At 51.9% G+C, this 232798-nt stretch overlaps 4 protein-coding genes and 1 long non-coding RNA gene across 7 annotated transcripts; 4 read left to right on the plus strand and 1 right to left on the minus strand.

The window, feature by feature from the left end:
* The first annotated feature begins 298 nt into the window (after nt 1–298).
* Nucleotides 299–34873, plus strand: LOC113992026 (receptor-type tyrosine-protein phosphatase V-like). 3 transcript variants are annotated; one of them, XM_027728876.2, is made up of 39 exons: nt 299–772; nt 1753–1816; nt 4207–4473; nt 5907–6176; nt 6721–6987; nt 8483–8755; nt 9480–9740; nt 10214–10486; nt 10922–11191; nt 11691–11960; nt 12412–12684; nt 12942–13214; nt 13634–13903; nt 14279–14551; nt 15401–15673; nt 16151–16423; nt 17460–17729; nt 18185–18463; nt 18695–18829; nt 18940–19144; nt 21325–21392; nt 21746–21872; nt 22139–22186; nt 22613–22706; nt 23548–23638; nt 24125–24201; nt 25020–25154; nt 25689–25811; nt 26273–26433; nt 26827–26962; nt 27528–27607; nt 28339–28426; nt 28907–28997; nt 29638–29714; nt 30048–30182; nt 30678–30800; nt 31308–31465; nt 31927–32062; nt 34290–34873. In XM_027728876.2, the coding sequence occupies exons 1-39, from the start codon at nt 707–709 to the stop codon at nt 34347–34349; spliced, it is 6813 nt and encodes a 2270-aa protein (XP_027584677.2). In that variant the 5' UTR covers nt 299–706; the 3' UTR covers nt 34350–34873. The 3 variants fall into 3 exon arrangements, with proteins under 3 accessions (XP_027584677.2, XP_027584680.2, XP_027584678.2); XM_027728877.2 differs by lacking the exon at nt 6721–6987 and having other exon boundaries at nt 300–772; XM_027728879.2 differs by lacking the exons at nt 26273–26433; nt 26827–26962; nt 27528–27607; ... (6 more) ...; nt 31927–32062; nt 34290–34873 and adding an exon at nt 24558–24615 and having other exon boundaries at nt 25689–25781.
* Nucleotides 34874–43068: 8195 nt separating this feature from the next.
* On the plus strand, nt 43069–177021 carry LGR6 (leucine rich repeat containing G protein-coupled receptor 6). Its single transcript, XM_027728880.2, has 18 exons — nt 43069–43406; nt 88248–88319; nt 99251–99322; nt 109780–109851; nt 130835–131050; nt 139774–139845; nt 152025–152093; nt 153549–153620; nt 154770–154841; nt 155907–155975; nt 156918–156989; nt 160191–160256; nt 162463–162534; nt 163982–164053; nt 164736–164861; nt 167362–167522; nt 173082–173162; nt 174441–177021. The coding sequence occupies exons 1-18, from the start codon at nt 43069–43071 to the stop codon at nt 175676–175678; spliced, it is 3012 nt and encodes a 1003-aa protein (XP_027584681.1). The 3' UTR covers nt 175679–177021.
* Nucleotides 148891–191015, minus strand: LOC120322946. Its single transcript, XR_005562941.1, has 3 exons — nt 190215–191015; nt 149574–149754; nt 148891–149094 (listed from the first exon to the last, which is right to left on the minus strand). It is a non-coding gene; the product is annotated as an uncharacterized LOC120322946 (long non-coding RNA).
* A 1964-nt stretch (nt 191016–192979) lies between these two features.
* On the plus strand, nt 192980–217955 carry KLHL12 (kelch like family member 12). Its single transcript, XM_027728862.2, has 12 exons — nt 192980–193075; nt 193294–193491; nt 200622–200775; nt 201557–201774; nt 204730–204879; nt 206653–206767; nt 209286–209392; nt 210299–210494; nt 211219–211377; nt 212925–213023; nt 215874–216060; nt 216385–217955. The coding sequence occupies exons 1-12, from the start codon at nt 192980–192982 to the stop codon at nt 216509–216511; spliced, it is 1806 nt and encodes a 601-aa protein (XP_027584663.2). The 3' UTR covers nt 216512–217955.
* A 2013-nt stretch (nt 217956–219968) lies between these two features.
* RABIF (RAB interacting factor) lies at nt 219969–223421 on the plus strand. The gene is made up of 2 exons (XM_027728874.2): nt 219969–220160; nt 220238–223421. Exons 1-2 carry the CDS (start codon nt 219969–219971, stop codon nt 220478–220480), a joined length of 435 nt encoding a protein of 144 aa, XP_027584675.1. The 3' UTR covers nt 220481–223421.
* The last annotated feature ends 9377 nt before the right edge of the window (nt 223422–232798 follow it).

Consider the following 232798-nt stretch of genomic DNA (forward strand, 5'->3'; position numbering starts at 1 on the left):
CCCTCGACGTACCCAAACCCCCGTTCCACAGCCGCAACTGCGCAGGAATTAATGCACACAGAGCTGAAAGCGCGAGCACAGAGCGAGCCCAGGGTGCACAGCACCCCGCGGCCACACTCGTGCCCTCGCTCCCTCCAGCATCGCAGCCCAGCCATGCGCCCTCCTCCCCTCCCTCCCCGCGCCGGGGGCTGGTTCGGGAGCTCCCTCCCAGCCCGGAGCCGCCGTCAGTCCCGTCCTGTCTCCTCCCCTGCCGCTCCTCCCGCTCCAGCTCCCCCAGCTCTGCCGAGCTCCTGCTGATGCCAGAGCGGGCTCCAGCCCCGCAGAGCCCCCGCGAGCCCCCCCCGCCCCAGCGCCCCGGCCGGCAGCTCTGCCCGCAGCCCGCACCCGCCCGAGAGTCACCGCAGAGGGACACGGACCCGCGGGGACAACAACAAATGCGCCCGGCGAGAGGCAGCCGCCCCCGCTGGGCTCCTCCCGGGCCGGAGGCGAGCTCTGCCCCTGCCCAGGGACAGCGGGCCCGGCCGAGGTGCCACGCGCTGCCTGGTCCCCAGTGATGTCATCTTGTCACCCGCGCTCGGAAAGCACGTGGGGACGCGGCTCCTGGCTGCCGTGGGAGAAGGGGCTGGCTGGGGACAGCCACTGCTAAGACGCTGACCCCACCCCCGCCAACTTGTCATCCCTCTCATCCGCAGCCACCCAGGTCCCCATGAGGCCACCGCTGCTGCCGCTGCTGGTGCTGTGGGTGCCGCGGCTCCCGGGGACCCCGGCAGAGGTAAGCGCTTGGCTCCCCAGCCCCTCTGGCTCCGCAGCTCTCGGCTCCCAGCTCGCGGGGGGCTCCGCACAGCCCTGCCCCGCCGGGGGCACCGCTCTGGGCTCCTCTCACCGGTGCAGCTGCGCCACATCAGCGGCGTTCGCGGTCCCGAGCGCCGCTGCCCCCCCGCTGCCCCCCTGGCCGCAGCGCCCGGGACCGCAGCGTGTCCCCGCTGCCATGGCTGCGCGGATCCTCGCCCGGGAATGGCCCGGCTGCTGTTCCCGGGGGTCCCCCGCCCCTTTGTTCTCCTCCCCCAAAAGCCCCGCAGACGGTGGGGAGCCAGGACGAGTCTGCCCGCGGAGCCGAGGGGAAGGAACGCCAGGAAGACGATAGCTTTTTGCGGGACAAGGAGTGGGCAGAGACGTTTCCTTTAACATGGGGGGGAACTGACGCCAGCCCAAAGCAGGGCACACCCTGCTGGGAGCAGGCTGCGAGCAGACGGGTGTCCCCGCTGCCAGGGGAGAGTACTGGGGGCTCCGGGAGCTCTGTGCAGCCCGCGGGGGGTCTGGGGTCCCTCCATCCTCCCCCCATGGTGGTGGGAAGGAGATGTGCCTGTACAGGGAATGAGATTGCCAGGGCCTGTCCAGAGCTCACTCCCTCCCTCTCCAGACCTCCCTGTGCCCTGGCTGGTTTGGGGGGGTCTTCCCCTGTGGGCATGGCCTGTTGGTCTGCAGCCCCAGGCCCCACACGAAAGGCCAGGGCAGCTCACAAGCTGCATCTGCTGAGTCTGTCTCCCTGCCTTGGCTCAGGCAGGCAGGGTGACAAGTAACACAAGCTCTCCTGGGGAAAGGGGTCGCAGCCCACAGATGCCATGTCAGGGTGGGACCTCCGCCTGGCCAGCCTGACCCCTGGCCTGGCACAGGACACCTCTCCCAGGCATTGGTCTCAACTCAGCCCCCCTCACTTTACCCCTCTCTCACTTGACACCTTCAATCCCCCAGGGTGAGGGATGCAACCGGACAGCACAGGCATGGCTGGAGGGACAGGACACACGTGATGACAGAGGTAAGTCCCGGGCTGAGGAAGGAGGGATGGTCTCTGTGCCTGGAGCAGTGAGATGAGCAGATGTGCTGGGCCAGGACTCTTGAAGTTGAGAGTAGCTTTGTAAATACTCTGCTTTGGGCTTACTACAGGCTGCAGATCATGGCCAGGGAAGGGGAAGAGTCAGCCCCATCCCCCTCCAACAACCAGCCATATGGGGGGCACTGTGAGAGATGGACAAGGCTCCAAGCTCTCTCCTTCCACAGAGCATCAGGTGGGTTCAGCAACAGCACAGACATAGGTGCCCTGCTCAGAGCCCCTGCAGTTGCCCAGGCAGGATCATAGTCCATAAGGCAGCTCCATGGCTGCTGTGGGCCTGGAGCCAGTGCAGTACCCACATGGCACCAGCCTGTGCCAGTGAGAACTCTCCTAGATGAACCACAGGCACCTGTCAGGGCACAAGGTGTACCTGGGTGAGGCTGTCTGTGATGTGGTTAGTGGAGCTTACCTGTGGGGTCAGGGGCCTTGGGGCCACAGGGTGCCTCTTGCCCATTCTAGGTACATTTGTGCTGCAGATGTGAGGAAGGTGACAGAGGGAGGCAGGCAATGAGGCTGGTGGAAACCCAAGAGAAGCAGAGAAATGTGGGTGGAGAATTCATACCTTCATAAATAAGATAAGAAAGAGCCTGCAGTGACAAACGATCCCTGCTTGAACTCCACAGGGCAGGGCACAGTCCTGTGGGCTGCCTAAGGGAGGAGGTCAGATGTGCCCTGTGCTCTGGGTGTCTGTTGACAGGGAGGGGAGCCCAGGGCAGCTGGCCCAGGTAGAGACACCTGACCCACGGGCACCCAGCTACATTCAGCTAACCCTTCCTGAGCAGTCTGATCCTAAATCTGCACTTGAACTGCTCAGGGATGGCGCTGAAAAGGCCTTTCCCAGGGGCACTACCTGCTCCTATTTGTGTTCATCTGATGTCCCCAGGTCCTTTTGCCCTTGCCTGCTGAGTGAAGCTCTCAGCATTGCAGCAGGCTCCAAACCACAGGATTGCATGGAAGAGAAGTGGAACATAGTTCTGGAAGTGTTCAGATCAGTGGGAAAGACACACACAACTCCTGAACTGTGCCAAAGGTGCCCCTGCCCCGGGCTCACCCCACACTGCTCCTCCCTGACTGTGTAAAGGCCACCCCTGGGGTGACCTCTGGGGCAGTCACTGTGCTTGGTTCGAGCTTTCTTGCTGCGCCAGACCCCACGTAAGCCTGTCACAACATGTTGCACACCATAAATTTTAAGTGCTAATTATTACACAAATGTCGTACTAGCACTTAGAGCTGTTCTGTCCTTTTCCAAAGGCTGAGAGCAGTAGAGAGTTCATGGATGTGGCACTTGGGGACATGGGTTAGTGCTGGACTTGGCAATGCTGGGGAAACACTTAGAAGGCTTTTCCAACCTTTGGAAAAGTGATTCTGTGACTCACAGCTAGGCTGGGGATGGGGGTGCCTGAAAATCTGCTAGAGGCATTGGGAGGCAGACATGGAGCCTACCCAGGTCAGCTGCCAGCTTGGCCCTGACAGACAGGTCGTGTCTGGCTCCTGTTGTGTAGATGGTTCCTCAGCAACTCAAAGGGCAGGGACTCAATAGCAGTTTTGGCCACTGACCCACCAATAAGGCCAAGCCCTGTACACCACTTCCCTGTCCCCAGATGCTCTCCATGGGGATGCCATAGCGCCGGCCCCGCAGCCCCAGTGCACTGACCTCACTGCTGCAGCAGGAACACCTCAGCAGGGCCTGCAGCCAGGCTGGCCCCACATTTCCTCCACATACACAGTGTCCCACTCTTCCCATTCACCTCTACCCTGGGCAGAACAGGGGGGACTCAATGTCTGGATCCCCCCAGAGGAGCCTTTGTCCCCCAGCTCTGTCGGACCCCACACAGAAGCAGAGACTGTTGCAGGGAGCATTATGGCCCCCCTGCCATTTCCATCCTGCCCCCTCACTGGCCACTGTCTTGCTTCTCCGTGGACACAGGAGAACAACATTTTTTTGGGGGGCTCAAGCCAACCAAGGTGGCAAGCAGTGGATTATACCCAGCCAGGGAACTTCTCTGCCTTAAATCAGGGCTCTCTGGACAAAACACACGATGAACTGAAGCCTTCTGGTCTTTCTCCAGCAGAGCAGATGCTCCACACTTCGGAGCATCTCTTTCACATCTCCCTTTGACCTCAGTCCGTGGAGGTTTCCGAGCATTCTTGTGTTTTCCCAAAGGCTGTTCAGAGCCCTCGGTGTCGGGGGGCCTGACCAAAGCAGGACAGCATCCGTGGTGGTGGCTGGTGCCCGGTGTACCCCAGCGAGGGTGGGTGGGCTGGGAGCTGGCTCTGCAGGCTCCTTGTTGACAGTTTTGGATTTGCCTCTGCAGGCACCCTCCTGAACGTCAGCGTGAGTGACCATGGCCGGTCAGACTCCCTCCTTGTGTCCTGGGATGAGCCAGAGGAAGGTGCCAAGGGATATTCGCTCGCCCTCTCCTCCCTGGAGTCAGGCAGGCCGCTGCAGAATGGGTCTGCTGGGCCCAACACCACCAGCTTCTGGTTCCACGGGCTGACCCCTGGCACACGCTATGAGATCGAGGTGACAGCCACGCTGGCCTGCATGGAGACTATCAGCCAGACCATCACAGCTCAGACAAGTAAGGGCTCTACAGGGACTGCAGAGGGTCTCAGGGCTCCTGCCAATACCATTGTGCTGCTTTGGAGGGTGCCGAGCCCAGGTCTGTTTGGAGTCCCACTAGTTCGTGGGGAGGTTGGGCTTTTCCTCACTTCCACCAGAACTAGGGTCCTTTTGTGGTCCCCAGAGTCCCAGGGGTCATTCCCTCATCCTTGTGGAGGAAGGGTCCTGTCCCTGCACCTTGCATGGGCAGGGTTTATGCTGTGTCCTCTCCTAAAATAATGTAGCTAATGATGGACCAGCCCCTAATGTGGCCTGCAGAGAGCTGAGGGGTGGAAAATGTCATGCCTGGAGGTCTAGAAAGGGCTATGAGGAAGGAGCATCTGCTCTACAATTTTGGCACATCTCCATCATTTACAGCTCACCCCTCAAGTCTTGCTCTGCACCCTCCCTGGCTGATTCCAAGGTCTGGGGAAGGGAACAGGGCTGGTGGCTCAACAGCTCAGGTGAGGATGGCAGCCCTTGCCTGCACCTCTCCAGAAGATCCTTGAGTAAAGCAGTGCAGGTGAAGGTGGAAAACCTAGAAAAGGAGGGTAGAGCTGAAGGAGATTGGACAGCGGAAGGGCTGGTGTCAGGCAACAGTGGAAGGAGCAGGAGCTGGTTTTCATGGGAAGGCAGGTGGCAGGACCCACAGGGCCAGCAGGAACAGAGGACCTGTTAGCAGATGAGCTCCCAGGCAAGCAATGATGGCTTCACTGTGTGTGTTGTCCCTGACTAAGCCTCCCCACTCAGTTCAGAGTAACTGCTGAGACTGATCCAAAGGGGATGGTGCACCCCACACCACCCAGGGGAGGTTGGTGAGAGGTCAGGGAAGTGATAGGGCTGTGCTTGGGGGATCCTTGCTGGAGTCCCACTGCTATGGAAGACAGGCCGAGAGAGCTGGGGTTGTTCAGCCTAGATAGGAGAAGGCTCCAGGGTGACCTTAGAGTCCCTTCTAGTAGCTAAAGGGAACTTTAAAATAGAGAGAGAGAGGGACTTTTTACATGGGCGTATAGTGGCAGGACAAGAGGGAACAGTTTTAAACTGACAGAGAAGAGGTTTAGGTTAGATGTTAAAAAGAAATTGTTCACTGTGGGGGTGGTGAGGCCCTGGCACAGGTTGCTGTGGTTGCCCCATCCCTGGAAGTGTCCAAGGCAAGGCTGGATGGGGCTTGGAGCCACCTATTCTAGTGGAAGGTGTCCCCGCTCATGGCAGGAGGCTGGAATGAGCCGAGCTTTAAGGTCCCTTCCAACCCAAACCATTCCACAATCCTCGGATCGGATCCTGCGGAGCTGGCTGCCAGGACCTCACCAGGCAAAGGCCAACGTTCCACCAAGCCTGTGAGACAACTGGCCAGGTCAGGCACTCCCAGGCAGCCAGCCAACACTGTCTTGTGCCATGTCATGTGTGATGCAGGTCCGTCACCCGTCCGCAACCTGAGCCTGAGCAGTGGCGGGAGCTCGGCCTCGCTGAGGGCGGCCTGGGCGCACGGGCCGGGGCAGCGCGAGGGCTATGGCCTGGCCCTGTACCACAGCGACTCCCAGGCGCTGGTGAGGAACGTGTCCATCCCGCCCAGCGCCTCCACCTTCCTGTTCGACGGGTTGCTGGCCGGCAGCGAGTACGCCTTGAAGGTCAGCACGCTGACTGGGTCCAGCCAGGCCAGCACCAGTGTCCACCAGTGGACAGGTAGGGAGTGATGGGTGTGCCTGCCCCAAGGGGGAAGGGGTGGGAGAAAGGCAGGAGGCACGCAGAGCATGTGCTTGCTGGGCTCGCAGAGGTGGGGAGGAGGCTTGTGTAGGATGGCAGCAGCTGAGCGTGTTTCATGTCCCCGCTGTGAGCGCAGTGTCTGGGCCAAGGGGGAAACTTCACACCTTGGGCCTCCCTTGCAGCGCCCACAGCTTGGGTTTGTGTGTTCCCGAGGGAGAGGGGCAGTCCGGTGGATCCTGGATCTCTTGGCTAGCGAGAGCTGCAGGAATGCTGCATTGCCCAGGCTGCCACCCCCTCAGCCCTGCAGCCTGAAAGAGCATGACAGCATGGAAGGACCTCAAGAGCCCCCCAGCCAACCTGGGAGGGGACATGAGAGGGACATCCCTCAGCCGACCCCTGCCAGACCTTCAACCCCCATGCCATAGAGAGCAGCTGTGGTCATAGTGGGCCCCTGGGAGAGAGGAGGGTCCAGGGAGGCCCAGCTCCATTGCTGAACTTCGCTGCCTCCTGCTCTTCCCCTCAGCTCCCTCCATCCCCACCCAGCTGAGGCTCAGCCCGGGCTCCAGCACCAGCCTCGTCGCCTCCTGGGCAGGGGCTGCGGGGGCTGCCTGGCTGCACCTTGAGCTCCGCAACCTCCTCACCCAGACGGTCACCACGACCCTGTCAGCCAGGAGGGGCCTCACCAGCTACACCTTCCAGCATCTCCACCCCGGCACCCAGTACTGGCTGGGGCTCAGTGCCACAGCCGGGCCCTACACTGCAGTGGGACCCAATGCCACTGCCTGGACATGTGAGTATGATGGCCAGGGACGGGGGAGGACCTTGGTGGCCCCGGCTTTCTCCCTGTCTCTGGTCCAGCCTCTGAATCCGAAGGTCTCCTGCCAGAGCCCTGGGTGCACAGGGTGATTCTGCTTGGACTTGGCCTAAAGCCACTCCAGGACCCAGCTCTGGGATGCTGCTGTACTGGGGCCAGTGAATCCCTGCAGCAGGCGGATTCCCAACGCTGGCCCACTTTCTCCCTGGGTTGCAGTGGGATCAGCCTGTGGTCCCTCCCCAAGAGCAGATCCCACTGGTGTTCAATGCAGCTGGGCCTGGGCTCTCATTGCCTCAGGGCTGTACAAGGGCTGCAGAAAAAATGAGGCAAGAGGACAGCAGTTGAGCTAGTTTGAACTGGAGGCTTCTGGAGGGCCTTATAAAAGAGCCAGAAAGACTTTTTACATGGGCAGACAGTGATAGGGTTTGAGGGGAATGATTTTAAACTAAAATAGGAGAGATTTAGATTAGATGTTAGGAAGACATTCTTCCCTCTGAGGGTGGCAAGGCCCTGGCACAGGTTGCCCAGAGAAGCTGTTGCTGCCCTATCCCTGTAAGTGTTCAAGGCCAGGTTGGACAGGGCTTAGAGCCATCTAGTCTAGTGGCAGCCCTCCCAGAGCCTGCTATTGCACCATTCCCCCATCCTCCTCCTGGCTCTGTCCTCAGGCTGACAAGGGCCCTGAGAGAGGGGGACTTCCACCACCACAGCCCTGGTTTGTTGCCAACACCACGTCCATAGCACTGCAAACAGTTCCATTCCCAGACTTGCTAGCCCAGATGTTCCCAGGAGAACCAGGGGGGAAATGAAGAGGGCAAGCCCAGCCTCCTGGGCAGAGCAGATTCACACCAAACACTGAGGAAGCGCTGGCCCTCAAATGATGGAGGTGCCAAGCTGCAGACTCAGAGCTGCTGTGGCCAGTGACTCGTCCTGGCCCTGGTGAGACAGGGGTCAGACATGTACCCTGGGAGGACGTGGGTGCCACCAGGTGTCCAGACTCAGCTTCTTCCTGCTTCACCTGGGAAGCTGGAGCTTCCAGGTGCTCCCTGCTGACTCTGCAGCTGGGATTTCAGAAGGCCTCTGCAGCTGGTTTTCTTCTGCTGTGAAGTGAAGCTGGTTCTTGCTGTTGCTGTCTGCAGCTCTGACCTGCTCCACTGAACAAAATTCCCCTGTGCCAGACACATGAGCCAGGGGCATCTGGCCAGGAGTTCAGTCCAGGCCAGTTCCTGAGAATATCAGCAAGCTCATGGTGGGATGAGAGTGGAGTGGAGCGGACTTTTAGGAATTTCCCAGAAGGTTTGCCAGCTTTGTCTGGACTCTGCTAGTCCAGGAATGCTTGTGCTGGGGAGTGGAGACGGCATGCTCCAAAAAGATGTCTAAGGCTGGACATTCCCCTGCAGGGAATGAGGCCCCGGGTTGCGTGGGGTACAGAGCACCCCATAATCCTGATGCACACAATCCCATTCCCTTCCAGACCCCTTGAGCCCTGGCAATGTGACCCTGAGCAGTGCAGAGGAGCAGAGCTCCTTGCAGGCTCGCTGGAGCATCCCAGTGGGACACAGGGACTTCTACCTGGTGACGCTGCGAGAGGGAGAGGATGGTGTTGTGACGAGGAACATCTCCGTCGGCGGGGACAATGGTCACGTCACCTTCCATGGGCTGAGCCCTGGGAAGCAGTACTCTGTCCAGGTGATGGCGGTGGCAGGGCCATACCAGGCATCAGCCTTCAGCACAGCAGCTTGGACAGGTGAGCAGAAAGCCCATGCAAGTCCCTTGAGGCCATTCCTGCTGCCTGATGGAGGGGCTGGTGCCTGGAGGGGGGCTGGGGATGAGCAGGGAGATTGTGGCAGGGACAGGGCTGTGACCTGTGGCACCTGGTCTCAAGAGTAGGTTGTGGGTCAGAGCGGCAAAATCTGCCTCCCCACAGTTCCTGGTGAGGGTGGGCTCAGAGATGCTGGGCAGGCTTGTGCCAGCAAGTTTCAGGCAAAAATCAGGACCAGATCCTGCTCAGTAGCCTCTGGACTCAGTGTTTGGCAGGTTCCAGGCAGTTTTCCTCCTTCTCCTTACTGCAGCTGGGTGGGTGGGCAGGGAAGCACCACCAGCCCCCCCAGAGCAGCATCTCCCTGCACCCAGTCCTTCCTGGGTGACTTGTGGAGCCACAGTTAGTGCTGTCCCAGAGCTGACACCCTGGGAAGGGACAACTGGAGCTGTGCACAGCATTGGGAGGCACCCACCATGATGCTGGGGGCACTAAGAGCTCTTCCTGCAGCCGTATGGGATGGAGACAGCTGCAGTGTCACAGAATCACAGAACTGTTAGAGCTGGAAGGGATCCCTGGAGATCATCTAGTCCAACTCGCCTGCCAAGACCAGGTCACCTAGAGCAATCTGAAAAGCAAAAAAAAAAATCTCGTGAAAGCAACCTGCCTGCCTGATGCACTGCCCTGTGCCGGGCTGTCCTTGTCCTTGCAGAGCCACTAGCACCATCTGGCGTGAGCCTGTCCAGCCAGGGCAGCCCCCACAGCCTGCTGGCCAGCTGGGAGGAGGCGATGGGGGAGGGCTATCTGCTGGCCCTCAGCCCTGCCGAGTACCCCGTGAAGAACAGCTCGTTGCTCAGGGGCGTCACCAGCTTCACCTACGAGGGCCTCCACCCTGGCACCCTCTACACCTTTGAGGTCAGCACCGTGGCTGGCCCCTACACATCCTCACCCCAGTGCGTCTCCAACTGGACATGTGAGTTCCACAGCCCCGGGTTCCCACCGGATCTTGCCCTTCCCTGTGATGTTGTGCCTCAGGGCACGTGACAGCGAGTGTCTTCTGCAGCTCCATCCAATAACTGGGCAAAAAGCTCAGGAGAGGCAGAGCTGCTGCTGGATGTGTCTGACCCTGCTCTGTTTCCCAGTCACCAGGCACAAGGGTCAGCAGAGCCCAGTGCCCTCCTCCCCCTTCTCCTTGGTCTATCCTCCCGTGGCACTGCTCAGGCTGCCTCCGCCTTGAGCCACCTCTCCACCACCCACCACCTCATCCAGCACCAGAACAGTCCTCTCTCTGTGCCACTTTGAACTCTATGCTGGCCCAGTCCCTGCCAAACTGGTGTCAGCAGGGGTGACGGTGGTCAAAACACCTGGATGTGGGTTTTCCCAGGGAAAGGGCTTCACTTTGGGGTTTCACTTCTGCCGGGTGACTCTGGACCTTTCCTTTTCTAGACCCTTTGCCCCCGGAGCAGCTGACCCTCAGCAATGGGGGCCACAGCACCTCTCTACAAGCCTCCTGGAGAGCACCTTCCTCTGGCAGCACTGGCTACACAGGGACCCTCCTGGAAACCAAGTCCCAGGAGCGGATCAGGAATGTGACTTTGGGGAATGACTGGACGAATGTGACCTTGGAGGACCTCGTCCCCGGGCGACAGTACACACTGGAGGTGGCTGCTGTGGCTGGACCTTACAGATCCCCTGTGCAATCAGCCACAGACTGGACATGTGAGTGTGACAGTCCTTCCTCACCCTACTGCAAATTTCAACCATGTTCTGCCCGTGACAGCAGAACCCAGCACAGGAGCAGAGGGTGACCCATACATGGGGAGATGGGGAACCTGGGACAGGGGTGCATAGCCAGACAGAGTGAGAGGACAACTGGAGCTGCATTGAGCCACGTTGGACCTAAAAGGGTCTGCAGTGCAGGAGGAACCCATTACTGAACAGAAAACATTTCCAAATGTCACCCAGGGGGAATGGGGGGACCTGCTCCCCTGTTTGCTGCGGAGCAGGAGCTCTGGTTGTTCTGGGGTTTGATGTGCCAGGGCTGATTCCTGACCTAACCCCACCAGGTGCAGGCAGTGGAGCAGGACAAGTGTGTGCAGCTCCAACTCCACACCACAACCACCTCTCACTGCCTGGGTGTCTCTTTTCTCTCAGACCCCCTGGCTCCGGCTGGCGTGACCTTGACCAACACCCGGCGCCCACTGGGGCTCTCAGCCTTCTGGGACAAGGCTGCTGGTGATGTGGACCAGTTCCACCTCCAGCTCTACAGCAAGAGCCATGCAACACAGAGGAACATCTCAGTGGGGCCAAACACCCACAACTTCACATTCCTGGGGCTGTCCCCTGGCACTCAGTACTTCCTGAAGGTGACCGTCCTCAGTGGCCCATACAGATCCTCATCACACTTTGCCACTGAGTGGACATGTGAGTGAGAAGTATCCCCAGTCTCCTGCAGGGATGGGACATCCTGGCACTGCCTGCAAGAGTAGCAGTGACAGGGACTTGTCTGGGTGGAGGGAGGGCTCCACTGGGACGTGCAGGCTCCCTGTCTTGGGAATCAGAGCACTTGTCACAGGCTGTGTGGTGGCTGTTGGGCCCCAAAAGACCCTTTTCCCCAGCTTAGGTTTTCCCCAGTCAAGCTGGGGATCTCAAGGCCAGCCAGGGACTGGTGGAGAGGGATGTGAGAGAGGAAGCACAGAGACCTGTATGGGCTTTCTGCTCCCTGTCCATGGAGCTGAGTGCTGTCAGCACTTACCTGCTAATAGCACCCTGGGGACATGCACAGGCAGGTTGCCTTTCTCCCAGGAGGAGAGCTGGCAGTCAGCTGCCACCACTCCTCCTTTAGCCCTGTGCAGAGGTGCAGGCTGTGCCCTGGCTTCTCCAGGTGGCTCATCCATGGATTTCATGCTGTGCTTTCCTCCAGATCCGCTGTCTCTGGCTAATGTGAGCGTACGGCCTGGCCGGAGACCCCAGGAGCTGCACGTGAGCTGGGTGGAGTCCGGCGGTGGCAGAGACCACTTGGTACAGCTCTCGGTGGCTGAGTCCCTGTCCGTCATCAGGAACGTGTCTGTGCCCCGTGGAGTCACCCAGCTCGACCTGGAGGGGCTGGTGCCAGGGTCCCGGTACCGCGTGGAGATCATTTCTCAGGCTGGGCCTCACCGCATCTCCTCTCAGACTGCCATTGGCTACACCGGTAGAAACACAGCTCCCCTGTTCCCATCCCCTCTCCACCTCTGGCACCCAGCCTGGCTCTGACCTGGCGAGGGGCTCGGGACCACAAGGAGGGTCCCAGGGCTGTTCTGCAGGAGAGTTCTGAGACTGTGTCCCTGCAACCCCACCGGAGCCTGTCTCCTACTCAAGGTGCTGGGTCTTTTGTGGGACCTTCTCTCATCCTGAGCCCAGCAGCTCAGTGGGTCGTGCTGTGAGCCATTAGGACAAGGGGGACTCAGGCCGTGGTGGTGGTGCACTGTTGTCACCTGGGACACAGGGAGCAGCTTTGACCTGGGAGCAGCCTGCTGCTCTCAGCAACCTTTAGATAGTGTGCTGGATGCCCACAGTCCTTCAGGTCCCAGCTTCATTCCCAACCTAGAGTCCGTCCTGAGCACCCCAGGTTTGTCCCCAGTGACCCTGTTTCTCTTCCACAGTCCCACTGCCTCCTCGCTCCCTATCTGCCAGCCCTGTCAGCACTGCCTGGGCTCTGGCTGTGCACTGGGAGACTGCTCCTGGGCAGAGGGATGGATACCTGCTCAGTGTGCTCGAGGAGGGCTCTTCTGCACCACCAAGGAACCTGGAAGCAGGGAAAGACAGCACCAATGTCACTGTGCCGCAGCTGGAACCAGGAACATGCTACCTTGTTGGCATCTGGGCAGTGGCTGGACCCTACCGCTCCCTCCCCAGGAACATCACCAGCTGCACAGGTCAGCGTGCATGACACCCAGGGGTGACGGGGTAGGAGCACTGTGATGAGCTCTGGAATGGGATGGGATCAATGTTGGCACCCAAAGAGGGGAGGGGAAGGAAGGGAGGGGAGGAGAGGAGGGCACCCTGGCCTGGTTCCTGGTGAAGCTGACCTGTAGTCATGTCCTGTGTCTCACACCCTCTTTGTACCGAGATGTCTGCTTGTTCAGAACTGGATCATTTTCTCTCCAACCGATGTGTCTGTTTTTCCTCACAGTTCCTGCAGCCCCGACAAACCTGAGCCTTACAAACCCAGGCAGTTCCTCAGAGCTTTACACATCCTGGAATAAGCCCCCCGGCAGGAGGGACCACTACCGCATTACCCTGTATAGCCTCAGCACCCAGAGCAGGGTTCAGGTCCAGACCTTGAGTCCAGATGCCCAGAACATCACCTGGACTCACCTGGAGGCAGGCAGCAGGTTTGCTGTGCAGGTCACTGCTGTGAAAGGCTCGTTAGAAGCCTCTTCCATCAACGTCACCCAATGGACACGTGAGTCTCATTGGTTGGGTTGGGCATAGTGCTCCAGTGTGCCCCAGAGCCCCCCTCCCCCTGAGCCTTGCAGAGCACCCACTGCCACCTGCCCCATCCCAAACCATCCCTGCTGTGCCCCAGAGCCTCCACCTGAGCTTTCCAAAGCATGCGATGCCACCTTCCTCATCCCAAGCCATTCACACTGTGCCCATAGCTTCTATGTAATGGTCCCACCTTTCTGCTCACTGTCCTTACTCCATCCTTGACACGGAGCCAATCCCCCCACCCCCCTCAGAGGCTCAGGGTATCTCCCCTGTCATGTCCAGCTGCAGATCCCAGGGATGCTGCGCTCAGAGCCATGTGCCCTGCCTGCCTGTTTGTGCCCAGGCTCCTATTCAGAGGATCTCTGGGCTGACTGTCTCCCTGTTGCTTTCCAGATCCCTTGGCCCCTGCCAACCTCACCCTGGGCAGCCCCTCAGCCTGGGTGCTGTTGGCCTCCTGGGCAGCAGCAGGGCAAGGAGCAGAAGGCTTTGTGGTGGATGTCTATGACACAGCCTCTGGCACTCACATCGGGCACACGGTGCTGGGAGGCAACGCCAGGAGTCACATCTTCAGGAGCCTGAGCCCTGGCACCCTCTACAGCGTGGCAGTGAGGGCCACAGCTGGGCCCTTCCACGCCAGCGCCCCCAACCTCACCCACTGCACACGTGAGTGTGATGCTCTCCTTGCAGCCAGGTGTCCTTCACCAGACCTTTCCTTCCCAGTTTGGTCAGAGGCTATACTGGTGCAGCCCCCCTGCTCTCCTCTCCCACCCACGCAAGCACCCAGTGCTTATTCCCTGCCTGGATGCATCATGAGGAGCCTGTGCATGATCCTGTGCCACCCCCATCCCTGGTAGCCACCCACAGCAACCCACAGTCTCAGGGAGGAGGCAGCTGCCACAGAGTCAAGGGCACAGCCAGCCCATGGGACCTCACAGAGCTGACCCAGCTCCCGCAGCACAGCCTTGGCACAGACATGGAGCATCTCCTATCCCTCAGCTCAGATGTGGCCCCTGGCAGTGACTCGTGTTTCCTCCCCAGGTCCACTGCCCCCGACTGCCGTGCGCTGGCTGAGCACGGGACACCCCGACAGGCTGAGCGTGGCCTGGGGCGCCGCGGCCGGGGGGAGAGAGGGCTACACACTGACCCTGTTCCACGCACGGCCGGGCACCGTGGCAGCCACAGCCTCGCTCAGGAGAGATGCCCACAACTTCACCTTCACGGGACTGGCCCCAGGACACGAGTACTCCCTGGAAGCCAGTGCCACAGCTGGACTGTACCAGGCAGCAGCACCCAAAATCAGTGGCTGGACACGTGAGTGACCAGAGCAGTACCCTCTGCAGAGGGGTGGGAGATGTCACACCACTGTGCAGTCCTGGAGAGGGCTGGGATGTTCACTGGGGACCTGGTGCCTCTGGAGATGTGCACACACACATGCACAGGGGTGACACACAGCAGTTGGTGCAGGGGCATGTGGATGTTCGCCTGAAGGCTTGCACAAGCTGATGATGTAGGCTTGACATGCTGATGACACACAGGGCTGCCCAGCTGTGTCCCCTGCCCGTGCTGACCCATCTCCCCATGTACAGGACCACAGGAGTGTACAGGTGACCTTTTGTACAGGTGACCTGTACACTCCCTGTGTACAGGAGACTCAATGAGTCTCCAGCAGGTAGAAACCACATTACCATAAAGGTTCATGAAATGAATCAGTGTAGTACAAAAGGCCATTTTCCACAGTCCTCCCAGGAGAATGGGTCTTGGCTCTGGAGATGAGCTAATCCAGCACTTCTACCCACCTAGAAAAATTTTAGGGCTGGGCAGAGTACAGAGGCTGTGCCAGCACTGCCTGGGCCCTGCACTCCAGCTGGGTGCAGGAGCATACGTGTGCATGCAGCAAGGGTGAAGGCATTCCCACTGGGCTGAGGGATGAGGGCGGCCTGGGTGAAGAAGGGTTGACATGTGAGGGACCAGCAAGGGTGAGCATCGTTAAAGCTGAGGTGGGATGGGGACAGAAAAAAGGGGATGAGGAGGCACGTGCCAGAGGGGATCTATGAGTCCTTGCCCTGGGGGACCACCTGTCCTGCTGCACGATGTCCCATCGAGTGTCTGTTTCCTCCTGCCCGGGGTGCAGTCCCTGACCTCAGGTCTGATGCTCCCCAGGTCCGCTGCCCCCGACTGCCGTGCGCCTGCTGAGCACGGGACACCCCGACGGGCTGAGCGCGGCCTGGGGCGCCGCGGCCGGGGGGAGAGAGGGCTACACACTGACCCTGTTCCACGCACGGCCGGGCACCGTGGCAGCCACAGCCTCGCTCGGGAGAGACACCCACAACTTCACCTTCACGGGACTGGCCCCAGGAAGCAAATACGTGCTGGAGGTGGCGTCCATGGCTGGGTCCTTCAGGACACCCGCAGGGAATGTCAGCAACTGGACATGTGAGTACCCTTTTGGGGGGCACGGGTGCCTCGCCGGGCAGTCAGGAAAGCTCATGGCAAAGAAAACTGACCTTTGTGGCAGCCCCCAAGCCTTGCCTGGGGCATGTCAGTGCCATGGCACTGAGCAGAGCTCTGCCCACCCTCATCACCAGCTCCACCAGCCTGGGGGAAGGCAGCTGGAGCTCCAGAGCCATGCTTCAGGGGAGAACCACAAAGAAGGGAGCATCAGATGGGGCATTCACCTTCCCCACTCCTGTAGCTGGCTGTGTGTTCCCTCCTCAGCCCTCCTCAGCCTGATCAGGCAGGCACAGAGAAGCTTGCAGAAGCTTTGAGCTGCCTCCAGGCTGGTGGGTGCAGCCACACAGCCGAGGCTAAATGCCCTGTCCAGTGTGGCACATCCCTCCTGATGGCACTGCCAAGAGACCCAGGCAATGTCCTCAGGCCCTTTGTTGACACGTCTCCATCCTGTCTCTCCAGACCCCTTGGCACCCCGTAACGTGTACATGACGAACCAGGGGTATCCCAACAGGCTGAGCGCGTCCTGGCGAGCTGAACCCCAAGGACAAGACAGTTACAGGCTCCTCCTGTATCATTCAGGATCAGGTGTTTTGGCAGCCAATGTCTCTGTTGGGAAAGGCACCAGCAAGTTCACCTTCTCTGGCCTGGCTCCAGGACACAAATACCTGCTGGAAGTGGTGTCTGTGGCAGGGCCCTACACAGCGTCCGCGGGGAACATCAGTGACTGGACAAGTAAGTGCCAGAGCTGCAGGTCCTGCATCATGCACGAGGATCAGCCTTCCCAGCTGGGTGGGCTCAGCACCTGGAGTGGGAAGGGGCAGGGACATGGCCAGAACAGCTGCCTGGGAGCTGTAGGATCAGGGAATGGTTTGGGTTGGAAGGGACCTTCTAAAGGCCATCTAGTCCAACCCCCCCACCACTGACATCTTCAACTAGATCAGGTTGCTCAAAGCACTGTCTGACCTAATCGTTAATATTTCCAGTGATGGGACAGCATGGCATGGCATGGCATGGCATGGCATGGGGTGGGATGTACCACCACAGCAATGGGATCATGGGCTGGGCAAGCCCCTGGTGGAGGGGAGAGCCAGGCAGTACTGCTGGCTGTAGGAGAGCCTGGCAGCCACAACTGCTGTTTCAGGAGGCAGACTCTGGGCTGTGGTCCTGCTGGCTCCTCCGGGAGTGGGTGGCTGAACAAAAGCACGGGATCCCATTGCAGTAGAGCTGCTCTGGTAGATGACACCCACAGCCTGGGAGACCACGAGACCTAAGCCAGGGGGATACACCCCACCATCCCCACTGCTGTTCCCCCAGGCAGTCAGAAAATTCCTGGCATAGGGAATAAGGGGAGGATGGGCTTTTTTTTTTGTTTTTAAGGAATGTGGAAATTGCAGATAAGCACAATAAGCCTTTTCATGTGCTTGTCCCCACAGTCCTTGCACTCTGCTTGGGGAATCCAGCGGCCCCTGCTCCCACGCTCAGCCATCCCCCAGCAGGGTGCTGGAAGTCATGTGCAGAGCCCTTTGGGCAGGTCTCTAATGAAACTTGCTCATTAGCTAGAGGAAGAACCCATCCCCTCACACTCCTCACTCTGCATGTCCTCTAGCTGCCAGTTAAAGGTCATTTTTGGCAACCAGCAGCAGCGGGAATGTTATCACTGAACATGTGGAGTCTCCTTGTGTGTCACCCATCTTCTGCTTGTGCCTCTGTAGGATGGAAGGGAGCACATGCATGCCAGTAACTCTTGTTGGTGTGTTTTTTGTTGTAGCCCCCTCAGTTCCCAAAAATCTCTCAGCGGCGGCTGAAGGGAACAACACGATGCTTATCTCCTGGGGCAGTGTCTCTGGACAGCAGGACGACTGCCAGCTGTGGCTGCGGGACCCCCGGAACAGCTCTCTGCCCTGGCGGCACTCCCTGGGCAGAGGGCAAGTCCAACAGCTCCTCCAGGGGCTGATCCCAGGCAGGAACTACTCTGTGTCCTTGAGCTGCGTGGCTGGGCCGTACTGGAGCAGCACCAAGTCCTTGGCAGTGCCAATAGGTGGGTACACACTGCCACGGGGAGGGAGCATGGCAGGCTGGAAGGGGCAGAAACATGTGAGTGGCCTCAAGGCTGGATCAGCCCTTGGGTGTCAACAGAGGCATGGAAAGTGTTTATTGTGGGAGATAAGGAAGGCCAGCAATGTGACCCTCTGGTAGCCATCGGTTCTCTCAGCTAGCCCCATGACAGATATCTCTCATCTCCTGTGAAGCAAAGCAGACTCTGCAGAGATCTCCACTGGTTGACTTATCCTGTAAGACACCAGCTCAGGTCCTGGCCCATTCCTATTGTCCTGTGGCCCATGGCACAGCAGGCTCCCAGGTCATAGCTGTCCAGCTCTGCTCCTCTCACTGACCTCAGGAGCAGATACCAGTGTGGGTCCAGGCTGACACAGGGGTAGAAGTTGGGATTTCTCTGATCCAGTGAGCGCAGAGCCTGCCCTGTCTCCTCTGCAGAGCCAAACCCCGTGGAGGATGTGCAATGCCTACCACAGTCAAGGAGCCTTTACTTGAACTGGACAAGCTCTCCTGGAGATGTGGAGGCTTATGAGGTGGTGACAGAGAGACTCTCTGATGGACCTCCCACCTCCAAGTACATCATGAGCATCCCTGTGAACGAGGCCAGTTTGGAGGGGCTGGAGCCAAATTCCTCCTACCAAATCATTTTGAGTGCTGTGGGCATGAACACACTGAGGAGCCAGGCTGTGACTCTGCTATGCAGCACAGCAGTGGAGGGTGAGTCTCCTGCTTTCCCACAACCTTGCCACAGACCCCAGGAGAAGACACCCAGTGTTGCTGCTGGGGACTCTTTCAGGTGCCTGTGAGCCCCACATGGTCCTGCACTGACCTGCAGTAGGCCGGGGCTCTGGCAGTGCTGCTGGGACCAGTCACAGGCTGAGCAATGTGTGGTGGGACTGTGGGAGCAGGGACAGGCTAACAGGCAGTGCTTGCTGGTTCCTCTTCCAGCCTTGCCTCCACCCCTGCGTGCAGACGTCTTCCAGATGGAGTCCAGCTCCACAGTTATCATTTCATCCGACCTGTTCAGTGAGGAGAATGGCCAGATCGAGTATTATGGTGTCATTGCTACCACTAATGACTCGTGTAAGTGTCCCTGCACGTCCCAGTCTGCTCCCAGTGTCTCCCTGGAGGGTAGCTGGTTCCCCAGATGTCACTTTGGGACTGCCACTGTCGCCTTGTACATTCTCCCCCAGTGCTGAGGCCCACCCAGGAGATCATGTCCAGCACGTGGTATGACCACTATTATGGGACAGAGGACTCCTACCTGGCAGTGCTCATACCCAACCCCTTCCACCAGAGGAGCTCCCTTGAGACCTGGCGAGTGCCAGTGGGAACAGAGGAGTGCGGCCAGTCCAGGGCAACGTGCAATGGGAAGCTGAAAGCCGACAAACAGTACAGGTGAGAGATGTCAGCATCCCTGCTGAGGGGAAGGGGCTGGAGGAGAAAAGGGACTGCACGTGTCCCTGCAAGGTGCCACCAGCAAACTCCACGTCACCTCACCCTTGTACCCCTCAGATCCCCAGGGGCTGTTCCACCAAGCAGCGTTTGAGGGAGGCAGGGGCTGGCATGCAGGGAATATTAGGCAGTGTAGTGGGCAGGGAGAGGGAGAGCTGAGGCTGCCAAGGGCTGTGTGTGTTACCTCGGGAGCTGGGAGGATGTCCACCCTCAGGTAGGAACTAAACCGGATGTTGTTCTTTGTAGGATTTTTGTCTGTGACTCAGAGCCAGGTGCAGGTGGCACAAAAATAAAACCAATTCAGAAACAGTAGTTTGAGTGGTGCCTACTCAGCGGGAGGCTCAGGGGTTAGGGGTAGAAAACACTCAGGCTAAGGTCCACGTTCCCCGTGAGACACACACATGGATCCAGTAGTCATAAATTCAGAATCTTATTTGACACTAAATAGAATCCAGGAACATGAAGGTACATATTTTGTTACAGGGTACCTTTAAACATTTGATTTTAAATCAGGTTTTCCACTACTAACAAAGAATGATATCTTTAGCCAGTCCCATTAATTTAGCAGCTCACAGTTTCATCAAGTGATAGGCATTTCTCTGATCCTCCAGAATCTGGAAGGTTGTCCCATTTCAGTTTAAAGAAACTTGCAGCAAGGGTGACTGACAGGTCACTGAGAGGACTGGGAAAAGAAAATGAAAGTCTGTGAGACAGCGTGTGCATGGGAGAGCTTCCCTTTCCCCCGGGAGTACAGGCAGAATTAAATCTAACCATAAGTTTTGTGGTGAGTGGGCAGAACTTACTGCTTCACCCCTCAGCCTCGGGTCTGGGGGGATAGAGAGGGGACAGCTGGGGTTGGAGAGGGGACAGCAGGGCACAAGTCTCAGACTGAGGTCTGTAAACAGCCTCGAGGGGACTTTAACAACAGCACAACCACACCAGCACACCCCTCCACACCCGGGCACTGCCGAGCCAGGCTCAGGCTCTGTACCTGCCCTCCTGCTTCCCAGTTTTCACTCCAACACGGACCTCCCGGGGAGCAGCTCATTCAGGGCCATCAGGCTGTCATTAGTCCACCTACTATGATTCAATAACATGTACTTAACTGTCCTGTTACACAGGACTACGAGATCCTTTCGCACCTTTTCACAGCTTGCTTTCAGTTTGGCTGCCCTAAACAATCTGAATGTCCTCAGTACAAACAGCACTCAACCTAAATATCCTAAATAGCCAACCTGAATATCTTCAGTACGTGCAACACTCGATCTAAGTACCTAAAGATCCTCAGTAGACTGTGCTGCTCTCCTAATGATTCTGAGGGCGGTGAAAAGCTGGCAGCCCATCCCCACCCAGAAATTTCACCCTTGTTTCCTGTGTTTCAGTGAGTTCTTTAACCACAAGCCCTCATCTTTCACGCCAGGGCATCTGCAGGCTCACTTTCCAAGGAGGTCAGTGCCCTGGCAGCTGGGTACGGGGGGCTGCCAGAGGGGACCCACACGCAGCTCTTCAAACTCCTGGCTGCTAAAATCCAAAGCTACCTTTGAAAGCCTTGGCTTGCATTTAGGGCACGAGAAAACCTGTCCTTCCAAGTCACCTGCTCAGGTCTACGGAGCTGTGGGGATTGGTGTGCCCGCTGCCAGGAGAGGGGTGAGGGGCAGATCTCCACAGGGAAGAGGACACACCAGCCACTTCTGCGTGTGTAAGGAAGGATCTGGGTCAGTCCTCCCAGGTGGGGTGCCCCTGTTTCAAACAGAGCTCAGCTCTTTCCAGTCAATCCAGTTAATCAGTCGACATGAACTAAAGTGTTTTTCCTTATTTGTGTCCTAGAAGAGACCAGACGCTTGTCTCTGCAGATAACCCTTTGGAGGAGAGCTGCTTTCCATTTGTGCTTACTGGACATTTTGTCATGTTCTCCCAAGTGGAACAAACTTGTACAAGAGGCGGAAAAGGGAGGAAAGACCATTTCCACACATCCCCTAAATTCCTAACAGAAAACCATCTTCTTCCAATTCAGCATTTCAGGACAGAGGCAGTGGTCCCGTTCCCCCAAGTCCTCCCTGCTGCGTGCTGGGTGCTGTGCTCAGCTCAGGCTGCCCCTGACACAGGACTCTGCTTTGCCCTAGGTTCAGCATTGCTGCCTTCACCAAATATGACCCAGTAGCCCCTGCAGTGGCATTCACCATGTTCTCAGGTAAGACAGAGAATGGCATCTTCCCTCCCTGGCTGTGTAGGTTAGAGGTAATGAACACCCCGACAGTGGCCAGACAGAGGGAGCTCATAGGCTGTAGCAAATATGATAAATAGAATAAATGCAGCCATATATCATAGAATCACAGAATGGTTTGGGTTGAAAGGGGCCTTAAAGCTCATCTTGTTCCACCCTTTGCCATGAGCAGGGACACTCCAAGCCCTGTCCAACCTGGCCTGCAACACTTCCAGGGATGGGGCAACCACAGCTTCTCTGGGCAACTTGTGCCAGGACCTCACCATATTCATTGTAAAAAACTTCTTTGCTGACTCTTCCTTCTCTCTTTTTAATTCCAGCTGCTGGATCTGGTGCAGATACAACTCCACTCTCAATGCCAATAATCGCTGGAATCATTGTGGGATTTCTCCTGACACTTGCAGCTATTTTTGCTTTGGTTTACTGGAAACAGTTCAGAGCAAAGAGGTGAGCATGAGCCATATCTTACCTGCTGAGTGCAGGCTGAGATACCCAACCTTCGCTGCCGAGCCAGGAGGAGAGAGGGGACAGGGTTTAAAAAACATTTAAGGTGTGGGCTGGTGGACTTTTGCCTGGCAGGCTCAGAAGCCAAAGGCAGAGGGGAGATGGGAGCCATGCCTGCCATGAGCTCCATGAGCCAGCAGCACAAAACACTCAGGGCATCAATCCCTGCGCTGTAGGGAAAAATAACAGCACCTGTGCTCTGGTTCTAGAACCAAGAAGAGCAGCCTGCCCCAGGAAATGGTGACCTACAGTTTGAGGTGAGTGCTGGAGTCTGCCGTCTGTGTGTCCCCACTGCAGCTCCTACAGTCCTTCACCTACTTCCTTTTTAATGCCTTCACTCAGGAAAAATCCATCTGCCTCCTCTCCTTCAGTTATTTTATAAATCAGTCTTTCCCAAATGCAGTATTTATTGCCTAGCTCCATTCCAAAGTCAGTGCATTGTCCAAACCTCCCCCCAGAGTCTTCTGCAGCAGAAGAATATCCTCATCACCCTGAAAGCCTTCCCACTGTTTAAACTGTTGGACCCACTCCCCTGGGCAGTGATGTGGGCTATAAACCACCCCTGTGTGTGTGCATCCAGGTACCACAGGTCTCAAGGCTGGGTTGTCTCAGTGGCACCTGACTGGCCAGCCAGACTTCCCAGTAGCTAAGGCAACTTTTCCTCTGGACTTAATTTCCTGCAGAAATGTCCACCGGCCAGTTCCTCTACAGAACTTCAAGCAGTACTATGAGATGAAGACAGCGAGTGCTAACCACGCCTTTTTCCAGGAATTTGAGGTGAGATGAGACTCCTCGCAGAGATGACACTGGATTTCCCCACTCATGCCATTGGGTGCCCTGCATGGAGTGCTCCTCTCCAGGGACAGTCTCTAGCAATCCAGCCACCCTTCGAGGCAGCCTTGGAGGCCAAAGACTGGCCAAGTGAGCAGGCAGTTCCTTTGCTGAAAACCTGTTTTGTTTGAGTTCTGGTCTAAACACATGTTGCCTATGGTGTGAGGTGAACTAGGACAGGGCAAAGGGCCCCAGCCCTGACTGAAGGTGAGGATGAGCGGGGTGGCAATGAGATCCACCCTGACAGTGTTAGAAGAGAGCCTGCAGCCAAAGAGAAGGTTGAGTAGCACTCAGACCTCCAGGGCCAGGCTGTGAGCTTCACCTCGGGCTGCCTTCCCTGGCTCACACTGTCAGCATCTGCAGGCTCTGGGCTGTAATGCTGCAGCACCTTTCAAATTCCCATCAGCGGTTTCAAACCTTCCTCATATCACCCTTCTCTGGCCCTCCTGAGTGAGGACAGAGGCAGAAGCAGATACAGCACAAGATATTTCTATTTGCTCAGCAGAAAGTCCTTTGAGCTTCTTGGTAGATTTCTGAAGTTTTTTCCCCCAGTACTTGTTCTTGGGCTTTTCTTTTAAATACAAATAGTGCTGTTGGAAAAGGCCATGGGAAAATCCACCATGGCTCAGAGTGCACAGGCCATATGGAGGGAGGAGTGGAGCATTTCCCTGTGTGGGGGTAATCCTCTTTACCCTCCAGGCAGAGCCTCTGGCCATGAGCAGGGAGCTGAGCTGACCAGGAGCTCTCCCTGGGAACATTTGTGCTTGTCCTTTCCCCTGTCCTATAGGAGCTGAAGGAAGTTGGGAAAGAGCAATCGAAGGTGGAGGCTGAGCTACCAGCAAACATCTCCAAGAACAGATATGCCCATGTGCTGCCCTGTAAGTGCTGTCTCCTCCCTCCTCCCCCAGCATCCAGGGTGGGAGCTCACAGGGCAGTGCACAAGGACAGGCTCACCTTGAATCACTGCAGGGTTCAATGCTTGGAAGCAGAAGGACTCTTGAAATGGGCCTTGGTTTCCTTTTTCCTGCTGGAGATTCAAGGCTTGATGGTTGGGCCAGGGCTGAGCCACCAGCCTGCCCAGCTCCTCCAGCAGGCTGCTGGGTGAGCCCTGCTCAGGATGGGTCCCAACTGGAGACCAAAGGGAGTCCATGAGTGTCCCGTGGCTCCTCTGATGAGCCTCATGACACCAGCTCTGCTTTCTGATTCCCTGGCAGCCCAGCTGGCAGGCAGTGCTCACCTTCTTAGGGAGAAGGTGCCTGGCTGAGCACGAAGCCTCCCTGATGGAGCTGCTGGGGCTTCTCCCACCATGTTACATCCTGGTGAAGGGCTGCCATGGGGGTTCACCTGTGCGTGGTCTCTTTCAGATGATCACTCACGGGTCAAGCTGAGCCAGCTGGGGGAGGATCCACACTCAGACTACATCAATGCCAACTTCATGCCTGTGAGTGCCCACTCACCTTCCCCACAGAGACATGGCCATGGGGCACTGTCACAGAAACTCTTACCTGGGTTGAGGCAGAGTGCCCTCCTCTGTGAGGGCTGGTGGGCACGAGCTGCTGGTGAAAGCTCAGCTGGCACAGGCCATCGAGAAGCTGGGGGTCAGGCAGAGATGTGTAGTTGCCCTTCAGCAGGAGTTGATGGAGCCTGTCAGATGACAAACGCTGTGACGCAGAGGTGTGAGTGTGGGGAGACTGGCAAGGCTCTCTGCTTTCTTCTTGTGGACTATCTATCCTCTTCCCTCACCTCCCAGCTTACTGCCCTGTGTCTGCCTGCTCTTTCTCCTTCTGGTCTGTGCAGCTGCATTTGAACAACCCTGGAGCTGTGCCCTCACCTCCCATCCGGGAGTTGTTCCCAGGTAACAGGCAGGGCACGCAGCATGCATGTGCCAGTGTGTGAATCCTCAGAGCACGTGTGTGTTCAAGGGTAGAGAAACACCCTGAGACCTTGCATGCTCACCCTACCCTCACCTGTGAGTGGGAAGCACAGGGAAGACCCAAATCTGTCTTCCTCTGGTTAGGCCAAAATGAGGAACTGCTTGGAGGGAAGCAGTGTGGATCACTTCTTTATCCCAAATGTGTAGAGAGCACGTGCTGGGCAGCACATGCTTTCTGTGAAATCAGCTGCTTCTGAGATCAGCTGCCTGGGAACTGTGTCCATGTGGACTAAGGGCAACCACAAAAGCAGACCAGGCAGGCACTGACTGTCCACCTGCCTCGGTGACCTGCCAACTCCTCTTACTCTTATCTGCCTCTCACCCAGGGCTACACATCCCAGCAGGAGTTCATTGCCACCCAGGGGCCCCTCAAGAAAACCATAGAGGACTTCTGGAGGCTGGTGTGGGAGCAGAATGTCTGCAACATCATCATGCTGACAGTGTGCATGGAGAACGGGCGGGTAGGTCGGTGCCAGCCTCAGCCCAGCCCAGGGGTGTGAGCTGAGCCCAGAGCTGGGTTCATTCCCTTCACAAAATCCCTGCTCCAGTGTGCCTCCAGGGTGAGCATGGACCACACAGCTTCCCTGATAGGCAGTTTGGGGGAACATCTGTGCAACTGAGCCTTAGTTTGGGGCAAGTGGGGCCAGAAGTGGAGCTTAGCTAGGACCATGCCCATTGCCCTCAGATATTTCTGCAGAATCTGAAATTGCCACATCCCCTGGATGAGCCATCTCACATGGACCATTCCTTCAGTCTCGAGGGATGATGAGACCTGCACAGGTCCTTTTCTGTGGAGGAGGCTGAGATCCAAACAGAGGGGCGGTGGGGGAGAGCCATGCAAAACTCCCAGTGGGGAGGGGAAGTAGCCCTGTCTGCTCCCCAAGACCTGTCCTGGCTCCCTGCACAGCTGCTGCTCTCCAGATACTCCCAGGGAACCAGAAGATCATCTGGGCCTTCACTGGCCTCACTGGGCCCCTGTTCTGCCTGTGCTCTAGGTCCTCTGTGATCATTACTGGCCGTCGGAATCCACCCCAGTCTCCTACGGGCAGGTGCAGGTCCACCTGCTGACACAGAGCAGCTCTGAGGAGTGGACCATGCGTGAGTTCAAGCTGTGGCACGTGAGTACAGACTCAAGGGGACACGGGGACCTGTCGAGGGCTGGGGGTTTGCGTGGGAGGCGCTGGCATTTCTCCCCGGTGGCGGTGGCATAACTTCCTTTCCCTGCCATGTTCGGGGCTCGGAGAAGGCCCAAGCCCTGGGGAGCAGGCTGCTGCTTCAGATGGGTGACACAGAGGTGTCCAGCATGTGTCACCCTGCTCTCCACATGCTTCCAGGGCGTGTTCCCTGGCAGTCAAAGGCAGGCCTCCTCCCTCCCACCTCCACGTGTTCCAGCGTGGCAGGGGGCTGTGGGGGAGCAGGAGGAGCAGGAACCACCAGGCAGTGCAGCAGACCTGGTGTTGGCTGTTCCCTGCAGCTGAGCCAGGTGTCCTCAAGCACCCAGGTGCTCCCAGGGCTGCAGAATGTGAGTCTGCCCCTGTCCCAGGGGGCTGCACACCCACCACCAACACCTCCCCTTCAGGAGGGTCTCCAGGCAGAGCGATGCGTGTCCCACCTGCACTACACAGCCTGGCCTGACCACGGCATCCCGGAGTCCACGACGTCCATCATGACCTTCCGAGAGCTGGTGCGGGAGCACATCCAGAGCACTAGGGATGCAGGGCCAACCCTGGTGCACTGCAGGTGAGGTTCAGTCCCAGGGGGTGGTGGGAGGGGACAGTGGGGGAGAGCAGGGGCGGATGAGGGTCCATCTCATGCACAAACTGTGAGGGAAAGCAGTACCTGGGAGATATAGCTGATCTGTGGAGTCTATTGCTCAGGGCATTGGGGAATATAGGTCTGCTGGCTGCCTGCCCACAGCCCCAGGGCATGGGGCAGGTGGAGATTGTGAGCACCAACCCAGGGCAGCCTGAATGGCTCCTCAGCCCCATGCTGTGCTGGGACCAGTGCCTGGGGATGCTCGGACAGTGCCCGGGGGTGCTCGGACAGTGCCCAGGGAGCAGCCTGTGGGAGCGTGTCTAGCTGCCAGAAGGGTGGTGTCAGGCCATGTTTAAGCTTTGCTGTGTGTTCTTTCAGTGCTGGCGTGGGCCGCACTGGCACCTTCATTGCCCTGGACCGGCTGCTGCAGCAGATGAAGCAGGAGAAGATGGTGGACATTTTTGGTGTTGTTTACACCTTGCGGATGAACCGGTACCAGATGATTCAGACGCTGGTGAGACCTCTGTTCCCTCTGCTCCCTCTTCCCCCTGGCCCCTCGCTTCATGGCATTGAAGCTCACCAGGCTGGCAGCTGGATGAGCTGGCTGGCCAGCCACAGCACCCCCAGGCTGGTCCCCAGCCTGTCCCTGTGTCATGGTGACTCTCTAAGCAGCAACTCAGCTGGAGTGGAAATTGCTGAGTGGGGGTCTTCAGTGGCTTCATGCCCTGCTAGACCCACAGAGTCTCAGAGACCTCCCAGGAGGCTCAGAAACACCCCAGAGCACTGAGGAACAGGATCAGGCCCTTTGCAGGCAATTTTTAACCCACACCATGTTGTTGGCCTGTGATGCTCCCCAGTCTGTCTCATATCTCCAGTCCTTGAGGCTGGGACAAGGTGTCAGAACAGACAGAGAGACCTGGCGGGATCATGGGATTCTCAGACTGCCTTCTGGGCACAAATCCTGGGCTTTTAGGGCATGAATGTAGGAGCCCTCTGCCCACCAGGCAGTGCCATACACACCCTCTCATGCTGTCTGTGTAGTGTGATGGTCTGTGTTGCTGTCTGCCTTTGCCTTCCAGTCCCAGTACATTTTCCTGCACAGCTGTATCCTGGACAAGATCTTGGAGGAACCTCTCCTGGGTTTATCAGGGACAGAGAGGTAAGGGGTTGCTGTTCTTTGCCACTCTATCCACCCCAATCCACAACCCCTCCAGACAGCAAGCTGGGATCCAGCCCCCAGCTTGAACCTTGACTACAGAAGGGAAGGACAGGGAAGCCCAACCATCCATCCCACCTGGTGTTTTGAGTGGAGTCAGCACAGGGCTGGTTGTTCCCTGCAGCACGGGGAGCCCAGCACAGAACAAAGGGCCAGATCTTTGCCAGTGCCAAAGATCTGCAGAGCTGTCCTGGGGAAGGCATTTCTCTCAGTCCCTGCCTTCCCAGCCCACAGGGTTGCCCTAGAGATAGGTTCAAACTGGAGAGGCTCATGGCAGCTGGTGGCCTTGGGATGTCCCTCCTAATGGAGGCCAAGAGGACGGAGCAATGTCCATCTGGGCATGGCTTTGGCCACCTACCTCATTGTCTTGGGGGCTACCTCTGAAGGTCATGTACCTATCTTTGTGGTCAGATTGTCTCCTCTCTCATGCAGAACAGGACGTCTTTGTCCTTGCTGCCTCTTGGGAATGAGCCCTGGGCTGTGCCACACCTGAGACCTACCTCTGTCTGGGGGAGAGCACGTTGTCACGGGCCACAGCTGGGCTGGGGATCTGGGAGACCCCTGGCATTTGAGGGGTGCAGGTCTGCTCACAGCCCTGTCCAGCTGCTGCAGACACAGTTTGGGTGCTGCTGAGTGAGCTCGGCCTCACTGTTATGCCCTGGTCCTCTTCCCAGGTCCTGCCCCATCCCACTGAAGAGCTTTGCCCAGCACTATGCCCAGAAGGCAGCCAAGTCCCACCTGGGCTTCCTGAGGGAGTATGAGGTGAGAGCTGTCCCAGGTACAGGGAGCACTGCCATGGCTATATGTGCTGGGGGAACCTGGGGAGTGATTGCACCTGGTCAGGGTGGGGGACACCCCATAAGTGCCTCCTGAGTGGGTCCCATGCCCCGGTTTCCAGGTTTCCTGGGTGTCCTGGCAGTGTCCTCTCTCCATGGCATTGCATCCCCAGGCAATTTGTCCCTCACACATCCTGCACTGATCACTGTCAGTCCATGACCCACTCCTTCCCAGGTCCAATGCCGAGTAGGGACCTACCTGGATACCAGCAGCCCTCTCCTGACAGCATGGCACAGACCTGGCAGCCCACCCCAGAGGTGGTCTCATGGCACCCCTGCTCAGGCTTCTTCATGTGCAGCCATGACCTCCCCAGTGAAAAGTCCAAGTGTCCTCAGGAGTCCCCAATTCCTTGTCCTCCTGACCCTTCCCACTCACTGTTCCCTCCACCTTCTCTCACTCTGGCAGACCCTCCTGGAAGTTGTCAAAGAAGAAGCCAGCTCTGCATCACCACCTTCAGGCAGCCAGCAGACACAGCCCCCTTCCAGCATCCTCCCATGTAAGTGACACTTTGCATCCTCTTCCTTCTTGTTCCTCTTCCTCGTGTGTGGAGCCAGGCTGGAGCAGGGCTGGTGGTCCACAACATAAGAAAGTACTTTGAGACTGTGGTGACTCCACCAGAAGAATACTGAGGTGCTTGGGATGGAACACGTGGTTTGGGATGGGGATAGGTAGGTTTGCTCAGCCTGGAGGAGTGAAGGCAAAGGGGAGATGTTTTTGCTGATTTCAGCTCCCTGTGGGAAGGCACGGGGAAAACAGAGAGTCTTCTCAGAGGTGTGCCATGGAGGGACAAGAGATAAGGGGGATGATTTGGAAGGGTAATCCAACTCAGCAGGAGAAATGGTGAATTCCCATGCAGGTGGTCAAACACTGGAACAGAGGCCCAGAGCAGGGTCTCCATCCTTGGAGACAGGCAGGTTTCCATTGGCCCAGACACTGCACTACAGGTGTTGGCTTTGAGTAGGAGGTTGGGATAGAGACCTGTCTTTTGGGAGCCAAGGCTGGAGACAAGCACTGCAGAAGGGAGTGCCTTTGCCAAGAAATGGTGAAGGGGGCATTGGATTTCTGCAGTCAATCTGCAGAAGCTGTGTGAGCTCAAGAGTGCCCTGGATCCCTCCAGCTCCCACATTATTTTGCAGATGATCGCTCCAGAGTGAAGTTTTCCCTGCTGGAACAGAGTCCTTCCTCAGGACTCCTGCAGGTGTGGCGTGTCCCGGTGAGTCACACTCCCAGCAGCAGTGCCCACCCTGGTGCCTTGGTCCCCCATCCTCGCCATGTCCCTGCTCCCTGCTGGGTCCTGCACTGCTCCACTGGTCACTGTGGTCCTCTGTGGACAAGAGAGGACTGCAAGCACTGAGAATGTGTCTTCCCTCACCTGCCCAGTTTGGGCTGTCCTCACTTCCCTCCCTCAGTGCTTTCTTCTCTCTTCTTGCCTCCTGACCTGCTGAGCTTCCCTTCTCTTCCTGGCCTCTCCTGCAGCCACCTGGGCTGACAAGGCACCTGTGCCATGCTCTCCAGCAGGAGAGTGACATTCCCATTTCCCACCCAGGGCTGTAACTCCAGCAGGGACTATCTGGCTGTCCAGGGCCCTGACAAGCTGACCATGGAGGATTTCTGGACCCTGGTGTGGGAACAGGATGTTCACACCATCCTAACACTTCTCCTATGGCAGGACAAGGGGGAGGTAAGGCACTGTGCCCACTTATGCCATGGCCCAGCAGGGATCTGTTCAATGGAGTTGGAATTAGCATAGATCCTGGAACTCTTCAGTGCCTCCTGAGACCTGGGTGCAAATCCAGCTTAGCTAAAGCTGGACCTTCCTGTGTCCAGGTGCTCCCACAGCTTGTCACAGGAGACAGGTTCTGCCTGTCCCCTGTGCCTGGACTCGGCTGGTGCCCTTCAAGCTGCATCTGCATGGCACCAAGGGCAGCAGCTCCTGCTCTGCCCAGCCAAGGTGTAGACATTATCTGAGCAGGTTCCCACTGCCAGGCAGCTCTGGGTGCTCAGAGGAGCTGGCTGAACCTGCTGGTGTTCCCAAAACTCCTTGGTCTCAGAACGAACTGAGATGGAGAGATGCTGGGGGTGCTCTTGGCCCAACCCCACCACAGACCCCTAAGACAGTGACTGGTATGACAGACAATGGCCATCCACTGGAAGCCAAACTCGCTGTTGCACACAGGTCCAAGGTGAGGCGTGCTGGCCCCTGGAAGGAGACTCACTCTGCACAAAGACACTGACCATCCAGAGTGGCACAGAGAAGCTTGTCTCGGGATGGAGATGCACCCAGCTCAAACTGAAGCACGTATGTGTCCATGGGGCTGTCCTGGCTCCCACCTCCTGGGATGGAGTGTGTCTGTAGGGCCCTGTAGGGGCTGAAAGGTTTCTGGGGACTTCTCCAGGCTGCAAGAGCAGAGTGCCAGCAGTCCAGAAATGCAGGAGTGAGCCTGGATTGCAACATCCAGAACTGAGTGGACACAGGAAATGCACCAGAGAGGCCTTGGGGGCTTTCCCCACTCCTTGCTGATAGGTCTTTCTGACCTTCTTTGAAAAGGCCCACACAGTTCTCAGTCCCCTCACCACAGGCAGGTTGGGGTGCCGTGGGGAAGGAGAACAGGTTGCCAGAGTCACTGTACCCACTGTGTGGGTGGTGGGCAGTGCCCCAGCAGAGATGCCTGGACAGCTTTACAGAAGCTGGCAGTAAGCTCAGGAAAGCATCAGAGAGCCTAAGGATGGGAGAACTGGGACCCCTCAGCATCCAAAGTCGCCCATCCCTCCCCAACAGACATGTCAGCTCTTTGTGTCTCACCAGGAGAAGAAAGCAAAGGAGAGGCAGGTACAGATGTTCCTGTACACGCTCTGGAGCAGCAAGAAGCAGCCTGATGTCCAGAGCCTGGTGGAGCTGCTCACGGCTGTCAGACGGTGCCTGCCCCACCGGAGGAGAACCAGTCCTCTCCTGCTGCACTGCAGGTACCTCTGCTTACCCTCCACCCACGGGCAGCCTCCCTGAACTGGGAGCTACCAGGCTTTGTAGCTCCTTGGTGTGGTGCCAGCAAGCCTTCCCCTCCACCACAGACCCTGAGGCTTTGGGGCATGTTGAGAATAGGTCCATGGGAGCCTGGGGAAGTTCTGAGCCTGGGAGGTCACAGGGAGCAGTGTTCTGCCAAGGACTGGGACAAGGGAGGGCAAACAGGGCTGGGCCAGGGGTGAGTGTGGGTGGAGCAGGCATTCCCAGGCTGAGGTGCCCAGGCTATTCCTGGACTCACTGCTGGGATCCTGCAAGCAGCAGCACTGACGTCCTCACCTGCTTGCACACAGAGAGAGCTCACAGTCCTACAGTGCCAACACTGTCTCCTTGGACTGGTACACTCTTTCAAAGAGGTTCAGCTCAGCCTGGCCTGGCATCAGTGACCCTCCCTTGTCCCCTGCAGTGGTGACATGAGCCAGATAGGGACGCTGATCTCCCTGGATTGCCTGTTGCACCAGATGAAAGCTGAGAGAATTGTGGACATCTATGGCGTGACCCTCCAGCTGGCCCGAAGCTGCTGCCTCATGACCCCAACTCTGGTAGGTGGGAAGGAGAAGGGGTGGAGGACTGGGCAGAACAGAGCCTTTGTGCTGACCTGCCTGGAGCTGGTGGCATCCTGCCCACTCCCAGGTGCTCCCTGTCCAGCCTAGGCAGGGATTTACTTCATGCTTCCTCCCCATGCTGTGGCTCTGCCGGCTGCTGAGGGCACTGTCTTCTCCCAGGGCAGAGTTTTCCATCTTCTCAGTTCTGGAGTTAAGATCAGTTAAATTGTATGTGAGCTCACAGTAAATGCAAGGCACTCTTCCCATTGTATCCTGGGGAGTGTGGAGCACTGGTGTCATCCCACATGCCAAACCTGCCTGCTCACCCCTGGTGCCTGGACATGGCTGTCAGCCTGGGTACCCGGGACCTGCTGGCTCTCCCCCGGTCCAGTGCCTTTCCTGCCACATCCCCCAGACCCAGAGCCTGCTGTCACAGCCAGGGCTGCCTGCCAGGGGGACACGCTGCCACAAAAGCAGGTGCCCTGTGGGCCATGGCACTGTGATGGTGCCACAGCTGTGCCGTGGCAGCCCAGCCTTGCAGGCCTCAGTGTGCAGCTCCTGATGAGTGCCCGTGGCACCGATGCCTCTGGACAGCGCTTCAATTGCTGCAGCTGCTGAATGAGCTCATGCACATCCCTAGAAACACTCCCCACAGGGCACAGCAGAACTGGGCCAGATCTCCCTTCGGCTTCCGAGCTGCAGAGCCTCCTTCAAGAAGCTAATTGCATTCTTAATTAATGTGAACCATGTGCATGGCGGGAGCCTGAGGAGGGCGAGGCGTCCGCTGCCCCCGCTCGGAGCTGCTTTATGTTCCCACAGCGTCTGGCCGTGCAGGGACACAACGTGCCCATAAAGGCACAGCAAATGCCCATCAAACTCCGCTGTCCCGCTGAAGGGGGGCAGCAGAGGAGCTGCCTTCCCACCTCCTCAAGCAGAGGTGACTCGGATCACAGCACGGCCAGCGCGGGGAGTCCTCCATCCCTGCAGGGGCTCGCCAGCACCCCTTTATCTCTGGTGGAGGCATGCTGCTCTTGTGCCGGGGGCATCAGTTGATTTTTTCTGGGGGGAAACAAGGAGGAAGATGAACCTTTGATGGAAAATCCATGGACACTAAGCACCAGCAGCTCCAGCACGGTGCGTGTCCCGGGGGATGTGCTCTTGCATGTGGCCAGGCACTGAGTGTGCCTGGGCTGAAGTCAACCCTGGGCTGTCACTGCAGATTTCACAATCAGACCCAGCGCATTGAAAACATGCTCTGGTGACCTGGAGCCTCAGCCATTGTGTGATCTGTGGAGTTCCCAGCCCTTCGTGGGGCTAAACCCGCCGCTGCAGGGAGGAGGCTCCTCGTGACTTGTGGCTCAGCCAGCGCATTAGCAGCTGTTCAGAGGCCCCTCCATGAGTCCCTAATCCCCCCTGCCCACTGCCACGTGATTCCAACCCGCACCATTTGCTGGTTGGCCCTGCCCTCCAGCTCTGTCCCCTGAATACAGCTTCATTCACCTTCCCCACATCTCGCCTTCCTCAGAGCCTGCCTGGTCAGTCCTGGGTGTTTGTAGCCTGGTGTCATTTTGGAGCAGCCTGGCATTTGGGCAGAACTTCGTATCAAACCCACAGGGGACTTGAGACCTCTGAAGCCACATTTGGAATGGATAGATCATTTTGGTGATCTTAAAAAGAGACAAACAATGCAACTGGGCTAAAACCACACAGATCTTTTTGTGTACCTCTGAGAGCCTGCAAGCATCTGCCCTCATCCGCTGTCAGCACCTGACTCAGGTATGCTGGGACTACACCAAGGGAAATCCTGCTCCAGGGGTACTTCTCTTGCAGCCTTGGGAGCGAACCCCATGCACTCCATCCAGCTCCATGCTCGGCAGCATCACTGGAGTTGCTCTTTGCTCTTGTTTTGGATGCAACCACAGCACATCCAAAAGCCACTGGGGCACTTGGGTTGTTCCTCCCCATCTCAGATGGGGTGTTCCTCTCAGCCCCATCATGGGGGGATGAAGCAGGGGGAAACCAACATGGTGCAACAGGCTTGATTCTTCCTTTCTGGGCAACAGCAGTGACACAGGACCATCATGGACCACTTGGGAGAGCAAATCCTGCTCTGCTATCAAACACTGCTCCTTAATTAGGATTTTTAAGGCAAACTGCAGAGTTAGTCTGTGAGCAGGAGGTCTCTGTCAGAAAGCTGACTCTGACTCCCCTTTCTCTCTTGCAGGACCAGTACATGTTCCTGTACTCCTGCATCCAGGACATCATCACCCAGAACCAGCCCTAACACTGCTCGGCCCTTCCTGGCACGATCCTGCCCTCCCCCTCTCTGGGGCCCTGGAGGGAGCTGGGGTGAGAGCCCTGTGGGACTCCTGGCACAGAGCGAGCCCTGCAGCGAGCAGTGACCTACCCTGGCACTGTCACCATCTCACCCCACGTGATGTGAGCAGCGACACGGGGCCTTCTGGACAGACGGACATTGTCCTGCCACGCACTGCCACGGCCCCTCGGTGCAGACACAGCAAAGGGCTGGGCAGGATGCTCTCCTGCTTTGGACATCTCCAGGATTCCTGGTGCCTGGAAGGTTTGCTAACCCCCCCTGCAGTTCACACGGCAGCTGTGGGGCTCTGTGGTGCCCCTGAGGTCCAACAGGAGCACGGAGCACTGTGGTCTCCATGTGCCCACGGGCACCGGCGTGTCGAGGTCTCAGATGTGCTGTGGACAGAGCACTGTGGGACATGGCTTGTCTTGGCTGATGGAACGGTCTTAGGTACAAACAATAAACAGCCCTAGGAAAGCGTGTGCTCCTAAGGGTGGGTTGGCTTTTGTGGGCTCTCAGTGGTGTGAAGGCTGCAGGGTAGCAGCTGTTCCCAAAAAGGCAGCTGTGTCCCCAGCCATGGGAATCAGCAGTGTCCCTTGGGCACTCCAGATGCTGAAGTCCATTGCACACAGCAGCTTCTGCTCACTTTCATCTGCCCCTGCCCCTGAGGCAATACGTCTGCAGTGAGTCTCCAGCCCACCCACAGCTTTGTGAGGAAGGGACACATTTTCAGATGAAGCCTGGGCTCAAAGTTGTGAACCTGCTGGCTGCTCAGCACCAGGGACCAGGGCAAGGCCACATGGTCCAGCTGACATACTGGCAAGCAGCTGGCAGCCCCAGCAGTCCTGCTGCTCTGGGAACTGGGTCACCAATGCAGGGACACGGCTGCTCTGCAAGCAGGGGTGGCCATGCACAAGCTGAAATCATAAGCAGCAACTCAGTTTGTTGAGCTGCAAGTGCAAGACAGAAAAAAGAGTAAATGGTTTCACAAGCATATTCCTGGGGTAGAAAAAACTGTAACTGGGACCCTGTTTATCTTCCTTCACCCCTTCAAGCAGCGTGGGGCTATAGTGCAGTCTCAAAGGAGCACTCCTGTCCCAGTGTGGCCCACACTCCTGCCCGTAATACTGTGCCCAATGGGAGCCCAATGGAACAGGCTGAGGAGACACAAAAGGAATGATGAGGGGGTCCCAAGACCTGTTATAAGGAGCAGAGAGCCCCAGATGGGTGACTGAAGTTGGCCAGTCATCCTACCATCCCTATGTTTCCACAAGCAGCTTCTCCTTCTTCCAAAGCAAGGATCCTGCTGTCTGCACCCCAGAATGGGACACCCAAGGCACATCAGCATTCCCAGCACTGGGATGATGCCTCTTTTGCAATGGGGTATCCCTTTTCCCCTTCTCCTAAATTATGTTTTCAGCACTTGCTGTCCCCACCCACCTCCTGTTCCCACCACCCACCAGTGCTGTGCAGCCCCCAGTCATGTGTCCTGCCCGTTGTCCTTTGCACCCACTTTCCAGGTGTGGCCACAGGCAGGGTGGGAGCAGTCTCTCCCTTCACTCAACATACCTTCCCTACTGCAGGCACAGCTGCTCAGTTCCCTGTGCCACCCACTCTTTCCCTGCATTCTGTGCTCTACTCCCAGCTCCAAGCTTCAGCACTCGTGGGCTGGAGGAAACCCAGACAGTGCAGAGCCTTAGCCCTCTACAGGGCTGGTTTTCCTCCCACCCTGGACATGCTGTGTGCACTGTGCTGGCTTCACCACAGCCCAGAGCATCCTGAGTCACCCATGGCCACCCTCACTCACCCTGACCTGCATTGTCCTGGATCCAGTTGCTGTTTGAAAATGTTTCCATGTCACTACATCTTTGTGCCAGGGTCACCACCAGGGTCACCACCAGGGTCACTCACTGCTCAGCCTGCACAAGTGACCATCCAGTGACTTGTTATGTTCCTGCTTCTGGTGGGATGCCAACATGTCAGGGGCTCTTCAGGAGGATGAGTGAATACTTTCAACATGAAAAGGGCCTGTGAAGCTCAGTGGATATTCTCATGTGCACAAAAGGATTTATGATGTTGCCTTGGGAGGAGCCTGGCACTTCCCATTGCTCACATAGAGCCTGATGGCTTTATGACTTTTATATAACCAGTAATTCCTGGATCACACTGGTGCTGTAGGATGAGGGTCACAGCAGGGAAATGTTTGCTTCCAGTGATCCCCAGCCCCATAGCCAGGTTCAGTGGGGTTGGGCTGTTGGCTGCACATGAGGTTTGCAGCAGCAGCCACCTATGTGCCTCTGGGCCACCACGGGAGGACATGGTGGTCAACATCAAGCAAGCAAGCTGCAGAATCAAACCTGGTCCAAAGAATGGCATGCCCCTTGTCTGTCCAGAGTTTGGAGCTGACAGGATGGGGATTTTGCCCCAAGAGCCTCCAAGAAGGAGCTGTCCTGCTGACACATGCACATAGTCCCATCCTCCTTAGACCTCCACTGGAAACAACCCTGATGTCCAGCTTTCAACCTCCAGCTGCATCCAGCCTTGAAAATAGTTCCTAGGCTACAGGACAGCAGTCTTGCTGCCAGGGCCTGCAGGTCCACCCTAACAAATCCCTAGGACAGTGAGAGTGCTGGTACTTTCACTCCAGAGGCTCAATCCCATCCACTTGGAGCCCTCTCCTCACTGCCTCACCCTCAGCACAACTGACCTGCAAAGCACATGAAGGCAGAGGTCCCTGTGTGGGAATGAGAGAGCTGCTGGTGTGGGAAAGGGCTGCTGCTCATCCCCTCAAACAGGGGAGAGGTGAACCAGACCTGGATTTAACCCCAGAATCACCCTGCTGGTGCTGTTGGACACAGCCTGTGGCTCTCCTGGCTATGTATGGCCCAGGAATCCCAGGTGCTGACCATGGTTACGTCTCCAAGGTGTCTGTAGACACAAAGTTTAGCCTGGTGCCCATCAGGCTCTTATTCAAGGTGTGCAGTCTGCACTGAACACCCACAAGCCTTTGTACCTGTCTGTCCCCGCACGGTTTATGACGTTAGAACACCTGACCCTCATCTCAGGGGATTTCAAGAACATCTGTGGAGTGCCCTGACCTGCAAAGCAGGGCCAGTCACAGTGACAGTGAGGATGCTACGTGATAGCCTTGTGAGTGGCAGAGAAGAAGGCTGACCAGGAGTTTTGCTCTCTAGGGCCTGGCAGCCAGTGTGTGGGACTTGTTCTGCTGGCTGCCTCTCCTGGATGGGTGGGCATTGCCCCTCTGGCTGTGCATCACCCCTCAGTAGCCCAGGGGTCTGCAGGGGCAAGTCTCTCTCTTGCTCTGCCAAATGCAGCTCCCAGGTCTCCCCACAGCCCAGCCAGGTCTGCTCCTCCAAAAGGGGCAGCTGCCAGGGATAAGGAGGGGCAGGAAGTACCCAGTCTCTCTTTGCTGTTTCTCTGCAATCAGAGCTACCCTATGGCTTTCAGAGTCATTATGCCTGAGGATTTGCTCAAAGCCCTATTCCCTCTGGAGAGGGTCTGCGTCTTGCTCTACAGCTGACAGCACAGGAGAGAGGCCTCAGGATGGGACAGCATTCCCAGGGACAGCTTGTGGGCTCTTACCTTTCATGGAGAAGAGCAGAACATCATCCCCACGAGACAACCTGGCCACTCCCCAGTTCACCCTCAGTTGGTGGCTGCGACCGAGGAAGGGGTGGGGTGAGTTCTGCTGCCACCTGCCCCACTGGAGCTCAGTCCAGCACATCACTGTCCCTCTGCCTCAGCAGATGGGCTGTGCACCAGGATCTGTCTTCAGTCCCTTGGGAAAGTGCTCCTGGGTCTGCTGTGTGTCTGTGCACAGAGATAGCAGTCCCTGTCACTTAGGGCTGGTGGCAGAGAGCTACAAGGGGCACCAGCTCCGAGTCACAAGGAAGGAAGTGGAAGCCATGGTGGGAGAGGCATGTTGCTGTCTGCAGAGCTTCCATAAGTCCAGGAGCAAGCCATCCCTCAGCCCTCACATCTGGCTAACACACCACCACGGTGTTTCCAGCAGAGCCAGCAGCCAAGGTGAACCTGCAGACAACTGGAGCTAAAGCACAGTTGTTCTGGCAGCTATGGTGGGACCTTCTCATCACCAGGACAGGCACAGGACAGGGATTTGTCACACAAACTGGCCGACAGGTTCTGCCCACTGAGTTCAGTGTGGCTGTGACAGTCACACAGTGTGTGACCGTGGCACAGCCCACTGCTCTGTGCTCCACGTCCTGCCTGACAGGAGGCCAAGCCGGTGACGATGATGAATTTACGACCTCCCACCCACTGCTGCAGTGGAGTCTGGAGCCACAGATGCTTCCAGAGGGTGTCGAGGGAGCTGTGGTTTGGATGAATAATTTTCCAGCCCTGCAGCTCAAGCGCCACGAAACCCAGAGGGGGAGAGAGAGACAACAAAACACTAAAACAAAACAAGCCTCCGGCTTGGGCCGCCCAGTGAGTTCTGGACCGTGTCGTGTTGTTCTTCATATTTATCCTGCTCCAGTCAAGCAGCATCCAGCCACTGCCTTCCTCCATCAGCTCCTGTGCAGAGGTCAAAACACTGGAGATAAGCAAGACCATGACTATTTAGACCCCCCTTCCCACCCCCAACAGTAGGGGCAGACTGGGTTAGGATTGCCAAGTGAGAGGAGAGCAGGCATGCCCACCCCTCGGATTTCCTTGGGATCCACAGCTGTGGGAGCTTGATGGTGGCTGCTGGAGCACCACATCTTCTCAATCCCACCTCGAGAGGTGCTGAACCTCTACTCCAGGGTCTCCTCTGTCCCCTGCTCTCCCCAGGGCACAGAGTCCAGCAGCTCCACATCTTCGCACAACACGGTAATGGGGCACTGCTCCCACCACAGGGAGCCCAGGGCACCCTGCCACACCTCCAGGTGGACACCTCCATGATACCAGCCCCTGGCACCAGGCATGGTGTGGGATGCCCACTGCCCACCATCTCTTGCATCTGAGCTGTACCAGCACCAGGAGCCCCAGGATTGCAGCCGGATCCCCGCAGGATCTCCAACATCCTCTGTCATCAGCTGCCAATGTCAGCCACCTCCTGGGGAGCAGAAGTGCTGAGCCAGACAGATTGAAGGTAGGTGTGAACTAGAAGGGGAATTCACAGAATCACAGGGTTGGAAGGGACCTCTGGAGATCATCTAGTCCAACTCCCCTGCCAAAGCAGGGTCACCTAGAGCAGGTGTATAGCCCTGCCCCAGCTACACCTCCACAGCAACTCTGTTGGCCTTTGAACAGTAGCAGCTCCAGAAAGCCTTGCCAGGCACAGTCTTCAGCCCAAAGCCTGCCTGGAATCTCATTTCTGGCCCACAGAGAGGATCTGGCCAGAGCTGGTACATGGAGTCCCAGCTCTCCTCAGGTCCAAGGCTGGGATCCAGAGTAAGACCCCTCTGAGCATGTGTTGGTGTGAAAAATGCAACCCACTCCCACCACCCCTGCCCCCTCTGTGCCCCTGAGCAGCTGAGGCCATAGCTGTTCTTGCAGCTCACACGAGCTGCACCTTATACCCCACTTAGGCTGTATTCTAAATTTTCCCAAGAGGTTTTGGGTTTCTCTGCTTTTAAGAAAGCTGTAGGAAGACTTCTTGGTGTGGGGCAGCAGGAGAAATATCGCCTGGGATGTCACCTGCCACTCAGAGGTACCCCACACTCAGGGGTACACACAGCCACAACCCTCCAGTGTTTGGTCCCAGAGTCTCCACCCCATCCTTTAAAAGCAGCCGGAGCGGGGTGGATGTGGAGCAGCGCTCTCCTCCTCTCCCCAGACCGCAGGCTGCCGCTAGAGGACAACACACAAACACGGCTGAGCCTGGAGGAAAACATCCACTCCCCTTAATAGGAATGCGCTGGATCGGGAGCTCCCGGTGCCTTTAGTAATGGAATGACACAGCCCACACTGCTCCCGGCGAGCTGCAGCGAGAGCCGGCTGAAAAGTGACACTTCCACCCCAGAGGGACTTACTCAGAAATTCCGGGTTTACCACGGAAACATCAGAGCTCTCTGGTCCAAGCAACTTGATGTCCAATCTCTTGGTTTTGCCAGGAGCCAGGTGACATGTGGAATAAGTGACAACTTTGAATGTTGGCAGCTGTTATGAGGTCTCAAAGAAACCATACATGGATATGAACCACCACAGCCGAGCTGAAAGAAAAAGCAAACAGAAAAGTCAAAGCAAAGTGAGGCACACAGAGAAAAGCTCTCCAACGTCAGGCCATGCTGCTCCAAAAACAATGTGAAAAATGTCATTGCAGTCAATGCCTTCCTGAGGAAATATCTCTGTTTCAGCTGAATGGCAGTTTTCAATAAGAAACTGTTCAGTGTGATCTATTTTTTTGAAGAACTCTACTACTAGTGTGCTCGCCCAGAGCCCTGGATCCCTGAGAAGAATTCACTGAGCGAGAATTTGCCAGGAGCTGGCGATGTGGTTGGTGTTGGCTGCTGAGGTTTGAGGGAGAGGGACAGGAATCACAGATAAGAGCTGCTGCTGCAGCCAGGAGCAGAGGCCTGACACTTTCTCCAGACTGATTCCAAATTCCCAGCTGCTGTAAGAGCAAATCCAGCCATTTCAGGCCATGCTAAAGCCCCATGTCAGAGCTGGAGGGGAATTGTGCTGAGGAACCCCAGGAGGATCTGTGTCTCCAAAGAGGGCTGCCCATCTCCCCACTAAGCAGTGTTTTACTTTTGGAGATGTCAAAACACATTGCAAATGTTTAACACATTAATGTCATTAATGTCATTAACACATTAATGACATCTCCAGCACTGTTCATGATGGAAGGGGCTTAATTTCAACTAAATCAGTTCTTGTTCCAAAACCAAAATCCTCTGCACTCCTCTGCACTCAGTGACAGTTTCCACTGACTGCAGCAGTCACAGGGAGTCCTGAAACTGCAGGATCTGAACGTGTTTGCAAGTGAAATAGTTTCAGACCCAGCATCACCCCACCCAGGAGCCCTCAGCCAGAGTCTATGCATCAGCCCTGAACCCTGAACTCTGTCTTGAGCAGTTTTTTGGGGAGCAGATGCCTGGTCTGACTCAAAGGCCTCAAGGCACCCCAGCCCCTGGGTGAGCTGGAGCTATTTGAGTCTCCCACAGCGCAGGTCCACCTTCCTGAGCCCACATAACTCTTCTACCTCTTTTATCCTGAGATAATTGGGGATATCAACCAGGAAACTCTTTTGCCAGAAGGAAAAACCCGTTCAGAGGAAGCAGGGCTGTGAAAGCACCTCCCAGTCTGTGCTTTGGCCATGCAGCACTTTACCAAAGCGTGGTCACAGTCAGAGGGGTGACTTTGTGGGGGCACTTTGCAGCCACCCAAACCTGGGCCCATCTTTCGCTGCACCATCCACCTCCTCCATTCACGGCTGTGGGAGAGGCAGAGGGAGGAACACACCAGGAGTCCAGATCCACCTAAAGCCCCATGGACAGCTCTCTGTCTTCAATGTGAGACTCGTGTTCAGCTGTCCCTGTCACAGATGAGACACTTGGCCCTGTAGAGAGAGAGACACAGTGTGGTTTAAGGTGTAGGAGCAGGCTCACCCATATCCCTCACTCCACTGCTGTGGGAGGACAGCAGTCACACTGTTTGGGGGCATCACGGTGACGCTGAGCAGCCAGTGGTGCCATCAGAGAGGACACACAGGGCTGTACTTTCGCAGCCTTCTCCCACTGCAGATCCAGCTCTCTTTGCTAAGCAGGTGTTTCTGCTGCCCTAGAACTCCTTGACACACAAGCAGCAAGAAATCCTGTTCTGATGCACATCCCACATGTTTCAGGACACCGCCAGGGCCTGGGCTGGGCGGGCATAAGTACTAAGCCAGGTAAGCCAGACCATGACACAGCTCCAGATGATGTGGCTTCAAGCTCCCAGGCAATGGGCTATTCCTCTGCTTTGGCCTCTGGCCACTTTACCCAGGGTTAGAAGGAGCTCTTGGAGCAACCCAACCCCCTGGTCCTGGCATCAGCTGGGCAGCTCCTGCAAACACAGCTCACGTGTGTCCTTGATCTGGGCAAAACTGTATCAAGAGCACGGCTTTCCACCACGGAGCTCTGCACCACCGCACTGCTGCTCCATCCCCCTGCCTGCTGCAAGGGGATAGCAACAGGGCTGCTGGAGAGTGAGGATCGGAGCTCAGGACAGACAGACGGACAGCCCTGGGCACCGTCGCTCCCAGCAAACAGCTCATCCTGAGCTCCTCGCTCCCTTCTCCCCAGCTGCACCCTGACTTTCCAGTCGCAGCTGGGCTTAACAGCCAGCACAGACACAGAGTCCTTTATCTGGGGTTATATTTCAGCGTCCCAAAGTCTGGAGCCCTTGAAGTGCTGGTTGGGTACTTCTACCTCCCTAGTTATACTCCTCTGCCCTGCCGGAGCCAGCTCTGCCTTCCCCTGCCCTGCTATCTCACAAAAACATGGTTACAAAACAAGCCTGGGTCCCGGAGCTATGAACAGGTCTTTATTTGTTGAGGTTTCTTTTTTTTTTTCTTTTTTTTTTTCCCCCCCCTTTCTTCCCTTTGAATGAAATTCCTGCCAGCTCTAAGAGAGAGAGAGAGAGAGAGAGAGGGAAAGAGTAGAAAGTTTTAACTCCTCCCATTGAAGTGTCTCACGCCCCTGCCCAGCCCTTGAAACCCAATAACCAGGATCATTCAACAATGCCTTTCCTTCCCTGGCTGCATCCTTACCACACTCCGACCTGCAGGAGATACCCTGCCCGCTGCGTGCCAGGCGGCGGGACCGCTCCCCCGAGCCCCGCCGAGCCCCGGAGCCGGCCGGCGGCACCAGCCAAGGCGAGGATGGACAGACTCTTTTTCTGGGGCATTCTCTTGGCCTCCTCTGCCCGCTGCCAGACAGTGCCCGTGCAGCAAGGTGCTGCGCCCTCCTGCCCGCCCCAGTGCCACTGCGAGGAGGATGGCATCATGCTCTCGCTGGATTGCTCCGAGCTGGGGCTCTCGGAGGTCCCCGCCAACCTGAGCCCTCTCACCGCTTACCTGTAAGTACAGCCCTCGCTGCTTCTTTTGCAATTGCTTTCCCCGGACCCCTCCGTCAGCCGCAGCTTTCCTCCGGCTCGGAAGTTTGTGCCACATTTTCCCGAAATTAAATTTCCTGCGGAAATTAGAAACCAAGCAAAATAACAACAACAACAACAAAAAAAAAAAGGCAGCTCCTTGGGCAGGACCTGCCAAGCCCCCCCCTCCTCCTGCGCCCCTCCGCGAGCGCTGTTTATACTGCGATGTTCTGCATGCTTTGCTCCGTGATTGCAGCGGATCGGGGCAGCTGATTTGCTGGGTCGATTCTGATTGTCTGAGCACATAATGGAGTATTTTTACACAGCAATTAGTGCAAACTGCTCCGGGATCCTTCTGTCAAACATTTCAATAGCTGCGATCACTCAGGGCTTTGGGGGGTTTGGGTTGAGCTGGCCACCAGCAGTGTCTGAGTTGCCCCTTTAAAATGAATATTAAAGTCTTGTAAGAGGTGCGGGGGTTCGGTAGGTGTTGGTTTTTGCTTATTTAGTTATTTAAAAATTCTTGATTATGTGAATGTTTAACGACCTTTCTGATGTTAGTACCCCCAAGGGTTAATTGACCACACGGACTGGTGGGTTCATTTCTAGCCCCAGAGGTGGTCTTGGTGGTGCCATCAGACTGGTCATGACTGAGGATCCTGATGATTGACCACGGAAAAATCTCAGGGTTTAACCAGGGAGGTTGTCTCCCTTCTCTCTCAAGGGAGACAAGTTATCCCTGGGGAAGATGCTTCCTGGGTTTGTGTGCAGAAAGTGCTGCTGTTACCAGCTCCAGCTCTGCTGCAGACAGGCTGGTAAGGACCATGGCACTCCCAGCTCGGAATGCAGCGTGGGTGCTGCCAAGGGAAGGCACGTGTACCACAGTCATCAAGGACCACTGGTGGTCCTCAGACAGTACTGGGGATGTTCGTGTTGTGTTCATCGTGCTGAGAGGGAACTTGTGTCCAGGGGTGGCATACAGACCGTGTTGCTGGTTTTCTGGTATCCCTGGATTGTCTTTAGATGCAGGTGCGCAGCTGTCAGAGCAAAGCACCCAAACCCATGCAGGAAGGGCTTTGCAAAGCCAGGTGGGAGCTGCCACAGATGGGTAAGGGCTTGTCTGCTCATCCCACTTGTCTGAGGAGCAGTCTTGTGCCAGCTTGTGGATGGCCAGAGCTGTACTGGGTTAACTGGGAGAGAAATAGAAAAGGATGATTCTCCCTGGAAAGCATGAAAGACGAGAGAAATGTCTAATGCAAGTTGTGCTTCTCCTGGGAGAGGGAACCACTTGTTACATGAGGCACGACCTGCACAGAGCTATCCCTGGGGCTCGGTTTGGAGCCGGCTGCCCACGAGTGAAAAGTCACTGGAGCAGGTAGGCTGCCAGCACGGGAGGCTGCAGAGCGTTGCAGCGCTGATGCTACTGCGGGGAGAAGGGGCAGCCCTGTCAGGCACCCACTCCACCCTCTCAGGCATCACAGGACGGGGCACCCGTGGCTCCCCCTCCGCTGAGAACACGCGTGTCAGCTCCGCAGAGATGCCCCTTGGGCTGGGAGCCGCAGGGCGGGTGGATGCTGTGAGATGCTCCTGGCCCGGTGTGGCCGCTGGCAGAGAGCGCTGGATTCCGCCGGGACTGGGTTCTCGGGGCAGCCCTGCGGCTCCCGTCACTTCGGGAGCGTGTCGGGTCCCTCGGCCGCGGCCCCGTGTGGAGCTGCACCAGCCCCGCTCTTTCCCGTGGCTCCGCTCTCCCCCGTGGGTTTCTCCCCCATCCCTGACTCCGCGCTCTCCCACGGATAGCAAAGATCCCGTCCCCGCACTTTCCCCGTGGGTCGGTCCCGTCCCCGCACTTTCCCCGTGGGTCGGTCCCCCGACGGCGCTCACACGGTGGCGCCAGTGACGGCCCTTTGCAGGGGCAGAGCCCCCCCTGCCCCAGCCGAGCCCCCCCTGCCCCAGCCCACCACACCCAGCCCGCCTGGGGGGACCCTCCGGGGCAAGCCCGGGGGGTGCTGGAGCGTCCGCAGTTTTCCTCCCTCCCTCCTTGGGGAAAACCAGCCCGTTTGGTGCCTCTGTGTTAAACCCCACCAGTAAGAGACCAAACAGAGGTTGGTTCAATCGGGAAAGGCCCGATGAACTGGGAATTACTGGTGGAGGACTGGAGAGCTGGGGTTTCTTCCTGTTTCTGTCACTACTTCCAGCGAGTCATGTGAGGTTATCTTCTCAGGTACAAGAGTGCAGCCGGGGCTAGTTTGTCAAAGCAAATCAGCATAAATTGAGTAGAAAGTATTGGAGAGAGATCTAAGCTCTTCTTGGATATCCGTGTTTAAAATCCATACATTCAGATATGTAAAGAAATGCTGGATTGCTTTGGAGAGCTGCGAGTGCTGAAGAGCGAGCCCTGGAATGGCAGCAGGAGCAGAGAGCTGGTGGGCAGCTGCTCCCAAAAATTTCCAGCTCCTTTGCTCCATGCTTTGATTTCTAAGCAAGTCGCTGGCACTGTGGAGAGCAGGACTTCCTCGGGAGCAAAATAAAGGATCCTTGTAATCACCTCTGACTAGATGCTGCCTCACCACTAATGAGCTGGTGTTCATGCCTCATCCTGACCATGCAGTGCCTCTGCCATGCCTCTATCTCCAGGAATCCTGTCCTTGCTCACTCCTGCACCTCCCTGAACTTGAACCCTGATCCCACCCATGCAGAACGAAGTGTTTTCAATCGCTGGTGGGCTTGCAGCTGTGGTCAAGGAGATGGGACAGAAGTGTCACCTCTTTCCATGGGCACCTCTCCAGTAGGGACTGAGACATGCTGGTGTCTTGTGGCAGTCCTGGAGAGAGCCTAGGGACTGTCACATTGGGTGACAGGTCCCTGCATTGCTCCTGCAGGCAGCCTGAGCTCCTTCAGGTCCCCTGCTAGCCCTAACAGCCCATTTCTCTTGGAGCAGCACTCACTATCCTGCCTGGCTCATCACACAGGGGCTCCTCAGTGCATGACGTGTTTGCAGGGTGAACTGTGTCTTAGCCTGGCCTTAGAGAGCAGCCATGGAGCACTAAAGGTCAGCCATTCAGTTGCTATTCAGCTACCCTCCATCAACCCAAGAGAGTCGAGCTGTTCAGAGAGCAGATTTCGCCTTCAGCTGATGTGCCAGTGAGTCCTGACAGCCTTGTGTCACATACCACATCTCTGTCACCCACAGCCAGCAACCTGTGTCAGAGACTTGATCTGGGGCTGCAGCAGAGGTGGCTGGAGCTGCTGGAGGTTCCCTGGACAGACAGACAAGCTGGGTGTGCAGGAGAGGGGAGCTGCAAAGGGGAAGATTCCTCTGTAGCAGACAGGAGAGTGCACAAAGGGGTTCGGAGGAGGACAGGAAAATGGGAACAGCTGCTTGGTTCTCAAAGTGCTAGCTCAGCTGTGATCCCTGGCACCACTGCACACCCTGCATGGGACCTGGGGGAGCAGCCCCACCTCAGATTCCTCAGGGTGTGAAAGTGCTGCATTGCATGGTCTGGGGCAGTTTGGCCCCCAGCTGTCCCCATGGCTGTCACCAGGAAGATGCCCGTGGTTGGGTGCAGGTGCTCAGTGCAGCCCTTTGCCCCAGGATGGCATCCTGACCCCTCTCTCCCCCATACATCTGGCTACCACCCCCTGCTAGGGGAACAGGTGGCAATACTGGGGGTGAAGGGATGCTCTCAATCTGCTGAGGCTCCTCCTCTTTCATCAAAAAAAAATGACACCACACCTGCCAGGTCCCTCCTAGGGATGCAGTGGCCTGTCCAACCATTGCTGGCAGGAAAGAAGTGGAGAGCCTGTCTCAGCAGAGGACACCCTGGGAAGCCCAGGGATGGAAAGGCAACAGCAGTAGCACCATGGCCACATATTCAAGTCAGCTGGCCAGGCAGCACACACCCTGCACAGGGATACTGTGGATGTGACAAACCTTGCAGTGCCTGACCCCCAGCCTGGACCAAGGGTACATGGGGAAGTACTGGAAGGATTGCCCGGATATCTTAGGCTGGAAACACCTCTGGAGGTCTCTGATCCACACTCAAAACAGGTTTAGGTGGTGAGGCTGGTCAGGATCTTGTCCAGTAGGGTTTTGAGTATCTGTAAGATTCCATCACCCTTTTCCCATTTTTTTACTATCCTCACGGGAAATATTTTTCCTAATATTTAATGTCTCCAGGTCTCTGTCCTGGAAAGCCAGCAGAGACCTGGGGTATGACACAGGTGAAAAGGCTGTCAGGCTGCTGCTGTTCCAGCAGGATTTGGGGGAGGGAAAAGCAGCAGATCCTGGCTGCTCCCAGATATCACCAGGCATCTCCTGAGGCTTCCCAGACAGAAAGCTTCTCATTCCCCAGACTGTTTCCTTTGAGGTGAATGGGACCAGGAGCCTTCAGGGCTGTTCTCACTTTGCAGAGACATTTGGAGACACTGCCTGGAATTTAGCATCCTGCTGGGAGTCTGGCACCCTGCATTACCCACTGTGTCCTCTGAGCTACCCTCTGGGATCAGGTGCCATGAGGATCCATGACAGGGATTTGCAGGAGACAGGGGTGCTTTGACACAAGGCTGGGCAGAGCCAGGTCACACAGTGCTGCATCCAGCTCAGGGCAGAGCAAGGGAAAGGTGCCTCTTTCTTGATGTTTGCATTTTCTGAAGACCCACACAGCTCCAGGTAGGCGAGACAGCAGGTTTGGAGATTGACTACAGAGCTGCAGCTGGTGCCTGGAACAAGTCAAGAAGTGCTGAAGGCAGCTCTCCTCAGCCCAGATCTCTCCCCATCTGCCCACATCTGCCCCTCTGCAGCCTCCACCACAGTCCCCTAAGATGGAAAGCACCCCAAGAGCTGACAGAGGAGTTGGGACACCAGGGGAGGGAAAGGACTTATGGCTGGCTTGTAGAAGCCTGGGGAGGAGGGCAGCTGTGGGGAGGGTGACTAGACTTCCCGGGAGCTGGCAAGGAGCTATGGTCTCCTGCAGGGCTGACAGGGACCTCTGTGTGCCTTTGGGACAGTCACACACACTGGGGAGGAAGAGGGAGCAGCCAAAAACGCAGAGAGCACAAAATCCCAGTGCCAAGTGTAAATGAAGTCCCTCCTGGGGCCATTGCTGCTCTCCTGCCCCAGGTGACTTTGCACAGACCTGTGAGCCACCATCCTGTGACTGATGCTTGCCCAGTGCCAGAGCCCATCCACACACAGCCTCTTCCTCGTGCCATTGTCACCACAGGAGCCCCAGTGTTGCACCAGGACCCATCCAAACACACCACAAAGACGCAGCCTCACCCCAAAGAGCTCCCAGACCCTTCCAGTTCTCAAGCCATGATAGAGCTCAGGACTACCAACTACTACTACTGTCAGCTGGCTGGTCTGATGCACTAAGGGCTGCTCTCTGCTTGACCTTCCTTCCTGCTGGAAGACCAATGGGAAGTGCCACTCCTGCCCTGTACAGTCAGAAGTCCATGGGCTCATCCTTGGAAATGCCCAGCATGCCTGGAAGGGGAAACCTTTATGAGCTTGGGGTCCTGGATGAGGGAAGACACAGCTGGTGAGAGGCACTTGAAGAGCTGGGCTCTGCACACGACAGTGGATTCACAGGTTTATGTTCACCATTTACCAGCTTTGGGGAACTTTTTTTTCCCCACCCTAAAATATCAGGGATAACAAGAGTTTCCCCACTTTCGGGGATTTGATTTCCTCCAAAAGGACCCTACAAAGTCCACCTGCAGAGCTGCTGACTCCGTACAGGCACTTCCCACAGACACAGGTGTGCTCTGCATCCTTATTGCAGCCTTGCCAGCAGGATCTCAAGGATTTTAAAGTCATGACACCTGGGTTCAAACCCCAGTTACCACCTCAGGGTCTCCTGTGGCTGACACTGGCTTTTTGCTGGCACGTTGCTATGAAGGTCTCCTGGGGGAGCATCTCCCAGCTTTAATAATGCCAACACTTAGGAATATCTGAATGGGCTGGTCCAAACCAAGACCTGCCTGAGCCCCAGGTTTCAGGGAGAGCTGCTGGCACTGAGTCTGACACAGACTGGCTGGTGTTTCCCTCTGGAGCAGGCAGATAAGCACTAACCAGAAGAAAAGTAATTCCTACCCCTGTGCTCCCCAGCCCCAAAGGAGGAGAAAACCAAATGGAGAAGATTTGGGATCAGGCCCAGCTTGAGAGTGGCTTGTGAGAAAAACTAAAAAGCAGCATGGAAACACTACAGCTCCTGAGCAGGTGCTTCCAAAGGGCCTTTTGTATCCCCTGGGCAATGCTGAGCTCTCACCCCAGCTGAGAGCTGAAATGTCCTGGTCCCTTGGCCCACAGCATAACTCAGAAGACCTTCATCCCTGCAGTGAGGAAGATGATGGTGCAGGTGCTGTGTGGTGGTGTGGCTGGGCTCGAGGCTCAGGGCAGAGCAGCAGAAACACGCTGAACCCCTCAGCAAGCAAAGTAGTGGTGAGGGAGCCCAGGTCCAGGGGGGATGGGAATGAGGGGTGGGTAGGAGTGCTCTGAGCAAAGCCAAAATTGCAGGACCATTAATCATAGAACCATGGAATCATTTGGGTTGGGAGGGACCTTAAAGCTCATCTCATTCCACCCCCTGCCATGGGCAGGGACACCTTCCAATATCCCAGGTTGCTCCAAGCCCTGTCCAACCTGCCTTGGACACATCCAGGGATGGGGCAGCCACAGTTTCTTTGGGCAACCTGTGCCAGGGCCTCCCCACCCTCACAGCCAAGAATTTCTTCCTAAGATATGATCTAACCCTGCCCTCTCTCACTGGGAGCCATTCCCCCTTGTCTTGTCTCACAATCTGCCCATGTAAAAAGTCACTCTCCCTCTTTTTTTATAAGCCTCCTTTAGGGGCTGTGAGGTCTCCCCAGAGCCTTCTCTTCTCCAGGCTGATCAGCCCCAGCTCTCTCAGCATGCCTTGATAGTGAGGTCAGTCCTAGAACTGCCTAAAAATCATGTTTGGTGAGATGGTTTTCCAAGCAACATCTCATTTCATTGAAAAGAAAGAGCTTAATGAAAATGGATCAGTGTTCATGGGACTATGAGTGGTAGAAATGTAGCAACAGGTTGAATCAAGGGAGATTATTTCAATGTTTTCACTTCATGGTGTCCTTCTAAAAAAAAAAGTTTCCATTTACATATTTTCACCTGCTGGTGTTACATTTCTCCATAAACATTTAATATTCACATTGTGGGACTCCAAAACTACCAAACCAAAGCTTTTTTTTTTAAACAGTTTTTTTGTTGTTGTTGTTCTGTGCTACATATGGAAATGTTGGCTCTTTTTTTGGGGGTTCAAGGGAAAGGAAGTTCAGATGTCTCTGAATTTCCGGTGAGGTTCATGACAGCTCTTCCTTTCTCCTCCTGCCACATCACCTCCCAGCCCCCTTCTCTGCCAGAGGCTCTGCTCCCTTTCACCTCTTGATGTCATGAGGTAGAAGCACTTTGGGACCAGCAGTGTTCACTTACTCGGGTGTTGCTTTCCCAGCGTGGGTACTGTTGGGATTCACTGCTCTCTGGGGGGAACTGGTCCATGAACAAAGGTTGCATCCTTCGAGGGCTTCCAGACACAAAAAGTGGTGCTGCAGGTGACTAGGGAGAGGGCTGTGGCTTCAGTACCATGGGGCACGGCTGACACCTCCCCAGGATCTCAGTTCAACAGGAAAGAGGCATCTTTTGCAGGGCTGTTGGGAAGTGGCAACAGGTGTCTGGGGCGCTGGATGAGAGCAAATGTCTGATTCCTGCTGGGGCACTTGTCAGGCCATAGAATCATGGAATGTCCTGAACCAGAAGGGACCATAAGGATCATCGAGTCCAACTCCTGGGCTACAGGAAGGGAGATGCAGGAGGGGAGACGAAGGATCTGCCCCCTCCCAAAGCCACCAGCTGGTGCCCAGGTCACTCTGCAGGAGAGGGAGCAGCCAGACCTTTGCTGTGCCTGCTGCACACCGGGCGGGACTGGAGCAGGTCTGCGGGATGAGGAGCACAGAGAGGAGGCAGCACAGGGGTGCTTAGAGCTAAACGGGGCTGGGGCTGTGCTGTGGGATGGACAGCCGTGTTGGGACTGCCAGCAAGCCTCCTCCCTCCTCCTTCCCTCTGCAAACTGCGCCCGGGGCAGCCTCGCTGGGAGCGGAGGAGAGCAGCGGTGCTTTGAGGGATGCCCCGCTCCTGGTCCCCTCCGTCGAGGCGCTGCCGTGTCCGTGTGCTTCCTTCCAGCTGGCACCGCCGTGCCCGGAGCCTGGCTGGGAGAGATGGAGGGAGCCGCTGGCCACATGTCCTGGGCTCCAGCCGCCGCTGGTCCTCGCTCGACCCGATCCCGCTTTGCCTCTCCATCGTGCCCGGGAGCCGCGGCCGCAGCAGAGCCCGGCGTTCTGCACCGTCCTTCCACCGCAAACGCCTTCCTCCCCCCATCCTCCCTGCCCGCCCCCCAGGCTAAGCAATATGCCACAGCCTCCCCTCTCTCCCTCCCCTTCTTGAAGAATAAGCTCATAAATCTGCCCGGGGCAACGAAAACACTTGAGCTCACGGCCCTTAGATCTGTGTGGGAGGAGCTCTCGCTGGCGATTAAAGGAGTTTAAGGTTTGCTTTGAAAAGCTCTTTGATTCTGGCAGAGGCTCTGGTGCCAAAAGGCAGCCATGGGGCTGCAAATGCCTCTCCCCTTCTGCACCTGCCTGGGTCAGGGAGCAGCAGGAGCGTGGGGGAGGGAAGGGGAAGCGCAGCCCTTCCCAGCTCACTGCAGCGGGGGCTGAGGGTCCCCTGTCACCCCTGTCGGGGCGGGGGGAGCACCCTCTGCCAGCAGCAGGGCAGTCAGTGGCTGCTGCTGCCTTGGAGACCGGACACTGCAGCCAAAATGCCTCCGCTCCGGTGGAACACGCTGCTCCCCAGACCCTTCTTCGCAGGAGCTCGGTTGGTTCTCAGGTGCGAGAGTCTTTCCTGGATGACAAGGACCCGGGGGAGAAAGAGGAGCAGAGGCCAGGAGAGGGATCACAGCAGCAGTGCTCTGAAAAGCGGCGGGAAGGGGGAGTGGAGCACTGCCAGGGCTGGGGAGAGACTGGAGTCTTGGAGGAGGACTGGAGTTTAGTAGGGAGCAGAAAAGAGATCAGGAGCAGCCTTCACGAGGAAGAGCAGGACCAAACACAAGCATCGTGTTGCAGTCAAGTCAAAACAGAGCCAACCGTGTGGAGGCAGGAGCTGTGCTGGAATGGGCAGCAAGGGGAGGACACAGGGAAGCATCAAGGGATGCATCAAGGATCCAGGAAGGGGTAAAACAAAACCTTTCCCAGATCCACCAGTGTAGGCTTTGCTGGCTGTGATGAAGGAGGGCAGCTCCCAGTCTCCTCCCCTCCATGGATGACAGAGGAGTCTCCTGGGCTATCCGCAGCTCTCTGTCTCCCTTTGCCTTGTTTGCATGCCTTCCTGTAGCTATTTAAACCTCTTTGAATGATTTGGAAATGAAAAGCAGCCCCCAAGGGAGGGGAGCGAGTCAGACATGCCTGTAAGGGCAGGACCCACTCAAGGGACCTGCTGTGTCTTCTTGTGAGCAGCCACAGGTCCCACTACAAAGAGACCCTGGGGAGACAGGATGGTTTCCAGTGCTGAACATCGCCGTGGGGCACCAATTAGGGACATTACCTTCCTTCAAAGGGAAGGTGAAGCCCAAGCACTGTGTGTCATCCCATCATGGTGGGAACCACAGGGGTGAAAGGGGAGCAGAAGTGTCTCTGCCAGGTATAAGGTGGGAGACCAAAGGGATGCAAGCATGGGGGCTGCCAGGGAGCATCAGGGATCTCAGGGACTTGCAGCATCTGAAGGCACAAGTCACCTTCTCAAGGATGTTATCTGATGTGGGGATGGCTCTGGGTATAACTGCATCTTGCAACTTCAGGAGAATTTGCAATTGTGGACATTTCTTAACCTTAGTAAAGCAAATGTTCATCTTTGCATGAAACCTGCAGGAAAGGCATTTTCACTTTTAGATAGAAATTCAGCTTCTGTCTTTCCCAGAGAACACATGAAAAAACTCGTTGCAGGGAACAATCTCTGCAGTTCTGCTTTATCCCTGATTCTGCACCCCTGGAAGTGTCTTTGAACACTTCCAGGGATGGGGCAGCCACAGCTTCTCTGGGCAACCTGTGCCAGGGCCTCACCACCCTCACAGAGAATAATTTCTTCCCAATATCCCATCTAACCCTGCCCTCTGCCAGTAGGAAGCCATTCCCCCTTGTCCTGTCACTCCAGACCCTTGTCCAAAGTCCCTCTCCAGCTCTCTTGGAGTCCCTTTAGGCACTGAAAGGATCTTTAAGGTCTCCTGGGAACCTTCTCTTCTCCAGGCTGAACACCCCCAGCTCTCCCAGCCTGGCTCCAGAGCAGAGGTGCTCCAGTCCTGTGATCAGCTTAGAGGCCTCCTCTGGACTTGTTCCACTCAGTGATTCCCCAGGCAGAACTCTGAGTCATCTTGGCTATGGGCATGAACCAGGGCTTCTGTGCTGCTCAGCTCGTGGCTCCCAAGGGAAGAATGAGGTGCAAATCCACAGAGCTGCACTCTAAGGCTTTCTTCTCCCTGTACACAGGGGCATGGGAGTGGTCAGACATCATCCCAAACTGTTGTCCCAGACATTGTCCCAAGGCCCTGCCCCAAAACTGGAAGGACATACCAAAGGACAGAGGTGTACCTTTAGGGTCAGCTGTGCTGCACTGGCAGAACCAGAGGCATCACAACCAAGACAGGACCTCGGTTATAGGTGCAGGTGAGGTTTGTGCTGCTGCACTAATTCCCTGGGGCGATGAGTTCCACAGGTTAACGAGGTGCCTGTTGCACCTCAGAGTGGTTTTACGTGTGCTCTGGAAACAGCATGTGGGGCTTTATGGAGCGTGGGGCAGCCTTCCCATACATGCTGTCTGTAACTTCTCTTCAGCTCAGGGCCAAGCAGCAGGTTCCTGTGCTGCAGGTTGTGTTTGCAGCTGCGTCCTGTGCAGGGAAGTGCCTGTCAGTTTAGGTATTGTTGTGCTTTCATGTGGTGTAAGACAGCACAAGATTTATTAGTGACAAAAGCATGAATGCTGGAAGCCGTGATTTACTGAAGAATGGGGAGAGGAAACGTGTTGCAGCCCATGCTGGTTAGTGTGGTGTGTCTGAGGTGAGCTCGCACACACTGTGAAAACTGCCCTGCTCCTACACCAGGTGCTCTGGCTCAACTGCTGATACCATGGGGTGGACCCACTCCTCTTCCAGGGGCTGACTTTTCACTGACAATCTCACAGATGCTTTGAGGAAGGGGTTTCTCCAGGGTGGAGGGACACAAGGACTCAGACTTCGGGGAACAGACAGGTGTTCCACAAGCTTTGGCTCCCTTGTATGGGATAGATGGGAGATACAAAGGACTGGGACTGATTTCTAGCTCCATCCCAGCCCTATGGTTCACCCCAAACAAGCCCTCTCCTTTTCCTGTGCCTCGGTCTCCCTGTCTTAAAAGCACTACTTATAAACCCTTCCCAGTGTGCTTTGAGACCAACTGATCAAACCAGTGCTGTGGAAGAGCTGGAGACTCTCTGCACTTTCCAGTCACATGTCTGGACCTCTCGAGCTAAAATACCTTTGAAAAGTTCATTAAAAAAATTCTTGAGCTTTCCGTTTGTTCATCCACCACATGAAGAAAAGCAGCACTGAACTCTCAGATTTGGTGCCTGTCTTTCATGTCCACTGACCTCATCACTCCTCGCTCACGGAGCAGCCACAAGTCAGAGCAGCTACCAAAACACTCCTCACAGCCACATCCAGCAGCTCAGTAAAGCTCGTGGGCAGTGCTGGAGAAGTCCATGGAGGAAGTGAACCCAGCTGGTACATGTCAGCTTGGCCATAGGGGCTGTAAACCCCGATTCTGTTTTCTGTAGGAAGCTCCCTTGCTTTCAGGGTACTTCTTCCTGAACAGATGGGGGTAAATAACAGCTGGTTCAGCTCTTTGCTGAACCTAAAAATGAGGGAAAAGATTGTCTTGGGTTAAATGAATAGGGGTTTTTTTTTCAGGTTTCCCAGGCAATTAAAACTGAACCAAACCAAAACGCGTTTGCTCTCGGTATCCCTGAAACATTTTACTTTGACCCAAAAAAGAGTACTTTCCTTTTTGAGTCACTTGAAAATCTTTAAACCCTCTTAAAAAAAAAAATCTTACAATTAAAAGTTCCACCATCTCCCACCCCCCCACCCCCCCCCAGCTTTTTTCAGTGGAGCATAATTTTTCTGTGAATTTACTTTCCACCAAAACACTGTGGGTTCTGCCTGACCTGGACAGTTACAGTCACCCAGCTGAGCTTGTGCTGTCACTTTTCCTTTCAACACTTTCTTTCTTTTCACCTCCTACTGTACAGACACAGCTGTCTCATGGGAGCATCATCCTGATCCCAGGGCTGTGCTGACTTCTCAGGGAGAGTAGAGAGTGGCTGGGAGGGGGGAGGAAGGAATCCATGAAGACTCCTTTTAGCTTCAGAGAGCTCCTCTGGCTCTTCTGACTACCTCTGGCTACTGCCAAGGCACCTTTGAAACACCTTTGAAACGTCTCCAGCATGTTGGGCACCATGACTGGGCTGGAGGGGAAATCCACATTCCCTTTGAAGTCTGGATACTTGAACAGTCTTAGAATTATAGGGCTGTAATGTACAGGAATGTGTGGGGCTGTAATTGTGACTTAGATCCTTGGATGAAAGGTGCTATGTACATACAAAAGGTATTATCATTATTGCTATGATTATTACTATTATTATTACTATTATTATTGCTATTATTATTATTATAGGGCTGCAATATGTGGATTGGAGATGAAAGTAGCTCCAAAAGATCCTGAAATACAAGATGTGTCTTAAGGAAATTTCAGCTTGGAATGAGGTTTTGTCTACACAGGGGAAGTGGAGCCGGCTGGCTCCGCTGCACTGACAGCTCTGGGGTTTGATGGGAGAAGTCCTGTATGCAGGCATGATTCTCAAATCCAAGTTGCTCTGACCTCTGGAAGGGTGTCTCCAGTAGGAGCTATTCCAGAGTAGTTTTAACAGAAAAAGTGAGATCAGACATTTTCACCATTCTTTATGAGACACCTCGATTGCTCTGTAGCCGTCACAAAATAAGTCCCTGGTGCTTGAGGCATACAGTAGGAGAAGTTTGGGAATTGATGTCCTAGCAGGGCTCAGAGGCTGGAATGGAAACTGGAGCAAGCTCCCAGTGTCACTGGCATCAGAGAGAGCTCCTGTGTGTTGGTGCTCCTGCACTCCAGCAGAGATGGGGCCAGATCCAGAATCCTGTGCTATTCATCCTCCTTCCAATCACATCTCTCCCAGAGCAGCCTGGATCCAGAGCATGGAGAAATCAGAGACCAGCTTTGATCCTCATTCACTCTGGCTCTGCACAACTTTTGCCATCAGCCTCATGTTGTTGGTCCTGCACTCACATCTCATTAGCAAGGGGGGCTGTAAGTGAAGCCAGGTGCTGGAGTGGGACTCCCCAGGACAATCCCATGGGGATTTTCTCCTGTGTCACAGGCTCTGCAGAATATCAGGTTTCCCCTTCTACCTGAACCAAAGGGGTCACAGAGCTTACACTGGGAGGTGGGGGGGGAACGAATCAGGTCAATCCACAGCAGCTTTTCCATTGCTAAACTCCCACAAGAGAGATCTGGCTCCTGGCAGGAGGGTTCAGCTCCCCAGCCCTACCCCTCTCTTTCCCAATTGCACTGATAAGTGGAGTTTTCCCCAGCAGAGTCAGGAGTGATGGTGACTCACCACCCTTCAGAGTGAACTGCGTGGCCGGGACCTGCGGCAGCAGTGCGTGCTGGAGACAGGAAGACTCTTGTTACCCACTTGACAGCAGAAGAAAGGCTTTTCTTGGTGCATGGGGACCACCCACCGAAGGATAAGGCAAGGCAAGAGCTGTCATGCTCTGATGTCTCGTGGCTTCTGGTGACACCATAGAAGTTAATAGAAACAGTTAATAGAAACACTCTCGCTCCTCAGGGTAGCAGACATCAGTCTGAGATGAGCCAACCCTCAGCATCTCTGAAACACAGCCTGTCCCACTAGAGGAGCTCCCAGCCCCCTGCCAGGCCATCGCCAGGCTTGGCTGGAGAGCATCTCAGCCCAAATCCCTGCAGGCACCTCGTTGCCCTTAGAAGGCAGTAAACATGGTGAGGAATGCAGCTGGTATTCATCCTCTACCTTGGGCTCTGAGTTCCAGCCAAGAAGCCAAGTAGCAAACTGCATGGAGCAGCTCTCCTCCTCTGCTGTCGCAAATGCACAGAGACTCTTCGTCTATAAATCACTCACTGTTTTAGGAGGCAGGGCTTGGATGCTTGCTGGCCACAGAGACCCAGGCTGTTCTGGTTTAGGGTAGGGAGGATGCTGGCAGGATCAGCAGTTCCCTGGGAAAGTGTTCAGAAATGACTGGATTGTCAGCGCTGGTACCACAAGGGAAGTCTGCCCGCATGGGCTGCGTCAGGAGAGAAAAGGAATGAGAAGATCCTGTCTGCCATGTGTCCCCATAACCAGGATGGATCCTTTGGGCTGGATTCTCAGTTTCTGCTGGCTGAGATCTCACGGTTGCTGTCTTTGAAATTTCCTCATGAAAAGGCCAGGAGTCCAAAAGGCATTTTTCAAAAGCTTTCAGCCATAATGTTTCTTTTTGGGAAATCGTTGTTCTGAACACAGATAATTATCAGCCAAAAATTGCTGGAAACCACCAGCAATTTTCAGTTCTGATAAAAATGCTATTCTCCACTTGAGAGTGTCAACAACTGTTGTTTTTTGCTCCTTGTTCATTACAGTTTCCAGCAAGAGGAGTCAAATATCTCCAGGCAGTGATCCTCTGGGATCCCAGCAGTTTATCCATCTCTGTCACCCAACACAGTCCCTTCTCCAGGGACCATTTCCATTACCTCCAAGGAGATGCAGAATGCTGCCTCTGGCCCGGGGTCTGGGCTATGTGTGGATGGGAACAGTATTTATGGAGCTGTCTGGCTTGTGCTTCGCTCCACAGTAAGATTCAGCTCAGAGAGAAAGGATAAACCACAGTTCAGAATGGTGCTGGCTGATAAAGTCATGGTGACAGAGGGCAAAAAATTACGGAGGAAACTCAATTAGTAAAGCCCCTGACTATCTGTGAGACTGCAGGAGCAGGAAATATTACCTGATGAAACAGGTGGGGAGCTGAATCTCTCCCTCTGGCTGTGTCCTGGGCTTTTCTTTGCAGGCAGCCCAAGCTTAGGGACTTAACAGAGTGTTGATGAGGTTGTCCCACAGGGAAGGCGGGCCACGCTGGTTGAGAGGCTCCTTAAGGGTCATTGTGCTACAGTCCAAGAAAAAGAAGAGATCACAGATTCATAGAATCATAGAATCAGCTGGGTTGGAAAAGACCTCCAAGATCATCAAATCCAACCCTTGGTCCAACCCTTGATCCCACCCCGCTGTGGTTACCAGACCGTGGCACTAAGTGCCACATCCACTCATCTTAAAAACCTCCAGGGATTGTGAATCTACCACCTTCCTGGGCAGCCCATTCCAGTGTCTGATTACTCTCTCTGTAAAAAATTTCTTCCTACTATCCAACCTAAACCTCCCCTGGCACAGCTTAAGACTGAGTCCTCTTGTCCTACTGCTGGTTGCCTGGGAGAAGAGCCCGACCCCCACCTGGCTACAACCTCCTGTCAGGGAGTTGTAGAGAGTGAGGAGGTCTCCCCTGAGCCTCCTCAGCTCCCTCAGCCTCTCCTCATAGGACCTGTGCTCCAGTCCCTTCCCCAGCCTTGTTGCTCTTCTCTGGACCTGCCCCAGCACCTCAATGTCCTTCCTGAGCTGAGGGGCCCAGAGCTGGACACAGTATTCCAGCTGTGCCTCACCAGCACTGAGTACAGGGGAAGAATCACTTCCCTGGTCCTGCTGGACACAGGAAGTGGTGGAGTCACCATCTCTGGAAGTGTTCAAAAGATGTGTGCCTGTGGCTCTTGGGGACATGCTTTAGTGGTGGCCTTGACACCAGTGGTTGGACTCAATGATCTTAAAAGGCTATTCCAAACTAAATGATTCCATGATTCTATGATCAAGCAGACCTGAGAGGAGACCTGGTTTTGTCCTGGAGCAGCACTGACATTCCTGTTAGGCTCTGGAGGTGCCCCAAATCTCAAGCAGACACAGACAGCATATGTTTAGAGCAGCAGGGCTAAGCCTTGTCACAGCTGGGCCTGATGGAGGATCAGACCATGACAGTCCTACCTGACAGGTCACCTTGGGAGCCACACTTCTCTGTTAGAAGCCCTTCCCCAGAGGAGAATCAGGGCTGGTCCTGCCCTGCAGAGCTGTTAGAAATGCCATACGCCCGCTCAGAGAACAGGGAGCAGGGAAGCCAACTGCTCAGCATCCTCCTCAAATGCAGATCCCAAGCTGTTGGGAAAGGAGCCTCTGTGGAGGTCAGGGCTGAGTGATGACCTCAGGAATCTTTACCCTGTGACCAGCATAGCAGGAGCTCATGGGGACAGAAGGTGCAGGGTACATCAGAGTGCCCTCTCTCCTTGTCTCAGCCAGCAGTGCTGGAGGTGGTGTGTGCCTGGCATTTAACCTCCCCTTGGCCAGGTACTATGGGGACTTACTCACTTGGCATACAACAGTTTGCCCTTGTGGACTTTGGAGTGGTGGGGCTGGAGAAGGTGTAACCATCATCCTGGAGCCTGCCATGGTCCTTGATGGCCTTCTCTGTGCCAGTAAAGGTGTTTCACTGTGCCCATGGAATTCCTTCAGTGGTGCCTCCCAGATGTTCCCTGAGAAAGGGCTGTTTCCCACAGGTGGATCCTGGCTGCTCTGGGCTCTCAGATATTGTCATTTTGGAATATTGTTGGCTTTTAGCTGTTGCTCACACTGGTGCAACTTGTCTGGACAGGACAGGTGATCCTTTGGTGCATGAGCAGAGGGAGTGCCACTGAATCACCCACAGGGCATCTGATTTTTAGACATGGCCCACACACTCCATTGCCTTTCTCCCAGGAGCCCAGGCCACAAATTCTGGGGTCATCCCATCATCAATCCATATTGAAGGGAGGGAGCAGAGCTGCCACTCAGGGCTTTCCACTGGAGCAGCATCCACTGCAAAGATTCTGACATCCTGCAGCTGCCAGGGAGCTGGGAGCAAAAGCTGGGAGCAAAAGCGGCTGGAGGGGAGTCCTCTCTCATTCATGAGGAACATTCAGGTCAGTTCCCTACCTGGAGCTGTGGGAGGAATGAACAGCAGGAGCAGCCTGATCCTGCAACAGGGAGGGTCCTTGGCAGCTCTGTCCAGCTCAGATCCCCTGCAGGTCCCCTCTTGCTGGCTGTCTGTGGTGGCAGTGTCCCACAGGCACTGGATAAAGGACGGCCAGGACTCTGGAAACCCAGACCAGCATTATGAGGACACATCACTAGAGGACCCCAGTAAGGAGGTCCCATTCCCTTCTCCCTTCAGAGTATGGGTTAGGCACAGACTGCCTCACCCTGGAGTCCTGCCTCTCACCCTCCTCTGCCCCCCTTGCTGCCCCACACCTTTTGCCCTCAAGCAGGACCAGAGGAGGGGCAGGGGGGAAGCCCCAATGCTGCTCATGCCACCAGCACCACAAGGAGCTGGGTAAAGCCAGTGCTGAGCTCTCAGGCATTGGTCCAGCACATGGTAGCCAGAGGTGGGGAGTTTGCATAAGCTCTGCTCAGGATTTCCCAATCCAGGAGAGCACCAGGGAGCGCTGGGCCTGCCCATAGGTCTTGAGCATTGCCAGGGTAAACCCCCACCATTTAAAACTCCTTGTAATTAGTGAACTTTCCCATTACAAGTCACAATGGAACAATTCATTATTAGTGATGTGTGCAGGCTCTGCATTCCTCTGGCTCTGCTGCTACTTCAGGAATGTGGGGACTGATCTATATAGATGAACCCATCTCATCTGCATCGTCTTTGGTGATTTAATAGTTCCAGGTACTGCTCTCTAAGTTTTTGGCAATTACCTGCTTCTCAATCTTCTGCATTCACCAGGTAAAGCAGCCAAGTGGATTAGCACTGAATCACATCTGTCAAAAAAAGTGGAATTGAAGACACTGTGCTCGAGGGTCACTTCACTGACCACACCACAGGAACCAGCAGGGACATCAAAACATGAGCTTTCAAACTTCATCCAAGTGTGAGCATTCAAACCGAGTCCTGCTGTCAAAAGCTTCTGTTTCCCCCTCAAAATTCTCAGTGATTTAATGCTGCCTGTGAGTTTCCTCAGTTTAAATAAGTTGTCTTTTGCACCTGTCTGGGAGCAGGTTCCTGGATGGGTGGGGTGGAGGTAAGCACTGTCCCAGGGTCAGCACTGGCAACCAGAGATGGACAGACCTGGGTGAGCTGGTGGATGCACAGCCCTGTGGGGCTGCAGCAGAGTTTTCCAGAGGGAAAGCAGATCAACAACCTCTGATCATAGCAGGGTGCTATGGTGCCCCAGGAACAGTTTTCTTTACCTGGAGGGCACCGTGCCTAGGATAGAGCAAGGTCACCTATTAACAGTGTGCATCTGGTGGAAAGGGAGTTCTGCTCTCATGCCACTTCCACCCATCCCATCAGGGAATTGCCTGTCTCACTTGTTCTCTGTTGAGAGAGGTGCAAACCCTCCAGCATGGACACTAGAGACCTGTCAACCACAGGGATGAGGGTACTTTTGGCAGCCTAAGACTGGGAGGATCTGCTTTAACACTGTGTTCCTATCTCACTGCCCATCTCATCCAGATTTATCCCAGAGACAACAGACTGAGTCACTGCCATGATTTCCTCAGTGGACTGTGATTGTGTCAGAGCTATTCCTCAGATGGGATTTTGTCTGTGGGACTTACCTCTGTTGTTTGTGCTGCACTCTGACCACAGAGCCTGGCTGCCTGGGGAATGCCAGGGCTTGGGGCAGAATGTGACCACCCCCTGCTCTCATTCAGTCTGTCCATGTGCAGGAACTCATGGCTCAGACAGAGGTGACCCGTGCCTGTCTTCAGGAAGGCATGGCCAAGGACTGCCTTTGCTAGAGACTCTCCTGTAGGCAGCTGGCAGGTCACCTTCCTCCTTTACAAGTGTCTTAGATGTTGCTAGTCTGTCATCCTTACAAGAACCTGCAAAGGGACAAGAACCCATCTGACACTCAGAGGCTGTGCTGTGGGTCTTCACTGGAGCAACTGATGAAACCAGAACAAGACAGAAACAGAGACATTTTTCCAGACAGAAATAAGGTCTATGGGATAGGAAAAGGCTGGATTAGAGCTCAAATCAGGAGTCATTGAGGGATGCATAGGCTGAGTTTTGAGGAGCTGTTGGCAGCTGAGTGTGGGAAGATTTTGGGATGGCCATCATGTAGGTATGACATTATTGGCAAGGGGTTCCCCAGGACATAGAGCTTCCATAGAGGCACCTTTCCTGTCTATCCTGGTGTGGCCTGGATTTCTTAGTGCCTGACGGATGGCAAATTTCCATGAGATTGTCAGTGGCATTCCAGTTCTCCAATCTGCATAACTCCCAAAGCAAAGAAATGCTGCCTTATGTGTTCCCTCATAATCCAATATTTCTTGCATTTGACACTCTGGAGGGTCACCAACCTCGATTAGAGGGAGGGCAGTGCTTTTTCAAGTATGTCTTCATGGAGATTCATGAAACAGAGAAAGAACTCAAAGCAGCAAAGATGTAATTTATTGGGTGGATCTGGGCAGAAATTGTGAAAGGTTCCCCACAAAAACAGCAGTTACATTTTTAGATGGGAGTGAAGTTTGTAGGTGTTTTGTCTAGACTGTCTCTTCTTTTGATGGAGTTGGAGACTCCCAACAATGAAAATCTGGCTGGGCTTTAAAGACTTCCTTTGATATTTTCAGAAGGGACTGTAAACCCTTCTGAACACAGACGGGTACGGAAGGAATAGTCTGGCCTAGGTGAGAAATCTGGTCTTTTGTAATTTACTGTGAGTGAAATAATTGATAGACCTCAACCTGTCAGTCCAGACAGCTGTACAGATAAATGAATGGAGGAATATTATGGGAAGCAGGATGAAGTGCACCCGGTCACTCAAACTGTACAAGCCAAGCTGTCATCCCAGAGTTTAGTGTAGTTTCTTTATTTACCCATTACCTTAAAGTGAACACACAGCAGTGAATAACTCTTTTTGTTCCCAATAAGATAAGAAGTTCTTTCCAAAGCATGGATGAAATCTAACTGAAAGCAGTTAGAAATCCCAGTAGACCTGTGAGGTCTCTTCATACCCAAACCATTCTATAATTCTATCATTGCCCAGCCCTCCCATTTGTTTAGGTCTCTCTGTAGGTTCTCTTTGTCCTCGAGGGAGTCAATAGCTCCTCCCAATGTAGCATTGCCAAGGAACTTACCTTGTTATACCTTCAGTTCCTTCATCCAAGTCCATTATGAAGACATTAAGAACATGTTGCACAGGTACCTTGCTTTGGTTGAAGACTAAGAGCCATGAGTAGGCAAAATCATCTTCCGTGTGGCCGTGGGACCTAAACATGACAAACTCCAGGTGGTTTTAAATCTGATCTCCAGGACTGCAGACAGGAGCTGGTTTAAATCCAAAGCCTGCTTTCTGCCTCTTTCCAACACGCAAGAATGCAAGATGGTGAAATGAAAGATGATAATCAGGAAATGAAGTGAGTTAATAGCGGTTGAGTTTTGCTGTCATGGGGCTTTATCCTCCTCAGTGTTCCCATCCTGGCTGGGCAAGAGTGGCTCTGCTGCAGGTAGCTCATCAATTGCAGCTAATTGTCTTGAATTCAGCAACTGTCATCACTTAAAATAGCTTGTGTAGGGAGGAAGCTGTGGTTGAAAGGTCTTTACCTGAGCTACCACTACTCCACCAGCACAGTGAGAACCAGCTGGTTTCACAATGACCTGATGGGAAGGGCCTGTGGGTATTTTGAATGGGACAATTACAAAAACCTGTTCAAAATCATCCCATGTTTCCTCAGCAACCAGGACACGATTTATCTCCGCCTAAAATGCACACCTAAACCAGGCTGAATCACACAGTAAAAGGACTGGTTTCTCCTCATGCGGCAATAAAGGAAATCCAAAGTCTTGCTCAGATGTAGGCATGTACATCACAGGCCTCTAAACTGAGGTGGTGAAATTCAAACATCCCCCTCTTTAATAAGTCCATAAATGGGAAGATCATTTGGTGAAGTCTTTAATTAATTGATGATAAAAGCTAATGAAGCTAAGAAAGCACTGAAACCTTGTAACTGACTTTGGCGTGGCCAAGTCTGTGATTTCTCAGGGTTCATTTCCATTGCCTCTGGGGAGGTGAAGCAGCCCAGGGATTTAATGGAAGACCTTTCAGAATTTTACCTCTCTAATTTGGCATATGAGTTTGTGACAACTCAAGTACTCTGGGACTGATTTTACAAGCTGCTCAGGTTGGTTCATGTCCTGTGAAAAGAACAGTGCTGTTGTCCAAGAACATATTATAAAGGAATCTAGTAAATTTCTAAAAAACATAATTAAACACTTTGCAAGGTAACTGCAGCATTACATGGGCCAAAGGGCATCACCAAATACTCAAAGTGTCTGTCTCTAGTCCAAAAGATCATTCTAGTTTTATCTTCTGAGGGTTCTCTTGCCAAACTTCAGATGTCTCTGAGTTGCAGTTTTGTAAAGACATAATCTACAATCTAATTTTTGAGATCAAGAGTAATGCTCTCTTTTCTCACAGCTCTTACCTGATTTCCAAAACCTTGATGTATGATGGAAATAAACCATCCTACTTGCACACAAAGAGAACGTAGGGGTGCTGGTGGCGAAGCTGAGGGACGTGCAACCCCTCTGGCTGGCTTTCAGAGCTGTTCCCCAAGTGCTTTCATGCTGGTCTGACGACGGATAAAGGAACCCAAATCTGGCTCCCAGGCCACTGTGGTCACCTGCCCACAGGGAGGGTGGAAGGGAGTGGTGTTGAGTCTCCATGGCCAAGTCTTGTTTTGGCATAACAAGGACCTGTTGTCTCATTCACCCGGGCTGGGGTAATGCCAGTGACATTCCTCCTGAGATAATGACATACCTTCTGATGACATACTGATGGAGACAAAAATCAGAAATAAATAAGGTTATTCCCTTATTCCAAAGGGCTTTATGAGTTTCGGGATTGTGCAAGGGGACCCAGTCCTCTGTCCCCCTTCACATGATTGGGAAATTGGATGAATGAGTCAGACAACATTTAATAGCCAATTAATTTTGTGATGTCACTGCAGCTATTAATAATATTTCCAACACAGAAGAAGCAGACAATCCAACAGGCCAAAAGGTGGCAGAGGTGGGAAGAGCTGCTCAAACACAAGGCCATCACCATAAAATTAAATCATTTTCTTTGTTGTTCCTTGAGAACAGGCTGTGGGTGCTTCCCTCAAAGCCATTCTTAATGTGGACAAATCTGAGAACAAATGGATAAGGCAAATAACAAAAATTGTCAGATGATACTCACACAGCTTCTAGAGGCATCCAAATTTGAGACTGCTGACCTACTAATCATCCTGCTTAGCCCACTGCTTAAACCAGTTCTGCTGTCTGAAAAATGCAAAGGGGCAAATGCAACACCAGCTTTTGAAAAGCCTTCCAGGGCAATCCAAGGAATCACAGACCCTTAAGCCCATCAGATGGAGTGAAGGTAGAAGTAAGGAACAGAATTAATAGATTAAATTATAAAGGGTAAATGTGGTAGGAGATAAGAAGAGGAGGGTCTGAGAAGAGAAAAACGTTCATTGAAGGTACCAACAGGCATCTGGTCCAACAGACATTAGTTGCTGGGAGTCTCCAAAATAAGCCCCCCTCAAAATCTCTTTAAGGAATTCAGTTGATGTGGGCTGGTAACTGGTCAAGAGAAAGGGAATGAAAGAAGGATCAATGAGCATTTTTGAGAGCAGGAGGGACCGAGGCCTGGGAGAGTATCACCATAATCTGTGCCTCTGCCAGATGACAGAGCTTTGCCAGGAGAACAGATCAGGGAAAACTCAGTTTTGAGAAACCCAGGGACAAACACAGCAGTGGGCTGCATAGATGTTATGACCACGTGGGAAAGAGTTCATGGAGGCAGTGCAGGTAGATTGATGTCAGCTTGGTCCTCAGGGTGATCAACAAGGCAGGTGTTCAGGGATGGCAGGGGAGCTGCACCAGATCTAGTCTATAAAACTATGTGGTAGGTCCACTGAAGTCAAAAGGGACGACCAGAGGTGGTGACTACCCTCTTTCTGATCTGCAGTGAAATACATATCCCCTAGGTTCAGGACCCAGAGCTTAGAAAAGAGATGGCAGAAGAAAGAGAAAGCAGATATTATTCTGTGTAGTATCCACGAATCAGTTCCTTGCACTGGCCTCGAATCTCTGCTTCCCTTGCTGACTCCAGCAGGTCCTGCTTTACTGCCCCAGCCAGTTTCAGATGCTTTTGACTCAGGAGCTAGGAAAATGTTCATTTTGCCAGGCTTTTCCTCCTGCTGCTGCTCTGAGCAATTCCCACGCTGTGAAACACTTTTGTGGAAAGATTCAACTTCAGAAGGAGTTTTCAAGCCTGCTGTGGGTGCAGTGTACTCTCACCATTTGTGAACTGACAGTGAAATTATTATAAAAGTGAATATAACTGAAATATAAAATTGATGTAAGTGTAATGATGATAAAAGCATGAGTCACTGGCCCCATCATGATAATGACACAGAGTAGATATGTCAACCTCTACTACCACTTCCCTGACTTGTCTGCCTTGTCAAAATATCAATAACTTCTCAGGAGCCATGTCTTCTGCTCCCTTCCTCCAGTTCCATCCTGAGCCAGAAAACCCCAGATGAATCCTCTGAAGGATCTCTGTCTGGGTTGATTTTTAAGTGCTCGGTATATCTGGGGCTGGGGTGCTCAAAAATGGACCCACTGTTGACAGGTACTGCTGGTGCTGCTTCCTTATGAAATGCAGACTGTGCTGAGGTGCCTACAAGGAAGCTGAACTCTTCTGAAAATCTGGCTCCAAAACAAGCAGCTCCTGGGACATTTTTTCCAGGAGAGTTCTGCAGAAGAGCTGCTCAATGGGAGAGGGAAGTTTCTGGTTTTGGTTTGTTGGTTTTTTTTTTTTTTTCAATGGAAAAATGAGCTTTTGTCCTCAAATTGAATATTTCCTTCAGAACATAGTGGTGTTTGCCAGGACATCTCAAGTTTCCACTGGGAAAGTTGAATCATGATGAATTGACTGGCATCCTCCAATGCCCAGTCGAAGCACTTGGTTTGGTCAAACAAAACCATATTTTCCTTCACAATGACACTGAACCAGGGAGGCACCTGCTTGGACCTGCAGATCAGATTAGCTGGCCTTTCACCAGGTCCTTTCTGATTCCTGGCTGGTGGTCTTTGTAGGTGGAGAAAGACAAACTGTAGGAAACAGGAAAAAAAAATCCTAGAAGAATATATTCCAATTGTTCTCACAAGTTGAGAAGCCAGGAGCATGTGTTCTTAGTTGAAGACAGTGTTTTGTCTGAACTGCTTTCAAACAATTCAATCTATTTAACTGTGTCAGTTTGCATGAAGAATGATGTATTCTGAGAGTCTTTGTGAAACTGAGCATTTTAGTATTTTCAGAGTTTTGCAGCCTTTGCCTCCACAAATAATTGGAAAACCTGATGCTTATTTGCCCAGTCTCAAAGTGTCATTCTACAAGTGTATTTGGCAAAGCAAATCTTAGTTATTCAGCCTGGAGAAAAGGAGGCTTTGGTGTGACCTAATTGAGATCTTCAAGCACCTGAAGGGAGCCTACAAGGAAGACAGAGAGAGACTATTTACAAGGACCTGGAGTGACAGGACAAGGGGGAATGGCTTTACACTGACAGAGAGTAGATTTGATTAGATATTAGGAAAAAATTCTTTACCATGAGGATGGTGAGGCCCTGGCACAGGTTGCCCAGAGAAGTTGTGGCTGCCCCATCCCTGGAAGTGTTCAAGGCCAGGCTGGATGTAACTCTGAGCAACCTGGTCCAGCAGAAGGTGTCCCTGCCCATGGTAGGAGGTTGGAACTAGATGAGCTTTAAGGTCCGTTCCAACCCAAACCAGTCTGTGGTTCTGTGATTCTGTAATTCTGCTGGGGCACTGGTGGATGGAGAGGCTGTGGCACACTCCCAGCCCCACTTCACAAAAGCACCCATCAAAAGCAGCTTGGTCCAGCCCTGCCAACTGCCAGGAGCAGTGCGGGGACCACTGAGAGGACCCTGCAAGGACTCTGACCTTTGATTTGTGGCTAATGAGCAACAACAGCTAAAGATAACAGATGGGCACAGCTGGCTCAGGAATATAAATCAGCTGAGCACCTGTGGAGCCTGCTGAGGTCGAGGTTCCTCCCACTGCCCTCCATCATCCATCACTCCCCACGGAAGGCTGGGTTCAAACACCACTTTGTGGCTGCGATGGTGGTTTGAGATTCCCCCGCAGTGTTCAGCAGTTCAGTGGGTCATGGCAGCTGTGTCAGCTCAGCTCTAAGGCACAGAGCAGAAGACTTTGTCTGTCTCTGTGTCTCAGTGTGATGGGGCAATGAAAGGTTTCTGACCCCAAAGCCGAGTCCAAAACGCAGAGAAGAAACAACACAGTCACTGATTTCCCCCAGAAACGTTTTGTACAGTTGAACTGCATGGAATAAAAGCAATATCACGCTGGAGTTGGACAGGATTGCTGGACCCCGGACCAGCATGGGGTGATGCTGCTTGCCTCTGTCATCCAGAGAGGCCTCCTTCCACCCTAAAGAACCACAGGGACATGGAGCAAATCAGGCCATGGCTCTAAAGATGGTTTACAGAGGATCAGGCTGCCAGCAACCATTCCAACCATGATAAGGTGTCTGCCCATACCCCAAGGTGTGTGGCCACATCCTGAGTGGGAAGGCAGTCAAACCCCAAAGTATTCCCTAGATTACCCACACAAATGCCTCAATCTCTGTGTCCAAGGTCAGCTCCACTCAAACAGGGCAGAGGAGTCATCCAGGGCTGAGCATGCAGCCAGAGCCTTGCTGTGCCTCCACACAGTAGCATCCAGCTCCTCTCTGCTGCCCCTTTCTCTGGGCTACAGGTGAAAGCCCCCCTAGCCTAGGCAGTACAAAAAGTGCCTGGTAGCATTGCAAGTAAGTTAGTTACCTGTCCTGCAGGAAAGAGAGGAAAAGGTGTCACGATACTGCAGTGGGGCTACAGAGGACAAGAGACACCCATGGCAGCCAATGCCTGTCAAAGCAGCAAGCAGAAGAAAGAACAGCAATTCCAGAAGACAAATTAGAGAAGTATCCTGTGCTGTCCCACAACTGCCTCACAGTCCTGCATCCAGCTCCACCTCCTGCACCCTGCAAGGCTCTTCAGGGCATACCACATGGGACGTCCCCCGTCACATTCCTGTCCAGAGCTCCCCAGCAGCTGCTCTCTTCTCCTGCACTCAGCCCTTCAAACACTTGGTACAGGTCTGGTGCTCAGCAGAACATGTCTGGTGGTGTAGCAGTGGCAGGAAGAGGTGGTGGTCAGGCATCAGTCAGATGGGATGCTGTCAGGGCTGCCCAAAAGCCTGATGTCTGCTCCTCACTTGGTTATCCTCAGTCTCTCATGATGTGCACAAGTCTGGACCCTCTCTGTTTTCTCATCAGAACGTGCAGTTTACTTTAAGGAAATCCCTCTGTTTCAGTAGGGCCTCTTTCTCCTACTTCCAGTAATCTTGTCTAGCAAGACAGGGATATGGAGTCTGGTCATAACTTGGCTTGAGAGAGAGGGAGTTGCAGATGGAAGAACTCAAAACTTTGAAGAAGTTCAGCTCCATCAGTTCACAGGTGCAGCTCCTGGTTCTTCCAGACTACCAAAAATGCAGACTACGCCTCAGAACACAGACATTGCTGCAGCTGCTTCTCATCTCACAGATACCGTGCAGGACACAGCAGGCAAACAATGTCCTGCTGATGAAGCATGGACTGGATTCATGTTTGATCCCCCAGGACCTTGGTCTTTCCTGGGAAGAACAGTGCATTGGGCTGTCTAAAGAAAAGGTGAAGCTGCTCACATCCAGCTCCAGCAAGCTGCAGAGCTGGAGAGGGCACCTCCTTTGGCATCCATTGACCCTTAATCAACCAGGAAACAGGCAGGACCATCAGGATTGTTGGCAATAATGTAGAGATATTCTCTAAAAGTCTGGATCTTGGTAGCACAGAATATTTTCTTTCTGCTGCAGATCAGTGCCTGGCAGTGCAGTGGGACAACACAGAGGGAACAAGAAGATGCCCACCATGATGATCTACCACCCTTCAGGGGCTGTTTGCCACTTTATTGCCAGAAGACTAGGCAGTTTGACCTCGCAGAAGACAGGTTTAGGGTGTATGGGCAGGATGTGGACAATGCTGTAGGCAGCAATCCCCTTCCAGGCCAGCAGCACCCCCTCTCTGGAAACCACCACCCTGAGGGGTCCCCAGTCCTCCCCAGCATGACCCTGAGCAGCATCCAGCCTGAGCGACACCTGCACCAGCAGGCTGGAAGCCTCTGCAAACCAGACAGCCCTGCATCAGAGGAGCCTCTTGGAGACCTCCTCCCCACCTCCTCCTTGGCCCTTTCCCTGCTTTATTCTTCCGTATTTTAATGCATCGGATGTTACTCAAACCCACTGATTGTTCTCCCCTTTGTGCTGGGGCAGACAGACAGGCTCCCCAAACAATAGACAGGCTTCACCGGTGACTGGGAAAGAGAGGTGGAAGATTTACAGCCATGAGGTAATTGGCTGGGGGAATTGGAACTTTCTTTGCTTCCGGAACTGCCTCCATTGTCCTGCCCTGTCAGCAAAGCAGAGCCAGGGAGGGTCCCGAGCACTGGGTGCTTGCAACAGGCAGGGTTTGCCTTCTGAGTGCCAGCTGCATTCACAGATGGGAGCCAGAACCTGAATCCTTGGGCTGGGATGGTTTTCTGCCCCTGGGCGAAGCTTACCCCACCTGCTTTGACACTTCTTTTGCCAGATTTCTCAACCGTGTCTGGTTGGTGACCCCCCTCTCCCTTATTCAGAGCATAAAAATGTCCCAACCCTATTTCATTTACCCCATCAGTAGGAATTAAACGTCTCCCTGATGCCTTTGATAGTGCAGGAGGACACGACAGGCAGCATCACACACCAGATCACACAAGCGTGTGGGTGCGTGGCGAGGCCAGCGGAAAGTCGGGGCGAGAGGTGAGGTCTTGTGGGCTGTGGGGGGGGTGAGGAGGGATCTGTTTTCAGCTAGGAAAAAAAAAAAAACAAAAAACACTTTCGCAACTTGCAACTGCCCACATGGTGTTTTTGCAATCCCTTCCCTTCGTGGTGTGGGTGCAGCAGGCACGGACCAGGAAATGCTGCACCAGCAACGCCGACACTTCATCACCCTTTCTGCTGCCAAAGGCCATTGTGTCAGGATCCACGGCTTCAGGCTGCCACGTTGCTCAGATTCTCGACTGTTCCAGACAGGTGCTGTGTCTTTACTAAACAGTTGATTTAAACCAATATGGGTCCACTGGTTGCAGCTGCACAGCGTTGTCACGGCCTCTCCTGGTGGCACTGGCTTGCTGAATTTTCCAGCTTCCCGAGGTTATGGCCTTGGACGTGCTTAGATCATTGCATAAGTGAGCTGGTGAGAAAACTAACAAGAAGCTTCAAGATGGTATGTGTTGGAGGCCCTTTAGCACTGCCCTGCACAGACATTGCCACCAGGTTACTACGTGGAGACAGCCAGGTAGACTATCTGGGCAGAGTGTCCCTGTGCTCCATGGACATTGTGTCTCCCACCCCAGCCCACAGAGTAGGTGGGAGCATCAGGGGTATGCTGGGGACATGCATAACCCCAGCCTTAGTCTATGCACCCCAAAATCTCTGGTGCCTGGGTGGTGAGGGAAGGCCAATAGACAGAGTCCATGTCCAGGATCATTCCATGGCCTCTGACACCCCTTCCAGATATTGGTGGGAGTTACCCAGTGATATCCCATCTCTGCATGTAACATAAGTCTTGTGGTTTTCTGCCCGAGTACCAGCAGGAAAACCAGTGCTTCTCAGTTTCTGTAAAGCCCTAGATGCAGGACTTAAATGATACCGAAAGAGCTATTTTAAGTTTTGCTTAAGCTTCTGAATTATTATTTTCCTGATTCCTTCCCCATATATGGGATCAGCAGCTGTTCATGGCCAGTGCTGCAAAACCCATCCCAGACACCCATGGCAGGTCAGCCCCACTGCAGGGACATGTTCTCTGCCTTTCTGCCACAGTGCTGGGAGCATGTGGCCTCAACTGGCCTTTTAATTCTCAGTCCTCATGCTGGCATGGCAGCACAGGGTGCAGGAGAGCAGGGGAGAAGGCTGGAACAGGAGAGGAGCCCAGCTCTTTCTGGCTCCAGTGTTTCTGCCAATCCACTCAGATATTTGGGCAGGATGTTGAAGAGGCTGACCACCTCTGATCGATGCCAGTGCCATGTCTCCAGCAGCACCCAGCACTACCCAGCTCCCAAGAAATAGAAGAGGCACTTCTTCCCCAGCTGAGCTAGTTAATAGTTGGCCATGCCACAAAGTGGAATGGTTTAAACTGCTTTTGGGATAGGTTGAATACAAGAGAAAACCAAACTTCTGTTCCATAAAAGCACCTGCCAAGCCCAACTCTAAATATAAATCATCTGCAGCGCCAGACCATCCCAAGCCAGTCCTGCTCCAGAGTGAATTATTGCTTTCCTTTCCTGCTTGAGTGCATTAAATGTATTCAGCCCTGTCATGATGTGATTGTTCCTCCTCTGACTTGTTTTGGCACACAGAACACCCCCCTCCAAGACAAGTGGGCTGAAACTCAAAGCCTGGACGCTGCCTGGCTGCTCAGCAGGTGTTATGTTATGACATGATTTTCTCCTCTCGCACTCTGCGGATGTCCTGTTGCTTCTCTTTGCAATTTTCAGGGTCTTACTTAAGTTCCTTTGAAAATCCCAGCCTGCACAGGTAGCAACCACTGTCCCAACAACCATTTCTCACAGTCATGACTAAATTACTGCCACGAAGCAGGTTAAAAAAGCAAGTGCAAACCTTAAGGGAGGTCCTGCTGCCCCATCATTGCAATGGGCAGCTCCTCTCAGGGTAGAGCAGGGGGAATCATAGAATGACAGACTGGTTTGGGTTGGAAGGGACCTTATAGCCCATCTCATTCCAACTCCCCTGCCATAGGCAGGGACATCTTCCACTACAGCAGGTTGCTCAGAGCCCCATCCAGCCTGATCCATCCCACATCCTTGCAGCACACCTCTCTGCTAGTGAACAGCGTAACAGAGCACCTGAACCCGTGATAAAATGCACAGGCACAAGGTTGTTATTCCCCCGCAGCTCTTCCCTGCCTCTCCCATGCCTCTCAGTTATTCTGGTCAGAGGAGGACCCTGCTGGCTTGGCTGCTGAGGTCCAAAGCATACAAAAGAGAAGAGAGACGACCAGGAGGTCACTTTGCCAGCTCTGGGCTGGACACAACTGTCACTCTTTGTTTGGCCAAAGTTTTGGCCAAGTCTTTTGGGACTGGAATGCAGTTTCCCACACAGGGGCTTTAAGTGCCGTCTGAGATAGCCTGTGGTATTGCAGACTGCTGTGGATACAATGCAGGACCCACAGGAAATCCCTAACCTGATGACTCAAAGTCAAGGTGAGTGCAGGGTGCCACAGGGTCCCTGTTGAGATCTCTGTGGGTCAGTGCAGACAAGGTCTCAGGTGTCTGGGTGAAGCAGAGGCTGTTGTGCAAAGTGTTTGACACTGTCACAAACAAAGGCCTTGTCTCTACACTGGTTGCCCAGAGAAGCTGTAGCTGCCCCATCCCTGGAAATGTTCAAGACCAGGTTGGACTGGGCTCGTAGCAACCTGCTCTAGTGGAAGGGTAGAGGTTGGAGCAAGATGATCTTTAAAGTCCCTCCCAACCCAAGTCATTCTATCATTCTACCATTCTGTCATTCTGCATTTGGAATCTGCCCTGATGGGGGGCTGAGCGTGGACAGACAGACCCCACCTGATCCCTCAGGGTACAGCAGTGCCAGCAGCAAGACCCCAGTCTTGGAGGCACAGGTGAAAATCTGTGGATAACACACAGCTGAAACAGTGTTTTTCCCTGGTTGTTGTCGAACGACTGAAGCCACCACTCCTGCCTGCTGCCAGCATCACAGCATCCCAACACAGGAGCCAGCAGGAGGAACCCTGTTGGGGGGGCTGGTGCCCACATTCTATGACTCATGGGCCAAAAAGAAAACCAATACCTGGTTCTACTTGAAAATTGGGGTAGCCAGGAAAGGTAGAGTGCTGATACTACTTCAGGGCTTGGTTTCCCAGCTGATCCCAGCCCTGGTTTTCCCAGGGGCAAGCCCGAGCTTGGGTTCACAGGGTGACTCTGAAAGATGCGCTTGTAAGAACAGGGCAGTGATGATGAGGAGAAACTTGGCCTCATGGTGCACAACAGGCCAAATGGGAGCATTCACAGAAGCCCACCTCATCTGTCAGCCAGCATTGCAACACAGCTGGCACTAGAGCTGGCTAGAGCAGTGTCAGAGACACCAGATCTGAGCCTTCCACCCATTCCAGGCATGAGAACACAGCCTTGGCTGTTCTGGATGTTTATGACACTGAATTGTCTTTGTTGGTTGCTCATCGTGGCTGGGAGTGTTTAAAAAGTGCCATTTAAACACAAGCTTCTGCACAGCCTTTCCAAACCAAATGTGGGAAGGACGAGTGCTTGAGTGTTTCTGGGGGCTGTTTCCTGAGACAGCACTGTCTCCCTCATCCCTCCTGCCAGCCCCCAGCTGCCACCGTGCCAGCCTTTGGGAAGCAGTTTGGACACAGGGGCCACGCTCACCTGTGCTGTGTCTGGCTGCAGTCTGGGACTGGTGTTTCTCAGTGCCAGTGTGCTGCATGCACATTCTCCACAGCTTGCTGCAAGTTCATGCATATGCCTTCATGTAGAATCTGTGCTTACAGTCATGGAATCACAGAATCATTTAGGTTGGAAAAGGCCTCCAAGATCATCGAGTCCAACCGTTCCCACAGCATTGTCCTGTTCACCACTAACCATGTCCCCAAGTGCCACAGCCACAGACCTTTTGAACACTTCCAGGGATGGTGACTCCACCACTGCCCTGGGCAGCCTGGGTCAGTGCCTGACCATCCTTTCAGGGAAGACACTTTTCCCAATATCCAACCTGAACCTCCCCTGCTGCAACCTGAGGCTGTTTCAGCCTTGTCCTGCCCCTTTTTCCCTGGGAGCAGAGCTGGACCTCCACCTGGCTCCACCCTCCTCTCAGGGAGTTGTAGAGAGTGAGAAGGTCCCCCCTGAGCCTCCCAGCTCCCTCGGCTGCTCCTCATTAGACTTGTGTTCCAGACCCTTCCCCTGCTCTCTTCCCATCTCTGGACAAGCTCCAGCCCCTCAATATCTTTCTTGTCATGAGGGGCTCAGAACTGACAGCAGCACTGAAGGTGCTTACAGCCCTATCAGGCTCTTTGTAGCTGTCCAGACCTTGCTGGGACTGAGCTGCCATCCTGACCACCCCCCAGCAAAGCACTTCTGAGGGTAGTGGGAATCTGCAGAGCTGCAAGTAGTGCTTAAAGCAAGATGAGGTACAAGGAATCTTTCAGGGGAGCTGAATCTGGAAAGCAGCTTGGCTGGGCTCAACAGACCACGGCAGCCCCTGTGGTAAACATGACCTTGGGCATAGGGGAGCTCAGGGCTGGCTGCAGCCTGACAGTGGGGGGGGTACAGGTGTAGGGCTTGGTGCTGCACATGGCCAAGATGGAGATGGGGCTTCTCCTCACCTCTTGACCAAGCTGTGCTACCTGGGAAGCCTCTGTCCCCAACACAACCTTCCCTGGATAAATCCCCCATAGGACATTAACTCATGGAGACCTGCATGCTTCCTCTCCACAGAGCTTTCTAACAAGTATTTGAGAAGCAGTCCCTCTCCATGAGGCCACAGATTTGGGCATAAAGTCATAGAATCATAGAATCAGCTGGGTTGGAAGGGACCTTCAAGATCGTCAAATCCAACCCTTGATCCAACCCTGCTGTGGTTCCCAGCCCATGGCACTGATGCCACATCCAGTCTCTTTTTAAAAACCTCCAGGGAGGGAGAATCCACCACTTCCCTGGGCAGCCCATTCCAATGGCTGAGCACCCTCTCTGGAAAGAAATTCTTTCTAATATCCAACCTAAACCTCCCCTGGCACAACTTGAGACCGAGCCCTCTTGTCTTGCTGTTCGTTGCCTGGGAAAAGAGACCAACCCCCCCCGGCTCCCCCCTCCTGTCAGGGAGTTGCAGAGAGTGAGGAGGTCTCCCCTGAGCCTCCTCTTCTCCAGGCTGAACAGCCCCAGCTCCCTCAGCCTCTCCTCATTGGACTTGTGCTTGCATCTGGCATATTTAAGTGCTTGTTTTTCTCTGACCTAAGATCTTTTTTCCCCTTCTGGGTAAGAGAAATCAGTTATCACTGGAACAGTTTGCTCCAAGGAATCACAGGCAGGAAGACACAGGCTTCTCATCGAAGTTTTTCCTATTATTTCTTGCCAGCAAACCTCTTGTGCTTTTCCAGGAACTTCAGAGGATCTGTCCAGGAGTGCCAGATCAGGTACAGTCCTCCATACCCCAGTAAGCAGATTCCTGTTCTTTGAGAGGCCGATGCACAGCTGCAGCACTGACATCAACACTTGGCAAGTCCAAATGTCTCGCGTGCAAGGGGAAGAAGCCCAACCTCCAAATGCCAAGCTCTGCTCCTTCTGCCAGCTCTTTGTGCCTTTCTCCCTCCCTGACACTCGAGCCACCTCTCCATCCTAGCACGTGGGTTTTCCTATGGGGGCATGCACAGCGCTGGAGATAACCCAGACACCTCAGAGCAACGTGCCAGAGAAATACAGAAACTCATCAGCTTTCCATCGGGGCCAGATGGGGAACAGCTGCTCAGGAAACATCTTCTGTGTGTAAACACGGCCTGGCATCAAGAGCAGGGTCCCTCCAGGGCCACAACCTTCCCTGAGGTGGCTGTGAGCAGCGAAAGGATCCTCTCTCGATGCGCAGAAAAACCACACTTTCCCCCGAGTAACAGTTTCCTCAGCAAAAACTGCTCTTCAGCAAATGCAGAAGTTTCCAGGCAGCACACGTATATGGTCAAATTTTTTTTTAATGAAAACATATTGGAGGTGCTTGAGTCTGAAGAGAAGGGTTTTGTTTCAGTTGGTCTTTCATTTTACTTCTGATTTTTCCAAATTCAGCCTCAGGTTAGTTTGTGCAGGTGCTGCCTGTCATTAAATATTGCATTGTCATGGCTAGGCTTTTAGTGAATGAAATGTTTTGATGTCAGCATAAAGCATTTCAATTAGCCACTCAGACATTTTCAACTAAAAAATTTATCAGGTTTGGTCCCCTGTAAGATATTTCCAAATTTTTCCTGCTTCTTCCAGGTAGTGACAGACACAAACTGCACTGAGATTCAGCATTGCACCAACTCCAACCCTCTAGTTCACCTGGACTGCTTTACTTGCTAGTTTCAGGACCTTGGGATCAAATTCTCCCCAGGGCAGTGGTGGTGGCCTGTTTTTGGAGGATTATTCTGCTCCAATGATTTGGAAATTCACTCCTGAACAACTACAGGACCCTGATGAAGTGACAGAATATTTGCAAGGAGAATGCTGTGGCAACTCCAGAGAGGAGCAACTCATTGCTGTGTGCTGGGCCCTGGCTGCTATTTTGTCAGACACTGCTTGTCACCAGACAGCACCAGACAGAGGGGGAGGAGGAGGAAAACAGAGCAACAGGCACCGTGGCCACTCAAACTGCAGCTGAGCCAGAGGAACAATCCATGCTGGTAACAGTCACCCCTGCACAGAACAAGAAATCCAAGACCAAATCAGTTTGCACAGTGAGGGATGAAGAGAAGGAGGGCCCTCAGAACAGGAGGAGGAGGCAGGGCCAGAGATAATCACCCGATCCCCATCTCGGGGAGCTGCAAGATACCTGAAAAGATTTCAGCTGTCACCAGGAGAGCCCCTGGTGACCTGGCTGCTCCAGGGCTGGGGTATCACAGCCCACAACATGAAACTAGAGAGTAGTGAAGTCAAGCAGCTGGGATCCCTGTGCTGGGATGTGGGCACTGACCAGGGGATTGGGAAGAGGACAGAAACTCTCAGCCTCTGGAGGTGACTGTTAAGTGTGAGGGAAAGGTGTTCTCTCAAGGGTGATCCAAGTGCACCGAGACAAGTGGAACACCACAAAGAAAGGTATCCAGTGGCTGAGAGAAGCAGCTGTGCTGGAGCTAATCTACAGGGATTCAAATAAAAAGCAGTCCCCTGTAGATCCAGAGGAGGTCCAGTGCACACAATCCATGGGGCAAAAGTTTCAGAGTTTCTGCTACTGGGAGCAAGTGCCCCCCTGCTCCAGAGAGGGGGGACACACCATGAGATAACCTGTGGTTTTACCTACATGACCACAGAGAAGACATGAAATGGGATGGAAAACCCACCTCTGCCCCAGCAGCAGGGGTACATGAGTCGAGAGGAAGAACAACCATCACAGAAATCCTTCAAGGATAAATGCCACTCCACTTTCCAGTGGGCAAGTCCGCAGACAGAAGAGGAGGGTTGATGTTCCTTCTGATCCTCTCGAAGGGACCTCCAGTTCATATTTACAAGAAGTGAGCAATGAGTATTTGTGACCAAGACTAGAGGGGCCCTGCCTCCAGCCAGGTGGAGGAAAGGGGCAGTCGGATCTACTGGACTGTGTGGATGTGATGGCACATCAGACCCACAAGAGTATAAGGCTTTAGTGCCCAGTGCACAATGTACCCTGATACCACTGAGATATGTAGGGGCAGAATCCATCTCTATTTCTGGGGTGACAGGGGGATCCCAACAGCTGGAAGCTGAAGTGACCCTGACTGGGAAGGAATGGTAAAAACACCCCACTGTGACAGGCCCAGGGGCCCTTTGTATCCTTGGCACAGATTACCTCAGGAGAGGGTAATTCAAGGACACAAACCAGCATATTTGGGCTTTTGGGAGAGCTGCTGTGGAGACAAAGGAAATGAGACAACTGAATATCTTGCCTGGTCTCTCAGAGGACCGTTCTGCTGTGGGAGTGCTGGGGGTTGACGACAAGTGCTGATGGCTACCACAACATCCTTGAGATGATTCATGAACTGGAGAGCCAGGGAGTGGTCAGCAAGACTCGCTCTCCCTTTAATAGCCCTATGGCCAGTGCATAAGTCCAGTGGAGAGTGGAGACTGACAGTGGACTATTGTGTCCTGAACAAAGTCACACCACTGAGTGTCACTGTGCTGGACATGCTGCAGCTTCAAGTGGTTTCAAGGAGATTTGCGTAGGGAATGTGACAGATGCACCAGTTGCCCCTGTTTGCTGTTCACTGCTCATTATCTTGTTCAAAAGGCTTTGGCTTGGCAGCAAAGAGGAAGATGCTTTTGGGTTCACCTTTACCTGGTAGCTGTAATGGGTGTTAAGAGGATAATTCCTCCCACAGGAGGAATTTTTGTCTCCAGAAAGCCCCGCGAGTGGGGACTTGAAACCCAGCAGAGACCTGGAGAAGGACAGGAAAAAAGCCCACACTCTGAACACAAGGAGATGTGAGGCTCTTTTCACGGATCTAGAGGAGACCATTTCGTTGCCAAAAGTCAGGACAATGCTGGGCTGTGGCTGCTCCAAAAGGACACAGTGGGCAGAAAGGTCGTGTGCTTGCAATCTCAATTTTCTTGCTTTAAAAAAGTGTTCCTTGCTCTCATTCATGCCACAATATTTCTTTTTAGTTTAGAGGTTCTTTTAGATTTGATGTGCTCACGCTAACAAGAATGTTAAGGTTGACCCAGGTCCTCCACTTGCCAGCTCCAAATCCCATTACATGAGGCTAACACATAAAAAGAGTTTTAAAGAACCTGAGAAGTCCTGCTTGGGCATTTCCCAGACAGAAAGTATTTTTCTTTTCAAATGACTTTTGGTTTAGAATGTCCTTTCTGGGATGATTTTTTTTTTTTTTTTTTATGTCAACTTGGGGGGAGGGGTGTGGAAACCACACCTTTAATGTTATTTTCATTAACCCAAACCAATTCTTGCATGGGAGTCACCAAAAATATGAATTTGCAGAATGGTAACAGAAAAGAAAAATGTGGTTCTTTCCCAACATCCAATTCAAAGTTGGCTGCTCTGTCTAGACGGTGAAAGATGGAAGGGGAGGAGGCTCCATCAGCCTCATCCTCAGTTTACTGTGCGAGACTCCTCATCTCCAGCTCTGTGTGAATGGGCACAGAAAGCACCAGGGCACTCATACACCTGTAGACCAGAAGATGTCAGTGCCTATCGTGCTCCTAAGAGCTGTATCCAGCCAGACAAGCCATGTGCTCCCTGACTCCTCACAGCACAAGTGCTTTCCCCTGTGATCCTCATGTTCCCCTGGGCAGCCAGGACAGCTGCAGAGAGGAGAAGGAGCCAAGGAGGAAAATCTCCACGAGTTCAAGGAGCATTTGACAACACTCTCAGGCACATGGTGGGATTGTTGGGGCTGTCCTGTGCAGGGCTAGGCCTTGAATTGATCTTTGTGGAACCCTTCCAGCTCAGAGTGTTTTGTGATTCCATGATTCTGTGACACGCTTAGCAAAATTCACAATTTTGCCTTTTTGGAAAAAATGCCCTTATGTTCTGATCCAAGTTTCCTTCCTGCCCCACGGCACAGTGGTTGCTGTTCCTCAGCCACATTTCATCCGTGGGGCTGCAGCCTGTTCTGCCAAGTCACCTGCCCTTCTCCTTGCCCTGGGCTGTGCACCCCACACCTTCCTGTCTCCTCCACTGCCAAGAGGGAGCCCTTCCCCTGGCAGACTCTGTGTGCCCTGGCATGGGATGGCTTTACTGATAGCCCTGGCCCAGCACATGAATTCTAAAAGTGATTTCTTCTTGTTCTCACACCAGCCAGTCCCAGGGGCAGAAAGGCATCTTTCCTCTGCCCAGCCCCTTTCTGCTCCCGTGCTGGAGGGCACCTGACAGTGCAGAGCCAGGGCAGGTACAGGAGGAGATGGAGGAGCAGTAGCCAGAGTAGCATCAGAGCTCTGCTCACTGTGGGTCACTGCTCTCACTGCACAGACCCGACTTCTGAAGACCTTCTGGTGCAGGGATGGGCTTAATCTCAGCCTGGCAAACTGGCTGAGACTTTATTATTGAAACATTGTGAAGATCTGGGATAGGGCCTACACATGGGGGATGATCCAAGATGACTGATCTGTTTTCAAACATGGAGAGGTGGGAGTAGAAACACGTTGTGCTCTTGCCCATTGCAGTGATATGGGGTGGAAGCAGGGCTGGTGCCTCCAGATATGGTGTGATGCAAATGAGCTCTTACTGCTTTGATCTCTTTATCTTCCCTTTCTCCTTCTCTTTGTGGAGACTACCTTCAGAGTAACTTTCAACCTGCAGGCTTTTAGGAAAAATTTCAGCTGGTTCTATGGCTCCAAGTACCATTCTATTGTCAGCCCCAGGTTTGCCCTGAGCAATTCAGGCATTTTGTGGGGACCTTGGAGATTTCAAGATAAAGAGGAAAAGAGATAGCAAGAACCTTTATGAATCACTCTAGTATAATCTAAAGAATTTCTGAAACCATCATCTATTGCCTTTGGGCTTCTTTTCTGGTGGTGTAATTGTGTGTTTTTACTGGATTTTAATGAGAGTGGCCAGGAGAGAAACAGTGCTCAAGCCCCAGGGATTTCAGAGAGACAAGGGTGTTTCATGCCTTGCAAGAACAGGATAAGGGTGGGAATTTTGGTCTGGTTTGTTCAGGTCCCCCAGAAATCAGACTGCTGGACTGGGAGGCCTTAATGCTGTAATTGTGCAATTAATTAATCAAGAGGATGCCAAGTCATTAGCTTCTTCCCACAATCGTAAAAAATTCTGCTCACCTGCCTGAGTGTAAGGAAGATGTTTTTTATCATCCAGGAAGCCTCATGTTCAGCACCAACACTGAGAGGAGCTAGGCTGAGCCTGTGCTGGAAAGAGAGCACATTAGTATCCTGAATATCTTGAAAAATATTAAGATATTCATAGAGTGGAGAAATTTAGGGGTTGAGAAGACAGTCACCATCTGAGATTCTTAGTAACTTTTTGTAGGCTCAAACCAGGATGGCAGCCTGGTGTGTCCTTTGGGGTGACCTTGCCTCCTTACAAGCAGGGAGCACAATGTTCATTTCCCTAAATACTGAAGGTCCTGTCCAGGGGCTTGGGCCATGTCTGTCATCACTTCCAGGTGTTGCCACATTGCACTGGATTTCACTGAGGCAGGAAAGAAGCCAGGAGCCCATGGAGTACCCCACTGTGGGCTCTGTGGAGCTCTGGGAACAGCAACCCGAGCTTGCAGAAACACTGCAGAGCAGAATTCTGCTTGAAGGCAACTACGAGCAGGAGGGCACAGGCTTCTCATTCTGCTGAGTGACAGAGGGACCCATGGAGAGCACCTCAGGGGACTGAAGTTGGGGACCAGACTTTTTGCCCCTTTGGAGTAGAGAGAGGTGTTTGGGGAGTATCTTCTCTCAGCCACGGGTAGGAGCTGCTCTTTCTGTAGGATGTCTTCTGTCCTGTGACAGCTCCCTGGAGAGCATCTCTGCCAGCTCTGTGGATTTTCACATCTGGACCAGACACACATCTGGCTCTGAAGGCTTTCTGCTTGGCCTTGGCCAAAACCCTATCCCAAAACCCTCTCACCTTTGAACCCTCTTGGCTGAGCAGTTGCAGTTGTGTTACTCTGAAGGCACTTCAACCTGTGTTGCTTTAGGTCTGTTGATTTCTGCTTCTGTTAATTCCCACCAGAGTGAATCTCTGGGGAAAAACTTTGCTTTTCCCCTGGGGAAAGCTTTTAGGTCACAGGCAGGGTTTGTCTCTCCCCAGTTTTGTGGGCAGCTTTTAGGCACTTCAAGTTTGTGAGAGATGCACCAATCCTGCTGTCCCTAGAGGTGTGTCCTGGGGATGTTGCTTAGGCCTGTCTCAGGCAAGTATTGCAGGGTGCCCTCCATGCAGCCCCCTTATTGTAATATAAAACCCTCTCCTTTTGGCCCCAGAACACCCACGTCCACAAAGCCCTGCAGGTGCCTTCACCAGAGCTGAGTCTCGTGGGGCTGTGCACTCCCCACAGGAACATCCATGGCTCCATGCTTCAGAGCACCCACCACCCCAGCCTGAATCCCACCTCCCCAACCAGTGATGCCAAAGATAAATTCCTTTGATCTTTAAAGCTCATATCATTCCTTAGCTAAAACACTGTGGTCACCAGTAGAGAGCATGGCAGGCAGTCCTACCAGGGAACCCAAAGCAGTGTGTGTGTCACCTCATTTTTTGGTAAGGAAGATAGCTAATCAGGGAATAATCAAAGGTTGTTCATGAAAGAAGGTGACATCAAAGCAAATAATTTAAGGAACCCCTCGAGGGCCAGAGGAGTTGTAAGGTCTGAGACTGAATCACATGAGCTCAGTTTCCATGAACTGTGTCTCAGTTTTCCTGCAGGTACAAGTTAGAAATGCTTACAATAAATGTTTCGAATTAGTTGGGGAAGGGGGGGAAGTTAAATCACAGTAATTATAGCCATGATGGCTTTGGTGCAGTGCCATTTGAAAGCGTAGGTATTTTCAACACCTAATGCAGGAGGCCTTAAAAGACATTGCTTCTTGGATAAGTGGTGTGATACCAGCACAGTTTCAGTTCTGGGAATAGTGGAGTAGTTCACTCTACTGGCAGCATTTCAGAGCAGAGCCATGAAGGATGATTTGACAGCTAAAGGATTCCTGCTTTTGTTTGATATCCTGTAGAGAGGACAGACAGGCCAGTCACTGAGGAGGGGAACAAGGGGGCTTTGGGGTAGGAGAGGGATGGCTTGTCCCAGAACACCAATCCTGCGTGGTGTCATGAACTCACGGGCAAGAATCTGCACAGCTCTTCTGCAGGTCCTACACTGCAAACCAGGGTGAAGCTGCAGCACCTCATTTCTTCTCCTACCTTTCTAATTTCTTTTCAAGTTTAGAGGACTTTGGGATTTGAATCATATTCTTTGTGAATCATATTCTGTAGTGCCTGCTATGGTACAGTCCTTATGTTTGGAGTGGGTTCTCCAGTGCAAATGACAACAGCTGTGCACAGACATGAGTGACCCAGCACTTGTTTGACTTCACTGGATGCTGGTCACTCAAAAGAGAGAACCTAGTTTGGAAAGTCAAAGTCATTGACAGAGCTAACAAAGATCAGAGGAGTCCCTAACCCATTTAGTCCATGAATCCTTAGTCCTTCTGCCAGATGCTGCAGAAAAAAAATAATCCAACAAGGTTCAAATACCATGGGTTCCTTTTAAATTAGCTTAATGTGGTTGACTGAAGTAACCACCCCCAAACACTTGAAGAGATAAACAGCTTCTCTGATTGCTCTGACAGGAAGCACTTCCACTCTTGCCTGCGCTGGGGATGTACACAACACAAGAAACCTTACTAAGAGGAAAAGCACGAGCTTGGAAAAACACAGCAACAAGTCAACAACATCTTTAAATGAGTAATAAGTCAAATATTTACTCCCACAACACTTCAGGCAAGAATCCTGTGCCTCAGCTCTCACACAAGCATGGACAGCCTGTGGAGAAATCTCTCGTACTTTTGTGGCTATAAAAAAAATCACCAGGTCCAGAGCTGTGCTCAGGAAGTTCATTTCCAGGCCTTGGAGGAACTTGTTCCTCCATCACAACATCTGTCCTTGCACGTCTCCTCCATGATGTTCTCAGGCCACGGCCAGGCCAAGAATTCTACCACACCAAGCCAGGTGTGGTATCCCTGCTCTGGAGGAGCTGGAGTGGGGTCCCTGTGGGAAGGCACAATGGAGAGTCAATGACCAAGTGGAGTCACTGGCACCACATTTGCCTTGCTGTTCATTAGCTAGCAGACTACTGACAGGGTTTGCACTTTCAGGGTCCCCTTTTCAAGGTTCTGAGTGTAGGTGTGCTGCGCTCGAGTCCTGCAGGACTGCAAACCACCAGAGCATTCAAAGGGCCAAAACGTCAGTAAGTTTTAAATAAAATTACTCCAAATGTTTCCTATGCAATAACCTTAGAAATCTGGGCTGGGTTTTCTTCACTGCCCAAAGAGATGGTGGGAAAGAGCCCCTTCTCTCAGACTTGCCCATGGCCAGAAGCCCCAGGGGTGCAGGAGGGTGAGAGGGGGAGTGGGGCTTTTTAAGAAAAGCCACGTGCTGTGGAGCTGTGAGGCTGCCACAGTGATGGGATAATGGTATTTCACCTCTACATTTTGGAAGATTTCTTCAGAAACCAGTGGGTTTTGTTCCCTTTTAGATACGGATCAAGGGGGAGGAAAGAAGTGTTCAAGGCCAAGTTAGGCAGGGCTTGAAGCAACCTGGCCTAGTGGATTGGAACGAGATGAGCTTTAAGTTCCCTTCCAGCCCAAACCATTCTGTGATTCTATGATTCGAAATCATATTTGACCTCTCATTGTCCTCAGCCACACATTGGGACTGATGCTGAGGGTCTGCACATCCCTGCAACCCACCCCCCACCCAGGGGTGCAGTGCAGGCACTGTCCCCATCATGCCTGGAGGAGGGCTGGGCACCTAAAAGGCAGATCCACGAGGTCTGAAAAGTATCTCCTGCAGCGAGCAAGGAGTATTCCACACACTGCCAGCAGAAGGCAACTTAAGGAGTAAGCCTTGCAGTTTCAAGGAGATCTTGGATGTTTCAGATCTGTATTTTCTTTCACAGTCTTTCATTTTACACTATTTTTTGTTATTTTCACATTGTTCCACAATGTCAAAACATCAGACTGATTCATTACAACACAAACAGGAGACACTTTGATGTAGGAAAAAAAGATGTTTTAATGAGTGCTAAGTAGCAACTGCCCTTAGGGGGTTTAGAAATAAAAATAGAAGCATCACAAAATAATATTTTAACTCTTGTATCCCGGGATCATCCAAATATAGAATGCAGAGTTGCACACAAAACAGTGCAGGCAATAACTTTATTTTTTTTTATTCATTCTGAAGACAGAATTTTGAATTCTCATAGGTTTTTGGTGAGTTTTTCACCACTTCTTTGGAGAGGAGAAAGTTTCCCTGGAGCATTTTCAAATAGGGCTCATGAAGGTGTGTGGTTTTGTCACAGGACAGCTCCCCAGAGAAAATGTAAGGGCGGGCTTCTGACCCTCCCGAGTTGTCAGCTGCCCCCACCAATGTCAAATAGAGCTGGTCAAAACATGCTGGGTTTGTTTACTGGGGGGGAGTGGGGTGGAAAACTGTGAAAAATGCAGAAGTCTGTATCCCCCAGGTGTTCTGCTCTTTGCTAACAGAATTCAGGCATTGTTTCACTGAAGACTACGAAGGCATTTCAATAAATTTTTCAATAAACCCATTTTCCAGTGAAGCGATTTCCTGCCCTCTGGAGCCTGGGATGCTCCAGAGCATTTGATATGTGACCTGCAGGGATCTCAGGTGTTCTGAGCAGATGGAGCCGTCTTGGAGGGGTCCATCTTGTGTGATTGGATTCTCCTGAGGGACTTTTCTCCTTCATGCTTCAGTCCTTGTCCTTGGCACAAGCCTCCTTCCTCCATGGCTTTGTCCAATGCCAAGACAGATTCCCAGTGACACTGGGGAGAGGGGGAACATCCTTGCTCAGGCTCACAAGTCTGTGAGATTTACACGAGGGAAAAGTGAAGTAAATTGCCTTTATTTTTCTGTTGTCCCTGCTTATTTTCCCATTACACCTGCCTGCCTCTGCTGTTTGGTCTCAGCAGTCCAAAGAGCCAAACTGTGCCCTGTCCAACGACCAAAAATAGCCCCTTCTGCCCTCACAAAAGACTACCCAGAACCCCAGAAGACATTGACCACGATTGCTTTGCTTGGTAGGGGACATGGCCCATCTGTTCCCACTGTTTTTAACAATGCCAGTTTTTAATTCGGCCTCGTCTTCCCTCATAATTGTAAAGACCAATGCTCCCTGGCTCACCTGGACACACCTTGGTCTAGCTTTGGGTGAGCAGCATGGGTTTCTTCATGTGCAGCTGCTCATGAGGGCAGGGTTGCAGCTATCAGGTGTGAGAGCTCACGAACGGCTTTGGAGCCCAGAAACATCCTTTTTTTTGCCAACTACCAGCTTGTGTATTGAACCACTTGCTCTAGACTTTGCTACTTTCCTATCCTAAGATGAGAGATGGCAAAGAGTGAGACAAGCACAATCAGCCAGATTCCCTCCCACCCCCCTAATCTCAGTTTGTCACCCACAGAGCCAACCTCCACCCCTCATTCCTGGTGGTGGTCTCTAGTTTTTCCAGTGTAGAGCAGACCAGTCCGATGGGAGGTACTCCTTCTCTCATGGATTGCTCTCTCCTCAAAAGCAGCTGTCTGTACACACTCTGGAAGAGCTCCCTGTGAGGGCTGGAATGACCAGTCGTGACAGAGAGATGCTCTTGGGCCTAAGGACACACTGTCCTACTCCAGTGTCACGGGGCTTCCTGTTCACCCTCCAAAAACTGTGAGACAGCAATACTGCTTGTGCTGTTGGGAAATGTCCTAACTTGCTTCATAACTTGGAGAAGCTCAGACAGACCACCCTGAAGGAGCCAGCTCTCTCTGGCCACTCCTGGCCATCCCTCTGTACGGCAGAGCCTGGGCTGTGATCAGATGTTAATGTTGAAATCCTGTTTGCAGAGGCCTCCTGCCTTCCCTCTTAGCAGAGAGGGGACACGGAGCCTGGCACCGAGGTTTATTCTGTGCAAACCACTGTGTGTCTGATCAGACTTCTGTTTTTCTTCCCTGCCAGAGACCTGAGCATGAACAACATCAGCCGGCTGCAGCCCCGCACGCTCCGTCACCTGCGATTCCTGGAGGAGCTGTGAGTACTGCACGGGCACAGCGTGGGCAGGGGGGACGCTGGGGAGGATCCTGTAGCACTGGTCACAACCCCCAGGGATGGCACTGCAGTACAGGCTGAGGTGGAAGGAGACTGCATGCTGGGACAGGGTTTATTTGCTGCTCTAGCTTTCGCTGAGGTCGTCACCTTCAGGTGGAGACGATGCATGTGCCAAAAGCCAAAATAAAAGAGGACCTAATCCTCTGTGAAGAAATCAACACTGTACCCCAGGGCAGAGCCAGCAAATAGAGAGCTTCATTCACCCTCCTGCAGACAGGGTCCCCCTCACAGCCTCTGCAGCCCAGAGACACACCAGGCCCCGCGCACTTCGCAGTTCGGATGGAAACAAGCCTGGGCAATGGAAGTCAAAAAAATTTGCCCCAGAGGCTGAGGTGTCCCACCAGGCACCAATGTGCACTGCAGTCTGAGCAGGCACAGCAGCAGTCTCAATCCCTGGGATCAGCATGTGGCTGTGTGTCAGTGAAGGAGTGGCCCCACTTCTGAAAGTGTGAAAATTAACCACCAGCACAAGAAACCACTGGAATCCTTTGCAAGCCCCAAAAAATGGGAGCCCGGGGGGCAGAATATTGAGGTTGGCCATTTCTGCATGAGTAAATTGCACCTGTATGGTCTTACTCCACTTGACCATGAGAAATACCTCCAGGTGTTATTCTCATGCTATTGTTACTTTCAACACAACAGCTTCTGTTGGGAAGCACAGTTTCTTCAAAACACTATTATTGCATCTCATGATATACTAATATAAATGCTGCATTTGATGTGTGTTGCAAACTTATTGTGCATATAACAGTCACTACAGCTTAATCTGTCTAAATGAGACACTTTCACTTTACTGAACCAGATCTTGCCACCACCACTAGGCACAACATTGACATTTCAAAAATGGTATTTTCTAAAATGTCAGAATCACAGACTGGTTTGGGTTGAAGGGACCTTAAAGCCCATCTCCTGCCATGGGCAGGGACACCCTTCCACTAGCCCAGGTTGCTCCAAACCCTGTCCAACCTGGCCTTGGACATTCCAGGGATGGGGCAGCCACAGCTTCTCTGGGCAACCTGTGCCAGGGCAGCACCACTCTCACAGGAAAAGTTTCTTCCTCATGTTTTTTACTTCAAGTAACTCATCATCACCTGTCTGTAGTTTACATTCATGAGAGTTGTAAGGACCCCAGCTACCCAAAAGCCCCTTCCCAGCTGCCATTTACACTCTGAGCAGGAGGCATTTTTGATCATCTCTTAGCTTTGGAGACAGAGCTGCCCAAAGAAGGTGGATTTTCACTGCTTTGCATCCATCCTGCAGCCCCTCTCTTTTCATTTTGTCAACATCCATGTCAAAGTGTGGACACCCAACACCTTTACTGGGGGTAATGAAGCTTTTCACACACACAGACCAGCCTCTGCTGTGTACAATTAGCAGTTGTCTTGCTGCAAGCAACCGTGTCCTCATTACGTCATGTACAAACAGAGCAGTCTCAACCAGCAGTGAATAAATATTCATAGGCTCCAAAAGAGCCAGCTTCCCACAGCCAAAAATAACTATGAATGAAACAGGCAAAGGGCAAAAATTTAAACAGGAAAATCTGAAAAATAATTGGAAGTTGTTAGATAACATTTTACTAGAGGTTCAAAATGCCACAAGTCCTCCTCCTCCAGGAAGGAAAGGAATTTTGACTAGGGGAAAACATCATAGTTAGGGGAAAGAAATGCAAACTGCAGCATCATATATCTATGCATAGCAAAGTACCTGCTTGAATTTGATAACAGTAAGACAGTAATCCTATTTATGGAAATCAAGTAATTGATATGAAATCAAGAAGGGAGGATTTTATATGCTACGAGTAATTAAAAGTGATTCTTTCAACAGCAGCTAGACAGGGACAGCATGTACAGTATTCATAGGGCTGTCATCGACCAGTAATGCCACTTGCCTGGCATTTCCCCTGCTCTTTTCATTTATATCTTTACCAAATTTTCATCCCAAAACATTACATCAGGACCTTGACATTCAGGCTGGGATCACCCTCTGTGCCAGGACACGCATAAGAATCAAGCAAACAAATCCTGCCTGTTTAGACATCTCAGGGGAAGTTTGCTCAGGTTCCACAGCTCAGATCTCTGCTGGTTTCATCCACCCAGGACATATTGCCTTGAGTCTGCCAGGGTGACCTGTAGCACAGGAGACCAAGCCCTCTGTCTGCATCCCTATGGCAGAACTGCCCATGCTGGGACATGCCAAGTGAGTGAAGAGCAGAAACCCCTGTTGAGCAGTGAGGGACAACCCAGGCATCCCAAATCCAAGTATCCCAGTGTTAGTATCTCCTGGGGAGGAGAAATACCTGCCTGCCTGCCCTCTGCCTGCCCCCTCTCCAGGCAGAGAAGTGCTGACAATGAAGAGGACTCTGCTGCAGCCCATCCTTGCTGCAAGTGCCTATCTTCAGTTAGATGGAAGCCCTTCAGCAGGTTTCTCATCCCCAGGGATTTGGGGGGACTGTTATGGCCTTAGTCTGCCTTCTACACTCCCTTATGTTCCCTGTTACATCCTTGATAAACTGTGTGGGTAACAGGATGGAGCAACTGAAGACAAAATTTGCAAAATTCAGTTTGAGGTGAACCAAAACTGCTGTTCTGGGGCTTTGGTCAACCCCAAAAATTTCTTCTAACCTGATAGAAAGTACTTTCATCTTCAGGTTATTTCTTAACATTTCCTCTTTTACTTTTAGTCAAACCTGAAAAGAAAATGGTATTTCAAATGATATTTGCTTTATTGCAAAGATGCCTTAAAAAAGATGTTTGAACCTTCTGAAAAAAATCGGAGATTCCTCAGCAAAAAATATTTGGCAAATTCAACCCAGACTTTCAAATCTCCTCTTCGAGGTCCCATAGGAACTCTCATATTTTAGGGACACTTTAACCTTGGTCTAATGCTTAGAAACATCCCAGGAACTCCTGACACCCCTGGTCCTTGATCTATAACCCTTATCTTCTTCAGCAGTTAGAGAAAGCCCAGGTTCCTCTGCCTCCTCCTCATGGTTCTCACCCAGCAGCTGTGGGAGGTGTCCCATGGCAGGGGGGGATGGGACTAGATGATCTTTAAGGTCCATTCCAACCCCTTAACCTTCTATGATTCTGTGATTCTACCTTCTCTCTTGTTAGATGTAGCCCCAGTAGCCCAGGGTCCCTTGGAGGAGAGGTGGTGCTTCACACCCTTCATGATTGCTCCTCTTTCCATGCCTCTATTTTAGCACCAGCTCAGGCTCCTCATGAAAGTGAAGTCCATGAAAGTCATTGATCAGCTGGACTCATGGCTGAGCTTGGGATGGAGCTGGGGTTCAACGAGGAACAGGAACAATAACAGCTGCAAAAACGGGTGGATGAAGAACAGGTGTCCCATGGCCAACAAGGACAAATGTGCCTTGTTTCACAGCTGTGGAGCACTGCCAGTCCAGGTTGCTGGATCCACCTGAGCCCTGAGTGCATTAGTGCTCTGCACATACCCACACCAGGGTGGGGGCATGCAAGGAAAAAACAAGAGCAAGGTGGCATGTGAGGATCCTGAGGACAGCAAAGCAATCACCCAAACCACACAACGTCACCCAGCCAGGCTGTCTCCCACAGGACATTGCTGCATGGGGTCATCTCCCTTCTGGACACCAAACATGTCCCCCCAAGGGATCAGAGAGGATGCCATGCTTAGGGCACAGATGAGGGTACTGGGACTGCTCCAGCTCAGACTGCTCACTCACTGTGTGGTCTGAGTAAAGTGATTTTCCCTGCCAGTGCCTCATCTGTCCAACAATGAGAGTGGGCCTCCCAGGAGTGCCAGGACTTGTTAGTCAGTCATTTTTACTGCGAGCTGCTCAGAAAGGTGCTGCGGATGCAATTAGCACTCATGCTCAGCTCAGATTCTCCAGTCTCAGCTGCCCTTGAAGAGACAGTGCAAGAGGGGTCCTCAGTGTCTGCCCATCAGTGTGTGCTCTCCTCTGCCCCACCAGCCTCTAGCTCTGGAGAAAGGAGAGGCTGTGTGTGAGCAGGCACAGTCCCAGAGCAGGCACTCACTGGTCTTCCCCTCCAAAAAAAAACCTGCAGAGAGAGAGGTGTTCAGAATTGGGCCTCACACAGGCAGGGAGCAGCCCAGAGTTTAGTATGTCTCCTCTTTGTTTCTTTCTTTTTTTTCCTTCTTCTTTTCTTTCTCTCCTTTTGGCAGCAGGAAGATTGTTTAAAGTTGCTAATAAATTCCAGTTAATGAAGCCTGAAAAGCCAGAGTTGGGAGCCAAGAGAAACAAGAGCAATCAGTACAGAAGGAATAGAAAGAGGATCTTGAAAGCTGGCCTGGGAATAATAACATGTTGAAATGTGTTTGCCGGCAAGAGCTTTGTTACCGCGCTTTGAATCCAAGCGCAAGCGCTCGGTGCCAAGAAGAGAAACTGCAGCCAAAGGCAGGTGTTCATTGCCATTCACCTCTTGCTTCGGGGCACAGCGGCAAGATCAGACCCCTTCCCAGCCACTGGCTCTTTCACCTGCCTCTTCTCGGGCCCCGGGGGCAGAGGGACTCACCATCACGGGGAGTGCCGTGCTCTGCAGTGGGGCAGCACAGCAGGCTCAGGACCCACCCGCTCAGGACCCACTCCGTGGCCTCCCCTCACAGGCTGTTCACTTTCCCAGGCAGCTCTTGCAACTCAAGGGGCCAAAGGCCAAGAAACAGCATAAAAGCAAGACGAAATAAAATGCAGACGTGTGTGCTGGGAATGTGAACGCAGCAGTCCTTTTCTCCTCCCTTGCACCTGTGAGGGAACCCCCTTCTCGATCCTCTTCCCATGAGGGTGCCATCAGGGGTTAAAGAGTACCACCACTGTTCCAGCCTGGTGTTGGAGCACTGGCCACTCCCCCTGGTGTTGGAGCACTTCACCCACTCCAGCTCCCAGACATCTGGAACATCCACCTTTGTGGGGATTGTCCAGTGCAGGGTCTCACTCCGTGGCAACCTCATTCTTGTAATGCTGGCTGTGGGGCATGACTCCTTCAGGAGCAACAGCTCTGCTGTGGAAGGGGGTGCTGGCATTTTTGGGCAATGCTTTCACATGTTGGCACCATGGTGAGAAACAGTTCCTGGAGCAGTGCAGTAACATGTCTGCATAGGGTACTCCCAGGACAGCAGCTTTGGCAGGTTTCCATGACATAGCAGGCTGCAGAGGTCTCTTGTGAAGACATAAACGCTTGCAGGGCCATGACCTTACTTTGCCATGCTGAGATTTGGAGGCAGAATCACTGCTCCCTTGGTAGCCACCTTGCCTTGCACAGCCCTCCATTTCTAGGTAAGGAGCTGCAACTCCAAATTCTTGGATGCTGTGGTTCTCCCAGGATGCTCCTGGGGCTGAGAAGGCACCAGGGTGCAGCTTGTTAGCAAAAAGGAGACCAGCTACTCCATCCAGGGCTTTCTATCCTCCTGGCTGATGCCTGTCCTTGAAAGAGGATGGTGCTGGTCTATTGGTTATCAATTCAGTGGGTGAGCAAAAGCACAGAGAGAGTTAAAGGATAATTCCTCTGATGAAGCCTTCCAAAGGTCATCCCTGTGCAAGCTGACATGGTGTGGGGACAGACACTGGCTAAGGTGAAGGTGGGGACAGGAGAGAAGGGCTTCTGAGGGGTTGTCTATCATGAACATCAACAAATGAAGCCAAGTTATTGCAGAGGCCTAAATCAAATACAAAATGTTTCAAAAATTTAGAGATTTTTCAGTTCTATTTCTACTCCATTTAGGCCTGGGAGAGTATTCAGCAACAGCTGGCATAACTGGTCCCAATTTTCCTGAAAACTGTTTTCCATACAACTAACTCTGATCTGGAGTACCCCAAGTGAGACACCCAGAGTAGAGTCAGAAGTCAAAACTGCTCTGAAGTTTTGGAGGGAACAAACTGAAAACCTTTACAGTTTATAATATAAAGAGATGGGATTAAGATGTTCAGTGTCCTGTATTGGGCTGTTCATTAGGTAGCTGTGTCTTATTAAATCTTACTTGGCAAATGAATCCAAATTGGCTTGCATATGAACATTCATGTGGGTTGAAAACTGGCTTGAGGACCGTAAACAAAAGAACAAATGCCATCAATCTATCGAGTTGGAACAGGCATGGGGGGGAGTTAGAAACAGGCACACTCTCCTCCTCAGGGATGGAGTGAGGCAGCAAAGACCGTGTTAGAGGCACCTCCAGGTGATACCAGACTAGGACCAGCTGCAGATTCCTCTGTGGGAAGGAAGAGTCCAAGCCTGGCTCTTTTCTCAGCTGTACCGTGTTTTCACTTGCATGACTCGATTGGCTTCATTCCTGCTTTGCACCAGCACGAGAACAAACTCAGGCATGACACGGGCCCGTGGTCCCCTGTGTGCCCAGGGGAAGGCACACGCTTGGCGTGATGACACTGTTTAGGCAGGAGCAGAGTGTCTGGGCACACTGCCTTGACAGCGGCAGTGCTTGGGAAAGCAACCGGAGCAGATCAAAGGGGGCGGCCGACACGCTCAATAAAGATCTGGCAAGGGGAAAATTCCACTGGGATATGGACACACATGTTTGTCCTGTCCTGCCAATGGGCAATGTTCCTGCCTCCTAATGTGAGTGATAAGAGCATCACCGTGCTGCCTGAGCACATGGCATGAGCGATCATGCCCAACACACAGCCCTGGGGCGTGCCATGGAAGTTGTAGCATGACCAAGAAGCCCAAGATACAGGAGGGGGTGGGAGCCTGTGGTAACTGAACAGCAGCAACCATGAGGTGGTAAACCATGAGTTTGTTCCAACTTGGAGTGTATTGGGAATGCAGATCAAAGCCTGGAGGAATGTTCCGAGAAATCACGGGAGTGGTGGAAGAGAGGGGGGAGCAGAATCTAAAATCCACCATGAGCTTTCCGAAGCAAGCCAGCCCTATCCAGCTCCCACCCTCTCCCTCCACCTGCCCCTTCTTTCCCTCTTCCATCAGTCACTTTAAATCCAGAGCTTTCTCTTTCTCCCAACCCTATGTCACGGTGTAAACTTCAGGACAGCAGGGCATCCCACTGAATCAAGCTTGTCCTAAAAAGAGCAGTCCTGGAGCTGAGCTCACGTGCTGTGGACCAGATATTCACCCCTATGAGAGCAGCTTTTCTTCCTCTTGTGCTTAGGCAAAGGCAGTACCACCTCTCAGTACTTCTCGGTGGGGTTATTTGCTTCAGTCTTCCCCCCAGAAGGAGGAAATTAAGAGCTGTCTCAGTGGATGTCACACTGGCAGCATCACTTCAAATGTTATTGTTCCATTTTAAATAGAAAGGAAAGAACCATTTCTCTGCATTTCCTGTGGGATCTGAATTCTGGAGACATATTCAATGAGTGCCTGTCTGCCAGGCAGGGGGATTTCTGGAGAGTGTGAGAGGGACAGAAGGAACCAAGCACTAGGCAGACTGCCAATGACCATGAAGAGAGGAAGGGTCTCACACAGGGAGACTTTTGTGTCTTCAGTCTCTTACATGAACTGGCACAGGAGCTAATGGCAAGGAGCAAAGGATGGGCAGGAAGATGCTCCGAGAGCCGGAGCACCTCTGCTCTGGAGACAGGCTGAGGGAACTGGGGTTGTTTAATCTGGAGAAAAGAAGGCTCTAGGAAGACCTGAGAGACCCTTCGTGTGCCTTAAGGGGCTCCAAGAGAGCTGGAGAGGGACTTTGGACAAGGACATGGAATGACAGGACAAGGGGGAATGGCTTCCCACTGCCAGAGGACAGGGTTAGATGAGACATTGGGAAGAAATTCTTCCCTGTGAGGGTGGGGAGGCCCTGGCACAGGTTGCCCAGAGAAGCTGTGGCTGCCCCATCCCTGGAAGTGTCCAAGGCCAGGTTGGGCAGGGCTTGGAGCAGCCTGGGCTAGTGGAAGGTGTCCCTGCCCATGGCAGGGGGTGGAACGAGATGATCTCTAAGATCCCTTCCAACCAAAACCATTTTGTGATTCTATCATCTCTTCCCAGTGGCCACACTTCCTGCTTGACAGGACACCCCAAAAGGCCTACCCATTGCTGATCTGCTCTTGGAGGGATGGGACAGCCATGCTGCCTTGCCTGGAACAGCTGGGCACCACTCCTAGCATCATGCAGCATCTGGGAGGTCTAACAAACCTCCAAACTCCACACCTCCAGACCCTGTGTGTGTGTCCTGGCCGTGCACCCCTCTAGGAAAGCAAAACCTCAGCCTGTGTGCACAAACACAGACATGTCCCACCCCCCAGTCCCTGCGTGCACACAAGTGAGCAGAGCCCATCTTAGACCCGAGTGACACTGTTGGTTGCCTTGGGAGGTGAATTGGGAGCAGTGGTTGTGATTGGTGCCTCCCTTTGTGCCTGCCCCTTGGCTTGGCATGGACCTCTACACCTTGGGAAAAGAAGCTGGGCTGCCTCAGCAGCATGGAAGAGGTACAGGTGTGGACAGAAGAGCCAGAGGCCAGGGGTGAGCCAGGGACAAGGCACAGTCTCAGTGTGGCACGGCCAAGGGCAGAAACAGCAGCAACAGGGAGGCCTTTTCTGGGGCTGGGGGATGTTTTGGGCCTCTAAACTCTCCCAAGACGGTGCCCAGTGAAACCAGGGCACCTACCACAGTTATTTTTCCCCTTATGTTCTGTGTTATCCTTGATGCTGAGACACCATGAGCTGACTCTACATGTGTCCCACCAGCATCTGTGGCTCCCTGCTGCCCCGTTCTGAGGCCACCAGCCCCAACCTCAGCTCCATCCAAGCTCCATACTCCTCTCCTGCTAATCCTGGTGGTCCCAGATCCTTTTAGGGACCCAGCAAACACTCAAACTCACCCAGGAAAGTGAACAGAAAGGTGTGGAGCTGCCAGGAAACAAGCTGAGAGGCATATTTGAGTACATATAGGCTGCTGGCAGTGGAGGCTGGAGCAGCCAGGAGCTCCGGGGAGGTGAGGACAGACAGAGCCAGGTGGGGATGGATGCAGGGAGCAGGCTGAGGATGCTGTGCAGGAACACCTCTCCTCCAGTCAAGCACTCCAGCCTCCCGGACAACACTCCCTCCCATGTGGAAATCAGCAATCAAAAGGAGCAATTACCCCAAATCACAGCCCCTAAGTGACAAATAGCCCAGCCTGCCAGGCAGCTCCTATGCTGCAAGAGGCAGGTTACAACCTGCTCACACACATTAAAGAGACGACCCTGTGCTGTTTATGGTGTTGAAGGCCTAATTATGGGAGCAATTTTCTCTAGATTCCCGAGGGGAGAGACAGAAAGGGAGAGCACTTGGGCACCCACAGAGAGGGAGAGCACCACCTGCTCTGCCATCAGTGAGTGTGGCTGCCCAGAACAGCCCCAGCCCTCCCCCTGACCTTTGCAGAGTCCTGGTTGCAATGCACTCTGCTTCCAGCCAGGATTACACTGCTCATCTTCCACACCTGTCTCCTTCCCAGACAAAATGCCTAAAAAGAAATGAGCTTTGTCAAAGTTCAGTGAAGGCCTTTGCCAGGGTCTGTGCCCAAACTCTTGGGCCTGCTTTGGACTTTCTGTGAGAGTGAGGATGAGCCTGGTCACAAATGATGTTCACTATCTCTGTTTTGGAGGTGCAATATTCCACTCCAAGTCAAGTAGACAAGAAGTTTCTTATCAAAATATAGTAGCAATTTAGAGTCTTAATTAGGTTGTCTTTATGATTTCTGGCTGATGGGTACTGGGACTTGGTCCACGTTTGTCCTCACAGGTGAAACAGGAGGAGAAGAAGAAGATTCTCCTCTCCTCTAGGTCAAGCCTAGACTCCAGAGTCTCTGCTCCTGACTCCACCACAGGCCCTCACCATGGTCCTGATGATAAATAACAGTGATGCAGTTTCTAATACCAGTGGAAAATCCAAATACATTTTAATTTCCCAGCCTGCTCTGAGCCTTGCTGAAATTTGAGTGCTCTGATCAGGTGATGTTGTACCATGGCAAATCCCATGGGTTTCCTTGAATAAATTCTTTCAGTAAGTTCTGAATATTGTCCCCTGCTCTTTGCTCTATGTCCCAGATCAGTCAATTTTCCTTTGTGATGCTGCTCTTCATTTTGTCTTCCTCTCCCATCCCTTCACCCTCATTCAGCCTTCCCAGGCTGTGTTGTCCCTATCCTCATCTTCCCTCCTACACTTTTCTCCAGCCATAACTCATCCAAGAACCACTTTTGACTTTTCTGTCCTGGTTTTGGAAAGCACACTCAGATAAGCTGGCTCTACTGTGGCACCTACACGGTACTCCCCATCTCCAGCCCCTTCCCTGTGTCCCCTCACAGCAGTGGTTCCAAACCCCAGTGTGCTGAAGGAGCTGGGCTTTAGCTGTGATCACACAGGTGAAAGCAGGGCTGGGAATGAGGGAGTGGGAGCAAATCAAGTGGCATCAAGCTTTGATGCACAGGACAAAGGAGAACCTGCAGGATGCAGAAACAGGCCACATGCAGACAAAAGGGACAGATAAGGGGCCAGGATTTAGGGACAGTGCTCCCTCTGCATGAACAGAAATAGCTCTCCCCTGCTCTGCTCTCTCTGCCAGGGCCTGGCATAGAGCAGGGTCTGTAGGCTGGTCAGTGCCTGTGCTGTAATTTCAGTGAGTGGGGACCTCTGTGTGTATCCAGGGAATGGCTTTAGCCATGAACTGTCTCTGGATGCCAAAAATTCTGGATTCAGGTCTAGCAGGAGCTATGATTTTCTTTGCCTGTTCCACAGGCCGTACGAGGGGATGATATGCAGAGGTTTGCCAAGCTCAGGATCATGGTTCAGCTTGCAGGTGCTGCAGCCTCCTCTCGAGGGGACAGAGGCAGGATGGACGAGCTGTCAGACCTCTGCAGACAAGGGATTGTCATTTGCAAGGATGTTGACACACCACTGGCTTTTCTTTTCGCTGCAGACGCCTGTCTGGAAACCAGATCTCCAGGATCCCAGGGGAAGCTTTCTTTGGCCTTTACAACCTGAAGATTCTGTAAGTAGCTTGCTCCCCTCTGCAGAGCCACCCCTGGCCCTCTGGCACTAGCCACACATGGGGACTTGCAGCCATGGCAAGGAAATGCAAAGCTACAAGGAGGTGTGGTGTCAGATGTTAAACCCACGCTGGTCAACACGCCCTTGGTGACTGGGGAGCTGTGTCCCACCCCGTGGGCCACCCATTCCCCTGCTTCCTGCAGCAAACCAATGAGCAGCCCCACCCAGGGCACAGCCCTCCACTGTGTGATGTGCCCCAGGGGAACCTGCAGAGCTTCACATTTTGCATCAAACTCACCAAATGCCGTATTGTGGTGCCCCCCAGGTGTGGTGTTCAGACCCCAAGCTGGCCCCCATCTGCTCTGCTGCTGTATTGAGACTGGATTGGAGCATCCCAAAGGTCCAGATACCTGCACTCCCCCAGGCACTGGGGAAAGGGCACAGCCTGTCCTTGCCACAAACCTCTGCATGGCCCAGGAGGCCTCTGCAAGGCTCTGGAGTGACCTGCCCCTGGGAAGGGTGGGATCTTTGGACAGTCTGACCTCAGTTGGAGCCTAGCTTTCCCACTGGGGTGATGGGGACAGCTGGAATGCAGGATCATTGCAGCCATTGAGCTTGGATCTGGTAGCCCTGCTTAATAAAGGTCATGGCAGGCAGGCCACCCACCCCTGCTGTCCAGTGGGGAAGGTCTAAGTGACAAAAGTCCTCTGGAAGCTTTGCAAACCATACTTAGATGAACTGGCTCTACTGTGGCACCTACAGTCATGGCTTCCAGCAGGCCAGGGTGTCTCACTGCTTGTGGAGTCACACTGCTTTTTGAATCCATATGACAGTCCCGCAGGGTCTGTTGAGGTGGGAGTCCCTTGCTCCCTTTCAGGAACCATCTTAAAAATCTGCAATAAACATTTTATCCCCAAGGGGATGTTTTGAACTCAGCCACAATGTGAAATTGTTGTAGCTGGTCCAGTTTATACAGAGCGAGCAGGTACAAACCTGCTCCCAGGATTAGAGAGTATAAGGCTGTTTACTACGTCTTCTGAAGATGTAAAATATGAATCCTGCCCTAAATCTCAGGGCTTAGAGATTTATCCATCCCCTGCATTAGGCAACAAATCAAAGGAACTGAGGAAAAACCGCAGCTCTCCCACCCAATTTCAACAAGAGGAACCTTCTACTCTGGGGACGCGGGAGCTTTTAAAGGCGCTTTTGATCAATCCCTGTTTGTGTCAGGCCCAGGGAGCTACTGAGGCAGCACCCAGAGCGATGCCTCCCTTCCGGAGCTGGCACAGCTCCCTGAGGGGCGCAGGAGGGAGAGGAGTGTGCAGACTGACACCCTGCCTGCTCCACCACAGGGCAGCACCGGGAGGGACACGTTCAGGAGGGACCCCAGTGTAAGGAGAGGCTTGAAGGACCAGGGCATTTCCATCTGGGAAATGGTTGCCCTGGGAAGATTGCTCCAGGCTGTCTTGTGAGAGCTGAAGTTGGTGTCCTGCCTTGCTCTCGGCCAGGCTGTGCCCAGTGACACGGGGTGGCACATGAGCTGTCACATCCCTCTGGCTGCAGGACTGCCTGAAACTAAACCACATGACTGTTTAGGACCGTGGTTTAATGGTGGACCTGGCTGTGTTAGCTTCATGTTTGGACTCAATGATCTTAAAGGGCTTTCCCAATATTAATGATCCTATGATTCTAGGAAATTTACTCTGACCCCTCAGTGTTTCCCATGGGGATATGCAGAGCACTAGCCCACCTACAAGCCCAAGGAAGGAAGGGTGGATGCTCACAGTACTAGCTCATTCAGGTGAAGGAGGTATCTGGAGAGGGGAATCTGAAGAGCCCATGAGGCAGGAAAGATCAAAGACATGCTGGGATGTCAGGTATTAAAACACAGGAACAGGGAGGAAAGTCCTGTCTCCTCACTTTTGACAGAGGCAAAGCATTGTGAGTTTGTTCTTAACTTAGGGAGGGCAAGTCACCCTTCAGGCTTTTGCATGGCACTTCTCTGGGGTGCTGGGCTCTGGCAGACAGCAAAGGCTACACAACAGGCTGCTGGGCTGGGACCCACCTGCACCGAGACACCAGCTGTGATGCTTCTGCTCCTCATGGTGCTGGGCAGGCTTTGGCCAGGCCACGCTGTCCCACCCAGGACCTGCCCTGCAGAACACAGGGCAGCAGGAGCAGCCTGACAACAACGGGCAGAAGGATGAGGAAATGCCAAATCCTCACCTGTGGGGAACCTAGAATAGAAATTACAGGGGTGGTAGAAAAGCATGATTGGGATACCTGAGTCTAGAAGAGACAAGGCTCAGGAGACACTGTGGGAATATCAGGCACAGAGATGTGCAGGGTACTCACACACTGGGTCAGGGCAAGGCTGGGGATGGTTGAAATGGCTCCCCTGCCATACCCTCCTCCTGTATCTCCTGTGCACAGCTGGTCCCTGGGCAGCACTAGGGGCCCCAGGGGTCCTGGGGCACACCGGGGGCACTCCGAGCCTCTGGCACTCTGGCAGTCTCAGATCCCTGCCCCATCTGCTCCTAATTTTCCTCTGTCACACCCCACTCACACCACCCTGCCATTCTCAAAAGAATTCCCCTATTTACCTTCCTGGGGGATCTTCTCCCCTCCTGCTCCACATGGTCACGGGCCAAGTGCAGGGACCACTGAGCACCACGAGCTCCCAGAGCCTGTTCCTGCAGGGTTCACGCTGCAAGGCCAGCGGGACCCCCCTGAGATGAGTGTCACCCACTCTGTGGGACGTGTGGCTGGTGTGAATGTGCCCTGGAAAGCCTCAGTGATGGATGACAGCCCAGAGCAATGGGAAACCTCAACACACAAGGACCAACACGGCTTCTGGGGCTCCTGCTCCTGCATCCAGGTTTGTTTCTGCAGCCAGAGTGTGCTGGGGAGATAACACACTGGGTCCTGCAGCCCAGTGAGAAGGATCAGGAGTCTGGTGATGAACTAAAGGAACAATGAGTCAACTGACTTAACCTGGAGGAGAGGTGAATGAGGATGAACACAAACCATCAAGGACAAGCAACTGCTGCAATAAGGAACAGGATGCATATGTCCATATTTGAAGACAGGAATAGGAAGTTTTGGAGCAGATGGCACCAGGGATATTCTGGACATATCGTGTCTATAGATGTGGTTGGTCTGTCACAGGTTGGCTGAGGTTTGAGAGGTGACAGGCATGGCTGTGGTTGGGAATGGCTGCCCCAAATAAAACCAGCTGAAACCTGTGTGGGTCTTCAGGAACTGACTAACAGCAGGATCAGAGATCTTACCTCTGGTGACAGGGGTGTCCCCACAGGAGACAGGTGATAGCTGGGGCTGGAAACAATTTTCCCAATTTAATTTTAGTGTGCTAGAGCCTTAGAGCTAATTGTAGTCATGTGCAGGTCCACCAGTGAACTCTCACATGCACCTTGGGCTGTCAAGGGGCCCAGAGCTTTCCCGGTCTTTCCAGAGAATTAGTTTATGTTTAGAAAAGAATGGGAAACACCCTGGGAATTCCTCCACAAACCTGCCTGTGCAGATGGTCCTCTCCCTGCCCTCGGAGTGAATCCCAGAGGTACTGGAAGCAGGACCAGATTCTTGGCTCTGCCTCCACCGGCTGCTTCACTGCACAAAAACCACCTGGAAAGTGGCCATGAAGATAGGCCTGTGCAGAAACCATGCAGGGGTACACCCAGGGAAGCAGGTGTGTGGAGACTTGGAAGAGAGCAAGTGAAGAGCCAGGCTGCCCCACTGCAACAAAACATTGTGATACGGGGCAATGTGCTGAGACCTTCGTGCGTGGAGCCTTGAACCAGCCCCCGGCCAAAGGCAAGGTGAGGTGGGGCCTCCTCATCTCCCCTCAGACAAGCGCAGACTGACAGGGGTGGATGCCCAGCAGCAGCAGCTGGTGCTCTGAGGTCTTCTCCATTGGCAGGTATATCCCTGTGCAAAGAGTCTTTGTGAGTGCACCTCTCCTGGGGGCTCTGCTCTGCAGCATGGACCACCAACACCTTCCCCATGGGGGCTGATGCTCCTCGGTCCATGCTCCAGTGCCAGGATCATCAGAACCACCTCCATAGGCTGTTGTGTTCCCTCTGCAGGCTCCTCCCCTTGCAAAACTAAGCCTTGGTCCATGCTCTCCCAGCCTTGGAGCTTTCCAGGGTGGCAGAATACCCTGCTTAATCAGAAGAATGTGATCGAAATGGGTCTCCCCGCCATGCCTTCCTCCTGTACCTGGAAAACTGAAAACTTCTCCATCCTTCCAGACCTCCTTATGAGCTGCCTGGATGCCCCTCACCTCTGAGTGATCTGGATGGCAGGAAGCTTGTCTGAGCTTGTGCTGCCACGGCTTCACACGACATCCCACCCTCACCAAGTGCTCCCCTGCACAGCTGGCATTGCCAGCCCTCAGACTTCCCTGGCTGAACATGCTGCAGCAACGGCAGCGCTTACTAGCCAAGAAGGAATCCCACACCAAACTCCACAGGGAAAGACTCCAAGTACAACCACAACCTCACCCCAAAATGTGGAGGGCAAAATGCCTGGGTGCATCCTCTTGGCTGCAGAGCCTGTACCCGCAGCAGTCAGCTGGGGTGGCCCACCCTGCCACTCCGTTCCTCAGCAAGCCTCAACCAGCCTGTGTGAGCGGGCAGACCCCACGCTGCCCACACCTGCCTGCCCACACCTGCCTGCACAGCCCCTGGTGTGAGCACTGCCCAGCACTGCCCTGCACAAACATGTTGACCCAGCGTGGCCTGAACCCTCTCCTGCCCACGCACTGCCCCGGCGCTTCCCATGGCTCGTCTCCATCAACAGGTAGGCTGGAAGGAGCCTGACAAGAGTGGCCTTCCTTGGCACACGCCACATCTCCTGACTGGATGGACCCTACCCAGTGGCCACCTCACCCAGTCCCTCCTCTTCTCCACCTGGACTGTAACTGCAGCACCTCCTGTGGCCCAGGACAGGTGCTGACTAGCCTGGCTTGTGAACACACATCAAAAAACATCACCAAAAAAGCCACATTGCCCCAGGATGGCGGGTTTGGAGATGGTTTGGGACACTTCAGGAATCTCCAGACAGACCCTACCTCTTGGACAACCCCAAGCCTGTGCAGAACAGAAATGGCTTTTGGACAAAAGGAATGGTGTGGCACATCCAAGAGATGCTTCCATTGGGAGGGAACAGGAACATGCAGAGGTTGGAATGTCTTTAATCCCTGTGCCTCTAGCAATAACAGCCCTTTGACTGTGCTGGCTGAGTCACTTCAGCCTCCCAAGATGGGGACATTTTATGGTGCACAGGCCTGTACCTCTGAGGGCTGTATGTATGTTGAGACTCTCTTGTGCAAGGATCCTGGTGTGATGACCCAATCCCAGCATTCTTCTGGTCATTCAGGCATGATCTCTGCCAACAAACAATTCTCCTGCTTCTGAAAATGAAACCCAGCCTCTGAAGAGTTCTGATTTATTCTGGTTCCAGTCAGACTGCTGTGGGTAGCAGGTTGTGTGTCCACGTCTGCCGCTGTCTGCAAGCCCCAGTATCTCCTAAACAGTGCCAACCAAGGTGACAGTGCTCCATCCACACTTGGTTTTGAGCACTTGCTGGCCTGAGCAGTCTTTGCTTGTCATGTTCATCAGTGTCCTCAGCTTGTCCAGAAGTTGGCTCATCAACTAACATGGTCATAGAATCACAGAATGGTTTGTGTTAGAAGGGAGCTCAAGCACCATCTCATTCCAACCCCCTGCCATGGGCAGGGACACCTTCTACTAGACCAGATGGCTCAGAGCCCCATCCAACACTTCCAGGGATGGGGGAGTCCACAATCTCTGTGGGCAACCTGTGCCAGTGCCTCACCACCCCACTCCCCCCCCGAATAAGTCCTGTAGGACTTTACTCATTGATGCAGCCGCTTGAAGACAGAAAATTGGACTCAGCAACTGCAAAATGGCACCAGCCAGAGTGGGATTGCTCTATGTACACAAGATTTTAAGCTCTGACTAAGGTTTTCTCCAGGCTGCTGTGAAGCAGCACCCTGATATATAGGAAAACAAATGAAGTCCAGGGATTTTGTTTAAATTGAAAGCAGGAGCTGATGGAGGGGCAGGAATAGACAGATGATGGCAGATAAAGGCTGAGACCAGTGCGATCTGGGATCTCAGAGTTTCTGTGACCTTGTGGGCTGAGGTCCAGGTTCACAGACCACATCTATGCCTCAGTCAGTCACCCTGCAGCAGACCTGGGATCCATGCAGATCCCTCACCATCATCCATGCTCACAGCTCCCCCAGCTTCCTGTCCTTGGGGAGCATGAATGCAGAGAGGGGACAGGGCCTGCCCGAGGTTTTTAGGGACATGAAGTCAGCAGACGACTGATTTGCAGAGTTGTTCCCTCTTTGCAATGCTGTTCACATAAGTCATGCAGTGACCCCTTAACACAGAATGTATTGGGCCATTCTTGGAGCTGGCCTGGAGCCCAGGACTCCTGGTGAGGGTGCTCTTCTCAGTGAGCTACAGCATTGTCCTCCTTCATCCTCTACAAGAGCAGCATCCCAGAGGGAAAATGACAGAGTAACAACCCTATCCCAGCAATTCAGATGCCCTGCTGTCCTCTGAACCTTTTTGCCATCCTCCTTCTGTAGCAGTGCCTGGTCACCTCAGTAGGGAGCAGCCCGAAGAATCAGATGCCTTGGAGAGAAGATGTGATCCTGCTAGTGTATAGGGGTCTCCTTGACATCATCCCCCAGATTCTGGTATAATTACTCAAACTCTTGCCAAAATCATGATGTATGTTGTTGTTGAAAGTGTCTTTTATGAAAAAAAATTATATGCAAGAAGGGTTTAATGTGATATGTAAGGATTGACTGCAGCAAGCAGGGCCTGACTGGGGCTTCCTTAATACCAGACTGTAGGAAAAGCCATCCTGGGACACCCAGTGATAGGTGCAGCATGTCTTTTCCTGCTCAAACCTGAGCTCCCAGTGAGCAAAGATGGAGCTTTTCCGAGCTTGAGGCTGAATGAAGAACCTCTTGTTTAATACCAGGGTGGCCCTGTCCCTAGAAAATTATCTAACCCTGTTTGGAACTGTTTCTTGGCCTCTCTGTGTCATGCTCTGATGATGAGTTATTGGATTAATTATGTGTCGTGTGAAGAAGCATTGGTTCTTGTCCCAGTCCCAGCATCTGAAAACTTCTCTAGCTGTCCCACTGCTGTGAAAAACAGCACTGTCCAGCACTCCAGTGGTTTTAGAGGTCTCTGAAGCATCTTCCTTAAATATTGTTTGTCTGTGCCAAAATGGCTTCATTTTGGAACCAGTCCATGCTGATGGTGGTCTGGAAAGTCTCTCAGTCTGTTTTACTGGTTGGAGAAGGAACTTGTAATAAATGGTAGGCAGCAGGAGTGTGACAATGGGCTTTGCTTTAGTACTGACTCCAGATACTTCTAATGATTAACCCTAAACATTGAGCTCAGATTTCATAGAGCCACTGGGATCCAATGTCTGTCCCACCAAAACCCCAACAGCATTTTCTGAAGGCCCACTCTGTATCCCTCTGTGTTCAGCTCTGCATCTTGATTGTTAAAAGACATGAATTATTATTCTACTTCAGTGGGCTGCAGGACCCAGTGTGTTATCTCCCCAGCACACTCTGGCTGCAGAAACAAACCTGGATGCAGGAGCAGGAGCCCCAGAAGCCGTGTTGGTCCTTGTGTGTTGAGGTTTCCCATTGCTCTGGGCTGTCATCCATCACTGAGGCTTTCCAGGGCACATTCACACCAGCCACACGTCCCACAGAGTGGGTGACACTCATCTCAGGGGGGTTCCACTGGCCTTGCAGCGTGAACCCTGCAGGAACAGGCTCTGGGAGCTCGTGGTGCTCAGTGGTCCCTGCACTTGGCCCGTGACCATGTGGAGCAGGAGGGGAGAAGATCCCCCAGGAAGGTAAATAGGGGAATTCTTTTGAGAATGGCAGGGTGGTGTGAGTGGGGTATGACAGAGGAAAATTAGGAGCAGATGGGGCAGGGATCTGAGACTGCCAGAGTGCCAGAGGCTCGGAGTGCCCCCGGTGTGCCCCAGGACCCCTGGGGCCCCTAGTGCTGCCCAGGGACCAGCTGTGCACAGGAGATACAGGAGGAGGGTATGGCAGGGGAGCCATTTCAACCATCCCCAGCCTTGCCCTGACCCAGTGTGTGAGTACCCTGCACATCTCTGTGTCTGATGTTCCCACGGTGTCTCCTGAGCCTTGTCTCTTCTAGACTCAAGTATCCCAATCATGCTTTTCTACCACCCCTGTAATTTCTACTCTAGGTTCCCCACAGGTGAGGATTTGGCATTTCCTCATCCTTCTGCCCATTGTTGTCAGGCTGCTCCTGCTGCCCTGTGTTCTGCAGGGCAGGTCCTGGGTGGGACAGCGTGGCCTGGCCAAAGCCTGCCCAGCACCACGAGGAGCAGAAGCATCACAGATGGTGTCCTGCTCCTCACACCCCCTCTTAGCCACCCCCACAGAGTCTCTGCACACTCCCAAGAGCAAGTCTGTCCTGCCCTTGGTCTCCTGGGATCCCCACCAGCCCAGGCAGTGTCAGCAGTGCTGTAAGCCAAGACCCAGCTGTATTTGTGCAGCCTTTTGTCCCTGTTCATCCATGGAGCCTTTCTCTCAGTCTCCCAGCAGGATTCTGTGTTTTCCAGCAGCTCTCCCACACTAACCTCTCTCTGCACCCCTCCTCATATGCACAAGTTGCCTTGGGCAGCCCTGTGTTGCCAGCAGTGGTACCAGCCTTCCCCTCCCAGACACCATCTGGGTCCTTGGTGGCAATGCTAGATATCATCTCCAGGTGAGATGCTGCAGACCCTTAAACGTGTTCTTCATTTCAAAGGGAACCATTTATTGAGTATGGCCTCTCTGCTGCCCTTTTGTACCAAATGTGTCTTCTCTCCTGCATTGAATGACAAAATATAGCACTGACTAAAGTCATGGTAGGTGATATGTATTCTTTCCTTTCCATTCCCATGCTCTTTTACCCTGTATAGGAAATATAATGGATTGCTTTGGCAATCCAAAACTCGCTTTTCACTAGCCCCTACTAACAGTTCCTGGTTTCCCTGCTCTTTCTTCTGTGTACATACAAATAATTTACTGGTTAGTCCCCATTTTCTTCAGAAGTTGAAGAGTTGTGTGGCCTATAGCTTTCCTTTTTTAAAGCTTGTCTCTACAACTGTCTCCTTCCAACTTTCCTTTCATGTCAGACCTCTGAATCCTTGGCACTAAAGCTGGCAGTCACAGCAATGGGGAAGTTTCTTGCTTCCATCTGTGCTCTTTGGGCTGCCCCTTAGCACTAAGGCCGTGCCTTTGACACTGGCAGTAAATTACAACAGGACCCTAAGCACCATTTCCTTTTTTGTGCCACCTCCAACCACTCTGAAGGTTTTGGAAAGAGAAACCTCAGATACATAAAACATTGTTTTTTAAGGCACTTTCCCCAGCCCAGTTGCCATGCTGGGATGTCTCTCTTATCCAGAGGAGCATGTGCTACTGATGTCCCAATTCCGGACAGAGGCTGGTCCAGAGTCAAAAACTGAGCCTTTCCAGAGATGCAGAGGTGATACACATCAGAAGAACTCAGATGTGTGGTTCTCCAGCAGGTCAGTGAGAGAGGGTAGTGGCTGAGCAGATCTGAAACACCACTTGGGGTCTGGTTCTCGCCCTGCCTCAACCACTAGAGCAGCTCAGAAACCCACCCCTGGGGAAGGAGCACTGCCACCCCTGTCTCCTCCTTTCCCATCACTTGCATAGGTACGTCCATGTCCACAACCCTTCTCCATACCCTATGCTCACTTCCATGTCTGAGGAGTCCTCCTGGGTCCTGCCCCTTCAGCCCAACAGCTCCAGGGACCTGCTCTCTCTGAAATGCCTGAGCTGGTCTGGTTTTTTCCACAACAGCTCCAGTTACTGCTGCAAGTGGTGCCAAGGCTGCAAAGCCCCTCAGCAAACAGCTGTGGAGTGGTTCCTCACCCACTGTGTCTGCAGCTGGCCCACAGTGGGATAGGAAACCTGCCCAGGGGCTGATTTCCATCACCCTGCGGAGGTAACCACCGCTGACGCACGCGGGGAAGGGATGCCTTACACCAGGATAAACACGGGACAGTTGGCTGAGAGCACTGCTGTTACTGTGGGATAACAGATGCACGTCTGCAGGGCAGAGTCCCCTTTATGGTCATATCCTCCAAATGGACCCCCATTGCAGCACCAAACTCACCCCTCGGCCCCTCTGCTGCAGGGTCTGGGCCAGCCTGGGCTGCAGCTCACCTGCCAGCAGCCTGGAGCTTGCTCAAGAGCCCTGAGTGGCCAAAACCTCCAGCTTTCCAGTGAGAGCCCAGGACAGCTTCAGAAACATGCAGCAACATCCTCCCTTTTTGTCAGGCTTTTTTTTTTTTTTAACAAAGTTTTCTTTTTTCCAATTATAGGATGTTGCAGAACAATCAGCTGAGTCGCATCCCTGCAGAGGCACTGAGAGATCTTCCAAACCTCCAATCTCTGTAAGTCATTAAAAATCAATGCTGCGAGCTGCACAATCCCTTGGGGGCCCCAGGCTTCCCAGCATTTGAGTCATTAGTTCCTTTGTCAAGGATGTTCTGTTCCTTCTTCCTTTTCTTTTCCAATTTATGCAAAGATTACTGTCACTTAGAGTAGAAGGGAGAAGAGGGCAGTTTTCAAGGAAGAAACACTGTCTTGGTAGAGGATGTTGAAATTACAGCTCCCCATGTGTGCATCGTGATGAAAAGGCCACCAGAACCAACTCATATGTCAAGGAACGTTGGAAAATATCCACCCAAAGAGTCTCTGTCCTCTCCACTGTGGACTACAGTGGGAAAGGGACCTGCCAGGGAGCACACAGAGGACACTCTGGTCTGTCAGCATGAGAGTTGGGCTGTTTTACCCAAATGGAGGGTAATTGTGTCAGGGTAGAAATGCTTTAAAACACTTTTAGCAGTTAAGCCCTGAGAAGAAGCTGAGGCTTGTGATTGTGCTTTTCGTTTGAACTATATCCGCAGCAGGTTTTTGCTACTGTGTTCACTAAAAATCACATGACTCTGAAATCCTTGCAGTTTTTCTGAGTGTAGACACGGTTGCAAACTGACCCCGATAGTGTCACTGAATTTCGGGAAGGTGTGTTTGGGAATTGCCCAGCTGGTGTAGGCACCACTGCTGAAGCTTGTAAGAGTGTTCTGAGTTGGGCTGAGCCACTGGAAAACTGACCTTATCCCTAATCCTTAACTTCAGTCCCAGTCTCACACAGCCCTTTTATCATGAAAACGTTGGTTAGGAGCAGCTTCTGGGAGTCTCCAGGACAGCCTCCTCCTTGGAGCAGGACTATCCCAAAAACTCAGTGAGGCAGTTGCAGCTTTGTCTACCCAAGCACAGAGATTCCCTCTGGCTGGTGGCCTGGCCTGGGGCTGTTCTTCCTGGGCAAGAAGCTTTTTCTCCCGTCCAACCTAAACCTCCTGGAAGGTGATTTGCAGCCATTGCTCTCTGTTTGATCACCTGGAACCGTGAAGAGCTTGGCTTCATCACCTCTGGTTGTGCATCACTAGCAGATCTCCTCTTTGCCTCTTCTCTGCTGAGTGAAACCAACCCAGCTCCTTCCACCTCTACTCATGGGTCAAATGCCCTGGGACCCTGACTCAGTCACCAGCCCTCCACTGCACCCGTCTGCACCCTCTTCATTCTTCTTACACTGTGCAGACCCAGACTGGTCACAATTCTCCATGTGTGGCCCTCCCAGCACCAAGTAGGAGTTTCTGTAAATATTAATTTAAATATTAATTTGCAATGGGGGTGTTTGCTGTGCAGGATATGAATGTTCTTTCTGCCAGGAGAGATTTGAAACCTTTGTTGTTGAAACATCATTGGCACATGGTTGTTGTTGTTGTTATTAAATTGTGTTGACATCACCACCGGTGCCAGAGTCAAGACCCCCAACTCCAGGGATTTGGAGATTAGGTTGTTTTCTGAGTGACTTCCCTTTCAGGGGAAGCATGACATGGAAGGTCACTGCAAGGGGGCTGCCCCAGGAAGGCCCCTTTCCCCCCCTCAGCCTTTCTCTCCTCTGCCTGTGAAAGTCTGTGACAACCAGTGCTGCCAGAGCCCGTGGCTGGATAGACCCAACCTTTGTTTCTGAAGGTTCAGCGCCTGCAGACCCAACCCTGCAGCTGGGCCACCTCTCCTGGGGCACTGATGGATGGCCACCTTGGCTAGTGCTGTGAGGCCCACGTGCTCTATCTCCTCAGCCCACAACCCCTGCCAAAATACCACACGGTACGTGAGAAATGCAAAACACTCCAAGAAGCTGCTCGCAGCATTTTGGATTTGTTTAAGGTGCAGGGTGGGAGGATGGCTTGGCGTGAATTAGCACAGAGGCACCTGTTCATAGTGTACTTGGAGGTCACCTCATCCAGTGAGGATTCCCCAAATGTCTCCAAAGCTGAGTGAGGGAGAGGTAAGGCCAGCTGGGATCCAGTGTTCTTCCTGCAGAGACTGAACAGTGAAACCAAATTTTAGGAAGAAATAAGCTGCTTTAGACAACCTGAAGGAAACTAGGCTCGACCTTAAAGCTCATCTCATTCCAACCTCCTGCCGTGGGCAGAGACACTTTCCAATAGACCACATTGCTCCAGGTCCTGTCCAACCTGGACTTGAACCCTTACAGGGATGGGGCAGCCACAGATTCTCTGGGCAACCTGTGCCAGTGAGGTTTCTCCAGGAGAAAGGTTTCTGTAACAAAACACAAGCAGAACAGTAGTAACTTCTGTGGGTCTCACATCAGTGAACCCACCTCACCCATCCTGTTCTGTCTGTGCCTACAGGAATTCAGGGTAAAGCCATAAGAGATCAGTCAGGTTCCCAGAAGTCACTTTCCCATGTGTGCCCCAGAGGCTGGGTCCAACTCTTCAGCCGGGTGGGGGGCAATCTATTCTGGAAGCAAAAATTTCAGAGGTGTTCCATGCAATGGAGAACTCTGCCCTGTCAGAGCTACCTGCTTAGAGGAGGGGCAGAAGGTGCCTCTCAGAAAGACCCCGATCACAGATCAACAACCGGCTGAATCCTGCCCTCAGCATGGGAAGTACAGAGTTATTCTCCAGGATGGCTGTCCCCCAGGACAGTTATTGTCCCCCAGGACAGTTATTGTCCCCCAGGACAGTTATTCTCCAAGGTGACAGTCACAAGCCAGCTCTGCCTTGTGTTAGCACCACACCAAGCCCTCTCTGTGCCTCGAGCTTGACCACTTGAAAGCATGGAGGGCACATACAGATAAAGATGATGATATGCATTTTCACAGAATCACAGAATCATCAAGGTTGCAAGAGACCTTCGAGATCATCAACCCAGCACCACCATAGTGACCCCTACACCACATCCCCAAGTGCCACATCCAGACACCTCTTGAACACCTCCAGAGATGGTGACTCCACCACTCACTGGGCAACTTATTCCAATGCCTGATCACTCTTTCAGTGAAAAAAAAATTCTAATATCTAATCTGAACCTCCCCTGGTGGAACTTAAGGCCATTTCCTCTCATCCTGTCACTTGAAACATGGCAGAAGAGACTGACCTCCACCTCACTGCAACCTCCTTTCAGGCAGCTGTAGAGAGCAACTTTCTCTCTTCACACAGAAACTGCACAACAGAGAACCTTGGGCTGGGTGAAGGCCCAAGAACCATGTCTGGTGACTAAGCCCAGCATGGATGTGAGGCACAGCCCTGCTCTGTGTGGATGGGGACATTTCTGAAGACACACAGTGTGTTATGAGGTTGTACCACTGCTGTGCCTCACACTGGGGGAAGCATGACCTGGAAAACATCCTGGGTCTTATCCTGTGCTGCTCCCCTGAAGGAGGGAGTTATCCTGTGCAGTTCCCCTTCTAGCTCATATTCAGAGATGCTCTTCTGTAGCCACCACCCAACAGGAGTGGCACAGCATGGACATCACTCTGTCCCAAGGTGAATACAGAGCTGAGATGCTCTGCTCGGTTTCCACTGGTGCTGCCACAGCTTCTCCAAATGTAGCTGCTCACCTCAGACCAAGAGGCTCCATGCAGGTCTACATTAGAGTGATTTTTTTTCCCCCCTCTTTTTCAAATATCTGAGTCATTTTCCACAAGTTTATGAGACTCTTGTGTGTTCGTTGCCAAAAAATTAGCCAGCCTGGAACACCTATAGGTCACCCACAGCACAGTTTCCAGCGTTACTGGTCAGGCTATCTGAGATCCACTGTATTTGTGTTGCCCAGAGACAACTTTTTTCCACTCAAGAGGGGAAGTGGCTTTATGGCACATCCCTACAGCCCATGAGTTACCGGACTGGAATGGCACTTGGTGCAATATTAACTCTCTGTTTGTAAGTTGGCAACACATGACGAGCAGGCAGGACAGCTGGGAAGGGGGGGAAAAGGGGAGCCAGTGGGAATGGGGTGGAACAGCAGTACCAGACAGAAAGTGTCTGGTAATAACAGCACTGTAATAACAGTGCTGGTTATTTTCTTGCTCTTTTGGATGTTTGCATTTGGTGTCCATGTTTGTCATTCTGGGATTCAGGCAGCATTTGGAGGGAAAGTGTGTATCCCTTAGGGACAAACTGACAAAGGAGAAGAAAGGCAGACTTCTCAATGCAAAAGTCTTTTCTCAGGGTTACAACTGAAGCAGCCAAACTAAGTGGAGGCTGAGAGCAATTGTTTTGGGCACAGCTCTACCAGAAGAACTTCCCAAGCCATGAAAGGGCTGAGGTGGCCAGACAAGTGGGACAGAAGGGGTTGTTTTAGCCACTATGGGATAGAGAGATGCTGGCATTTACTGCCTGCACAGCACAAAGTTAGAGCTGAAATGTAGCAAAAAACTGTGTCAGTGAAGTCTCCAAAATAGGAAAACAAAAAAATAATGATTATTGAACTCCAGTTATCTCCAAATAAGGTAGCTGTCTTGGCTTCTGGGCATTCAAAGAGGACGAGATAGGACACATGCACCCAAGCTTTGGTGGCACTTGGAATTGAACTGCCATGTCCCTTTGCTGCACTGCTGGGGTCCAAGCTTGGCTCCCAGGCACGAGGCATGGTCAGACCTGTACTGAAATCCCTGAGTACAGGTTCTACCTGAGAGTGCTGGACAGTGAAGGCAGCAGATGCTCCTCAGGCTCTGCAGAATGTGTGCTGTGAGACATGGAACAGCTGGAAGTCTGAAGCAAGTTTGTGAGTCCCAAACAGCAGGAGATCATCTTCACATACATGCTCAAGGAGAGGGAAGCCTGTGCAGGAAGGAACTCCAATAAATGCTGTCACTCAGAGAGCAGAAAGGAAGTCATTCCTCCTTTTTGTCAGGTGATGGTGCACGTGGAAGTAGGAGTGCCCTGCCCAGAATGATCAGAGTCGGTGGCACAGTCAGGGCGTGAACTCTCCACTCCGGTCCCCAGGAAAGCTTGTTCCACACTGGAGCCCTCTGGCATTGCACATGCAGCCCAAATGCCTTCCCACACTGCTTCGTGGCAGTCTGAACCAAGGGCTCCAGCTCCAGGGAGAGGAAGGAGCAGCTCCCTGTACAATGGCCTGGGTCCTGCTCTCACATCTGTCTCTAGAAGAGAAAAACAGGTGTTACAAAGGCCATGCTTATGCTGCTCTGCCTCTGTGGGCCTCCCTCTGTGCTTGCCTTCCACTGAGGACCTGTCTTCAGGCAAGGAGCTTTCTCAGAGCTGCCAATCCATGAGCTTCAGGTGTGCAGAGTTTTTCATGGCAGGTGTGGTGTCACCCACAAAAGATGTGTTGTCAAACCAGCAATGAGAGAACACTAATTTTGACTGCTCTAGATGAGGCACACTGGTTCTCATGAAACACAAATTGCTGAAGATCCAGTCCTTCACTAGACAGACAGAATGCCAAAAAAAATTATTCAGGTAAATTTAGGGGAGATGGGAGGGTCAAGGTGTTCTTCTGAGGGTTCTCTCCAACAGGATGTTCCCATTGCCCTGTGTGATCTCCCCACACCTTTTCTAACCAAGGCAGATGTGGTCCTGAGTTTTGGCAAATAATATTTCAAACAAGGCTTCCTCCTGCAAACTCTCACACAGGTGCTGGGAAGACTGACCAACCAGGAGGAGGTTTTCAATCATTCAACATAACTCTGCGCCAAAGGAATTTGTAGGTCTAGGATGCCCATTGCCCATCACCTCATGTGCTGACCCAAAGCTTGGCTGCTCCAGGTTGGACCACTGTGTATCACTGACCATCATTCATCAGGGACTTCCTGTGATCTGTGTCACCCTTTGTCAGAGAGAGGCACCCACTGTGGGAGTTCAGCTTTCCCCAAACAGATATGTCCTTTGTTCACTCAGCCCCACGGATGCCAGTCAGGCTGAGGGGGCAAGTGCCAAATCCACCCAAACATCCCCATCTACATCAGACACCCCTGTCTTGACAAACACCCTTCCCCACAGGTCCTCTGAAGCTGCAGCCGTGCCTGTGGGGCCAGAACCAGACCTGCCCTGCTCCCTGTCAGCTACAGGATGTGAAGGCATTACAGCCTGGAGCCCAAGCTGTCAGGAAGGAGACCTTGGCAGAGATCACTAGATGAATACAAAGAGGAATTTGGATTTCAAAAGAAGAGAAGGCAAAGCTCTGGAGACTGAACCTCCTACCAAGTGTGAGGGAGCTGCTTCCCAGCAGGCTTGATTTATCTGGGAAGCATGTTGGGAAGCCCAGTGGGGAGGATTAGAAAGAACACGCACACCTGATGGCAATGCTCTGAGCCCTGCAAGGGGTGCCAAAGCTTTACGTAATGCTCAGATCCAGTTGTGATCCCCTGGCAGAGTATCTGGTTGCCAGTGGTTTATAGGTGCAGTAACAACATACCATGTGTATTCTGGAAGAGTCGTGTGTCAGTCTAATTAACGACTTTGTGGTTTGTGAGCACTTACCTAAAGCAGATGGGCACTGTGTCTGTTCCTCTGCCAGGCAGGAGGAGTCCAAGGTATTTCAAAGTAAGCAGGTGCTATAAATTATAATTATCAAGTTTGCCTAGGTAGAGAAAGCAGAGAGGAGAAAAAACCTGATGGATTAAGAGATCAAGATAAACTTCTCATTTTTCTTTCTCAAATATCTATGGAAAGCTCTTTCAGGAATTTCTCCCAGATCAGCACTTTGGGAAGGTGCTTGGCATGTGTCAGGCTCGTTTGGGTGGGTGTTGCCTACATCAGCTTGGACTGGGGAGATTAATGCCAGCCAGAAGACTGTCAGAGCTTTTCCAGCATGGGGGGCTGTGTGTTGGCCTCTGGACAGCCATCACAGTTCTCTGACTCGGCTTTGAGCCCAGGGGCAACAGGAGAATAAGATTCCTTAGTGGCCCAGTGCAGCTTTCCCGAAGTTATCACTTTAGTTCAGGTCCACAACAGCAGCCTGTGCTTTCAGCGTGGTGATCAGATTTCCAGTCTGTGGCCAGGAATCCCAGACCTCTGCATTTCCCTGGGATTCCCTCTTCCAGACTGGGGAGGAACTGCACCAAGAGCTAGTTGCTGGGATTTTGAGAGACTTTGGGCATCCCCAGGACAGCAGCAGGATTTGTGACTCAGTAAGAGCAGCAGTGTGGGCACAAAGCTTCTAGAGTCCCATTTGTCCCTGCTGGACAAGGCATCCCCTCATTTCTCTCCTGCCTCATGGCAGCTCATTTCTCCTTGCACAGGCTTATCTCCTCACGTAGACACCAGACCCCAACGTTATGGACAGAGCTGGCATGGACATGCTGGCACACACCTACCCCCACCAACAGTGTGGAAGGCTATAGCTGAGCTCATCTCCATGTGTCTGAGTAGCACCTTTTGATCAAGAGAGAGAAGTAGATGCACTGGGAGAGAAATTAATCTCCTGGGAAGCAGGAACATGCCTTCAGAGACAGATCACTGCCAGCAGTGCCTGATCCTCTCCATTCACAGCTGGAGAGGGACACACAGTTCAAAAGGAGACATCTGAGTACAAATGAGATGAGTTGAGGTGATGGTTGAGTATAGATGACTTCTAGCTGTGACATCCACCTGTGCATCAAACTTGATGTCCTCTTTAAGTCCTTGTGTCATGATTTAATCCCAGCTGGCAATTAAACACCATGCAGCTGCTCCCTCCCCCCACCCTGCTCTGGTGGGAAGGAGAATCAGAGAGAAAAGGTAAACCTCATGGGATGAGATAAGAACACATTAATAACTGAAACAAAATAAAACATTACAATAATACTCATTATAATTGTAATGAAAAGAGAGGAATAAAACCTAAGAATAATGAGTGATGCAAAACATAATTACTCGCCGCCCACTGACCAATGCCCAGCAGTGATGGGCAGCCCCCAGACAACTCCCCTGCCTCAGTTTCTGTACTGGCCATGATGTTCTACAGTGTGAAAATCCCTTTGGCCAGTTCAGGTCAGCTGTTCTGGCCATGCTCCCTTGCAGCTTCCTGTGCTCCTGCTCACTTGTGGAGTTCCAGAAACAGAAAAGTCTTAGGGTAAGAATTACCCAACTACAACCAACAGATCAGTGTGGTATCAACGTTATTCTCATACAGAATCCAAAACACAGCCCTGTGCCAGCCACTGGAAAGAAATGAATTGTATCCCAGCTGAAACCAGGACACCTTTGTACCTGGCACATGACGTGAATCAAGGAGTTACCCACAGCTCCAGCCCATCCCCTGGCCTGCATGTGCAGGGGTTTGTCCTCAGGTAACTCTGCTCCAGAGGAGAGAGAGCATGTGAATCAACGTCCATCAATACTAAAATCTGGGGTAAGAGGGAACCAGAAGTCTGGTGTCTTGGCTACAGATCTGCAAAGCCCATCCAGTCCTGCAAAGTAACTTTCACATATTTCTGTCACATCCAAGTGATCAGCAATAGTCAGGGACCAGCTGTGACTGAGAGATTTGCCCACAGCTATTCCTGCCCCAGCAGCCTCCAGCACTTGTGTTTGCAAGCACAGAAACCAACTGAGGCACATGAAATCTGGAAATGATTCCCAGACATTTGCTGACAAATCTCCCCATTGCACTCACCTCCTCCTCTGCTGTCAGACTCTCCCGTCCCTCAGTCATGCTCCAGTCCCTGCTCTGCCTCCAAGAGCAGCAGCAGCACTTCCTTTCATGAGGACTCAAGACCCTGCAGCACCAAATCAGATTCTTCTTGACTCCTTTCCACCCTGCACTTTGGGTTTTCTCTTTGGGTCTCCCCGGCAAGATGCTCCATACTGCTGGCAAACACTGCCTGAACCAACCCAAGAGGTCCCATTTCCTGGGATCCCGTCCTTGCAATCATTTTAGTTCCCCTTTCTCCCTCCCAGTCTTTGTTCTGTGCATTCCTTGGGAATATTTGGAGGATTCTCTCGTCACTCTGCCAAAAACCTGCTGTTCCCAGCAGAAATCAGCTGCAGTCTCCCTGAGGAACGCCCTGGTCCCATCAGCACCATTCCCTCTAACAGCACCTTCCCGTGTCAGGTGCTCATATGACAGCAGTGCTGTCCTCTTCACATTGGCCCTGCAGAAGGATTTGATGCCTTCACAAGCTGATGTGATGCAAACTGTGTCATATAAATTGTTCTTTAAAATATTGAAAGCATTTTCATGTTTTCTACAAGTGTAATTTCCCATTATATTCTGATTTCACTTCCCACTTCTAAGTGGTGAAACAGCCTGATTTGTAATTCCCTGCATGCAGGTTAATTGTACCTCTAACTAAAACAATCCACTTCCTCCACCCCATTGGTTTACCACTGCTCTGATGTATTTAGCAGAATTCATTTGGACTCTTGTGAAAATGCAGTGAAGACTGCTTCATCCCCTGTCCCTAAAGGCAGGAAATTATTTTTCTACATATGGCCAAAGATTAAAATGCAAAAAATTACTTAGAGCAATTTGAGAACGTGTGGGCTTTGATGTTGACAAAGGAGGGAAGCTCTTCCCACCTGGTCAAATTCTCACAAGCATATAAACTCTTATGACAGAAGGAATCAGCGTGTCCTGAAGAGCTCAGTCAGTTCATTCCTCATTTCGCTTCTTTGATCTGTTTGAGATTTGACAGTTTGCTGTTCACCACAATATTCTTCTCTATAAATCACACGTGACACAGTGAGGTTTCTGGAAGGTGTTGTTTCCATTGGTTGTTTAGAGGATAAAAGCTATGGAAAAAACAGATATCTGTACGGTCAACATAACACAGCAGTGACTTACAGTCTGTTGGCATAGGAGCTGTCTTTTGGCAAGACCACCTCAGCCCTTTAACCTGATTTACTGGCTGCAGGGTCTTTTTGAAGCACAGGGAAAGGGAAGTCAGGGAAGAGCAGTGAGGTAGCTCTTATGGCATCCCTGAAGACAGACTGAAGCAAAGCAACCACAAACATTTCCTTGGTGATTGTTGCTGCTGAGAGCAAAGGACCTTGAATTTCACCTCTCAAAGACATCTTTACGACAGAAAGTATGCCTGCAGCAGGAAAAAGAGCCCAGGACAAGTATCACAGTGCAGGCAGCATGCTAAAGAAGGTCGTTCCATTCTAGAGGACACTCGCTGCTCAAAACATTCCTGTCCCATCTCTGAAATCCCCTTTTCCCTGAGGCTCCTCTTCCCCACAGCCCGCTCTGGAGAGCAGCACAGCTGACTCAGTGGAGTTTTCTCCCCATTCCTGTTTTCAGAAGTCCTATCTGCATTTTGGTATTTCAAGGGTTTAATAGCATTTCTACAAAGAAGATAGTCTAGGAGGGTCCAAGAGCAGACATCTACCACATTCAAGTGAAAACTTCAGGCAGATGTGCCACACATCTGGATGTACTGCAGGTAACTGTCATGCACTGATGCAGCCATGATGTGATGAGTCCTTGCTGAAGTTTGGCTGCAGTTAGTATTCCTCACTGGCTCTGTGGAAGCAGGACCCTTTCTGGCTCCACTGCCATGACTCTTCCTCCCAGGTGTAGCTTGTACAATCTCAGATTCACCTGAAAATGGAATGTTGGCCCCTGTAGCTTGTGCAGTGGAGCCAGTGCACAGACAGAGAAGAGATGACACAGTTTGGATTCAGGTGGGCTGATGTCCCTGGAAAGGACTGAGGCTTTCCTCCTGAGGCCACCTCTCATGATTTGGTTCAGGTATAATAAGCCAAATTCGGAGGAGTTACTGCTTTTTGGCACAGATCTTGAGCAGACAAGATTTTTCTGGTTCCATGTACCACGGGCTGTCATCCAACCTGCCTCTCTCTAGGTCTTCCCTCCACTTCACCCAGCTGTCGTGGAAGATCTGTGCTTGTCACCAGGACTGGCAGGAGTAGCTCAGCAAGATCAGACCAGGGTTGAGGAGAAAAAGGTGCATTAGAATATAGATCAAGTTCAAGATTCAGATTTTGGACTCGTTCCTCTGCTTATACCGACCTGATCCAAATCCAGGTCTGGGTTCAAGAGTATCCCAGACTGGGAAACCAAGTGCATGGCTGGACCTTAGTTGGTATTCCAGCAGCTTTCTCTGCCATTCAGCTTGTCTCCCCGTGTCGTTTAGGGCATGTTGCCCAGGACCTCTGAAGAGCACTGGCATTTTTACTGCAATGATGAGCACTGATACATTTTCAAAACTGTTGGTAAATCCACTTGGCAGAACATGCATCACGCTCTTTTACAGGGGCAAAACCTGTGGCTTGGTCACTGTGTTCTTGGTAGGACCCAACAAGCAGCTTCACTGCCTCCCCTTTGCAGCCCTGAGATAAGAGCAGTGGGATCAACCCCGCTGGCATTTGGCATTGCAATGGAACAGCCTGGGCCAGGTTTGTAGTTGGGATGTTGAGGAGCTGGGACCAGGAGACTGGTGTCTTTGTGCCTCTGCTGTGACTGGGGTGCTAGATCCTTCCCTCATGGTGGGAGATCCTAAAATACCACCAAGAAGGAGATCAAATTCTTCTGAGTCACCTCCATGGCCTCACTCCACAACCTTTCTTCACTTGGAGTAAGTTTCTGCTGTGCCCACATCTCCCTCGGGCAGACCAGGTGGATTTGTCTCCTCTGACTGTAGCTGTCTAGATATTACTCACCTCACCTCATCAGCAGTGGAAAATGATCAGCATCTCCAGAGGGTGAATCATCTGTTATCTCAGAGCCCTGTCTGGGGCATGAATCACTCTCTGGAGGACTCTGATTTTCTCTTCTGGCTATGAAAAGACCCTATAGTTGGTTTCAAGTTCTGTGTGAATAAGGCTGGGCGAGATGTGGTTTTCCTACCCTTGGAGAGCAAAAAAAAATAAAAATGTCCCCGTCCCCACCCCTCACTTTTATCTGTCAAAACCAGCCCCCCAAGCTTACACAGACCATCAGAGCGTGGGTACCAAAGCAGAGCTGAGCATCTCTCCTCCCCCATGGCCCTGTGCCCCACAGCCCAGCACACACTTGTGTAGCCCTCAGGGAAACCTTTCAGAGGAGATCACCGTGCCCAAAAATACAAGTACAGGGAGCAGCTTACCCTCTAACCAAGGAGATATTTCTCTGCATTTCAGAGCTGGAGGGATTTGACTTAATAACCAAAGTTCTGAGGGCAAGTCAGAAATGAGACGTGGCTACTGGGTACATCACAGGCATGGGTGCTGTCAGTAGGAGGAACTCAACTGGTCAAATTAGAGCCTTTTCTGCTTAGGAGGAAAAAAGCATGAAATGCAATGTGGTTATCCCACTACAATGACCTCAATAGCTTTTTCGAGAAGATTTAAAGACCACACACAGGCTGTTGAATGTATCATCTTCAAGGAACAGTTCTCTTTAGCAGTGCCCCAATAAATCCCTGCCTGCGTTTGTTCTCCATCCATTATTTGCTGTCTTTGAGCAATGAGTTGATGTGAGGTTTGTGTAAAGGCAATGTCCATATGTCTCATGCTTGTGAGTGTCCATGCTGTGAATGATCCCCGGACTCATCTCCCAGAAAGACAAGTGTGTTGTGTTGTTTGTCAGACTAACAGCTAAAAGTTAAGCCAACTTCAGTCACTTCAGAACTGGAAAATAATACGGAAAAGCAGGTGTCTGCATGAATTGCTATCTCCTCCCAAGAATGGTGGATGTGATATAAGACATAGAAAGCAATGCACCAAATGCATCAGATGCCTCATTTGTGCTCACTGTGTGTAAAAAGCAGCAGCTTCATCTCTTTACAGCTTTTGAAATTCTTTCCTGGGATGTGTAGAAAGTAGGTCATTCATCTCCCAACAACCTTGAGCTGGGCCATCATGTGGCCCCATGATGATCCCCTGAGTCAGTTCCTCTCTTGAGACTTCACCTTCTAATTTTCCCATTCACTGAGCTGGTGGTTGGCAACACTCGGAAGGGGGTGAGGATGAGGGACTCCCTTGCCATGCCCCAGCACTTCCAGAATTCACCAGCTGTGCTGCCGAGTGAAGAGGTCACAGCACAGGTGGGTGGTTGAGCTGTGTTTGTCCAGCAGCTTGGCAGTGGTTATACCTCCCTGGCTGTGCCCGTCAGGTGCTCTAGTCACCTCCAAACTTCTCTGTGTTGACTGTAGCAATCCAGCAGGGCCACCAGGAGCTCCATTTGGATAAGAACTCAAGAGATCACTTACACCAAGCTGAAACTGGTGGTTGCATGTCTGTCTAGATTGTACCTACACTGCAGTTACTGCAGTATTCCCCTTAAATAAGCAAATGTCCCTCAGAAGAGACTCTGGCAAACACTTTAACAGAATTCCACTGTCATACCCCTCTCATATGCAATGTCACTTCCCATCTCAGACTGTAAGAGCTGTCAGGAAGAGGTACATGCTACCTTGACTGCCCTCAGTGTGTGTTCCAGGCACATTGTAGACACTAAAAAAATTATAATCACAGCTCACATCCACAATCCACACACACACTCCTGCCTCCTAAAGTCGTATAGTCATATAGTTCCAGAGTGTTTTCCATTGACCTATATTCCAGAGTGTTTTCTATTGACCTTTATTATGGGGACTCATGAACCTTAACCCACTGGCTTATCCACACAAGTCCCTGGGGCACACTGCACATCTCTGGTGACAAATCAATAGACACTGTGGACAATGGGTCCCAGATGTTCCATACAGTAGATGTGTCAGTGCAAAAGGGAGATGGGTCCCAGATGTACATGCACTGATGTTTAAGCACTCCTAGTGAACCACAGAGAAGCTTCAGGTAAACTGGAGATAGGAAGGCAAGCAAGGAATGAAAAACATATTTAAACTGGTAACATCTACCATAGAGTCATGGAATCATGGAATGGTTTGGATTGGAAGGGATCTTAAAGCTCACCTCCTTCCACCTTGTGCCATGGGCAGGAACACCTTCCACTAGCCCAGGCTGCTCCAAGCCCTGTCCAACCTGGCCTTGAACACTTCCAGGGATGGGGCAGCCACAGCTTCTCTGGGCAACCTGTGCCAGGGCCTCACCACCCTCACAGGAAAGAATTTCTTCCCAATATCCCATCTAACCCTGCCCTCTGGCAGTGGGAAGCCATTCCCCCTTGTCCTGTCACTCCATCCCTTGTCCAAAGTCCCTCTCCAGCTCTCCTGGAGCCCCTTCAGTAGGCACTGGAAGGGGCTCTAAGGTCTTCCCAGAGCCTTCTCCAGGAGAACACCCCCAGCTCTCCCAGCCTGGCTCCAGAGCAGAGGGGCTCCAGCCCTTGGAGCATCTCCTTGGCCTTCTCTGGAGCCCCTCAAAGAGGCCCACGTGCTTCTTGTGCTGAGGGTCCCAGAGATGGACACAGTGCAGGCTTGGCTCTGGGGGTGTCTTGGTGTGCAGTGACCTGCTCAGAGCCCCTCTCCCCAGGGCACAGTGTGTCCTGTTCCTCCTGTCCCCAAGGGCTGTTTTGCTTGACAAACACCATGTTTCCCAGCGAATGTGCGGGCCCCACATTGCTTGGTAGGCCTTGGAGCCACTCTGCACAGGCTCTGGCCACTTTCTGTACCTTCTCCATTTCCCTGTGCCTGGCACCATGGCCAAGGGGGGCAATGCCAGGCACACAGAGAGAGGGCTGGTCGGGGGAGCTGGCACAGCTGCCCAGCTGTCAGCAGTTTCTATAGCTGCACAGAGATTTTGGCAATCCTTCTTGCACCGTTCTGACCTGAGGGGTTTTGGAGGTGTCTGCAACCGGGGATAACAAAGCCCTCTTGTCTGCACCAAAGGCACTTTGTGTGGAGTCTAGGTATTGCTCTGATTTCATTTCCTGAGCATCCCTTGTGGAGGGCTTCCCAGAGGAACATGCCCCATTAAGTCAGGAGTGAAGACTCTTTGCAGTCCAAACAGAGCCCTGCAAACTTTTCCACCAGGTCTTGTTTCACAGCCAACTGCAAACATGTTTGTGTCTTGAACCTCCATTCACTGCCTGGGGTTTTCACAAGAGTTTTCAGCCTGGAAATGGAACTAGGCAACACCTGTGAGTGTTGCTTGAGGGCTGTGAACTCTGCAGGGGCAGAGAGCCCAGGTTTAGAAGCAGGCCTACAAGGCGATAATGTGTCATTCATAGAATAATAGAATGCTTTGGGTTGGAAGGGACCTTAAAGGTCATCTAGTCCAACCCCCTGCAATGAGCAGGGACATCTTGAACTAGATCAGGTTGCTCAGAGCCCCATTCAACCTGGCCTTGAATGTTACCAGGGATGGGACATCCACCACCTCTCTGGACAACCCATGTTGGTGTTTCAGCACCCTTATCATAAAAAATTTCTTCCTTATATCTAGTCTGGATCTCCCCTCTTTTAGTTTAAAACCACCACCCCTTGACCTATTGCTACAGACCCTGCTAAAAAATTTGTCCCCATCATTCTTATAGCCCCCCTTTAGGCACTGGAAGGGGCTCTCATGTCTCCCCAGAGACTTCTCTTCTCCAGGTTGAACAGCCCCAGCTCTCCCAGCCTGTCTCCACAGCAGAGGGGCTCCAGGCCTCAGAGTGGCCTCCTCTGGACCGACTCCAACAAGTCCATTCTCCTACCATGTCTGCAGTACATGGTGGCAACAAGAACATAATGGGCAGAGCAGAAATTTAACCCGGTTTCCCTTTTCCAGGTGACCACTGCAATCCTTGGCTGCCTTCTATCCCAGTTGATATTAGTTGATGGAAGAAGCCCTTGCTCTTCCCCTGGGTTATCTGGGCAGGCTCAGGGACCCAGAACATCCTGCCTCTGTGTGTCCTGGCCCCACCAGGTGCTGTGCCAGGCAGAAAGAGCAGCACGTGTGGAGCTGGCTTGCAGGGGAGTGTGGCAGAAGGGGACAGACTGCCCTCAAGCAGGTGGCTCTGGAGCCATCCTGCCTCCCTTGCTGTGCCCTCAGCTCCTTGCACAGCAGGTTCCCGGGGAGCTCACCAGCCAGGCACTGACTCAGTGTGTCTGGGAGCTCTGCCTGAGAAAGGAGCTGAGGCGTTGGCCCCAGTCGTTAGTAAGTTATCAGAGAAGTTTAGCTGCAGTGACATCATCTCCTTCTTATGTTACTACAAGGAACTTAGATCCTATTATGGGAGAGGAGGTAACTCAATCGAGCCTTTCAAGATAAACTCAGACAGGAAGAGAGACATGATTGCCTGGAGGCACCAATTAGACATTTCTGGTGAGATCAGCTCTGTTCAGCTGACACACGTGCACACTGGGGCCAGGGAGACAACCAGCACCTCACTCCAGAGAACGAGTGCCTGGGGGGTGGGCTTCCTCCCAGGGCTGCTGGGTCAGTCCTCACTCCTTCAACAGCCACAGCTCTTCCTCTAGAACATCCTTTCTTTATGTCCTGTGTTCTGCTGTGGACAGAGAATTACAATGCAGAGGAACTCCCTGGTTTGGAGAGAGTACAGCCCCGTCCAGCACCACTCAGTGCTGCCTGTGATCTTTGGTGGCAAGTCTCCTCCAGCTTGTCAAGGGAAACAACAGCCCAATATATTGCAAAAACTACTGTGAGGATGGGCTGAAGTTTGAGGTTCCACTGCCCTGTGATGACTGGGCTGTGGGGAACAACCCAGTCTACACTGCAAGCCAGTTACTGCACATAACTGGTCTAAGGCACCCAGACAGTCAGCTCTTACTGGCTCTGCTGTGTGTGAGGAAGGAAAAAAACAGCAGCAACATTTGGGATATTTCCTGACAGCATGGCATTGAGCCTTTCTATTGCTTTCCAGGCTGCAGCAAAGGAACCAACTGGCAGGCTGAGGCATGCTCACATTTAGTGCTGACCTGCCCTTCTCACCGTGGCTCTGCATAGATGTGAACATCCACTCAGGGAACAAAGATGGCAGTGCCTCAGACCAAGGCACTTTTGATGTTCTTCCAGGCAGCTCACTCTCTACCCACTCCTGTAGTTCTTAAAAAAGAAAATGGAATAAAGTCTGAGGTGTCTGCAGGCCCTTTTAGGCACTTTTGACCCAGTGTCACCTTGGAGTCATATAAATGCCCTGTAACTCTAAGCAGTAGATGCAGCTCTAAAGCCAGGAGCTGAGACTTTCCAGCAGCTGGTGATTTTCATAAGCTGTTGTTCTTGAATGTCCCACTTAAAATCAGCTCCTTCTGAATGCAATGAGCGGGACAATGCTTTTCAGGGCCTTGCTTGAGCCCGTGAAGTCACTTGGAAATCTTGTCCATGCTGACATCTGGAGTCGCTGGGTGTCATTCACTCTCCAGACCCACAGCACTGTTTGACAGCAGGTGTGGGATGAAGTCCCACTCCTAAGCCCTCCAGCAGCTCCGTGAAAGAGGCATCTTCCTCTGTAAGCAACCAACGGGTTAAAGCTTGCAAGGAAAGCCAACTGAGTGATTTGGTGAAAGAAAGATTAAAACATCTCCGTGGAAGGTGAGGAGCCAGCCCCAGCCTGCGCTGTCCCATTTACCCACTAATCGGCCCAATTATCTCAGGTATAAATCATAACACAAAACACTTACAGAGCCAGAGTCACACACTGAAGAAAGGAGAGAACTGTTGGGTTGGTTTTTGTTTAGTATAATTGATATAATTACGAACAACTCCGTGCCAAGAACTTCAGCTTTTCTGCTTCCAGAAGAGAGTAGAGAGCTGTCTGAAAGCCATAGCAATTAGCAATCCCCACATGCACAGCTTTTATTAGAAAGAATGCACCTCTATTCCAGAAAGAGCCAGCAGGTCCCTGAGGAGCAATTAAACATCCCAGAGACCTTTTGGTGCCAGGAATGCAGCTGTCACTGAATCCATGTTCCCTGTCCCCTCGTCAATGCTGCAAAGGCACTTCAGGAGTCCTGCCCATTATGCTGCATATGAAATGCCTTCACTTGTAACTTCCTTGTTCCTAATTTTAACTTCCCTGGCTCCAGATAGGTGCATCTTGCTGTGCTGAGGTCCAAGCAGGCTGCTGTTTCTGAGAAGGCTCAGGCCCAGTACATCACTCCCAGCAGAAAGTCTCCCTGTCACTCTACTGAGGAATCTGTCTGGGCTCTGCTCTCCACACTCTGAAGCAGATTAAGACAGTAATTATGTGGCTGAAGCTCCCCAACACCTCCCGAGCATGCGACCCCAGAGAGTGTCTTATGGACAGTGGCCAGATATTCACAACTCACCACGTTGCCACTAGGCAGCTCCTGCAGAGCTGAGGGGCAGGAGAGCTGGGGTTCATCTGAGTCTTGCAGAGGTGACCTCTCACTGCCAGCAAGGTGTGGAGATGTGGAGCAGAGTCTGGCTTGGAGCTGCAGCAAGCCCAAAGCCAGAGGTCATCCAGGAGCATTAACAATCTCCTTGGATAGATCCAAGTTATTGGCCCTGTACTAACTAGAGGGAGGTGTCCCTCAAAAAAAATCCCCCAAGGCCCCCAAGTTGCCTCACTGGCACTTTTCATACTGATGGACTAGGGAAAAAAGAGCCTTTCCTGAGAGTGTGCTAAATAGCCCTGGAGTGAAGCCATGGACATTTATGGTTTCCCCAGCTCCTGGGGCACTGTCACACTGAAACCAAACTCCCTTGTGGGTCATGTCTTCGCCCAGGAGTTCATGAAAAAAGTGAGACATAAAATCAGACAGCCATGGGCTCTGCCTTGCTCCCCTGTCCCTGTCCCTGTCCCTGTCCCAGCTCAGCCTGCTGTACCAGTCTTTGGCTCTGCTTTAGCATCTCCGTTTCTGAAAGCTTAATTTGTTTTGAGAAATGATAACTATTCTCTGTGGATATTTTCATTGTCTGTTCCTTAATTAATTAAACTTGAAACTGAGCATTCACTTTAAAAAAGTTTTCAGTAAACATATAGGGATTTGGATGAAAGAATGTCTCCAGGAAAAGTAAGCAATACTTCTTTTTTTTTTTTTTTTTTTAGCAGATTATGATGCCAAAAACTAACAGACTTCTTATGCTGAGGAAGGAATGGAAAAAAAATAAGAAAAGATTAACATTTCCCACACAATTTTTGTCAGAAAGTTCTTGTTTGTCCTAAAACATTTTCATGAATATGTTTTCAAATAGAATCTTTAATCTTACCTTGAGCTGCTGCAGGGTTTGCTTTTCTGCTCTTTACTCTTTGGGTTTGTTGTCTCAGAAGGATGAATGATGCTGTTCGCTGACTCGATTGCAATCTTGGGGACACTTGGTAAATTGAGGCAGAACTTGAAACATGCCCACCCTCTTCAACAGGAAAATTCACAATTCATTGTCCTATATCAGCCCTCTGAGCAAAAATGCAAATCCTGTGGCAGTGAAAGTGAGGTTTGGATGTGATGTGCTTTTCTCATCCACAGAAGAATCAACAGAGCTGGCTGAGAAACTCTCAGCTGAACAGCCTTGCACCAGGAAATGTCACTTTGTGGCAATGCAAGAGTAGTGGAATCCAGGAAAACAGAATCACAGACAGTACCTCACCAGCCTCAGTGGTTAATACATTAATGTGGCAAAATGGGAGTAATAAAATAGTTATTTAACCCATCCTAGATGATCATTTCAGTCTGAGGTGATGCTGTATCAGAACTTGTACACTGCATTGAAAGGACATTTGTCCAAGGGAGATCTCAGGAAGGTTTGACTGCACTTCCCAACCAGGTTCAAATTTCCATCTTTGTCCAACCGGGGCAGGAAATGCCCCTTTCTGTGGTGTAGGGAAAGGTCTGTTTCCCAGGATCACCTGAGAGTTTCACACAGGAAATACCTCCCATACCCCATGCAGGGAGCACGGGCTGCCCCGGCCTCTTCCCTGTCCCCACCTGAGATGGGACATTTGGTCTCCTCCTGCAGACCAGAAGTTCACTGCAGTGCTTTGTGACCTGGGAAATGTTTGTGCTCTTTGAATAAGGGTCTAGTGCCAGGGGGGTAACTTTAATCAAAAATATTACTTTATGTACTATAAGTAACACAGTCAAGAATACTAATTTCTTTACCACATTCCTTTTAGGAGGATTGTTGAGCTGAGGGCTGGGCTGTGACAGCTCTGTTAACTTCCTTCTCTCATGCTTTGATAAGAAACAAAGTGCTTTCTCGTTGCAATTTGAATTCAGAGATCTTTCCTTTAGATAGCTTGGAAAAATAAAATAAGCTGTGTTGGCTGATGGAAATTAAAATTTGCTTTTTCCTTGGTATAATTGTTTCCTGGTATTTCATCCAAATGTGAAGTGTTTTCCTCTTATATTTTGGTTTTAAAATCTACAGATAACACATTGTATCCTGCTCACCATTGTTGCAACAAGAGATCTTTAGAGAGATGATTTTCAAACCTAACTTTTAAACTTTTTTCGTAATAAGATTAATATTTTTTGGCTTCTCATTCTGTTTTGAAGCAAAAACAAGTCTTCAAAATTAAAGTTTCTCACCAAATTAAACCTCAAATTCGGCCGCCTTAAGGTTTTCATCATGATTTTAAAAAAAGCCATTGGCAAAGGAAGGGGGCAGAAAGGCCCAAACTTGTGCAACACAAGAGCACGGGTTTAATTCCTGCACGGTGACATAGGGTCTGACTCCTCCACAGTGCCTTTGCAGGCACCTCTGGGTGCTCTGGTCAGATGCTGGACCCCAGGCAGGGCTGCCACGTATCTCACATTTGCAGACGAATCCTTCTCTTGTGGCGCGGGGCTTTGGCAGCGTGGTTTGGTTTGGCGAGAGGGCTGTGGGGTACCCCAGACCGGGCCGTGCCTCCGCACATCGCTCAGGCAGATCCATGGCAAGCCCAGCCCCGGGGGATGCAGCTTTGATGCTCAGTTCTAAGGGAGGTGGCTGCAAGCCACAGCTGGCCAGTGCCCGTCTGGGGGGCCCACGTGGAAGGACTCAGCCCAACCGCTGTGTTTCAGAAGCTGCCATCCATTGGCAGCACCAAAGGCCCATCAATAAAGGATGATCCTTGGCGGCGGTCAGACATCTCCCGGCATAGGCAGGAGCCTCGCACTGATGCCTTCTTTTGTTAATCACTATTTACAGCCTAATCCAATCTCCCTGGCCATCGACCCATCCCAAGGCGTCACTCTCTTTGCATAACACTGCGGGCAGGGAGAGCAATGAAAGATCGGTCTCTCACTGATCCCCACCCTGTTTCTTTCCCACTCAGACGCCTGGATGCAAATCTCATCTCCGTGGTGCCCGAGAAGAGCTTTGAGGGGCTGCTCTCTCTGCGTCACCTGTGGCTGGACGATAACGCCCTGACGGAGATCCCTGTCCGAGCTCTGAACCACCTGCCGGCGCTCCAAGCCATGACCCTGGCACTCAACCAGATCTGGCACATCCCCGATTACGCCTTCCAGAACCTCAGCAGCCTCGTGGTGCTGTAAGCCTTCTCCACTTCTTACTGCCCTGCAGCCAGGGCATCCTCTGGCTGGGACAAGGTGCTGCCCGTGCCTGGCCCAGGGGTCCTCCTCCTCTGGGAAGACCTGGGGGTCACTCCCCAGAAGCAGCTTTTTGCTGCTGGGGCAGAGGTTTTCTTCAAAGGGTCGGGGAATACCCATCATTTGATAAGAAATGCTAAAATTGCCTCTTCCGATTTTTTTTTCACAGTTTCCCCACTTTTAACTGAAGAGCTAAAAAGCTCCCCGATATAATTCAAGAAATGCTTTGTATTTAAAAAAAAAAAAAATTAGTATCTGGAAACAAAAACCAGATTTTTTTTTCCTTGAAGAATCAAGCAACCAAAAGCTTTTTATTTCTTTTCCTTCTTCCAATCCCTGTGTTAAAACTAGGGGAATTTCTAGCAACATGAACAAAAATTAAACTGCAACAACTTGCAGTCAGGTCAAAAAAGCAATATTTTTATTTCTTGGAAAGCATACCAAAAAAACCCTTTTTTTTACCAAATATGATTTTAAACTAGAGGTCTAACCTCAGCACCTTGTCCAAGCCCATGTCTTCTTATTTGCATGACTGTGTTCCATCTTCAGGTCAGATGTTTTTGCAGTGGTTGCTGTCCAGTTTGCACTATGAGCACTTTACTGACAGTGTTTGGGGCGATGTGGAGAGCAGTGCTGCTCCAGGATACCTGGTCCAGGAGGGAAACATTCCCTCCACGGGCAGAGAGATACTAAACCACTCACAACCCACAATCAGAATAAGAACTGATGCCTCTGGCAGCTGCTCAGGAGGGACATCCTTTCTATCAACAGAGGCTTGTAGATTATCTTGCTTTTAAAAGGAAATTTATATTTGCAAATAGCTACTCGTTAATTCTTTGGTGTTGATTAGCAAGTTCAGGTGTGATTGTCAACTGCTTTAGAGCTCCTCTATCCACATGAAATGCCACCTTCAGTTTGGTAATTTGTACTGATAGCAGGGTGTTAAGTAACCTCAGCATGTAGTGCCTTAGTGAAAGTTTAGCAATTATTTTCCTTTCAAAATTTAAAGTGTTTACTGAAGCCATCCAGCATAGAAAGTGCTTGGACAAAGCACAGTTCAGGGTTTTATTAAACATCAACTTCAGCTGTTTAGACAAAGCATAAAGGCTTATTTAGGAGAAATGTGAAAAGCAACTTGAGAAAAGTCAAAAAAGTAGTTTTCACCCACAATAGTGCTCGTTCTGCAAGGCAACCCATGGTCACCATAATGCAACCACTTCAGTCAGCTTTAATAATTCGCCCAGCGGGTGAGCTGACATTTGGGGTTTTGTTTCAGCCTCCAAAGCATGCTGCTTTCATTTGGGTTTATCCCATACTCTGGGCGAGAAGCAACTCCTTAATTAAACAGGCAAGCTTGAGAAATAAAAGTCATTGACCATTAGGTCACAAGGGAGAGAATAATGTCCCACCACATACAATTGGAAGGGAACACATGTGTGATCCTGCCAGGCTCTGTGGGACACGATGCTACATTTTTGTGGGATCACAAGTGTTTGGCAGAACTGGCCCCATAAATCTCTCCCATGCTTCCATGCAAGCCCTTGTCAGCACACCACCAGTGGAAAGTCACCCAGTGTTCCTCCTGTCCCCTACCAGGGATGTGTCCTCGCTCCAGACTCACCCACCAAGCTGACAAACAAATGTCCCCAAAAGCCAGCCAAGCTGGAGAGGAGACTTTCCCTACCGGGATGCAGATGATACATCCATGCATTCCTCTGGAAATGTCTGGATTTGCAGGTAGATGGAGAAAAGCTGGCTGCTGCCATAAACACCGGGAACTTCCAGCCCCAGAGGTATCAAAAGGAGCCCCTGGGGGAGGAGAGCCGAGGGCAGGTGTGGATGAGCACAGAATAATCTCTTCTATTCAGCCTGATCAATACTCACAGACACAGCTGACCATGGCTGAGGGCAGGAGCCTCCCAGGTGCAGAGATGTGCTGCTGTTCCTCCTCCACACACCTTGGGCCTTTGGGAGAGATGTGGGTGACCATCCTGCACTGCCACAAGGCACCAGCATCAGAGTATCCCAGCCTCAGTCTGGAATACTTTAAGGCTTCAGTCTCTGCTAATAAATTACACCTTTGCTGAGGAATTCCCTGATCTTATTCCCATCTATTGCTGGGTTGCAGGCACTTCAGTGAGCGGAGCCTCCTGTAAATCACTCATCATGAAATCCATGAGTCTCAGTAATTGGCACCATCCTTTCCCAGTTTTAACAACACGTGCTCTGTGTGCTGGGATGCTGGCACTGTGCTGGGATGGCAGAAGGGAGGTGGATATTTGATCAGGGGAATAGGATACTGAATATGTTACCTCCCAGTCTCATCTCCTCAGGATCAAATGTATCTTAGTATCTGCAAGCAGAAATAGTCATGAATACTTTTCAGCTAATAGTTTGTATGAAGCAAAGGTTGTTTTACAAAAAGCATCTTCTTTCTTGAGCATAAAAGATTTTTCATTTAGCAGTCAGCATCTGAAACCCCCATGCTGCTGCGCTGACAGGCCGATAAAGTGCATGACAGCAGTTCTCATTAGTGTCCCTCCTCTCCTCTGTCAGCTGAATTCAGCAGAAAGTCAAGTCTCGAGCCAGGAATCACAGCACCTCTTTCAGCCCTGCTGCCCAGAGGGGTCTGCAAGTAAAATCTTACATGGATGAATTTAGGATCCATTGCCAAGAAATCCCCCACGCTGCAGATGTGTCCTTGCTGCCACACCTCTGCAGTGGGCTGCAGTTCCCTCCTTTCCTGATGTCAGCAAAGGAGCTCTCAGCAAAGATGCTCTGAGTGACCCCTCCAAAACAGGCCAAGCAGTAGAGAGGTTTGCCCTGTAACGAGGGACCTGGATAGAGAAAGCCTTAGAGTAGTTTTGCTTTCATCACGTAGCAGAGAATCCCTTAAGTTAACACAAATGAGGTCAAAACCCAGATTCTTCCCTGTTTGGGTCCACAGGGAGCCTTATCTCCTGGAAACCAGCCTGACTCAAACATTTCTGCAATGCTGAACATCCACTGTCAAAAGGACCCTCACATGCAGAGGGTCAACTTGGTCCCATAATGCAGAAGAGATGCTCCTCTCCTCTAATCTGGCCCTGACCCTAGTCTACCTGCTCACAAGTCTTTTAAAACAAGGACTGTGGAAAAAGTTGTTTTCATGTCACAACCAGTTACTTTTTCTTCAAGCCCTCTAATTCTTGTGCTCTGCATCCACCTCCTCTGTGCCATCGCTGTGTTTGTTACTGGCTGTTGCACCCTTCCCTCATCTCAGTTCCCCCTTTCCAGTTCCCATCCAGCTACCTGATTTGAAACATGGAAGCCCAGAAAGATTTGGGTTAAAGCTCATCTCATTCCACCCCCTGCCATGGGCAGGGACACCTTCCACTAGCCCAGGTTGCTCCAAGCCCTGTCCAACCGGGCCTTGGACACTTCCAGGGATGGGGCAGCCACAGCTTCTCTGGGCAACCTGTGCCAGGGCCTCCCCACCCTCACAGGGAAGAATTTCTTCTAATATCTAATCGAAATCTACCCTCTTTCAGTTTAAAGCCTTTCCCCCTTGTCCTGTCACTATCTGTCTGTGTAAAATTAGTTAACATATGACACTTGCTTGTTCCTTCACACCTTCAGATGGAGAGACCAGATCTGCACCCTGTATCAAAGACAAAAATTAATTCTACTTTATACAGTGGCACAATGCCATTCTCTGCCTGTTTTCCCTTTTCCTGTCATCCCTGTCATTTGATTTGCTCTTTTGACAGCTACTAAACACCAAAACCTCCTTCATGGAGAGATTTAAAAGCCTGTTAGTGTGTAAGCTCATATAAGACTGGTTCTCCCCGCTACAGCACTTGACTGAATTCCAGCTGATGTTTTATTTTCAAGGAAAAGCCACTCACCTACAAGTGCTTCCTTCCTAGGCCACCCAGCAGCACCTTCCAGCTGAATGTGTGAATGTAGTAAATGAAGGATCTTTAGTAGAACTCCTCTTTCTTACAGTTTTTGTCATGTAAGGACACGATGCAGCTCTCTCTCTAACAGCATGGTTTAGTGACTGGAAGAGAAAACCAGTTTCCAAGACTCCTGGTTTCCCCTTCCCATTTTAGTCCTCGTTCTGGTGTAACTCTGGCCAAAACTTTCAAAAGGGACCACTGCTTTTCAGTTTCCTCCTGGCCTGGGAGCAAACACCAAAGAGCCCCTGCTTTCCAGGGATGTCGAGCACCAGTCGTTTCTGCTGATGGATGTGGGACTCGGAGCTTCCCAGCACCACAAACCCCAGTCTGGTGGACTGGAGCATCAGGATGACCCTGGGAATCACTGGCCTCACCTGTGCAAGGGAGTTACGAGTCCCTCTCTGAGAAGTTCTTGGGAACCCCAGTGTTGGCGGGGAATGCCAGGCATGTGCAATTCATTATCATGAAGAACAATATTGCCTGGAACATCTGGGTCCCATTCATGAGCCTTTTAATTTGCAGAAGTGCCTTTTCTCTCAGAGGACCAGGCTCGCTGCCTTGGCAAAAGTGAATTTCCCTCTCCAGCACTTGAGGAAGAAGCAAATCATGCTCTAATGCACTCCGAGAATGTCACTTCTGATCGAGCTTTATTCTTCACCAGACAAGTCTCATGCTGGTCCTTCACTGCCGGAAACAATCCATGGAATTTGCACCATTTGTGAGTTAGGTTTCTCTACTTATCCATGTCCAAGTTGAGGAAAAGGAGAATTTTGCCACAATAGAGATGCAAGTTCATCATGGCAATGGCTGGTGCAGCGGAATAATTCATATCGTGTCAGATTTGAGCTTGGTTCAAATCATCTAATGCAAATAACTGATGGAAAGTGTTTGCATTTGTCCTTTTTGAGAAGAAAAAAATGAAGTCATTAAAAATGAAAGCAATGGCGAATCCACCATTTCTCTTTGTAGTCTGTTCCAGTGGTTATTCATCCTTAGTGTTAAAAAAAAAAAAGCTCGTATTTCCCATTTGAATTTTCTTTGGCTTTGACTTCAGACATTTGTTCTTATTATTCTTTTCTCCACTAAATCACAGAACCATTTTAGTACCCAGTTTGTAAGCAGGAAGAATCCTATACATTACACTGCACTCATCCCCTTGATCTTATTTTTAATAAGCTAAACAGATTGAGTTCTCTAAGCCTCCACCCTAGTTTTTTCCAGCCCTTGGATCATTTTTATTGCTCTTCTCTACACCCATTTCCAGTTATCAACGTCCAGTTAACAACGTGGATACCAGCAATACTTTGGGCCTGCCAGAGCTGGTTTCACCAGTGTACAGTGCAGATGTTGACACGATTTCCCTTTCCTTGCTCATCCAGTCAAGCACCTTCATAAAAGCAGCATCTAGGCATTAGCTCAACCTGCTTTCCTCATGTCTAAGACAAATGCCCAGTCCCCTTGGAGATTGCATTGCCAGAGCTGGAGCTAATGCCTGTGTTGGACTGTCTCTCAGTTAAGTACCAGACTGCTCTCCAGGATCCTTTAATCCACTGGAAAAATAAATGTAAAAGGAAATGAAATTAAAGTGAAACAAATTCCACTAGGGGTGCTGCATGAACGATGGGGAAAAAAATCACATTTATGCTCAATTTCTGATACGTAATTATTGGCAAGGACAGAAAATCTTCCTTCTAGAATCTGTTGTGCACTTCTGATTGTGGGTCAGAAATTAATCTCGTAGGGTTGGATTTTTTCTGCTTTGTTTCTAAATTCTCATCACCTGAGGCACCAGCCAAGCTGCAGCATCTCTCCCCAGCCTGTCTACAGGATTCTGATGAATCATTTATGTTGGTTTCAGTGAGACACAGCGCAGAGGAGCTCACTCGTCCCACGTCACTTGTGCTGCTGCAGGAGTGCCTGGGCCAGTGTCCCACCCTGCCAGAGGTGCAGTGTGACAACTGCTGTTGCAGAGAGCATGTGTTCCAATGGAAGTGCATAGCTGAGAACATAGCAGCACAACCACAAAACAGCAGTGACTGTCCTCCTCCCTGGGCAAAGCCTCTTCCATGGATGATTGCCCAAACCCATCCTCCCTCCACAGCACTGACCGCACAGGAAGAGACACAGATCCCTGCCAAGGAGAACGATGAGTTCTAGCTCTGATAGCAAGGGCTTAAACATTTCCCAAATTTTTGAATCCTGAGGGTTGTTTACAGCCCAGAACCAAGGACCTCCAGTTGTTATCAAACCAGCTGTAATTTACAGGGCAGAATATAACGTCGTGTGGGCTGAGCTCAAATTGACAGGCACTGGAGATGTTGCAATTCCACTTGTTAAAATTTGTTTACCAGGGGAGGAAAAGAAAAGGCAGGATGGAAGACAGGAACGTCTTTTCAAGTGTTTACCTTTCCAGCTCTCTTGTTTCTATTATTGCCATGTGGTTGGGTAACTCTAGAGTTCAGCTTGGACAGCAAATTTTTTATAACTCCCTTTTTTGGTTGCTCATAATTTTCTCACCAACAAAGAACTTCCTTCGGATGATTTTAATTACTCTGCCTCCAAACAGAGCACTTTAGAGCCAAATATAAACACAGCAGGTGATTGCTTTGCTATGCTGTCTCCTTGCCTGACTGCAGTGATAGCAGTCAGCTGCTCAGCATGTCCGAGCTTGGACAAGGTGTCCTGTCACACTGTCCCACCAAAGCTCCAGGGATTTCCCTGGCATTCAGCATTCCCTTCTCCCCTTGCAGCAGACAGGGATATGGGGCACAAGGTTCTTGTGGTACCTCTTAATGTGATTCCAGAGCAACTGCAGACCCAACTCCTCTCTTTGCCAAATGCAATATCCAGTGCTCAAAGGGACCCAGAATGGTTGGCACCACCAAGCAAAGAAAGGGCAGTATGATCTGAAGCTGTAACATTTGATAGACAAGACCACCTAGATTCAAACTTCTCTTCTTGTGACAAAGAGAAGTTTCTCCTGTAAAATTCCCATTTTGATCTCAAGCTTCTCTTCTCCTCTAAAAGTCACAATCCAAGTTTTCTTGCAGGCAACATCCTTTTCTTTTTTTCCCGTTTGCTTAAAGGAGCAAACATATTTTATCATACATCTTTCCCCTCCCTTCCCCTTCCTCTGAAATGTTTGTATGTTCTCATCCCAATGACAAACATCCGTCTCGGGCTGGTTTCTGTTTTGCAAGCCCCTACCAAACTGCCCTAGAGCCTGACTGTTCCTCCACTCCCAGCTCCCTCCTGTTTTACCCTAGAATATTTGGCAGTGGGAGCTGCCTGTGCTCAGCCAAACAACTCACACTTGAATCCAGGTGGAGTGAGAGATTTTTTCAAGCTGAGGCAGATTTAGATCAAGCAACAAGAAAAAGTCATTGATCCACCTGCCAGCGTGGAGCCTCCCCCAGGCTCTTGGAAGGAGGCAGCAGCATTGGACAAAGGCTGGTGCATCCCTGGCATTGACGAGGGAGAAAAGGACCCCGAAGGCAAGTGGTGTCTCTGCCCTGAGAGAGAGGAAAGGGAGTGGCCTTTGCAGAGGACCTTACCTCCTCAGTGGGCTTTTATCCACACAGACCACACCACTGCAAGCATGGACAGCACTAAGGGGGTTGAGTGAAGGCTGGTAGAAGTGCAGGCTGGGCAGCAGTGGGTTGTCTTCTTCTGCTTTTCAGCAGACTTTCCTCAGACTGCTCACAAGAACTCTCTCCATGAACTTGGAGGTGCCCTTGCGTGGGATTTCAGAGGGAGATGCACAGTTAGCCACACAGCTCACACCAGCTGTAAAGGAAGATGGCAAAAGCACTCGGATGTACACACACACAGAGTCTCTGCAAACAGAGAGGAAGGGTCCGGGGATTAAGGCCTTGGGTTTGCCAAAAGACTGAGACATGGGAGTGAGGGGCCCACAGAAACAGAGAATCCAGGACTCCAGGCACTTATCACCTACAGAGCTTCCAAGGCAAAATTACCCCAGGTGGCTTCACAGGGCACCCCCAGCATTTGGCTCTCCAGTGCCAGTGTTAAGGCTGGGAGCTCCAGAACCTTTAAGCACTAGATATTCATGGCATGTTGCACCAGGATGAAGGAAAATAGGGAAATAATTGTTCCTGTAGTGCATCAGCCTGTGGCATAGCCCCAGCACTTCAGCCAGGCCACTCTGAAGCATTAAACTGAAGACACCTCTCATCGCAATCAAACCGGAGCTGGTCCAGGAGCTGGCAGCATTTTCAATTATTTTACAAGCAAAGATAATAGACTGTGACTAAGAGGATGATTTTGAACTCAAAGCCTTCTTGCTGCTACTAAGGCTCCGAGGAGTCCAAATATGATTGTGTCCTTAGATATCACCCAGGGCCCATGAACAGCTGTTGGAGCCACACGGTGGGCTGGGCCCAGGGTAAGAGCTCTGGGGTGTTTCTTGAAACTTCTTTCTTAAGCGTGTTCATCCACAGTCACCTGGCAGTTGTGAAGATGGAGATCTCAGGGAAACTCCTACATTAGTCTGGAATTCCTGAGGGAATTGGGAGCTCTGCAGCTGCTCTGCAGGCACTACTGCACTCTGCACGTGCCTCATGCGGCAAGAGAGGGAACCCTATAAGCCCTCTCAGCATCCCAGCCCAGGCTGTGCTCAGCTTGAAGGATGTCCTGGACCACAGCTCAGGCCATAGAAAAAGGTCAGCTTGCACCTCCACTGACCATCTCTGTTTTGTCCACAGGCACCTGCACAACAACCGGATCCAAAGCCTGGGAGCCAACGGCTTTGATGGGCTGCACAGCTTGGAAACCCTGTGAGTCACCTGTTTTATTCTCTGTCCTGAAGAGCTGGTGTGTGTTCATCCCCCCCAGCACAGCCTGCAGGAAAGGGGGTCAGCCCCACTGCACGTCACTGGTCACCATGCACTGAGGGCAGCAGCAGGGCAGGCTCCAGGCACCAGCACGAGCAGATGCCCAGGGCACAGGGCTCACTGGGGAGTGAGAGACTGGACTTTCTCCCTGTAGCTGTGCAAGCTGGTCTGGCTGTGCTGCTGCTGCAGAGGGATCTGTGCATGTGGGTAGAGTGGCTGGGAGGGGGCTCTGAGGCCCTGGGCACCAGTCTAGTCCAGGTGCAATCCCAAAAGCTTGAATACATGCTCTGCTGAGGGAATGTGTCCCCTTCCTTACCACATGCACATGGTCCCAAAGCCTCCTCAACACCTGACTGCCAAAACAAGGAGTTGGCTTGAGTGAGGGGCCAGTAAAGTCCTCAGGGATCTGTGGGGTATCCCTGTTTGAGATGGTCTCATGTCCCCTGGCATCACCTGTAGCCAGCTGACTTCATCTTGCACCATATGCTTGGCATGGCTGGGTAGCAATCCATCAGAAGACTGCAGGGAGGATGGGAAGCAGGAATGAACTCTCCTCCAGGACAAATCTTCAGGAAGGTAGATTGAGATTGGAAGATATTCTTTACTCAGAGGGTGGTGAGGCCCTGGCAGAGGTTGCCCAGAAAGGCTGCGGTCCCATCCCTGGAAGTGTTCAAGGCCAGGTTGGACGGGGCTTGGAGCAACCTGGTCCAGTGGGAGGTGTCCCCCATGGTTGCAATGTGGAACAAGATGAGCTTTAGGGTGCCTTCCAACCTAAACTGTTCCGTGATTTGGTGATTAGAGGCAGGCAGCTCACTCTGAACTCAAGGAGAGTTAAATCTGACAGCCTGGCCACACATACCCTGTGCTGTGACAGCTGCATGAATGACCAGGGCCTCATGTGCCTGCATTGGCCCAGGAGGAAACACAAACAAGCAAGCAAATAAATCGAGGCTCTGAAAGACTGGGAGAGGTGGCTGATGCCTTCAATTGTGCAGAAACATGCAGGCTTGGGGTCAGAGTCAGGCCCTCGCTCCTTGCCAGAATTAGGGGGTCTGGTTCATGGCAAAAGGAGGTGCTGCTTCCCAGCATTCAAGTGCCACTCAATGAGACAAGGCCCCTCTGTGCCCAGCACGGTGCCAACAGCAGCTATCAGGCGCGAGTGGCAGCAGCAGGCAAGCCCTTGGTCCCCAGACACGCTCCTCAGGGCAGGACCATGACAGGCATTGTCTCTTCCTTTCAGACTGGCAGATCCTGGGGCCACCCAGAAGGGCTCAGCTGGGGAGAGGTTGAACTGTGCCAGGGGTAGGAGGCTGATGGATGGTCTCCTCTGGTGACCCATGGGTCCCCCACCACTGTGCCAGCTTGGCTTCCTCCCCAGTCGTTTCTGGTGGTCGCAGAGCCATGGCACCCAGGCAGCACAAAGGCAGGCGAGCTGCAGGAGGAAGCAGAGAACTCACTGATGGAAGAAAACCTTGTTTGAGCTACAAAAGTGGCAGACCACGCAGCAACATCACAGCCTACATCGGGGCAACCTTCCTCTGCAGCCAGGGTGGTTAAAGCAATCCTGCTGCCCATCCCAAGCACGATGTAGCTGCCGAGGAGAATCTGGCCCCTTATTTGCCATGGGAAAGACTAAAGGATTCCATTGCCCTGGGAGATAATTCTGTTTCCACAAACATTTGTGCTGAAAGCTCATTTTCCCTCTGCTCCCCCTCTAGCACTTTCTTTGCCCATCCGAGGTGCCACCCAGCACTTGGGGAGAGCAGTGTCCTGCTCCCAGTCCCTGCAGGGACAGGACTGAGCAGAGCTGCAGAGACATGGCTGTCTGGAGGGCTGTGGCAGTGCAAGTCCTGTCTCTGCTGATGCTGAGCAGGAAGCCCTGGGAGCATCTGGTCTCCAAGGGTTGTCCCCTTGGAGCAGGGCTTTGCCCGTGTCCAGGCTCTGATGGAGCACTTGTGCGTGGGAGTATCCACGGCCCCATCCTGCACAGCTGCCTGTAGCTGCAAGGGCAGTGCTGTGGGGGAGAGCTCCAGACTCACCCGACTCTCCTCCACATCTGATTGCTCTGAAGGAGTGTCCTCTAGAAGAAATGAGCTGCCTTCTGCTTCTCTTGGCCTGAGCATTCTCACCTCCAGGTCAGCCAACATTCACTGATCCTTGAGGAATGCATGTTCCTCAAGGAGACCCACCTACCTCACCTTAATCCTTAGCACTCACCTGCCTGCTGACCAAAGCTGGACAAGCTTTGGGGCAAAAAATACGAGTGTTGACTGCACTGTCCCAGCCAAGCTGCTGGACCTGCATCACCTACCACCTCTCAGCTCTTGTGTATGTGGAGACGATTACAGTCTCCACATATATCCTTTAATTCAAATTGTGATTACATTGTGTTGACGACAGTTTGCACGTTTTCTTGGCTTGTGGAGGCCAAACTGGGCTCTCAGATACCTCGTGGGCGTTAGCTCCTGGAAGACAGTTAGGATGGTAAGGGCTGGTGAAGACAGAAATTTCTCCAGGGTTCCTAAAATGAGTATTTGTGGCCAAATGCTGATTATAAACCAGGCACAGTAGTTGAAGAACTGTAGAAGTTGAGAGGGAAAATATTGTTTCAGGTTTTTCAGAAGAGCCTGGGAAGTTTTAGGTGCAGAAACCTCTCTTCCCCTAAGGGAAATATTTCTTCTCATATTCAGCTAGACAAGAAAACTTCTATTTTTATCAAAGGCAGACAAAACTCTGAAAGAAGCAGCAGCCAAAACTTTAAGAGAAGCAGCAGCCACTGCTCCACACAGGTCTCAGCGGTGTGTAAGCTGCATAAGTACAACCACACTGGCCTCCTACCCCAGGTCCCAGCACTTCTGCAAAAACAGATCCCAGTGGAACATCTCTGTTCTTCGAGGGGGCTTGGCCCTGTTGTTTCAGGAAGGCAACAGTTCTAGAAAGGGGTGAAGCCAGATACGACTTCATGTTTCCCTTGCACTGACCAGCACAAGTCAGCTCTGCCAAGTACACAGCAAGAGCAGCTCTGTGTTCTCCACAGTGATGGGGGGGAAAGGTAGATATGCAACACCCACCAAGTGTCAACCAGTCAAACACCAGCATGTAACTGAAGAAAGAAGCTCCAAGAAAATTTTCTCTGTCAGGGCAAGATCTGGCTGTTCACAGCCCCCTCCCAGCCTTTTCTTCCTGGGAAGGAAAGCTGGCAGGTAGGCTGGAAGTAAGTCAGAGCCACCCTGGCCAGATTCCCAAAAGGGTTTCGAAACAGCCTGGAAACCCAGTGATATTCCCTCACCGGTTCCCATCAGCCTGAGAGGTGACACAGAGCAACCCTGCAGGGCTCTGGGAAGAAGCCCCAAGCACAGCTGAGCCGTGAAATCAGGTATTAGACAGTTGGAGTGGGTGAAGCTTGGCATTTCTTAGCCCTTTCCCAAAACCATGGAGTAAATAAGAGTGCAAATGTCCTGATGTGACACATTCTTCCTGTAGCCCCTTTGGGCAATGGACTCAATCCTTTACACAAGGTGTAAGGTCAGGGGTGCCCACAGGAGATGCGGGGAAGAGCCAGCACTGCCCTGTGAGTGGGGCACGGCCAGCTGAGCACAGAGACTTTAAATACCAAGGGAAGGACAACCCATTGGCATGCCCAGAGGGGAAGACCTGTGGCCAAGGTGAATGTTTGGACCACAGCAAATGGCACAGTGGACTGGGAGGATCCTGAGAGGGTGAGGAGTGGGGAGGTGAAATGAAGGAGAAGAGTCACAGGAAAGTGCCATCATCTGCAAGAATTAGGAGAGAAGTGTGCCAAAAGCTGAGACTCCAGACACACTGCTCTTCGTGTCACTTCCCTGTTCCTGCTTTGCCTTGTAAAACCTGCCCCATGGTGTATTGTCCTTTGAGCTGTTTAACACATGGTGTGAAATATCGGGCAGCGTAACCTGCTTCTGCCATTTGGATGGAAAGAACTTCTACATTTCCTGCTTATTTTAGACTTGATTTCTCAGTCTTTAACAATGCAGGAAGAAGGGTAGGGGAATGAGGCACCTTCCAATGGAAGGTGTCCCTTCCCATGATGAGTGCTTGAAATAAAATGATGAGGTCCCTTCAAACCCGAACCATTCTATGATTAAACTTGTTGTGTGCCACAAGCCTGGTGAGTAGGAATGCTTATGGAAAAGCTGATGTAAAGAGCAGTCAGCTGCAGCCAGGAGCATCTCTGCAATGACAGGCAACACTCAGACCTTGTGCTCAGGGCTGGGGGCACAGTGCTAGGGAGGACATGGCTGTGTTTTCAGAGGAACAGCAAGGGAAAATTGCCATCCAGAGGTCTGCTAACACAGGAGCCAAGTTCTCCACTGCTGTATAAGGAAAGTATTTCTAATGGGGTGGTCCCTGTGACATGAATGAATTTCCACATTGAGGCTGGTCTTGTGCCCAGGTTTCCTCCTTGCCACCTTCACCTGGAAAGCTGAGCAGTGTCCTAAAGTCCCTGAACTTTGCAGTCAGTCTGAATGCAATCTACAGTCTGATGAATAGTTGCCTCATGCCTTGTGGTGCTTGACTTTGGCCTCATTAGGTAGATTGTGATAGCACTGAATTTATCCTTCTGCGTCCCTGAAATATGAATGTGCCATGGATCAGGGCTGGAGGGGGTGGGGAATGCAGGAAGTTCCTCCACACAACTAAGCTCCAAGTCACTGCCCTATGCAGTGTGAAGGGATGGAAGTGGTAGGTGACCTGAAACTATGCAACCAAACACATATATAAGTATGGGGGGGGACACACCTGTATAGTGCCTCACAGATAGCCTTGGGGAGGGCATCTAATCATGGAAACTGAATTTCAGAGCTGGCCCCCAAGTTCTAGCTCCAAACACCTCATACACAAACCATCATTTAGCATTTCCACCTTGCCTGCTGTTAGGGAGCCCTCAGCCCCCATGGCAGAGGAGAGCAGACCTCAGACAGCAAGCAGAGAGTGCAGCTGAAAAGAGGGGGAGAGAGGTTCCTCATGGATCTTCCTATGCCTTCTGCCAAAACAGTGGTGGAAGTGACTCACTGAAAATGCCCCTGGGATGGGATCTGTGCTTTGAGGAAAAGGAGAAAGCATTTTTTTCTCCCATCAGGACTGTTTTGTCCAATCGGGAAGAGGTGTTGTGGCCCTGAGGGCTGGTTGCCACATAGACAGAGCGAGGAAGCCTGTGGAGGCCACTCCCTGGGGCCTCTCAGATGAAGTGGGTGGGCAAGAGCAGTGGCTCTGGCAGGTCTGTGCCCTCACATGGCTCAAGTGGGCTGGCAGTGCTGAGCAGCACCTGGTGTGGGGACTTGAAGGCTCCCCCATCACAAAAGCCACCTTGTATCCCCCAACACCTGCTCAGGGCTCAATTTGGAGGTGCTGAGACAAAGGGGAAAAACGCAGAAGTAAGAGCTATGGCCCTACTGGTGGTTCTGTGCATGGACAGGGCAGAGTCCCCTGGAGCATGGGCTGAACCAAAAGCACAAGCAGATAGACAAGCCCCTGACATTGGCAGGGAGCAAAGACGTGTCCCAGCAGTGTCCCAGCAATGTCCTGCCTCCCCAGCCCACAGCAGGGCCAAGGTGGGTCCCAGGGCAGAGGCAGAGATAGGAAATGAACGGCTGCTCCCCAGGACCACCTCAAAATGCTGAAGGCCTCTGGGCTACAGCCAAAACAGCAATGATGTGCCCCAAGAGTCCTGCTGCTCTTATTATTCGGGCATCTCCAGCCCATCTCTGACAAGGATGTGATGGGGAGCCAGTTCAGAGAGGCCCCGCAGCCCTCACCCATCCCCTCTACCTGAGATGACCCCACTGTTTCCTACCTCCCTGGCTTCTCCCTCCCCATCCACATCCCTGCCAGCTCCTCCGCCCATCAGATGGAGATAAATCACTTGGAAAGAGCAAATCTCCATTCATTTAAAAACCTTTTAATTTATTTTTTAAAAATAGTGCTAATAAATTAAAAACGTCTCCCAGAAGGGTTGAATTCAAAACCCTCTGGCTCCAGGCATTTTATCTGCCTAACCTTGCCTCACAGGAAATGCCCTTACCACAGCACTCACCCCATTATCTGGGTAATTAGTCGAGTCTGTAAATGCAGAGCAGGGCTGGAACCTACCAACTCCTCCAGAGAGTTGGATTCTCTTTCAGAGAGAAGATAAAAAAAAAAAAGAAAGAAAATTAATATGAAGCACACCTCAGGCAATGAAGGCAGGAAGAAGGAAATGGGAAATATCTCCAGCACAGCTCATACAAGGGTTGTTTAACCCTTATAGGGCCAGGCAGGCTTTGCTATTCGCCTGGAAAATTGTCTGTCAAGTGCTACCTAACACTCAACTTTCCATCAGCATGTTTAATTTGAAACCTTTTGTGCAGTCTCCTGATGCTAACCCCAGTCTGTGCAATTCCCAAAGCATCTGATGGGTTTGACTCCCCAAGGATTCCCTGTTTGCTGCACTGAGCTGCTCTGGTACTTCCTCAGCATCCTGATGCTCCAGCCCTGCAGTGTCAGCGTGGGTCCCCAGGCACCTCATCAGATCCCAAACTGCCCTGGGAGGGACCTCAGGAGAGGCTTTGGTATCTAGATTGAGGGGATGGAGAAAAGAAGGGGACAGGTGGTTTTTGGGAAACAGGGACCACAGCTCGGGGCCCTGGTTGCATGGATCCCTGTGCCTGGTCCAAGAACAGAGCTATGAAGTTCATTGTCTGCTCTGATCATTGTGTAAATGGGAAGTGACTTTTCCAACCTTAATGGTTCTGTGATTCTATAAAATATGGCACCTGATTGTGCACTTTTCCTATTCTGGACTAATCTGACAGCTCTTCCCAGCTCAAGCTCAGCCACAAGCCATGACCTGGATGTAAGGCTTCTGGGTAAAGCTGCCCGTGCAGGGCAGGAGGTCAAACTACACGGTCACAGCAGCCCCCTTGGGCTTCCAGACTACCAATTAAATCATTCCTAGTGCTTGATTTGGCCACAGTAACCAGCAGGACTAGCAGCAGTTGTAATTACATTTACTGGCAGCTTGATGAGATGGCAGCACAGGACAGGTGGAAATGCAGGTCCTCAGGAGAGGCTGCACAGAGTCCCCCCCAGGCACCATGGTAACATCTCCAACTCCACTGGGACTGAAACAGTCAGTAAATGTCCCATCTCCAGTTCCTAATCTCACTGCATCTTCAGGTTTATTAGCTGCAAATTTGTGGTGTTTTGTGGCTTATGGAAGAATTTATAGTACTATATAATTTTGTTTTTTTTTTCCTTTGGCTTCCTGTGTGGAACCACTAATAGTCCCTAACAGGCAGAAAATTGACCTGAGACTCTTTCCCCTCTTTCTCTCCTTTTGGCCCGACTGAAGATATTAATAGTTCCAGGCTGCATGTTGTCAGCTTCAAATCACCCTGGCAATTAAACCCCAAAATAACTGTGCCTTTGATGTCAATTTGCTTTTATTTCTAAATAAACAACAGGGTTGGTTAAGATCTTCCAAATATGAAGCTATAGGCTCCCTCTAGCAATAACAATAATGGAAAGCCAGCCAGTTCATTCTGTCTTGGGCAAACTTGGTGACCTTTCAGAGGTTTTCATTTCAACTAGAAGAACAGACAAGGCTCCTCTTGACATCCCACTTTCGTGCTAGAGGTGGTAACTTTGAGCCCAACTGAGGACAGTGATTACTTGTAGTCATTGCTCTTGCACATCAGTTCTGAACCTCTTGGCTGGATGACTATGCTTTCAAAAGCCCTTGATAACAGGGAGAACTCCCTTTTGCCATGCTCATTTTTGCTGTTTGTTTGTTATGAGGCTTCCCTATTGTTTGGCATAGCCATGGCCATGGCATTGCCATCTTTCCACCAGGTAATGCTGCCCTTGTATTTGCTTGTGTCAAAAAGGGCGGCACCCCACAGCCAGGGAACCCCCTGTGTGGCACACAAAGCCTTGGGGCAGACCCCAGAGCTGGGGCAGCTGAGAGCCCAGCAGTGCCAGGCTGGGCCAAGAGGCCTCCCTGGGCACCCCAGCCCATGTGCCACAGCAGCGCAGTGGGGACAGTGCAGTAGCTTTTTGCAGCTTTCCCAGCATCGTCCCAAATCTGGAAGCAGCAGGAAAGAGTCAGAGTGTGGAGCTGAGAGCAACAAAGCATTGCCCAAGCACCTCAGATAAGGCAGGGAGAGAAAGGGGACCCTTGGAGGTGTTTGCTACAGCAGGTCCATTTCCTATATCCAGCAGCCCCTGGAAAGAGTTTGTGAACAATGGCAGTTCACTGATGTGCTCTGTGGAGGAAATTTTGTTGCTCTAGAGGTGGCTCGGGAGACCCACCACTGGCCACACAGGCTGGGCCAGATTCACCACGGGAGAGCAGGCAGAGGAGCCACATCTAGGATGGATGGAGCCCTGCTGGTACCTGTGGAAAGACCCAAGAACTGAATTTCACTAAAGGAGCAGAAACTCCCCCTTGTTCCCCCGGGACACCACAGTGGGAGTTGGATGCTGAGTTTGGGTCATTCTTGGACCAGAGCCTGACTCAGATTCTGGGAAAGAAGGAGAAGGGAAAGGGAAGCCAACTTTGTGTCCTGGTCTGGGTCTGGGCTTTGGGAAGGCTGGCCCCACTGCAGGGAAGGGATGACACCTGAGGACCATCTCAGGCACTGGCTTCTTGAAGCCTCCTCCAACCAGCTGAACCCCATGAAATGGGCAGAGCCGGGCAGGGGGCAGCGCTGGAGACAAGTCCAGGCGGTGCGAGTGGCACACGACCCAGGGGAGATGGCTGCAAGCACCTCTTGGGGAGTTGTTCCCCAGAACAGCTGGGTTTGTTTTCCAGGAGGGAGGCTCACCTCCTCAAAACCGAGGAAGCACCGGCAGGAGCGAGCACGGGCACATTGTCTCTGCTGGCAGCCGGGCCGGAGCGTCTCGGCTACACCTGGTTGCATTTCCACTTTCCAACAAGCCCGGTGCCTGCCAGCATTCCGAGATGGGCTTTACCCAGCAGGAGCTGCTGAACACAATGAATGCTCTTTGTACCTAAGTGCAGAAGGGAGGGAGGCCCCAGGATGCTGCCAGGGCTGGGAACGGTGTGTGTTCGCTCAGGAAGGACTGGTCCTGTACGTACTTGCACACGCACGGAGGTACAAACAGAACCTTCATCTGCTGATGAAAGACCTGCCTGCCCGGAACAGATGCAGGCTGGAAAGGAAATGCATTTTTAGAGAAAGACAGGAGCAAATATTACAGCACAGTGAATTACTCCTTGTAAGTAATACTGGTTGCAGATCTAAGATCCCTTGTTCTGTTAGTGAATCACAGGTGAGCCAAGCCTCCTCTCTCTTGGGCAATGTCTTCCATCTGTCAGCAGCTCAGACACATCAGGTGTCGCTGGGGAGAAACTCAGCCTCATGCCATCACACAAAGCATCCCACAGCAGTGGTGACACAGCAGCAGTGGGCAGAGTGTCACCTGGGGATGAGGTTCACAGCCCCTCCCTTCCAAGGACTGTCCCTTGGCATCAGACAGGCTCATCCCAGCCCGTTTGTGGTGCGAGGGAGGGAAGTGCTGCAGGCAGACACCCAGCTTTGAACGACCTCTACAGATTCCTGCTGTCTGTGTAACCTCCCTGTAACTTCAGGGAGTCACTGCAGGGTGAGCCTGTTAAAGGTATTACCCACCTTATGTGCAGAGATTTGAGGCTGTGGGTCAACTTTGGCTGCTAATGCCTCTGATTTCACCCAGTGCAGTGATCTGGAGGTTAACTGGATTTGACTGATGCTTTGAAAATACCCAGTGGTGCCCTGCTTGCACTTCTCATTGCTTGTTCTCTTTGGAAGTCCACTCCTGTACCTTCCTGAGCTGCAGAGAGAGGATGTGCATTGTTAACAGTCCTGCCCTCAGGTAACTGAGGCTGTGCAATGTGAGCCTTCAGCCAGGCCATGATGGAATCATGATGCCTCCACAGACACGGGCCAAGAGCATCCAAGCAGCTGATAATGAGCAACAAGCAAAGAGTGAGGCTGTGAGCAGTCATGTCTTGGGCTATTTATTCTGAAACAGACCCATTTGGGATCAAGCAGAGAAGACTGAGGAAAACCACTGATCTGCTTGGACCCAGGAGAGAACCGAGTGTGTCAGAGTGAGCTCTCTGGGAGAGACAGAGCTCTCAGATCTAACAGATGTGAGCTGGTGAGAGGAGGGGACACATCACTCCCGTTCCACTTCTGGGTCCTGGGGACAGGCACAGCAGCCTCACGTGTGCTGGGACCCCACCACCACATCACAGAGTGATGGACAGTGGGCAGAGGGCAGACAGGACACAGTGGGCAGGCAGAGCTCATGGTCTCATCACGAGCCCCATGCTCCTTCCCCACTGATTGCCAGCACTGCCAATTATTAGACAATGTGAAAACCCTTTCCATGCCCTACAGGAGCAGGATTCATTTGCTCAAATCCATACTCATAGTATCAGCAGCAGGATCCCTCCGTAACTGGAGGAGAGAAAACTGCCCTCAGTGTCAGGGGACAATCCCTGCCAGATCAGGACCCACCACATCCCCTGAGCTTCACAGGGAATCCAGCAAAAAGACAAAATCCGTCCAAGACAGCCTCATTCCATAATTTTCTTCTGGTTCGGTGCCCTATCTTGTAATTCCCTGATAAGTATTCCCTAAGACATAAGTCATACAAGTGAGGAGTCCTGGAAGAACAAGAACCAATTTGGAGAGACTCTCCGGGTTCATTTCCTGCGTAAACACCTTCAGGGCAAAGTCAGGGTGGTGCCAGAGTCATTCCCAAGCAGGGGCACTGGTAGTAAGAGAATATGTAAGAGAGAAGGGGGCTGAGAGAGATCATAACGTAATGACCGGGCCCAGGGGATGAGAATTACAGGGTAATTGGGCAGCAGCTCATTGCTGTGTAAATGCTCGGTTATTTCTGTTCCATAAACCACAATCCAGGTTACATGGTAATTACTTTGAGGTTCATTAAGTGTTATTATACAGTAATCTCCAGGAGCCAGTAATTACTCTCATGTTCCAAGGTATCTACCTCTTAAAACTCGGTGATGCAGGTAGGGAGCAGTCAGACTTCAGGGAATTGGTAAGTGGGATGGCCAGGACAGGGTCAAATGTTACTGTGACAGCTGGAATTGCCTTCCAAGGAGAGCACTGGGAATGCTAGAGGAGAAGTGCTGCACATCCAAAGCCCAGTCAGTCTCCATGGGCCATCAGCAGGATTGGTGCCTTCAGAGGGCTGCTCTCAGGTTGCCAGCAGTGCCCCATAGCTCAAATAAATCCTTTTCCTGAGGTGAAACCCGTTCTTGGAGAACAAATACAGCCCATGAGGTTTCATTCAGACTCAGATGTCTCTTCTGGTTGCCAGGTCAGGGCAGGTAAACTCTACACTTGTCATATATTATATTTTACTAATTTTACTATATGGCAAATAAGACTTAATGCTCAACAGTGTCAGTACCTCCTGCACATCCCTTCCAGCTTTGGCTCACAGACTCCAATGTGGGGTTGACCCCAACCATCAGAAGGAGACCTGTCTTCCCACAGCCCACTCCTCCCACTATTCCCAGTCACAGCATGTCCCAGGGGCAGGGAGATCCAGTCGTGTCCCCAGGACAAACACGGAGGGAATAGTCTCCTGATCCCCCCTGCACCACAGGGAGGGGGGGCCCAGAGAAGCCCTTTATGGGGCTCACACAGCTGAAGTTGCTGTTGTGTTTCTTGTCCTTCAGAGAATCCCACTTTGACCTGGAAAGGCGTGAAAAATTACTCAGAGCCAAAGCCCCCGGGGGTGAGCTCCTGGCAGAAGGGGACAGGGCACTTTGGAGACATGAAGCAGCAGCACTGCCCCATGCTGGGCATAGGGGGGACGTGGGGGAAAAGAGTCCCAGCTGCAGCAGCCATGGCTTGGACTGACTTTTACCTGACAGGCAGAGAATATTCCTGCTGCAGGAACGTGAGATTGCTTTTCCAGGCAGTGGCTGGATCAGCACAGTAGGAAAAACCTGTCTCTCATGCTTAAGGCCCAAGTTTCCGTGGCTTCACAGCACAGACACACACGGTTGAGTTCCTGCAGCAGCATCAATGAATGTTTTTCCCTTCTGTGTCTTTCAGGGATCTAAACTACAATGAGCTGCTGGAATTCCCCGGGGCTATCAGGACACTGGGCCGACTGCAGGAGCTGTGAGATTTCCTATTTATTCCTTTTCAAAACTATTCCCCAGTGGAGGGTGACCAATAAAGCATCATGCGTGCTCTGACTTGAGGACAGCACTCAGTCCAAGCTTTTCTTTTCCTTCACAGCCCTCTCCACCATGCACATCAAAGCAGTTTATCCCCTTGATTTCCATCAGCTCTGATCACATCCCCATCAGCCTTCACACCATGACTGGTGGAGGAGAGTGGGAGATCCCTGTCATCCTTGGAGCAGGTTCCTCCTGCAGCTCTTTGCTCTCCTCTGGCATCTGAGGACTCAAATTCCATCTATTCTCTGGCTACTTCTGATGTCCATTCCCCAGCTTGGGACCACAAACTGGAGTTATCAGTGTTATTGTGAGGGCAAATCTTCTGCAGGCCCTGTATCACCTTCTCTGATGTGCAGAAACTGTTTTAACTCCCTTAGGATGAATTTATAACAGGGAATTACAAAAGTTTATGACCTTTTTAGTGGATGGCTCTCCCTCCTCTAACTGGTCAGCCTGGGAGACACTGAAAACGAGAAAACATTCCAAAACATGAAGGTAGAAGCCCCAAGGTGGGGTCAAGTTGATGTGGATCCACAGCTCCTGCATCACACTGGTGCCAGGCGGGGGTGGGACAAAAGCAGCTGCTGTTATGTTTCTGGGACTCTTGGAGTAAAAATCTGACACTACTTTTTTCTTTACTGGAAGAATTCTCACAAGATTTCCCTGTTCAGCCCAGATATCATCGTTATTCTCACCTTTAAAATGAGATAAGGTCCCTAATCCACTTTGAGAGAGCTTTTGAAATGGCCACCACTAAAGAAGAGGCGAATTTCAAACAGTCATCAACTATTCACCTACTCAGACTCCTGTGTTATTAAACAAGCTGGGCATCACCCAGAGCCTGGTCTTAGCCCCTGACACAGACACCTGTGGCTGCCTTTGGTATACAGGAGGTCACACTGTGCCCCCAGAGCTGTCTTCCCCTGCAAAAGTTTGCTGATAGCAATGTTCTCCAGCTTAACCAAAAATATCCCAGCTAGAGCTACAAATCCTTTGAAGTCACCAGGGCTGATAATTCCTGCTGCACTCTGGTTGGCAGCTGTGGAGCTGCAGTGGAGACCATCCATAAAAATTAGCATTCCTGGGGGGTAGAAAATTTTGTACTTGGTTTGCTCCTGTTTCCTGACCTGTAAAGTGTTAAACCCTAAGTCTTGGTATCCTTGCTGGGTTCTGTGGAGTCACATATGGAGCACCCAGCTATAAGCAGAGTAAATGTGGCTTTGTCCTGCCAAACCACAGACCTTGTTCACCTGCTGGGATGATGCTACAGCTGGGACAGAGCCTACACCTTCTGCTTTGTGTGTTTTTTTTTGAAGGCTCTCTGGCTTTAAAAGTGTTGAGGAAAGAAGGTTAATTTAAGTAATTAATAACAAGATATTTTTTCTCCCACCAGCGGTTTTCATAACAACAACATCAAAGCTATTCCAGAGAACGCATTTGTTGGGAATCCCCTCCTCCAAACAATGTAAGAAAATTAAATAATGTTTCCTACATCTTTATATTACCCAGAAAGGGGCATTTCCTGATGTCTTTGGTTGGGATTTCTGACAGTGGTCAGCATGACCACAATCTGACATTTGTTATCCATGGGGCAGCACAAGCTGAAATAGCTCCTTCTCAGCTACACCCCAGGTTATTGTGTGAGTTCTCCTTTCCCTGCAGCTGAACTTTGCTGCAGCAATGAAGGAACAAAATATGGGTGCTCTGCATGGAAACCTTCTAAGCCCTGGAGGACCTGCAGGTGTTTATTCCTTGTGTTTAGAAAAGCTGCTGGCCAGCTACAGCAGCAACTACACGTGTCAGGGAGCTGGGACACCAGATCACTGTGTGTCTGCCCAGACCTGTGGACACAAAGTTCTGCAGATACATACACCCAGCTGCCAGCTCGTTTCCCTTCTGGCCCAGACACAGGTAGAGATTTTTGGGTAATTCTTCTCTGAACCACATGGATACTGGAAATTATGGCAAGTGACAAAAGCTCTGCTTGTCCAATCTGGACTTAAATTACAGAAATAACAACACCTGGAAAGAAAGCCATGGTGACACTGGGTGGAAATACTCACTGCTCCACTCAAAACAACCAGCCTCATCCCCATCTCCCTTGGGCACATCCCCAGAGTAACAATGGGGGCACATACATCCAGAATATTCATCTCTCCATTGGATCTGCCCATCTAAAGTCTTTCTCAGTCAGTGGGGGGAAGTGTTTCTTGTAGGAGGTGACTCAAAAACCTGTTGGGTACAAGGAGAGCTCACTTCTCTCCAGTGACTGTGACAAGTAGGGAAGGTGCTGGTGCTGTGGGTATGTGTGGTGAGAAGAGGTGTCCTCCAGTGCAAGGTGTTTTCCAGCAGGGTCAAAGGAGGGCTTTACATCTTTCTAGCCTGCCTGGTTCAGCAGAACCCCAAAGGGCTCAATCAGAGAAGCAGGAGACCTCAACTGTACCAATGTCCAGCCAAAACAGGCTAGTGGGAGAGCCTGGGGTTGTCTGGGAACAAGGCTACCTCACAGCACCTCCTGCATAGCTTACTGCTGGTAGCTTCGAGGTTCTTGACCTGTAATAGCATCTCTCTTTGTGTGCAGCAGACTCTGACTGGTTCCTCTTTCCCATTGCAGCCATTTTTATGACAATCCCATCCAGTTTGTTGGACAGTCTGCTTTCCAGTACTTGCCAAAGCTCCACACTCTGTAAGTTCACCAAGCACATCTTCAAAGCTGTAACACATCCAAGCTCCAACCTTGTTGGATTGGGCATCTTTGGGGCCTCCTCCCTTCCTGTTCTCAAGAGCCTCTGTGTCAATAAAGGACCATGAAGCCACTCTGTTGGCCAGCCCCAAAGGTGATGATCCAAGGAGTAGACACTGCAGAAGTTTTCTTCTGAGGAAGAATAAATTTGAAAAGGGTATTTTGGAAGCAGAAATTAATTCCTCCTGCCCACCCAGCTGACAGGCACTGGAGCTTTCTAAGGTCTCCACAGGTGCCTCAGGACCAGCAAAGACCTCACACACAAGTACCACAACTTCTGCTACTGTTGTGTAGTTTCCCAAACAGAAGGACACTGAATGCATCTGCCTTCATCCACAAGACAGAGAAGTGGAGGAACACTGGGCAGCCAGCAGTGACAGAGCTTCCTTCACATGTTTGACCTTAAGCCTGATCTGGGGCCACCACCATGGGATGGGCACCACCTGGACCAAAACAATTGCTCCACGTTGGCTTTTCAGCCAACCTGTTGTGGCACAGCACTAAATACTGAGGCAGAGGCAACCTCAACATCTCTATTTATAAACCTCACCCAGCCTCTCGCTGCAGGAACACTCACACACGCAGGCAAATAAAATAAATCATTCAAATAGCCCTGCATTCTTTAGATCCAAATGCACAGGCTCGGGGAGGGTTGGGTGGGATGCCCTGCTTACATTCCCCATAGTAATTGTTTGAGGGTTTTTTTTTATTTAATTTGGGTAGAGATCGTGCCAAGAATGTCAGTGGCTGGGAGAGGCTCTGAGCCTGCCAAGTCTCCTTGCACAGAAGTGCCCAGCTCCATCTCACTGCGCCTGCACTGCGCGAGGCGGCTGCTCCGGGGACTGCTCCCTGCCTCTGCAGGGACACTCTGGGGCTGGGCCTCCAATTGCCACGTCTGGGTGTGAGGAAGCCAGATTTGCTGCCGTGGCTGATGGGTCTGGCACCTTGGGCAGCTGCATTTGCCTCCAGGTCCTCTGCCCACCTCACTTCCCCTGCATTTCTCTGCAGGTCACTCAATGGTGCAACGGACATCAGAGAGTTCCCGGACCTTAAAGGCACCACCAGCCTAGAAGTTTTGTGAGTGGCACCTCTCTCCCTTTTACCCTGCTAGCTGTGCTCTTCCTCCTTCAAGGCGGTCCAGGCTGTTTCAGTGAGGACAACTTTCACAGTGCTGTGCAGTATTCAGCTCTGCCTCTCCCTGGTCACTCACCCTTCTGCTTCGTTTCACCCCTGTGGCTCCTGAACGCAGCTTTCCTCTCCGTGAGTTGCTCTCTCAGTACTCTTGAGTGTGCTCCAATCTTTTTTTTGTTGGTTTTTTTTTTCTTCCTTCCCTCCTGCACCTGTGAAGGAATGAGCCTCTGAGGGCAGTGCTTCAGCATGGTCTGCTGAGACCCAGTGTCTCTGCCCATACTGGGGCCAGCACTGCAGAGCAGGGCAGGAAATATGTGCCACCCAAGCTGGGGCTCCTGCAACCCTTCTGGTCCCCTCCTTACCCCATCAAGCTCTGGAGAGCAGGGACTCGGAGGACACTTGGAGGCCCCTCCCTAGGGCACTGGTCCCCACACAGTGCCCAAAATGGGAGCACCCCAGCCCAGGGTGTGACCTGGCCATGCCTTGTCTCAGGGACACAGGGACACACCATCCATCCCCTACACACAGGTTTCTGAGGCAGTCCTGGCTCCAGGCAGATCACCACTCTGGACAGTGGGGAACTGGGATGGCAGAGCGTGCCGCAGAGGGCACTGCCATCTACCCTCAACACAGCCAAGGACAGCTGTTAATTCAGTATTCAACAGTGTCCCAGAACTTCCTAGAGGCACATTCACCTTTGCCAGGTCCAGCAGCAGGACCTGTTTCCAAAACTGCCAGCCAGTTTTTTATCCTCTCCAGGCCTTTCATTGCCCCATTGATATTGTCTCTCCTGCCACTATTTGAGACTGGTAGCTGGGCTTGTGGGTCACAGAGTCTGTGTGCTGGCTCTCAGCAACACCATTTCTTCTCTCTCCTCCACCCCTCTAGGACCTTGACCCGGGCAGGCATCCATTTCCTTCCCAGAGGGATGTGCCAGCAGCTGCCCAGCCTCCGAATCCTGTGAGTGTCTCTGTTCTGCCTGGTCCTTAGAAAAATGCTGTCAGGAACTGGTCTAGATCAGGGAGAGGACAATTTATGAAAGACCACCCTGTGGTTCTTGTTCCCATTATCTTTTCCATGCAGAAATCACCACCTTCTTAGGCACTACCTTGAGCTCGTTCTTGTTCTTGAACTTGCTGCTTCATCCCAGCATGATGCTCTGGTCCCAGGGCTGCAATCAGGCACATCCTCCTTGTTCTGCACCAGTGAGGACTGTCTGCCCCATGCAAGGAGGGTAGAGAGGGTGCAAAGGGAGGTGGGTAAGAATGGCTACAGCATTTCAGAGCTCCCAGCTATGCCGAAGCTCTTAGCCCCAAACCCAGCGGGACATCACATTTACACAACCCACTGCCCCAGCACTGGCTTATTGCAGTTGGAGCTCCAGCAAGTGCCATCATCTGGAGGAAGGATCCTGTTCACATCCAGTGAGGGATCAGGTCTGACCTGATAGAGACCTGGAAGGCCAGAAGGTCATATCTCCTCACATGGTGCAGCAGAGCCTGATCAGGGTTTTGCTCAGAGATTCCACGTGTCCTTAGCTCTGCCTGCTTAGCTGGGCACTGAATGATGCTGAGAGGAGGGTGTGCTTTCTTCTTTAACTTGGTACACGATACAATCAACATCTCAGAAAGATTGTGATGTGATTCCCAGGAATCACACCCCTGGTTCCTGAGATCCCCAACTTTGCAGTCAAAGACATCCTCAGGAAATGAGTCATGAGCCAGATTTATACAAGTTTGCAGCCTTAGGGCAACAGGAGGTTTGCCTTTCATGAGTCTTTATACAAGCAAGCTGAAAAAAAAACAAGTTTGTTCCAGGAAAGCAACAGGAGTGAATTCTTGATCACAGAAACTGGAAACAAGAGTGAAACGTAAAAATAAAAGAACACAATTTGTAACTTAGGAGATTACAGCCTTTTGGCTCCAGCTGTCCTTGTAGGGAAGATCTCTCAGCTTTAGACACCTGGACCAATTCAGTGGATAACTTGCCACAAAAGCACAGCCTTTGGACTGGCCCAGGCTGTTTAGTCCCAAACCTCTGTTTATGTTTGCAAGTTATCAGACTGTAAACCCTCACAGCAGAGCCTGTTCTTTGTGGCTGCCTGCTCCATGTGGGAGAGTTTTATTGGGACACCCCACCTTGTTCCTTGTTCCTCTTCCCTAGTGAACTTTCCTGACGTTAATTGCATTGCTTTCAGAGTTTGGAGAGAGAGCAGGTGGGCCAATGTTTGTGCGTGTTTACATCTCTCTTGCCCTTGAAATGTGTTGGTCTCCTGTCCCCACGGACCCAGTGGTGCTGTGCCAGCCCCTTGACAGTCCATCAGGTTGACATTACGACTGTGACACATCTGGTCACAGACAACACAGTTTATGCTGCATTTCTGCCCTCCCACCATGGTGTGGATTCTCTGCAGAGATCCTGCGTGGGGGCTCCAGGAGCAGGGGCAGAGGGTGGGCACTGAACCCAGCAAGCACAGGCTGATGACCTCTGTCATCAGCCCAACACCATCCTGCTGCTTTCATCCAGAGCTTCTGCTCAGGGCACAGATTTCAGAGAATCATGGAATATCCTGAGCCGGAAGGAACCGACAAGGATTACGGAGTCCAACTCCTGGCCCTGCACAGGACACTCCAACAATCCCACCCTGTGCCTCAGAGCATTGTCCAAACACTCTTTGAGCTCTGGAGGATTTGTCTTTCTTATCAAGCAGAAATAGGTGAAACTCCCCTGAGCAGAGCTGAAGTCCCTCGATGCCATCAGCACCTCCATCCTGGTGTGTCCCCAACAGAGCCTCAGTGACTGAGGCTGCTCTGCTCGTAGATACTGGGCTTCATCTGGTTACCCTCACTCTGGAGGAACCCGAAAATAACTCCTGGGGCTGGTTCTCCCCCCAGCACTGTTAGCTAAGCCACAGCCCTGTCAAGCCTAATGTATTGACACAGGGACCAGGGAAAAGTGACTGATGCTAAGGCTCTTTCTTCACACCAGGTGAAGCCTCCAGAGCCAAGCACAAACCTTTTGTTTGCTTTTCCCTCCCTCCTCCTCTCCACCATGGAAAACTGCTGGTGAGGGGGTTGGCAAAAAAAAAAAAAAATAATTGAAATATTTTAGCAGCAACTTATTGGCAGAAAGATGGAAATCAAGTTTGGAAAGTCGGCAGAGAAGCCACATACAAAACTTTACCCTGGGGCAAATTTCCCTTGAACAACCACAAATCCAGTCTCTGCTGGTGGGGGAAAGAGCTGGGTTTAAACATTATTCCTTGCCCAGCCTGTTTCAGCTTCAATAAATTCTCATTAAGTTATGTCAGGATGGGTTTTCCTCTGACTATCAAGTCACTCTACTCTGGATGCTGACGTGACACTTGTCCATGAACCAGTGGGAGAGGAGTTTGCTGGGAACTACTTTCAACTGACAGCATTTAAAAGAATAGGGACCAAGGGACCAGACGTTTTCACAGTCTGTAATGTCCTGAATCAAATCCCTGCCAATGCCACAACCCCTTCCATAGCCTTGGGAGAAAGCCAGGAAAGGTTGAACGGGGAGCAGACAGTTGGTTTGGATGCCAGGAGGGAGCTGAGCAGCTGGCTGGCCAAAACCTCCCTGGCTCTGCAGGCACATCTGCAGCTTCTGTGAGCTCCCATCCACAGCAGCAGGGCAGGAGCTCTGGCACAAATCTCTCTCTCCTTCGCCCACAGAAAGCGGGGCTGTGCATGGCAGAAGGTGGCACAGTTGGGTCTCACAGCTGACTTGGGGCTGGGGAGGACAAGCCCACCCCGGCTGTACAGGTGGCTCCATCCGTCCACAGCCTGGGCTGGAGGGAGCTGGGCTGGGGCTGGAGGAGTGGGGAAACCACGGGGCAACCCTTACCTTGCCCAGAGACACTCAGAGCCAGCACCAGGTGTGTGCAGAGTGGAGATCCCCCTCACCTGGGGTTGCCCAAAAGTGGAGATCCCCCTCACCTGGGGTTGCCCAAAAGTGGAGATCCCCCTCACCTGGGGTTGCCCAAAAGTGGAGATTCCCCTCACCTGGGGTTACAGTGCTCTGCAGCTGTGCAGAATGAAGTGAAGTCATCCTACCCTCCAACAGTACCTGCTTTGGGAGGGCTCAGGGGCACTGGCTTTTGATTCCTAACATTCCTGTCCTGTCCTTCCCCTGCAGAGAGCTGTCACACAACCAAATTGAAGAGCTGCCCAGTTTCCACCAGTGCCAGCGGCTGGAGGAGCTGTGAGTACAGAGATGTCCTCGCTTGCACCATGCTCTGGGGCAAAAGGGCTGCTTTGAGGAGAGAGGCAGTTCCCACACACAAAAATCAACCTTCACTAAGCACTGGGAAAGCTGGGCATTATAACTCACTGTTTGGACTGCAAACAGACCAGAGCTCCACTCTTTGCCCCTGTGCAAATACAGAATAAAATGTGTTCCCTGTGTACAGGAGCTTAATTCACCCAGGTCCTTTCACAGGTCCCAGCCACAGCAAACAGAAGAAGGATGAGACAGCGCAGAATTCACTTCACTGACTTCAGTCCCACTAAGAGCTAATCAAGAATGGGGTTTATCTCTACCATAAATATCTTCTGCAACCCGGAAAAATAGATGTATGGGAGCAGAATCTCCATTTAAAAAAAAACGCAGGAGAGATTGACCCTGCAGCACCTCAGCCTGGATGGCCAGACCAGCTCATCCAGCCTTAGCAAACTGGACATTAGGGCACTGTGTGAAATCACATGAAAATGAGAGTTACACAGACCCTGCTGCCTTTTATGGGAGCTGTGAGGACAGAGATAGAGCTGGACATATTTTTATCTAAAGTACCCCCAGGAAAACGTTTGGAAAAAAATAGGAAGTCCAACAAAAAAAAAGACAAATGTTCAGAATTCCAAACCTGTAGTTTCATGCATTCTGCTAAAATTTCTTCTTACAAAACGTTACAATATGCCAAATTCAGACTTTACAATAATATAAAAATCACAATAAATCTCTTTCAGGCTACTGAACTCAGAAGGATTATGCTTTAAATTAATATTTTCTTGAAAATTAGTATTCGGTCCCTTAACCCCGAAATTATTGTCCTGTAAGCCCCACTCCCATCAGGCATCAACATTCCCACTGGTAAATACGTTGGAAACAAGTCTGATGGTGCGTGGTGGTACAGCCTGGCACATAAACAACTCAGGTGTGCCTTTGCTCTGCTGCAACTGCCAGTGTGCAGGTTTTTACCTGCACCACACAGGCGATCCCTCACAGCTTAACATCCCTAAATTATTTTTCTCTACCTTGTTCCAGTACCCCTTCTGTCCAAACTCCACCTCTCCCACTCAGTCACCCCCAAATTTGTGCCCAGAGCTTCCAGTGGCCCCCAGCTGAAATCTTAGCTAGAGGTAGGAGCGATGCCAACCTGGCTGCCTGGGGCACCAAGGGACCAGCAGCAGAGCAGGTAGGAGAGCCTCAAGTGCCCACCTTTGGAACAGGAACATGTGGCCAAATACCAGCTGAGATATTACAGCCACCATATGCAGGTCCCTGCGTGAGATAAGTCAAGGTTATTTCTGAGTCTAAAGGCAAGTTAACCACCCAAAAAATGCCCAGGGGAGCTGCTGTAGGTAGAGCACTAGGCAGTGGCCATCTCCCCTTGTAGAAGATCACAGATGGGGACACTAATTCCACAGGTCTGGGAATTCATAATAGGCATCTTGTAGGATTATTCATCATTGTTCCACACTAGAGAAAACTGAAACACTGAGTGTTTCCCATGGGGTGCGTGGTTGGAGATGTCTCTTGGGGATGTGGGAAGTGTGTAGGTCAGTCAGCAAAGTCTGCGTGAGCCCCCACCCTGCTCCTTCCTCTTCCCCAGGGGGTGCAGGAGGCTGCTGGAAAGGAGATGTGAAGGGGTAAGGTACTTCATGTCTAGTTGTGGATGGTGGGTTCAACAAGACATTGGGATTTTTCTTCATGCAACACTGAGATGCCTTCAGCCCTCAAACCCCCTTCACCCTCACAAAGGCAAAGGGCAGCACCACGTGGTCCTTCCTGAAGGGTCACACAGAGCTCGTTGCTGTTCCCTGGCTCCAAGCTCTCCACTTTTGCTCTGGATGAAGCAGTTTGCAGCCTTAGGGCAGAGCAGAGTGGGAAGCCAGCATGTCTTTGGTGATAACAGGGCACCTTTAAACACTGCATATCAACAGTGCTTTGCTGAGCCATAATGGCATCAAAAGCAGAGGCTGCCTGAGCCCTGGAGCTGCCTGTATGAGAGAATGGCTCTGAGATGTTTTGCTACTCATCCCATTTAACTCTTAAAGTAAGAGTAGGTCTCCTAAGTGCAAATAACAACTTCCACTGTGACAATCTGCATCTGCTGCACTGGGACAAAGATCCCTACAAAGCAGGAACGCTGCCTTCAGCTGTCTTCTCAAACCACTTTCTGTTTTTCCAGTGGTCTCCAGCACAACAGGATCCACGAGATCAGAGCAGACACCTTTGTGCAGCTGATGGCCCTGCGCTCCATGCAAGTATTGTCTGGCAGGGGACTGGCTGGAGTCTTGCCAGGGGAAGGGGAACCGTGAACCCCGTCAGGCTGCGGGGAGTTCCAACCCCGCTCCCTCTGCCTCTGCTGGGAGGCTTTGCTATGGAGTCCCTCTGCCGCTCCCCTTTAGAAAAGAAGAGGGCACAAACCACCCTTCTGGCTTCCCCTGTGCCTGCAGACCCTGCTGTACCTCCCCCCATTCCCTGCCCACACACGGCACAGCCCACATTGTGGACATGCCTCCTAAATTCAGCCAGGGACTCGTGTCAGGGATTTACCACGGTGTACCTGAGCTCCTGCCCCCCTTGCCATACACAGGCTGATCCTGGGCCATGCAGTCCTGGAACATCCATGCAGAGCATCCCGTTTGGTTTGAGACTTCTTCCCACAAGCTCATGTTTGACATACTAAGTGCACCCAAGCATGTGTCAGAGAGAGTGACCTCCTAAGTGCTTGGCACCTTTGACAGCTAGTAAGGCCCTGCAGGGCACTACTGTCCCTGTGACATCTGGAAAGAGCCTTAATGGTCTTTATTTGATGTTCTGTTAGGAAGTGAACTAAAATCACATGAAAGCTTTTCCCATGGTGCAGCAATCTGTGTGTCATTTAATAGCCCAGCATTCCGAGGATCCCGTGAGTGTCACATACACCGTGTTTACAACTGCACAGGAACACTTACATGTTATGTGTGACACTGCAGACATACATGGAAACACGAGCATTCTGCTGCCACCCTACAATCACACACTCACAGCTGAGTAGGCAAGGTCAGCCATGACTTTTGGGTATATTCTGGTCCCTGTGGGAAGGATTCATCTCACCCGACTTCCCACACATTTGAGCAGGTACCCCTGACTCCCCTAGAGCAGGAGAGATGAATATATGGTATGAGATTGCTCACATAGTCAGCCTTAGGAGAAGAAATGCATCCTGATATGCTGGTTCCTCTCCCTGATGACAGTCACTGGGATGGAAGCAGAGCTTATTGATGGCACTCAGTGAACCCAAACTTGGCAGGAGACATTCTAAAATCATCTTGGTTCACCTTCCACACACCCCTGGCCCTAACTGTGCTTGCTACACCCAGCACTGTGACTGTGTTGGGAATGGTCTGGCACTAAGGCATCACCTGTCTACTGCTCTGAGGTTTAGCATGTCAGCATAAAATCCCCAAATTTACAGAAAATGAACCCAGAAAGGAACCTTTCCCATTGGTCTCAGTGGAGGAGCTCCTGCAAGGCAAACTCTTGTGCTCTTGCAAACCCAAACATTCTTGTCTCCAGGGAGCTGCAATGGGACAGAACTTGCTGCTGACCAAGGGGCTACAAGATCCCACATTTGATCCCACTGAGCCCCTTGGCCAGGCTGGTGTCAGCAGCTTCACTGCCCTGCTCTGCTCCCTGTTTACTGGTGTGTCCTTGCCTTGCAGAGACCTGAGTTGGAATTACATCCAGTTTATTCACCCGGAGGCCTTTGTGACCCTGCACTCACTCACCAAGTTGTAAGTAGCAGGGATATTTCTTTCACAGTGGTCCATGGATGGGAGGTATCTGAGGACCTCAGACTGACTCCCTGGGCAAGCAGGACACCTGGGATTTAGATGCTGGAAGGCTGATGTGCTGGGGTGCATGTCTCAGCACTGATGTGGACAGACCAAATCCCAAGGTTTCCTATCAATACCAAAGGGATGATGAAGTGCAGGAGGGGCCATCTTTAAGCTGCTCTCACCCTGAACACTTAAACTTCCATTTCATGATGCTTTCATACCTGCTTTAGATGTCTTTAGGGAAGATCAGCATGATGGACTGTTTCAGCAAGAGTCACTGCAGACCATCTGCTCTGGCTCTGGAGGGTCCTCAGTCCTCAGCCCCTCACTAAGACTTTGGGTATTTTATGGGCTGGGATCTGCAGTCATACCCAAACTATCATGGAGTGTATGTGTACAGGGACGAAGATACCAGGCAGAGCTTTCAGCACGGGCACTAATCCCACCCTCTCATTCTCCCAGGGATTGCAATCTCAATCTGTTTATCTCCAGAGGTTTCTGGCTCCCATGCAGCACCCAGCCCCATCTCAGCATCACATTGAGGGAGCAATCGAGACAGGCAGCTGAGGGTTTGGCTGAGGTACCACTGGCAGCAGAACCCTGACCATGGTCTCCCTCTCTGCTTTCCCTTCACCAGGGACTTAACTGACAACCAGCTGGTCACGCTGCCTCTGGATGGCTTGGCTGGACTGACCCATCTGAAGCTCCAAGGCAACCCAGCTCTCTCTGAGCCCTTCACCAAGGAGAGCTTCCCCAAAATGAGGTACTTGGGGTGTTGGCTCTTTCACTTCTGGCACTCAGCACAGCCTGTATTTGCCTAAAGCACTCAGCTTCCTGCTCTTCTTGTCTCTCTCATGCTTTCTCCATCCTTCCAGGCCAATGGGTAGAGGAAGCTTCATCTGCTGCTAATGCATTTCATCTTTTAACAGCTTCCACAGGAGATTGGTGCTGTGCTCCCCAGCCCATCACCCCCACCCCAAACACACACACACACACACAGACACACACACACACAAACATGCAGCGAGCCCAGCTCAGGGCTCCTCTCAATGGAAAACATTCCCAGAAGCAGTCCTAGCTAATGACATCCAGGTTTCCTTCTGTAAACTCTGTTTGTGTGGCCGTGTCTTGTCTGCTATGGATTAATGAGGAGCCTGGAGGGGTCAAACTGAGCAAGATGAGGCTGTGAAAGGCTCAGAGCACAGTGCTGTGCTGCAGGCTCGGGCTCTCCTGACCCTCCTTTACAGGTGGGTCTCAGCCTGGCACCTGCCCTCAGGCTGAGGTGTCCGTGGTCCAAAGAACACAAATTCCCCTCAGGCAAAGTCATCTGTTCCTTGGGTCTCACGAGGAGTTCCCTTCAAGCCAAGTATGCATAAATTGATGCTTCCACTCATCCAGTATGAGTTCCCAAGGCTGGAGCTTCTCCAGTTTAGGCGCCTAGTGGTGGGACCATGAGCCACTGCACCAACACTGGGATTAATAGCTCAGGTCTGAGGAAAAGTATGGAGCTCTCACATCAGTCTACCTCAGCAGTGGTGTCTGAAGGGCTTTCTCTTCTGACTTTTTTGGCTCATCGTAGCTGGGATGTACTGCATGACTGGTTTCCAAATGGCAGGGGATTCCAGAAGCTTTTGGAGGGTTTTCTACACCCAAGATCATAGAATCACAGAATGATCTCGGTTGAAACAAAACATTAAAGCTCATCTCATTCCAACCCCCTCTAATGGGCAGGGACACCTTCCACTAGCCCAGGTTGCTCCAAGCCCTGTCCAACCTGGCCTTGGACACTTCCAAGGATGGGGCAGCCACAGCAACTCTGGGCAACCTCACCACCCTCACAGGAAAGAGTTTCTTCCCAATATCCCATCTAATCCTGCCCTCTGTTAGTGGGAAGCCATTCCCCCTTGTCCTGTCACTCCAGACCCTTGTCCCAAGTCCCTCTCCAGCTCTCTTGGAGCTCCTTTAGGCACTGGAAGGATCTTTAAGATCTCTCCAGAGCCTTCCCTTCTCCGGGTGAACACCCCCAGCTCTCCCAGCCTGTCTTTGGAGCAGAGGGGCTCCAGCCCTCGAAGCATCTCTGTGGCCTCTCCAGACCCACTCCAGCAGGCACTCCCTTGTGCAGGGTGGGTCAAGTTCAGCACTTCCAGGGTGTTTCTCCTCTAAACTAGTTCCATTGGCAGCTGTGGAGCTGGTTTGGATTTGTACCAGAGAAACTGAGCCTGCAGCAGTGGTTCATTGAACCGTGCCAGGCGATGGACCCGTTAACATTCCCTAAACTTTGGGGTACTGCCATTAAGTAGTCTTACTCTTGGGGTATATGTCTGGAGGAATCATCTGAGAACAATTCTTACCCTTCCTGGGAGGATCAGCACCTCCCTACCACCTTTCAATAATAGGCTCTAATTTGGAGCTTATAACAGGAAACAAGCTTGTATACAGAGTTTCCACAGCCTCATGGGGCTCAGGCAGAAATGTTTGGGAACATAAAACAAAAGCATATTTTTAGAATATAGAGTTTCACCATATTTACTGATCTTGTCAGAAGACCTTAATTGTCTGGAAAACCTGAGGTTCCTTTGCCTTCATCAGCAGTCTCCCTGACTTCCAGCAAAGCCAAAAATGCAGCTGCTGACAGACAGCCTGGTATTGTGTCCAGATGATGCTCAGCTGCTCTTGAATTAACCTTGTAATACATGCTATAATTAGCAACTAACAGTTTGACTCTCAAGTCGAAATCAGACATATTCAAACAACTTGTTTCACTTGAGAGACCCGAGAAATCCCTTCCTGAGCTGGCAGGAGGGAGCCACGCTCCTGGAACTGAAGTTTGAAGGTGTCTTTCTGACCCTCAACAACAAGCAAGGGGAACCTTGCTTTTGGGAAGCTTCTCACCTCGAAGGAAAGAAAGGATGCCCAGCAAAACATGGTCTTGCAGTAAAAATTGAAGACTGTACATGTCTTGGGAAAGAGGGGCTGATTTAGTCTGGGGAAAACTGCAGACAGGTTTTTAGGAATGGTATTCTCCACTTCAGTACTCCTGCTCAAACCAGCGAAAGTGGGGCAGGGCAGAGACACCACGGGGTGCCTTGGGCGCACACTCTGTCCCACGTGGAGTCCTTTGCCACAGCACAGACCCTCGCCAGTGTGAAGGTCACCAGACAGACCAGCCTTTGTCACATGTTGAACTGAGCGAAAAGGGCAAAGCAGTGGAGACTCAGGTTGTGGAGGGGACACAGCCTTAAGTTCTGCTCTCCCTCGTGCAGAGTCCTGGAGGTCCCATACGCCTACCAGTGCTGTGCCTATGGCAGCTGCAGCAGCTTCTTCAAGGTGTCCAGCCAGTGGGAGGGAGAAGACACGACTCCTGAGGAGGAGGATCCCCACAAGAGGACCACGGAATTGTTTCCAGGTCACGCCGATAATCACTGTGAGTAAAGTGGGCTGAGCAGTGATCAGTACCCAGGCAGGGCTGCGAGCTTGGATGCAGTCCTGCATCTGCAGGAGTGCTCCCACCACCAGCCACGGAGTGACACCTGCCCCAGGGAAGGCAGACTGAGCCTTCTCCAATGCAGGTGGCCAATTGCTGTGAATGGGCTTCAGCTGGTGACCCTGTAGGGGAAAAAAAGCTGATCTGGCACATCCAAACCCTCACAGGGTAACCAAAGGACCTGGCAGTCCCCCACAGCACAGACACATTTGCCAATTTGGCCTTGCTGGCTATGGAGGGAGGCTGCCCAAGGCACTGGAACGTGGCTGAGGCTACCTGGGGCAACTTCTGGGCTTGGTCGTCAGACTTTTGGGCAGTGTGGAGCCTTTGGCAGGACATCAGTATTTCTCTTTACAACATCTAGGGGAAGGGCTTCAGGATTAATCCAAGTAGTAGAATGAAGTCAAAGACCTGGAGTGTGCAGCTGGCTGGAGGTAGGGAGACCTGTGTATGTGCTACTTTTGGGCACATCCCCTGATGCTACAGCAAAGGTCTGGGTTAGGTATGACAGCAGGACACATTTGGGGAACACAGTGAGCTCAGTACAGGGGCTGGCTGAAGCAGGGCAGAAAGGCCTCCAGAGTTGAGCAGAACTTTCTGTCCAAGAGTCAGTTTATTCTGTGCTCCAAAGCTCAGTACTGCACAGACCTCCATGAAGCCAGTTCCAGGAGCCCAGCAAAGATCAGTGCAAGGCACACCTGCACTCACAGCCCCACAGCACAGCAGCAGCTCCAGCACAAAGCTGGTGTGATCCTGCTGCAAGGGAATCTCAGAATAACACGAAAAAAAGCACAAGCCCCTTTGCTTCCTTCCTCTGTAACTGCTGGAGAGTGGAAACAGCATTTCAGAACACAGCTTGGATGCTGCATTTGTTTATATGTTTGTGTAAATACAGTGGCTACAGTGCATTTCTGAGGTCTGAGAGGGCTGAGACCCTGGAGAGCCCCTGATTCACTGAGCACCCAGCCATAGCCAGGGGCTCTGCTGTCTCCTCCCACATCCTGAGCAGGCAGGACTGGATGTGGAGACAGATATTGATCCAGAGCTGTTGGACTCTGTGTTACAGGCAGGGTGACCAAGACCCTTTACGACACAGCCAGCGGGTGACTCACCAGCCCCCTGTTCTGCTCCTGCCCTGATCCTTCACAGACTAAGACTAGGCTTTAGACATGTAAAAAGTCCAGCCAGGGGGTAGCAAGTGTGGTTCCTACTGGCCTGATGTGGCTCTGGGAAGCATGGTAGACTTGGTGGTAACACTGGGCAGACAGACCAGAGGAGCCATATGTCATGGTCATTGCCGCAGGAATTTCTTCTTGGCTGGGTCAGTTTTTCCATCATTAATGCAGCCCATGCTGTAACAGTCCTGGTGCAGATGGCTGGGGGGGTTGCCCAGCAAATTACAGCATCTGTGAAAAGATCTGTTTTGTGAACAGAGCCCACAGCACTGCTCACAGACCTGCTCTTGCTGGGTACCAAAGCCTTTGATGTCCCAAAGGATGCTCTCTCCTGGCCCTGTCAGCAGACCAAAACCTACCACAGGCTCCCAGGCCTCCAAGCCAGTCTCAGCCTCATGGATGGTGTGTTCATGAGCTTTTGGGACCGGAGGGGAATGTTGACTGTTTCTAAGATGTGCCAGATGAGACTATTAGCAGCTTGTAAAGGCTCCCATTTTCAGATGTTAAAGCACTGGATTTGTCTTGAAATACCAAAGCACACAGGTGCGAGTGTGACATGCACAAGAACATGTTCCTATGATGTGCAGCTCCTGCAGATGACCCTCTGCACCACTCAGCAACCAGGTCTGCTCTTGGTCATGAGGGGTTTGTGGTATTGCTGTTTTACTTAATTAATCATTGCTTTATTTCTGTTCCCAGTTCTTCCTCTCTGATGGCCACTGGTGGTATTTAGCTGGGTTATATGAACCTTGTAACACTTCCTCATTAAAAAGGACAAAAGCTCCCAAACATTCCTTTCACGCAAGAGGGAAAGTGGTCTAGTTAAGAGAAAATAACTTGTGGCTCTGTCCTGGCAGTGTACAGCCAGGCTCATCAGGGCACTCAGATGCTCTGGGAGAACTTGTGAGAGGGACAGGCACTGCTTCCAGCCAGCCCTTTGCTCTCAGCCTTGTGCAGCACTTCCAGGCCTTCCCAAAGGAGTCCACAGAACCTCACAGTTGGGTGGTGAAAGGCAGCCTGTCCCAGGCAGCCATGCAGGGACAAGAAATGGATCCCCAATGGCACATCCCTGCTCCAGCAGCCAGGCAGTGGCTCCTGCTGCCTGTCCTGCTCCTGCATCCAGCACTCAACCCTCAGCCAAGCCCAGCACCCAAGGGTCCATCCCACTCCAGCCACAGAGTAGGGCCATCTCAGCTCTCTCTCATCCTCCCAGGGCCACAGATGCCTGGGAACCCACCAGACAACCACCCAAGTGTGTCCATTCACATCTGATTAATGGCCACCTGAGGCCCAAAGTAGTGTGGTCAGTGAATGTACTCATCACTCTGTTACCTTGTGACAACAGATTTTTAAGGTCCCATTTCCAACATTTTTGGTGCTTGGGATATCATAGAATTGTAGAATGGGTTGGGTTGGAAGGGACCTTAAAGCTCATCTCGTTCCAATCCCCTGCCATGGGCAGGGACACCTTCCACTAGCCCAGGTTGCTCCAAGCCCTGTCCAACCTGGCTTTGAACACTTCCAAGGATGGGGCAGCCACAGCTTCTCTGGGCAACCTGTGCCAGGCCCTCATCCCCATAGGGAAGGATTTCTTCCTAATATCCCATCTAACCCTGCCCTCTGGCAGTGGGAAGCCATTCCCCCTTGTCCTGTCACTCCAGACCCTTGTCCAAAGTTCCTCTCCAGCTTCCTTGGAGCTCCTTTAGGCACTGGAAGGGTCTCTAGGGTCTCCCTAGAGCCTTCTCTTCTCCAGGCTGGACAATCCCAACTGTCTCAGCCTCTTTGGATTCCAGTTGGCAGTGTTTAGCAGACACCCCCTGCCCCAAGTCTGTCCCCTGAGGCTGGGCAGGAGCCCAAAGGTGACTCGGGGTCCTGTCACACAGGACATCCCCCAGCAAACCCTGGCATCTCCCAACACTGGCTGCAGAGGGAGGGCAGGAAAAGTGCAAATGCTACCATGGGGCACTTCCATCACCCTCCCAGCACCTCCCTTGGGGACCACTGGTTTGAGGGTAGAAAGGGGCGAATTCACTTACAAGCATGTGTTTGCAATAATGAAACAGAGCTTTGGAAAGCGAAAAGAGAGCACACGTGGACAGTTATCCTTGGCAATAAGGACACTGCTTTCCCCAGCCCAGCACCTCCAATAACTTGTAAAGTTACTAAGGAACTTCTGCAACCACCTCGCAAACCATGGAGGGTCCTTAGAGCTACACTTTTCCTGCTTCTGTCATTTCAGAAGGCTACTCGAGTCCCAAAAAAGCACCTACCGAGGCCCCTTCTCCAGCAATTCTTCTCCTCTTCCTCCCACTTTGCTTTTGGTACAGCCACTTTGTTTTCCATGGAAAGGGCACTACTGGCAAGGTGGGTTTTTTCCATAAAACTTCAGAAAGTGAAGGTGCCTTAGCAAAATTCAAATAAACAGCAGCTTCTTCCAAACCATTGCAGTCTGCCTTGCTCTGACACAACAGCCATTTTCCTTTCTCCACAGTTCCCAGGCTGGAGAAATACTGGTTTCCAGCAGAGAGGTACATTTTTCACTTTTAATCTTGCTGTGCTGTCTAAGGATTGCTTTGCGATTCCCAAAAGGCTCAGTAGTCCAGGCAAAACAAAAGATCTTAGTTCACTTCATGAAAATGTTTAACCTGGGCTTAAACCCAGCCCTTTGAGGAGAAAAGGGATGGGGCAGGTTACACTTTCCCAAGGGTTGGGTCTCATCAGGGCACAGAAAGTGCAAGTCTGTGTCTGTGTTATTTGGGTATCGTGACTGCACATCACAGCCTCCGCACTGTGGCTGGAAAAGACACTGGAGATTTATAAGACTATAAAATACAAGGATGAAATATTTTTCCATCCCACTGTGAGTGTTTCCTTGCCAGGCTCCAAAGCAGCAGTAATATTTCAACTCTTATACAGACACATTTTAAAAAATGGCTTTTTTTCCAAAGCTCCCTGAAGCCGAGAAAGCCACAAAGCTTGTCAGGAGGCACTAAAGATAGCACGTTATTTGTCATCATTCTTTAATCAAGTAATCCCAGTCACATTTTCAAACACGGGCAGGGAGCAGAGCTCATGAGAGACACCACTTCTAAACAGATTAGACAAGTAAACCCCACTCAGTTCAGCTGCATCTTCAGCACTGTGGAAACTCACCTTCCTGGCCAGTGTCTGAGCTGCCAGGTGCACACCAGCATCAGTCCATTCATCCAAGGGGAAGTTCATCCCACAGCCACAGATCCAGCTCCCTGGCTACCAGGCTGCAGCAAGCAGAAAACCACATCCTTTCCCTTTCCTCCTGCTGGCAGAAAACCCTCCAAAGATCCCCACTGGGAGCTGAAGGCTGTGCTGGTGCCATGGGTGGGGACAGGGCAGCGGGACAGCAGCTGTCCTCACTGTGTCCCAGTGCTATCAGTCAGCAGGAGTTTGGGAAGAGGAACAAGGAACAAAGCAGAAAATCACGTCTGGGATTAGATTGAGAGGATGCCATTTGCCTTGGTGATGTCCTACACTGAAAACGTGGCTGAGGTCTCAGCCCCATTCCCTTCCAGAAGCTTCTCTTTCAGTCAGGGGGTCTCTGCCTGAGCCTCAGTGAGCCCAAGCCTGGCTCAGGGTGCAGCTGCCAGTGCTGGCCCAGGGCTCTGCAGTCTGGCTGCACAAACCCCACGAATGCAGAGGCTGCAGCCACGGGCAACCAGCCTCCCTTCAGCAAATCCTGGGAACTTCCATGACTAAAACAGGGCACCACAGTCCCAAGAATTCACACGACATAAAATTAAGCAATAAATGTTGGGTTCCCTTGTCTTTTGCTGCTGAGCTGTTTGGTGGTGGTGGATGCTGATGAAGAATTTGTTCTGCAAGAAGAGGCTAATGGCTCCTCTGAACAAAGCCCCAAAATCCCTGCTGATGAACACACTGGACAAGCCCTGCCCAGAAAGCTCCCATGGAGCTGATGTATTTGAAGGCTTTGTGTTCTGTAACCACATAAGCTAGAGTATTTATTTACTTTTAATAACGCTTGCTGGGAGGAGGAACCACAGTCACACAGATCTGGGAGCTGGGGCTCTTACACTTCAAATGTTGGGAGCAACCTAAAAACAGAGGGGTTGGCTACACTGCAACCCACCAACGTTTACAAGACCTTCTCCCTCTACATCAGTGACTGCAGGGGACAAACTGGACACCAGCAGCTACTTTGAACTTGTGGGCTAGGAACTGGCTGGGAAGGTCTGTGTGGAGGACAGGCGGTGGGAAAAGCTCCTGGCCCAGTTAACCCTGAAGGTGCTCGTTCCTCTCTGAGCACCATTTCTTGTTCTTTTCTCCCCAGATGACCTAGATGCAGACGACCTTCAGCTGGACCTTGAGGAATCAAAGCTTCACCCCACTATTCAGTGCACACCAAGCCCCGGTGAGCAGCCAGGGAAACCCCTTGAACAGAGCTGGGATCCTTTGAGCTTCTCTAAATCCCCAGGATCCCCCACGACCTTTCAGATCAGAAGCCTAGTTAGGCTTTGGCCAAACTGGGGACAGGTGAGGAGCTTCCTTCTCCCAGCTGGATGCAGCTGCCCTCCCTGAGGAGGGGACGAGGTCAGAGTATGCCTGATCAGGAATCCCAGGTGTCACCAGCTCCTGCATCCACTGACCTGCTGCACTCTGGCTCTCCAGAAGTCCCTGCTCCCTTGCATGACTTAGACTTTGTCTCAGCCAGCCCAGAACATTGCATGGCAAGACCTTGTCCTTGATTTCCTGATCATACCTGCAGCACTGCAGACTGTAGGGTACTTTGCTCTGTTTTCCTGAGAAAAGGAGAGCGGGGAGATGCTGGACTGCACCCAGTCACGTTCTCCTGATTCCCATCAGAAACACACCAGTGGGCACATGAGGCTGGGACTCTGATTTTGTCCTTCTGATTTTGTCCCCATTCATGGTTCAGTGGGGTCCTACACAAGCACAGCTGGAGGCTGGACAGGCCTGGTTCCAGCCAGCCAGCTGTGGGACACTGGCAGGGACAGAGTTTTCACCAATTGTCCCACTGAGTTTGTTGCAAAAGAGACATGAAGGAACAAGATTATAACTGAGGGCATGTCCTGCTCCCTGGGAACGAAGGTGCTGGTGCTCTGAGCTTTATCCCCTTTGAGATGAGCAAGATTTCTCCATTTCCTCTAATTTTGTTTGCTCTGCACCACCTAAAACTTCTGCCATCCTGTTTTTGTTTTTGCTGAGCCCCTCACTATAACATCCCAATCCCTCCCAGGCAACCTCACACATCTCCACAGCACGAACTCCCTGATCCCAGGGGGTACATGAGAAGGAGCAGGTAATGGCAGAGGGGCCCAAATGCCAGGCTGACACCAGGAGTGTTGGTGAGTCTGGAGTCATGACCTTTTTTGTGTTTTAGGAGCTCTGATAAGTTCGTGGTTTCTCACATTTCACTTTGACCTCTCCCTGCACCTTGTTTCTGCCCCAGACAAGATCTGAGAGGATGCCAGAGGCTCCCCAGTGTGGGGACGGGAGGGAGAGAGCCAAGAGGCAGCTGCAGAAGAGACCAGACAATTCTCCTTGCCAGCCCTCAGCACTCGTGGGGCTGGTGGGGCCAGGAGGGGGCTGGGACCTGGCCACCGCCCCGAGCAGCACCATTGGAGCCAAGTGGTGTCTGCTGGGTATAACTTTGGGGTTTGTCTTCCAGGTCCCTTCAAGCCTTGTGATCACCTGTTTGAGAGCTGGATCATCCGCCTGGGAGTTTGGGTCATCGTCCTGGTCTCAGTGCTCTGCAACGGCCTGGTCATTCTGGCTGTCTTTGCCTCCCCCAGCTACCTCTCTCCTGTTAAGTTCGTCATTGGCTCCATAGCTGGGGCCAACATGCTGACCGGCATCTCCTGCAGCATGATGGCCCTCGTTGACGCCCTCACCTACGGCCACTTCGCCAAATACGGCGCCAGATGGGAGACGGGCGCGGGCTGCAGGGTGACGGGGTTCCTGTCCGTGTTTGCCTCCCAGGCTGCCATCTTCCTGCTGACCTTGGCTGCTGTGCACTGCAGCATCTCAGCCTCCTGCGTGCGGGGCTACGGAAAATCACCCTCCCTAGGCAAGGTCAAGGCTGCTGCCTGTTGCTGCCTGTTTCTGTCCGCTGTGGCTGCCGTTCTGCCTCTCTTCTCCATTGGAGAATATGGAGCATCCCCTCTCTGCCTCCCACACCCCATCCCAGATGGGAAACCTGCCACCCTGGGCTTCACTGTGGCCTTGGTGATGACAAACATGCTCTGCTTCCTGACTATCACCGGCACCTACATCCGACTCTACTGCAACCTGCTGAAGGGGGAGTTCAGCGCTGTCTGGGACTGCGCCATGGTTAAGCATGTGGCCTGGCTGATCTTCACCAACTGCCTCCTCTACTGTCCAGTGGCCTTCCTCACCTTCTCCTCTACCCTCAACCTCTTCCTTATCACCCCAGAGGTCATCAAATCCGTCCTTCTTGTGGTCCTGCCCCTGCCTGCCTGCCTCAACCCCTTGCTCTACCTGCTCTTCAACCCCCACTTCAGAGATGACTTCCGCCTGCTGAGGCAGAAGGGGCAGGACAAGGGGAGCTTCCCCCAGTCCTGCGGGGCTGATGACATGGAGAAAAGTTCCTATGACTCCACACAGGCTCTGGTGAGCTTTTCTGACATCGACCACATGTTTGAGACACCTGATTCCCTGGGAGTGCGCCCCATCCTTGACAGCTACAGCTTCCCCTCCATGACGCTCATCCCCTGCCAGCAAAGAGTGGGCACCAGGGGGAAGGAGAGGGGCTTCTCTGAGCGTTGTCCCTGCCTCAATGACAGTGAGGTACTGATCACTTCAGAGAGCCGAGACCCATCCAGCAGCAGCCTCCGGATAACCTTCTTCCCCTCCCCGCCCACAACACCCTACACGTCTCACTTATAACCCTCCTCGGCGCAGCCGCGCGGAACAGCCCCACAGCCCACGCCGAGGGCCAGCCCCAGCGCCGGGGAGCCAGCGAGGTGACACACGCTGCTCCCTGTAAAGTACCAGTACAACCTGTCTACCCTCAACCCCGTCATACCTGCCTGGGCAACAGGCACCACTCTGCCAGCTGCCCCTCGCTTGGAAGGGCTCTGACTGAGCTCCAGACACTCAGGGCTGGCCATGGGAGGAGATAACCCCTGCCTGTGTCACTCCTGCTGGGAACCGCCTGGGAGAGAGCCCCACCAGCTCAGGAAGTGGGTCAGGGAGACCCCCCCTCCTCCTCCTCGTCCTGCAGCATCGCCAGCCAGGAGGAGCCTGCAGTGAAGCCAAGTGTGTCTTCTGAGGCAGAGACATCTTAGCAAAAGCCATTGCTCTGTGGCGACACATGGAAATGTCCGACTGCAGTGACATGGCCACCCACAGGGACCTCAGACCTTGTCCTCCAGGGTTCTCTGCAGGTCCCACACACCCCTGGAAATGGGCTGGTGTCTGCCCCATGCCATCAACTGGAAGAGCAGAAGTGGGTTAAAAGCAGCATATCCATGTGTGCACCTAAGGTTTGGACTGCCTCTATTTTTGGGAGTCTCCACTCCTTCACTGGGAGCCTCATGGGTTGGGCAGGACCCTCACTTGCAGCAGATACCAGGAGCTGGGGATGCTCAGCCCATCTTTCAATCCGACCCACAGTGTCTCACAAGGGGTCTCTGAAACCCACAGCAGCCAAACCCAAACAGTTTCCCGGAAAAACCCACATGCTGTGCCTGAGGTCACTCAGCAGCACCCGGCCAAGGCACCCTGGGGCACACCGGGCTCCCTCTGTCCCCACTTCACACACCACAGCACAGCTGGGGTGGCACTCCTGTCTGTAGTCACCTGGTTCCTGCTCAGGTGTGGTGAAAATGGGGTCTGGCTCCCTCACTGCCCCCAGACCTCCTTTCTGGAAGAGGCTGCTGGTTCTGGATACATGTCCCAGACACAGCACAGCTGTTTCGGGGACTGCACTTGCCTTCTCCTATTTTAAGGGCAGGCAGCTTGTGTAGAAGGAGGGAACAGAAATCAGCATTGTGGGATGATGGCATCAGGAGGACATAGGCCATTGGGAACAGCCTCAAATTCACTCCCTGCAGCTCAGGGATCTCCCAGATCCATCCTCTCCATCACAAACCCTCCCAGTGCCACCCGGCGCAGCAGGGAGCCCCACGGTCAGAGCTCAGGCCCTGGGCAAAGCTTTGGTTCTGCTGACGTTACTGCAGCTGTTTGTCACTCGTTCTTGTGAGATAATAAATGAGCCTCGTTGCTGACCAGTGGCTGGTTTCTGTCCTCTTGCATTTGAGGAGCACCTTGGTGGTTCTCTGGGCAGCTGCCTCTCCCAGCCCAGCTGGGCTGCCGTGCCTCGGGTGCTGTCTGGGTGCATTCCCTGAGTGAGGGCAGGGAAATTGCCTTGTGTCCACATGAGCTAGCACCATCCTCCCCACCCTTCTTCTCCAGAGGGAAGAGCCAAATCACCCACCTTTATGCAACAGAACTGCACCAGCAGGGTCCCTCTCCAGATCCTGTGGACCAGAGCTACCTGCTGTGCCCCACGATCTGCTGCTCAGGGGTTTGAGTTCATGAGCAGGACAGAGTCTGCTGCATGAAAGTTTAAGGACATATAACAGGGTCTCCCATGCAAAGCCACACTACCCAGACAGAGCCTGGCTCTGCTTCCCTCCTCTGCAGATGAGCCATGTAGTCTTTTCTCAAGAAGAAAAACTTGAGAGATCAGCAGAAAATCAGAGGAAAGGGATCCAAGGATTAGAGAAGAGGGTGGGAACCCCAAATGTAGTGACAAAATCCAAAGCTTTGCTATGGTCTTTAGGTGGGAATTGTGAAAAACATGGCCTGTTGTGAGACTTGAATCCTGATCCAGACTTGTAATATGCTACAGATGCTCAAAATCCATTCTCATGTTTGGCTCATTAAAAACACTGAGCCATTTTCTTCCATGTTCTTAGGGCTGCTCATGTGCACAGGACTGGGAAAGACTCATCCTAGGTCAATTCTCTTCTGAATGCTCCTTCAGAAGTGGGATCAGCCTGTTGGAGCAAGTCAGGAGAGGGCTTCCAAGTTCATTAGAGAGATGGAGCACCTCTCCTGCAGGGAAAGGCTGAGACAACTGGGATTGTTCAGCCTGGAGAAGAGAAGGCTCCAGGGTGACTTAATTGAGACCTTTCAGTACCTGAAGGGGCCTGGAGTGACAGGACAAGGGGGAATGACTTCCCACTGCCAAAGAGTAGATTTGATTAGATACTGGGGGAAAATTCTTCCCTGTGAGGGTGGGGAGGCCCTGGCACAGGTTGCCCAGAGAAGCTGTGGCTGCCCCATCCCTGGAAGTGTCCAAGGCCAGGTTGGACAGGGCTTGGAGCAACCTGGGCTAGTGGAAGTTGTCCCTGCCCATGGCAGGGGGTGGAATGAGATGAGCTTTAAGGTCCCTTCCAACTCAGGCCATTCTATGATTCTGTGATCCCCAGCATATACCCGAATTCCCTAGCACATATCCTTACTCCATAAGGAAACCTCTGAAATAAACCCCACTGTCATTGACACAATGAGCATCATTACAAGTCACAGTCCCCTGCTTAACTGAGCACAAGCTTGTCGAGGAGCAGGAGTGAAACTTGTTCCCTCTGCTCCCCCAAGGCCACAGGAGCCCATCAGAGACCATTTAGAGCAAACACACCCTCAAGCCCTCTCTGAGATGTGTCCCTTGCAGGATTACTCAGGGGAAAGGAGGGAGCATAAACACAGAGCATGTTCTGTGCTCACCAAAGAGGTGCCTGAGAAACAGTAAAAGTTTATGGATCTATAGAGGTGCAGGAAACAGAAACCAGCATCCTCCCATTGCCGCTGCAGGCCATAAATCCAAAGTACAAACTCTCTGGCAAATGTTCATTAAAGTGCCTTTCACCACATCTCTAACAGTGAACACATGGCTTTCCACCCTACCAAACACTAAATTCAATAATTATTAAAAAAAAAAAAAGAAAAAGCAAACCTACACCACTCCATCTCCCTTCTTAGCAGGTGGTTCTGCCCATACTGGTGCCAGGCTTCCCACCTTCAGGCAAGCAGGGGTCAAACTGTGTTACCCACTTCTGATCACCAAGGGAAGTGTGAAACAACCTCAGCAGGCCCAGAACAGAGAGAAGTTCTTGTTCCCCATCCTCCACCAGCAAGAATTCATGAGGCTGCTCTTCTGCCTCCTAGACTGAGCTTTAGCTGCCTGGATACCTCCCTTCCATATGATCCTCTTCAAGGCCACCAGATGTTAGCATGAGCCTCCCAAAAGCAACTAGATGTCCTTGAGGCATTGTGAGCCTTTTCATTGGAGACAGGGCTCCCTTGGATTCCAACCTTTGGAAGGGGATGTGTGCCAAAAAGGGAGGGAGAGAGAAGTTTATGAACGGGCCCCTCCCTGCAGCAGGATTGCTCCCGGTTGGAAAAGGTCTGGCTGCCAAAGAGCCCCAGGCAGCAGCCAGTGAGCTGCACGTCATGGTTGGACAAGTTGGCTGTGACCAGTAGGTTAGAGAGGGCGTTCTCCCCCTCTGCTCTGCTCTTGTGAGACCTCACCTGCAGTGCTGCCTCCAGTTCTCAGGCCACCAACGCAAGACAGATGTGGACCTGTCCAGAGGAGGCCACTGAGTTGATCACAGGACTGGAGCACCTCTGCTATTGAGACAGGCTGGGAGAGCTGGGAAGTGTTCAGCCTGGAGAAGGAAAGACTCCAGGAAGACCCTAGAGCCCCTTCCAGTGCCTAAAGGGGCTCCAAGAGAGCTGGAGAAGGACTTTGGGCAAGGGCCTGGAGTGACAGGACAAGGGGGAATGGCTTCCCACTGCCAAAGAGTAGATTTGATTAGATATTGGGGAAAAATTCTTCCCTGTGAGGGTGGGGAGGCCCTGGCACAGGTTGCCCAGAGAAGCTGTGGCTGCCCCATCCCTGGAAGTGTCCAAGGCCAGGTTGGACAGGGCTTGGAGCAGCCTGGGCTAGTGGAAGTTGTCCCTGCCCGTGGCAGGGACTGGAACAAGATGAACTTTAATGTCCCTTCTGACCCAAATCATTCAGCTTCTATGGTTTTTAAGTGAAGCTGGGCTGGGAGTCCCAATGCAATAAGGTCACAGTTCTGAGCTGATGGGCACACACTGCAACAGTCTGAGAGAGCAACAGGCACAGGAGTGGTGGGACACGTTGAAAGGGAGGAGGATGAGGCCACACTGCCTTGTGGGCTGCATTTTGGCTGAGGAGGCTTATTGGAGACAGAGGCCTTGGGGGTGGCTGGGTGACAGGCAGAGCTGCTCTGGAAGCCATTGTCAGGGCTGGGCACCTTTGAGGTTTCCCCTGCACGTCAGCAAGGCACTGCCAGGACACCCTGAAGGGCAGAGATGGCATGTTTCAGGAGGATGTTGGCCCTGAGGGACCCGGAAGCATTGTCTAACAGGACAATGTGGAGGCAGTTTGTAGGCACACTCAAATGTCCATTTTTCACTCATTCAGCCCTCCTGGCTGTAGATGTGCAGCTCCTCTGAAACAAAGCCAGTGGAACAAGCACCCTACAGTGTTGGTTTTTCAATCTTATTGTGTTTTCCACCAACATTGTGATTTCTGGAAGACTGGGCCATGATTGGGAATGCTTGGGATGGCAGCACTGCTGCAGCCACGGGAATGTAAATGACAAGGAGCAAACCGTGCATGGGATGGCAATATCTGGTACCAGCCTCCTTGGAGGCCAAAGGAAAACACACATTTTGGAGAATGAAAACCCATCTTTGAGACTGGGATGGACCACACATCAGGTCTGGCAGGTGACCTCAGCAGTTTTCACATTTTCAGGAAATCTCTTCCAAGCACAGCCCAAGAACCATTACTGTCCCAGACATGAATGGGAACTTCCAGACTCTCATTCACAACAGGTTTGCTGGTTTGGACTCCTGGAAGCAAAACTGAGGCACTTCATCTCAACTTTTTGTCTGTGAATATTTTGTTAGCTGTAATTCCTGCTGGGATCTTTTCCCTACCATCCAGACCCAATGTTTCTCCATATGGCCACAGTGCTTCCAGACCTGAATCCCCATACACTGCTTCCTTCCATCACAGGAAGGGGGTGCTGGTTGGTGTAGTCCAGAGCAGGAGCATCAAGAGGACCAAATGTATTGGCCTTTGTTCTCCAAGTGAAAGACTGTGATCTTCAATCTCCACTGCCCATGGTGGAGGTTTCCCTTGTATCTGCTGCATTCCATGGTCTCTGTCAGAGTTTCCAGGTGGAACAGTAAACAGTGGGCAAACTGGCACAGAAAAAGGTGAGAACTGATGGATCACAGAATCATAGAAAATGCCGAATTGGAAGGGACCCACAAGGATCATCGAGTCCAGCTCCTGGCCCTGCACAGGCCCATCCCCAAGAGTCACACCACGTGCCTGAGAGGATCATCCAAACACTCCCTGAGCTCTGGCAGCCTTGGTGCCCTGCCCACTGCCCTGGGGAGCCTGTTCAGTGACTGGCCACCCTCTGGGGGAAGAACCTTTTTGTAATCTCCAACTTAAACCTCCCCTGACACAACTTCAGGCCCATTGCCTTGGGTTCTGTCACTGGTCTCCACAGAGAAGAGATCAGGGCCTGCCCCCCTTCTTCCCCTCACAAGGGAGTTGTAGATGACCTCACGGAGTACTCAGCTACAAGAGATACTGGGTTGGACCCCAAAGAGAGCAGGGAGCCAGGGCAGAGCAGGGAGCATCCACCTCATGGCATCCTGTGCTGGGTAAGGCCGTGCTGCCTCATGCAGCCAAGAGCTGGCTGTCCTCAGAGCCTTCAGGTATGAGCATGGTGACTGGGGATCCCAGGAATAAAGCCACAGATCCATCTGAAATGTGCCTTGCTTCCACCTGGGTGCTTCCCATACCCAGAGGAGGGAGAAGAACTACTTTGAAAGGTGATAGGCATGGTGCAGAGGAGGCAGAACTGCAAGGGGCTGAAGAGTTAACAGTTTGTTCTCATTTCTCTGGCCAGTACACTTTCCTCCTATTCTGGGAAGTATTCTGTTGGGAAGCAGAAGTTTTCTGGGAAATATCCTGCTCAGAGATTTCTTAAACCCTGGATGAAAGTGAAGTATGTGCAAAATCTCTCCAGCTATGTTCCCAGGTACACAGCAAAGTCCAGATCTTGCATCTTCTCTTCAGATGTATCAAGGATGTCATTGTACACACAACTGTCAAGCTGATCCTTGGGAAAAATCACAAGAAAAGCTGAGTGAAAAGCTAACCTGGAAAACAGCAAAAAGCTCCAGCTTCCTCAATGTCTCAAAACTGGAGTAGCTTCCCTGCAATTTGTGAGGAAGAAGAATCCCACTCAAGTACTGGTCAGTGATAAACTGAGTTAAACACCCTGACCACTTCTGTGGCACCTCCCCTGATACATTATTAATTAGAATGTTTGAACTCCAAAGTGGGAAAGAAGGCATGCTGTAGACAGAACCTTTTGGTGCCCAAAACATGGAGAGTTAAAGGACACCTTTTCACCACCAAAAAATCAAACCTGCTCTTTCATTACTCAGTGCAGTTTCCATCACCCAAAAATAAAAGGGCAGAATGCCAAGCTGCCAAAGTACTCCAACAGTGTTAAGGAACTGTTCATTCATTTATGACTATCATCACACAGGGACTGCGAACATCAGGACAGTCAGAATCCATTTTTTATTTATTCCTTTTCAAAGTGTTCTGAAAGAAAAAGCAAAATAAAGAGCAGGACCCGCCAGGGGACATGGGAGATGCCGTCATCACAAGGAACACAGCTCTGTGTTTCAAAGTAATGAGTGACACCACATCAACAACAACAACCTAAACCCAGAGGAGACTGGCCAACCAGTCACATCACACAGACATATTCTAAGATCTTTTTCTTTACACCGACTAGCTGATTTCCTGAAGCATAAATCAAGTTGACAGCAAAGCCATCTACAAACTAATCTCACATTTTCTCCTACTCCTGATGACAGCATTTTCTTTGCTTAGGGAGAGTCTATATTCTTTGGGGTATTGTCTCCCTTCCTTGTCCAGCACTCTGGGACAGCCTTAGAGACAAAGAAAACTTTCAGCCTGTAGAACATGACCCATGGTCCTGATTCTTCCATTGTCCAACACACTCCCAGCCTCCAGTACAGTTTTCCCAGCACATTGCGAGGCACAGGAGGGAAGCAGAGGGAGAGGCACAGTTGGTCTCATCCAAACATACACTTGACATTGGAAATAATAATAATAATAGTAATAATAATAATAGTAATAATAATAATAATAATGGGGAGTTTACACTTACTGCTATGACTTTCACAGCCAAGATGTAGGAGAAAGCAAAGGACCAGGAATGTGGTGAGTAGCGGCAAAAACTGACTCCTCCTCTCAAAAACATCATTCTATATCCATGTTTATACCATGGTGTGTGGGAAGAGTTGATCCTGAGTTGCTGCCAGTTTAGGGATAAAATCCAGCAGCTGCTCCACACCACCTAGGAATGGTTTGAGGTTAATTCTCAACAACAACAACAGCAAAAGGTCACTTTCTTTATGGGTGATTTCCTGAACCAGGAGAGGAGCAGAGGATGGAGCCAGATGAGGCGTTTTGGTGGCAATTGCAACTTTTCTTAATATCAGCTGTTCAGGAAACTACAGCCTTCAGCAACACAGCTAAAGTGACCCTGATCCTCAAGGAAAAAGCAGATGGTAAGGTGGGTCCCAATTTACCATTGAGGTTCAAGAGGTGCCCAGAGGGAGCCCGGCCCCTACACAGCTGGGCTCTTCCTCCCCTTTGCTGTGCTGCCCCACAGAGCAATTAACAAACAGAAAAACAATTGCACCAAAAAATCTGCAGTGCTTTTAGCTCCAAGCCCTCAGGAAAAAAAGCCTCTTATGCTTTTAATTTTCTGTTTTTCTCCTGCAATTTTGCCAATTTAATCAATCAATTAAAATAACTGGATTATTTTCCTCTCCCAACCCCTCTAATCCACCTCTTCTCTTCCTTCTTCTCCCACTCTCACATTTACATCTTAATTTCCTTCTCCCCTCCTCCGTTTTCTTTTTTTTAAACTTCTGGTTTGGAAAAGTTCCACAGCTGGAGTTTCACATTTCCTTTTGTCACCACATTGAAGACATTTGAGGAGCACAGTGAGGGGAATGTCACAATGGACACACACATGTTCATTTACATTAGGGGCAAAGGGAAAAGAGACACAAAGGCAAAGCAGGTTCCAGTCCAGTTTCCATGGCTTGGCTGGCCTTATTTGCCTTGCTGTGACTGCCTGGCTGTTCAAATTCTCCATCCATCCCCATCTCTCTGTCTTTGCTGCACCACTTCTTCCTCTTGCTTCACAGTCTTGTTTCTGTGAGTCCATTTCTGTTACATACACCCCTCATCACCCCACGCAGAATAAAATCACTTATAAGAGAAATAAAACTGTACCACAGATCTGAAGGTGTCAGGTGGGAGTCAAGTGAGCAAAGCTTTGAAGAGTCCAATTCTCTCTTTTAACAAGTGCTGGGGCCTCACTTCAAGAAAGACATTGAAGTGCTGGAGCACTAGGGGAGGTTCAGGTTGGACATCAGGAAGAATTTCTTCACTGAAAGGGTTTTAAGGCATTGGAAGAGGCTGCCCAGGGCAGTGGTGGAGTCCCCACCCCTGAAGGTGTTCAAGGAACAACTGGATGTGGCATCAGTGCTCTGATCTAGTTGTCAAGGTGGGGCTCAGTCACAGGTTGGACTCAATGGTCTTGAAGTTGTTTTCCAACCTAATCAATTCCGTGATTCTGTGAATAAGGAACACCCCAGAGCCCCAGAGGCTTGTGGGGGATGAGGGGTCTGACCTGACTGCGAGGCCTGTCCTGCTAGAGCCTTTCTGAGACATGAAGCATTAGTGGAATAGGCTGAGGAGATCTGTGCCATGACAGCCAGGCTGAAGCCCTGCACACTCTGCAGAGAGAGCACAAGCAGTGGTGGGGATGCACTGACAAGGCTGCACCTAGGCCAATGTGGAGGAAATGGCAATTCCCAGGGGAGCACATGCCCATCACACAGAGGTTGGGCCTGTCAAGGAAACTTCCCTGTCTGCCCATCCAGGAGCCACTCTGGAAGTCACTCTCCCACCACCTGAGCTGCGACCAAGGTCCCTGCACAGCTGCTCCCCCCCACACTGACACAGTCAGACCAGGTTTCCTCACCTGCTTGGCCACAGGTTTCCCATAGTAGAGTCTCAGACCTCCAGAGCCTTAAAATAATTGAATCATGGTGCAATAACTAAATAAAAAAATAAGAGCTCGAGCTGGTCGGTTGAGGAGGAACCACCAACAAAGGAACCCCTGGGCTTTTATCACCTCATAGTCTAAGGGTGGGAAACTCTGGGGGTCATTGGCTCCTGCTGTGTCTCTGAGTGTTGGGTCCCCTCGCTGGGCCACAGGTCCCCGGACCCTTTGTGATGCAAAGGGTCAGCAGTTCACAGCCTCCTTTCCCCTGTCCACTGGAGCTCAACCTGCAGCTCTCACTGCACGTGGACCCCGAGCCACCAGCACTGAATGGATTCTTTAACAGGCCAACCCTGTCACTGCAGTGCTGGCTGTTCCTGTGGCTGAAGTGGAGCAGTGGTCCTTTGGATTTTACTCCTATGCCACAGCAGGAGCCCTCACCTGCCCTTCAGATCTCCACAGAACAAGCGCATTGAGTTCAGGATTTTTGGAGAGCCCCTTCTCCTGCAGGTTTATCTGAAAATCCCAGTCTTCAAACAACAAAGCAGAACACACAGTCAAGAAGCCACAGTCAGACACTGCACATGCTGCACCATCACTTTCCTTGTCCTCCATGTGAGCAAGAAACACCAAAAAGGTTTTGCATCAGAGAAGCTGTACCACACAGGCCGTTCTGTATCTCCTCAGGCAGCTGCAGATACCTTTAGCAGTTGGTTTAAGGAGAGAGGGGGCAGAGAGAAAAGCATAGAATCATGGAATGGTTTGTGCTGGAAGAGACCTTAAAAATCATCTACACAGAAGTCTGGAGAGACATGTCACAGGAAGAGGTGCTGCAGAAGCAGACCCCTTGAGGTCTGTGTTCTGGATCACAAGTAACAGATGCTAAATCCCCCGCCCCAGGTCACTCACAGAACCTTTCCCCCCTCTACACAGCAGCTCTGGCAAGAGGTATTTCCTTCTCTAACTTAACTGAAGCCTCTTACTTACCTTCCTCAAATGCCTGCCCCTGGCTTCTGACATTTCACTTCCTCAGGGATCTTTTCTCCAACTCTTAGCAGCAGCTTCCTCCCCCTGAAATACCTGCTCTGCCATTGCCTCAGCTGTGATCAGGAATACAGACACATCCTGGAAGTCCTTTTTGTCCTTCCTAGCAGTCCCTAATGACTGCTGTTAACAAAGCCTTGGGGAGCTTATAGTGAAGTTAATTTTATCAACCAAGTGAAAGAGAGAAAAAAATCAGCATATAAAGTCCTTCATCCTAAACCGAGGGTCTGAGTTCCAAACACCATGTCCAGGGAACCAGCTCTCACCTCTTAATGCCTCCCACATGCTCAAAACAACAGCAGAAATTGCAGCTGCCTCACCATGTGCACACCATAGGGTGAGATGCAATTCACCTTCCAGAAACAAATCCTTCCAAGCTGAAAATGCCTTTTTTTTCACATGAAACAGTTTTGCTTCAGTGAAAATTTCTTAAAAGGGGGGGGAAAAAAACCCAGAATCTACCAGAAGTTAGAGCTCAGCTAGAAACAGAACAAAGAGGGTTAACTAATGGTTCTGAGCTGGATGGGATTCATCCTGCCAGCCTTAGTGAGTCTGGGCCGTTCCAGTGCAGGCTGTAGAGTTTCTAGACTTGAAAGGGAAAGAAAAAAAGAAATTGGACCTTGGCTAACTCGAGGTGCCCAGGCAGAAGAGGCTGGGCACACACACTGTTCCCAACAGGCTTGGGGCAATGACTCTCTGTCTTCTCCAGTGTGGTTCTGCCTCTCTCCAACCAGAAAACCTTCAAACTGCCCCACAGGCCCACTGCTGTCAAGTCCTGTGCCCCAGACTGTCCATCTCATACTTCTTGTGTCCAGCACAGTGGATATGACTGCAAAACACACTGTATGACCCTTCCCAGGTTACACTGACATCCTATATGGGTCACTTGGTTGTGAGTGAAATGGAAGGTCTTGATCTGGGTGAAAACCCACTCCAGAAGGGTGAAGGGGAGGCAGAGACATGGTGGGTCCCACAGTCACTTCCTCACAAGATATCAGGGACATGGTCTCCCCTTGGTGCACAATCACCACGAGTGCAGAGGTGAGTAGATGTCCCTAAGGTACATGGCCATTGGGAGCACAGTCAGTTAAAAGGGGTTATGAAACAGAAAGAGGTACAACGTGTGGCAGAAGGTGATAAGAGACTGATCCCAGGGGCAGCAGCTCCAGCCACTGGTCCCTGTGGCAGCCAGCAGGTGGCTTCTGCAGAGAGCAACACAGCCCCACGCCAAGGCCTGGGCACAGGAACAATTCCCAGATCCTGCTCAGTGTTGTCCTGGACACAACATACTCATGTTTCAGCCCAGAAACCCTCCACGTCTGGGGCTGCATCAAACGAGCTGTGGGCAGCATCTGAGGGGGGGATTCTGCCCCCCTGCTCTGCTCAGGTGAGACCCCACCTGTGTCAGGCAGTGCTGCCTCCAGCTCTGAGGTCCTCGGTACAGGAAGGACATGGACCTGCTGGAGCAATTCCAGAGGAGGCCATGGAGATGCTCTGAGGGCTGGAGCCCCTCTGCTCTGGAGTCAGGCTGGGAGAGTTGGGGCTGTTCAGCCTGCAGAAGGGAAGACTCCAGGGAAACCTTAGAGCCCCTTCCAGTGCCTAAAGGGGCTCCAGGAGAGCTGGAGAGGGACTTTGGACAAGGGACGGAATGACAGGACAAGAGGGAATGGCTTCCCACTGCCAAAGGGCAGGGTTAGATGGGATTTTGGGGAGAAATTCTTCCCTGTAAGGGTGGGGAGGCCCTGGCACAGGTTGCCCAGAGAAGCTGTGGCTGCCCCATCCCTGGAAGTGTTCAAGGCCAGGTTGGACAGGGCTTGGAGCAACCTGGGCTAGAGGAAGGTGTCCCTGCCCATGGTAAAGGTGTAGAACAAGATGTTCTTTAAGGTCCCTTCCAACCCAGGCCATTCTATGGTTCTGATACTCAAATACTGCCCTGGGAAGCTTAGAGGGACCATTCATTATATTCTGTTTGGAGGTGTCAGAGGAAACCCCAGGGGTCTTTCCAGCCACTGTCACACACAGAGACAGACACACACACACAGACACAGAGTTTATGCAGTTCTTACAACACCGGGGCTGGGAAGAGCCTTTCCTTGTGGCGCTGCAGGAGCAGCCTCGGAGCTCCCCTGCCCTCGCGTGGTGCTCGGGCACTGCTGCAGCTCTGCTGTCGCTGAGCCACATCCCAGACACGTGTCACTGCAGCGCCCTCAGCAGAGGCTGGGCAAGATGCTGTGCTCCTTCGGGCCATTCCGAATGTGCCTGACAGATCCGATCCAGCGAACACCCACATCACCCCCCACAGACACTGCCATCCTGAAGGGCAGTTCATCCTCGGAGGCTGTTTTAAGCGCTTCCCAGATCACCTTTGTGAGACATCTCTTGCAATATTACTGAAGACATCCCCTAAATCCAGAACCTCGATCTGACTCTAAGCCCTCACCTAAAGGACAGAACCAATAAGAATTCGAAAAATTATCCCAAGTCCCAGCCCAGGAACCATTTTGTGACTCCTCTGAAAGCTGGAAAAAATCCTGGACTACAGACCCAGCACACCAGAAACCACAGCCAAAGGCAGTTATGAAAATATATAGATCTAAGGCCCCAGCAAAGCAATTTATCAAAAGTCTCAGTGACCCCACTGAAGAGACATTTAGAAAATGCCCTTAGGGCATCACTGATGAAACAATTGTGAAAATCATCAAGGCAGTTGTAAAGAGTCAAACCATATGGATTTAGTGGGAACATCTCGGTGATTCTAAAATTGCCCCAAATAACACTGCATAGAAGCCATTTTGGAAGTGATCTGTAATGTCAAAGCATAGCAATAAACACCCCATTAAAAGGACCATAAAAACAAAACCAACCAAAAAATCCCACAAAGCATCCAGTATTAAAAATCTTTTGTGTGATTTTTGGAAGTATTCTCGTGGGGGCCTTTTGAAGGGATTTTTACAATGATCCTTCCATTTTTTATGGTTCTACTTACAATGGCTCCCCTGTGGGAATTTGGGCTTACTCTTGATAGCTCCTTGGCAGTATTTTTGGTCTCCTCAGTGTGTTTTCACAATAGCTCCATAATGGAGGTGGGGTATTTTTACAAGAGGCATTTCTTAGATTTTTTGGAGACAGTTTACATAATGGTTATGTAATGGTGTCTTGGGGGAGGATCAGAGATGTGATTTAAAGTGTCTGAGTGATGTTGGACTTGCGAGTATTTTCCCTGTTAAGTCTCATTCATGGGACCCATTTTATGCCATAAAGAACAAAGAGGAGACAATGGCAATCACAGGGTTCCCACTCTGACTCCAGTTGCAGGGAAGGGTACAACAGCCACATTGCAGACAGCTGAAGGTGGCATCACCCCACAGTTCCCAGGGGAACAAATTGAATCTCCCATGAATATTTCCATCCATGACTGCAACAATTCCAAATGGATCACCTGAGATGGTCCATCGGTGATCCAGGGCAATACTGACTCCCCTACAGACAAAAACAGCAAAGGAGGAAGAGTGGGGTGGCCCTGGAAGACTAACAGCCATGAGGAGTCAGGGTTCAGCCGATCACAATCCGGTAAAGCAGCCAAGGCCCTCCAGGTGATGCATCTTGTCACTAAACTGAAACTGCAGCCAGTTTTGTATGGTTGCCCCTTCTAAAAGAAGTGTCCCTGACATGAGAGCCCTGCCCAGAATCATTGCTTCTCTGACCAGAGAAGGCACAGCTGTGAGATGACAGTGTGGGGATATCTGCTCAGGCAGGGGATGTTCTGACTCCCTCCCTGGGCTGCAGGCAGTGACCATCACCTCCAGCAGCATTCCTGCCCCAAACCGAGTCATGTCTCCTTGTCCTCTACCCTCCCTGTTCATGCTGTTGGTGCCCACACACATGGCCACTCCTCCCAGACTTGAGCATGTCCTCATGGATGTCTGAAAAGTTCAGATCATGGAAACCACCCAAGCCTTGACAAAGGCCTTATGTCTGGCTAGGAGGAGGCTCCTGTTTGACTCCCAAGTCTAAAGCACTAATAACTTTTAAGACCCATGCCTGAGATTCCTCCTTATCCCTTCACAATCTGTCCTGGCTCTACACTTAGGAAATACCACCAGAGGTTCATTGGAAACTCCCTTCCACAAATTTCACATAGCAGTCACAGAGACATGCTGCCCTAGATGGACAGCTGCAGTCTTGTTACTCACCTGAGTTGTTGGTGGGTTTTATTATCATGATTATCATCATCATCAGGTGTCTGCAGCCTTGCCAATAGCCTGGGAAGGGACCTTGTGCTGCTGTACTGACACGGTATCAGCTGGATGGCTCCCAATTCTCTTCACAGCTCCAGCAAACCTCTTCCAGCCATGAGAAACAGGGATAAAAGTGCTTCCCTGCAAAGCAGAAAAGCAGAGGGGGGATGCTGTGTTTTCTTTACAGATTTTGTAGAGGGGTATTGAACCAGAGAAAGTGGAAAAGGAAGAGTTGAAGGTATTGTGGAATATTTCAGGAGAGCTGTGGGTGAACATGGACCACAACAGTGACAGTCACAACCCCGGTACCTCTCAAGGATGGAGCCCAGGCTCGTTCCCTCTTCTACCACTCCCTTGACAGTGAGCACAAGTTTCTCACCCAGGTCTCCAGCTGACTTGCTCCACAGTGCAGCCAGACTCTAAACTACCGTGTGAGAAGTGGAGGATCAAAGAGTCTGGGTTCTTCCATGATCACAGCCACAATAATCTTGCCCATCCCAAACTGGTAAACCAGCACTGAAGAAGAATTGGGAGCTGCCTGTTGCTGCTCAGGCTCGAAGGAGAGCCTGAGTGTGCAGACCCTGGCCTGTTTTTCCAGGAATATCAGTTTCTTTGACCTAAGAAATCACATCTTCCTTCTTTTCAACTGAAGAACATCCAGTGGGCAGCTGGACGGGAAGAGAATAAAGGTATTTCTTAATCCAGGGCTTGCAACAGGAACAGAAATTTTTCAATCCAACCCTGTCCCTGAGAGCATTGTCCAAACACTCCCTGAGCTCTGGCAGCCTTGGGACTGTGACCACTGCCCTGGGGAGCCTGTTCAGTGCCCAAACAGCCTCTGAGGGAAGAACCTTTTCCTGATATCCAGCCTAAACCTCCCCTGACACAGCTCCAGCTGTTCCCTCAGGTCCTGTCACTGCTCACACAGAGAAGAGATCGGTGCTGTCCCCCTGCTGCCCCTCCTGAGGAAGCTGCAGATCCTGAGGAGGTTTGACCTCAGGCTCCTCCAGGCTGAACAGACTAAGTGACCTCAGCCACTCCTCGTATGGCCCCTCTAGACCCTTCCCCATCCCTGTGTCCCTCCTTTGGACACTCTCCAATAGCTTCAGATCCTTCTTACATTGAGGTGCCCAAAACTGCCCCCAGGACTCAAGGTGAGGCCACACCAGCTCAGGTGGTGGGGGAGCCATGGATTGTTTCAAACAGGCCTTCAACACTCTCAGAGATTTCATCTATATCCTTGGAAAATCAGCACGAGGTGGATACAGAGGCTAGTTTAATGTGTCTGTTGGGAAACAAGGAGCATGTGGAGACAAGTAGTGGGCAGGCATATTCTGGCTCTTTGCTCCGTTACTCCAGGCTGTATCTCATGCACTGACAGTGTGCTCTGCCACTCTGGTCACACATCCCTCCTGACTTCAAGCTCCAGGAGAACCAGATGATGATGCAGTCTGACAAACATACTGGTACCTGCCTCCAGCACAATAATTTCTGCTTGAATTGGGTCTAGAGAACGAGGCACTGCTGATTTAAAGATCCCCTGTGGCCAAGCATCTGCCAGCTCTGAAGGCAGTGGTAAACTGTCCTCCTTGCTAAACACTGAATTCTCACCTCCAGCTGCTGGGTATTGCCAATGCTTTGCTTGCTTAGCATGGCTGAGGTCAAACAAATCCCCCAAACTCTCATTCCACATACAGCCTCCAAACAGACTGACCCCGCCCCCCGGCCAGGATAAGGTCTTAAACTCCATGTACAGATTTTCTTAAGTTGTAATTTGTTCTACATTTAGCTGGGAATTTATCTCAGGTTGCTGACAAGGACCGTATGTACGGATTCAGGTTTTTAAATCCATCCCCAGGCAGGATAGAAGCGAGCTCGAGGGCAGGGGGGAGCGGGGGTGGCTCAGGGCTGTCAGCTGGAGGCGATCTGCTGGAGATGTTGAGATGCGTGTGTGGGAAGAGATCAAAAATAGCATTCATTTAAAAATCCTGGGATACTAAAGCAGTCTTCCGCTGCCTCTCTCCCAGCTTGGCTCCAGCAGCCCTCGGAGAGCCAGTTCCGGGGGGTTCATCCTGCAGGAGCGACACATGGGGGTGGTGGGCACCACACAGCCCATGCCTGGAGCTCTGTGAGGGCTCTGCTGCAACACAGAATTGAGACTCATGGAATCACAGGATCCTTAAGTTTGGAAAAGCCCTGTAAGATCATTGAGTCCAACCCTTCCCCCAGCACTGCCATGTTGTTCACCACTAACCCGTGTCCCAAAAGTGTCACATCCGCAGGTTTTTTGAGCACTTCCAGGCATGGTGACTCCACCACTGCCCTCGGCAGCCTGGGCCAGGGCCTGATCGCCCTTTCAGGGAAGAAATTTTCCCCAACATCCAACCTAAACCTCCCGGGCTGCAACTTGAGGGCGTTTCCTCTTGTTCCCTGGGAGCACAGCCCGACCCTCCCCTGGCTCCCCCTTCCTGTCAGGGCGTTGCAGAGAGCGAGAAGGTCCCCCCTGAGCCTCCTTTTCTCCAGGCTGAGAAAGCTTTCCCCCGGCTCCGCGAGGCGCTCCCGGTGCTCCAGCCCCTTCCCAGCCCCATTCCCACCGCTGGACACGCTCCAGCCCATCCCTGTCTCTGCGGGTCCCCGCGGGGGCCGCTAGGGGGCGCTGCGGGCGCCCGTTGCCCGGCAACCGCCCGGCACTCCGGGGGGCGGGCTCGCGGCGCGGCGCGATGACGCCATCAGGGCGCGCCGCGCGGGGAGAGTGGAAGGGCGGAGCGGGGGGGGGGGCAGGCGAGGTGTGCGGGCCGGGACCTCTCCCTGCGGCGGTGAGTGCGGCCGGGCCGCGTTGGGCTGGGCTTGGCTGGGCTGGGCTGGGTCGAGCCGAGCCGGGCTGCCCCCCCCCAGGCGGGTGTGGCCGCCGCGGGGTCGCGGTGGGCGGTGGCGGGGCGGGGCGGGCGCTGAGGGGCGGGCAGGGCGGGGCGGCAGCGCCCCCTGGCGGCGGCGGGGCGCCCGTGCCATGTGGCCGTGCTGGCTGTGCCCGCAGGTGCCGCGCGCCATGGCCCCCCCCAAGGACATCATGACCAACTCCCACGCCAAGTCCATCCTCAACGCCATGAACGCCCTGCGCAAGAGCAACACGCTCTGCGACGTCACCCTCCGCGTGGAGCACAAGGACTTCCCGGCCCACCGCATCGTCCTGGCCGCCTGCAGCGACTATTTCTGCGCCATGTTCACCAGCGAGGTCGGTGCTGCCGCCGCCGCCGGCCCCCTGGGTGCTCCGTGGGTGGAGGAGGCAGGGCCGCCCGACGCTCGGGGCTGCCCTCTGGCGAGCTGCTCAGCAGCTGGGCCAGGATCCCCCTCGTGGTGGCCCAGGATCCCCTTGTGGTGGTCTTGGGAGTCCCCTGGGTACTCCCCGTGGTGGCCCAGGATGGGCCATAGTGGATCTTGATCCCCTCATGGTGGCCCTGGATTCCTCCATGGTGCCCCAAGGTCCCCCCATGGTGGCCCTGGGTCTCTCTGGTTTCCCCCATGGTGCCCCAGGGTCCCTCCATGGTGGCCCTGGGTCTCTGGTTTCCCCCATGGTGCCTCAAGGTCCCTCCATGGTGGCTCTGGGTCTTTCTGGATCCCCCCATGGTGGCCCTGGATTCCTCCATGGTGGCCCTGGGTATCTCTGGATTCTCCCACAGTGACCCTGGATTTCCCTATGGTGGCTCCAGGTCCCCCCATGGTGGCCTTGGGTCTTGCTGGATCCCCCCATGCTGGCCCTGGAGCCCCTCGTGGTGATTCTGGGTCCCCTCATGGTGGCCCCAGAGCCCTTTATCGTGGCCTGGTGTGGAGCTGGAGGTTGTACCAGGGACTGTGGTCCTGAATCATGGTGTGCTGGGACCACCCTGTGTCCAGCGAGCTGGCAGACTGAGCTGCCAAACCAGAGGGTTCTGATACATTTACTTATTTTTCTAGTGGTGATTTGTGGTTTCTGTGGTTCTGGGCATCTTTCCTGCCAAGGGCAGCAGCCCTGGTGCGGAGCTGTGCGAGCAGTGCCTGGGGAATGGCAGTGCAAGGGAGGAGGGGGTTTGGCAGCTCCCCTTGGCACTGGCTGAGCAGCTGGTGCCTGCTGGGTTGTGCTGTTGCTCGTGCTGTGGAGGTGTCACCTCCAGCACTGGGGCTGGGGTGACTGAGCCCCAGATCTGCTGCACCCAGCAGATCCCACCTGAGAGCACCTTGGCTCTTACTGGGAGACTCGTGCTACCTTTGTGCTGTTTCCCTGAGTCACTGGCAGGTGCTGTTTGAGCTAAAACTGGCGCTCGTTTGTGCTGTTAAACATCAGATGCTTTGCCTGGCTTTGTCTTTTGTGGCTTTTTCTTGCAGAAGATGCTTTCCTTATCCTACCACCTTTCCCATTAGCAGGGAGAAACATTAACAAGTAGCTCATAGGTCCTAAAGCCCTCCCTGCTAGCCCAGGAGTCCTTGCAGCAGAGAATTATTTTGTTCTTTGTTTTACCCAGCAAAGAAGGCTGTGGCACAGCTCTCTGTGTGCCCACTGCTCTCAGTGCTGTCAGGGAAGCAGGTGTTTCAGTTTTTACAGTCCTGTGCAAAGCAACCAAAAGAAGACATGTGTGGCCTGATCACATACCAATATATTTTTTGGTCCACATCTTCGTGCAATTTGTAAATTCATCAGGTTTATGCTCTTTCTCTGCATAAAGGAAATGTAATTTAAAGCAAAAATTACACAAAGCAAATTCAGTCCCTGGAGGCTGAAGTTCTCTGTTCTCCAGTAGCTCCAGGTGCACAGCAGTACAGCAGAGTGTCTCTGCTTCTTCGGGTCTGCCTCCGCATTCCTGTCAATGCGTTTGACTTCTGGACTTCCTCTAGGCAGTGTGCAGAGATCCAGTCACTCCATGTGCTCCAGAACATTCTTTGTGGCTGCTCACAAAGGCTGAGGGTTGATGTGCTTTGAGTCTGAGCTGAGCTGTGTCTCCTTCCTTCGTTAATTGTTCCTTCGTTAATTCCTCGTGTTAATTGTAACCTCTTCATTGAGAGATGTAGTTCTTCCTAGGAATGAGATTCTTCCTTGGAAAGTGGACAACAGGCAGGATCACTCGCTCTCTTCCACCGCAAACTGCCTTTGCTTTAAGGGTTTTGCTTAGTTTGTATTTCTTCCAAATTTGGGGTTTTTCTGCATGGAAACACTGAAGTGACCAGCCTGCCAAGGGGCACACGATTATGGAGTGTTTGTGGGAGAGCTCCCTTCCAGGAAAGGGCAGTTTGGTAAGCCTCAGAGTGGACCTGCTTCCTGTGTGTCCTGGGGGGTGTGATGGGACAGTGCTTGGGCACTCTCCAGGCACTTGTGGGTGCAGAGTTTGGCCGTGGCTGGGACTCGAGGGAGCTCAGAGTGCCATGTGGTGTCAGGGGCTAACAGTCCATGGCACTTCATCGCTCACCTCCTGCCAGTCTGGGGACTGCTTGGCTGCTCTGATGTACCAGATTGGGGCTGCACAAGGCTTTGTTCAAAACTGGTCCCAGGGTTATGCCACAGCGTTCCTGGTGTTATGTCCCAGGTTTATGCCGTGGCATTCCTGGTGCCACATCTGTGCATGGCCAGGACAGCACTGAGACTGTCAGAAGACATTGTCATAAAGAGCTGCCTTTGCCCATCCCTGTCTCTCTAGTTTCCTTCCTTCTCTCACTTCTGACTTTAACATTTTAAGAAGTTCTCAGTCTTGCTTGGTATTAATTTCGTCCCGTTTTCTGTTCCCGTTTTCCAGAACAAAAAGCCACTGATCACCTGATGAGCTCAGGCTCTTTACAACACTTTCCTTTGCCCCTGTGCTGAGCAGTGTGGGAGAACTGAAACACCATCAGTTTTACCTACAGAGTTGTTCTTGTAGTAAAAATTGCAGAGCATTTTTAGCTCCCCTGGACCCTGGTTGTGCACTGACATTTGTCTGTGTTTGGTCAAGTTAACATAGCTTGGGATCTCTTAAGAGCTGATTGTTGTCTCCAGCTCAGAAAGAAACTATTCTGTCTTCTCTTGTTGGCTGTGTTCTAGAAGCTGAAGTGTTCTTGTCCCCTAGAAGGTGGAGAAATACTATTCTGAAAATAAACAACTGCTGTTTCCAGGTTCTTACATGGTCAATGTCACTGCACCCTGGAGCGAAGTGAGCCACATCTTAGCACTGTCATGCCAGCATTTCACTTCCCCTGCAAGTTAGAAGAAATTGGGGTTTATTCCAGTGTACTTTTGTGTATCTGCATTAGTAAAGGCAAAAACGAGAAGTGGCCTTGGGTAAGAACGTAGTTCCAAAATTGTGGGCCTTTTGTCCTGCAGAGTGAGTTGCATGATTGTCGTGGTTGAGCCCCAGCAGCACCCAAGCCCCTCACAGCCACTCGCTCCCCCACCAGCGGGACCAGGGAGGGAGTCAGAAGGGTAAAAGCTGGAAAACTGATGGGTTGAGATAAAGACAATTTAACATGGGAAGCAAAGGCAGCACACGGAAGCGAAGCAAAGCCAGGAATCCACTCCCTGCTTCCCGTGGGCAGGCAGGTGTTCAGCCCCCTCCAGGAGAGCAGGGCCCCATCACGTGCGATGGTGACTTGGGAAGACAAACACCATCACCCCAAACATACCCCCCGAGTTCTTCTTCCCCCCACTTAGTACACTGAACACGATGTCCTGTGGTCTGGAATATCCCTTTGGTCAGTTTGGGCCATCTGTCCTGGCTCTGTCTCCTCCCAACCTCCCATGCACCCCCAGCCCCCTCGCCAGTATGAAAAGCAGAAAAGGCCTTGGCTCTCTGTGATCACTGCTCAGCAATAACAAAAACATCTCCATTATCATCCCTGTGTTCAGCACAAATCCCAAACACAGCCCCATGCCAGCCCCTGGGAAGGACATTAACTCTGCCCCAGCCAAACCCAGCACAATGACTTGTGGATGGAATAGAAGACAGCAACATTGTGTTTCACAACAGAGCTTTGATCTGCAGCCCCTGCCTTAAGGCTTTCAGCAACTTGGTCATCCTGGGATAAAACTCCTGAGGCCTCGAAGTGACTCTCCTTGATTGTGGAAATGTGTGTTCCTGGATGCTGCAGTTGATTTCGGGATCTGTACTGCTGCATGCTTTTTATAATGTTAGAAATGGGCTTGTAGGAGGGAGGCTCAATCCCTCACTGCTCTACTCCCTGCTGGTGAGCAGAGCTCTGATATTAAACAACAAGGGGGGAAACTGCTCTGAAATTCCAACAGCAGAGATGCAGAGATGTGTCTGGTGCCACTGAACACCCAGGAAAGGAAACACTAAACACCTGAGAGAGGAAAGCCTCTGTGTTGATTAGCACTGTATGACCATAATTTTGCGTTCTGGGTCCAAATATGGGGCAGCATTGATGAACAAGGACTGTCTGTGTCCCAGCAGCCCAGCACTGAGCACTGCAGGCAGTTCTCTAATGCTGCACACACAGGCTTGAGCTCAGCTCAGGGTCCTCGTGGGATGAAAAGTCTCAAAGGCTGAGAGAATTGGGGTTGTTCAGTCTGGAGAAAAGAAGGCACCAGAGTGTCCTAATTGTGACCTTTCAGTACCTGAAGGGAGCTGACAAGAAGGATGGAGAGAGACTGTTTCCAAGGGTCTGGAGTGACAGGACAAGGGGGAATGGCTTCCCACTGACAGAGAGGGCCCATGGAAGGTCCCTTCCAACCCAAACCATTTCACGATTCTATGTTCAGAATCAAGTTGTCTCCACCCTGAGATCCTTCTTTAAGGTATGATGTTAGGACCCCAATTCTGCATCACATACATTATGTGAAGTTACTTGAAATACTTCCTTCCTTCCTTCCTTCCTTCCAGGCATCCTTAGCATGTGAGTAAACTGTGAGCAAAATAACAACCCAGTAGTGGAACGCAGCAGAAATATAAAGGAAGCAGGAAGTGATCATCTCTGTGGTTTAGTGTTGTCCCCATGGTTTGTGTCGTGGTCAGCAGAATAGAGAGTATGTGCATGCCTAATTACTGAATATTGGTTGTGGGTCAGGAGCTTCTTTACCAGCTCCAGGCTGATGTGTGAAGAACTGATGCTTACAAGTACCAGGAGGTCTGGTGGTCTTGTAACCTCCTGTCAACAGAAGTTTGTAACTTCTTTTTTTTCTAAATATGTGTGGTCTGTGTCTCTATTTGCTTATTGGAATCATCTGAACATCTTGTCTGATCAGTTCTGACCTTTGGTGACATCTGTGTCCTTTGTCTGTGCTACCAAACAGCTTAGTCTTGTTTTCAGAATGTTTTCTCTGACCCAAAGCAGGAATTGGTTTTAGCTTCTGAATGCAATGCCTGACCTGTCACACAGCAGGTCAGACAAGGTAATTTTCTGTTCCTTCCTGACTCTGAAAGTCATAAAGTTTATTCACTGAGTCAACAGGCTTGAAAGGCCTCTTCCCTCAAATTACTTCTAGGTTCACCATTACCTCCTGCGCTTCTCTTCTCTGCTGCAAGTGTATCTCTGCATCACAGACACGGCTCAGTCCCAGCAGACATCCCTTCCCTTCTCTGCTGTGCCAGCGAGTGCCTCTGCAGGAGCAGCTTTCACTGCTCTTTTCTATACTTCTGTATCACCTCCTTTTTCCCCAGCTGTGGCAAATTCGAAGCCCAGCGATCATGCTTTGATCATGCTTTCTGCTTCCTGAGCCTCTGCCCAACTGGCTGTACCAGCTTTGGGCTCATTCCTGGCAAGAGAAGCCATGGGCTTTCATCTGCTCACTCTGGGGCTTCAGAAGTCAGGTTGGTTTTGCAGCGTGTGGCAGGGAGATCATCGTCTGCTGAGGTCCAGCCGTGCTGCTGAGCTGGCAACGATGTGCAGGCTGGGATTGCTGAGCCCACCTGCTGTTCCACTGCTCAGGAACCATCAGGTGCTGTGCCAGCAGCTCTGTGGTGGAGGCACTGAATCACAGAGCTGATGCTTTGTGAAATATAATCTCAGTTTTGTGCAAATTTGGTGGATTCACAGAATTTGCTGTTCCCAAAGATTGACCGTTGAGAGGATAACATTCCTTGGAAAAAATAGTTTTCCAAAGTGAATCATAGAGGTGATAAAATAGTCAGGGGACAAAGTCTGTATTGTATAAGTGCATATATTGTCATTTTACTTTCAAATATTTAAGATAAACCCACATTTAACCTTAACTTTCTGGCCTATGGTCATTCTTTTTAGGAACCTTCACCATAAGTTTGCAGAATGGATGAGGAATTGACCAGTTTAGAAAGCTTTTTGGTTTGGTTTGGTTTGGTTTTAGAGCAGAGTGGTGATGATGTCCAGGTCTTAGAAAGGAAAATTACATGTTGGTAGAATTGCCTTGTTAACTTTTAGAGCTGGACGTGCTTCAGTGATCTCAGACCTGGGGGAGGTTACCAAAACTTGGGCAGAAGGACGTGCTACTGATAGTGGGCACAGAGATGCCAAATTTCCAGGCCACAAGGACACTTGGCAGAACCCCCAAGATAAGGAAGAAACTAAGAAAGCCAACTCAGCAACTGTATTGAAATCAGCTCCAAGTGGGTAGGAGGTAATTTTGGCAGGGGCAGATCCTGACTACCAACCCATGGACCACCAACTCCAGAAACAGCACCTCCCATCTCCCCTCTACCCTGTTCTCCCACCTCAAAGGAAGAGAAAGACTGAGAATGGGACTTCTGTTGGTTAATGATTCCCTTGTTTCTTATGCTAAGAAGATACAATGCTAATTAATAAGAGAACTAGGCAATTTGTAGCCAATGAGCATAATTGGCTTTGTTTGCTAAAATGTATAAACAGTGAACAGTTTTGCCAGTCGTGTGCTGGCATTGGGGATTGGCCACGTGGCTCCCCTTTCTGCACAGAACTGAAATAAATCAAATACCTCGACTCTGGATGTGGATTGGCCTCTTGCACACTGGGTGACAGAACCTGTTTGGGGATAACAGTGAGGTGGGGAGCCCATGAGAACTGCAGGGTGTTACACACATCCAGCCCAGAGAGGAATTCCCCTGGACTGTTCCTTGGAGTAAAGGCTGGAGTTACTGCTTGGAGGAGAGAGTTTAGTTGTCTTACACAGATGACACATGTAATCTCTGCTCACTCTGATCTCAGCTGGCAGGTTTTACAGTGCAGTGTGACTGTCCTCCTGCTCCATAATGAACTTTATCTTACTCATCCTGTAAGTGAATTCTGTAGGGAAATTCCCTCCTTCTTCTTATGCTTTCAGTGAGCCCAAAAAGAGAAAGGACAAATCTCTATTATTGAAACCTCTCTGACAGGTCTCATTTTCAAACCTGCTGAGTGTTGTGGGATTTCTGATCACATTACTAAAAAAAATAGCTGTGTGTCCCTTCTGATTTGCAGCTCTCGGAGAAAGATAAACCCTGTGTGGATATCCAGGGCCTGACAGCCTCCACCATGGAAATCCTGCTGGACTTTGTATATACAGAAACTGTGCATGTGACAGTAGAAAACGTCCAAGAACTGCTCCCAGCAGCATGTCTGCTTCAGCTGAAAGGTAATTCAAGGAGCAGCACATAGTTGCTGCTATTTAGATATTTGGGTTGTGTGACCCTCTGTGAATGGAAGAGAAATTGGGGGAGGAATTATATTTATAAGTAGTTACGTCAAACTCCTGTTTCCTTGTGCTCTGTGGTCTCGTTGGTAGAGGAACTGACTTGGGTGCAAAAAAAGATGATAAAACAGGTTATTGTTCCGTGCTTTGGGCTGCTGTACAGGAGTATTCCCGAGAGGCATTGTGGGCTGTAGCACATAAATGTTACAGCTCAGTCAAATTATTATAATAGGCAAATCCTAGATGTCATTTGACCTGCCATCACAGGTCAGTAACAAACTGGTTGATGTCACTGCATGTGCACCTGTGGAGCTATTCCGGGCAACCATCCCAAATCCCAGGCAGCTTACCCAAAAATTATCATAGAAAACCTAGAAATTTGGTAGTCATATCCACTAGCAGATACATTTATGGTTTATAATCTATGAAGGTGAGTACAACTCGCATTGGAGTCTTTTCCTAGTAGCAGATTGATGTTATTTTTTCATTTAAATAGAACAGCCAGAGCTCAAACCAGCCCAGGCACATGGTCTGTCTGGCTGCCACTGAGTGTCCTCACCTGCTCCAAAGCAATACCTGCATGTATGTGTTTCTGTAGTATTTCTACTTGTTATTTGAGTTGGGTTTTCATTATTGTTTAGAAGTTTCTTCTTTGAAGCCCTTTCCAAAGCAGTGGATTGACAGTAAGCCTGCAGCGCTCATTCACCCCTCCAATTTTCCGTAGGTGTGAAACAAGCTTGCTGTGAGTTTCTAGAAAGCCAGCTGGATCCATCAAATTGTTTGGGCATTCGGGATTTTGCTGAGACACACAATTGTGTGGATCTAATGCAAGCTGCAGAGGTCTTCAGCCAGAAACATTTTCCAGAGGTGGTTCAGCATGAAGAGTTTATCCTTTTAAATCAAGAAGAGGTTGAAAAGCTCATCAAGTGTGATGAAATTCAGGTAAAACCTGAAAAGTACCATTACTGTGCGAAGCGTTGAAGTAAAACGTTGAAACCAGTCAGTAGTTAGTCCATACTCCTGGGATGGGCTTCTCACACAGTTCCTAATTTGAAATAAAATTCTCAAGAAGTTCTAATTTCTTTTGCTAATTTGTAATTGATCAGTAACATGTAGTTTCTCTGTAAGAATTTATTGTCACACAAGTGTTTCTTTGCAAGTTAATCACAGTGAGTTCCCTCTGCAGAGTTCTTGGTACATTGTTCCCTCCTTTCCCTGAAGAAGACAAGTTGTCTCAATCCCTACATTTTAGAAATACCCCCGAGCTTTAACTTGTGTTTGCCTGCTGCTCAGCAGCACAAGGAGTGCCTGTGTCATCCCTGGGATGGTGCAGGGAGGTCTGACTCTGCAGGGAGTTAGTTCCCAAATTTAAGTTCCATCAAGGTGGGTTTCTGGAGGATTTGCTTTTTGACTGGAACACATCAAATACGTTTTTCCAACTTCTCTATGAATAAGTTCAACATTCCCTGGTAATGAGGGCGGGGCATGATTATTTATTGAGGTGGATTTTGTCGAGAGCTGATGTTCACTGTAGCTGATGGGCTTGAAGTAATCCCTACTCAGTGTTCAGAGGAACAGGAACTCTGGGAGACAAACCAATGTAAGGATTACCTTTGCTGGGATTCCTGAAAAGCCAGTATGGGGGGAGCCACAGGAGAATTGTTGATGCATACACTGAAAGTGGCCTTCAGCCACACTGACATCCTCTTGCTAATGAGGCTGCTTGAGAAAGAGCACGTGAGACAGCAGTGAACAACTGGGCTCCAGCTGGGGTCAGCAGTGGGGTCAGCAGTGGGGTCAGCAGTGGGATCAGCAGTGGGGTCAGCAGCAGAGAAGGCTGGGTGTGTTTGGTGTTTGACAAGCTGCAGCTTAATGCTGTGGGGGCTGAGCTGGTGTGGACTGTGGTGATCCTGACAGCAGCTTCAGGCAGGAACTGGGAAATAATGAGGAACTGCAGAATGAGCCAGGCCTGCAGAGTAACATTCCTTGTGGATTGTGGATTGGAAGGGCTGGTTCAGGCCTTGCAGGAGGCAGTGGGGTGTGCATGCACTGTCCTACCTTAAGAAGATGTGACCAGCAGGGTGAGGGAGGGGATCCTGCCCCTCTTCTCTGTCCCTGTGAAACCTCAGCTGGAGCACTGTGTCCAGGTCTGGGATCCTCAGCACAAGAAAGTACCTGTTAGAGCAGATCCAGAGGGGACCATGGAGATGTTCTGAGGGATGGAGCCCTTCTGCTCTCGAGACAGGGTGGGAGGGCTGGGGGTGCTCAGCCTGGAGAAGGGAAGACTCCATGGAGACCTTAGAGCCCCTTCCAGTGTCTGAAGGGGGCTTATAAGAAGGAAGAGTAACTTTTTCAAGGCCAGGCTGGACAGGGCTTGGAGCAACCTGGTCTAGTGGAAGGTGTCCCTGCCCATGGCAGGGGGTGGAACAAGATGAGCTTTAAGGTCCCTTCCAACTGAAATCCTTCTGGAATAAGGAACAAATCTCTCAAATCTCTCTTGCTGTGCCAGCATAGAGGTGCTGTGTGGAATGAGAGTGTGCTGAGGGAGGACCCTCAGAAAATCCCCAGGTCGTTCAAGAAGTACCATGGCAGGTCCTCACTGTGGTGCTGCATTTAGTGTTATTCATCATTTATCAGAGGACAAATTATTTAATGAACAACAAAACTGTTAAATATATCTGAGGACGTTCAGTTCAGGAGGGAATAAATCGATGCAGGATTATTGCATTTAAGGAGGAGGTGGGGGAATTGAAAACAATACAGTGCTCTGCTCTCCTTTTGTGAGCTGTAATTGTCCTTTCCCTGTATTTCCATTAGGAAGAGGCTGTTCCAAATTACACTGTAACAAATATAAATCAATGGCGTGGAAGAGTGGCCTTACATAATTAACCTCTGTGACTCCCTGCTTCAGAACATTCTGCCTGACAGCTTCAAACTGGACTTCAAAGGGGACCAGTCATAGACTGGTGGGAAGGCTCAGTCCTCTCGTCACAGGCTCTCCTTTTATCTTCATATTTAGTCTCAGTTAACAGATTTTGTGATAATAAATTCATATCTGATTTGCTTTTATGTTGGATGGTCTGATAGATGTGCTAAAACAAAACCAAGCCTAAATTATATATTACAGAGATTTTTACAGTTCTTTTGCTTTTGGTAATCGTAGATATCCACAGCACCTGAGGTTCTCTAACAGTATCAAATTGAGATGGTTTAGTCAGTGTAATCTCTGAAAGTGGTGTTAGCATCAGCATGTGCTGGTCCTAAATGGAGACAGAAATAAACTCCTGATAAAATAAAATAAACAGTAGAAATAAACAGTAACATTCATGCCCTGGGGTTCTCCACTCTGAAATCCAATCGTTTGTAGTTTCTGAAAGGTGGATTGAAATAAAAAAATCCCTTAAATGTAGCTGGTCTGGCTGGGGTGTTCAAAGGGCAGTGCATGGGCACAGGGCTGCTGGGGACTAAGCCAGTCGCTGCTCTGTGCAAAGGAAACAGGATTCTGATATATATTCTCTATAATGACTCTTTGTGTTTTGCAGGACCGCAGCTCCTGCTCCACAGAGAATTTGGGGAGCTGCCCTGTGAGTTCCTGCAGGTCAGTGAGTGGCAGCTCCAGGCTCTGCCGTACCACTCACTGCTCTGGCACTTGAACTGCCCATTGTTGATCTCAGCTGTAGGGAAATAAACAGATGCAGGTTCAAGGAAAAGAAAGTGAGGGAATTTCATGGTGCTTGTAATTACAGCTCATGGGGATTTCCCCGACAGACTCTTAGCTGCAGTTTCCCACTCCCTCGGTCGCTGTGGAGCAGTGTCAGCAGCCTGGGTGTTCTCTGCTCTGTGGTGGTAGCTCCGATGTTATCCTGCAGTCTCTCAGGATGTCCCTCCTCTTTCCAGGTGGACTCCGAAGAGCCAGTGTTCGAGGCAGTTATCAACTGGGTGAAGCACTCCAAGAAGGACCGGGAGGCGTCGCTACCGGAGCTGCTGCAGTACGTGCGGATGCCGCTGCTCACCCCCCGCTACATCACAGACGTCATTGACACCGAGGTAGGGGCACAGCTGGGAGCAGGGCCTGCCTCTCAGTGCGTGGCCCTGCCTGGGCTCCTGCTGTCCACCAGAGCATGTGCAAAGCTCTTTCTCTGTGGATGCTGTTCGGTGCTGACGCTGTGGAGCTGCCCCTGCTCAGGCGCAGTGCCACTGTCACACTGAGCAGTGGTTTGCTGTGCCAGCAGCCACAGCATCCCACTCTGCAGCCAGAGGGTGCCCCGTCCAGAGCCATTAGTCAGCTGTCTCTGCTGATATATGCAGCACCTTTCTGTTGTCATCCATTATAACCTCCAACAAGTGCTTTCTGCCTTCATTCCTAAGCACTGGCAGCTCCCCTTCCCGAGGCTGAAGGTTGCTGGCATTGATCTCAGAGAACACATGGCTCCTCAGAAGGTGTCTGAGGTACAGATGGCCAGCATGTACCTCTGAGGACAGCGGCTGTGTGGACCCAGGACCAACACACGGCCGAGAGCCATGGCTAACACTGCTGCTTTGTGTGCTGGGGTGCTGCAGTGGCAACCCAAAATGGGGATGATGATAACAGATAATTAAGCTTTTCAGTGGAAGTTTAATTCCAAACACGAAGGGATGCTGACCCCAGGCAAGGTTTGAAAGGAAGGCACAGAGAAGTTCAAACCAGCCTTCAGCTTAGACAGTGATGGGAGGTACTCAGGGGTTACTGGCCCTTGTCACCTGACAGGTGCTGAGTGGTGAATGATGGACATTTCTCTACGTCAAGAAGACTGGTTTAGCAACAGTCATCTTGGATGGGATAGATTATGGATGTTCTTAAACCAGGGCAGCCAACGGGCAATTAGGTTGTGCCAGAGCTGAAGGGATTGGTCTACTTCAAACCAAAACTGAAGTTAATGGAAAAGGGTCTGGTACCAAAACTGGTACCAAAAGGGTCTGTTCCCAATCCAGCTTGAGATGGTGTGTGCAGGCTCTCAGCTCCCTGAGAGTGAATGCAGAGGGTGCCCTCTCCAGTCTGGCAGTGCCACATGCTGGTGGGACATCCTCAGCCTGGGGTGGTGTGGAAAGTGGAGTATTGGCCCTTTGTGGGTTTTGAACACTCTGGCTGCCTTGCACAAAGACCAAGAACCTGTACAAATAAATCTGAGCTTATGGAAGCAGCATATACACCAAACACCCAAGGGCAACTGAGTGCTGAGCATTCAGGGGAGGTTGGTCCAGGCCCTCAGTCAGGGAGAGGAATTACAAGGCACTGTGCAAGGAGATGAGGCTGTTCTTTGGGTGAAGTGCCCCCCACTCTTAAACAAGACCTCACTGCTTCTGCTGCCTCTCCACAACTCCCTGTTCCCTGTGCACAGGTCAGGGCAGTAGATCAGCTAAGATGCTTCATCGTGCTGTGCTCCCTGTTTCTTCTCTGATGGCAGGTGCAGGCCGAGTCATGTGGGGCAGATCGAGGAAAACTGGTTTCCAGTGTGATTTCTCTGCCAGTTCCCCTTCTCAGACATACTTCTGCTGGCTTAAATGTAGCAGAAGTGGCTTTTCCAGAGTTTTCCACTGCAGTCATTTTCCTTATGGAACCTGCAGTGCCAGACTGTGAGAATCAAGCCACGTCTTCTCAGCTGCACTCTGGTCTTCAGTTGCCTTTGCATTTCCCTGCATGCAGTGTTTGCATCAGGACACTGCAGCCTGCACACAAGTCCTTTTCATGCTGTCTGAGCTGATAAGAGTTGGCTTTAGGACACTTCTTCTGAGGTTTCCTAAAATACAGTGCATGTACCAGTGACTCATGTTTCCCCCCAGCCTTTTATACGCTGCAGCCTCCAGTGCAGAGACCTCGTAGATGAAGCCAAGAAATTCCACCTTCGGCCCGAGCTCCGGAGCCAGATGCAAGGACCCAGGACACGAGCACGTCTGGGTGAGCTGCAGAGGAAAGGACACTGAGAGGGGGGCCAGGGCACTGGCAGGTGTTGTGTTAGACACCTTGTCTAGTGCCTCATAATTGTGCTGATGGGCACGAGCAGTAACTCGTCATCCCATGGTCCCCAGTGGGACAGAGAGGTGACTGGAGCAGAGGACAGAGGGGCCTTTTTTTTCAGAGCACGATTGCTTAGTGCCAGTTGATTGCCTTTAATCCCAGGCCCTTGCTCTGACCATAAAACCAGTTTCCTGAGTTGCTGGTTCCTGCAGATATGTTTGACCCGTATGCAGCTGTCCAAGAAGTGTGGGAAGAGTTTCTTCCTGTCTGAAAACACAGCTATCAGTGTCCAGAGAGAGCTGTGAGGTGAGTGACAGCTGCCTTACAGTGCCAGCAAGTTTCCACAGGGAATTGGAGAGGGGAAGGCACAAGGAGGGAAATGGAGAGGTCCCTCTTTCCCTTCATAGGTGCTTTTTTTTTTTCTCCTTAGCCTTGCTAAGGCAATAAATGATGATTTCTTCCTTTATTTCAGTAACTCCTACTCAAGCACAGTCACTGAATTGTTGGGAAAATGCTTGGCTTAGGGCTGTGAGTGCTCAAGAGCAATATAAACAGTAGGAATGACCTACAGAAGAAGGAAAAATATTTTACTGGCATCTGTCAGACTGTCTGTGCCATGCCTGTATCCCAGTGCACTCACATCAGTGCCAGCATGGACCACTTTTCCTGCAAGGAACTCTCCCTGGGTGCTCTCCAGTGCTGCTGCAGGTGTGGTAGAGGGGGACCCCAAAATCCCCTCGTGACCTGTTTTAGGGGACAGAAAGCAGTTTACCCATGAAAGGAAGAAGGCAAACTGGGTTTGTCAGAGACACATTGATCAAACTTTTCTGGCCTACAGGGAACGTTGTTATGCTGCTCCAGCATAGTCCAGGCCACAGCACATTTTTGTGGGAATTCCTACACCAGTTTCAGTGACCTGCACTTCAGCTCAGCCTGTCATTTGCATCAGCTTTCCAATATCTGATGGGGCCTACAAGGAAGCCAGAGAGGGACTCTTCATCAGGAACTGTAGTGATAGGACAATGGGGAATGGCTTCACACTGAAAGAGGGGAATACGGAAGAAATTCTTCCCCAGGAAGGTGGCAAGGCCCTGGCACAGGTTGCCCAGAGAAGTGTGGCTGCCCCATACCTGGGAGTGTCCAAGGCCAGGTTGGACAGGGCTTGGAGCAACCCAGTCTAGTGGAAGGTGTCCCTGCCCATGGCAGGGGGTGGGATGAGATGGGCTTTAAGGTCCCTTCCAACCCAAACGATTCTATGATTCTATGATTTTAGAAAGACACATTTCCTTTTGCTCTTAGTTGAAATGCTTCACCTGACAAAAAGACATCACAAAACTGTTTTATTGTTTAATTGTACAGGTTAAAACTGAACCAAAGGTTCAGCCCTACCTGTTTTAAATTATTCCATACCATCTGATAGCAACAATGTGTCACTTATAAACTGTGATCAAGTTGTGTATTAACTTTGCATGGGAGGAACTGAAGTAATTGCACTTTTAGCTGTCTTACTGGACAGGAGGCTTTCCAAGGTGTTGAAGCTCTTTTGTGAATCCTTCCCAGTTATTTTTTATATTATTCTTCATCTTTTGCTTTGTGACAGAGAGGGTCTTGTTAAGTGTTTGTTGCTTGGTGCTCGGTCCTTCTGCAATGAAAAGCTGGACAGTCCTAAACTCTGGTGATAAAGTCCTGTTCCAGAAAGGGCCCGAGGGGCCCAGGGGATACTCAGCTGTTCTACCCTCCTTCCAGGCAGTAGGTACAAGGGAGGTTAAAACCCTCCAGGTCACAGCTGTTATTTAACAACCATGGAGGAAATAAGAAAAATTCAGAGACCATCTGAGAGAAAAGAAAGTAGAGGGAAGGCAACTTTGAAATAAAATACACAAGATTTAAGAAACAATTCCTGAGAAAATACTTAATTAATTTTCCAAGCTTCAGACAGCCTGACTTGTTTCTCAGTTAAGTGGTGAACAAAATCCCTGAAATCAGGTGGGGATGTTACTTGCAGCTTAGGGGAGGCCTTGTGTTGTGAGGTGGCTGCAGGGAAGCAGGCATTCTCCTCCAGATTCTAGGGGGTGGTGAGAGGTTTGGGAAAAACAGTGGAAAGAACACAAAAGGAGATAGAAAGGAGCCAGCTTCAGCACCTAATTGAGCTGGCTTGTCTTCTCAAAGTGCCTCTGATGTTAGGAGGAACAGGTCTCCAGCAGCCAGCTCCTGACCCCTCCGTCAGCCATCCGGCCACGCACCCTGAAGAGTTTCTCCCTCCTCCTCCCCACTGAGCACAGAGGGAGTCCAGTGCCTGGAGCCAGGTTAGGTCCCTGCTCCCGAGCCGTGAGGAAAACAGGGATTTAGATGCAGCTTTGCACCAGGGAAGGCTCAGTGTTTCTTGAGGTTGTTCCCCTGAGGTGACCCTTTGGCTGTGCAGGGATTGACTTGGCCTTGCTCTCCCGCTCTGCCCCAGGAGCTAACGAAGTGCTGCTCGTGATCGGCGGCTTCGGCAGCCAGCAGTCCCCCATCGATGTGGTGGAGAAATACGACCCCAAGACCCAGGAGTGGAGTTTCCTGCCGGTAAGGGACTGGTTTTGACCACCACTGGGCTGACCAGGCTGTGAGGGAACACTGATTCTGCAGCATCAGCTGGATGACAATCCTCTTTGGGCTGTCCTGTGCAATCTCCTGAGGATTTCTGACAGAAATTCTTTATAGAGATTTACATGGTGAATGCTGAAACCACTTCAGCTTGCAGAGTGACTGAGTGAGAGGGAGTTGTCGTAGTCCTGATCAGCTGAGCCTGCAGAGCCCCACATCTTGGTTGTGGGAGTGAGAACTATCGTGTTTCTTAGTGAAGGGGTGTTAAGCTTTAAGGTTAGTGATGATAATTGGAATGTCAATAGGAACAGTGTAATCAGTGCAGCCTTCAGGCTGCTGCATGATCCTGCTGCTTGCAGTGTTTTGGAGCATAAAGAGAGAATCTCTGCACTGAGGAGTATTTCAACCCAAATTAAAATCACCTTTATCTGTGTGAAATGGTGGAGAACTGGTTCTTCTTTAATATCATTGATCAGGGCAGACCGAGTACCACCCGGTGTCCCAAAATTCTGATCTTTTTTGGAGGCTAAAAGCTTCATCAAATATTCTGAGTCTCCACATTTTCCCATTACCAGTGCCTGCAGGAGCCAGTGGGAGGCACACAAAAGTCCCAGATGCATCAAAGATTCTGTAGCAGCATAAGATAAATGACTTTTAATGCTAAATATTTGAGTGCAAAGAGACGTGGCCCTGAGGAAAGAGCACGGCAGAAAGAGTACGGGCAAGGGAAGGCAGACACAGTCCTTTAAATCCATAGTGCTGCCTGCTCTGGGGCAGTGGGCCATTTCCCAAAGGAGCAGCAGAAGAGGGTGGGAGAGCAGCGTTGATCTCTGTGCACCAGTGTTGTTCCCTGTCTTTGACCTCTCTTTTGCCCTTCTGTCCCAGAGCATCACCCGGAAGAGGCGATACGTGGCCACCGTGTCCCTCCACGACCGGATCTACGTGATCGGGGGCTACGACGGGCGCTCTCGGCTCAGCTCCGTGGAGTGCCTGGATTACACGTCGGACGAGGATGGCATCTGGTACTCCGTGGCTCCCATGAACGTGCGGCGAGGGCTGGCGGGAGCCACGACCCTTGGAGGTGCGTCCTGGTAGCTGCCAGGGCAGCACAGCCCGTTCAGCTCCTGCCCTGAGCTGGTGTGTGCAGAGTGGGCTGGCTCTGGGGGAGGAGGGGAGCTGGAGACTCTGCCTTCTCACCACTGGGGTGCAGAAATGGAAAACTTGCCCACATATCCTGAGAGGAGCTCTGCCTCCGCTGCATTCCTACGGCATGTGTCTGTGCAGTGAGGGAAAGGGGCTCTGTGAGGGATTCTGGAGTGGGAAGTTCTGAGGGTGTTGACAGTGCTGGGCAACACTGAGCACAGGACACCAAGTACAGCTGTGATCGTCCAGCACTGGAGAGACTGGAGCATGTGCAGGGAAGGAGTGAGGGCCTTGGGGAGATGCTGACTTGAGGCTCAGGATGGGCAGGGTTTGGGTTTGGGCATGGCAGTGTTTCAGTGGTTCTGCAGCACGAAAAAAATAACTGGGTTTGAGTGTTCTCTTTCATCCAACAGCAAGAAGCAGATTTAAGGGCCAGATGGGTTTTGTGTTTGTTTGTTGGGCCTGTGAGCCCAACAGTGAGCCAGGGTGCAGTGAGCCAGGCTGAGGAGCCTGGGTTCATCTTGGCTCCCAGTGTGCCAAGGTCTGTTGTTCTGGGGTTTGCAGTCCATGCTGTAGTTTTTCTTAATCTGTGAGGGTCCTCGTGCTCCATGTGCATGGTTAACTCTTGACTTGCTGGGTCCCACCTCTGTTTCTCATTGCAGACATGATCTACGTCTCGGGTGGGTTCGACGGAAGCCGCCGTCACACCAGTATGGAGCGCTACGACCCCAACATTGACCAGTGGAGTATGCTGGGAGACATGCAGACAGCACGGGAGGGAGCGGGGCTTGTGGTAGCCAACGGAGTGATCTACTGCCTCGGTAGGTACCTCAGGACCTCTGGGAGTTCTGCAAATCCTGGCTTTTTACCAAAGTGACCACGCAGGTGCTGCCAGGGGAGCACCAACCTGTCACTGCCCTGGGCACTCCCAGCTGTGTCAGTGAATGCTGCCTGTTCTCACTGTTCCCATCTCAATGGCTTGGACTGGAGCTGCCATATAAGTGCAGGAAATGCTGCAAGGTGCAAATTATACAGCTGGGGCTGTTCAGCCTGGAGAAGAGGAGGCTCAGGAGAGACCTCCTCACTCTCTACAACTCCCTGACAGGAGGGGGGAGCCAGGTGGGAGTTGGTCTCTTTTCCCAGGCAATGATCAGCAAGACAAGAGGCCATGGTCTTAAGTTGTGCCAGGGGAGGTTTAGGTTGGATATTAGAAAGAATTTCTTTCCAGAGAGGGTGCTCAGCCATTGGAATGGGCTGCCCAGGGAAGTGGTGGATTCTCCATCCCTGGAGGTTTTTAAGAAGAGACTGGATGTGGCATCAGTGCCATGGGCTGGGAACCACAGTGGGGTTGGATCAAGGGTTGGACTTGATGATCTCAAAGGTCCCTTCCAACCCAGCTGATTCTATGATTCTATACAGACTGTACTCACTACCTTTGAGGGATGGCTGAAGTGTGGAGGATGAGCAGTGCCACCTGAGGCTTGCATGGCCTAAGCAGTGGCTAAATGCCCAGAGATGCAGCAGGTAGCCAAGGGACAGAGGGTGCAGCTGCACCACCCAAAACAATGGTGGCTGTAGTGCTCCAGAAATGTGAGCTGTGTGTTGTCCAGCTCCTTTCTGTTGCACTCATTTCAGTTTCAGAGCCCCACACCAGCTGTGAATATGAGAGTGCCAGAGGGCAAAGCACTCTGGAATTTGTTCTGTAGGTCACCTTCTGGGCCCCAGAAAAGGCAGACCCAGCGTTGCACCCACACCTGTTGTAGTCCCGTTCCTGGGGACTCACAGATTTCATACACCAGACACTGGTTTCATAGACCCACTGAATGGTTTGGGTTGGAAGGAACCTTACAGCTCACCTTGTCCCAGCTCCCTGCTATGGGCAGGGTCACCTTCCCTTAGACCAGGTTGCTCCAAGCCCTCTCCAACCTGGCCTTGAACCTGACCATAAACCCACCTAGTTTATGGGTTTCACTTCCCCCACACAAATTCCTCTTCCTCATGCTGTTCCCTTGGGCAGATGGCAGCATGCTGCTCCTTTGCTGAAGCTGCACAGAGGTTTTTTAGCATCTTGTGAAACAGCTCTTGAGACATCCCAGCCTTCCCTGTTCAGACCTGAGCCAGTGCACTGCTGGGAGCTGCACATCTGCAGAGCAGTGCCAGCAGTGGCCTCAGTGTGCTCAGAGGCAGCTCAGGGCAGCACAGGGCCGGCCTGGTTGTGCTGGTTTGAGGATGTGATGCCCTCCCACATGGCCCCATGCAGAGCAGGGGCAGAGCTGGCTGCAGGAGCCTCTGTCCCGCCGGGGTGAGCTGTGCTGATGGCAGCACCACATTCCCAGCCCCAGGGTTTGCTCCTGTGCTTTTCTTTCAGGTGGCTATGATGGGCTGAACATCCTGAATTCTGTAGAGAGGTATGACCCCCACACTGGACACTGGACAAATGTCACTCCAATGGCCACCAAGCGCTCAGGTAAGAGCCCACAATGCCTTGAGTCGATGTGTGTCCTGCTGCACTGAGGTGGCTGTCACTGCTGGTGTGTTCTGCTGCCCTGGAGGATGCTCTGGCCTCAGTGGGTGGTTTGGCTTTGAGAAGGAATGGTTTTAGGTGCTGAATTCCCCAAACAAATACTAATTTTCACAGCCTCCCTCCCAGGCTAAGGTATGTATGAGGAATATGGGGAAGGGGTTATAGCAGGGAAGGAGAGGAAGTCCTGTGTGACTTCCAAAACTAGGAGCAGTGCTTGGCTTGGAGAAGAGCCCAGAAGGCACAAACTACAGACTGTAGTACGAGATCAGTGCTCCTCAGCTGCACAGAACATGGTGAAGGCAGGAGTGCCCTGTCAGGCTGCTCCTTCACCTCCACTCTGCTCTGGGACATGCAAGGCCTCAGCTCCTGGTGCAGCAGGAACACAGAGAGCAGCACTGCCAGAGCAGTGTTACCCTCCAGTGGTGGTGACTTGAAACATGATGCTGTCACACAGTAATTATCCCCCACCAACTCTTCACTTGCCTCTTCTGCTCGGTTGGCAGTTGTATCTAGGAGAAAAATATAGTTTAAATACTACTTTTGGAGTATCTTTCTGTCTAAGCTCTCCTTCATTTCTCAGAGGAGTTCCAGTGGGGTTCCTGCAGCTCCTCTGTGCTCAGGTCCTGGCTCTCTGCTCTCACCCTGTGCCTCAGGCCTCCTGCACTGCCCTCCACACCGTGCAGGTGAACAGCCCTGTGTGCAGGGACAGGATGCTCAGTGCCTCCACAGCTGGGTGGTTCCCAGTGTGATAGTTCTGTGCTTACAGACCCTCTTTCAAATCCCTTTTTGAAGTTGCTTTTTCTCAGCTTCTTTCAGTTACTGCCCCTCAGTCAGCCTGGGCAGCACTGGCTCCATGTGATGTCTGTGCAGTGTTCCTGCTTAGGGACAAGTGCTGGGTACTCACTAAAACTGGGCTCTGCTCCAAAAACATTTCAGCTTTCTTGTGCCTGCAGTGGCATTCACCAAAACCCCAAGCTTTAAATATTTACTCCTGTGACAGGGCTATTCCTGTTAGGTGTGGGTTTATCTGCCAAAAACGGTTTTGATTTAGGAGTTGGGCGCTTTTCCACATCCAGGAAGACCCCACATAAAACACGGGATAAAATCTGCAGATTTTCCTGCATCGGAGGCACCACGTGAGACTGACCCAGAGATGTCTAGGAAGCTTGAGGATGAGATGCTTTCCCCAAGGGGTCTGCTGTGGACACCAGAGAAGACTGACTTTGGGCAAGACCAAAAGCAGAGTTCAAGGGAAAAGCCTTCCACAATAGGCATTTCCCAGGATTTGGAGGCTTTGGCAGCAGTGCCTTGGCCTGCAGCATGAGCTCCTTGGTGCCATGACTGAGCAGGAACATGGTGAGGCTCTTGACCCCAGCACTGGCTCAGCTGCTTCCTTCCTTGATGCTGTCACCTGGAGCACCAAGATCTCTGAAGTGGGGGTATGCCCACAGACCGTTTTTAGCCCAGGTTTTTGTGCTGCCACTCTGGAACTAACACTCCTAATTACTAGTAGCTTAGGTACTAGTTGTGCTTGCAACCTTCATCCTAGTATCAGGTCAGTCTATCCTGGTGACCTTGGACCCTGTAAGACTTCTTTTGCCCCCCAGAAAAGCTTTCTAGAGTTTTCTGTGAGCAGGTCTTTGAATTCCAAAACCAGGACTAAAAGTAATCTTGGCTTTATTCACAGAGATTGTCTCCTCCTTTTTTCTCTTCACCTCTCAGAACAGATTCTGGAGGGAGGCCACTCCTCAGATCCCTGGCCATATTGCATTGCTGGACCTGACTTCCCTGATTAGACCTTGGTTTGGTCCCTTCAGCCAGAGTTCTTCTCACCAAAGCTCTCAGAGAACCCACTGGGCCAGCCTGGTCACTCCCAGCTGTCCCGGTGCTCTCAGCAAGGACAGGGAAAGTGAGGGTACATTTAGTGGAACAGAAAGTCTCTTATACCCTGTTTGTAAAGAAGCAGATCTGTGCCCTAGAGCTGCAGGGTAGCTGGCTGGTTTCCTTGAGGATGCTCATTAGTGCAGTAGTTCCATGTTGGTGGTAACAGCCTGGCAGGGCTGACTCTGCTCCAAGGTGGAACTCAGAACGGCAGCAGCCCTTGGCAGGAGCTCCCAAGGCCACCAAGGGCATTGTACCCTCACTGTGTCCTTTACCTGAACAGGGCTGCTGAGGAGGAACCGAGGCTGGCAGGGGGTTATTTCCTGCTGGTTTCATAAGTTCCTGTCAGGCCAGGCTGCTTTTGCTGTGAGAACAGCTGTTCAGACAGATCCTCTGGCCACCTCTGCCTCGGCGACGGTGTAGAAACCGGTTTGCATTTCCTTGCCTTCCAGAGGAGCAGTGTCAGGCAAATCCCTCCTCCAGCTTCACACGGAGCAGTGTCACTCTCCTGGCTGTGGCCTGGAGCTGGGTGATACCAGGGAGCCAGAAACACCAGAGGAACCTGTGTCTGTGCCAATCTGCCAGCAGAGCGAGCTTGGTGCTGCTCTGTTCACACACCTGGGTCAGGTGTCAGCCCGGGGGAACTTCTCGTGCTGCTGTGCTGCCCAGTGACCACATGCCAGAGAGTCTGCAGTGTTTGGTGGAGTGACATGTTTTCACCTATCATATTGGAGGCAACAACAACAGAAGACACAGTTATCAGCTCTTTTGGGGGAGATATGAGGATAACAAAATGTCCTGTGAAGAGGGAGGAGCTGACCAGCTGACTGTTCAGCCTGTAAGAGCGAGCCCGGGGCACGGTGCTGCCGGTGTCACTCCTGGGTGTGACTGTGCCACCACCTCTCTCCCCAGGGGCTGGAGTGGCTCTGCTCAACGACCACATTTACGTGGTCGGTGGGTTCGACGGGACAGCACATCTCTCCTCCGTGGAAGCCTACAACATCCGCACCGATTCCTGGACGACGGTGACGAGCATGACCACGCCCCGGTGCTACGTGGGGGCCACGGTGCTGCGGGGCCGGCTGTACGCCATCGCTGGGTAAGCACTGCTGGCCTGCACGGCCCGGCCTGCGGCTCTGTGCGCTGGAACGGGGGAGCTGAGGGGACGCAGGGGCTGCCCCATCTCAGCCGGCCGCTCCTCACATGGATATTTCAAGAGGGGACGGCCCACAGGGTCGCCGTGCCCACCCAGGGCCCAGGCAGGCGGGAGAGCAGCAGCAGACAGCAAGGGCAGCCTCATGCAGACGTTCCATTCTGGGCCGTTCCTGCTCTGCGCGGCCGCCCGGCCTCCCAGGAAGGGCTCTGAATGCCTCAGCCTCTTCCTCCAACGCCATCCTTCACCTGTAACTTTCTGTCCTGGCAGATACGATGGCAACTCACTGCTGAGCAGCATCGAGTGCTACGATCCCATCATTGACAACTGGGAAGTGGTCACCTCCCTGGGGATGCAGCGCTGCGACGCAGGAGTCTGCGTCCTTCGGGAGAAGTGATCAGGAGGGAGCTCACAAAGAAGAACATTCTAAGAAGTCTCGGCTGGAGGAAGAGTCCCAAGTGATTTGCAGTGACTGTTCTTGAGAGTTGTGGATGCTGTGGGAATAGGCACCAGAAGAGCAGCTTTCTGTGCTGCTTGTGACTAGAGCATGTGCATAACCGTGTGATCTCAGCAGTCATTTGAAATCAGGGGCTCTATGGGAAGCTGGAGGAAGGGGGTGAGTGGGTCATGAGAAGCTGCACTCTCTGCTGTTCCTGTGGCTTAGTCTATGGGCAGAGCAGAGATGCCCCAGCCTGGCCTCAGCCAGCCTGGTGAGCCCTCCCAAGGACATGTACATACCACTGGGTCACCTCTTCAGCCACCACAGGACCCCGCGGGTCCTCGGGTCACTCTCAGCCACGTGGATGTGTGAGGGTGAATCCAGCTGCTCTTGTGTTCCAGCTTCAAATCATCATGTACATATGAATGTTCAAACATGCTCCTTGAGCACACGTGGGTGCAGAGCCAGATTGGGTGAGTGTGTGTGAGGGGGGGCTGCAGTGTCGCTGTGTCTGCAGGTTCCTCCCAGGGCTGCACACAAAAGGAGTCGCAGGTTAAAGCTGTCAACTACTGAGACCCAGAAGCCTGAGGCCGCAGGGGCAGAGGGCAGGGGGGAAGCTCACTGCCTGCTGCAGAAGCAGGGCTGCAGTGTTTGTGCTCTTGATCAGGCGCTCAGCAAGGTTCTTCACATCGTACTTCCCTCAAGAAGCTTGAGAGCCCCAGCTGCAAAGCGCTGCCATCTGTGGCACCAGGAGCCCTGCTGTGCCTTTGCTCCCACCCTGCAGGGAGGTCACCTGAGCTGAGGCCATGAGAGTAGGGACACAGTGGCTGCTGCCCACCAAGGTCTTGCTGGAGAGTGACTGGGGTTCATCCCTGGACACACCTGAGTCCAGCACACCCACGGCAGCCTTTCACTCAAGTTTATTGTGTTGGTTTTCCTTTTATCTAGGATTTTTCTGCTTCCGGGGCTGTTCTGGAGTAACATCCACGATTCCGTTTCGCCCTTTGTTCTCAGCTGTTTATTCCCCTGCCCACATCCTCTGACACTTGCTATCCCTCGCCTGCCCCACGAGCCCAAGTGAGGGCTCCATCGCTGGCTCCCTGGAGCACTCCCTGCTCAGCATGTGTCCTGCCTCGCTGTGTTCCTGGGAGCACAGGCTCCCCTCTGCCATCAGCTTGGCCCCACAGTGCCTGGGCTCTGTGTAGTGCTGCTCGTTGAGCTTCCTGCTGACTCCTTGCTTGGGGACAGGGTGGGATCAGGGACGTGGTAGCATGACTTATGCACTTTCAGCCAACGCTCTGAACCTTCTGCGTTTGTTTCTATCACACAAGTGTTCTGTGGTTTTGTTTCCTATGTTTATTTTCTAATGAAAGTATAAAGAATAAAATATTTCCTGAGCCAGTGGGAGTTTAGCTTCTGTTCTCTGCCTTCCAGACCTTTGCCTAACTACCGTGTAGAGGGTTTGTGCAAACCCTGTGTTAGACCAGGCAGCCACCTTCAGCTGTGTCTCTGCCCTGCAGTTTCAGCCTGGTGGTGAAAAACAGCTGCTCCAGCTGTGAGATCCACAGCACAGAGACCAGCCAGGCCTGGAGGACTCGCTAACGGGGGGATTTGTTGCAAGGTCCGTTGGAGAAGAGCACGGCAGCAGAGATAAGGGAAAGGCTGTGATTACAGTCGACAGCAATAATTAGTCCTCAGGGGCTGAACAAGAGCCCAGGTGTGCCCAGGTGGCCAAGAAGGCCAGTGGCACCTGGCTTGTACCAGGCAGCAGGACCAGGGCAGTGACCTGCGCTGGGCACTGCTGAGGCCTCTTGAATCCTGGAGTCAGTTCTGAGATTCTCACAACAAGAAAGACACTGAGGGGCTGGAGCGTGTCCAGAGAAGGGAACGGAGCTGGGGAAGGGTCTGGAGCAGCAGGAGCAGCTGAGGGAGCGGGGGGGGCTCAGCCTGGAGAAAAGGAGGGCTGTGTGGGGGGGTGCTGCTGAGCTTCTCACCACCCTCCTGCACCCGCTCCCCTCTCAGCTCAGCAAGGCCTGCGCTGGCTCCACACACACACAGGTGGTTCAGGAGCTCCCAGGCACTGTTCCTGCCTTAGAAATACTGGCACAAGTCACAGGGGAATGGGGTTATGTCTGCAATCTACACTCACCCCCCATCCCTTGGCAGGACTGCCTAGGCTGGAGTCTGAGGTGAGCAGCTGGATTGCTGATGAAATCCTGTACCTTTATGTAATACTTCAACATCAGTTCCCATTTCTGGCTTCTCCTGAGAGTTCTTGGCAGCAGACAGTGAGGAGACAGTGAGGCAGCAGGAAGATGGTGCATATTTACACTAAATGGCCAGAAAAAAAAGCAAGAATTGGAGCTCTTCTGGGATCTGGTTTACTCCCTAAAGAAGCAGTGGCTCAACCAAAAGGTCTCTCTCAGTCTTTTCAACCATACTAACAACAGTGGGCCATTAGCAGCAGGTCCCAAGACCAGCACACAGCCACAGGGGCTGAAAGGTGCTCAGTGAAGAGCAGCAGAGTCACCTGTGCCCCAGGACTTCTCCAGCACTGCTGCCTGTAAGCACTGGCACTGCCTCCTGCTTTGCCCGGGCTCTTTGGGGTCAGGCTGGTCTGTGCTTCCCTCTCCTGGGAAACACATTGCTCCCAGTGTCAGCCCCCCGCCCCTTTCAGTGCACTCCGTGCTCCCCAGTTTGGAGGGGGGTCTCTCTGTAAGGAGCAGCCATGTGAGCTGCTGTGTGCAGCAGCAACAGAGTGTACCCGGGCTCTCCCGAACGCTGATGCGACCACTACGCGCAAAATACGTGCAGCAGCTTCACAGAATCCCAGAATGGGTGAGGTTGGAAGGGACCACAGTGGGTCATGCGGCCCAACCTCCCCCAGGCAGGGTCATCCCCGAGCACACGGCACAGGATTGTGTCCAGACAGCTCTTGAATATCTCCAGTGAGGGAGACTTTGAATGGAGACAATTTCCCTTTGTCCAGCATCAACTGAGCTCCTTCTTCTACCTCTGTGACAAAGTCAGGTGTCTCCAGACTCCCATTCCGGTAAGTGACGGTCCCTGATGGTCCCTGCGGGGCTGCACACGACAGACAGACCCTCGCTGCTGGCTGGTGGCACATCCCGGGATCACGTCGGGGGGGATCAGAGTCCCAGACTGGTTTGGGTGGAAAGGGACCCTTCCATGGGCAGGGACACCTTCCACTGGACCAGCTCACTGCCAGCCCCGTGGACACTCCCAGGGATGGAGGAGCCGGGTGGGACCACCCGGGGCGGGGGGGCAGGGCCGTGACGCCAGCGTAGCCCGTGGCGTGACGTCACAAGCCGTGCGCTGAGCGAGGGGCGGGGCCATGGCTGTGACGTCACTGCGCCTGTGACCTGACGTCATCGGCTCGCCCCGCCCGTCGGCCATGGCGGCGCCCTGCGCGGAGATGGAGCCGGCGGCGCCTCCTCCTTCCCCTCCTCCCGCTCCCGCTCCCGCCGCCGCGCCGGGCTCGGCCGGGCTCGTGTGCGCGCAGGGCCGCAACCTGCGGGCGGTTCTGTGCCAGCGCTGCGGCTCCCGGGTGCTGCTGCCCGGCGCCGCCACCTTCGCCCGCCGTGAGGTACCGGGGGGTGCTGAGGGGAGCGGGGGGGCGGGCGGTGCCGGGCGGGCGGTGACGGCCCCGTGGTGTCTCCGCAGCTCCTCCTGCCCGCCATGAGGAAGAAGGCGGCGGCGGCGGCGGCGGGAGGCGGCGGGGACGTGCTGCGGGAGCACTGGCTGGTGCGCGACATGTTCTCCTTCGAGAACGTGGGGTTCACCCGCGACGTGGGCAACGTGAAGTTCCTGGTGTGCGCCGACTGCGAGGCGGGGCCCATCGGCTGGCACTGCCTGGACGACAAGGACAGCTTCTACGTGGCTCTGGAACGCGTGGCCCACGAGTGACCGCGGCCCCGGGCCCCGGGCTGGCAGCTGGGCTCGGCCGCCAGGAGCCCCGACAGCCCTGAGAGCCACAGCCCGGGCTGGGGCCCAGGGCACTGCCCGCGGCTGGGCTGGGCAGCCCAGTGTCTGACTGACCACAGCCCGGCTGGGCAGCCCAGTGTCTGACTGACCACAGCCCGGCTGGGCAGCCCAGTGTCTGACTGACCACAGCCTGCCTGCCCTGTGGTGTGACTGACCCACAGCCTGACTGGTCGCCTCACGTGCCAGGTCCACAGGCTGAGCAGCACCAGGAAGCGCAGCCCTGGCACAGCCAACTCCTCTCCCACACAGGAAGGCTGGTGGTGGTGGGAGGGTCCCCTGTGACCTGCAGGGACATCTCACCATGACAGTTTTGCCAAATAACCCGATCTGCCACTGTCTGCTCTGTCGCTTCCCTCGTGGCTGCTGTTGCTCCAAGGTGCTGGGATGCCTCTCAGGCTGCTGGCTCTGTGACACCGTGTGAATGTGGGCACTGGGAAGGGGCGAGGGGAGGACACGACTGCTGCACTGAGTTGTCGTGGCAGCTAAAATTGTCTGACCTACAGCCAGAGCAGTTGCGGGGTTTAAGGCTGAATCTTCTGCTGATTTTCAGAAGGAATGTTCCCTGCCCCAAGGCCTAACATTTGCATTCTCCAGAATCTCATCCCACCTGACAGCTGTACGCTGTGGGAGTGTGTGGCGCCTGAAGTGAGTGTAAGGCATTCCAGCTAACGTGTGCAGTTCCATTAACCGAGTACCTGGAAACCAAACACAGTACAGGTAAAGCAGCTGAGAGAGCAGCAAATAAAGAAAATGTGCCAGATCATAGTGTTTTCAGGCAGCAAGAGTGAAGAGATTCTAGCCTGAAAAGGATCTGAATCATTGGACAGGCAGTGTGCAGTGACTGTATGTGCCAGTGCTGAAGCATGTCAGAGTAGCCACTTGTGTATGTTTTAAAGAAGTCAGGAAAGAGTTTCTCTTCTGTAAAAGCACCTGAGGAGAGCAATCTGGTATGTTGTGACCAGTTTTAGTCTCTGCCTTTTAAAAGCTGGGCACAAAGCTGACTGAAAATGGAAGGAGGCTGCAGCAGCTGTTCCCTGCATTTATCGTGGCCCAGTTCGTTCTCCATTGCAGACTCCAGGCTGAGTGACAGAGCAGCTCTCCGGGGATGCTCTGGGGTCCTGGTGCTGTGCCTCTGCTCATGAACACGTGGGTACTGACCCAGCTGTGAAGGCGCAGCTGTCACCGTGCTGGGATGATGGAGTTGTTTGGGCCACCAAACTCCAGGTGGGTTTTACCTGCAGATTGAGGACATTTCTGCCTCAAGGCTGTGCGAGGGACCTTTCCCTCTCTCCTCTAATGAAGCAGTTTTGTTGGCAGGAGTCTCTAAGGCAGGCACAGCCTTGGGCAAGGCTCTCAGAAAGGCCTCCTGACAGCGGGAGAGGGAGAAACAAGCCTCTTCTCCCTGCAGGATTTGAGCACCTGCACTTTTAAGATTTGGAGACTCTGCCTTAATGTAGAACAACCAAGGTGCTGGCTGTGCTGGGGCTGCTCCATCAGGAACCTCTGCTGTGGGCAGTCAGGATTTTTCAGAGGAGGGAGAGGAGCAGAACTATAGTCTGGGGGCTGAGGCTCTTGCTGGAGCAGGAGGTGAATCCTGTGCTGTGCCCTTGTTAAATGTGTCAGATGCACATTTGACATGAAGACTGCTGCTTCCCTCCTGCCCTTCCTGTCTCTTAGTCCTCAGCCCAGTGACTCAACAGGTTCATCAAGGGGATGTACCTCAAAAGGCAGGAGAGCTTCACTTGGGTTCTGCACAGGCACAGCAAAATGGTGGGATCATGTCACTAATTTCACACTTTCACTTGGATTGTTGTCTGTTGGGGAACATGTTTTGACCTGTAATGCCCCAGTTATAGTCTGTGTTACTTAAATATAACATGTGCTGCACAAGCTTCATTTCAAAGGCACCACTGTGCAGAACAGGTTGTGGAAATCAGCTTGGCTAACACTGAGTAAATGACCTTCAAAAAATAGTACATGTATGCTGATACTGGGGAGCAGTGGGTGGCACTGGGACGAAGCTGGGGGGTGGTGGCAGCTTTCCCAGTTAGTAGAACACTTCTGGATGGGTGGGAGACCTCAGGTCAAAGGCCTTCACATCAGAATGGCAGTGATTTGAATCCACCTCGGTGCAGCACTGCTCAGTGATGAGTGCTGGGAGCTCCTGCTGCCCTTTGGTGGGAGAGGGGAGGTGAGTCCTCCATGGAATCCAGGTGTGCTTCCTGCTGACTCCTAAATATAGAACAGGAGCGCACAGACTGTGGAAGTGCTAAGAAGAAATGAACAGTCTGATGGGAATTCTTGAGACGAAGCTTTTGTGCCATGAGATCTTGGGATCTTTTCAGCCTCCTGTGCTGTTAGTGGAGCTTTGGGGGATGAATGTCCTGGTCAGCAGACATGGGGGAAGAGCTGCTGCTCCTTCACTGGACACACCACCAGGCTGGGGAGCTGCTGAAGTGCTGTGCCATTCCTGTGTCAGCGAGAGCTAATAAAAATTCAGACAGACTTAAAAATAAACATAAGTTTTTCACTGCTTTTTATCCAGCATGTTGAAACACTGTTTTCCCGTTACCTGCAGTAACTCCTAGGAAAAAAAGGATAGACAACCCTCAGGCACAGGAAGCACTTACATAAAGACCTGGAAAGGCTCATCTCTTGCAGCCCATTTTTCTTTATCAACACCAAGACAGAGCAGAAACCCTTATTTCCACGTGCAAGTCACTTTAAATTAATTTGAAAATGGGTTCTTCTATTTAATGGCTGCATAGACTTGACTCCTAAGACCACTCTGTGTTGAGCTGTAGCAGTGCAACGACAGGGAACAGTAATAAACCTGTGCCCCTTGGGGAGGGGGAACAAATAATAACAATTTTGTCTAATTGCTTCCCAGTGTGGATTTAAGGCATGCCTGTTTGTATGGGTCAGGTGTTTATATCGCATAAATGTGTTTAGTATGGCTAAAAGCAGACCTTGCTCTGCTCTGGCTCTGGTATTGAGATGGGTTCACAGCCCCAGAGCCGTGGTCTGGGCTTGGCTGACAGTGGCACCCTGTGTAGCTTCACCCCTCTGCTCCCATTCCCACCCAAGCCCCTTCCTCGAGCAGCTGCTGAACCCTTTGCGTGTTCAGTTTGATAACATAGGCCAAAGCTTCTTTTCTTGGGCTGGTGGGCTGACCCATGGGAGTTTGAGCTTTGCAGCCTGTGAGATAATCCAGAGGCAATGGTAGGATGAAGGTTCTTCCCCCTTTCAGTAGCCAGAGGCTGTGAGATCATCTGAGGAGACCTGCCACAAGTCATGCCTTGCACAGACTCTCAGTCACACTCTTCCCTAAATTAAGTGCATTTCACTGATCAGGTAAGGGGTGCTTGGAGCAGGGACTGGAATTCAACGCTCCCTCTTTCCCCAGCTCTGCAAGTCAGCAAAAGGCCTTGGTGTCTGGGCCTGCCAACACCTGAGGTCTCTCCTTGATTCCTCACCTCTTGCTGAGGAAATCTGTGGCAGAGCAGTGATGACAATATGGATTTTGAAGGAGTAGCTTGGAAGACTTTGCTGTTTTGCCTCCCTGCTGTGTTCCAGGGCTCTTTCATCCAGCTGGTCCGCATAGAGGCAGCCAGGAGGGGTTAAAGTGTGATCCTTGCAACACCTGCACTCACTCTGTGGAACCTGCTGCCTGCAGGTACAGAGGGGAGGGGCTCAGCAGAGTTCAGAGAAGAGCTGTGAGTTGATAAAGCAGGGCCAGCTTGGCCAGGAGGGGTGGTTGTGGTGTTCCCTGTCCTGCACAGCTCACCTTGCTGCTTTCCCTAAAACCTCTGTGTGAACAGGGGCCGCCCCATCAGCACAGGCAGTGCTGCAGGGGGGAGTGTTTGGGGCAACAGGGATCTCTGAAATGTATTATGAATTCCTCTGAAGGCCATTTTACGTGTCTGACATTACAGGAACAAAAGTAGGAGGAAAGGAAACAATGGAGAGGAAATAGCTTTGGGGTCCTTGGACAACTGGTGCAGGGAAAGCTTCCCTGCCTCCTGCAGAGTCAGGTTAATACAGGCCAAACTCTAAAATCAAAGAAACACTAAACCACCGAGTATTTTGCCAAAAACCACCGAGTATTTTGCAGCTGCTTGGGGACATGGAAGGAAACCACAGCAGATGAGTGGAACTTGCCATAAAAGTGCAGAGAGTACACGAGGCCTTTGATAAAAGCCAGCTTTGTTCTCCTTTCAACCAACACTTTTATGCATTTCAGCATAAATACTTGTGTGCTGAGTTGTGAGGCAGCCAGGTCTGTACAGGGCAGCTTTGGTACGAGCACAGCGGGGCCCCTCAGTGCTGGGGAGGGGAGGGAAGGGGGGGATGGCGGCCCAGCAATCCAGGTGAGAGTTGCTGAGCTGTGGGGCTGTGCCCCTGGGTGGGGGGGAGAAGCCAGTTTTTGCAGGAGTCTTGGATTGTGCTCTGGAGTGAGTCACCGGCGTCTGAAAACGACTTTACCGTGCACTGGGTGAAAATCAAGTGCTTTGCTCCCCACGTCCAATCCCTGAGGAAGAGTGATCAGGTTCTGGGGTTGCTGACATAACACTTCCATCCTCTGAGAGAGGGAAACGGTTCTGGAAAAAACATTTCTTGCATTTTTCCTAAAACCGAATCCAGCGTGGCACAGTCCAACCTGTTGCTGCAATTCGACTTTTGAAATCCTGCACATCCAACGGTGGGAGAGCTACAGGGGTGCAAACAGCCTGTGGCAAAGGATCTGTCCCTTCAGCATCACAGGGGCACCTCCTGCGGGCTTCAGCTTTGGTTTTGGTTCAGACATGAACTGTCCAGATACAGCTTCTGCCTGGAGAAAGGCACAGTTGCCCTTCCCTCCTTGGCACGGTTCTATCAGCCGTGGGCTGGGCTGGAGGGCACAGCCCTGGGCAGGCTGGTAGCCTGGAAATGCAGTTGGGCCTGGCGTGGGGCATGTGCTGCCCAGGCAGAGGAGGCCAAGGCAAAGAGCCAGAGCCATGTGTTTCCAGCAGCCCTGGGTGTGTCTGGCAGGACAGGGCAGAGCTGCAGGCAGGGTCTGTCCTTCACAAGTCTTCCAGGGCAATTTGTGAGTTGATGGGATCCTTGGGGCAAGAGGCTGCTGCTGGGAGAGTTCCCTCCTGGATGTGTTCATCCCCATCCCCTGCCTCCCCTTGCTGGGGAAGCAGCAGGGAGTGTGTGTATGCTCAGCTGGGCTTCTGCTCCCCCTTTCATGTTCCTTATCTACCAGGAGGCTCTGAATTCCCTGGAGGAAGGGAAGGTTGATGCTGTGAGTGCAGAGGCAGAGCATTCCTCTCTGCTGCTGCCAGTCCCCTCTGCCATTGTTCCAACCCAGCTGGAAGAGATGCCCTGAGAGCAAGGGAAAATGGGCAAAGCCATGTCAGCACAGGTATCCTTCCCCTCCTGGAGCAGCTGGCTCTGCACACCGCCTGGAATGCTGTGAACAGCAGGCTCTTTCCATGGCAAACATCCAGAACTGCAGCTCGTGCAGAATCACTGGTTAATTTGGAATATCTGGCAGTGGAACATGAGGACGTGGCTTCAAGAACTTGTTGCCTCGTGCTTTCCTGGGAGGGGAGCAGCCTGTGCCCCGTGTGCTCTAAAACAGGCAGGACGACTCAGTTCTCCTTGCCAGGCCATGGTAAGTCCAAGGGACTGGCACCAAAAAGGGCAGGAAGCCAAAAATGCCAGGACTCAGCGAACAGAACCCAACTGCCAGGGAGAAAGGATGCCTGGAGAGAGGAGCAGCCTCAGGCTCTGGAGGGAGGAACCTCCCTCGATCAGGAATACCCGGGAGGGAGGGCTGTAGCTGCAGGAGTCAGCAGCAATTTGGGGGCTCCGTGTCCATGGCAGCTCGATCTCTGCTGCAGCCACAGGTGCCCCAGTTTGGCTCTGGTGCCAATGCTCAACCTTCTCCAGGCTGAACACCCCCAGCTCTCCCACCTGTCTCCAGAGCACAGGGGGTCTAGCCATCAGAGCATGTTTGTGGCCCAAAAAATAAAAAAGGCCAATTCATGTCCCAAAAAAAGAGGCAAATTACTGTAGCAGTGCAGGACAAGATGTGTTTTCAGTACCTAAACCAGAAGTTGGTGATGGAGAACACAGAATTTATAGACTAGGGACAGTTTAATCCCAGGTAACAAAGTGAACCTGGGCCAAGCAGTTTAACCAACACAGGTACCAAAGTCTGGCATCATTTGAAACAGGGGCACCATCCAGCACAGGCACACAGCACCCCAATACAGAGGGGGCACGGCCAATAGGTGAGTGATTCAGGAGACCTTTGAAGTGTAAAGAAAAAACAAGTGCAGTTGATGGAGAGGCTGTTTCAGCTTTGACAAAGGTCAGGGGGAGGTTTGGTACCGCAGAGCAGCAGGGAAGGGCAGGAAGCAGCACTGGGAGAGTCAGGGCTGAAGCAGCATTTAAAGCGTGCAGGGGCGGGAGCAGCCCCGGTAATGTGGGCTTGCAGAGAGCAAAACAAAGTAGGGCAGGTAGTCAAGTCCGTGCTTGCAGGAGCAGGATTAAAACAGTTGGATGAACAAATAATGTAAGATTTAAAACCAGAGAATGTACTGAAGGCCATTAAACCAAACTCTTACTTAAGGATTACTTCCAAGAAGCCAGGCTAATAGCACAGTGTGGTTACAAAGACGAGTGATCGAGGCAGAGAATGCTGACATTAAACTTGCTCGTGAAATGCTAATCTGTGCACAGACACACCGACTGTCACAGGGGGAGCCTTGCTAAACAAAAGCAGAGCCCAGCCCTTTGGGGTTCCACTCTGGCAACTCAGGCACATCCTGCACTTATTTGGACACTCCCTGCGGGGGAAGGACCAGGTATAAACAGGATTTAATCATCTCATTAGAGATACGCCCATTGCACACGTTCAGCGTTCTGGAAGGCAGCGATGCCTTCCCTTTTAAAACTGCTCTGGCTATGTCTTCTGCACTCACCATTCCCATATTTAAGAATTCCCAGCCCATCTGGGTCAGGGAGCGTTTAGATCAGGAATTAATTCATCCCTGTCTACTTGGATCGTTTTCAACTCTAAATGAAAGATATTTCTTGGCACCCAGTAAACCTTCCAAAAGCCCCATGGAGAATCCGTGGAGGTTTGGCCTGAAATCAGTGGATTAACCATTTCCACCTGGGAACATTCTCCCCAAATTATTGCTCTGTTTGCTGAGTGCAGCACTGGAGATAAAATGTGCAGGTCTGTGTGATGAGATACAAGGTTGTCGTGGTTTAGGAATGGTACTCCCCAGTTCAGTGCCCCCACCAAAATTCCCCCAAACCAGATGCCATTCGCTCCCCTCCCTTTCCCTCCTTGCTCTGCCCTGGGGATGGGGTTGAGAACTGGGGGTACAAAAGGTTAAAATCATGGGTTAAGATAAGAACAGTTTCCTGAAAACAACGAGATAAGAAAAGGACCAGTAACAGCAACAATATTAATAACAAAAGATACGAGACAAAGAAACGATTTACACAGAAAACCAGGACAACAAACATTCTGACTGGCTCTTCCCCCCCAGACCATGCCCATCTGCCACCGAGGGAGGGTCCCCTCCCCTGCCCTCGGTGACGATGTGGGTGGTGCTCCCGTGGCTCCAGGCTCTGCCCCCTCACAAGTACTGCGAAAAAAAATCCCCCTGTCGTGGCCAAACCCAGGAAGAATGTTCAGGTCCGTGTGGGGAGATGAACGCCTCGCTCTGCCGTTCAAGCCCAGCGATGTGCACTGAGCTGTTCCCACTCCCCCGTGCATCCCGGTTCACCTGCACTTCCACCTCCACGACCTGCTCCTTCGCAGGGCGCTGCCCCCACCGCCCTGGGGCAGAGCAGGGTTTGCCTCCCTTTCCCGGCAGGGCTTGTGGATCTTCGGCTTGCCCAGGAAATAGAAATGGGCTGAGTATCCCCCTTCTGCTCCAGGGTGATCCTCTGTTCCCTGGACATGGGGCAGGGAGAGCTGCAGTGGTTTCTGATTTTAACCCAGTCTAGTGAACCCAGTTCCACTCTGGATGTCTTCTGCTGTTCCCATGATATGTTTAGTTCACATCAATACATTCAGGCAGGAAAGGACACGGTGCTGGCTGCTCCTGCAGCTGTGGACTAGTGACAACACAGCCCATGACAACCAGACCTGAATGGCCAGATAAGCCTGTCTGGGCAGAACATGACCACAGTCAGGACTAAACCAACAAAAATCTCAGCACACAGCACAGGAAAGGACTGGTTTTCCTCATTCTTGCCAGCTCTACTTTATAGAACAGTTTTTCTTACCTGCTATTCCCTTCCCAGGCTACAGAGGGGAAAAAAAAGAACAAATCCCCCGTTTCTCTTCCCCATCCACCTCTTCAAAAGACTAATGAAGGTGCTGCTTTACCTGATGTCACGAACCTTGTCTCTCCCCAGCCTCTGCAGAGCTGACAGTGCATTTTGCACCAGCCAAAGGTCATGGCTGTGCAAAAGGAGGCCCTGGAAAAGTCCAGCAGCCCTGGGCCGGGTGTCAGACCTGTTGGCTCGAGGAGAAGGGTTACACCATGTCCAGTGACCCCAAGTGAACTGCACCCAGTGTCACAAAGGAAGATTACACCAAAACCAAAACACGTGATCCCTGTCAAGACAATTTGGAAGTAATTCCTTGCCAACACGAAACCCACTTGTTCCTGTAACAATACAGGACTCCTGATCCAGGAGGAGACTGTGTTACCTTCCCGGCACTGGCGAGGCATTGAGCTACCCGTGGGGAATGGGGCAGGAGCAAACAGACAAGCAAAAACCCATAGCTGACCATAGTCTGGGATCAGAAAATACAGGCTGGTGGTTCAGGAATCCTCTAAGGCAGGAATCACTGAAGGTGGGGAAGAATATCCCAGGGTAGTGGTGCTGTTCTACAGGCCCTTCCTCCACACTTCCCAAGGCATTTCCTGTGGGCCACCACGAGAGAGCTCAGAGGCAATAGCTGAGCCAGGGTGACTCTTATGTCCTCAGCAATTTCCTCCTGTGTACAGTCATGCCAGGATTAAAACACAGACCAGCCTCTCACCCTCTCCCACAGCACCAAAACAGCCAGGAGACATCACCAATGCAAAGGGGGACCTGCACCAGCACAACAACACCAACATTCAGCCCAGTTCCTGTGACAGGTATCCCTGGGCCCTCGTTTGCCACAGCCCCAGGTTGTGCAGAGGTCAGGGAATCATTCCCTCTTTGGGAGGCACCTCCCCACCTCTCCCTCAGGAGAACCCTGAGCTGCCAAATCAATCCCATCCCCTGCACCAGGAAGGGAGGGAAGGGGCCATGTTTGTGAATAATTAACTGTGTCACACCATCCCTCCCTCTGACACTTAGCCCTGGCCCTGATCCCAGCCATGGGTGTTCCTGGTGCTGTTTCATCTGACCTGACCAAGAGGAATCCTGGGTGCTCATTTTGGGGAAAGCAATGAGGAAAGAATGGAAGTAAAGAATACCTGGGGTAACACTGGTTGTCTGTAGCTAATGAGGATTTTAGATGGCAAATGACCCAGATAGTCATGAGCAGGTGACCATAAAGGCTGCAGCTGGCACAGCCATGTCAGAGGTGAGAGGAGGGACAGATCTGTCCCTGCTCACCTGGTTGTGCAATTCACTGTAGGAGAAAGTGAAATCCATGTTAAGGAACTGGCTGCTCCTTCCTGCTGCCAGCTGCTGCCAGCACACCCCCTCCCTTCAGCAGCTCCCAGCCAATGCCCAAGACCAGCTCCAGATCCTGCATCTAGAATATAAAGTAATTAATAAAATCAATTATATTAGAGACAGAAAGAGTCGTTCAGAGCCACAGAATAAAACCTGTCACTGAGGAGCAAGGCCCCCATGCTGCTGAGGCACCTCCTGACCCAGCCTGGAATGGGCTTTGCAGGGCTGGTGGTCACAGGGTATGGCTTAAAGCAGAGCAGGAGAACTCACTGCCAGTCCCCACCCTTGCCTGCCCTGTTCCTGTGCAGGAATTGTCCAGATTGGCGTCTGGGTTGGGTTTTCTGGCCTCCAAAAAGGAGGCATTTGGGAGGGAGTGTCTCTGCCTCGTGAGACAGTCAGAGGGGCCCTACACTTCTGGAAGAAGCCAGATCTAAAGGCAGGTTGAGCACACAGGACTGAGGATGGATGTGTGAAACGGAATGAATTTGCACTCAGAAGAGGAGGAGATGAACCCGGGTACTGAAATAATGAAGTCTTGGTGAAGCATTGTCCCCTCAGTGATGAAATCTGACTGTTTCACTCTCACTTTACACGTGCCCTCAGCAATCCTCCCACCCACACGAGTGTCCTGTGAGCTGGGGATGAGGAGGGGCCAGCACCTTAGTCAGCACCTCACTAAAATCCATGTAGCACCCTGCCATTGCCAGTCTGAGTGCTGGGAAATGTACCCAGAAATGCCAGGTCATCCCAAACCTGGCACAGACAGGTAGCTATAGCAGACAGGCACAGGGTTATGGCTGTCACATTTTCAGGACTTCACTGATAGAAGTGAATGTGCACACATTGTTTGTCAAGTGCTTCTGAGAAAGGACAGAAAGCAAGAGTTGCAGAGTTGCACATTCAAGGAAGTTTCATCCAAATTCCTGGAGAAGCCCCAGATCCACAGTGCAGCCACAGAGGCTGTATCACAGAGACACAGCCAGCCAGCATTTTCTGAAGGTATCATATCCACTGAGCACATGGGTTGCAGCCAAAGTCTGTGCCCTGGGGCCATGACAGCATGACCAGGCACAGAGAAATCCTGGGGAAACATAAAATCTTCTCATGCTGCATGTAGAACTGATCTCCAGCTGGAAAAGAGAATGCGCTCAATTAATCCATGATGGCCCCTTGGGCTTGACATTACTGCTTAGTCAGACTAAATCAAATGCATTTCCCAAGAAATGTTTTTCTAGGTGTGCAACTCCACCAGCTTCTGTAGGACTGGGGGACTTCTTGTCAGTGCAGCAACTCTGGGAGGGCACACTGAGGGAAACTGAGGCACACTCAGCTCCAAGTGCCAACCGTGTGGTCCTGCTGCCATGATCCCCTTTAACAGAACCACAGAATCATGGAATCATTCAGGTTGGAAAAGACCTCCAAGATCATCGAGTCCAACCTATGACCAATCCCCATCTTGTCAACCAGCTCTGAGCACTGAGTGCCATCATTCCTTGGACACCTCCTTGGACAGTGACTCTACCTCCCTGGGCAGTCCCATCCAATGCCTGACAACCCTTTCCGTGGAGAAATTCCTTCTGATGTCCAACCTGAACCTTCCCTGACACAGCCTGAGCCACGATGCCACACGAGACACCCGTTGCAGCCCCGGGAGTGGAGCTGAGGCAGTGCCAGGACAGGCTGCAGCTGCCCAAGTGCCTCTGAAATTTGACAAAGTAACACCAAAACATGGTTTTCTCACTAAAGTCCGACCGATACCTGGTGCAGTGGAGTGGTCTCAGTAGATCCAGAGAAGAAGGATAATGCTGCTTTCCGAGCTGAGGGACGGGTCAAAAATCCATTTCCCACTGGCTGTTAACACAAATCAGAGCAGGTAGTGAGTACAGCAGATAAACATGTGAAAAGCTCAGCTGAAGCTGGACCAGGGCACACTGTGACACTGCAGCCCAGCCTAATCTCTGATCTTATTTGTCAGCTAAGTTGAAAAGAATGCTCACTGCACTCACAGAGTGATACCATCTGCATTTCTGCTTTGGCAAGGGGTCTGACCCATCTCCTGTCATGGTGCTGTAACGTTTCTAAAGGAGACTAAAATCTCACAGTGTGACTGTACCACTGGCAGCCCAGGGTTTGCCCCACTGCTGAACTGCACTGGCAGAATTGAAAGGACAGTTGGAGCAGTGTGAGTGTTATTTCAGGTCAGAGCATTTGAAAAGCATAAATCAAATCTTTCAAAGTCCTATAACTAGTTTAAAAATAATGATATTTAAAAGAAAAAAATCAATGTGGGCACTTATTTTCCATGCATTATACAGTTTGGGTTAAACTTTGCTCACAGGTCGAAGATTTCCTTAGTAATTCACAACAACAGAACCAAATGTATTGTTCTGAATGAACACATGAAATTCTCACACATGTCCTGGTGCCTAGAATGGGAGGCTTTGAGAAAGAAGAAAAAGACAACACTGAAATATTTCTAAGACAATAGCAACATGTGGAAGAATTAAATTCAGTTTGGCCTATTTCCTCTTTTAACCTGCAGGAAGG

This window comes from Pipra filicauda, unplaced genomic scaffold, assembly GCF_003945595.2.
Source record: "Pipra filicauda isolate LSUMZ 115617 unplaced genomic scaffold, ASM394559v2 scaffold172_size1731463_pilon, whole genome shotgun sequence".
NCBI classification, from domain to species: domain Eukaryota; kingdom Metazoa; phylum Chordata; class Aves; order Passeriformes; family Pipridae; genus Pipra; species Pipra filicauda.

What these genes read in the sequence shown, in the direction of transcription:
- KLHL12 (XM_027728862.2), top strand. Translation starts at nt 192,980, where the DNA reads ATGACGCCATCAGGGCGCGCCGCGCGGGGAGAGTGGAAGGGCGGAGCG. An exon ending in GGGAGCCACGACCCTTGGAG is followed by an intron (nt 210,495 to 211,218) that starts GTGCGTCCTGGT and finishes TTCTCATTGCAG; the next exon opens with ACATGATCTACGTCTCGGGT. An exon ending in CGGAGTGATCTACTGCCTCG is followed by an intron (nt 211,378 to 212,924) that starts GTAGGTACCTCA and finishes CTTTTCTTTCAG; the next exon opens with GTGGCTATGATGGGCTGAAC.
- LGR6 (XM_027728880.2), top strand. Translation starts at nt 43,069, where the DNA reads ATGCCTTTCCTTCCCTGGCTGCATCCTTACCACACTCCGACCTGCAGG. An exon ending in AATCCCCTCCTCCAAACAAT is followed by an intron (nt 153,621 to 154,769) that starts GTAAGAAAATTA and finishes TTCCCATTGCAG; the next exon opens with CCATTTTTATGACAATCCCA. An exon ending in TGCCAGCGGCTGGAGGAGCT is followed by an intron (nt 160,257 to 162,462) that starts GTGAGTACAGAG and finishes CTGTTTTTCCAG; the next exon opens with TGGTCTCCAGCACAACAGGA.
- RABIF (XM_027728874.2), top strand. Translation starts at nt 219,969, where the DNA reads ATGGCGGCGCCCTGCGCGGAGATGGAGCCGGCGGCGCCTCCTCCTTCC. An exon ending in CCACCTTCGCCCGCCGTGAG is followed by an intron (nt 220,161 to 220,237) that starts GTACCGGGGGGT and finishes GTGTCTCCGCAG; the next exon opens with CTCCTCCTGCCCGCCATGAG.
- LOC113992026 (XM_027728876.2), top strand. Translation starts at nt 707, where the DNA reads ATGAGGCCACCGCTGCTGCCGCTGCTGGTGCTGTGGGTGCCGCGGCTC. An exon ending in CTTTGCCACTGAGTGGACAT is followed by an intron (nt 11,192 to 11,690) that starts GTGAGTGAGAAG and finishes GCTTTCCTCCAG; the next exon opens with ATCCGCTGTCTCTGGCTAAT. An exon ending in TGTGCATGGAGAACGGGCGG is followed by an intron (nt 25,155 to 25,688) that starts GTAGGTCGGTGC and finishes CCTGTGCTCTAG; the next exon opens with GTCCTCTGTGATCATTACTG.